We start from the raw sequence: 288,358 nt of genomic DNA, 5'->3' as shown, positions 1-288,358 counted from the left end.
GGAAGCACTATCCCTCCATCCTCATTTGGAAATATATCACCATTCCTTCATTATTGCTGGCAAAACAGAACGTAGTCCCTGAACGCACATGGGTGTATCCAGAAAACACAGACTGCAACAATTCAAGAATGTAACTTATCACACCATCTGAAAGGCTATTAGTTCAGAGACGTCAATGCTGGCTTTGTCAGTGTTGCCTATGTGTGGGAGCATTCAAAAAAAAAACTGCCACTGAGACTTTTCTTCATTAAAATTAATGGATGTGGGAAGTTGCTATAGTTGTTTATATGTACTTTCTTTAGGTATGGCAAGATTATTTTAAGGCATAATTCAAATTGCATATTATTCTATATTGAGAGGCTATGAAACATTTAAGAAGGAAAAAGCAAAGAAATTGAAGAAAAACAATGCCATAATGTAACTGATATCAAAAGTAGTCATGTTTTTATCTTTCACATAAATTAATGTCAAAAATTTTTACTTCAGTTGTGCATGACAACAGTTACCTTACAAGCTGAACTGCCTGAGTCTAACAAAATACAGGGCTATTTTTGGTAAAGTGGAATTGAATGTTTTTTCAACTTTTACGCAATAAATTAAAATTCATTTTTTGACATTTTTGTTAGGTCAGCTGTTGAATTATTGTTAACAATTCTTATCTTAGATGTTCCATGATCAATTGGTTCTTTTTTGTCATTCCTAATGGATCACATTCTTGGTAAATGCATATTTCCTGGTGATTTTATTGGCAAGTCATTAATTGCGATGAAACATGGGCATTACTCTTGGTTTTCACTGAAAGAAGATCTTAACCAATTGAGGCCTGGTATGAGACTTGAATGACAGAGCAAGCTGAGTGACCTGAATGCCCTTGTCTCACTCCTATGGTCTTATGTTGTTAATTGAAGGTCCAAATCTCTTTGAAGGAAACAGCTTTATTTGCATGTGCACAGAGAATCAGTTCTTGTGGAGTAGACTGCTGAGGAGAAAATAAAGTTGCACAGTGGAGCACGGACACAGACTTAACAGCTGTAAATTATTACCCTTTTTTACACAGAGGGTGATTCTTTACACAGAGGGTGATCAACAGCTGGAACGGGTTGCCAGGAAGGAAGACCGAGGTCAGAACACTGGATTTGTTTCAGTAACATCCCGATGCTGTAATGTGATGATAGTAGGGTAGGTGCTCTGAGAAATGGTTCTACTTCCTCCAAACCTACCTTGTATGATGATTATTATGGGTGTTATAAGTAAACACATTTTCCTTAATGAGAGGTGATTCAGAAGAATGCTGTATTTTTTATTGTTTAGTCAGTCGTAGGCCAATCCAGATCATGGTATAAAGTGGTGAACCTTTATAGGGTTATACACTTATATTTTTTTCTTAATATTAGCAAATGCAGAAAAGTGTAGCCTGAATGTTGGCTACAGCAGGAGAAAATAATGAATTAATAAAAGAATTCCAGTTAGAGGCAATTTCCTTTAAAGCCCATATATAATAATATTATACAGAAAGATATACAAATCTCAGATCATCTTGAATACCAGTCTACAATGATAATGCATCATTCCTCACCAGTAGACTAATTTCAAATTATTTTATTTGTTCAAAGATAATGTGTATGAAATTTATAATAAAAGGATATTTGCACTGAAAATGAAAAATCTAACAATGGCGTTTTGCAACCTTATAAATGGTGATCATTTAAACTGCAACAAAAAACACATCTCCGAGATAGTACTGTGATGAATATGAGCTCTGAAATGGCATGAAATAAAATCCATCAAACATTAATAATGTATTTCTCAGCAGGCAGCCGACTGCTTCCTGATTTAACCATCCAGAAGTAATGCAGAGTTGGCAGCCAAATATCATCTTAGTTTTTTGTTCAGTAAATTCCAGATACACAATTTTGTTCTGCAACATTCCAAAGGTGTACAACTACATACGTACAAGTGCAAAATAACATAAAAAGTTGTCATAAATGAAAAACTCCAACTTCTTGCAGTTTTATTTGCCTGTGTAAAACACACAGGATTACAAACAAGTTTACTCAGAGAAACGATAATGCCCACCTATGGATAACAGTGCAAATAATTACATTCATTGAATGAGTTCTACAATAATCAAGCACCAACTACTGACCAAAGTTTTGACCTTATCCATGCAAATCTCATTCATCCTGTCTAAGAGTTCTTCTAAACAATCCTTCTGTTCTTGTGTCATTAAGAGAAATTGAACTATTCAATACTTGTGGCTTTGAACAGGGCACTTTCACAACTGTAACTCTTTGATGTGTGAACACCATAAATTACATTTGGAAATGATTAAATTTATGGCAGCAGGTAGCACCATAGGTGCTCAATACTGAGACGACTCAGCAGCTCGCCAACACATTAAAATACACTGCCGTTCACAAATATTGGCAAGTACATTCATGTGACACACTGGTAGTGGATTTTTTAATCGATTCTGCCTTCAGTAATATAGAGCTCATTGTGTTTGTTATTAACTGGAGTAATCATTGAGCTACTAAATTAACTAAGTGTCAGCTGTGTCTCAGTTGGTAGCACTCTCACCTCTGAGTCAGAGGGTTGGATTTGATCACAAAATTTAGACTGTCACTTCAATGTAGTCATGAGGGAGGGCTGCACACTCAGAGGTGTCATCTTTTGGTTGTCATGTTTTGTCCTTGTATCCTGGCCAACATCTATCCCTTAACTGGCATTACTAAAACAGATGATCTGGCCATTATCTTAATTCCATTTGTGGGTCCCAACTGTGCACAAATTAGCTGCCGTATTTCCTGCATTATAACAGAGACTACACTTCCAAAGTACATCAACGGCAGTAATGGGGGGTCCTGAGGTTGTGAATTACATGAAGAATTGCAAGTTTTTAAAAATTAATTTATTGTTAGAATATGGAGCAGGGCTGTGGAACTAAAATTAGGGTTGATTTTAATGGATTGTTCTGTTGTGTGTAAAAACATTGTCTCCCAAATTGAGCCAATCGATTATAATTTTCGAAAACTTTTAATTTGGTTTCTAGCCTTCATAACTGAGCAGTACAATTTTGTTGATTCATTCCTCATTCTGATGTCTGGCTTTTCCCAATCTGCTATTTACAAAGTATTTATAACTGGCTGCAATACAATATGATAAATGGCAATTAGGTTGTCATTATTAACAGATGTCTGAAATAAAACCATTCTTTAGAATGAGGCAAACTTCTCAATACAGAACAGACAATGATTTTTCAAAGAATATCCGTAAGATGGAACAATCAACCCAACATAGCTGCTTCCTTTCAATTGATGTGCAATGGCTCAGTCAGAAATATCAACTAATAATATTTCTGCTTTGTGCGAAGAAGCTTCATTGTGTGTTCTGTATTTAGACTTTATTGATAACTGATCAAAGGTTTCTAGGTTTTAAGAAACAAAGCAGCATATTACTGCTGCTACATAATTGAGCACTTAGCTCTGAACTAAAATGTCACTGGTTCAAGCCCTTTGACTGCCTGTCACTCAACTTGTGTTGCTTTGGTTAAGTGCAATTTATCAATTTGAAACCAGGCAGCTACAGAGCACACTATAAACCACGGGAAGAATGGGCATGCCTTTGCCTGAATCATTATTCATTTTGGTCTATTATCAAACAAGATCAGCCATGAAGTTCAATATGGACTGAGCTAATGGAATTTAGTGTCATAGACACAGTAGGATAAAGTTTAGCATCTCCAAATGCATGGGCTCGGGTTAGATCAAATGTCGAAGTATTAAAAATCTGCAATCCAATCCCAGCCAGTTTCCCATCTATTGACGTTTGCTCCCAAGACTGATTTTGGCAATTTAAATATTTTAATGAGGCTTGGTAACTCAAACTTACCCGCTTTTCAGGTATTATGGTGGACGCTGGCTAATGCAGTCCTCACAGGCTAGAAAACTTAAGGGATGTGGGTCACACTCTGAAATAAGGGAAGCACCTTTATAACATGGCTTGGAGGGTGGCATGGTGGCTCAGCAGTTAGCACTGCTGCCTCACAGCACGAGGGTATCAGGTTTGATTCCAGCCTCGGGCAACTGTCTGTGTGGAGTTTGCACGTTCTCCCTGGGTCTGTCTGGGTTTCCTCCCAAGTCAAAGATGTGCAGGTTAGGTGAGTTGACCATGCTCAATTGCCCATAGTGCTTGGTGAATTAGTCAGGGGGAAATGGGTCTGGGTGGGTTACTCTTTAGAGGGTCGATTTGGGCTGAAGGGCCTGTTTCTGCGCTGTAGGGAATCTAATCTACTGTATTTGACTGTAACCCTCAAGCTCCCTGATAGATAGAGGGCCCCTAGAGTTAGGAATTGTATATTGGATACTATAACTATAGCCATAAAATGGTGCAGCAGAAGTAGGCTATTCAGTCCAGCAAATCTACTGCATTATTCAATCTGATCATGACTGAGCTGATAATCCTGAACTCCACTTTCATGCCTCATCCCCCCAAAAACATGAATCCCTCATGGATTAAAAATATGTTGGACATCAAGCATTTTCCTCTGTGGGATTGGACAACTGTTCACCCCCTCTACAGAATTGGGGATCAACATGCCTACGCACAACTCTGTGATTCTGCTAAAAGAAAATTAGACGAGCAGAGGCTTGACATTCAGACATTCACAGGTCAGTAGGTGAAAATGCATCCATTGCAACAATCAACTTATTTGTTTTTAAAAAATTTTCTAATCAACCTGTTCAAAGGTGTTATCAGGTACTTCTGGAGTAGGTGGGACTTTGAACCTAGGCTACCTGGTCCAGAGATAGGGGCACTACCACTGTGCCACAAGAGTCCTTGCGTGTTCTATTTGTAAGGCAGGGAGCTTAAAAGAAAAAACATCGTTGAACAACTTTGCTTGGATGACACTGCACCTGAGGCACCACTATGTCAAAGGAACTTGTGTATGTTTTCATAAATTGCTCTAATTGAAGAAGCTCATTACCTTGATTGTGCCACAGAAAACCTCAGTTCACCATGGAACAGTCCCTAGGAATGTACCTAGTGAGATGAAGAAGATAGATCTCTGTAACATGAGACATTAATCACAAATGTGTTCTCTGTTTATTCTTCCAAGTGCTATCCTTGTGATCCACTCTACCACACATATTCCCATCTAAGATAGCAGGCAAGATCTTTCAGTCAAACCACTTGAATACAGCTCTTCGTGTAGTGACTTAAGGTTTATACTTTATTTAGTTCATTCATTGGGGGCTGCTGCTCGGCCAGCATTTATTGGCTATCTCAAAGGGTAGGTCAGAGTCAATCACATTGCAAAACCAGGGAAGGATGGCAGTTTTATTCCATAAAGCGTATTAGTGAACCAGATGGGTTTTTCCTGACAATTGACAATGGATTCATCTCCTAATTCCAGATTTTTATTGAATTCAAATTCCACCATCTGCCATGGTGGGATTTGTTTGAAATCATGAGCTTTTAGAGCACTGCTCCTTTATCAGGTTAAATCCACTTCACCCGACGAAGGGCAGCACTCTGAAAGCTTGTGATTTCAAATAAACCTTTTGAACTATAACCTGGTGTCAAATAACATTTGAGTTTATCCACCCCAGTCCAATACCAGCACCTCCACATCATGGTGGGATTTGAACCTTGGTCTCCAGAATGTCACCCTGGCCTCTGGATTAACAATCCAGCGATAATACCACTAGGCATTAACTCCCTCTCTTAGCTACTTTTCTAATAAAAAAAGTCAGCAACCTGATTAGTTTTCTGTTGTAGAATTTAACACATCCATTCAAAATGGTTGGATATTCTAGATTCAGCAAGTTATGGATTTGCAGAGTATTAATGTGACATTTCGATGCCTGCTGTTTGATTGAAAATGCTATAGGTGGTGTTGCATTCCCGCTTCATCACTGTTCACATGTCCCCAATGCAATTTGAATGGTCTAGAGGATGACCTGTGTCCTATGATGAGTGAGGCAGCAGACAAGGCTAATAAAGGGAAATGTTACAGTTATTTGGTGGGCCAGGAGGAGCAGGATTAATGTGGGTCTTTTCTGTCTCCTTCTTCACACCACCTTGGTGTTGCCTGCTCATTTCAATGATTGCCACATGCAACCAGCACTGACACTCACACAAAACAGCCTCTGATGTAGCTTCAGACATTGCATAAATCTAGGTAGCAGTGGTTAAACCTAACCTGCACCCCCGAAGGTGAAAGTGCATAGTGGTTGGTGATGGTGCTGGCAGTCATGCAGGAAGTAAATCTGACCTGGGAAAGAGTGAGAAATGACACACCACAGGAGCATATGTTTTCAATACACATTATGTCAGCAAAACAAAGGAGCTGCTCATCAACTTCAGGAGTGTGGGACATGCCCCGTCCGAATTAATGGTGCTGAGGTGGAGGTGGTCAAGACCTTTAGGTTCCTAGGGGTAAATATCACCAACAATCTGGCCTGGATCATCCATGTCGATGCTATAGTCAAGAAAGCACAACAATGCCTCTACTTCCTTAGAAAGTTAAGGAAATTCAGCATGTCCACAAAGACTCTTACCAATTTGATAGATGTCCCATAGGAAGCACCCTATCTGAATGCGACACAGCTTGGTATGGCAACTGCTCTTCCCATGACTACAAGAAATTACAGAGAGTTGTGAATGCAGCCCAGTCCATCAGGAAAACTAGCCTTCCTTCCATTGAGGAGAAAGTGAACACTGCAGAAGCTGGAGACCAGAATTAAGGGTGTGGTGCTGGAAAAACACAACCAGTTAGGCAGCATCTAAGGAGCAGGAAAATTGACGCTATAGGCATAAGCCCTTCATCAGGAATGAGCCCATGCCTAATGCAGGGCTTATGCTTGAAACGCCGACTCTCCTGTTCCTCGGATGCTGCCTAACCGGCTGTGCTTTTTCAGCACTACACTCTCGACTCTTCCTTCCATTAACTCCGTCTACACTTCCTGTTGCTTTAGGAAAGCAGCCAACATAATCAAAGACCCCTCCCACTCAATTATACTCTCTTCCACCCTCTTCTGTCCAGCAGAAGATATATAAGTTTGAAAACATGTACTGGTGTTGGATTGGAGTGGACAAAGTTAAAAATCACACAACACCAGGCTTTAGTCCAATAGGTTTATTTGGAAGCACTAGCTTTCAGAGCGCGGCTCCTTCAGTAGCTACCTGATGATGGAGCAGCGCTCAAAAAGCTAGTGATTCCAAATAAACCTGGTGTTGTGTTATTTTTATCTTTGTCCAACAGATTTAGGAACAGCTTCTTCTTTGCTGTTATCAGACTTAGGAACAGACCTCTCATATATTACAGTTGATCTTGCTTTGCACCTTTTCTGTAGCTGTAACACTATATTCTGCATTTTGTTCTATAATCCCTGGTGTACACATGTAAGGCATCATTTGTCTGGTTAACATGTAAAGCAATACTTTTCACTGTACATGGGACAATAATAAATCAAATAAACATTATGAGGGAGATATGAAGGGAGAAGAGGTGTTGTGTATTTGCAGGGGCCCAGGAAGCTCTTCAGATATGATCAACAGGCAGTGGAAGCAATAACTGTGGTGGTCAATATCAGGGGACAAGGGATACGATTACAGTACTGCAAGAAGTTGAAGCAATATGCATGCTGTCAATAGCATGCTGTATGAGGTGATGGCTTCTTAAGGGCCTCATTCTGCCATCACTGTTACCTGCTGCTGAAGGAAGCCAAGCCTACATGAGAAACCCAGCAGCCTTAGCTGTGCAGCCTGGTATTAGGCATGAGGGTTAATCTCCTGTGCAGATCCTGGGTCTATCAAATGCACTGCCTCACAATCTCTACTCCATACACCTGTTTTTAATCCTCCTGAAGCCTTTTAAACCTGGCCTGCTATCCCTTCATTCCCCCCATCCTTCTCAATGACACTCTTTACCCACTGCTCCTTAGTGTGGTGGGACTGCCTGTAGTCCCAGCAGCGGCTATTTTTACTGGATGACATCCAATTGGCCAGCAACACCAAAGTATACATCCTAATTCCAAGGGAGGGGTGGAAATCTTGCTTTAAAGCTATTGATACTGTTCTCAGTATTGAGTTGTGACAGGCCAGCCATTGGGATCTTCGGCAGGATCCTCAGACATTTTAGCTGGGAGAGTGGGGACTGTGAAATCCCATAAACTGCAGGTAATAGTAACAGCAAGACAGAAAAAAAATGACCCAGCAACAAGCCCATGAGTAGTCAATTATCAGTTTAACTAGTACAGCCAAGGAGTCATTCCAACCGCTGAATAGGTGATCTGCTGCCAAAGAAGCACAAGATTGTTATGGCACAGAATGAGGCCATTGCTCCTGAACCAATCCTAGTACCCAGCGCCAATCTCCGGCCTTTTCCCCATATCCCTGCACACCTTTTCCATCCAAGCGACCATCCAATGTCCCCTTCATTGCCCAGTTGAACCTGCTTTCACTACATTTACAGGCAGTGCACTCCACACGCTATCTACTCTGGTGTGAGAAAGCTTTTTCTCATATCACCCTTGGTTAATTTGCACATCACTTTAAATCTATGCCTTCCCATTCCTCTTTCTTTTGTGAGCGAGATATGACGGTATATTAGGATGGAGGATTAAGGTTAATATGGCACTGTTTGTCATATCAGTGTTATACAGTGATTGACGCGATGAGTAAACTGCTCTACATACCTCTGTTCATTGTCCATAGACCAACGCCCTCACCAACATGTTGTTGCCTCAAAAGTGCCAAAGGGAACTTGCAACACCCAAAAAGAGCTCAATTTCTTGCCTTTTGTATCATCCAAAGCGAGAAGTTTAAAAGCGCCTATGATAAATGTGTTCAAATTTATGAGAGGTTTTGATCTGTGAAATAGGAAATATATATTCTTTCCACCCGTCAGTAACTAATGGGCTTGAAGTTAAGATCACCATTGAAAGAAAGAAGGGGAGATTAAGATAAATGTTTTTATACAAAGGGGTTATTAAGGCATGGAATGACCTACTAAAAATAGTAATGGAAACAAAATCCATAACAGCTTTTAAAAGGGAAATAGATAAATATTTTGAAAAGAATATCATGAAAGGGCATGAAGAAAAGCTGGGGAAATGAGCTTAAGTGGATAGTTCTTTCAGAGGGGCCTCGCTGTGCACTATTTAAATCAAAGGCTCTTTAATTCTGTAAGAATCCTGCCTGCTAACTATTCATATGAGCCATGGATTCACTTTGCCAGACTGTACCTTGTCAATTATTCTGGAAATGCTTTATTCATTCCGTAATGTCATCAGAATGGGCTGTCGGGAGTTACCGAAAGGGAAACTGTTTAAAGATCAAAGTGAAACTCTGAAGATAAATGTTATTGAACTGACGATTCTCACTCAGTTCTGTTTGTCTTACCATGATGTATGGTATGAATTAAGCTCCGTAGTGTATATTTATGTAATTCTTACAAAAATTGTATTCTGTTTTCAATCAGTCACGTTTTCTTTCTGGGAAGCGTGTCATTTCGAACACAATATTGAAAAGAATTCAAAAAGTCTTGTCGGAACTTTTGTTTAATTAACTCTTTATTAACTTGTTCCCTGACTTCGTGCTCCATCATACTATTCAATAGTGAGTCAAATTCTACTCATAAATAAACCGGCGAAGTAGTTTAGCCCATTACTACAAACTGGGGCATGAACTGCAATGGAAGCTAACAAATTGGACTTTGCTCAACATTACAAAGCATAAATGTGTTACAGCTTGGATACAGTGGGTAAGAAAGCTTGTTGTTTGTAGTTGAAAAATACAATTAACTCACGAGAACCAGGCATGGGCATGGTTCATGAACATCATCGTTGGGCTGCAATCTCCTGTTCTGGAGGGTAAAGGCAATCAGCCAATGTTTCCCCTCTTGAATTCTGTTTAGCTATGTGTATTTGAGAATCCATACGGGAAGATGATGATAGCATCAAATTTTACAAACAAAGGCTCATAAGACCAGAAAAATTAGTCTAATCTTCCTCTCTCCACAGATGCTGCCTTACTTGTCGAGTACCTAACAGAACTTCCTGCTTTTGTTTCAGATCTCCAAATGTCTGGATCATTTGTGCTTTTCTTTTGGTTTAACTGTAATGAAGTTGGGTGCAAACATCCAGCTAAAATATTCTGTTTAAGCTCTCATATAAGAAATAGCCACTTTTGTAGAGTTGAATTAATTCTGTGTCATAGCTTCAGAATCAAAACAAGGCTAGTTCCAACAGGCAGGCTATACCTGAGATCAAAATGGATTCTTTCCCCGGAAGACATGTCCTGCCTTGTTTAAAACTGATCCTTGATCCATGATCCAACATTTATATTGTAAAAACCCATTATTTGAATTGCTCATTCTTCAATTCTCCCTCATGTGCTGAAAAGCCTTCAGTTACCATCAGCTTTCTTATAGATTAGCTAAGACTTCAGTTTAATTTGGTTTTCAAGTAAACACTTCACTGACAAACATCACACAATAAGTTTTAAAAAGAGATTGCATTTCTTCCATGAATTGACAATCAAAATAAATCATCCAAGCAACATTTAAGCAAACAATAAAACTAGATTTTCTTTTAACAATAGCAATCTTCCTTTGGATCTTTTAAAATGTCAAGCATGGGGTTTCCTTAGACTTCTTATTTGTGGAGAAGACTCCCCCCTTCCCACACCCACCCCCAATGCCATTTCATCATGACAGACAAGCAACCTGTGCTGAGCTGCAGATTGAATGCATTGTCGTGTTTAGCTGAAATTGTGGCTCATTTTTGACACAGCCACTTTCAGTCAGCCAAAAGCTTGCTGAGAAAATTGTACTGTACACAGCATTAAAGTGATACAGATTGATTTATGTGGATCGGTGGGTTTCCTAGGTCTCAGTACCTGTTGCATTCTTGTACTCCTCACCATGGCAACCAAACTACTCAAGCCTAATATGGACTGATCAAAGTTGAACCTCTGCCTGATAACAAAAGCAGAAATTGCTGGAGAAACTCAGCCGGTCTACCAGCATCTGTGGAGAGGAAGCACAACTATCTCCTCAGCACAACTATTCATCACAATTCTCCCTAACAAGCAAATGTTATGATTTTGTGCTCTCCCAATGTAACGGTTTATAATTTTTAATATCTATCTAAATCTGTCAAAGCAAACAGGATCACAAAAATAGAAGACAACAAAACCAATATCTTCTTCTCTGCATCTAATAAGACAACTAGAGGTATCTAATCCAGCTGTGTATGATATAAGTAAAACTAATCCAGTGAATGGCAAATTTAGGACTTGCCTAAAGATGTTGTACACGAAAACAATGATCAACTTGTGGACTGGACTTCTGGGTATGGTAAGGATGGCGAAAATAAATGGATGTGAGAATTGGCTGAGTGGTCAACTTTGCTCATGCCTATCTTGTGCTTCCTTGAACCATATTCAGGCTGGTTTGGGAATTTTAGATGAACACTGGCCATGCCTACATGCCTGAAGTGAATTGTATGCAAGTCCGCTTTTGGCGTGGAGCCTTCTAAACGGAAGTGCTTGGAGATGAGGACATTACACAACATAGAAAATGTGCAAGCTGTGCTTCCAACTAGCAACACCCCACACAGAAAGCAGACCACAGTTTAAAAAATACTCCTTTATTGTTAAACACTGGCTTTTGTTACATGGGTCTATTGACTGAACAAGTTTATCATGTCTGTTCCTCCTGGTTAGTAATTTATTCTTTTTTTAAAATTCACTAGTAGGACATGGGTGTCTTCATGGAGTAATAAGAAATTATTTTTGTTCTAGTCCCTAATATGATAGATATTCTGACAACAGAAGCAAGGTCTTTGCCTGAAAAATCTGGATCATTGCTACACTCCCCAAAGGAAAAAGAAATGCTCAGAAAATAAAATCAATTGCCTGATGTACCCCCTTTAATGAAATACTGAATAATCCACATCTCGTCTCAATTCTTCTGGCCCTGACCTCAACATGGAACATATGGGAGGTGTTCTACACAATTTCCTCTTTCCCAGATCTATCCATGATGCCACAGTAATGATATTACTGGACCACCCCTGTGAAACCACATTCCCACACACACTAACTCTTTGATATCAGGTTATGCTTGTCTACTGGAATTCAGTAATAACTATTGCCTCAGATTGCCCAGGTAAATAAGAATTGATGAAAGACTCTGTCTATTCTTAAGTGTTATCCCTTTTTCATAATTAGAGCCCCCCAAAGACATTTTGAAACAAGACTGTACAGTTACTCAATGCTACTTTTAAGTCTATCCATGTATCTATGAACAGAGAGTCAAATTATCATATAACAAAAATTTCATGCTACAACATGTCGACACTTAGGAATCATAAAAATTGATTTTAAAATGTCTAAATCAGCTTTACGTTCTTTCACAATCTGTTTCCATTCTGTAGATATACTAATGTTTACTGAGAAACGTAAAGAATAAGGTCTGATGCAGCACAGAACAAAAATGCTAGTCTTATCATCCAGCCCGTAGGTATAGCAACAACAAGCTACACAGAAATCCTCTGCTTCCCATGAAGCTGATCCTTTCATACTGAGGCCCGATGGGTTTTCCACAGCAATTCAAATAGCGAAGCTCAATTATTAGCTCAGTCTGCATTTTCAGAGGTCAGGATGACATCTGCCTATATTCAACATCTCATATTCTTTTCCTATGAAAAACAATTAATGGCACATATTTCAGTCGGATATTTCCACTATTATATTTCCGGAACAGCTGGCTTACATAGCTTGGAATTCTTTTGCCATCGCGGTCGTTACTGCTGTATCCAAATGATGCATTCTTTTAATCATTTATGTGATGCTCAGAGGCAAACTCAGAAATGGCAAAGGATAGATGATGCTAGGTTGCAACCTAGGGCAGACAGCATTCTCTGAGTTCTTCTGTGAATGTCTGTTCGATTTTATGACAAATGCTCCAGGTTTCCATGAGAATCCTGTGCCTTTTTGTGGAAGTCAAACTACCTTCAGTAATCTTTCAAGGTGGTCTGGTTTGGATTGACGGAGGGTAATCTTGCCTTGGGGGAGGCTGTCCATCAGTTTCCCAGTGGCAGAAAAATCTCTGGCAACTATCTTGGTTGCAGGAAGGAATCGATGCAAAAGATTACTCATATGTAGCAGGATATCAATTAGGCTCATTAAGGATCCAATTGACAAAAATTATCACTGAGCCCATTGGAATTTTGCAGTGGTTCAGTGTTTAAGTGGGGATCAGAATCCTTTCCTGAGTGTAAGGAAGGGTGCTCAGCAAACTCTTGTCAGGATCAAGTGGAGACCCAGTGTCAGAAGAACTGGATGCAGTGCTGTCTCCTGCCCTACATCTCACACCTAGAGTCACAGTCTGAGGATGTGCGTTAGGCCATTTAGGACTGAGACGAGGAGAAATTTTGTCACCCAGTGAGTAGGGAGCCTTTGGAATTTGCCACCACAGAAAACAGTTAAAACCAAAACATTGAGTGTTTTCCAGAAGGCGTTGAATGCAATTCCTAAAGTTAAAGGATCCAAAGGGTATGGGAGAAAGGAGACTGAGTTGCACGACTGGTGATGACCATACTGAATGATTGAGCTGACTCAAAGGGCTAAATGGCCTACTCCTGCTTCTATTACTATGTATCTATGTTTATTTCTGACTTTGCTGACAAGCTCCCCCTGCCCACTCCCGCCCATCATGACCCTCTTCCAATGCCCCCCACTGAATTCTCATTCTCATTCTCCTCAGTCCAGGGATCCCGTGATGATTCCTGGTAAAGTTCTTTCAGTACTACTAGCAGCAGTCACTGCTGTGGGTGTCACTGCAGGCAATGCAAAGTTGTCAGCCTCTCTTCGGACGCGGACAGGATTTCTGCTGCTTAGGTCCTCAATTGCAGAGAAAGCCTGAAGTTGACCAATTAATTGCCAGAGAGGCACCTAATTTGATCGGGCCTCCTCCACAGGTTTCGCACTGCAGCACCACCTGATGTATGGGACCCAGGGAAAGGAATATCAAATTCTGCACGATATATGATTAGCTACCTAGCCCATTACACTCATAACTTAAAATTATCAATAATTGCGTAACAATAATCAAATTCTAATTAGACAGCTTCCTCACAGGAAAGTTATACTTTAAAATACAATGTTTATCATTCAATGCATAAGTCTAACATACCTGAGAGGCACAGGTAACTTTCAATCATTGGCTCCCAAAGCTTTCCATCACTCGGGGTTATCTCACCTGATGTTTGGGTCTTGTCTATCCTTTTCTAACCTGTCCATCTTCCTACTCACCTATCTGCTCCACCCTTTCCACTGACCAATCACATAACACCCAACCTGCATTCACCTATCACCATCCAAACTACCCTTTCCCCAGCCCCACCCTCTCCTTTTATTATCTCTGGGCTCCCCACCAAATCCTGACAAAGGATTTAGGCCCACAACATTGACTTTCCTGCTCCTCTGAACTTGCATGCTAATGTTTTGTCATCTATGCACGAAGATCTCCAAACTGTTCTTGTGCCATAATGTCAATGAGATGTTAGGCTGAGGTCCCATTTAGAGAGCACTTGGGTCCCATTTAAGTCCCATTTAAAGAGCATGGAATTGGGAGTAGAGTCTTGAGATGAATAAAAGATTGGTTAGTAGACAAGAAACAAAGAATAAGAATAAATGGATACTTTTCCAAACGACGAGTGGAGTATCTCAAGGATCAGTACTAGGACCCCAGCTATGTACAACATACATTAATGATTTAGATGAGAGAACTAAATCTAACGTCTCCAGGTTTGCAGATGACACAAAGCTAGGTGGAAGGGTAAGCTGTGAGGAGGCTGTACAGATGTTTCACTGTGATTTGAACAGGTTGAGTGAATTGGCAAATACATAGCAGATGCTGTTAAATGTGGATAAATGTGAGGTTATCCACTTTGGTATTATTTGATTGTTTGTAAAGTGTGAGAGTGAGAGGGGGAAGGTTCAGCAAGAGCTGAGTGTCCTCATGCACCAGAAAGTACACGCACAGGTACAACAGCCGGTAAAGACGGCAATCTGTATGTTGGCCATTATAGCAAGAGGATTTGTGGCCAGGAGCAGGAGTGTGTTGCTGCAATTGTACCGGCCCTTGGTGAGACCACACCTGGAATATTGCATTGAGTTTTGGTCTCCTTATCTGAGGGACAATGTTCTTGCTATACAGGGAAGGTTTACCAGACTGACTCCTTAAATAGCAAGACTCGTGTATGAGGAGAGGTTGAATCAGTTGGATTCTATTTGCTGGGTTCAGAAGAATGAGGAGGGAGCTCACAGAAACCTTGAAAATTCTAGCAGGACTGGACAGGGAAGATGGAGAAGGGATGTTCCTGATGATGAGAGAGTCCAAAACCAAGAATTGCAGTCTAAGGAAATGGGGTGAACCATTTAGAGTCATAGAGATGCACAGCACAGAAAGTAACTCTTCTGTCCAACATGTCCATGCTGACCAGATATCCTAAATTGGTGTAGTCACATTTGGCCCATATCTCTCCAAACCCTTCTTATTCATATACTTGTCCAGATGCCTTTTAAATGTTGCAAGTGTACCAGCCTCCGCTATTTCCTCTGGCAGCTCATTCCATATATGCACTACCCTCTGGTCCCTTTTAAATCTTTCCTCTCTCACCTTAAATCTGTGCCATTTAGTTTCGGACTGACCTACCCTTGTGATAAAATCTTGGCTATTCACCCTATCCATGCCCCTCAGTATTTTATAAACCCCTGAGCCTCCAACACTCCAGGCAAAATAACCCCAGCCAACTCGGCCTTTCCTGTAGCTCAAATCCTCCAATCCCGACAACATGCTCGTAAACCTGTTCTGAACTTTTTCAAGTTTCACAACACCTTTCCTGTAGCTTTGGAGCCAGAATTGCATATAATATCCCAAACATTGCCTAACCAATGTCACGTACAGCCACAACATTGCTCTCCCAACTCATATATTCAATGCACTGATCAATGAAGGCAGTCATACCAAACACCTTCTGCACTATCCTGTCTACCTGCAACTCCACCATCAAGGAAATATGAACCTGCACTCCAAAGCCTCTTTGTTTTGAACATTCAGAGAAGTCCATAAGACAACACCATTTGGCAACACTTCCCAGGATCTTACCACTAATTGTATAAGTTCTGCTCTAATTTGGCCTACCAAAATGTGACACCTCGCATTTATCTAAATGAGACTCCATCTGCCACTTCTCAGCCCATTTGCCTATCTGATCAAGTCCTATTGTACTCTGAGGTGACCTTTTCGCTGACCACTACTCCTCCAATTTAAGTTTAATCTGCAAACTTACTAACCATTGCTCCTATGTTCACATCCAAATCATTTATATAAATGACAAAAAGCAGTGGACCCAGCCCTGATCCAGTTAGGACCGAGATGAGAAAAAAATCTCTTCATCCAGAGTGTGGTAAGCCTGTGAAATTTGCAAGAACAGAAAATAGTGAAGGCCAAAACATTAGTCAAAAAAGTGTTAGAAGAAGCACTTTGGGCTAAAAGGATCATAGGGTATGAGGAAAATGTGAGAACAAACTATTGTGTTGAATGATCAGCCAGGATTATAATGAATTCCTTCCCTTACAGCATTGTGGGTCAACCTACAGCATATGGACTGCAGGGATTAAAGAAGGCAGCTCACCACTGCCTTCTCAAGAGCAGCTAGGGGAGGACAATGAATGCTGAACAGCTAGCAACATCCACATCCTACAAATGAATAAAAAAAAGGCAGAGCAAGCTGAAAGGCCAAATGCTGGATTAGTGGTGCTGGAAGAGCACAGCAGTTCAGGCAGCATCCAAGTAGCTTCGAAATCGACGTTTCGGGCAAAAGCCCTTCATCAGGACTTTCTTGGAGCACTCAAATGTCCATTTTCTTCTGGAAACTTCTTCCTCAGGGTCAATGAACATCAAAGTATAGGAGATATTAGTAGAAATAGGCAATTTCAGGTAAAAACAATGACTGCAGATGCTGGAAACCAGATTCTGGATTAGTGGTGCTGAAAGAGCACAGCAGTTTTTGCCCGAAACGTCGATTTCGAAGCTACTTGGATGCTGCCTGAACTGCTGTGCTCTTCCGGCACCACTAATCCAGAATCTGGTTTCCAGCATCTGCAGTCATTGTTTTTACCTGAAAGGCCAAATTGCCTATCCCTACTAATATCTCCTATGCTTTGATGTTCATTGACCCTGAGGAAGAAGTTTCCAGAAGAGAATGGACATTTGAGTGCTCCAAGAAAGGGCTATAGCAATGTCAGTCCAGTAGTCTGGCTATGTTTCAGTTGTAAGTTATAATTAAACAGTTATAATCAGGCAGTCAAACTGGACTTTTGTTTTCATTGTACACTACAGATACCATGCCCAGTTTATTTCCCAGGCTGTGTAATTGCTGTTAGTGCACCGTCAGATGCTGTTCAATAGCTCTCACCAAGCTTTGTGGCATCCACTTATTGTTCAATTTGACCACTCTGTTTTGATTTTCGAACCACCCACAGTCTTTCCTACCTCTGTTACTTTGCTCATTTCTCTTCCTCTGAAATATGCACAATGACAGAGAGTAATAGGAGGAGAATCAGAAACTGAAACAAAAAATACAATACTTTGAAAGACAATGTGAAGAGAACAGCAAAAAAGGAACATGAGGGAAAACAAATGAAGCAAGGAAAACGAGAAAGCAATATTTGCCACAAGTTGAAAATACAGACGTAAAGTAAGTAGAAAGCTGGATGAGAAATGTAATAATAGTCAAGGAATCAGATTAACAAAGGAAAAAGAATGTGTGCCGAAAATGTAGAGTATTCAGGTTTCAGTAAACTGCATGTAGAGGTAGGTTAAGGGTTCTCAGTGAAAATTCCCCAAAAGAGGGGCAAAAATATAAATCAGATCAACAGTTACCCCATGGACTCAATGCTAATAAATCATGATTACCAGAAACCTTGGAGCAACTCCAAACTGTTTCTAAACTGGGTAGAGTATGTAAACTTGAGGGAGAAGACATGGTCACGAGTCTTCATTATTCTTATTCTGCTATTGAGATATCTACAGTAATAAACAAGCAACATCATCCCATTCTATCTTGGGCATGTATCTAGAGTCATATGATTCAAAGAGCACTTCAGCAGCAGTCCTAGTTATTTTGATGCAAAGAGTTCCTCTTGATTGGACTTGATCTCTCTTCATTCAATGTTTCCATTTCCACCTTTGCTCAGGAACCCTTGGGTCATGAATTCTCAGGCTATATGTCCAGCTCTTTTCCAAAACGTTGCAGCCAACATTTAAGTTGGACTTTCTGAAATACACCATTCTTCACTTTGTTAAAATGCCTGGTATTATAGATCCAACACCGGAATAAACTGGAACCAGCTGGTTGATTGTTTAAGACTGATACATTTCTAATCCAAGCAGGAACACAGTCAGAACATTGATTCTAAACTTTCTTAATGTTGCTATATTCTCCAATCATATCTGGTGTCTAATTTGAAATGAAATGCTTGAAAAGCTCCATCAAGTTTGCCAACAATAGCTTTGATTTTTACCCAGGAGTCTTGCATCGCACTGGCTAAACAGGTAAGCAAATATGGTTTCCAGTTGTACACCCTCTGGATCTATTTATTCGTCCGACCCAACATTATCTTTCATGACCTGAGCTTTTGAATCATTGATGCACAACTCAACATTTCTGACTGAGAGGTTGCTTGTCTTTCTGTGCATGTCATTGATTTTCTTTATTTATGAGGCATGTTTGCCTGCAAAGTCTAGGTCCCCAACTTCTCCACTGGCCCGTGCAATGTCTAATTTGCTCAGTGAATGTCTGATCACAAAATTAAATCACAATGCTAAAAACCATCAGGGACAAGATGCAGCCTTGTCTGACACCAGTTGTAATATTGAGCCAGCAGATAGCTCATTGTCTATTCCCATCATACACCATGAATCCTTATTCAGAATATTGATGAACTTGGAGACATCCCATGGTAGCCCAAACACTCATTATGAATTTCTACCCAAACTATTATATAATCCCAGAAAGTCAACAGAATTTTACCACCTCTGGTAACTGCCAACTTTTGGCTTGCTGAATTAAGTTGCAAAGACGCAACTCAAAATTTAATTTGATGGGCGCTGCCATACATTTCTTAGAGCTTCCATCAATTCCAAATCAAGTGTACTAAGAGTAACGTCCAGATTTGCTGAACGCCCAAAAGTCTCATTCCAATATAGACAGGACAATAGACAATACACAATAGGTGCAGGAGTAGGCCATTCTGCCTTTCGAGCCAGCACCACCATTCATTATGATCATGGCTGATCATCCTCAATCAGTATCCTGTTCCTGCCTTATCCCCATAACCCTTATTCCACTATCCTTAAGAGCTCTATCCAACTCTTTCTTGAAAGTATCCAGAGACTTGGCCTCCACTGCCCTCTGGGGCAGAGCATTCCATACACCCACCACTCTCTGGGTGAAGAAGTTTTTCCTCAACTCTGTGCCTGGGGATCCTGCGGAATCCCCACTGAAAGGATAGCCAGGGGAATTGAATATTCTGTTAGCCAATTCCCCTCTAAGCTTGCAACCCTCTGATCGCATCCACTTAAATTGAAGATTACTATGAAATTAAGTAAGTAATCATTCAGAAAAATATGCCGTGTAACTCCTGAGTAACTATTCAACTGACTCTACACTTATCTCACAAACGCCCAACAGCACCTTTCCCAGACCCTTACACTCCTTCCCCGTCACACCAGACACACCCCACTCCCTCCTCCACCCAGACCTGACACCCAGTTCCCATTTTTCCCCACTGCAGACCTGACATCCCTATCTTCTACTTCCCCCCTTACACCTTTTCTGCCTGATCTGCCTCTGATTCTCCCCCGGGACTTGCCTCCCATTTTCCACAATGGACTTACTGCCCACCCCCACTACCTTCACCTTCTCTAGACATGATCTGTCTCTGCTGGGGATTTGCCGTTTCCCCCTGCTCCCCTATCCCCACAACCCTTTCTCTCACTTCAGGCTTGATTTGCCTTCACCATCCACTCAGGACCCAAATCTATACCAGATCTGATATTGGTCATTCATGCCAGACTGTCCTAACACATTGAATCACCTACCTATCACCTACCCACCTGGTACACTTCACTGGCATCCTACCACATATCTACTTGGCAGACTAACGCTTATCCACCTGGTACCCTCCTCTTTTCCCTCTCCTACCACCAAGTTGAAGCTCTATCTACCTGGCACACTACTCCCATCAGCCAACCAGATTAGCATTCTGTGAATCTGGCACTCTACCCCATGACCAAGTATCTTGCTCCATAATGACCTGGCACTGACCTCTACCTGCTGGCACTCTATACCATGGCCACTTAGCACTCTATATCCACCTGGTAGCTACTTACCTGACACTCTAGCTCCCCTACTAATCTGGCACCACAACCTCACACTTACCTCATCTGCTTTTTGGAAGAGGTGACTATGGTAGTGGACAGGGTTATGCCTATGGATGTTGTTTACATGATTTTCAGAAGACACTCAACAAAGTACTGTTCAGTTCCAGAGAGGCTCAAAGACCTGAGGGAAAATTACTGACATGGCTGGGAAATTGGCTGAGTGGCAGAAACCAGGATAATAGGTAGGTACTTAAGTTGGATGATTATGACAAGTGGAGTCACACAAGGACACAATGGGTGATTTAGCATGCCCAACTGACCTAATCTGCACATCTTTGGACTGTGAGAGGAAACCTGAGCACCTAGAGGAAACCCACGCAGTCACGGGAGAATGTGCAAACTCCACACGGACAGTCACCCGAATCGAACCCAGGTCCTTGGCGCTGGGTGACAGTAGTGCTGACCAATGAGACACTGTGTCACCCATGATATCTGGACTTTGGAGGTTAAGTTCTGAGGAGACATTATCCAAATTAGATCTGTTTTCTCTAGAATTTGGAAGGCTAAAGAGTGATTTGATCAAAGTCTTCAAGGTGTTAACAGGAAAAGACAGGAGGTAGATAAAGATAAAGATATTTCCAAAGATTGGGATTCTAGAAGTAGGGGATGTAGTTTGTGAGTTAGGGCCAGATCATTCAGGAGAGATGTTAGGAAGCATTTCTATACCAAAGGGTGGTAGACGTTTGGAATCGTCTTCTACAATGGTAATTAATATAAGATTAATTGTTCTTTTTACATCTGAGATACTTAATTTTCTGGTAAGCAAAGATACTAAGGGACATTGGCTAAATGCAGATCTACGGAGTTCGGCCACAGATCAGCCATGAACCCATTGAATAGGGGAACAGGCTCAAGACACTGAATGGCCTACATCTGTTCCTATTTTCCTACATTCCTCATGGGTATGTTGCAGCTGGCCAGAAAACTGGCACAGTCAAATTTTTAGCTCTAAAACTTTAACATTTTGTGTAATTTTTCTCCCTTACTAAAACTAAGCAGCTTGTTCATATTTTTCTGCTTCTTCCTCATTTTCTTCTGCTTACACTGTTTTCTTTTTCTACAATACTATAGCTAAATCATCCATCAAATTTGCAATGATAAAGTGGGATTTAGTTCAGCAGCAATGTGAGTAAATGTTGGAAAACTCACACAATTCATATCAATCTTACAATTCAGGTTCATTTCCATGTTCAAAATTTAAATTTAAGTAGAATTTGCCTAGCTTGGTGCAATAAAACTTTTTCATCATTTAATCTTTGTTTTAAGACTTGCCAATACACCGTTGAGCTTATTAGGAATTCAAACTTAAATGTATTAAATTTCATGTTCAAAGCTGCAACTAATAATCTATAGTTGTCTGTAATTTGTCTACTTTATCTCTCCCTGTTCTCCCAAACTCACTAGTTGGCTTGAGAATAGAAAACACTGTTTGAAATAAATTCATGTCAGCCCCTTACTTAAAGTATGTATTAAACTAGCATAGTTGAAGGAAGAAGTAGATGACTTAAGTACCAAAATAACACTGAAAATCTTTGTTTTTACATTCACTCAGGGGATGTGGCTGTTGCTGACTGGGCCAGCATTTATTGCCCATCCCTACTTGCCCATAAGAAGGTGGTGGTGAGCTGCTTTCTTAACCTGCTGCAGTCCATGGGTATAGATGGACCCACATTTCTGTTAGGGAGGGACATCCAGTATTTTGATTCATCAACAGTGAAGGGATGGTAGTATATTTCCAAGTCAGGATGGTGAGTGGCTTGGAAGGGGAACTTGTAGGTGGTATCCATGTATCCACTGCTCTTGTTCTTCTAAATATTAGTGGTTGTGGGTTTGGAAGATGCTGTCCTTTGTGAATTTCTGCAGCACATCTTGTAAATAGTACACACTGCTGCTGCTCCTGTGTGTCAGTGGTGAAGGCTGTGAATGTTGCGGGTGTGGCACTTACCAAGTGGGCTGTTGTTGCAGCTGAACCCATCCAGGCAAGTGGAAAGTGCTCTATCATACACCTGGCTTCTGATATGTGGATGGTGGACAGGCTTTCTAGAGTCAGGAGGTACGTTACCCAGCATGTGATTCTGATTATCTGCTCCACTCCTGCAGTCATTGTATTTATTTGGCTGGTCAAGTTCAGTTTCTGGTTTCATGGTAAGTTGGCGAATGAGGAGGAGCTGTTCCCCAAACTTCTCTTGCAGCTGGAGTATGAAGAATAATATGCCCACAGTAGATTTGGTGTCATAGAAACTGTACTGCACTCCTGGATACTTTCAAATAGATGAAGTCTTTTAAGTATGACTCTGGAAAAGGTCTTCCCTGTGACACTAGGAATGAGATACCTTGTTGTTGCAGTCTCTTCTGTTACTTTAGTTTCTGTACAGTATAATGGTTATGGCAGAATGCATCCCCAGTGGAATGGAACTCATTGAACCCATTGGGGGCCGATTCTCATTGGAGTTCAAAAGAATGAGGGATGACTTTATTAAAACATATCAAGATCTTAGGGCGCTTGACAGAGTAGGTGCACAGTGGTTGTTTCCCCATGTCGAGAGTCGAGGACCAGAGGGTGTAAACTCAGAATGGGGGCCTCACCCATTTAATAGGCGCGAAGAATTTCTCTTTCTCTCAGAGAATAGTGAACTTGTGGAATTATTCACTGCACAGCGTTGTCAAGGCAGAGTCATTAATTATATTCAGGGCTGAGATAGTCAATCTGATGGGAATCAAGAGATCATGGGAAAAAAGCTGGAATGCAGAGTGGACAATTATCAGTTCAGCCATCATTTCATTGAATGGCATAGAAGACTCGATGGGTCGAATGGCCTACTTGTGCCCTGACATCGTATGGTCTTATGGAGCCTAGGTTTCAGCAGAAAAGGAGAAGTGGGTCATGAAGGTGTGGTAATTGATGCAGGTTTTTGTGCTTCAGCGATTTAGCTGAAAATCTATCCTTGTCAATTGTTCATCCTGTTTGCTTGGTGATCTTCAACCTTCCCAAATGTAAGTGGTGAAGACTTTTCATTGAACGTATCCATTCCAGAAAGCTGTGAGTGAGCAGCAAGTGGTGACTAGGAGAGCTCGATCTCACATGGGATAGTAGAACTGTTTAGCCAGCAGGATATCTGTTTACCTCCGCTGCTAGGTACTTCAATGATATGAAACAGAACGAGGTCCTGGCCCCCATTTTGTTTCTTATCTTCCTTTCTGCGCCCATGAGCTTTCTGTAAGTAGAGGTAGCCAGTGTCAGATGAGCAGTAGGACATCCAAAACTCCGGTTCAAATATGATGAGAGGTTCTAAAAATTGGTGATTGTACCAGGGAGTGACTGGCTGACAGCAGAGGAACCTGGTGACACCTCTTGCTAGCTGGAGTGTACCATCACAATGATTCGTGGCTGCAGGTCTTAGTGACAGATCCCAACACCTGAAAAAGTAAACCCCCACAGTACCACTCTGTGGATTCATGTTGGCAACTGTAGCAGAAACTGCCTCTCTAGGATTGGTCTCAGCTGTCATCTGAAAATACTCCATCTGAAATGGATCTTCTAAAAAGCATTTTTCATGCCTATCATTAGCGGGGCCAGCATTTATTTCCCATCCCTTCAGAAGATGGTGGTGAGTTGCTTTTGTTAGCTGTTTTGGTCCATGTGCTATAGGTACAATATCCTTATGGAGGGAATTCCAGGATTTTCACCTAGGAACGCTGAAGGAACAGCAATAAATTTCCAAGTCAGGATGGTGAGTGGTTCGAAGGGGAACTTACAAGTGGCGGTGTTCCCATGTATCTGTTGCCCTTGTCCTTCTGGATGGAAGTGGTTGTAGGTTTGGAAGACGCTACTTAAGATCTTTGGTGAATTTCTGCAATGCATGTTACATATGGTAGACACTGCTGTTACTGAGCTTCGGTAATGGAGGGAATGGACATTTGCACATGTGGTGACAATCCAGTGGGCTTATTTGTCCTGGATGGTGTCCATCTTCTTGACAATTGTTGGAACTGCACTCATCCAGACACTCATCTATTTATATATGCAGATATCTGAGTGAGATAGTCTAACCTTGAAATTATTAAACTGCAAACACCCATCTTGCTAAAGTCCAACCTGTATATGGTGTGTGCCTAACAGATGACCTTTAACCTGACTAATATCTAAAGTGATTTTATAAAGTATATGATGAACCTATCAAACCATTTGTTATTTGTTTTGTCCCTATTTAGACCAATCAATACCAGACCCAGAGATAATACTTGAAAAAAGGTACCACATTAATTCATAGTTTTATGAAAGCATTAATTGTTTCTGTATTCATTTATAATGCATGATAGGGATTATTTTATGAGAAAGTAAAATGATCAGCAACAGACATCAGTCTGTTGTAGAGAGATGAATGGTATTTCTATAAAATAGCAGAAAAGGAAAACAACAATTCTAAACCAAACAGAAAAAAGAAACAGGTTTTAAAAAAACAATAAGTTTGAAAAAATTTACCATAAATTTGCACTTGAATTTTAATAGGCTGAGTGGAACTAGGATAAGTTAAAAAACAGAAAGCAATATAAAATGAAGAACTTTTATCACATCAGGCCAGACAGACGCTATTTAAATTTAAACTATTGCTATCAAAAAAAGGCCAGATTCATATAGTTCTTGTGAACTGTGTGAGTTATCCGGCATTTAGACGCATTGCTGTCTGGTTAAATCCCACTTTATAGATCAAAATTTGATGGTCAGCGTTACTATGAAATTATAGAAAAAGAAAACACGATAGACTGCAAGGAATGAGAAATAAGCGGAAAATAAGTTTTATGATTTAAAAGCGAGAAAGACAATAAAATATGCTCCAGTGTATACTTGTTAAATTCATTATACACACTTAACATAACCATTTCTAAATCCTTCTTCATTATTTGAACTCAAACTGACTGTAAATGGGGTATAATCAGGTATCATTGTGTGCAAATGCAGAAATCCTCATATAGTTCATAAAATCTATTTGAATTTAAATTATTTTGATGGCTAAATCTTAAATTCAAGTCACGTGTACTTGACCTAATGTGGTGAAAGTTCTTCGCTTTCTGTTCCAGTTTGACAGAATTTAAAGGCAGATTGAAACAAACTGGAAACAGATCTGGTATGCAGACTTAAAAAATGAACAAAGGCTTAAGGTAAAATTGCACGGTAGTCGAGCTTCTTTGAAAGTTCTAGGACACACATCTGTTAAAATAGAAATGGGTTCAACAGGTCTGATTCATTTGTTTGGCTAAGTGAATCATCTCAAAAGCAGGCCTTAATCTCACATTGAAATAAAGACTGAAAAAAAAACTTTAAAAAGACTTCCATCTATGTTGCACTTTTCATGACCACGAACCACATCAAAGAACTTTACATGCAATGAAATAGTTTTGAAGTGTCATCGCTGTTTTAGTTCAGGAAAAACAGCAGCTAATTTGTGCACAGCAAATTCTACAAGCTGCAACGTCATAGAGTCACAGAGATGTACAGCATGGAAACAGATGTTTCAGTCTAATTCGCTCTTCACTGTCCACGAAACCTCCCCAATTTTGGTGTCATCTGCAAACTTACTAACTACCTCCTAAATTCACATCCAAATCATTGATATAATGACCCAACACTGATACTTGTGGGATACCACTGGTCACAGGCCTCCAGTCTGAAAAGCAACACTCCACCACCACCCTCTGTGTTCTACCTTTGAGCCAGTTCTGAATCCAAATGGTTAATTGTCCCTCCATTCCATGAGATTGAACCTTGCCAACCAGTCACCAATGAGGAACCTTGTCGAATGCCTTACTGAAGTCCATATAGATCACATCTACTGCTCTGCCCTCATCAATCCTCTTTGTTACTTCTTCAAAAAACTCAATCAAGTTTGTGAGACATGATTTCCCATACACAAAATCATGTTGACTATCCCTAATCAGTCCTGCCTTTCCAAATACATGTACATCCTGTCCCTCAGGATTCCCTCCAACAACTTGCCCACCACTGACATGAGGCTCACTGGTGTACACAGAGGAGCCTCAATTATCCAAACGAGATGGGCAGGCATTATTTCATTCGGATAATTGATTATTCAGTTAATTGCTTCAATGCCTCTCCTCTGGAGCTCGGAGTTTTCTGTTACGTCAGCTCCCCATTCAGGAACAGCAGCACATTGTGCGTCAGCCCTCAATCCCCACCTGCACTATCCCCAACACCATCCCTGCCCCCATCCACCCCCACCCCCGCTGCCCCCAAACCCCATCCAACACTGCCCTCTATCCGCCCACCCCACCATTCGCCCCAACCCACCCGTCTGTCCCCTCCCCTCTCCAGGGCAGCCGAACTGGACACCAACAACAAGACTGCTGCTGCCTTTTGGTAGGGTGAGTCTCCAAGTAACACACACACACATACACACACACACACATAACTTTTTGACAGGCTCCACCTTTGCCCTCTACAAGACAATGTTGGAGAGATTATCTGGGGAAGGGGGATTTAGGGTACACCCCTGTGTAGAACTCCAGGGAAAGTGTGTTGGGGGAGAGAGAGGGCAGGAAGTCAGTCATTTAGAGAGGGTGCCTGGGCTCCCATCAGTCCAGGACAGTTCTCGGTAACATTTCAGTAAGCTGAGAACACTTTTAATTATTGTAAACAAAAGACACTATCAGTGCTGGAAACACTTCTTTGATGTAATATTTCTATTGGGACCTCCAGATCTCCTTTGGATAATCTGATATTCAGAGAATGATATTCCAATAATTGAGGTTCCTCTGTATTTTGTTCAGATAATTGAATGTTCGGATAATCAAATACTGGATAACACAGTTTAGCCAAGCATCGGGACCTTGCAATCTTGTCTGGATAATCTGAAATTCAGATAATCAAATGCCAGATAATCAAGGTTCCTCTGTAGTTCCCTGGCTTTTCCTTACCACCTTTCTTAAACAGTGGTACCACGATAGCCAACCTCCAGTCTTCCAGCACCTCACCTGTGACTATCAGTGATACAAATATCTCAGTAAAGGGTACACCTGATCAGGTCCTGGGACTTATCCACTTTTATGTGTTTCAAGGCATCCAGCACTTCCTCCTCTGAAATATGGACGTTTTTCAAGCTGTCATCATCTATTTCCCCGCATTCTATTTCTTGCAAAATACTAGTTTGGTATTTCCCCCATCTTCGGCGGCTCCATGCATAGGCTGCCTTGCTGATCTTTGAGGGGCCCTATTCTCTCCCTAGTTACCCTTTTGTCCTTAGTGAGTTTGTAAAAACCCTTTGGATTCTCCTTAACTCTATTTACCAAAGCTACCTCATGTCCCCTTTTTGCCCTCCTGATTTCCCTCTTAAGTATACTCCTAATGCCTTTATACTCTTCTAAGGATTCACTCGATCGCTCCTGTCTGCACCAGACATATGCTCCCTTAGATAATCTGATATGAATTCAGGAATATATATTGATCAAGACACCAAGGATGACTAACTCCCTTCCTCATCTTAGAAAAAGTGCCATGCGATCTTCTGCATCTACCCCAGCATTAAAGTAGGCTCGATTTAACGCTGCATCTAAGAAGCAGCACTTCTAACACCATGGCACACTGTCAGTACTGCACTGAAGTGTCTGCCTTGATTCTCATGCCAAAGTCTCAGAATTGGAATTCAACCTGGAATCCTTGGACTCAGGGATGAAAGTGCTACAAACATCAGTAGACGTACCCCGTCCACTACTTTAGTCACCTCTTCAAAGAAAGCCGACAGAGGAGGGATTACCAGCAGAGACAGACTGAGTCTGGAGAAGGGTAAGGTGGGGGCAGTGACTCCATTGTGGGGGAAATGAAGAAGGTCCTGGGGGAGGCTCAGAGGCACTTTGGTTTAGAGGCAGGAGTGGAGGAGTGGGAGACAGAGGCGTCAGGTCTGCGGCAGGGATGTCAGGTCCGGATGGAAGGGAGGAAGTAGGGTGCAGTGGTCATGGTATGTGGGGAAGTGGTGTCAGCGATCTGGAAAAAGTCCCATTAAGAGTGTGTCAGATAAGTGTAGAGTAAGTTGAATAGTTACTTTGGAGTTAGATTGCGTATTGAATTGTATAAATTTTTGTGAATGATTATTTACTTGATCTTAATTGAGTACTTACCCATTATTCCTAGTTTCTGTCACCTGCCACTTAGAGTCATAGAGATGTACAGCATGGAAACAGACCCTTCGGTCCAACCCGTCCATGCCGACCAGATATCCCAACCCAATCTAGTCCCACCTGCCAGCACCTGGCCCATATCCCTCCAAACCCTTCATATTCATATACCCATCCAGCCTTTTAAATGTTGCAATTGTAGTAGCCTCCACCACTTCCTCTGGCAGCTCATTCCATATGTGTACCACCCTCTGCATGAAAAGGTTGCCCCTTAGGTCTCTTTTACATCTTTCCCTTCTCACCCTATACCTATGCCCTCTAGTTTTGGACTCCCCTACCACAGGGAAAAGGCTTTGTCTATTTATCCTATCCATGCCCCTCATGATTTTATAAACCTCTATAAGGTCACCCCTCAGCCTCCAACGGTCCAGGGAAAACAGCCCTAGCCTATTCAACCTCTCCCTATAGATCAAATCCTCCAACATCCTTGTAAATCTTTTCTGAACCCTTTCAAGTTTCACAACATCTTTCCAATAGGAAGGAAACCAGAATTGCACACAATATTCCAACAATGGCCTAACCAATGTCCTGTACAGCTGCAACATGTCCAATTTCTCAGCCATAAACAAAGGGAATGATAATAGGATGAGGGAGGTGTTTGCTAAAGTAGACTGGAAGCAAAAGACTTTCCGGTGGAACAGTTGATGTACAGTGGAAGACTTCCAAAGCATTTTTTAAAAATGCTCAGCAAAAGTATATACCAGGGAAAAGGAAGGACTGTAGGAAAAGAGGTAATCTGTCATGGGTGTCTAAGGAACTAAGGGAGGCTACAAATTAAAAGAGAAAGTACACAAAGTGGCAAAGACCAGTGGGAAACTAGAAGATTGAGAAAACTTTAAAGGCCAACAGAAAGCCACAAAAAATGCTAGCTCAGAATATAAAGACAGATAGCATAAGTTTCTATCAAAATATAAAAAAAAGAGTGGCAAAGATAAACATTGGTCCTTTACAGGATGAGAAGAGGGATTTAGTAATGGGTTAGGAGGAAATAGCTGAGGCATTGAACAGGTAGTTTGTATCAGTCTTCACAGTGGAAGGCACGAATAACTTGCCATTAATTGACCAGGAGATGAAGGTAGGTAAGGTACTAGAAACAATCATTATTACGGAAGAGGTAATGTTGAGCAAGCTAATGGAACTAAAGGTAGATAAGTCTCCTGGGCCTGATGGAATGCATCCCAGGGTACAAAAAGAGATAGTGAGAGAAATAGCAAATGCACTTATGGTAATTTTCCAAATTTTGCTGGATTCTGGGACAATTCCAGAAGATTGGAAAACAGTCAATGTGACACAACTGTTTAAAAACGTAGGTAGGTAAAAGATGGGAAATTATAGGGGGTTAGCTTGACTTCTGCAGTGGGGAAAATGCTTGAATTTATTAACAAGGAAGAATAACAAGACATCTAGATAGAAATTGTCCCATTGGACAGATGCAGCATGGGCTATCCTTAACTAATCTACTGGAATTCTATTAAAACATTATGAGCATGGTGGACAATGGAGACCCAGCAGATGTGGTGTATCTAGATTTCCAAAAAGCATTACAAGGTGCAGCAGCAAAGGCTGCTACATAAGGTAAAGATACATGGCGTCATAGGCAAAGTATTTGCATGGATAGAGCATTGGTCAACTAACACGAAGCAAACAGTAGGGATAAATGAGTGTTTTTCTGGTTCGTGATCAGTGACTAATGGTGTGCCTCAGGGATCAGTATTAAGACCACAATTTACATGGATGATCTGAAGTTGGTGTAATATGTCAAAGTTTGTGGATGACACTAAAATGAGTGGTAGGGAAACATGTGCAGAGGACTGTGAAAGTTTGAAGGGGAACATAGACAGTTTAAATGAGTTGGCAAAGGTCTGGCAGATGGAGCACAATGTTAATAAATGTGAAGTCATCCATGTTGGTAGGAATAACAGGAAAAAGGAGTTTTATTTGAATGGTAAAAAATTGCAGCATGTGGCTGTGCGGAGGGAGCTGGGTGTTCTTCTGCAAACATGACGGAAGGTTGATCTGCAGGTGAAACAAGGAAATAAGAAGGCAAATGGAATTTTTTCCTTCAGTACTAAAAGGATTGAGTTTAAAAGCAGGGAGATTATGTTGCAGCTGTATAGGGTGTTGGTGAGGCCACATCTGGTGTACTGCATACAGTTTCTGTCTCCTTACTTGAGAAAGGATACACTGGCACTAGATGGGGTGCAGAGAGGGTTCACTAGGTTGATTTTTGAGTTGAGAGGGTTGGTTTATGAGGAGAGACTGAGTAGACTGGAATTATTTTCATTGGAATTCAGAAGAATGAGGGCGATCATACAGAAACATATAAAATTGAGAAGGGAATAGATAGGATAGAAGGAGAGAGGATGTTTCCATTGGCAGGTAAAACAAGGACAAAAAGGCACAGCATCAAAATTCGGGAGTCCAGATTTAGGATTGAATTGAAAAGGAACTTCTTCACCCTGAGAGTTGTAGAATCTGTGGAATTCCCTTGCCCAGTGAAGTAGTTGAGGCTTCCTCATTGAATGTTTTCAAAACTAAAACAGATAATTTGTTTTGAATAGTAGTGGAATTAAGGGTTATGGTGAGCAGGTGGGTAAGTGGTGCTGAAGCCATGAGAAGATCAACCATGATCTTATTTAATAATGGAGCGGGCTCAAAGGGCCAGATGGCCTACTCCTGTTCCTTATTTTTGTCTTCTCATGTTCTTATAATAATTTATCCTCAATATTGACCTGTGGCCTAACTCCAGAAATCTGCTTTTGGCCCAATACTTAATATGTTGCTTAACAAAAATTTACTCATTCAAATTTAAAGTTAACAACTATCCAGCATCCACTGAAAATTTATGGAAGAGAATTTCAAATATCGACCACTTTTTGTGTATAGAAGTGCTTCTTAATATCTCTTCTGAATATCTGGTCCTAATTCTCAGATTATATTCTCTAGTTCTAGAATCCCCAACCAGTGGGAGGAGTTTAGCTTTATCTACTCTGTCTATTCCTAGAATTCCTAGACTTCGATCAGATAGTCCCTTACCCTTCCAAACTCTAGAGAAAGCAGGCCTAATTTATGTAATGACTTCTCATAACTTACCCCAGAAGTCCAGATATTATTCATGTAAACACTTGAAGTACTCTCCCCAAGATTAATAGACACTTCCTAAGGTGTGGTGCCCATATCTGCTCATTGTACTCCAAGTGAGGTCTATCCAAGCTTTTGTATATCTGCAGCATAACTTCTCCATCCTTGTACTCCAGTCATCTAGATATAAAGGCCAACATTTCATTGACCACTCTTGATTACTTTCTGTACCTGATTATGGCATTTTAAAGATCTGTGCACCTGAACCCACAATTCTCTTGAACATCCAATGTATTTAACTTTGTACCATCTAGAAGGCACTTTGATCCTTTTTCTGGTCCAAATGGATAACCTCACAATTGCTTATATTGGACTCCATTTGCCATTTGGTCTGTCAATGTCCCTTTTGAAATTTTCTGCTATTTTCTTCGCAGTTTGCAAAGCTGCATAACTTCATATCATCAACAAATTTGGATATATGACTTTTTATGCCATTATCCAAGTTGTTAATAAATAAATTGAATAATTGAGGCCTTAACACAGATCCTTGTGGGACAAAACTGGTCACACATCCTGCTAATTTGAGCATCTAACTGTTATCCCTATCTTCTGTTGCCTGCTATTCAACCAATTTCATAGCCACGTCAATGGTTTGCCATCAATTCAATGGGCACCTACCTTAGTTAATAGTCTCTTATGTCAATGTTGAACAAGTCTATATAAACAACATCCATAAACATTGCCCTGTCCATGGTCAAAGTCACGTCTTCAAAAAAAATGGTGACTTTTGTCAAGAATGACCCACTTGCCATGAATTCATGCTGGGAGAAAGTGAGGACTGCAGATGTTGAAGATCAGAGTTGAGAGTGTGTTTCTGGGAAAGCACAACCAGCTCAGGCAGCATCTGAGGAGCAAGAGATCGTGTTTCGGGCAAGAGCCCTTCATCAGGAATGAGGCTTGTGAGCTGAGGGGGTTGAGAGATGAATACATGTTGGGTCTCCCTGATTAACTGACAAATTTTAAGATGATCCATTACCCCATCCTTGATTATGGCTTCCAACAATTTCCCCTCTGCGGATGCTAGACAGAGAGTGAGAGAAAGCAACCTAGAACAGGCACTGTCTCTTAATCTGCTATGTGTACTCCAGTGAAGCCATTGGTACTACATGTTCCTGAGAGGTTAGTGAACATTGACGAGTTGGTCATTACAAGTGAGCTGCTGCTAGCTCAGGTGGAAGGGGTTGCTCCTATGACAGGCCATTCGATGACAAATTCAATGACAAGCTCTACTTCAGAAGCCTCAGATAAGGACTTCAATTGAGTGGTGTACTGGGCAATGCTGAAATGTGAGCACACCAAATACTTGGGGTATTGGAAGGCTAGCTAGACAACCTCTTGTCACTGTCAAAGAGGTTCCCGTCTCCAATCTCCCACAGAACAAGGTGCAGAACTTGAGCACAGATCCCTTTCATTCTGAAAGTGGTGGCCAACTGCATTAGCTCATGATGGAGTGTCTAGTGAGTGCTGTCTCAACTTCCATAGAGACACAGCCAGGAGCTCCCACATGGGGCAGTGGAAGGTCAAATGGAGATCATGAGATTCAAACTTGTTGCCATCATAGCTATGGATATCAGTGCTCTGGCTGGAGGCCAGCAATCTGCCCTCTAATAGCTTACTCGGATTGCTGAGATTTTGCCATGCGGGAGAGGCAGTTTTGGACCAGTGCCCAATTCTGCTCCCCCAACCCCAATGCAACATTTATCATCCCACTCCACCAGTGTCAGCCTACAATTGCCTTACCGCTGTCCCACAATCAGCCAGCCTAGACTACCACATGAAGGTGGCACAAGGCAAAAGCCAGGTCTTTCAGTCCTGAATTGTCGAGGCTGCTGTATATTGTCCAAATGAAGTCTCCTCCAGTGAGGGTCAGCATCTTTCCAGCACCCACACTGTACTGGAGTGCTGGGTCAGGCGAAAGCAACCATCTGATTGAAACTCAAAGAATTTGCCAAGGTTATTAAGAGTTCAATAATGTTAGAGCCTGAACACCATCTTCAATGCCCTTTATTAAATCTCACACCCCAGGCCCTGTCATGACATGGGCTGCTTTCAGCACGGCTAACCCAGTTTCACTGATTTATGACCCCCATTATTATTTTATTTTCTCTGGCTTATTAACATGCATCCCTTTGTCTGCCTACCTGCCATTCTCTGTCTTACTTTGAGCTCCATCCCTGCCAACCTGCTCAATCCTTTCCCTTCATGTCTACTTCCACCCCCAACTCCCCCAAACCGCCCTCGCCCAACAGTCTTCAGCATGTACACTACCTTTTCCTAGCTACTATCAGAAGGGTCACTGGACTCGAAATGTTAACTGTGCTGTCCTTGCACAGATGTTATCAGACCTCCAGCAATTTCTGTTTTTGGCTCAGATTTCCAGCATCCTCAGTTCTTTGTTTTATTTATTGCAAAGGTGATTAGTTTATTTCTGTTTATATAAATGAGTATATTGCTGGGTAAAAATGTTAAGGAATGGTGGGTAATAGAGGGTCCATATTGTAATGGGCAAGTTGTATCACTGAAATCAGAGACTGATGGTCCACCCTCTCACAGCCTAACTAGAATCACAGAGTCATAGGCATGTACAGCATGGAAACAGACCCTTTGGTCCAAGTTGTCCATGCCAAACAGATATCCTAAATTAAACGGGCTGAACAGGCTTCAGCCTTCCTGCTTCTCCCTATTCTACCTCCTCATTCTCCTTCTCCTCTTCCTGAGTTGCCCAAGGAATTCCCTGGAAGTAATGGCTGTACCTTCATTACAGAAAAGGTGTGGAGGCTACAATAAACCACCATGAGCTTTGAGAGCTACTCTGACTTGTCCTACAGAACTTCCCACAAATTCACAGCATAGAATCTGTTGTTTGAGCAAGTCAAACATGCCTGCTTGTTACCAAAAGCTCCAAGGCATTTGTCATCTGCTTGTACCACTCCTACAGTCGGATGGTGGAGGGAGATCATTCTCTACTTCCAGAAGGAGTTTGATCTTGTTCCTGAGCTGTTGGTCTCTGGTTCGAAAGATTATGAGTTGTGCAGACTGACATGTTAATAATATATTGTAGTTGATGCCAGGCTGATGGACATTCACCATCATGGTAGCAGTCATGCTCCAACTATTTCCGTATTAGAGGTTCATCTACCTCCTTCCTTTAACATGGAAGCCTGCAGAGTGCTTTAAGTATATGATTAGTAAAGTTACCATATTTTGCAATTGCAGCATTAAATTTATGGTAAATGAAGAGGCTCATGTGACTTGTTCTGCAGTCTGCCTGACAGTTTGCTTATTAAGTAAAAGGAAGACTTACATTGTTTTACTGAGAAGAAAGTCCAGGCTATTTATACTTGGAGATAATCGCAGCAATCTGTGAATTGATAAAGGGTATTCCTGAGGCTTCCAATCGACCAGAAAGATGTCGAAAGTACTTGTTGTAAACAATCCCTGTGTTTCACAGATGAAAGGAATTTCTGGTCAAAAACAGCTAATTTGCATTTCTTCTAAGATACACGGTTAATGTGTTTCAAATTGCCATGGAGAAGTGGACAGAGAAAGTCATTTTGAGATTGGGTTACAGGTTTCCCTACAAATACAGAATCACTGGCATAAAGCAGAGGTTTTGTGTGTTAGCAGGGAGAAATTCCTGCTTGGCTTTGTGAGATATCGTCGCAAGATACAGAAGGGAAACAAGGAAGAAGACCCAGGATTTACTTCTGCTGATAGATTTCAGTAACTCTCAGAAAACTGCTGAAAATGCCTGGAGACAGTCACTTGAAGTTTCTACTTAATGAAGCAGGGATAATGAAATCCGTTGGAAGCTGTGGCATCTGTAGACTGTGTGCTATAAGAACTGTAATTCCATGGAGAATATGATGGGTGAAGAACATAATTGGGAAATGTTCTTGTCAATAGTTTAAAATATAAGTTAATAACAAAAAGGAAATAGTGTTTAGTCAGTTTTAGCCACTTGTTACAGCAAAACTTTTAAAAGACTAGGCCATTCTATCAACTATAAGTTTGAATTTCCTTTGAAATGTCATAGGTCTCTGTGGGAATGATAGCAAAAGCCATAGGATCCCTACAGTGTGGAAGCAGGCCATTCGGCCCATCAAGACCACACTGACCCTCAAAGGAGCATCCCACCCAGACTCACCCCCACCTTATTGCCTGTGATCCTGCATTTCCCATGAAATATCTAAGCTGTACACCTAAACTGCATATTTTTGGACTGTGAGATTTGACACAGACATAGGGAGAATACACAAACTCCACACAGGCAGTCACCCAAGGGTGGAATTGAACCTCAGTCCCTGCCTCTGTGAGGCAGCTGTGCTACCATGCCACCTCTGACATTAGGATTCCCAGTATCCTTGTAAACCCATGCGCTCTTTCATCCTGCATGTCTCTCCTTATATGGAAGGAACTGAAGCCTCCATTGCCTGCTGGCTGCTGTAACAGATGGCAACATTGATAATTCCCCACTTTTGCCTGAATAGGTTTGGAGATGGAAAAATTGAGGATGTAAAAGGTGTTCCCTTGCCCTGCTTTGAGACTCTAGATTAAATTGAAAAGCTGGTACAGCTCAGTGACAACCCTTTCAGTGAGCAGAATTGCATCAGGCACTGTTCCTGTGTTAGGTGTAGCTTGGAAAAGCACTTTTTAAAAAACCCTTGAAAACCCCTTGACGGTAAGAGTAGAGCCTGCCTTGTGCTCCCTCTGCCTCTGTCCTTGCCTCTCTGAATCCTCTGCTACAGTTCCTGGCAGATCATGAGGCACTGTCTACACAAACCCTGTAACCATGTCATTCCTTTGTTTTCTGTGACTGTGAGCACCAACTCTCAAAAATCAATTGCAAACACTCAGCACAGTATTTCCACAAACTCAGTATAATCAAGTCAAAAGCACTTGCAATTTGTTGACTGGCCTTTTAAGTATCCCTGGTACAGAAAATTAATGCAATTGAACACTTGACTTCTATTGCGTAACACAGGAATTTATTCAGTGGGTCTGAATGTTTGGAAAATGGGCATCTGATCAACTTGTGAGCTGTGTGATGTGATGATATAACCAGTTTCATTACTTCCAGTATTTGTAAGGAAGGCCAGCATGAATTCCTTTCTCAAGGTAGATCACTGTATGGACCACAACTCCAATGGTGCTTCACATCCACATTTCATGCCTGATTAGTCACGTGGACATAATAGCTTACAGATGCTTAACACGTTCATTTATGTCTAATTTTCTTCCCATTTTAACTGAAGTATTTAGTCATTTATTACAATAGCAGGCAAAGAAATCACATCAAAACATATTAGATTTATGTGTGCAAATATTTGCATAGGCCACTGAGTATTGGTGAGTCTCACTGAATATTGCACTGGTTCCATATTTTCTGAGGAAAGCATTAGGTGAAGAAATCGTGTCAAAAATAAACCAAAAAGAAAATACTCCTGAGCTGGTCTCCTATTTGATTATAGCTCCCAAAGATCAGAGTTTAACCGATAGCCCTTTGAAACCAACCTCTTGTTCATTTTCATGGGAACCTATTTCAATATGCAATAATAAGATGCATTTTCTCTGTGTATTCTTGTAGTTCACTTGCTTAACCTCACAATTACAGTAACAATCCATTAATTATTAATATGCCAATGACCTCAGTTTCCCATCCATACACGTATAAATCTTCATGTTGCTAGAAGAGTTTATTATTCCAACTATATATCTGTCAACCTCCAAAAAAGGGCTTTGGTAGTGTAATGGTCAGCCTTTGTTTTTGACCAGGAGACCCGGATTCAAGTCCCACCTGGTCCAGAGGTGTGTAATAACATCTCTGAACAAGTTGCTTAAAAAGCTACTACATTAATCATTTCTTTTAGTAATATTGACTTTAAATGTAAAATGTAAAGCAACAAAAAGGGTGTCACAGTGGTTACCACTGCTGCCTAACAGCACCTGGGACCCAGGTTCGATCTTGCTTTGGGTGATTGGTCTATGTGGAGTTTGCACATTCTCTTTGTGGCCCTTGGGTTCTGGTTTCTTCCCACAGTCTAAAGATATGAAGATTCGATCAATTGGCCATGCTGAAATTGTCTGTAGTGTTCAGGAGTGTGGAGTCTGGGTGGATTAGCAATGGTCAATGAGGGGTTACAGGGATACAATAGGATTTGGGTGGGATCATGTTTGGAGGGTTAGTAGGGGCTGAATGGTCTTGTTCTGTACTCTAGGCAGTTTAAGAATGTATATCTGAATTGATGCCATTCTTAAATAGTACATTCTTTTTAAGTGTGCACTGTCGATAAATGTCTAAGAAGAATCAGTTATGCACTTAATATAATAACGTTATCACGACCAACTGAGAGATAAGGCAGGGAATGAATGATAGTAAATGATGTGTATGCTAAAAGGAAATCTAAATAAAAGTGAGACTCAGAAAGAGATGGGAGAGTTATTATTAAGATGGATATACAAAGTACAGCCTAAAGCCTTAAATAAACGGTAGACAGCTTGGTATTACAGCTCTGCTATTGAATAAATAAACGACCAGTGTAATTTGTAAGAGAAATGTAGTTTCAGTGATTGCTGTTATACATATGTTACTAATGCTCTCTTATCACTGCTGGGGAATTCAATCAAGTATTTTTGCACTCAGTATGACATAGCAGTTTAGACATTATTATTGGTGTTATTGGTGGATGAATGCTAAATTGGTATTTGGTGCCACTCACACTATTATAGTACAGTGGTTAATATATTTATTTTAAATAGAATTGCATCCTGACAAAAGTTGTGACTGCATCAAGTGACCGCAAAAAAAATTCTGAGGTTGATCATTCATTTTAATGCAAATACTCAGCTGAATATTTGCCCACTTTCTGTTTCATTTGAAAGAGTGATGTCTTGACTGAAAATTGCACTTCAGGGAACAGAAGAGTTGAAACCGATTTGGTTTCTTCAAAAGTGTCTGTAATGATAAATGATGCAGGGAAATATAAAGTTACAGAGTGTTTTTATACATTTAATGGAAGGGTTTAAATTTATACATCCTATTCAAAATAGTCATTAAGCACATTATTGTGTATCATCTTCAGGTCAGTTACAGAATGGTTACAGTACAAAAGGAAACCATTCAGCCCATCATACCTGTACAGGTTTGATTACATAGTTCCAATCTTCGAGCTTTTCCCCATTTCTCTGCACCTTATTTCTGTCCAAATATACATCTAATGCCTCTTGAATGCTTCAATTGAACCTGCCTCCATCAAATTTCCAGCCAGTGCATCCCCTGCCCTAACTACTCTGCTGTGTGAAAACGTTTCTTTCTCATATTACCTTTGCTTCATTTCCACATCACATTAAAGTCAGATCATCAAAGAATTCCTCGCATGTACCAGTAAAGTTAAAGTTGGCTGACAGAAGCATTGACTGCTGCTTAAGAATCAACATTTTTTTAAATTACTGCTTTTTTTCCTTTCAGGCCAGCTCAATCTTTAATATATATGCAGCAGCGCCTGGTAAATTCAATTCATGATCCAAATGAGGAATGTTGTCTTATGCTAATTAATTATGCCACTCTTATAAATTCTGCATGCATAATCAGCTTTTCCTTCAGATCAAAAGTATAACCAGCTTTTGAAATTTCACTGGCTTGGTCTGGCATTCTTTTTCAATCAGTGAAAAGTAGTCTCTATTACCAAATAGTGAAAGCTACCTTCTCAACTTCCATATGAAAAGGCTGGAGGAGTAGGAGACAAAAAAGACCTAACCATTTGAGAAAAAGTAACATGCAGCAGTGTAATGTTCAAGCAAACAAACAAGAGAAAACCACTAGCAGATGTGGTGCAAGGCTAATTGTCCATCACAATCATTACATTTAATGGGGTGAAATGATCTGAAATACTTTTACTGGAAGTTTTATGCTTTATTAAATTGGGAAGTGTGAACAATAAACTTATTCACGCCTTTTAACAAAAATAGAACTGTATGATTTGTTTGAAGGGGAATTTCTTTCTGTGAGTATATCATGTACGGAGAGGTTGGCATCAACTTGAATCAGTACTGCACATTATCTGCCAAGTGTTTATTGATGGTTACCGAGATTCATTTCAGGCACCAGTGATATCAGATTAACAGCCTGAAGTGTGAACCTAGTATTTCTGTCTTGCCCAAAATAAAAGAGATTCAAATGAGGTATATGAGCTTGATATTAATTTTGTGCTTCGTAGCTATGCACAACATTGAGGTGAGAAACTTACTGCCTACAATGCTGTTGGGAGCTCAGCCGATCAATGATTTAAAAAATAATTGGATGGACACGTAAGATAAATAAACTTGCAGGGCTATGGAAATTCAGTAAGGGAAAGTGACTTTTTTTTGAGAATCTCTACAGTGTGGAATCAGGCCCTTCAGTCCATACCAACTCTCTGAAGGGTATCCCACCCAAACCCATTCCCTAGCCTATTACTATACATTTATCCCTGACTAATGTACCTAACCCACACATCCCAGAACACTATGGGCAAAATAGCATGGCCAATTCACCCAAACTGCACACCTTTGGACTGTGGGAGGAAACCAACGCAGACAAGGGGAGAATTGCCCTACAGACTGCCAGTGTGGACCCGATGGGTCAACTGGCTACTTCTGGTGCTGTCATGATGCTATGGAGTGATTTTATGCAGCAGGTCACAGTGGGAAAAATAGCAATTGGTTCCACTTCATTGCAAGAAAGATGACATCAATCTCCCAGCATCATAGAGGTGGGTGGCGGGAGGAATGCCATTTGGGTTAATTATAGAGCCTATTGTCACTAATGACCTCTAAGCCCACTGGCAGTCAGTGGTGGATCAGCGGTGTTCTCCTATTAGTTCAGAAAGGGGTCAGACTGCTCTTTTCTTGGGGTTGTTCTTCTTTCAAAGGCCCTATTGAAGCACTGGGCACTGGGAAAGGAAGTGTCTACTGGAAGTCATCTGCCGGACTCTTAACTGTGACCTTCCCTCAACCTGCTCCTCACAGTCCCTAGCACCAGAATCCCCTGAGCAGTAGCAAAGCAGCCATCTCTTTCTCAGTGGCATGGGCTCCAAGGAACAACTGTCAACCTTTGATTGGCTGGTAGCTTCCAGCAGGTGGGGTTTCCACCACTGGGACCCTAAATCCTGTGGAGGACACAATGCTGGGCAGTAACGTGCCTGACAGATGGCTAAATTCAGGCAGACCTCCCCTCTCAGACAACACACCAGCTTCCCACCCATTTCTCCAAACACTGGACAGTAAATATCTACCAGATGACTCTATGATGCAAAATGGTTTTTCCCAGACTCTGAAAGCAGTAAATAACTGAGTACTGGTTATTTTTGATTGGAAACTGTAAATTTGATAGAACATTATGCTCAACCATCAAAACTTTTAATAAGTACAAATTGAGAAGAGACCTTTCTGACCATTTGCAAATTCTAAGTGGCACAAAAAAAGTTCTTTAAAGTTTCTAACTGTTCCTATATGGAGATAGTGAGGACTGCAGATGTTGGGGAGTCAGAGGGGATAAAGAGTGGAGTTGGAAAAAGCACAGCAGGTCATGCAGCATCAGAGTAGAGGGAGTCAATGTTTCAGGTGAGTCCTGATGAAAGATTCCGACCTGAAACATTGACCTTCCTTCTCCTCTGATGCTGCTTGACCTGCTGTGCTTTTCCAACCATTCCTATATCTCTCCTATTTAGTCCTGACTAGTGACAACAGCAGCATAGTGAAAGGCATCCTATCTTTTAGAGGTAGCACAGAAACTATCATTCTATGGAATACTTGGTTTCTTTTGTCCACATTTATCCACATAATTATTTGAAAGTGAAGGAGTTGGAAGCTGAGGAGGTGGAACTGTTAACCATGGCAGTGAACAGGGTGGCAGGAAAGGACATTGTTATTCTGCTCGTTGCTGAGAATAAGGTGAAAGGAGCAGCAGCAAGTCTCATGAATCAGATGAGTTCCAAGATGGCCTAAGGGGTGATGGGAAAGAATCTAGAAAAGGACACAAGATCAGACTGGGGCCAGAGAGCCATAGTGCAAGATTAACATGGTGGGCAACATGACAGAAGGGAAACAGTAGAGAAAGCTGAATGAATACTCCCAATCTTGAGGACAGCAAAATCCAAGAACACTTTGCACTTACTTTTGGTTTTGAGACTGGAGGGCAATGGCAAGAGTGTTGAAGAAGATAGTTTTCCATGAAGAAGAGATGCAGGTTTCGTGTTCCTGAATGATCCTCAAATACTGAATACTTTGGGTAAAGGAGAACAAAACCCAATAGTGCTTTATATGGTCCAAACAGATCTGACAAAGAATGGCTAAATAAATTGTAATAGATGTTCATATCTATGTCCCTTTGATTGCAGAGCAACGAGAGAATACTGGGACTGACCAAAATGAGAAAGGGTCATGGTGCAGTGTTGCCTGCTTGCTGTGTCAAAAGATCGCTGTTGCATCTTCTAAGTGGGTGGCATGGTGGCACAGTGGTTAGCACTGCTGCCTCACAGCGCCAGAGACCCGGGTTCAATCCCCGCCTCAGGTGACTGTGTGGAGTTCTCCCCGTGTCTGTATGGGTTTCCTCCGGGTGCTCCGGTTTCCTCCCACAGTCCAAAAACGTGCAGGTTAGGTGAATTGGCTGAGCTAAATTGCCAGTAGTGTTAGGTGAAGGGGTAAATGTAGGAGAATGGGGTCTGGGTGGGTTGTGCTTCAGTGGGTCGGTGAGGACTTGTTGGGTTGAAGGGCCTGTTTCCACACTGTATCTAATCTAATGAAGACTAGGTCATCAGAAGTGAGGGGGTGGGGCAGGATTGGGACTGAAGAGATTAGAAGCTGCAGAAATGCCATGATGGATGGAGGGGCAAAGCTTAGATTCGTATAATTTAGCATCATGAGGGATGGAACAATGTGGGAGGCTATCAGGTAAGCAGATGTGGCCAAAGGAATGTAGCAGATCAAGGTGTGCTTTACTGGTGAGAGCTAGAGCGGGATGTGATGAATTGAGTGAAAGTTCCAGAAGGTGTAGCCATGTGGGGAGGCTAAATTAACCAGGAAGGTGTCCTTTCCCTTCAACTTTATCTTCGTCAATGTAATCCTACTCCAAACTCTCTAAATCTTTCAAATTTGCCGTTGTTACCTTTTCACCAAAAGGTGTACCCTTATCCATTTTGACCCTACAAACTACCACCAGATCTCCAATTTCCTTTTCTCCTCTAAAGATGCCGAGAACATTGAACTTCCCAGGTCTGTAGCCTTCATCCCTGCAAATTTTACATTTGATTTTGTCCAGCCATATTTCTCACCCTGTTATGGTTTTTCAACTTTACTCACTGCACTCTGAACTGCTCCTACAGTAAGGACTCTAACTTGCCATTGTGATGATTTTTTTATTACTTTATTTCTAGCCCACACTGCTTTTTTCCTCTCCTGCACCTCTTACCGGCTCTCAGGTGAATGTTTTCTTCAGAAGTGCTGCTGCTTCCATGAGTGTTGCTAATTGCTTGTCCTTTTACCCACTTGGAGCTTCTAACTTCTGTCTTCTTAATGTGGTATGTTCTTAAATTAGTTAATCCATTTTTTTTCTGAAAACAAATTCTCTTGAGCTGAATGGATTTTTTCTATTACTGTGACCTGAAGGTATTCAGAAAATAATTTGTACACTACCATAATGTCATACAGGTGGCATGAGATTGGAGCAAACTTCTATAAGACCATAAGACCATAAGACCATAAGACATAGGAGTGGAAGTAAGGCCATTCGGCCCATCGAGTCCACTCCGCCATTCAATCATGGCTGATGCGCATTTCAGCTCCACTTGCCAGCGTTCTCCCCGTAGCCCTTAATTCCTCTAGACAACAAGAACCTATCAATCTCGGCCTTGAAGACATTTAGCGTCCCGGCTTCCACTGCACTCCGTGGCAATGAATTCCACAGGCCCACCACTCTCTGGCTGAAGAAATGTCTCCGCATTTCCGTTCTGAAATGACCCCCTCTAATTCTAAGGCTGTGTCCACGGGTCCTAGTCTCCTCGCCTAACAGAAACAATTTTCTAGCATCCACCTTTTCAAAGCCATGTATTATTTTGTACGTCTCTATTAGATCTCCCCTTAATCTTCTAAACTCCAACGAATACAACCCCAGTATCCTCAGCCGTTCCTCATATGCTAGACCTGTCATTCCAGGGATCATCCGTGTGAATCTCCGCTGGACACGTTCCAGTGCCAGTATGTCCTTCCTGAGGTGTGGGGACCAAAACTGGACACAGTACTCCAAATGGGGCCTAACCAGAGCTTTATAAAGTCTTAGTAGTACATCTCTGCTTTTATATTCCAACCCTCTTGAGATAAGAGACAACATTGCATTCGCTTTCTTAATCACAGACTCAACCTGCATGTTTACCTTTAGAGAATCCTCGACTAGCACTCCCAGATCCCTTTGTGCTTTGGCTTTATTAAGTTTCTCACCATTTAGAAAGTAGTCCATTCCTATATTCTTTTTGCCAAAGTGCAAGACCTCGCACTTGCTCACGTTAAATTCCATCAGCCATTTCCTGGACCACTCTCCCAACCTGTCTAGATCCTTCTGTAGCCTCCCCACTTCCTCAGTACTACCTGCCTGTCTACCTAACTTTGTATCATCGGCAAACTTCGCTAGAATGCCCCTGGTTCCCTCATCCAAATCATTAATATATAATGCGAACAGCTGTGGCCCCAGCACCGAACCCTGCGGGACACCGCTCGTCACCGGCTGCCATTCTGAAAAAGAACCTTTTATCCCAACTCTCTGCCTTCTGCTACCAATCCTCCTTTCTGTGCTGAGTCTAAGGGCCTATCGATTTTGCAGTGGTTGCACATAAACTATTATTGAGTTTAACAAGAAGAGGTACTTGTCTTAAGAATGAGATGATCTTTCCAATACTCTCAGGTCTGGACTCTCATCTCTCACCAAACCTCTCTTATTGTATCCTCACTTACACCAAGTCCAACTCACCCATTACCTACATTGGCTAAAAGGCCAGCCATGTTTCACTTTTAAAATCACATTCTGGTTTTCAAATCTTTTCATTGTCTTAACTTCCCAATTTTTGTAACCTCCTTCAGCTCCTTAACACTTCAGGATTTCTGAAATTATCTAATTCTTGCATTTTGTTAATCTCTGTTTTTTATCAATCCATCACTAGCTACCTTAGTCCTCAGCTCTGAAACTTCCTGTCCCACCCAACACCACCAAACCCACCCCTCCTCATCGTCAATCTCCCTCGCCACTTTTCAGGTGGTTTATAAAGTATGTCACTTTGCCCAAATTTTTAGGTTATCTCTCCTGAGATCTCCTTCTGTGCCTTTATTAAATTGTCATAATTTGTGGTTACCTTCACAAAAGCTAGCTGTTGAGTATTTGTGAAGAGTGAAGCATAAACAAGCTGTGATTTTATATTTTATGATGATATTAGACAGAGCTTTTGATATTGCTCCTATGAGACACCTTGAAGCATTCTCCTACATTACAGATGCTATATGAATTCAAGTTGGTGTTGCAACTCTATACACAAGAATAAGCAAAATAAAAAGGCAATTGAGATTTGGCTGTTTTCGCGTTTACGAGGCTTAATTTAGAAGCTGTTACGAATGGACACTTTTCTTAATGGATTTCCAGCAAAAGCAAATTACAAATCTTTTAATGAACAACAAGCAAAAGGCATTATCCCTAAGAAAGTCAAAATTGACAAGAGAGTTTATAAGAAAGTGTTTAACTATTATCTGTATTGATTCTGTACTAAGAGCATGTGGTATTGTGATGCTTGTGTGGGAATAGCAGCTTATCTAAAGTAATGAGTATTGAATCGATTGTAATTGGAAGTAGGTTGCATGTGCATCGATTATTCAAGTTGAAGGTAACCAGTTTTAACTGTAAGGTGGTCATAATTGTCATTCATTTTTGTTGACTGTGCTTGGTTGTTTTCTGACCAAATGCATTCTAACTGCACCATTCATTGGAGAAGACCTGTGGTCACCGATCATATCTGAATTATTCTTCACAAATATAAATCAAAGAACTGAGGATACTGGAAATCAGAAACAAAAACAGAAATTGCTGAAAAACTCAGCAGGTCTGGCAGCACCTGTGGAGACAAAGCAGAGTTAACTTTTCAGGTCCAGTGACCCTTCTTCACTAATGCTAGTTGTTAAATTCTTGTGAACAATGAAGCACAAAAAGAACAGGCTGTGATTTTTTTATTTTTATGGTGATACTAACTGTGCTTCAAATGCAAATTAATTTTATATCACTGCAATTTTGTAAAAAAAAAGCAATTTTATGAATGAAACACCTGCACCAAGATTTAGCACTCATCAATCTAGCAAGGGGCAAAACTCCAATTATTTTTGGCAGCTCTATTTCTTTACCACTTATCAAATAATTTTATTATTTTGGCTGCCGTCAGTAATCATTTCTGATGGAATGAATACTGAATCTTGTTTGGCAGAGTGCAGAGTTAGACATTCCTAAGTTCTGTGCAGTTTAAGCCCATACAGACAAGAAAGGTTTGAGGTTTTTAACTTCATGCTTCTATAACATCAAAGAAGGATCATTATCATCCTCCATGAGAATATTACTTTAACATCTTGGCAAAAGTTGCTGTGGCTTAAAATAGGCCTATATTTCACTGCAAAGAATACAAATTCTGTCCTACTACGACTCCAGATTGTATTTCAATCCCACATTTTCACAAACTCCCTTGTAATAAACTTCCATTTTTGATCTCCATCCACAGAAAAGCAAATGTGGAATAAATCATTAATTTCTAGACTAAGTTATTGAAACATACATCAGACAATGGCAAACCTATGATTTGCCTCTGAGGCCTGAACACAATGTTTTGAAGATTTTCAGCAACGTGGTCAATTTTCTTGCAATTTCTTATGGTACTAGTGTACCTCTGGTATAATATACAATTCATATAATGGTAATCCATATTACAGTAAATGTTCAATGAAAACAGAACCTGCTTATTGCTACATTGTGGGTAAGAAGGAACCATACTGTGATATATAACTTGTATATTTCAGAAGAAAAGCTTTAGACAGTAATGTACAGCAGACATTTCTAATCACCAATTAACTGAACTAACCAGAGTAAATGTAAGGAAAATCAAAATTAATTGTGCAGACTTAAACAGCAATTTCATATTATTATTTCAATTTAAATGATAATAGCTGTTGCTGTCTTATAAAAATAAAGACAGGAAGAATCATGAATGGAAATGTTACAGAAGGGGTCAAAAATATATTGACAGTTCATTGGCTTCCTATTGAATGTTAAATAATTAGCAGAAATTTCATTTGGCACTTCCTTTGAAATTGTCAAGAAAGACAAATTAGATTTGTCACTATCTCTGGCTACATGGCAACCTTCAACAGTTACCACTTCCTTTAGGCAAGGGCAGAAATTCCATTTTCTTTCCTTGACTGCTATGTTACTTTATCAACCTTCATAACTTGATCCAAATCCTGAACATCAAGTATTAATAAGCAAATTGCATTCAGATCTACTTGTTTTCACGATGCAACCAACTCATTAAAAAAATTAATAATTTTCACATAGTAGAAGTGTTCGTGCATTAACTATATTTTCAGTAAAGGAACATTCCCACATGGTGTGCAGATGCCGTATTTCTGGATATTTCATCTATTTTGAAATAGGTTGAGATCATTTTACTTTTTTTTATACTAATGATTACCACATGGTCAAAAAACTGGTGGTCAGCTTTTAAAACTTATGTATGTAACAGATAATGGAAAGTGGAAGTACACTTATGAATTTATTTATTTGTTAGAGGTTGGATATGCTGCAGCAAATGATGTACCTCCTGACTCATTGAAGCCTCTATAGCTCCTGACTCCCCAATGTCTCTCTACCATCTATAAGGTAAAAGCCAAGAATGTGCGGGAAAAGCCACCAATTGCCTGCATAGTTCAATCAGTCTCCTTTATTAGCATCCCATCTACAGGCATAAACATCTACTGCCTTAACAACGGCTGCAGTATTATCCATAGGGTACACTGCAGTAATTTGCTAGGGCTTCCTCGACAACAACTCTGATTCTCTTGTTTCTGCCATCTGGATGGTCAAGGGCATAGGTACCAGGAACAACATCAATTACACATCATGCACCTTGGTGGTACGTTGGCATCCTTTCATTGTCCTGGGAATCCTGCCAATGGTTCGAGCAGGAGGCCTACCACTATCTTCTCAAGGGATGGGCATTTATTGGCAGTTTTGCCAGAACAAAGATTTCATGGACCTCTTACCTCCTGAAGTTAATGACTTGTGAACACAGACTTTACTAGCCTTATTTACACACTTGGAGCTCAGCCCGGAACCTGTCCATAGAATCACGGCATCATACAGAACAGTTAGAGGTCCTTGGGTACCAGGTACATATACTACTACCTACACTAGACCCCCCACTTTCCCATGTTAAACCCATAGCCCTGAATGCTCTGACAGTTTGAGTTTTTTTTAAAGATTGTGAGAGTTCCTGCCTCAACTAGGCAGTGCATTCCAGAATTCCACCACCCTCTGGGTGAAAAAAGCTTTCCTCAAACCCTCTTGAAATCTCCTGTCTTGCACTTTCAAATTATGCCCTCTTGTCATTGATCTTTCAACTAAAGGGTAATTGCTGCTTTCTAGTCACCCTGTTCAGGCCCCAATGATCCTGTACATCTCTAAGAGGTTCCCCCTAAATATGTTTTGTCCCAAAGAAACCAATCCAGCCTCCCTTCCTAGCTGAAATGTCCCACCCCAGTGAATTGCCTACAGTGCACTGATCAGAACTGTACACACTACCTCAGCTGTGGCTTAGTCAATGTTCTGTACAGCACCTACATAACCTCCTTGCTCTCTTATCATCTTACCAACTCCTAACTGGGATGTGAACACCAGAGTGTTTGCCTACGTACTAGGTTGCCAGTGTGCTGCCATCTCCTGTCCTAATCTGGGACGTGGTCTGTATCTGCATCATCCACAAGACACCACAGCCAAGCTTATGCTGTCTGAGGAGAAAGTGAGGACAGCAGATGCTGGAGATCAGAGTCGAGAGTGTGGTGCTGGAAAATCACAGCAGGTCAGGCAGCATCCCAGGAGCAGGAGAATGGACATTTCGGGCATAAGCCCTTTTTCAATTTGCTGATGAAGGATGCTACCTGACCTGCTGTGATTTTCTAGCACCACACTCTAGGTGCTGTCTTAGTAAGTATACACTTTCCAGGAAGAGGCAGTACAGAGTGACTGGAGCAGGAAGTCCTGGCTCATACTGCCCTGCCCAGGACAGAGATATTGAGGCTGAATGTACCACTTCCTCCTGCTACAGTAACTGGCAACAATGAGCTCAGTTAAAAATCACACAACACCAGGTTATAGTCCAACAGGTTTATTGGAAGTACTAGCTTTCAGAGCGCTGCTCCTTCATTAGGTAGCGAGGACACAGTATTTATAGCAAAAGATCATAGCGTCATGCAACTGAAATGATATATTTAACAAACTTGGAAATGATATATTTAGCAAACGTGGTCCACGCCCCCCTACAACCCACCCTCCCATCCTGGCACCTTCCCCTTCTACTGCAGGAACTGTAAAACCTGTGCCCACACCTCCTCCCTCACCTCTATCCAAGGCCCTAAAGGACCCTTCCACATCCATCAAAGTTTCACTTGCACATCCACTAATATCATTTATTGTATCCGTTGCTCCCGATGTGGTCTCCTCTACATTGGGGAGACTGGACGCCTCCTAGCAGAGCGCTTTAGGGAACATCTCCGGGACACCCGCATCAATCAACCACACCGCCCTGTGGCCCAACATTTCAACTCCCCCTCCCACTCTGCCAAGGACATGGAGGTCCTGGGCCTCCTTCACCGCCGCTCCCTCACCACCAGACGCCTGGAGGAAGAACGCCTCATCTTCCGCCTCGGAACACTTCAACCCCAGGGCATCAATGTGGACTTCGACAGTTTCCTCATTTCCCCTTCCCCCACCTCGCTGCAGTTCCCAACTTCCAGCTCAGCACTGTCCCCATGACTTGTCCTACCTGCCTATCTTCTTTTCCACCTATCCACTCCACCCTCCTCTCTGACCTATCACCTTCATCCCCTCCCCCACTCACCCATTGTACTCTATGCTACTTTCTCCCCACCCCCACTCTCCTCTAGCTTATCTCTCCACGCTTCAGGCTCACTGCCTTTATTCCTGATGAAGGGCTTTTGTCCGAAACGTCGATTTCGCTGCTCCTTGGATGCTGCCTGAACTGCGGTGCTCTTCCAGCACCACTAATCCAGAATCTGGTTTCCAGCATCTGCAGTCATTGTTTTTGCCCTCTGTTGGACCATAACCTGGTGTTGTGTGATATTTTTTAAAGTTTGTCTAGCCCAGTCCAACACCGGCACCTCCACAGGAGCAACGAGCTCAGCTTTCGAGCCTGCAGGAATATCAGCTTTTTTTCTCTCAGTGTGACTCAGTCAGTACCACTTCAGCGACCAGTCACCCAGCCCAAGCCCTTGGAACAACCAGAGGAATTGTATTCCAAGACCGCGTCTAAATGTCCAACCTAACCATTCCCTAGTTTACATCATAGTGCTGGGAAGATCTGGCACCCTGGTCGGCACGGAATTGTGAACTAATGTGTGGGGTGCATTTTGAACATTTGATGACAGGAAATGACTGACCAGATAAGAAATTGACAATGTCCACAAAGCATGAGCCGAGGCTCTGTCAATGGCAATGAACAGTCCTGCTGGCTGGGATTTGTGGCGCACTTTTCCCACCTTCCAATCAAACATGCTTCATGGAAAACAGTCCAGCACTGAGCCGGAATTGCGAGGCACCACGATCATGACAGGGAGCCACATGCATGTCTGAATCGCCCATGAGTCAGATTGTCTGGCTCTGACGCGGTGCGCCTCCTGTTGGCCGATACATAAAGTCCTGCCGCGTTTGGGAGATGGTTCTTTTGTGCCCAACCTCAATAAAAACGCGGATATCAGGGGGCGGCATCTAGCCAGGGCCACATTGTTGGGGGAATGTGAAATAGTCTGAAATGGCTTTACAGCTACATTCTGTTTTTATTTACAGAATTCCACATGTGCTCCTCGGATGGGTATGTAAACCCGGAGTTGCACAGGTAGGAGTAGGTCTGCACTTGTTGCTGCATCCGGTTAGCGCTCCCATCTGGGTGAAGGAGATTGCGTTTTTTAAAAAAAAATACACTTCTTCTCGCTCTCTGCCTTCAACTGGACAGTTTCGCTTCCCTTTGCGCTCTCCCTGTGTCCGGGGGCAGGTAAAACATTCTCCCCGAGCCAATGACAGGCTGACAGAGGAAGGATTTTGCTCCAAACAAATTCTGTTTCAATGTGGACTGAACACTGCATGCAGAACGCACATCGAACGACGGCTTTGATGAAGTGTGCACAGCATTAGCACAGGGACTCTGTGTATGAGTGTGCACAGCGTTAGTGTGAGAACTTTGCACAGGAATTGTGCTTGAATTTGTACAGTATTAGTGTGTGAAGTTTGCGTGTCACTATTATGTGGGTGTGAAGCGTGCCTGCTCACGGTGTGTGTAAGGTGTTCAGGAGACACACAATATTTTGCACAATAAGGTTTTGCTTTTCACAGCTGTATATAACAGGGAATTGCAAGTCACGCAGCCAATTCCTTTGGCAGCCCTCCCTCAGCAGACTGCTTTAAAAACAAACAGTCCACGTCTTATTTTTTTTTAAAAAGTCTTTCAGTGAGGTGTTTTTCTCCCTGAAAAGTGCTGATCACCTGGAGCAGTTGCGCGGTGCTGGCCGAGCGTGTGGCTGTGTGACTGGACAGGACTCCCCAGCCCGCTTCGCTTCTCACTCACTGACCGAATTATTTGTGCTTCTAGAGTTTGCTCGGTTCCCGGAGCATGGGCGTTCCTTCCTCTCCCTCTTTGCCCGTTCAGGAGGCTGGCTGGCTGGCCTGACACAGAAACGCTGCTGAGGGGAACCAGCGACTGAGTTGGACCAGGAAACGCGCTTTGAGTTGTCAGGGACTTGGCGTGGTTTGGAGCGGATCCTGCAGCTCTCTTTTCTGCATCTCCCTCCCACCCTGTATCCCTTGCTCGATCTGCTCCGTGATACTGATAAGAGTTCCGCCGATCTCTCCGTGTGTGAATACAATAATAAGGGAGTCTCAGTCAATTAATCTCCATTTGTGACTGTAACACTGGGGGTGGGGGGGAGTGTGACCCAGGCTGACTGATCTTAATTCTGACTTCGGTTTCCCTTGAGCGGGGCTAATCGCCCAGTCTTGCATCATTTAGAATTTGATAAGCACGTGAACGCCTTTATTTTATCCGCCCCTTCCCACCTCCCCGTCTCGAACTAGTTTCAGATCTTTGTGGATTTGACTTTTTTTTTATTGCCTTAAACATATTTCCTAGCCAGTTTGTTCTCTCTCCCAGTTGGCTGCTAGCCGTGTCTACTGAGCGGCGAGGAGTCTCCCTGTGTGTGTGTGTGTGTTAGGGAAGGGGTGGGGGGAGTCTGTGCAAAGCTTTTATTGGCTCGGGATTTTTTTAGGAAATGGCAACGCCAGACATTGCAACAGGAACCGTGTATCCGCATGCGGCGAGAGGAAGCTAAAGGATGAGCTTGCTGATCGTCCACAATCCCCCAAACTAACCAATTCAGCTCAAGTCTGCTGTTCCTTGTTGTTGTCGGCGTTCCTGTTTCTCCCTCTCCGTCGCTGGGAGTGTGTGTGCGCGCTGTTTTCCTTCGCCATCTCCACTTGCCAAATGGGGAAGCATCAAGTCTCTCTCTACCTCCTGGCCGTGGCGATCGGTGTGTCCGGGGCGCTCCGAAACGGTGAGTATGAACGGCACCCGCTTTCCACACTGTCGCTTCGGGACCCGGGAACAGCCAACAGCCACAAACACTGAGCAGCAAGTGAACGGCTCTGGGTCCACTCTGCAGGGCGCACGCAGAGTCTGCGGGGTTTGGGGAGCTCGGTTCTGTCTGTTTCATTTTACAGTCGGATTGAGGGAGGGGTCCCCCAGCCTGCTGAAATCTCCCCACGCGGGGAGAGTTCACCCCATACGCTGGGAGAGGTCACCGCATACACTGGGAGTGGGTTCCCCCATGCACTGGGAGAAGGTCTCCCCCATACACTGGGAGAGGGTTCCCCCACACACTGGGAGAAGGTCCTCCCCCAAACACTGGGAGAGGGTCTCCCATACACTGGGAGAAGGTCTCCCCCATACACTGGGAGAAGGTCCTCCCCCAAACACTGGGAGAGGGTCTCCCATACACTGGGAGAAGGTCTCCCCCATACACTGGGAGAAGGTCTCCCCCATACACTGGGAGAGGGTCTCCCACACACTGGGAGAGGGTCTCCCATACACTGGGAGAAGGTCTCCCCCATACACTGGGAGAGGGTCTCCCACACACTGGGAGAGGGTCTCCCATACACTGGGAGAAGGTCTCCCCCATACACTGGGAGAAGGTCTCCCACACACTGGGAGAGGGTTCCCCCATACACTGGGAGAGGGTCCTCCTATACACTGGGAGAAGGTCTCCCATACACTGGGAGAGGGTCCTCCTATACACTGGGAGAAGGTCTCCCATACACTGGGAGAGATTCCCCCACCTATACACTGGGAGAGTTCCCCCCCCCTCCCCCTGCCCCATACACTGGGAGAGGGGGTGGCAAGTGCGGTTTGTTAAGAGTGCGGTTTATCCCAGGGCTATAGCAGAACCTGAGGTACCTGCAGCCTGAACTAGGGGAAGCTCGACTTTCTCGGAGCTGTGGGACTTTCTCAGGGCATGTCCCTTCGCAGGGAGAGCAGTGCCCTATCTCACAGTGTGTGCACTGACCGCCCCCAGTCCGTGTTGGAGAGGGGGTGCTCACTGAGATCTCTCTGATTCCCCCTCCCCGTCCTGGACACTGCACCCCCCCCCCCCCCCCTCCCAGGAACTGCCCTCTCGCTGCCACCAGTTGCTGGGAAAAGCGGTCCCTATTCAGGCGGTTTGCGGCTGGCCAAACTCAAACCTGAACCAACCTGAAAACCCCCAGCCTCCAGCAAGTGCCGGCTGCTGTGTGCCGCCCTGAGCTCCACAAGGGCAATGGTTCCTCTCCCTGACGTTTCTCCAGCACTTCCTGCTCAGTGTGTGGAGGGCTTTTTTTTTCTTGTTTAAATTTGGGGCTGGGTAAACAAGACACTCTCCACAGAGATCAGGAGGGACTTGCGTTCAGAAAACTGAGAATCGGCTTTTGAGGGATTTTTTGGAGTTTACTAAGTAAAGCGGTGAGGGTCAGACCCTCATCCACTTCGGCGCTAGTTTAATGTAGATCCTGCCTGGACTGACAGCACTGAGCTGCGGTAGCAAGGCACTCCGGCTCCTTCTTATCTGGGCCAGGACACCAATCGCTTCCTTGACACCCAGCCTTCTGGCTCCATCGTAAAGCCAGTTCGCTGTGCCCTTCCCGGGTTGATCCATGACTTTCCCGGCGCTATTCCTCTTCCCCGAACCCTTCCCCCTTCCCCGACTGCGACTCCCTCTCCCTCTGTCTCCCCGAGCCGAGGATAAGCCTCTCTCAGTTAGAGGGGAGGGGGTCAGTGTGGAGATGGTGTGTGTGTGTGTGTGTGGGGGGGGGGGGGGAGCAGGTTAACACTGCACAGCAACAGCCACGTTAGAGCAGATTGGAGCTGAAGTGATGGGACAACATTGAACATGACTAACCCAGTGTTCAGAGTAAAGTTTAACTGTAGGATCAGTGCACGGGAGGCTGTGCTGTCAATGTGAAAACACCATCGCGGGTTTGACTTTCGGCTCCTTTTCCAAGTAGAGAGATAGGGAGAGCCGGGTTCTCAAAGCTGAACGCTGCACTGTTCCTCCATGCGTGAGGAATTTCATTTTACTTCACTTCTCCCGGGCCATCCCTCTGTTCATTCAGTAATGCCCCTCCACACCCACCTTGAGATTAGAGACGAATGAGAATAAACTGGAATCTTCCATTGTCCTACCCACCCATCGATTTGTGTGTGTGTCTGTGTACGTGTGTATCTGTATGTGTCTGTGTGTGCCTTTATGTCTGTGTGTACGTGTGTGTCTGAATGTCTGGGTGTATCTTAGTGCATGTGTGTCTTTGTACGTGTGCTACTGTGTCAGTATGTGTGTGTGTTTTTGTGTATGTGTGTGTCTGCGTGTGTGTATTTGTGTAGGATGTGGGTGTATGTTTGTGTGTGTCTGTGTGTAGATGTGTGTGTGTCTGAGTGTATATGCGTGTGTGTGTGTGTGTAGGGGTCTTGGTAAATTTGGGGGCTCCCAAGTTGGTTAAACCGACCTGGGAAAAGCGGGGGCTAACTACAAAGTAAAACGCTTTCTTAACTCGGGATTAATCAGAGACTCAACCCCTCCAAAACACCCTGAAGTCGAGTAACAAAAGCTCGTTTTGTGAAGTTCCAGATCTTTTATCTGGTTCTGGATGAATGCAAGTTAAAACAAATAAACAGCCTTCCAGGCTCAGAATCCGTTGTGCCTGTGAGCTGCCGCCTTCAAGAGTCAATCAGAATTGTCAATGCTCTGACAATCTCCGGCTAACAGGGCTGGGTGGAAACCTGTGGAAACCACAGACCCCGCACCCGAATCGAATGTGGAGTTTCAAAACCTGCCAAAATATTTTACAAAACAAGGCAGGAATCTGCCCAAGTATTTGATGAAACGAGGCAAGATATTTTCCAAGTATTTCATGAAAACAGATCAAGATTCCGTTAAAGTATTTTATAAAACCGGGGGGGGGGGGGGGGAAGATTCTTTCCAAATATTTTACCGAATCCAGAGAAAGTATAATTCTGCGCAAAAGAAAATGTGTATCCTTATTTCCGAGTCCGAGATGTGAAGGGAGGGAGCGGAGATTCCGTTAGTTTATGAGTGTTTTTCTCTCATGTAGATCGGTGTGGGGATACTATACAAATCACCATTCCTGGCTACCTGAACTCTCCGGGATATCCAAACTCTTACTACCCCAGGGAAAGCTGTGCCTGGGTGATCCAAGCACCCGAAGCTTACCAACGGATAATGATCAATTTTAACCCTCACTTTGATCTGGAGGACCGGGACTGCAAGTAAGTCAAACCAGATTGGGTCGCTTTTAGGTGCAGTGACCTCTAGTGGTTACATGATATTTACTGGAACTTGCTGAGAGGGAGCGTCAACCTTATTTGTTTCTCTGTACTGTATTAGACAAGGCTAATATCCCTCTCAACATGAGAAATGCACGCAATACAACGAACACACCTGCTCCCACATGTCAGACTGTACTGGGCTATTTTCTGTTACAGTTACCTCAGGAATGTTAACTATTCCGGTTACTCTTGTATGAATGCAATGTAATGCACATCGTTAGGCAAAAAAAAATGATTTCCCGAGGAGGCAAAAGGAGGGAGTATTATGTCATTGGAATTGGCTTATTTGTGATTCAGCTAGTAGATGATTTGGGGAAAGACTCCCATCACAATTGATCATTTGAACTATTATATACAAACCAGTTTTTGTGCAACGTGAAGAGAACCACTGCTTCACTTTGTTAGTCAGATGTTGTTCAGCAACTTGAAATGTAATAACCAATAATAACCTTCCATCTTCACCTCATCAATTACAAAATACGGAAATAACACACTTTTGAGATCAAATTATTTTGCTAAATGTTAGAAACCATTTCTACATAGAATCCCTATGATGCAGGAAGGCCATTTAGCCTGTACTGATCCTCTGAACAGCTTTGCTTCCTGTCCCTGTAACACTACATTTAGCATGGCCAATCCACCTAGCCTGCACACTTACATAGACACAGGGAGAACATGCAAACTCCATACATGTTTGTCCATACAGTCACCCAAGACTGGAATGGAACCCAGGCCCCTAGCACTGTGAAGCAGCAACGCTAACCACAGTGCCACCATAACTTATATTAGGGTGGTAACTCTACACATAATTCAGAAGGAAGTTCCAAAAACGAATGAATACAAAACTGTGTTGCACTCAGAATAGCTGACATTTACAGCTGAAGTATTTTTCAAACCTTGACCTGTCCACAACTAGAGGGCAAAGGTTTAGGGTGAGAGGGGGAAGATATAAAAGAGACCTAAGTGCTGGCAGGTGGGACTAGATTGGGTTGGGATATCTGGTCAGCATGTATGGGTTGGACCGAAGCATCTGTTTCCGTGCTGTACATCTCTATGACTCTATGACTCTCTTAGCGTTGTCATGCAGAAAAAGTGGATGTTTCAGTAGCACAGGCTATGGGTCGAGTGATTTGTGACAAGCAATGTCTTGGGTAATAGATTAGCACAGGTTGAAAATAACATTTTGACAGCTTATGCTTTTAAGTTTGAATACCATTTGATGCATTCTGGAAAATATATTGCATAATGGGACACTCCAGAAGCTTACAACTTAAAAAAAAGTGTTTTGGTTTTTCCTGCCATTTATCACATGGTGATTGTGGCCTGAGATATTTTTGGTTTTCGTCATTTTGCGATTCATTCTTTATTTAGCTCCTTTGTTGAAATAATGTTTGTTGGTTAGCATCCACATTGTGACCTTCCTGCAATCTCACTGTCTTTGTTCTTGAGTATGAGTTGTGTAAATTCCTAATATATTTTGAAATATATTTCATTGAATATGTGTGCCTTCTCCAATCATAATTTAAAATCAGCCTTAAAATTAAAGTTGTACATTAAATACATAGAAAAACATTATCTGTGAAATTATTCCAGTTGCATCTTTCTAATTCCTAAGAATGGAATATCTGGATAAACTGACTAGCTGGTATATAAAATTTGAAATCATAACAATGAGGTTTTATACCACTGTTCCTTCTCATTTTTCGAGGGACAGTGCCCCTGTCAGAACAATGTTTTCCAATTTAGCTGAAAAGCCTTTAGGAAAATTTGGTTCAATTGATTTTCTTACTTTTGATAGTATGTATTACTTATGTTGCCGATAGAAACAATTATACATTTTTCAAGGCGATCAGTCATAAAATGTACTGTGCTGTCAGAAGGCAAATCATAAAATTATTATTGCAATACTATTTATTCTGTGCACTGTCCAAATGAACTGACAGAAAGGAGTTTTACTCGCTGTGATCAAAAAGCCAAGGAGTAGGGAAAAGCTGAGTGGCCTAATACTGCCTCACTTCCTCATGTTTTGAATGCCTTCTAAAATATAGCCAAAAGTTTGCTCTTTCTATGTACCTTAATGATCTTGAAATTACATTTTATTACATTATCTTCTGCTGCTGTTCTTTTGCAGGTCTTCACCTCTGTGTACCCTTCCCTGATTATTCCCCCCTACCCCACCAACCTTCCTCCATCTCCTAATTTTTCCTACAGTCTGCAGGCTTTTAAAACTAAAGCTTGCCATCATCTAAATACTATCTCCTGACTGACCTCATCCACTATTTTTCTCTTTATAGTCTTTGTAATATTCTGCAAAGCTTTGCTATTGACTTTGGTTTCCAATGAAAACAAATATTTGTTTATTAGGAACATGAGAACATAGTCAAACTTGCATGGCATTCCTTTGTCTTGCCAAATTTGACACCTTGTCCCAAACTATAAAACACATTCCTTACAAACTACTTATAGAAAATATCTTGTGCTAAGCCACTAGGAAAAGCACAAGTCTGAAATCTGCATCATGTGCTCTAATATTCACAGAGGTTAGTAGTATATTTTACTGAGGCAAGAAAATTTGGGAAAGGCGATTGGAAAAACATATTTTGTGATAGTAGCTTATCTGATCAGAACATAAGTTGAGATTAAAGTAAATTGAGCCGTCAGGTCAACTGGATATCATTGCATTTTAGTTTTGTAGAATGGTGTTAAGTCTCTCCAACCCAACTGGAAAATCACATCTATGCTATCTACTGCTACAGTGTGAATGTTCACTCCTGCAAAGAAAGTTTTATTTCGCTGAAAGCTAAGGAAAGATTGGCACCAAGCAGTACTTAGAAAATACTATGTGTGGACAGAGTATTGTTGAATCTAGCCAGATAAAATAGCATTGCTTATCAGTACAATGCACTGATAAGCTTCAAGTTGCTTATGTAACCAGAACAACAGAACCCATTAGGGCATTTATTTGCCAGTAAAGTTATCTGCACACACCTCCCCCACCCTCAGGAAAAGACATTCCTCCAGTTGCCACTGATGATACAAACTAGCTGGCAATCATCAGCGGTGCCCTGGAGGGTCATAAATCTTTGTGACTCAGCTATCTGTTTTCTGACAAGGGTATTGACATAATTCTGGCATTCTATTGTGAGATAGAAGCCCACTTGATGCCTAAGTGACTGTTAAGCTTCCCAAGGAGGTTTGCTTGCAGTTGACCACAAAAGAAGTAGGAAGGGAAGTTTGAGGTCTAGCTAGCAGACAGTATGAATTCCTCATCAACTGAATAATTCTCCACAAAAAACATGGATTCTTTGGTGAATTCCTGCTGACCACAGCACAACCACGTCATACCATATGATTTAAAATATTGGGATCCAGCTGCAGTTGCTTGAGTTTCTGTAGCTTTCTCTTTACTGATTAAGGGGATGTGTGCTTCTCTGGCTAGGCCAAAATTTATTGTCCATCCCCAATTGCTCTCAGGAGGATAGTGGTGAGCTGCCTTCTTGCACTATTGCAGACCCTTTGATGTGGGGACACCCACCTAATCAGAGTAGGTGCTGGTTACACAATTTCTGTTACATAACCTCCAGGTACCATTTAGAATTAGAATCCCTACAGTGTGAAAATAAGCCCTTCAGCCCAGCAAGTCCATACCGACCCTCCAAAGAGTAACTTGGCCAGACCCATTCCCCTGCCCCATATTTACTTCTGACTAATGCACCTAACCTACACAGCCGTGAACGCTATGGGCAATTTAGCATGGCTAATTCACCTAACCTGCGCATCTTTAGATTGTGGGAGGAAACCGGAGCACCCAGAGGAAACCCATGCAGACATGGGGAGAATGTGCAAACTCCACACAGACAGACATCTGAGGCTGGAAGTGAATGTAGTTCCCTGACGCTGTGAGGCAGCAGTGCTAACCACTGAGTCACTATGCTGCCCAATGTCTTGCTATTATTGTCAAACATCAAGTTCCTTCCTTTTGATTCAAAAGATAGCATGGATTAGAGTGGTTGGGAGAGCCAAGAACATTAATGGTCTTGATATATTAAACATTCTCAATACGATTATTAATATAGCTGCTTTTATGAGGGTTTATTGGCAACATGATATGCCCATTTTTGGCAGACTTTCCACCTATGATACTGAATGGCAGGTCAGTATAGGCCAAAGTTTAGATCAGAGTGGTGCTGGAAAAGTACAGCAGGTCAGGCAGCATCCAAGGAGCAGGAAAATCGACGTTTTGGGCAAAAGCCTTTCATCAGTATAGGCCAAAGCCCACCCTTCAGCTACATTCCCTTCTTGCTACAAGTCCAGTTTACATATTTGAAGTTAGTACATCAATGACCCCCTTTGGAATCTGAAGCACATTTTAGAACTCTGAGTGGAAGATATTTACCAGATAACTGAACAGAAGGAAAGAGAGTAGAAAGAGTTTACATTAATGAAGTGTCCTTCAGGCTCTTAACCTGCCCCAAAATGCACAGGAAGATCTGCAGTCAACATCGTTATCAATTAAGTGTCTTTTGAAATTGTTGGTTAATGTAGGCCTAGACATTCTATTGACAAGAATCTTTTGTTCAGGCAAAAAAGTAGTGAAGTGTCTGCCTGAACAACTGATTTGAAAAATAGCCTTATCTCAGTTAATTCAGTATTTACAGCCACAAAGATTGAAGATTGAAAGGATTCTGAAGGACTCAGTCACAAAGTGTCTTGTACCTCAAGCAGCCTGAACCACTGGCATAATTTTTACACTACTTCTGTGTCAACTGTCAATTCCACTTCTAATTTTATACTTGTTTCTTGGACTGGAATGAAAGATGCTACAGTTGTCTGCTAACTTTCCAGATTTTGCAGCAGGAAATAGAATGTAATGTGGATTTTGAAATGTTGCTAGCAAATTGCTTAATACTTGGCTTGAAAGTTGGTGTCTTGATCTACAGTCAGTTCTTAATGCCATCTCTTGTTGCACCTGCACTCGTAGTTCAAATTCGAGTACAGCCAGATCACTATGTTTTGCAAAATTCTTGTCTCTCCCTCTTTATCCCCTCCCTCCTTATTTTTCTGTTTTGAGCTCTCATAGTGTGGGCAACATTTGTAATGCCTAAGTTAGACTGTAATTTAAAAGTTGAATTAGATCAAAAGCTTCACTGTATTCCACCAAAGTCAAGCATCCAATCATGATATACTTGAAATAGCTTACATGGTCTAATTGGTGCTGATATAGACAAGATTGCCCATCTTGATATATGCCAGTATAATCATACCCAAGGACGTCCTCTTCCGCCTGTTCCTTTTTCTGTTCCATCAGTTGCATCCCTTCCAATGCTGTGTAAGTGTTATGCTATGTTCTGTCCTCAATCTGTTATTACTACAGCTTAAACAAAACACTTTTTTAATAAAGAAATTATTAGTGGACATAGTTCACACTGTCTGTGCAATTAGGAACGGACAGTAAGTGTTGGCCCAATCAGTGATGTCCATATCCATGAATCAAGAGAAAAAAGGCGTAGTGCCAACAATGTCCTGAATAGCTGGAGCAGTATATTTCTACTTGTAAACTTCATCCTGTCATGCAATAAAGGAGCAGGGTGGAGTACAAAAAGTCCATTTGCCTTCCTAATTAGTTGTTGTACTTGCAATCTTTGTGGTTCAAATGCAAGAACAGCCAGGTCATTCTATTCTGTAAACTTCTTGTTTCTCCCTCCTAGTGAATAATCGTCTGCCTTTCCATCCTCATCACATCTCACATCCTCATACCTTCACAATCCGTACCAAAGGCTAGACTTGCTGCCCGCTTTCAGGCCCAGTGGTGGGACATGTCCCACCTCAAAAAATAGCTCATCGTGTTGTATCTGCTGTGCTTCATGTGGTAGAATTCTTCCTTCTAAGTCTAAAGGTTATGGGTTCAAATCCCACTTCAGAGATAAGACTATAAAGTCATTAGCTGGCACTCCTGATAATATTGAATTATGCTGCCTTTCAAATGGCATGTTGAAACTATGCACTATATGCTCTCTCAGGGGGGTGCAAGAGGTTGTAGGACTTTATTTTCTAGAAGAGCAGAAGTATTTTTCCTGGTGTCATACCCAATATTTCTTCCTTGATCAACAGCATTGAAGAAAAGATTGTCAGGTGATTATCACCTGGCGGTTTATTGAACTGCTGTGCTTTTCCAGCACCTCACTCTTGACTCCGATCTCCAGCAGTCCTCACTTTCTCCTTTTCATTGGGCCCTGCTGTACGCAAATAGTCTTTTGTATTATCTACATTAGAATGGTGAGTACAATTCAAAAGTACTTCACTGGCTGTGAAACGTTTTGGGACTTACACGTTTATGAAAGACACTATATAAATGCAAGTATTTGCCTTTTAGCTCGGCCTCACCTATTCGAAATACTGAGCAAGACTAAGCAAAATGGGACTAAACTGTATGATTTGCCTTTCCAATTTGTATCAGATTTTCCTTGGCTTTGACATGCACCAACAATAAATATTGTATATCCATTGGCTCAGAACAAGGTAACTCTAGAAACCAAGATGCTATGTTACAATGGGGATCAAATATCTTCAGACAGGGCATGATGAAATAATGTCAAGGCAAAAATTCATGGAGGGACTCAATGCACATGTGAGGAATAGTGACAAAGGTCAGGACAATTGCATAGATTCACTCGCAATTTATATCAAAGAAGTGAACACACTTCAATGAGTGTAGTTGGTCAGAGATGTAAAATAATTTCATTTCGAAATTTCATAAAGAAAATAGTTGTTAACTCTGCAAACTGTATATGCTTATATTAAGCGTTTGGAATTTTTTTATAGCCAGTGAGTTGCCTGAGAAATAAGATTAGTGGATTGCCTAAATGCAATAGTGGAAGTCCCTGGGTTACGAATGTCCGACTTACAAACATCCTATACTTACGAACCGATGTCAGGCTTCTCATTTTAAAAAATTATTTTTAAAAATCCAAGTTATGTACAATGTTTCATCCTAACGAACGGGTGGGCTAATTCGCCTGTATCTGTTCCGACTTAGGAACAGCGGAAAAAGCAGAACTCATTTGTAACCTGGGGACTTCCTGACCAGCTAGAATTTGTTCAATACGCTTGTGGTGCAGAAAGATTGGATCCTAAAAATTAATGCCTTTCTTCTACTTCAGTCACATATTTTCAGCTGACCCCCGACATTGTGGTGAAGATAAACAGAAGGAATGTAGAGGAGCGCAGCCTAGCAACCGCAGGGCAAAATAGTCAGGAACGAAGTATCCAGAGCATATTAAGGAGACAGGCCAGTCAACTGTTTCAAATGTCTGAACAAAGAAAACAATGGATAAACATAACAAGGAAGCAAATGGGGTGTCATATTATAACAGTTCAGAGAGCCTGAAAACCAAAACCTTGATTAATAAAGTTTTTAAGGAGATCATAGAGAAGAATTAATTGATAGGACAATAGGATTTAGAAGGGCATTCCAGAGTGAAGGATTCTTCTTCAATTTGTATTGACGCAAAAAGAGAAGGTGAATTGAATAGACTGAAAATGAAATTTGTAGGACAGAAGGCTATCGTGTGACATCATATAGAAAGGGATGGTAGGAAATATTGTTGAGGTACTAATTGGGGATCTTGGTGAGATAAGATGTAATCTGTTAAATTCAAGTCTAGGTTAAACAGAATGTCATGATTTTGCTTGAGTGGTTGAGAAGGGAGATGGAAATCATTTGAAGAAAACAAAATTCATGGTGGGGACCAGAAATGGTTATCTCAGAATTTCCAGATGTTCAGTTAAATCTTTTCATTTGTCTCATCTGCAATCTAACATCAGAAATGGAAACTGACTGCAGAGGTGATTGTGAATCAGAGAAGTCTCTGTAATGCATGTCCTGGTCTGACTCTGAAGTGCAGTATCACTGGTAACATCATGTCACATGGCTGAGGCTTGACTGTGCTGTCAAAGGGTTTCAAAAACGTATTTGTCATGAGCTTCATTCTGTGCATGCATGTAAAAATGGGAGTGGTGCTCTCTCAAGGTAGTAGAATGGGATTTATTTGTTCTCAGCAGTCTAGGCCCTGTTAGTTGAGAGTCAATCTTGACAGCTACTTCTTTGACCTCAAAATACAAACAGAGCTATTGAATTTAATATTCCAAGTTGACATTGGATTTAGCATCGTTATCATGCAAATCCAATATGCGTTTAGAATACAGCATGGGGTAATAGAGTCATTAAACTGGAGTGCTTCACTCTCAACTGAATATGTTAATTCACCTTCTTTCACAGGCAATTCAGTTGTTTCTCTGTGAGACTTCCTCCAAAATTGCCCTGAATATTCTGTTTTTAAAACAAATGGCATACATGTCAAAATTATGTCACAAAGGACTATTTTATTTTAAAATCGATCAACTTCCTTGAAAGTAGAAGAGAGAAGTGTTTCAAACAATTGTATATTAACAGTCCATGTTATCATTTGGACATAATTTTTTTATTCAAATGATGATTTAGGTTTATCTGTCTTTAAAGATAAACCTAAAGAAAAACATTCAAAGGTAATTATTACTTAACAGAATACATTGAATTAAAAACGTCACTGTATCATTATACATATAAGAAGTATAATTTTTAAAGAAAAATATTCTTTGAATAGATTACTATCTGGCACGTCAGAACAAAATTTAATATATTAACCATAAAGGTATACTAAAGACTTAGTCTTTTTAGCAAACAGGTTTTATAGACTTTGCTAATTGGGTGTGACATTGGAATTCATCATAAATCACATGGAATTGACACAGTCAGCAATCTGTAAGGTTTGTTTGGGGCGTTAGCTTCTTGAAAGTAACGGATGCAAGACTGCACATCCTTGAAGGAACCTGTCCCATTCACCTGAAGCTAACAATTTATAAATGCAGCATTTAAAATTTGACAATGTTGTTTCCTTGAACGAAATTGGTCAAAGTAGTACTGAAGGTCAGGGCTGAACATGTGGGCCTAAAAGGGTCACTGGGTGAAGAACAAATTTCACCAGGTTCATTCTGTTGAATAAATCATTGAGAAGGCAGCCTTGACATTAGGCAACAAATGACTTAACCAAGTACTGTACAATCACAAAACGGTTTTCTCTGATGCTTTGAGTTATTAGGAGATCCAATTAATTTAAGGAGAACTCTGACTTTATTTAAAGCCAGGTTGTTTGGAAAGAATTAAATCAAAGATTCGGCTACTAATTTTGTTGGAGTGGTGCTGGAAAAGCACAGCAGATCAGGCAGCATCCGAGGAGCAGGAAAATCAACGTATCGGGCAAAAGCCCGTCATCAGGAATAGAGGCAAAGAGGCTCTAGGGTGTAGAGATAAACTGGGTGGGGGGTTGCGCTGGGGAGAAGGTAGACCTTTCCCTCTATGACTACCTGGTCAGGTTGACGTCCCCCAACAACCCAACCCACCCTCCTGTCTTGGCACTCTCCCCTGCCACCACAAGAATTGCAAAACCTGCGCCCACACCTCCTCCCTCACTTCCATCCAAGGCCCCAAAGGAGCCTTCCACATCCATCCAAAGATTCACCTGCATATCCACCAATGTCATTTATCGTATCCGTTGCTCCAGATACGGTCTCCTCTACATTGGGGAGCCTGGACGCCTCCTCGCAGAGCACTGTAGGGAACATCTCTGGGACACCCGCACCAATCAACCACACCGCCCTGTGACCCAACATTTCAACTCCCCCTCCCATTCTGCCAAGGGCATGGAGGTCCTGAGCCTCCTTCACCGCCACTCCCTCACCACCAGATGCCTGGAGGAAGAACGCCTCATCTTCCGCCTCGGAACACTTCAACCCCAGGGCATCAATGTGGACTTCAACAGTTTCCTCATTTCCCCTCCCCCCACCTTACCCCAATTCCAACCTTCCAGCTCAGCACTGTCCCCATGACCTGTTCTACCTGCCAATCTCCCCTCTCACCTATCCGCTCCACCCTCCTCTCTGACCTATCATCTCCATCCCCTCCCCCATCCACCTATTGTACTCTTTGCTACCTTCCCCCACCCTCCTCTCTGACCTATCACCTCCATCCCCACTACCATTCACCTATATAACTTCTCCTCAGCATATTATATATATACACACACACACACTCTCTTATCTATCCACCCTGGATGCTCCCTGCCTCTATTCCTGATGAAGGGCTTTTGGCTGATACGTCGATTTTCCTGCTTCTCAGATGCTGCCTGACCTGCTGTGCTTTTCCAGCACAACTCGGTCCAAATTCGGGTTTCCAGCACCTGCAGTCCTCACTTTTGCCTACTAATTCTGTTGGTTACATCTTCCTGTATGCACAAGTGGACACAGAATTCTTCTTCTTCTTTTCTCCCATCACAACTATCCAATTACTTTATACTTGTTGTTTACTTCGCATGTGAACATTCTCTCCATTACATCAAATCAGAGATCCATTCATAATTGCAAACACCTTGAATTTATAAAGCACTTTGCATTATCAAACAAAATTTGATGCTGAATCACATTAAAAGACATTAAGACAGTTGACCAGAAAAAAAAAACATGCTTATAAATGTACTTTGTTAATAGAATCTTATAGAGAGGTGGAAAGAAGTAGAAAAACTTCAAGAATTTGTGGAGTTTACTGGCTAGGTAGCTAAAGGCACAATCACTGGTAATGGGATGGCACAAATTGGGAATGCATAAGATGCTGGGACGTAGGATCACAGAGAGCTTGCAGGGTTATAGGCCTGACGTATGGTAGGGTGATGTGATGGGGAGATTTGAAAACACAGGTGAGAATTTTAAAATTTAAGCCTTATCAGACCATAAGTTAGTAGGTGCGGAGGGTGGTGGATGAATAGAATTGATATGAGATATAATATGAGGAGCCGAGCTTTAGATGAACTCAATTTTCTAATGTTAATATTATCTTGCATTTCAATTAATACAAAATTTGATTAATAAGGATGAGGTTGGATAACTGTTGATTTGCTTTGGGCTAATATGGAGATATTTCTTTAAATGAATCATTTTTAAAAATGATATAACATATGTAATGGTGAAATTGAACGGTGGATAAGCTAGGAATGAAATCCATAACTGCAGCCTTTGGCAGAGTTGACAGTTTACCATCCAATATACTTCTGGGCTACCATTTATTTTTCGTTATCTCCCACTTAAAAGTTGTCTGAAATTGCTTGATTTGCCAATGAGATGGATAGAAATTACTTTTAACTAGATTCCGTGGTCAAAGAATAATTTGGACTAATGCATTCATAAATCGTGCTCGAGTCAATAATTAACTTAACTATGCACAATTGGTCAGTAATCTGCCTTGTGAGATCAAAAGCTCTAATACATATGAAAAATGGGGAAAAACAGTGAAACAAAATGTGGCAATGTTCAGCTGTGATGAGATGAATGGTTCCAAATAATCTTGTCCCCCACCCCCAATAAAATCATAGAGTTGAGAAAATAACAAAGATAGTATTGACAACAATAATAAATAACATCATCTTCTTTGGCTATTATGGCATTTCCAGCCCTAAGGGTGTTATTACTGCTCATCAAGCCCATAATAAACACTTCAGTACCGGTAATGGCTGTAATGTGTTTCAAAAATGAAGTTAGAGGTCTTCCAGACAGACAGCACAATGGGGTGCAGATACCAGACTTTAGGTTGCTGAGAATGACATAGATCTTGCCAGAATACAAAACGCATATCATTTGCAACCTTTCTTCGGCACTCTGTTGAGAAAGTGCTGGTTAACTGGTTCCTAGCTGTTGCTCATCTGGCATTTGAGCCGACATGCTATTTAGTTCCACACTTGAGCAACAAATACTGTTGTCTAAATATTAAGAACTCTTCAGTTATAGAGGCATAGAGAAGTACAGCATGGAAACAAACCCTTCAGTCCAACCCGTCCATGCTGAACAGGTATCCTAACCTAATGTAGTCCCATTTGCCAGCACTTGGCCCATTTCCCTCTAAACCCTTCCTAATCATGTACCCATCCAGGTGCCTTTTAAATGCTGTAATTATATTAGCCTCCACCACTTCCTCTGGCAGCCCATTCCATACACGCACCACCCTCTGCATGAAACAGTTAACCCTTAGGATTCCTTTTCTATTGTTCCCCTCTCACCCTAAACCCATGCTCTCTAGTTCTGGACTCCTCCACCCCAGGGAAAAGGCCTGTCTATTTACCCTATCCATGCCCCTCATGATTTAATAAAACTCTATAAAGTCACCCCTTAGCCTCCAACGCTCCAGGGAAAACAGTCCCAGCCTATTCACATTCTCCCTATAGCTCAAATCCTCCAACCCTGGCAACACCCTTGCAAATCTTTTCTGAACCCTTTCAAGCTTCACAATATCTTTCCGATAGGATGGAGACCAGAATTGCACACACAATATTCCAAAAGTGGCCTAACCAGTGTCCTGTACAGCCACAACATGACCTCCCAATTCCTATATTCAATGCTCTGACAAAGAAAGGAGAGCATACTTAATGCCTTCTTCACTATCCTATCTACCTGTGACTGCACTTTCAAGGAGCTATGAACCTGCACTCCAAGGTCTCTTTGTTCAGCAACACTCCCTCGGACCTTACCATTAAGTGTATAAGTCCTGGTCTGATTTGCTTTTCCAAAATGCATCACTTCACATTTATCTAAATTAAACTCCATCTGCTACCCCTCAGCCCAATGGCTCATCTGATCACGATTCTGTTATAATCTGAGGTAACCTTCTTCACCGTCCACTACATCTCCAACTTCGGTGTCATCTGCAAACTTACTAACTATACCTTCTATGTTCACATCCAAATAATTTATATACATGATGAAAAGTAGTGGACCCAGCACCAATCCTTGTGGCACTCCACTGGTCACAGGCCTCCAGCCTGAAAAGCAACCCTCCACCGCCACCCAGTCAATAGGTGTACTGCTAAAAACAACAAGTACTGGAGATCACAGCGAGTCAAACAGCATCCATGGAGTGGATGCTCCACATTGTGGCTACCATCGACACCGCTAACTGCTGGCTCAATGTGGAGAGGATCTCCAAGAAGATTGCGCATATCGACACAGATATCATGTTTCTGCAGAAATGCAAGAAAGCAGGAAAGATCCCAAAAGGAGTACAGATCATGAACCCACTCAAGTCGACCTACAACGCAGACTATCTGAGAGACTGTGCCGCCACACCTCTCACTAACGCCTCAATCATCTCGTGCACCAACTCTACAGCAGGTGTCACAATCTTGAAGTCGAAATAAGAGTCCACATTCTCAGCTTGTGCTCAAGATACAGCAGGACAGTTACGAGACATTGCCAAGCAGTCAAGGCAATGAAACTACACCACCTACATGCACACTAAGAACAAGAAACTTGAAAAACTTGGCATCACCACCAGCAGTAGCCAAACCTCCCTGGCACCACAGTTGAAAACGGGGAAATCGATGTCCAACAACAGCATCCATGGAGAAAGAGCAAGCTAATATTTTGAGTCAAGATGACTCTTCAGAGCTGAAGTAAAGTGTGGAGGGAATAGCATTTATGCTTTAGTTTGGGGGTTGGGGTAGGTGGTCTGAGTGTAGTGGGTGTAGGGTGCTAGTGAAGGTAAAATGTTGATATTCCAGATTAATTGATCGGAATATGAGAATGGCAGAACAATGTCTCCTGCCAGACTTGAAAGAACAGTAAGTGGGACGGCTGGAGGGGAAGACATAGTAACAAGCTAAATGAAAAGGAAGAAATCTTCACACTTTAAGGTGTTGAACTCAATATTAAGTCCAGAAGGCTGTAAAGTACCTAGTCTGAGGATGAGATGTTGTTCCTCCAGTTTGCACTGTGATTCACTGGAACACTGTCGCATGCCGAGGACAGAGATGTGGGCATGCAAGCAGGATGTTGTGATAAAATCACCGCCTCTGGGAAGTGTATTGCTGTTCAGTATGCACTGTCTTTAAAGTGTGTTTGAAAGTTTGCTAGCAGTAGTGTATCTGGAAGAACTTCACAAAGAAATTTGTGATGCTGCTGCAAATATTTGTATGGAAGAACTTCCATTATAAGGGGAGAAAGGTCAACCAAGTTCAACCTTTGCAATCTGCAGAATAAGACAGGCTGACTGGAAATGTTAAATTTTATCCTGCAGCACTCTCAAAATCATCTTGTCCATTCAATGATGTACAATGTCAAATAACGCTGCACCCTTACCTATTGCAATCCTATTTTAAGGAAACAGCAAGGCATTTCCTAGAATTACTTACATTCCACAGTCATTACTTCATTAGAAATACAAGAACCATCTTCAAACCGTCGTGGTAAAACTATGACCATGAAGTGTGTGTGTTTCTGACGAATCTACTATGGATATGTTTTTTGAGCAGTGCTGATTGAGTACAGAATTTTTTCATAAATTCATACAGTAGGAAAGAGGCTGTTTGGCCTATCATGTCTGTACAGCCAAACGTTTACCACTATCCATAGTCGTATAGCCTTGAATATTAAGACACTTCACTTGCTCATCCAAGTACTTTTCAAAGATTATGAAGTTTCCTGCCTCAAATACCCTCCCAGACAGTGCATTCCAGATCCCCACCACCCTCTGGGTGAAAACATTTTTCCTCAAATTCCCTCTCAACCTCCCGACTATCAGTTTAAAATTATACCCCCTTGTTATTGCCCTTTCAACTAAGGGGAACAACTGCTTTCTATTTGCCCTTACCATGCCCCTCATAATCTTACACCCTCAATCAGGTTCCCACCCCCACAAGCTTCCCTGCTCCAAAGAAAACAATCCCAGCTTATCCAGCCTGTCTTCATAGCTAAAATACTCCATCCCAGGCAATATCTTGGTGAATCTCCTCTGCACTATCTCCAGCGCAATCACATTCTTCCTACAGAGAGGTGACCAGAACTGCACACAGTCCTCTAGCTATAGTCTATGGTTGATTTCTAAATTCCTCCATTGTTGAGGGAGGTGTTTTGAAAAGATGGTATTGCAGAGTCAATGATGCTCTGCAGTGGTACAGTGAAACCAATTACAGACTGTGTGTATAATTCCTGGCATATATCAGGGAGACATTTCAGAAGTTGCATTTAAAGGGAGAGCAAGATAATTGATTCTTATCTGATAAAATTCTATTGTTTGTGCAATAGTAACGTCTTCTCCAGTATTTCAATAGTTGTGTTTTGAAAGCTGTTTTTACAATATAATCAATACCATGCTGGTAAACATTTCAACAGACATAAATGTTTCTTGTGGAAGCCAGAACCAAGTTACCCTTTCAAAATTACCTCCAGTATCAATTTGGAATTTGGCTGATTTTCAAATTGTCTCAGCCTTTTTTTATCAGTTGAATTGGCTCTTAATGATATTGATGATAATCATTATTGCAAGCTATCAACCTGCTCAGAAAAATGCAAACAGCTGGCAGTTCCACCCAAACACTGTCACACATAAGGAAATGTAGCTCTAAACATTTTCAAGTCTTTATGTGCTAAAATCTGTCAAAAACATCCTCCTGATTAAATTATTTCACTTTCTGTCACAGCTTTCTGGTAAAAATCAGCAGACAATGATGGAAAGCATAATGGAGTATTTCCAATGGTAGAGTAAAGCACAGAGAATGTTTTGCCTTTTAAACAAATTTTAAAGGAGTGCATAGCTGTTGAAGTAGAAAAGAATGTGAGGTTTATGTCCTTGGTTCTGAGAATTAATAAAAACCTTGCAGCATATGTGCACTGTAAAGAGGTAAAACTCATCATTTGAAGCATAAAGAGACAGGCATCTGATTTTTTTTAAATGTAGTTTTCCTGAGACTTTCAAACAGTTTTGTTTACAAGTGATAAGACAATGGAAACTCACAATTAATTATTCATAATCAAAAATAGCAACTTGCATTTAAGTAACATCTTTAATAGCAAAATGTCCCAAGGCACTTCAACAGGAGTGAAATCCAAAAAGAATTGGCACCAACACGAAGGAGGATAGGTGACTAAAAGCTTTATTAAAAATGTAAATTTTAATTTGGAACAGTGTGGAAAGAAGTGGGACAGTATCAACCATAAATCCAAATACAATACAAGAACTTAAGGCTAACGTAGAAGTATGGTGAGAAAGGTGAGTCCATTTCTGAGTATACTCTCTTAGGAGTTTATTATAGTCTGATAAGCATTAGAATGGAGACATGAGGTAATACACAGACAAATTAGAGAAAACACACAAGTGATAGCACTGCAGTAATGGCACTTGAACTCTGTTTGCTTGGAGCATAGCTGTTGGGACCGTTACCAGTGGAAAGCTACTGAACGAGATGAATAGAGTTGACTCTAATGCTGGAATTTTTGTCCTTATTATCCTTGGTGGTGCACAATGAGCCTCACAGTCCTCTTCTCTGGGAGGTGATGGCTGTATCTTTGGTCTGCTGCAGGACCTTATCCCCAGTGAAGAGTGAATGAGAGTGTAGCTTGTGTATGGATTGACAGAAGGAACGAGTTCCTCGGCTGACTAATTTTTCATAGAATCCCTATATTGTGTGGGAACAAGCCCTTCAATCCATCAAGTCCACACTGAACCTCTGAAGAGTAACTCACCCAGACCCATTCCCCTAGCCCATATTTACTATTGCACATAACCTACACACCCCTGAACACTATGGGCAATTAAGCATGGCCAATTTGCTTAAGTGCACATCTTTGTGAGAGGAAACCAGAACACCTGGAGGAAATGTGCAAACTCCACACAGACCTGGAATTGAACCTGGATCCCTGGCACTGTGAGGCAGCAATGCTAAACACTGAGCCACTGTGCCACCCCTAAATCTTTCCACATATCTGATTTCATGATCCCATGCATTGTGGGAGAAAAGTACCTTTCAGCATTTTGGACCATCATAGCAACTTCACTATTTCACAGAGCACACTGGATGTTAGATTATAAGAGCAGGGAAGTCATGTTAGAGATGTTATGTGTCATGTTGGTTAGGCCACAGCTGGAGTACTGTGAAAAGGACATGATTGCAGTGGAGGAGATTCACCAGGATGTAGCCTGTTTATCTGTGAAGAGAGGTTGGATAAGCTCAGGTTGTTTTCTTTTGAACAGAGAAGGCTGAGAAGAGACTTGTTGATGTATATGATATTATGAGAAACATGGAAAAGATGGATAGAAAGCAGCTGTCCCTCTTAGTTGAAAGATTAATAACAATTTTTAAGTAGAAAGGCAAGAGGTTTAGAGGGGATATGAGGGAAAGAAAATTCACCCAGAGGATGGTGGGAATCTGGAATGAATTATGTGGGAGGGTAGTTTGAGAGGAAAAACTTCACAACCTTTAAAAATACTTTGATGAGAACTTAAAAGGTCATTACATTCAAGGCCAAGTGCTGGAAAGTGGGACTAGTGTAGATTTCGAGCAGCTCTGTCAGTGCAGACTTGATGGGGCCAAATGGCCTCTTCTGTATTGTATGATTCTCTGACTCTATGTTTCAATGGTATTTCTAATATTCTACCCTTTTTCTTAAAATAAATGCATTTGTGCCTTTAATGAATGCGTATGAGGTTTTGGTTTCTGTATAATGACGACTGTTCCATTCATCAATTTGAATACAGAATTGTATAAGTGTTACAATGCAGAGGGAAACCATTTTGGCCAATTGTGTCTGCACTGGCTCTTCAACTGAACATCATTACCTAATGCCAATCTCCTGCCTCTTCTGCTTCTCATTCTACTGTGACAGAAGCTTTTATTTTTAAGTTTCAAGATGAATGCCTAACGATGCACATTGTGTGTAAGATATGCCACACTTTCTTATTTTACTTAAACTAAATGGATAATTTGGAAAAGCAGAGTACTATGAATTCTGGAAATCAGAAATAAAAACAGAAAATTGCAACTATTTCTGGAGAGAGAAACAGAGTTTACTTTTCATGATGGGGAATTCTAATGAAACGACACTGATCTGAAACACTAACACTGTTTAAATAAATAGGAGAATTTGGAGTTCATATAGGATTGGGATCAGTCAGGAGAATGTTGGACAAGTTGGTTTGGAAAAGCCAAAAGCATAAATGGGTTGGGAGATTGAGGTTTAAATTCCACTATGACTTTGCCTGTCTCTCCTCCTCTGTGCATCTTCAAATCTCATACCAAACATTCTGTCTTCTAATGTATGCTCCTTGTGAATCTTCCTCTTCCTTTGTCTCCCCACCATTGGTCGCTGTGCCTTCAGTTATCCAAACTCAAGAATTGGAGTACTAACGCTCAACTTCTTCATTGCGATATCTCCCTTAAAGCCCAGCTCTTTGCCTACTTTTATTTAACCCTTCTTTGGCTTGTCACCACCTTTAAACCTGTCACCACCATGAAATGCCTTGGATAATTTTTTAAGGGAAATGTAAAGGTTATAATTAGATTAGATTCCATACAGTGTGGAAACAGGACATCTGGCCCAACAAGTCCACAGTGACCCTCCAAGGAGTAACCCAACCAGACCCATTTCCCTCTAACTAACGCACCTAACACTATGAACAATTCAGCATCGCCAATTCACCAGACCTGCATGTCGTTGGACTGTGGGAAGAAACCGGAGTACCGCACAGACATGGAGAGAATGTGGAAACCCCACACCGACAGTTGCCCAAGGCTGAAGTCGAATCCAGGTCCCTGGTGCTGCGAGGCAGCAATCCTAACCACTGAGCCACTGTGCTGTCCTATAGCCATGTGTGCTTTATAAATGCTTATTATTTTTGAGGTAAGGACATTAATAGATGCTAATGTTGTGCAAGAAATAGCAGATACAATCATGAATTGGATTGTGAGGTAGAATTAATAATTGGTTCAACAGGGCTGGTTTGTAATCATTGCACTGGTGGAAGAAGCAGGAGACCATTGATTATAACGTTAAAATAATGGAAAGTATTGGAGAATTGGTGCTTGAGGTTTTCAGAAAGGGATGGATAATAAAATAATTGTATTTCAGTTATTTTCTAAAGGGTACCTTTTGCTGTCAGACTCTACTTTTCAGCTAATTATCTGAGAAAGGGAAACATTGAGCAGGTTTGGTTCTCTGCTCACTGGAGCTTAAAAGAATGAGAGTTGATCGAAAAGATACATGAAAGATTCTGAGAGGGCCTGACAGGATGGATACTAAGAGGATGTTTCTCCTTCTTGAAGGGAATGGAGATTTAGGCGGCATCATTTGGAAATAGTCATTCCATTGTTTGCGATGGAGGTGTGAAGGAATTCTTCTCTAAGGATCATTAAACTTTGGAATCCTCCTTCCCAGAGCACAGTGAAGGCTGGAATACAGTTACTGAATATATTCGATCCTGAGTTAAACAGACTTTTGGTCTATAGGGGAGTCAAGATCATGGGAGGCAGGCAAGAAAGTGGAGGTAAGATTACAATAAAGCAAGCCATGATGGCAGAGCTGATGCATTGGGCTGAATAACATACCCTTGCTTCTATTTCTTATGATCTGTGTAAGTTTATCTCATCCACTTAAGGAAATATCTGTGAAGAATCATTGCTCTCCTGTAAGCACTTATCTTAGGTACGCAATCTATTGTTATACTTGACTTTCTCTGAAAATTAATCTTCCATCAAACTAAACCAGCTGCTTTTTACCAGGTGATAATTGCAGCATTATTAAACTATTATTTATTTAATCATCCCATTTGTATTGCTGATGATGACAGTTAGGAATTGCTAACTGTGGCAGATTGCCTGATGTGAATCTTCAGTCTACATATCAGCAATAATTAAGTACAGTATTGCTGAATGGCAATGCCTTTATTGTCATATTGACTTCATTTGCAACCTGTCTGCTACTACCACTAGTGCACTTCTCCAGCCTCCACAGTTTACTTCCTGTCCGCCCAACTTTAATTGCTAAAATAAAACAAAGAACTGCAGATGCTCAAGATTCAACAGAAATTGCTGCAAAAACTCAGCAGGTCTGGCAGCATCTGTGGAGAGAAAGGAGTGCTAACGTTTTGAATCCAGTGATTCTTCTTCAGAACGGTGTCACTAGAAGAGACAATGGAGTCGAAAAGTAAACTCTGCTTTCTCTCCACAGATGCTGCCAGATTTTATTTAAGCTATTCATTTTTGTGGGATGTGGGCATCTCTGGCTGAGCCAGCATTGAGTGCCTGTCCCTAGTTGCCCTTGAGAAGGTGGTGGTGACCTGCCTTCTTAAACCGCTGCAGTCCACCAATTGAAAGTTGCTCCACAAGGCCATTGGGGAAGGAATTCTAGGATTTTGACCCAGTGAAAGTGAAGGAACAGTGATATATTTCCAAGTCAGGTTCGTGAGTGAATTGGAGGGGGACTTCAAGGTGGTGGTATTCCAGATGGAAGTGGTCGTGGGTTCGGAAGGTGCTATCTGAGGATCTTTGATGATTTTCTGCAGTGTGTCTTGTAGATAGCACACATTGCTGCTACTGAGTGTTGATGGTGGAGAGAGTAGATGCTTGTGAGTGCAGTGCCAATCAAGTGGACTGCTTTGTCCCAGATGGTGTCAAGTTTCTTGAGTGTTGTTGGAACTGCACTCATTCAGGCAAGTGGGGAATATTCCATCACACTCCTGACTTGTGCCTTGTAGATGGTGGACAGTTTTTGGGGAGTCAGAAGGTGAGTTACTTGCCGGAGTATTCCTAACTTCTGACCTGCTCTTGTAGCCACTACATTTATGTGGTGAGTTCCAGTTGAGTTTTTGATCAATGATAACTCCAATGGTGTTGATAGTGGGGAAATCAGTGATAGTAACAACATTGAATGTCAATAGACACTGGTTAGATTGTCTCTGTCTCTGATGGGTATATGAATAGGAAGGGTTTGAAGGGATATGGGCCAGGTGCTGGCAGGTGGGACTAGATTGGGTTGGGACATTTGGTTGGCATGGATGAGTTGGACCGAAGGGTCTGTTTCTGTGCTATTCATCTCTATGACTCTATTGGCAATGGTCATAGCCTGGCATTTGTGTTGTGCAAATGCTACTTGCCACTTGTCATCCCAAGCCTGGATATTGTCCAGATCTTGTTGTATTTGAAAAAGGACTGCTTCAGAATCTGAGGAGTCGGGAATTGTGCTGAACATTGTCCAATCATTGGCAAACATCCCCACTTCTTACCTTATGAGGAGGGGAAGATCAATGATGAAGCAACTGAAGTTAGTTGGGCCTAGGACATCATCCTGAGGAACTCCTGCAGAGATGTCCTCAAGCTGAGTTTCTCCAGTAATTTTTGTTTTGTGTGACATCACTAACTTGTACCATTCATTCTGGTAGAAGAGATGATATGAAAATCAAATACAAGAACAATCTTCACTTGAAGATTGCATTCCTGAACAAGTCCAGATCTGGAACTGATCACTAAACAGTAATATTGCGAACAGGCTCTATTGTGAGCAGACATAATTTATCCAACTTCGTGGCATTAATAGCAAAAAAAAACAAAATCCTGAAAACCAATTGCACTTGCTTCTTTTGCAAAGCTAACATCAATGTATGAAAAGAATACTCCAACGACAAAGATAGGGCAGTATCTTATACAGTAACATTAAAGCTGGGATTATGGGTGATCTTACAACTCAGCTTAGTTTTTGGGTCTGTAGATATTTTGACTTTGAGGGTTTTCCTCTTTTTGCTTTCTGTGGATATTCATCAAGACATTTTTGCCACTCCAGCTTGGAATTTTAAATGTAGCATTACCATAATATTTAGTCTGGCTTCACAGTAAAATCCACAGCCACCAATTTAACTGTTGCTCGCTGTTTTAATGATCAGCTGCATTGCTATTGTGCAATGGTGACAGATCAGAAATATGTTCCAATAGGATTCTGAAAGCCTTTTGACTTTTTGGCCTGACTTTATGGATTAGACCACATCAATTAAAGAAGTTTTCCATACCCTTTGTATTTCCGTCAGCACCTGGGTCCCCCCACTGACTTTTCATTTGAATGCTGTTGTGCAGGTTTAAAAACTATTAGCAGCAATGCCTGACCTTTACCCTGCATGGCAGGGCGCCCTGTGGAGACAAATAACATAAAAAATAGAAAAGAGTAAGATCAAAAAGGTAGTAAAATGTCAAGTGAGTGGACCACAGTTGAATTATTAAGTGATGCTGTCTGTTGCCATTCAACGCAGGGTAGGGCAATAAATGATGCTGCTTCTGCCTGTTTCCCTTTCTTTCTTCTGAAATAATTTGGTGATATTTACAGCAATTCAGGTACTTTATAAAAGTAGTTCAACTCTAGCACTTTAATTTTTCATTCTTTGTGAGAAGTCAAGGGATGGACATTCTCCTCCAGACATAGCAAAAGAGGTGTCGAGAAGGGAAAATGTGGAGCTAATGGGCTCTGAGGAGATGGTCACCAATTAGCTTCTGGGTGAGAAGTGCCACTGAGGACTTTCTCTACCTGTTATTGAGTAAGGCCCTTCAGTGGTCAACTAATAGCCAATCAAGGGCTTGTCCTCACTACCAGCCTGAGCTGTCCTTCCTGGCAGGAGGGAGAAGTGGTGTGTTCCCCTACTGGGAAACAAGACTGTTTTGCTTGTTGGGTTGGTGGAGGGGTTGCAATACCCCAGCCTGGCCTCTGAAAATCACCGCCTGCCTTTCCCTCTGACCCCCAGGAGCCTGCCCCATGACAGGAAGATTAAAAATCACGTCCCTTCTCACCCATGGAAACATCCCTATGCCCGCCTGTCATCCTGTATTGATGAGCTGATTGGTGCAGAATTGGGTGAGTTATCTCAGAGTATGGATGGCCTGTCAGTTGCTACCTAACACATTCATTCTCACGAAATATGAGAAAATCACACCCATGGAATATGAAACTTAGCTCACAGTAGTGAAACCAAGGCAGGTCTGATTTGTGTAATTACTGGTGATAATAAATAAATAATTTTTCAATAAGTCCTTCAACATCTTGCCATCAGGTCCTCAGAATATAGCACAAGTATCATGTATACAGGGAGTATGATATGTACACTTATAGCATGTCAGTCTCTGGTGGTTTTCAACATGGGGAGTTGGGTCGAGGTGCATTACTCAGTTTTGATGGATTTACACAATAGAGTGCATAATTGGAGCAAGGTGGAGAGAGGAGAAAAGAGCAATGGCAGGATATAATTAGGAGAGAATGGAAGGAAGCAGAAAAGTGTGGAGGAATAGTGGGGAAGGAGGGAGAGAGAGATGTACTGAAGGGAAATTTGAATATTGAATTGGGAGTGTTTTGTTTTTCTTACAAACATATGAATTAAGAGCAGGAGTGTGCCATTTTACTTTTTTGAGCTCACTCTGTCACTCCAATGGATCATGGCTTATTTGACTATAGCTTCAATTCCACCTACTCCTGATAATCTGCCTCTCTTGTGTTAGTCAAGAATCTATTTCCCTTAGCCTTAAAAGTATTAATTGACTGGGCCTTGTCTAAGGTCCCCAGCATCACAGATTGACAGACTTCACTCTATGCAATATCAAGAAATGGGTGTGGACCCTGACAGCATTCCAACAATAATACTAAAGCTGTGTGCTTCAGACTTAGCTGTGCCTCTAGCTAAGTTGTTCCAGTACAGCTATAAAACAAAGGTCTACCCAACAATGTATAAAATTGCCCAGGTATGTCCCGTCCACAAATAACAGGATATATCCAAGCCAATTAATTATTATTCCATAATAGAGTCATAGAGTCATAGAGATGTACAGACCCTTCGGTCCAACTCGTCCATGCTGACCACATATCCCAAACCAATCAAGTCCCACATGCCAGCACCCGGTCCATATCGCTGTAAACCCTTCCTATTCATATAACCTTCCAGATGCCTTTTAAATGTTGCAATCGTATCAGCCTCCACCATTTCCTCTGGCAGCTCATTCCATACATGTACCACCCTCTGTGGGAAATAGTTGCCCCATTAGGTCTCTCTCATATCTTTCCCCTCTCACCCTAAACCTATGCCCTCGAGTTCTGGACTCCCCCACACCAGGGAAAAGACTTTGTCTATTTATCCTATCCATGCCCCTCATGATTTTATAAACCTCTATAAGGTCACCCCTCAGCCTCTAACACTCCTGGGAAAGTAGATCCAGCTTATTCAGCCTCTCCCTATAGCTCAAATCCTCCAACATCCCTGGCAACATCCTTATAAATCTTTTCTGAATCCTTTAAAGTTTCACAATATCCTTCCGATAGGAGAGAGACCAGAATTGCAAGTAATATTCCAAAAGTGGCCTAACTAATGTCTTGTACAGCTGCAACATGACCTCCCAACTTCTGTACTCAGTACTCTGACCAGTAAAGGAAAGCATGCCAAATGCCTTCTTCACTATCCTACCTACCTACGACTCCACTTTTAAGGAGCTATGAACCTGCACTCCAAGGTATGTTTATTCTGCAACACTCCCCAGACCTCACCATTAAGTGTATAAGTCCTGTTAAGATTTACTTTCCCAAAATGCAGCACCTCACATTTATCTAAATTAAAGTCCATCTGCCACTTCTCAGCCCATTGGCCCATCTGATCAATATCCTATTGTAATCTGAGGTAACCTTCTTCGCTGTCCACTACACCTCCAATTTTGGTGACATCTGCAAACTTACTAACTGTACCTGTTATGCTCACATCCAAATTATTTATATAAATGATGAAAAGTAGTGAGCCCAACACCAATCCTTGTGGCACTCCACTGGTCACAGGCCTCCAGTCAGAAAAACAACCCTCGTCCACTACCCTCTGACTTCGACCTTCGAGCCAGTTCTGTATCCAAATGGCTAATTCTCCCTTATTCCATGAGATCTAACCGTGCTAACCAGTCTTCCATGGGGAACCTTGGTGAATGCTTTACTGAAGTACATATAGATCACTTCCACCACTCTGCCCCCATTAATCCTCTTTGTTACTTCTTAAAAAGACTCAATCAAGTTTGTCAGATGTGAATTCCCACGCACCAAGTCATGTTGACCATCCATAATCAGTCCTTGCCTTTCCAGATACATGTACATCCTGTCCCTCAGGATTCCCTCCAACAACTTGCCCACCACCGACATCAGGCTCACCGGTCTATATTCCCTGGCTTGTCCTTACCACCCTTCTTAAACAGTGGCACCAGGTTAGCCAACCTCCAGTCTTCTGGCACCTCACCTGTGACTATTGATGATATAAATATCTCAGCAAGAGGTCCAGCAATCACTTCCCTAGTTTCCCACAGAGTTCTATGGTACACCTGATCAGGTCCTGGGGATTTATCAAATCTGCTTTCGATCAAAAGCAGTGTTGGAAGAGGCCCTCATCAATTGTTAGGTTGGATTTGTTCTGTTACTTGTGCACAGGATATACCTGGACAATATTTCATATTGTCAGGGAGATGCCTGTCTTGTAGTTGTACTGGAACAACTTGGCTCAGGACATAGTCAGTTCTGGAGTACAAGACAATTGCAAATTGAACTGGTAAAGGAATGATCTATTCTCTGATTTGCAGTTTGGGTCCTTTCAGGCCTCTCAACCCCTGACATCATCAAACTCTTGGTTCAAGCGTGGACAAGGGAGCTGATTTCAAGAGGTGAGTCTAAAATGACTGCCCTTGAATCAAGGCTACATTTGATCAGGTGTGGCATCAAGGAGCACTAGCAAAACCAGAGTCCATGAGAATCAGGCTTTAACCCTCTTTTGGGCAGAGTTATACTTGGCACATTGGAAGATGGTTGTGGTTTTGGAGGCCAGTTATCTTAGCTCTGGAACATCTCTGCAGACGTTCCTCAGGGTAGTGTTCTAGACCCAACCATCTTCAGCTGCTTTATCAAGAAAGTCAGAAATGAAGATGCTCAGTGATGATTGTACATGTTCAGCACCATTTGCAAATCCTCAGATACTGAAGGAGTTGATATCCAAATACAGCATGATCTGGAGAACATCATGGCTTCAGCTGACATTCATAAGTACCATTCATAAACGTGCCAAGCCATGACTACCTCAAGCAAGAGGGAATCTAACCATCACCTCTTGACATGCAATGGCGTTACGATTGCTGAATCACCACTACCAACATCCTCTTGGTTACCATTGACCAGAATCTCAACTGGACTATCCATATAATTAGCTATAACAGCAGGTCAGAGGCTAGGAATCCTCCAGCAAAGAACTCACTCCCTATGTTTCCCACAGACTGTCCACCATCTAAAAACATAAGTTGGGGTGAGATGAAATAATCTTCACTTGCTTGAAGGGATGCAACTCCAACAGTTCTTAAGAGACTCAATACCTTCCAGGACAAAACATCCCATATGATGGACACCCCATCCATGACTATCAATATCAATCCCTTTCATCACATATGCATAGTGGTAGTGTGTGTTCCAGTTATAAGATGCATGGTTGCATGCCGTAACTCACAAAGACTCCTTCAACAGCACCTTCCAAACCTGTGACCTCTACCACCTAGAATGGCTGCAGACATACTGGGGTACCCCATTAGCTATAAGGTATTTTCGAAGCCCTACAACATGCTGACTTGGATATCACCATTCCTTTACTGTCATTGGTTAAACTTCCTGAAATCCACTTCCTAATAGCACTGCGGATGTCCCTATACCCAGGACTGTAACAGTTTAAGGACACAATTCACCAGGACCATCTGCAGGGTCTTGAGGGATGGATAATAAATCTTGGCTCAGCCAATGATGCCCACAGTCCCATGAAGGAATAACCAAAATGAGTAACTTCACTAATGAAGAAAGTTTGGACAAATTGGGACTGTAATCCTTGGAGAAAGGACTGGGATGAGATTTGCAGAGATATTTATAATCATGAGGGGTTGGGATACAATAGCTGGAGAGAAACTGTTCCCACTTGTGAAAGGACTGAGAATGAGAGAGCTCAGATTTAAAGTAATTGGGAAAAGAAGTAAGAGTGAGATGAATAACACTTTTTTTTCACAGCCAGTCATTTGGAAAGCATTGAAAGAATAACATAGATTAGGCCACTAAGTTTCACTTTGTCATCTTTCTTCCCTACTGGCAAGAAAGTTCTCTTGAATGGCTAACATTGGGAGCTCATTGTGTATTCAGTGTCGTGAATGAGCATTGTTCAGTTTCTGGAATGTTATCTTTATATACAGCACTTTATTGCAATAGTCTATTCTTGTACCTAAATTTTGATTTATGTGGCAATACTTTTGTGAAAAGTGAAAAAAACATTCTCCATAGCAACTCAGCAGGTACCTAACATGTCTGCATATAATTGGGCTGTTAACATTCTATTAAGTCGGATTAGTCATCAGCAATGAGTAAAGTAGCTATAAGCTATTGTTTTCAACTTCATATTCAGTTAAAGGGAAACTGCATTCTCATTTTAGAATTCCAGACAGTTCGAAAGTGCATTCTTCACTATGGTTAGTTTTGAGTACTTAATAAGCTAAACTGTTGGAGTCAGAAAGCGTGCACAGTCACCCCACTGTTACACACAGGATAATAGATGGCTGGCACTGAGTTACAAGACAGTAATTCAATCAAGCAGTTCCGATGACATCATAAACCATGAGAGCAAAGCTCAAGCAATTTTATGAAGGTCAGCAAAAAGGCAGAGATTGAATTACAACCTTAAACTGACCAGAAGCTACTTGTTATCATATAGAACAAATGGTGAGTTTAGTGACAAAACTTTTGGTTTGTAGCTCCTTTTATGTCGGGCTAAAATCAGCCAGCATAGAAATCACTCCCATTTTTTATTTAAGGTGGATAACAATATTCATATATTAGCTCTGTTTCATTTCATCAACTTCAGTTAATCCATTAGTTTTATGTTCTGCATGTTTAAAAACTTCTTTTGTTCTCAAGTAATTAAAGTCAAGCTGGTATAGCTGAAAGGGAATAAAGCTGGTGTTATACTGTTGGAAATGTTTGCTCTCCTAAGATGTTTAATGGTTATTTTTGGAAGAGGACATGAATTGTAAGTTATTTATTTAAGCAGCTTCATAATCACGTGGTATTCTACATAAGAAAGCTTCTATTTAAATGTTGAGTGCATGTTTTGATAAACATCTGTTAGTGAGGGCACAGGATAAAGATTTGACATTGTGTTCTGAGGATTAATACCAGATGTGTAATGCTGCAGACAGTCTGTTCGGCATTAATTTAAGGTCACTGTCACAGAAACTTGTGCATTCCGTTAAATAGCATATTTATTCCATTTCCAATATTGATGGAGAACCAGAGAGTGGAGCCAAAGTGGTGGAAGACTGATGGTATTTGAAGGACAGGAGAGAAAAGAGAGAACACAGAAGTCCAGCATCAGATGCTGAAAAGTGCTGAAGGCAGTGTAGAGACTAAAAAGAATTGGCAAATTTATGGTGGGATAAAGGGAGCCAAGTTTTGAATGGCAAGAAACAAAGATAAGTGCAAGATCAGGTACATGCGTTTGCATTTTGGGCGACCGTGTGACTAATAGAATACTCCACCTCGTTGCTACATTGAAGCCTGTTGTGCTGAAAGTGTTTGGAAGAGTTTTCAGTCAGAAGTGCAGAGTGGATAAACCTACTGTTATGCCATTATTGCACTCATTTAGCTTCCTCCCCCCACAATAAAAATGGCATTGGAATCAATAAGGGTATGGATTCCAACAATATCGTGTAAGCATTGCTGAAGGTCTGTGTTCCAGGGCTTCCTGCTTCCAAAGTTATTCCAGTATAATTGTGAAACTGGCACTTATACAATAACATGAAGGATTGCCTGTGTATAAACAATCCATTAAAAAAAGGATAAAGGCCATCAGCAAACGTCTGACCTTTTCAAGTCTTCAGTGAAACAATAGAATCATCAGAATGGGCCTGGGTCGGTTGCTCTTCGAAGGGTTGTTGTGGACGTATTGGGCCGAAGGGCCTGTTTCCACATTGTAAAACTAAAAAAAATTATTATCAAGTGACTATCAAGTGACACCTACTCATTAAAACCCTGTTCACTCACACACACTGTGACCACTGCCAGAACCAGGCTGCTTCAGATCTCCAGATAGCCTCAATCCAGGTATGAACACAAGGGCTGTATACCAGAAAAGTGGCAAGTGTTGCCATTCTTAACACTGCTGGAGGATTCAATCAAACATCAAAGAACCGCAGAAGTTTTGCAATGCAGAAAGAGGCCATTTAGGCTATCGTACCTGCACCAGCTCATTAACTGAGCATCATTACTGAGTGCCAATCTCCTGCCTTTTCCCTGCATCCTTGCACATTATTTTCATCCAAATAATCATCAAGTACCTTCTTGAATGCCTCAATTGAAGCTGTCTCCAACACACTTCCAGGCAGTGCACTGTAATCTGAGCAGAAAAGGTTTTCCTCACTTTGCTCAGTATCCTCATAACTAATGTTTTTCATCCCTGGAACCATTCTTCTAAACAGCTTCTGCACTGTCTCAAATACATTCACATCTTCCCTATAAAGCAGCACCTAGAACTGTATACAAGCTCCAACTAAGGTCGAACAAGTGTCATATGCAAGTTCAACATTACCTCCTTGCTTCCTTACCTTATGCCCTATTAATGAGGATACTCTAAGCTGTATCATATCTTTTGGCAAACCTAAACTAACTGATATGATTTGAGGCTTTCTTGATTCTAGGGATGGGAATTGCAAGGTCAGCATTTATTGCCATTGACCTTGAGAAGGTGATGGCCAATCACAATATACAATGGGATATTTTATTCACTTCACTGTTTATGGCGAGTGGGATTGGGGGAACCAAAATAGAGCATTGGAATAGTTAAGTTTAGGATTCACTGTTAGTGGTAGAGACACTGAGATATGGGCAGTGAGGAGGTAACTTTGCCCTTACTGAAAATGGTAGTCATGATGGATTTGGCGTTTGAAGCTCAATTGCCAACCTTGAAATTTGTTGGTATTTTATGTAGCTCAATAATAGCCTGCACTTATGTCGGAATAGCTTCTGTTATTTGTTGAGACAAGTACGTTTGTTCACAAGTTGCCAATCAAGTAGTACCTTCTTCATCAGTGATTCCTTAAGGTCAAATTCAGCAGGATATGCATTCTTGATAAAGCTTCTACTCACACACTCAATAGCTTTTCTTCATCAGCTAATTTGCCTCATCCTCATCCATGATTAGTTCTGTCCTCAAAGTCATGCCTAATATCAGTCCAGTGCTTGCTTCAACTGGTATGGCTGAGGTAAAGTGCTGTAATAAGTGTATCATTACTGAAGAAATAGGTTCATTCCTATGGATTTCTGTGGTGTGAAATTAGACTTGGTGGGGGATGTAATGCAGGCAGAATTGCTTTTGCTGGCCATTATACGCTCCGCCTGATATTCAATTCAATTGAAGCCAATGGAACTGAATATCGTGTGGAGCATATAACAGGTGACTGATGAGATACAGTAGAATCAGCTGAAGAGCACTGTTAATAAATATTATTGGTATGATGACAAAGTATAAGTATTGAATTTAGGCATATGTAATTATCTGTGCATATACCCGAAGTAATGCAGTCTTCATATCTTCAGCATTTCCAATTCCTGCTTAGCTTCCCAGCATCTGGTCTCTATTTAGGTCCACGTTTTCAGATACCGCATACTACAAGCAGTTTTTTTCGCATTGGCATCTGCTGAATGTCATCATCCGTGAAGAAAAGAAATGGTGACACTTGAGAGAATATTTTACATGGAGAATAGAAGGCCACTCAATATAAACCTTGCTGGCATAACAAAATAAGATGTCAAATACCTTGTTAGCTGCAATGAGAAAATTCAGAGCAAGCATTTTAAAGTTTAAGAATGTTGATGATTTAAGGATATTAAAGAACCTTCATGAAATTTATTTGCCTGCTGTCACTTTGGGTATGTGATTGTGTAACCTGTTGTAATATTATGAAATATTCTCATTACGTGTCTTTTCGTGCTCCATTTTCAGCATGTTCATGGATAAAATTGGGTTTGCTTTTATTTTGTAAAAGTATTCAAATATGCTGACACTTGCAACCCCCTTGGTTAACCATCTGAAACATTGCAAGATAATTGACAGACCTTGAAAAGCCGTGTGTAAGAGAACTGACACTCATCTTCACTGCCTGGCATGGAACTCTATTTCTCGCAATCATCTGTCATGTCTGTTGGATCCATTGTCTGTATGGAGTCACCCCCCTCAGAAGTGGAGAAGGCATCTGTGCATTTCACTGAAACTATCAATGATCACATGAATTCCCAGTGAAGTGGGTGTTCCTAGTGCTGATTCCTTCAACCAGCACTCCAACGTGTGCACTCCATAACTGACCAGGGACACTTATTCGTCCATTATGATAATTAACAAGTGCTTCTGTGCCATTATTGCAGATATACTCTGAGCAGCCATTCACTGTTCCATTGGTTGTAATGCATGTGACCTCCAACAATGTACTTGGAGTAACCTTGTATATTCCTGCAAGTACACCAAAAAAAAACCCTCATTAATCAAAAAAACAGCCTGCGCACTGAGTAAATTGACCCCAATGGAATCATTGTCAAAATAATATAGTTTTGTCCACGACCTTTGCTATTTTCAGGATAGGAACATTTACATTTTGTATTTCCAAACCGTAGTTATCTATCATGGAAGAGAATTTTTTTAAAATAAATTTTATTGTTTTGGATTGGGACATATTACGATTGTTGCTTTTAATTGCTTTATAAATATTTTCAAACATTTTCTCCAAGACTGGCATTGTTATGCCATTTATAAAATGGTCTGAGAAAGTGTTTCTAAAAATGGGGCTTTATTTGCATTATATATCATTCCCAATGTTTCAACATATTTGTCCTTCACACCGTCACTGCTGAGAAAGCATTCAAGCAGCCTGCTCCCAGGCTAATGTCATGAATGCCCCTGTGGTTAGCTACCAGAGCACATTAATCAGGTAGGTCTCTCCCTTTGGATTCCAATCTGCCCCACAAATCCTCACTTTCGGTGGGTAGAGAATTAATGAGTGCTTCCACAGGATATGGATCAGAAAATGAGCAGGTCTGGGATAAGAGGCTAGATATGAACTCAGAGGCAGAAGGTGAACATTAAGCTGGTTTTAGATCAGGAAATCCAGAGAAACAGGCTTTCCAAAGGTCCAGCTGAATTTCATGGCACATTGTGGCAGCTGGGAAAGGATAGAAAGATTGATGTCTGCAATTAGTAAATATCAGGGAGACATTAGTGGGGGAGATGATTGGGTCAAGGGGAAGGCCATCACAGTGTGGAGCTAGTGAAGATCAAGGAGACTGGGGTTGAGGTGGGAGTGATGGAGGGTGGGTAGGGGAAGGCGGGCGGGCAGTTACATTGTTGAGCTGACATTGTCAGGGAAGCTCAAGAGAGATTATACGTCCAGAGTCAGATTGAGAAGGCCTTGTGAAAGAGATTGGCAGGTCCAGGACCTGAGGGGTTGGGGTGGGAAGACCAGGTGTCGGGGCTGAGAAAACCTGGCCATTGTTAAATTCCATATTGTGATTAAATATGGAACATGTTGATATGTTATAATATTTAAATTATATCTGCCTCCTGCAAATGGATTTCCTAATTCTTTTGTAGGACATGGGCATCACTGTCATGGCCAGAAGTTGTAGCTGATCCCTAATTGCCCTTGAATGAGTGGCTTGCTGATTCATTTCAGAGGACAGTTCAGAGTCAACTACATTGATGTTGCTCTGGAGTCACATGTAAGCCAGACCTGATAATGATGGCAGATTTCCTTTCCTAAAGAACATTCATGGACCAGGTGGATTTTTTTCGGCAATCGATTAAATCTGTCATGGGATTCAAGTCTCTGGAGTCTTTGAAGTTTGTATCACATGTAGACAGGGTGGTTAAGAAGGCATTTGGTGAGACCTCTTCTGAACCATCATGTCCAGTCCTGGTCTCCCTGTTATAGGAAGGATATTATTAAACTGGAGAGGGTTCAGAAAAGATTTACCAGGATGTTATAAGGAGAGGCTGGATAGGCTGGGACTTTTTTCACTCGAATGTAAGAGGTTGAGGGGTGACTTTGTAATGGTTTTTAAAATGGGCGGTTATAGATAAGATGTCTTTTCCCTATGTTGGGGGATTTCAAAATGAGGAGGCATATTTACAAGGTGAGAGGAGAAAGTTTGAAAAAGGACATGAGCAGAAACATTTTTACACAAAGTAGTTTGTGTGTGGAATGAACATCCAGAGGAAGTGGTGGATGTGAGTACAGTTACAACATTTAAAAGACATTTGGATAAGTACATGAAAAAGAAAGGTTTGGAAGAATATGGGCCAAGTGCAGGGAAGTGGAGCTAGCTTAGTTTGGGAACATGGTCAGTGGAGTTTAATTGAACTGAAGTATCTGTATCCGTGCTGTATGAATCTTCGACTTTATCTCTAGCTTTCAGCTTTTATTCATTCATTAATGGGATGCAGACTTCCCTTCCTGGGCCAGCATTTATTACCTATCCCTAGTTGTCCTTAAGAAGGTGGTAAGCTGCCTACTTGAACCACTGAAGTTTATTTGATGTAGGTACACCCATGATTATACCAGGAAGAGAGTTCCAGGATTTTGACCTAGCAACAGTGAAGAAACAGCAATATATTTCTAAATCAGGATGGTGAGGGAGTTGCAGGGAAATGGGAGGAAGTGAGGACCGCAGATGCTGGAGATTAGAGTCGAAGAGTGCGGTGCTGGAAAAGCACAGCCAGTCAGACAGCATGGAGCGGCACGGTGGCTCAGTGGTTAGCACTGCTACCTCACAGCGCCAGGGTCCCAGGTTCGATTCTAGCTTCGGGTGACTGTCTGTGTGGAGTTTGCACATTCTCCCCGTGTCTGTGTGGGTTTCCTTCAGGTACTCCAGTTTCCTCCCACATTACAAAGATGTGCAGGTCAGGTGAATTGGCCGTGCTGAATTGTCCATATTTGTTAGAAGCATTAGTCAGAAGGGGGTGGATTACTCTTCGGAGGGTTAGTGTGGACTTGTTGGGCGAAAGGGCCCGCTTCCACATTGTAGGGAATCTAATCTAATCTGGGGAGCAGGGGAATCAATGTGTTGAGGGGAAATTGCAGGTGGTGGTGTTCCCCTGTGTCTGCTGCTCTTGTCCTTCAAGATGGAAGTGGTCATGGATTTGGAAGGTGCTGTCTGAGAATCTTTGGTAAATTTCTACAGTGTATCTTGTAGGTAGATGCACATTGCTGCCGCTGTTCCTAAGTGGTGGAAGAGTGAATGCTTGTAGATGCGGTGCCAATGAAGCAGTCAGCTTTGTTCTGGATGCTGTCAAGCCTCTTGGGTGTTATTGGAGCTGCACTTGTCCAGGCAAGTGAGGAGTATTCTGTCATGTTCCTGACCTGACCTGTGCTTTGTAGGTGATGGATAGGCCTTGTGAGAACAGAAGGTGAGTTACTTATTGCAGGATGCCCAGCCTCTGGCCACTCTTTCAGCAACAGTATTTGTGTTGGCTTATCCATTTCAGTTTCTGGTCGTTGGTTACCCCCACAATGTTCAGAATGGGGATTCAGAGGTGTTAATCCAATTAAGTGTCAAAAAGTGATGGTTAGATTCTCTCTTGCTGTAGACGGTCATTACCTGGCACATTTGTACCGTGAAAGTTAGTTGCCACTTTCTAGCCCAAACCTGGATATTGACCGGGTCTTGTTGTATTTGGACATGGACTGCTTCAGGACCTGAGGATTCACTATCTGAGTATTGATTGATTAACTAAATTTCCATTTCAGCAGTAACCATTGTGGGATTTGAACCCCTATCATAAGAACATTAACCTGAACCTCCATGCTACAGGTCCAGTAACAGTATCATAAAACACCACCTTTCCATCATTTGCCAACCTGCTGCCCTGTCTCTGTTAAAACCAGAACTGACAGATTGGGGCCAGGATTGAGAATTTTACCAGTTTAACATCCCACACAGTCTAAGTCTGTCACTTTGGTAGTCTAATATTCTTTCTCAAATCTCTGTTCACCTCATTTTGTGACATTGTGTTCATATTTTGTTCCTCAGTACTGTGAAAGTCTATATTGTTGATTGAAGTTAGATTAGAAATGGCTTAAAATGCTGCAAAATTCTAATGTAAGTGTTTGTAAGCAAAGTTATTGGTGTCACATGATAGTCTTAACATTTATTACTGCACCAAGTTTGTATAAACATTCATCCAGTATTTACGCATTTCATAGCTTTCAACATTTGACATGCTGTTGGCTGTCACCTGTTTTTGCTAATGAAAGTTTGACTTTATATATTTACCTGAAGAAGGGCTTATGCCCGAAACGTCAATTCCCCTGTTCCTTGGATGCTGCCTGACCTGCTGCGCTTTTCCAGCAACACATTTTTAGCTCTGATCTCCAGCATCTGCAGTCCTCACTTTCTCATCTTTATATATTTACCATCCATCACAATTATTGGTAGCACTTCCACCTCTGAGTCAGACGTTTCTGGATTCCAGTCTCACTTCAGGAATTGAGCTCAAAGGTCAAGCCTGACTCGTTATTCTAATAGTGAGGGAGTCCTACCTCGACGGAAGTCTGTTTTACTGATGTGATGTTAAAATGAGGCCATATTTGCCAATAAAAGAACCCATTCAGTAGAGGAGCAGGGGTCACCCTTCATATTCTGGCCTATATTTATCTCTCATTCAACATCACAATATTAGATTATCTGACCAATTATCACATTGATCTATCTGGAGCTTCGCAGTAGCCTAATAGGTTACCATGTTTATTATATTATAACAGTGACTGCACTTCAAAAGCAATTGGTAGGCTGTAAGATTCATTGGGATACTTTGAGGTTGTAAAAAGTGCTGTGGAAATGTCAGTCTTTTTTTAATGCAAAATATTCCGCAGCATGAGTCTAATCTCCCATTGCCATTGCCAGTCACTGCACGGATTGCCTGTATCTCATGTTTCCATTGAATTTACTTATCTTCATTTCCAATTGCTGCAGCTGACTTGCTTTGGTGTATCTAACATCATGTGACAGGAAGTGTCTATTTGTTTACAGCATTGGAATTAATTGAGTGTCTCAGCAAATATCCCGAGGCAGTTTAATCAGAAAGTTTTTAAAAAGTGTTCAAGATAGTTTTGGTCATGTACATATTATTTACACAACGTATGTCATAGGTTTTTGATGTGGTTGAGGGGTTGCAGATCTTAGTGAGAAAATATCTTGTGAAGTTTATCCGTACTCAGTTTGGGCCAGACTTTCATAGATCTGTCATTGTACCTAACACAATAAAATCCTCATTCTCACACCCTCTGATACATCTTAATGTCTGATATAATGACTTCCCTTCATCATAGGAAACCACAATTCACTCTCTGTAGTTCAGTCCTTGCACTCCTTGATGCACATGCCTTTTATATGATCTCTAAAGATGACATTATCTTGTTGAACCACTCCTTTTAGAGTACTGAACCCTTTTTGATGACATTTTTTAGATTATGTTCACTTTTGCTGTACAACCCTGTAGTAATGAGGGGCAGCGCTCATCATACAGCTCAATTCCAATCTTTTTCACATTATACTTCCATTTTCATACCTGAAAATTGCCAAGAAGATGATTGCAGAGATCTGAATATGTTTCTCCATTTTTCTGAGGTCATGTTTAAGTGTGCACAACTTTGCAGTTTAACACTATGTTGTTGACTTTTAAACAGTCACCAATGTTCTTAGACACTGAGAAGCACCAAAACAAATCACATTAGCTAGCACCAAGTGACAGTCATTAGGATGCAACTTCACTATTTTTTCAGGTGTGATATCAGGCAGTTCTGTTGTTTATACATTGCCATTCCTTCTGTCAATACACTACAGTAATTGCTCGGAGCTGTTAGTATGTGACTTGAAAACATCAGCTTAATGTTGACACTCTGTTACTATCAAGCTGCAAAAGTCACTCTTTCCCTGGTGCATAGTTGAGGGCTGCTTGTGGAAGAGTTTGCTGCTGGCAAGGAGCTACACCACCAGCAGTGCATATCAGCAATATGGGCAGTCCTTACATCATTTCCTCTCCGTGAACAGAACAAACATTTCCAAATGCCAAAAAAGCACTCCCAGTAGGTGAGGCTGCATTCCTAGAGTGCAGTAAGCTGTCTTACACAAGTCAGTGTGAAAATAACAGTTCCTTTTCTTAAGCAATCATATATTCACACAAATTCACACATGTAAACAGGCACGGTAATGTTCAAACACACAACTAGACACACATCCACACAAACATACACCCACCCACACCAGTAGATACATAATAACACTAGTAAACACCCACCAATACCAGTAAACACATAGCCACACCCGTAGACACACAACCATGCTGATAGACACATAGTCACGCACTAGTTGACACCCACCCACACCAGTAGGTACATAGCCACACCTACAGACACACAGACAAACCAATAGACACATAGTCATGATAGGAGACACATGCCCACATCAGTCAACACATAGCTACACCAGTAGGCATATACCCACATCAGTAGATACACACCTACACCAGTAGACACACACTTGCACCAGTAGAAACATACCTACATCAATAAATACACATCTGCACCAGTAGTCACACACCATACCTGTAGACACATACCCATACCTTTCAGTAGCAGGGGGAGTATTTAATCAGATGGGAGTGCAGCAGGTGGGGAAATGCCATATTCCTGTCTTCAAGTCACTGGTGATTCCCTGCCACCAACTGTAGTACTTAAGTGTCCAATTAATGCCTACCTAAAGGTCTGTCTTGATGGTATTGGTATAATCCAGTATGGCCAGGGACTTAGCATGGGGTAGCACAAAAGTCATGTAGGACAGTGTGCAGACTGTCAGGCTGTCCCTCACTCAAAGATGCTTGACGTTTGATCCAGAGACTTACCATGAGGAAAGGAGAGTGTCTGCTGAGAGCCACACCCTGGCCTTGCTGTCAATGCCTCCCATGACTCAACTCAACTGCAGCTTGGGATCCAGTAATGATACTAGGCCTTGGGTGAGTGTAGTCCTGGCAGCAAGCACAGCCTTCCCAGTGGACTGCTGTTCATGGGGTCCTTAATGTGAGGAAAGGCCAATGACTGGTCTGTTATGTGCCTAAGTAATGCAGCTGCCCTTCCTGGAAAAAGGTGCCTCTTATCAGCTCTATAGCTGGTGGCTAAGACCCATGTCATTGCCATAAGACTGAGACACAAATACACAGACACACAAATACTGTCACCGAAATAATACTCAGGTATGTGCAAATATAGAGGCTGACACAATTCAAGCGGAGACACTACCATGCACACACGTACACACACACACTAAATGAGCTTAGATTATTTGAATGTAAGTGCTTATCAATCGGTCTATGCTTGAGAATATTTTTTGGCAGAGTGAGAATAGAGACAGGGAGGACTAGTATAATCACGTGAGAAATTTGGACTTGTAAAATATTACCTTAATTATTTTAAGTTAACATTGAAAATTTGGTACAGAAGTGACCACAATAAAACTTCAACCCCAACATTATTGATAGATAGGAATTTGCTCACAGCACAGATCAATAAAATACCTGATTACAAAATGTATTTCACAATTAATAACTTTGAAGCGATTATTTACCGAATACATTAACAAACAACAAAACCTCTAATTAAAGTGTAACATTAATGTGAGAACTTCAATGCACTACCAGACAAAAATCGACAGTAAGCAATGGAATCGTTATCCAATGATTTGGTTAAAGGTGTAGATTATAAGGAAAATTTTACAGGAGAAAAGAGTTGAGACAGTTCAAGGGATCTAAACAAATAATGGTGAAACAAAGGAAATGAGGGATACTCAAGAGACAAGAGTGCAACATTCTCTTAGAGTCATAGAGATGTACAGCATGGAAACAGACAGTTCGGTCCAACCCGTCCATGCCGACCAGATATCCCAACCCCATCTAATCCCACCTGCCAGCACACGGCCCATATCCCTCCAAACCCTTTCTATTCATAAACCCATCCAAATGCCTCTTAAATGTTGCAATTGTATCAGCCTCCTCCACTTCCTCTGGCAGCTCATTCCATACACGTACCACCCTGTGTGTGAAAACATTGCCCCTTAGTTCTCTTTTATAGCTTTCCCATCTCACCCTAAACATATGCCCTCTAGTTCTGGACTCCCCGACCCCAGGGAAAATACTTTGACTATTTACGCTTTCCATGCTCCTCATAATTTTATAAACTTCTATAATGTCACCCCTTAGCCTCCGATGCTCCAGGGAAAACAGCCCCAGCCTGTTCAGCCTCTCCCTACAGCTCAAATCCTCCAACCCTGGCAACATCCTTGTAAACCTTTTCTGAACCCTTTCAAGTTTCATAACATCTTTCCGATAGGAAGGAGACCAGAATTGCACACAATATTCCAACAGTGGCCTAACCAATGTCCTGTACAGCTGCAATATGACCTCCCAACTCCTGTACTCAATACTCTGACCAATAAAGGAAAGCATACCAAATGCCTTCTTCACTATCCTATCTACCTGCGTCTCCACTTTCAAGGAGCTATGAACCTGCACTCCAAGGTCTCTTTGTTCAGCAACACTCCTCAGGACCTTACCATTAAGTGTATAAGTCCTGCTAAGATTTGCTTTCCCAAAATGCAGCACCTCATATTTATCTGAATTAAACTCCATCTGCCACCTCTCAGCCCATTGGCCCATCTGGTCCAGATCTTGTTGTAATCTGAGGTAACCCTCTTCACTGTCCACTATACCTCCAATTTTGGTGTCATCTGTAAACTTACTAACTGTACCTCTTATTCCCACATCCAAATCATTTATGTAAATGACAAAAAGTAGAGGGCCCAGCACCGATCCTTGTGGTACTCCACTGGTCACAGGCTTCCAGTCTGAAAAACAACCCTCCACCACCACCCTCTGTCTTCTACCTTTGAGCCAGTTCTGTAACCAAATGGCTAGTTCTCCCTGTATTCCGTGAGATCTAACCTTGCTAACCAGTCTCCCATGGGGAACCTTGTCGAACACCTTACTGAAGTCCATATAGATCACATCTACTGCTCTGCCCTCATCAATCCTCTTTGTTTCTTCCTCAAAAATCTCAATCAAGTTTGTGAGACATGATTTCCCACGCACAAAACCATGTTGACTATCCCTAATCAGTCCTTGCCTTTCCAAATACATGTCCATCCTGTCCCTCAGGATTCCTTCCAACAACTTGCCCACCACCGACATCAGGCTCACTGGTCTATAGTTTCCTGGCTTGTCCTTACCACCTTTCTTAAACAGTGGCACCACGTTAGCCAACCTCCAGTCTTCCAGCACCTCGCCTGTGACTGTCAATGATACAAATATCTCAGCAAGTGGCCCAGCAATCATTTCTCTAGCTTCGCATGGAGTTCTAGGGTGCACCTGATCTGGTCCTGGGGATTTATCCACTTTTATGTGTTTCAAGACATCCAGCACGTCCTCCTCTATAATATGGACATTTTGCAAGATGTCACCATCTGTTTCCCTATAGTCTATATCTTCCATAACCTTTTCCACAGTAAACACTGATGCAAAATATTCATTTAGTATCTCCCCCATTTTCTGTGGCTCCACACAAAGGCCGCCTTGCTGATCTTTGAGGGGCCCTACTCTCTCCCTAGTTACTCTTTTGTCCTTAATGTATTTGTAAAAACTCTTTGGATTCTCCTTAATTCTGTTTGCCAAAGCTATCTCATGTCCCCGTTTTGCCCTCCTGATTTCCCTCTTAAGTATACTCCTACTTCCTTTATACTCTTCTAAGGATTCACTTGATCTATCCAGTCTATACCTTACATATACTTCCTTTTTCTTAATCAAACCCTCAAATTCTTTAGTCATCCAGTCTCAAAAGGACATTCTAGATATTACAAAGGGGTTAGGCCATGATGGAATTTGAATACAGGGATGAACATTTTATAACTGAAACATTGGATGACCAGGAGCCACTGGAAGCTAGTGAGCACAAGGAGATGGGACAATAGGATAGTGTGAATATGGATATGGACAACAGCATTTTGGACAAACTGAAGCATATGAATAATGGAGGATAGAGACTGAGCAAGAGAATTTTGGATTATTGAAATCTGGTGGTGAGAGTTTTGGAAGCAGATGTTCTGAGGCAGGAGTACAGATGGTTGGTGTTATATATGGCCTAATTAGATTATCTCAATCAATGACAAAGAAATCTCTATGAACATTTGTCACTTGGATTCTACTTTCTAGCATTCTGAATAGTAGAGACCAGGGCCTTGTTTTATATACCGAGACAACCAATCTCAGCCAGTGAAGCTGTTCGGATTTAATCTTCAGTGACTCTAGGCCAGGGAAGGGAATAAGACTATAAAAACTCCCTGCTGCACATTAGCTTTAAGTGATGTGGCTCATTATTCTAGTCTTATTGCCCAATGTAGAACAGCTAAAGGAATCAGTGACCTTGCAAGCCCCAGTATGACTCAGTATCCGAATACACAGGGTATTGTGCCCACTAGAATGTGTGCTGAAATAAATGTCAGGTAAGGATTAACTGGAATGCAAAGTACTGGGCTAATGGTAAGATTCCTGGTAGTGTAAATGAGCGGAGAGATCTCAGTATTCAGGTACACAGATCCTTGAAAGTTGCCACCCAGGTTGACAGGGTTGTCAAGAAGGCATACAGTGTTTTAGCTTTTATTAATAGAGGGATCGAGTTGTGGAACCATGAGCTTATGCTACAGCTGTACAAAACTCTCGTGCGGCTGCACTTGGAGTATTGTGTACAGTTCTGGTCACCGCATTATAAGAAGGATATGGAAGCTTTGGAAAGGGTGCAGAGGAGATTTACTAGGATGTTGCCTGGTATGGAGGGAAGGTCTTACGAGGAAAGGCTGAGGGACTTGAGGCTGTTTTCGTTGGAGAGAAGAAGGTTGAGAGGTGACTTAATAGAGACATATAAGATAATCAGAGGGTTAGGGTGGTGACAGCCAGCACGATGGGGCATAGCTTTAAATTGAGGGGTGATAGATATAGGACAGATGTCAGAGGTGGTTTTTTTACTCAGAGAGTAGTAAGGGTATGGAATGCTTTGCCTGCAACGGTAGTAGATTCGCCAACTTTAAGTACATTTAAGTCCTCATTGGGCAAGCAAATGGACGTACATGGAATAGTGTAGGTTAGATGGGCTTCAGATTGGTATGACAGGTCGGCGCAACATCGAGGGTCAAAGGGCATGTACTGCATTGTAATGTTCTATGTTCTAAGATTAGGTTGTGATACTTAGACTACTCAAAATCTATCTCACTTGTGCACAGGTGCTTTCTGAATCTAGCATTCAGCAGGCTGCATTAAGGAAGGAAAAGCATGGATAACCTTTCAAGATCATTGGTCAATTGTGGTTCAGGTATCCACATTTTAGATGTATGGAAGCAAGAAAAAGAATGAATGATTATTGAATACATTAACAATGGAACGCTTCTAATTAAATTCCCTGTGTTTTCCCTCAGATATGATTTTGTGGAGGTACGAGACGGTGGAGATGAGAAAGCACCATCCCTGGGAAAATTCTGTGGGAAGATTGCCCCTTCTCCACAGGTCTCCACAGGACCACTGCTATATGTAAAGTTTGTGTCCGACTATGAAACACACGGAGCTGGCTTCTCCATCCGTTATGAAATTTTCAAAACAGGTTGGTCACACTGATTTTGCCGCAGTAATTCCATTTGAGGGTTTTGCAAGACATATTGAGTGTTTTTTTTTCCCCAATTTATTTGAAACAAAAGATTCAAAGTTATCCCAAAATTTGTACTGCTGTAATCATTGAAAACAATTTTGTGCAGAATGCAAACTTAACTTTCATCAAACTTACTTTCTATGGAAATACAGCATGTAAATTTAATTCCAAAAGAGTGTGTTTTGACAAGCGTCTATTTCCACTGATTTGTGCTAAATTAAAATGCAACCTAATGGACTTGGCTGTCAGTCGAACTTTCAGTCATTTTTGGTCAGTTCTCAGTCTGTTCAGTAATGTGCTATGTTGGCAAAGCAAGAGCAAAATGAGATTACTCTTAGTGGTCTCTGTGTGCAAGAACCTCAGAGCCATGGTTTTTACCCATTTGTGCTACATCTGTGATTGATCAAAAATGTCCAAGGAATTTTAATGGGCACTCATGCAGCTAAACCTTCATGTCTTGGCGCAGTTCCCTATTCAGTTTTCTCCTTCACATTGACAGGCGTCAAGGAACTGCTGCCATTTCGTGTAGGTCAAGAGCTTGTTCTGATAAATAATAATGTTAAAAATAATTCTTTACAAATCATGCAATCTTGTAACGTAATCCTTGCAACTTTGACAAACTGGTACCATAACTTGATCTTTAAAATTGTAGTTATTCAAAGCGATTACAGTTTATCATTCTGTTAAGTCCAACATAGATCACCTCTTATGGTATTCTGAAACTTGCTTTAAATTTGTATGTGAACACTGAAGCTGAAACCAAAGTCTGAAAAAATGTAATGTCAATGACTGTCAGGTTTAATATGGAAGTAGTGCAATAATGTAATTATAATAGTCCCACCACCACTGAACTCCCTACCAAAACGCACCCACTATTCTTAGGGAACTAATTCAATGCAAAACGGAGTTGTATTGGCAAGGTAGGGAAAATTTGCCAACACAACAAGCAATCTCCTGGTGTGCAGTAAATGCCAGAGGATCAATATGCAATACATAACTGTATTTGATTAAAGAACATATACTTTAAAGACAAATTAATTCTTTTCATATGAGGGGACACAGCTGTTTTTTTGGAAGTATTTAAGATGCTTGTATCATATTATGTACAGCACAAACAAGTGAAATGATTCAATATTCTTTTACATTCGCTGTCTCAAGTACTAAAGCTGTTTCATCTTCTGAAATTTGCCCCAACCTTAAAGTGTACAAAATGACAACAAATATAGAGCATGAGTTCAACTGCTGCTTTTAGTGCAAGGCTTATCCACTGTGGGCAGAAGCGAATTGTCCACTGTTCAAAAAACTCTAACCCTGAAAAACAATAGTCTAATTTCTGTTTGCAGATCATTAACCCCATGGTTCTGTGTTCTGGAGTTTCTCATGAACAGATGTAGACGTCTGCATGGTCTCTGGAAAGGCTTCCTGCTCTAGTTGATATGAAGTAGTTTCGGTCTTAATGAGTTCGACAGAACTATTACACTCATTGCATTAAACCCATTGCTGTCAGTGATGGGTTAATGACTTTAAATCCAGGACATTTGAAGGACAATTTCTGAAAATTGTGTTTAGTACAGATATACTTGAATGGTTTGTCTAATAGGATCATTTGGATAAAAGTACTGTTTTGGTTACCATGGAGGTGACCCCATAAGAGGACTGTACTGCATAGTTTGTAACGGCACATTGAAAATGATAATGTAAAGCTTAACTCCAGCCAGTTTTACTGTCTCATATAAATTAACTTCGAAAGCTGTAAGTGAATGGTTGAAGGTGAGTCCTGAGCACAATGTTTTTCTTGTACTATTCCTGTGCCCTAGTTGGGAAGTTTATAATTTGTTTGCAAATCAATCATGATTCAACAGGCAATAGGGAATGATGTCAGGGTCACAAATTCTTTAGGAAAATGGTTTGAGTCAAAATTTGATTGCAAGACAAATACCAATGTAGATAAGAATTCAATTTTCACATAGTATGCCTGAGGATCCAAACAATCTGGTTCTGTGTCCAAAAGTAGTTCAAGTTTTGGTCCACCAATAGGAAAGGGACAAACCAGTCTACCAGCCATTCTTTAATTCTCCATGTTGAAGCCCAAGGCTGTAGGGAGTCATAAAGAGAGAAGGGCATTGTAATAATCTGACTACAAATCATAGCCTCAGGTCACACAATGTCAGAGTCATTGAGTTGTGCAGCACAGAAACAGATCCTTCGGTCCAACTCGTCCATGACAACCAAGTTTCCCAAACTAAACTAGTCCCTCTTGCTTACATTTGGCCCATGTCCCTCTAAACCATTCCTATTTATACAGCTGTCCAAATGTATTTTACATGTTGTAACTATACCTGCATCCACCACTTCCTCTGGCAGTTCAATCCACAGCGAACCACCCTCCATGTGAATAAATTGCCCCTCAGGTCCCTTTTAGATTTTTCTCCTCTCACCTTAAAAAAATGCCCCTAGTTTTGAACCTCCCCACCCGATGGAAAAGACATTTGCTATTCACCTTATCCATACCCCACATGATTTTATAAACCTCTATAAGGTCATCCTGCAAGCTCCTACATTCCAAGGATTAGTATTATGTCAGGTAACCATAGTTTTACCAGACCATAGGCTGCTGTCTCATTATAGGTGGTGTTTAAACGTAAGGGGTCATCATATCTCAGCAAAGGAAGAGATTGAGATCAAGATTCTTTTCATGGTAGCCTTAGTTGGTGTGGAAATTGACCCCGCGATGTTGGCATATGCCACATCACAAACCAGCCATCCAGCCAACTGAACTAAACCCACCTTGTCCATAAGGGCAGAAAACTGCTATCCTTACCCGGTTTGGCCTGCGTATGACACCAGACCCACAGCAATGTGATACATTCTTAGCTGCTTTCTGGTCAATTATTAATGGGCAATAAATGCTGGTTTGGCCAGTGACACCCGCAATCTGTGAATGAATTTTAAAAAAAGGTACATGTTGCGTCTCTGTGAGACACCTCTGGTATTTTTAAAGGGCTTGACTAATTCAGACTTGAAATGTGGGCATTTGCAAATACGTTGATAAGTAAACAATTCAAAGCACTTCAGCATTTCACAGATGTCATGGGTGTGCTGGAACATCAAACATACTCAGTGACAAGGATCAGATAATTGTCTTTCCGAAGAATTTACTCATGTTTCTTTGTTGCTGATTAACTGTGTACTGTACTGTGTACTGGAGCAGTATAAATACAACATGTGGATCAAAAAGCACCCCATCTCATGCTTATTTAACTCAGAGAATGGTGACAGTTGTCAAAGACAGGCATTCTGTATGGGTTTGTATGGTGTAATTCATCAAAATTATAAACGACAGTTATTTCCTCATGTTATTCGCCGTCTAAGTAGAAGCAGAGTTTTATCGACTGTTGGCTGGTGGGGGCAGGGGAAGAGTTGCTTCCAAAGTTGAATTATGCAGATTTTATTTATCTATGAGCTAATAATGCGCTATCCCTTGTTAACACTCCTTGGAAGGATTTTCACATTGGTAATGTCCACATGGCTGCCCTGTCCTATTTCCAATTAATGAGACAGTCTGTAACCCCGGAATTTTGTTTTCATGCCTCCCCACCACTCTTCAACACTCCCCACTCCCTTTCCACTGCCTTTCCTTTCTATCCCACCATCCCTCACAACCTCTATTCCTATCCTTTGCCCCTCTTTTCTTCACCGTTTCTTATCCTGTTCCAACCTCATCCCTCATCTTTGCAATCTCTCGCCTCTACCCAGCCTTGAGCTAAATATTTTACAGCTAAAGATGAATAATTTTATCTTGATTTCCCAAGCGTCAAACCATGAATGATTATCTAGTTCAGGAACACAGAGAAGTTGGAATTTCAGATTGGGGTTGGAAAGAAAATGCATATAATCTTTGGAATGTGGTACAGCCAAACAATTGCAGGTCTATTGGGAAAGGGCAGGGTAGTGTGACAAGCTAAGTTGCTCTTGCAGCATGTTGTCCTGGAAATTGTGGACGGAATAACCTCTTTCAATGCCTTGGTGAAAGTAAGGACGGCAGATGCTGGAGATCAGAGTCAAAAAGTGTGGCACTGGGAAAGCATAGCAAATCAGGCAGCATTCAAGGAGCAGGAGAGTCAACATTTCGGGCATAAGCTTTTCCAGCAACAGATCTTTTAGCTCTGATCTCCAGCATCTGCAGTCCTCACTGTAAGGAAGACATTACATTGGGAAGCCTTGTGGTTTAGCTGAAAGTCTTCCAATTGACTAACCTTAATCCAGTTCAATAAACAAAGTTGTCCTTATTCTCCACTTTTCTATTTTGATTCCTCTAGTTCTCTCCTGTAATCTAGAGCATACTTTGCCTCATGCAGCCATAGTTTGTCCAAATGGCTGTCTTTCACGGGTCAAGGGCATAAGCATAGAACTGACTCCAGTCCTGTTCTTTTCCAATGTCCAAGCATGTTCTTTTAAGCAGGGAGGCTACAAAAGAAATGGAGGAATTTGCATTTATATAGCACTTTTTCAAAACCTCAGCTTATCCCATTATGTTTTAGAGCCAGTGCAGTCCATAGGAAGTGTTATAATGTAGGTAATAGGGCAGCCAGATTTTGAGTTCCACCAATGACTAGAGGATCTGTCTTAATGATGTCAGCCATTTGTTAAATATTAGAGTGAAAACGAGGAAAGATTTCCCTGTTCTTTAAGATAGTCCCATCGGATTTTTAGGTCTATCTGAGGACAAGGGCTTGGTTTCCCATCTTAACCAATATATTCTGACAGTGTAGTGATCCCTTAGTACTGCACTGGAGTGTTAGCCTATATTCTGCATTGGGTTGGTCCTGACCCCACAGTCTCCTGACTCAGATCCAAGAATGCTAAAACTAAGTCATAGCTGACACTATAAAGTATTCCTTGATAATGATCAAGAGTGAGAACTTTTCTGATAAAAGGTGTATAATAAAAGGATGGAATCTTATCGGGGTCTGAGTGATGTGGGCTACAATGAAATGTGTAGCAGAATCAGATGAGAAATCTGATGATGCCCACGTTGATGTTGGGAGCATCTCTTGACTTCTATGCTTTTGCCAAGCGGTGTAGCAAGTATCTCACTCGATAGCAGCGAGATGCATGCCAAGGAGAATATAGTTTGTTAAATACCTTAGTAATCCCACAAAGCACCTCATTAATATTCACATTTCTATCTTACTACATGCAGCAAACAAGCCAGACTTGGAAAATTCCTGACGTAGAAATCAGAGCCAGTACCTGGTGATTTCAGTTTGCCACTCACTCCTCGGGAACTCCATGTTGGACATTGGGCATCAACGTTTTAACACATGCTCTGTGGGCATCAGCTATATGCAATCCATATCCGTGGACATTGGCATCCAGGATGTGTCAGCCTCTAATAAGCCATATGGCACATTTCTGATCCACTTCCAGGCACTTCAGTGCGACACCTCATTGGCCAACAGCAGCAATCATTGTAATGCTGCAGCAAGGACTCATGGACTGGACTAGACTGCATCCCCGGGCTCTTCACTTGCTGGCATAACACTTGCTCGCTCTGCGCTTACTTAGATGCTAACTGCATCACTGCCGTGCGTTGCCTTGTCTTGACATTTTGCCTTTTGCCCCCTCAGCCAGAGCTACCAGGCTCAAATAACTTCTTTCTTGCCGTGCAGACACAAAGCCAGGAAACATGGCCGTAATTGTCAGCAAGCCTCAGTCAAGTCAAGGAGAACAGCCTTTGCTGAGGCGGGATTACCAGCACAGAAAGGCAAGCATGGCATCTAATACCAGTCCAGGGGCTTAGATATGGTCAGTTAGCCACTCAGGCCAATGGCAGTCAGAATGCTGTATACATATGGGTTGAGAATCAGAAGCAGAAAGCAGCCCATGGCCCACCTTGACTCTTTTTATCTTATTGAAAGCTGCTTTCCTCCTGAAATGGAAAAGAGGCAAATATTAAAGGCGATGAAAGTGGGAGGCAAAGCTGTTACTTGCCATGCAGGTGGGGGAAAGACCCAAGCGAGTGAGTGGTGCAGAGGGCTGTTGCAGTGAGAGTGGTGAAGATGTTGCAGTGAGAGTGGTGTAGCATGGGCCTTGGAAGGAGGTGGGTGCTGTAACAGCAAGTGAGTGGGAGATATCAGAGAGAAGATGGTGGTACTTAATGCTGCGCTGTGGTGAAGTTCATTGACCTTCTTCCTCCAGTGCTGGGCATTCCTGCAGATGCCTGAGACTGCAGTACCCAAGTGACAATCTCAGACCTGGTTGTTGCGGTCTGGTATCAAATCTGTGTTGTTAGTTCAGGGGTAAAAGGAAGTCCGATGTCTACACTATCCCTTACACCTTCACATCCCTGTCAGCAAAGCAAGGTGCCAATTTGGCCCCCATTTACCATGTCTAGGGCAAATGTTAGGATCTGTGCAAGACAACTTCAGACTCCAGTTCCATTTAGTTCATTAGCTAATGTGGTTTTAGTTTGTGGTGCTTCCAAACTGGGAGAGCCTGTGTAGAAGTCTTCAAGTTGCCGGAACTGAAAAAAGTTTAGGCCATCAGAATTGCAAATGCTTGATGCAAGTGGACTGAGAAAAGAGTCATAAAACTACCTCAGCAGTTCAAGGAAAAGAAATTGGGAAGAGTCAGTTATGGAAAAGAAGGGATAGGAATGATATTCCAATGACTATCTGTGAAAGCATGTGTTGGGCAACAGGTTGAAATTTGGAACAAAAACAGAAATTCCTGGGACAGCTCAGTAATTCTGAAGAAGGGATCCATAATATTAATTTTGCTTTCTTTCCACGGATGCTGCCTGACCTGCTGAGTTTTGCCAGCAACTTCTGATTTCCTTCATCCGCAGTTCTTTGGTCTTTTTTGGTTAGGTTGAAATTTATTTTTGCTGTTTGTGTTCAGATCTTTCTAACTGTTTAATAGCTTTTTATTTGATTTTGAGCGATAAATTTATGTTCCATTATTAAGGAACACCTGGAGCCTTCGCTGAATATGTTTCAGTGAATAGCCATCACGTTAACCAACTACGGCAATTAAACAAAATGATCCATCAAGGTAGGCTTCACTCTGGGATTTGACGTAGCCAGTATTACGATCAGCCAGGGCCGTAACATTGTTGAAAAGAACTGAACATCTTTATAGCTGTCTTTTTTTTTGATCATCAGAAATGACTTGACAGCAGAGGCCAGAGATCAAACCTGTGACCTCACTGGTCTACTGGTCATTTGTGCTTGTGCTGCTTCCTTGAGACTCAATAGCTTTGTTATTTCTTCTCACATGCTTAATCAAGACTTTTCCACATTTTTCACATTTTTGAGTGAGTGAGTGAAGCATTTCGTTCTTGATTGATCAACTGCTAAATGCTAATCATGCAGAAAACCCGTTTCTCATATGCTTTTCCTCAGTTATCTGTTTATTGGACTGTCAGTCACACATGGCTGTTCTCCTCCCTTTGCTACATACACAGGGACAGCCACGCTAGCTTACTCACATTGAATATTGGATGCGCATACAAAAATTAGATAATGGCTAGGGCAATTTTCTGATGAATGATTGACTGAGGTACTCATTATTGGATGACCTCAACCACACTGAGCAAGGCGACAAATCACAGCCTTCAGCTGAATGCCATTCTATTTAAAGAGGGTGATGGGTTAAGTGTAAAGGAGGCAGACACATTTTGGAAGTCACAGCGATTGTACACGCCGTTAACATCTAGACAAAAGCTCCTTTTATCAGGATGGTGGAGTTCAAAGTGCAAGATTGACTGTCAAGTTTTTGAAGGCTCTATGAAAAAGTAGCCCTTAAACTGCTAAAACTGCGAAAAGTTAATTTGATTTTATGACACCTGAAGATATGATTACCGTTGCTGCAATAACAATGCAGGGGGAATACTGTCAATGAATATTACATGTCAGGATTCATTTTGTCAGCATACAAGTTGAAAGTTTAATAATAATTCAATAATAATAATACAAGCTTTCTCTTTGAATATTGTCAATTAAAACAAATCACATTTGTTCTCTATGCAGCTAATCTCGGTAATTTCTTCCCAATTATCTACAATTATTGGTCAGTAATTCGAAATGTAATTTACTTGCTCATGGAATTATGCCACATACTTTGAAATCCATCAAAGTCACAGTTATCACCTTTATCTACTCTACTTATTTAATCATTGTATACACATACACGATCTATGAATGTGGCGTAACTGGTGTGTAGAGACGTATATAAAACTAGACAGTACAATGTATCTGATCTCCTATTGAGATATTTTCTAACCAACCTTTTGAGAGATTTTCTTACATACCTCTGGAACAGGTGAGACTTGAACCTCACCACAGGAGCACCCTTACTTATAGATTCACTTTACAAATACAAATGTACCTCACCTTTATCTGTTTCACAGCTACACAATACAACTGTTCTGATTGCTGAAGAGAAATAGCATTGATAACATTTAAAAACAATTTCAAATACCAGTGAATAGCTGAAAATGATGACACAACATGATTTTGTGTTTTAAAACTTTTGTTATAAGAAATACCGAGAAACACTGTTGACTAGACACTCTTGTAGGCAACTTAAAACTACACAGATCTTTTCTCCTTTATAGTTAAACTCATGGCACTTCCCCAGGTGTTAGAATTCTTATAGTGAGCAACCCAGTCATTTCCCGCTTCCAACGTCTTCATGTTTTTCAGTTTTGCTGAGTCGTAATTTTAACAGACTCGCCGGACTCAGGGCTCTCTTCCTCATTTTCAGAGAATTTCTAAATCCATTATCAGCAATTAAGCATGCTCTGATGATTCTCCTTCCCTATGGCTATACCAGAATGAGTCTCTTGGATTTCTTAAATAGCTGTTGAATATGTCTCTTCGATTAGAGACTATCTGCGTCTGAGATCGGGTTTCAGTTGGAGAGGACCTGCTACTTCCTTTCTTTTCTGACTGCCTCGACTACAGTTTCTCTCCTTCCTTGCTTTCTTCTTCTTCCCGAAGCATGGAGCTGGAAAGTTTATTCCCCGTTAGCCCAGTGAACTTCACACATTCCTCAGGTAGTCCCTTCATTGAGCTAAGCTAGTTGTCAGGCTGAAGCCAGAAAAATCACAAACTGCTCTCGTTTAGCGTAGTTTTAACGACATAGTCCAAATCACATCCTATACATACAAATATACTTCACCTGCCTGATCCAAAGGTATAACTCAAACACATTCTCAACGAAAATCCCACCCACGCATTCCTCATCTACATGCATATTGACGTATGCAGTTTAGATCAGAAAACTTATAAAATGGTAACAGTACAGAAGGAGTCCATTCAGCCAATTGTATCCATACCAGATTGTCACTTGGGAAACCCAGCTAGTCCTACCCCACTACCCCTTCCCCATCAGCCTGCAAAGAGTTTGTTCTTTAGGAACTAGTCGGATTCTCTTTTGTAAGTCATGGTTGGATTTGGCCCAACACATTCTCGGGCACTGTATTTAACAGCCCAACTATTTTCTTCACAATTTATTTTTCCTCATGTCACCATTTTTTTGCTAGTCACCTTAACAGGATGCTGTCTTGTTCACATTCCTTCTACCGATGCGATCAATGTTCTCCTTTACTCTGTTTCAACTCTTCACAAGATATTTAACAAAAACATATCAAGATATGCTCTGTAAATTCTTCACTGGGCACATGTCCAGATACTCAAATGACTGTTACAAAGATGTCAATCTTGGAGTTGTGTTTAAAATTCAAATTGAAAGAAAATGAAAACTTTCTGAATCTGCACTGAAGGTGATGGAAATAGCACTGAGTTAGTTTGTGTTTTTTTTAAGAAGTAATATTGAACAACCCTGTGGTAATTTAGATTAGGCGGACGGTGGCTCAGTGGTTAGCACTGCTGCCTCACAGTGCCAGGAACCCAGGTTTGAATCTCACCTCGAGTGACTGTCTGTGTGGAGTTTGCACATTCTCCCCATGTCTGTGTGGATTTCCTCTGGGAGCTTCGGTTTCCTCCCACAATCCAAAGATGTGCAGATTAGGTCCATTGGCCATGCTAAATTGTCCACAGTGTTCAGGAATATGTAGGTTAGGGGTAAATAATGGGGGGTGGGTTACACTTCGGAGAGTCGGTATGGACTTGTCGGCCTAACAGCCTGTTTCCACGCTGTAGGGATTCTATGACTCGCTTCCCCACCCTAATGAGGCAAAAGTGAGGACTGCAGATGCTGGAAACCAGAGTTTAGATCAGAGTGGTGCTGGAAAAGCACAGCAGGTCAGGCAGCATCCGAGGAGCAGGAAAATCGACGTTTCAGACAAAAACCCTTCCCCGCTAATGAGCCAACTGTTTTATTTGAGGGTGAGTCCTTTTTTGGTTCTTTCCCTTCTCCTGCCTGGGTTTTTTTTTGCTACACACCATCCCTGGAGGAAAGAACAAGCAAACAAGTAGCTGGATTGCTCCAGGCTACTGTGATTTTCAGGGACAGTTTTTCAGGATCCACAGAATCAGGTACAGGGCTAGCATTAATTATGCACTCCTCTTCCCTATTTATTCTGGTAGCTCAGTGCACAGGAAAAGTTTGAAACAAAAACAGAAATAGCACAACGATGTCAGGCAACATCTGTGAGAGAGCAATCAAGTTAACATTCCAGGCTGAAAGAGTTTGTTGTTTCACTGGAACATCAGATGCCCCCTTAAGTAATGTCATCAGCTCTTTGGCTTTAATTGTTCTCATTTTTGTTGCAATCTTTTTTGCTGATATCACAAAGATAGGTCAGCAAGTAAATTGTAAGTAATGTGCAACTGTCCATTTTAGCAGGAAGAATAAAAAAAGAAGCATATTATCTAAAAGGTGAGAGATTGTGGAGTTGTGAGATGTAAAGGGCATGTCTTGGTGCTTGAATCACAAAAGATGCAGCTGCAGTTAGTTTTTGTATAGAATGTTATTGCTTATTGTGAGGAGAATTATGGAGGTTATGATTCCATTATGGAGGGTATTGGTGAAATCACATCTGGAGTAATGTACATAACGCTGGTCTCCTTATTTAATAATGAATGTAAATATGTTTGAAATAATTCAGAGAAGGTTTACCAGACTCATAGCTGAAATGAATGAGCCAGTTAATGGGAAAGGTTTGGACAGACTAGGCTTGTATCTGCTGGAATTTAGAAGAATAAGAGGCAGCTTTATTGCAACTTCCTGAGAGGTCTTAAAATGATGGGTGTAGAATTGTTCCTTTTTTGGGAGAGTCCAGAACCAACAGTTACTTTTGCAAAGTACATTGCTGTCCATTTAAAACCAAGATGAGGAGATTTTGGTTTTCACAACAGGGTTGTGAGTCTTCAAAACTTCAAAAGTGGTTTGATTCCAGCTGATGTTATTACTGTACATGTCAGATCTCAGACTGAAATCTGGCTCAATAGGTCACATTATGTTTTGTTTTAGTTTTAATGAGGTGGACTCTCACTGAAGAATAAGAACACAATGTTGCAGATGTTGTTTTAACAAGAAAACAGAAGTTTATTAAGCAAAAGAAATACAAATGAAATAGAACGAACCAATTGTTTATCTGTAATACACATTCAAAGAGTTTTAAACACAATAAAAATATAATGATATTAATACCAAAACACTCTTTTACCAATTCTCAAAAAAGGTCCTATATACCATACCCAATGTAAACCTTTTACAGTATTCACACCAGAATCTTTTTAATCTAACAGCTCAGTAGGTTAAAAATAACAATGAATTTAAGTTCTAAACTGGAATTACTGATTGTTTATTCATGGAGGTATAATACACCTGAACCTGAATATACTCAACTTCAAGTAACCTCTTCAGGATTTTATCATAACACTCCTGGTTTGGGACTATGACTAACTCCTTACTCTAACAAAGTCTAGTTTGTTATAGCCTTCCTTTCTCAGGAGCACTACTCTATACATGTACTTCCTTGTAAGGATTTCACAGAGTTGCCCAAAACAATGTACCACTGAACCAAAAACCTTTCCATCTGAGCTATGGGTGTTTCTTTTAAGCTAAAAGACTGTTCGGTCTAGAAATTTCCAACAGATCTTCAAGCATAATGGCTAACCTGTGAAATCCTAAAGTAAACACAAAATCATTTGGTTGTTAAAGTAGCCTTTACAAAATGTTTTACAAGTTATCACCATAGCTACCCAAATACTTACAAGTCAATTATTAACTCCAAACACATACAAAACCTGTAGATTATAAGTCAGTAATTCAAAGCTTCAAAGTAGTCATGGCTCTGCATCTGTGACATAAACTGATTTTTTTAAATCATATAATTTATTTTAAATTTGAGAGATAGATAGATTATTGGTAAACATGAGGGGGTGAATGGTTATTGTGGAAGGGCAGGAAGCTAGATTAATCAGATCAGCAATGATTTTATTGAATGGCAGAGCAGGCTAAACTAACCAAGTTACCTTCTTCAGCTTCTTAATCACATATACTTATGTTATGCTATGCTATTAAGGTTAAGTTCATTTCCCACCTTAGCTGCTCTGGGAAGCAGCAAGGTTTTTGCATTATAACATAAAAGTCTTTATCACAAGAAAATTTGAGTACAGGAGCAAGGAGGACTTCCTTCAATTTTAAAGGACATTAGTGAGACTGTAGCTGATAAATTGTGCGCAGTTCTGGTCCCCTTGTCTAAGGAAGGCTTTACTTAGAGATTCATCACACTGATTTCTGAGATGGTGGGAGAGATTGAGGAGACTGAGTCCAGAATTCTTCAAGGGATAGACAAGTGAGACACAGAAAGGATATTATCCCTGCCTGTGGGTTTAGACCAAGGACAGTCTCAGAATAAAAGGCAAACCATTTGGGATTGAGATGAGCGGGAACATCTCCACTCAGAGAGTGATGAATCTTTTGAATTCTCTACCCCGAGGACTGTCATTAAGTTCAAGGTTGATAGATTTCTAGTTACTAATGGCATCAAGGGATATAGGGTCAGTGTTGTAATATAGTGTGGAGGTAGATGACCAGATGACCTAGAATAGTAGAACATACTCAAAGGCCTGAACAGCTGACTCCTACTCCTATGTTCTTTGTAACAATAGCCCCCTATAATTGTATTTGCATGAGATTCCAGGATATAGTTAATGGTCAAGAGGGAAGCATGATAGTGATTTCCATGGCATTATTGCTTGCCCTTCCTGATGTCAGAAGCTGCAAGGGAGAGAAAGATGAAGTAAGCTTAATGCGTCACTGAAGTATCTTCGAGAATAGATGGCTATTGTGTGCAGGAAATAGAACTACTGGAGACTGAATATGCTCATGTTGAGGCTGATCAATTGAACTAATCTGTCCTGAATAGCATTGTGCTTCTTCGCTTTTGTCAAGGCTGCACTCATCTTGGCCAATGGTGAGTGTCAGTTTGAGAATTGCTGGTCCACAGGCTGACACCAGATCGGCCCTTCACTGAAGTTAGAGCACACTTACCCTGTTGTCAGCTCCTAAGAAGTTAGCGAGACTGTCCTGTAATGATCCTGCTTTTGGTTATCTCTTACACACTGGAAGAAAGCAATAAGTCACTCTTCAACTGCCTCCTCGCAGTCACACAGCTGAGATTGGTGACATGGATATGGATATTGTTGGAACATACCAAATACCTTATCATTCTGTCTGTCAGGGTGTCACAACTCCAATGACCTGTGTCACCCCACACAAAACTAATTTTCTACAGGTTTCAGGTTTTGCCCATGTTGATAGATGTTTTGTGCATAATGTAATTTATTCTATTGGCGTTCTTGCTCATTTCACAGCATCGGAACACGATAATTAACTCCAGTAAGAATGAAAAATGATAACCAACTGCATTTAATTATCACATTATGTCTGGCACTGTGCGATGCATCTAAAACATGTTTAAAAACAAATCTCAGCTTCACGATTACGAATCTGGCAAACACAGTGTCTTTATATGAAATTCTGTCACTCAGGCTCAGGAGGCCCTGTGTTCAAACTGAGCTCTTTAAACAACCTCAGTGCCATTGGGCAGAGATGGCAAGAGTTTACTAAGTATTCCTACCTAGTTCCAGATTGCTATCCAGTCTGTGTCCATTGGGATATAAGAAATAGGACTGGGAGTAAGTCATTCAGCCTCTCAAGCCTGTTCAGCCCGTTCATTACCATCAAGGCTGATCTCATTGTGGCCTCAACTTCCCTTTCCTGTGTGTCTCTCCATAATGCTTGACTCAGTTATCACCTGAGTCTAACACAGCTTTGAATATGTTCAGTGACCCAGTCTCTACTTCTCTCGAGTGTTGTGAATTCCGAAGATTTGAGAGAAGAAATTCATCCTAATGTCCCTCTTAAATGGACAATGCTTTAGTCTGAAAATATGCCCCCTAGTTCTTGGCTTCCCCGCATCCCCTCAACATCTGCACCACCATGGCTCCTCGGAACCTCCTCTGTTTCAATAAGATCATCTTTCATTCTTCTAAAGGCCTCATTTGGCAATCTGTGAGACAATTCTTAATCAGGACTGAGGATGTCTTGCTTCAGTTCGATGGGCTTTGTAATGGTTGATGTAATCTGCAGACCACTCCGTGCGCAGGGTAGTTGGTGTTTGGTGGGTTATGTAGATGAGTTGTTTGGAGGCTCCCTCTGAAATCTCGGCTTCTCCTCTCTGGTCTCTTGGCAATGTGGTCAATGCCTCATCAATGCCACTCTTGTCCATTTTGGTTGGTCAGGTCTCCCAGGAGTTAACAAGGATGTTTAGATCTCTTCAGGAATGATTTGAGGACCTCCCTAAAGTGTTTCTGCTGTCCTCCTGGAAGTATTCTATCATAGCTAAGTTCCGAGTAGTGCAGTTGCCCTGGGAGTCTGCTGTCGGGCAGATACAATTAATATAATCTGCCCATGTTTCTTGATACTCAGCATGCTTGTTTGGGAGAGGATGGTGCTGTGGGGCCATTCTGCTCACTGCAGGTTTTGGATGATCTTGGGTTGACACAGCTAGTAGTAAAAACAATGACTGCAGATGCTGGAAACCAGATTCTGGATTAGTGGTGCTGGAAGAGCACAGCAGTTCAGGCAGCATCCAAGTAGCTTCGAAATCGACGTTTCGGGCAAAAGCCCTTCATCATCCAGTTGCTTTAAGATACTGGCTGAATGTCAACGATTATAGGCACAATCAGCTCATCTTTTCTCATCACTAGATTCAATCTAGTGAACCTGATGCGAACTGCCTCCAATGGAAGTTTATCCTATTAGATCAGTGAATGTATGACATGGATGAGAGCACAGGCATGTTCAGCATTGATACCCGTCCTTTCCTGAAGCCTGTTGATGTTCAAAGCAAATGCAAACCCATGTAAGGAATAAAATGCTGTGCCATGCCCATTGTTTGGTTAATGTGAAAGGCTAGCATTTGGCAGGTACACTCGCAAATATCTCCAACTCAATATTATTGCTGCTGCTCTTTGTAACTTGAAATGCTTGATGTAAATCTCTGGAATGCTTTTATTTAACAGCTTCCTTTCAAGCTTCAGAGACTTAATGATTTTTCAGCTATTTCTGCAAGAAGTGATGAGGCATTGTATAAGTGTGTGCTTCTTCATTTTCAATGCTGCTCAGAATAAAGAGGAAAAATACATGTATGTGTGCAAAGCTTGGACTAACTACTGCAATTTATCAGTTCATTTCATTACAACATTTTATAGCAACACCTGTGTCAACACTAGTCGCCCTGTATCCCAATGACAGGCACATGTTGTATGCATTAACTCTTCTACCCTGTGTGTCAGTGCACGATAGGTCGCATCTGGCTAGCAAACAGAATCACTCCCTGTGGAAACATATGCCAGGACTCCCTCAGCTCGTAGAGACTTGTGTATCCCACTGGTGTTTGTAAAATACTGCATTCTCCATATAAAACCTTCTTTAAGATTTAAATTAACAACAGGAAAGGTACAATTACTATTTCTCTGGTGGGCGGCTGAAATTTCAAGACTCTGCACTTACCTCTTCCTTCGCCTGTGCAGCATTAGGAATGCCATCCTATTTAGTGCTGGAAGTCACATAAAGCTAAGCTATTAAACCTTAAGAAACAGCCTTTTATGTCAAAGGCCACAATTATTGTTCAGCAAGAAGGTTGTATAGGTCTCTGCTTGATCATAATGTACTCCAATTAATGAAGTTTGGTCTAATTATCAGCAGTGGCTTATTGCATTTACCCTATGAACTTGCACAAGGCCAGCACTGGCTGCAGTAGTCTCCTGTTACACCTAATTCTATCACCTCTACCTACTGGTAAAGTGCCACAGGTCATCATTTACTGTGTGTTGTTAATGTTTACATGTGGCAACAGTTATATGAATTAAAACCCTACCAGTAGTTTTTTTAAATATATAACATTGTTCGGAACATCAAAGATCTTCAGGATTGTAACTGTGCAACATGAAGGGTAAACAAGTGAATGTACAGAGACACAAGGGTGACAGGGTAGCTCAGTGTTAGCACTGCTGCCTCACAGCACTAGGAGCTCAGATTCAATTCTACACTCAGGAGGAGGAACTGTCTGTGTGGAGTTTGCATGTTCTCCCTGTGTCTGTGTGGACTTCCTTCCACAGTCCAAAAATGTGCAGATTAGGCAGATTGGCCAAACTAAATTGTCCTGTAGTATCCAAGGATGTGCAGGCTAAGTGGATTAGCCATGGGAAATGCAGGATTATAGGGTGGAGGATCGGGTTTGGTGAGGTGCCCTTCAGAGGGTTGCTGCAGTCTTGATGGGCCAAATGGCATCTTTTTGCACTGTATGGATTCTAGGAGCATATCGGCTGATTGCATTTTGGCTGAAAGTCAACTGAAGCTGAAATACATATTTATCACAACTGATGCTATCCCATTCAACCATCACACACACCACCAACACCACCACCCCCACCTCTTCCAGCCCATAGACTCTTGGTTCAAAGGTTAGAAAAATCCAAGGCCCTCCCAGAATATTTCCACCGGACTACAAGTTAGGCCCGAACCTGGAAACATACAGGCCACTCATTCCTTTTCTAAGATTATGCTACATTTGCTCCTACTGATGTATGCCCCAGAGATGGGGCTTTACCAGAACAAAGAGTACCATCTCCTTAGAAGAGCCACAAAAACTGTTGTAATGTACTTTTTTTTGTTTAAGGGGATAGGAAGCAGAATGTGGCATCTCATTTCATGGTGAGCCCCAAAGACAGGAGAGATTAGTTCCTACCATTGCAGAATCGATCGATTGATTATTTATCCGTTGTTATGTGTTTTCAGGGCCAGAATGTTCCAAAAATCTCACTGCACAAAATGGAGAGATAAAATCACCTGGATTTCCTGATAAATATCCAAACAATTTGGAATGCACCTACATGATCTTTGCACCAGCAATGGCAGAGATCCATCTGGATTTTGCAAGCTTTGACCTGGAACCGGATGATAATGTACGGGAAGGAATGTTGTGTCGTTTTGATAGGCTAGAAGTCTGGGATGGTTTTCCAGGAGGTAAGAAAGGAACAATATTTCTTTTCAAAATTTGCATGGTTTTTATTGCAGTTTTTCTTGGTGTTGGTTGAAATCATTTTGATAATGTTGTACTCATAAACTATTGAATTGAAGAAAATGTTAAGGATAATATCACAGAATGTGACATGGAATACGGCAGAATTCATTCATATTTGGGAAAACATCTTGACTCAAAAATTGACAACATTTTGAGACATTGTTTTAATTTGACAATTTGTTTTAAGCAAAAACTTATCATTAATTATTGCCCTGTTACTATACCGGGACTTTGGTTGCAGTCTTAAACTGCACAATCTCTAATGCTTGTTTTTCTGCATTGAAATTTTGAATAATGGTCACAATTATCTGATGTTAAAATCAATTGTTCTCTCTGCCATAATGCTGTAAACTCATTACCTCCAAATTGTTCTGGATTTTGATATATAAAAAGAACCACTTGAGAGACCAAGACGTGACAAGGTTACAACAACATGAATTTCCATTTACATAACCTAATGGAAGCACTCAGAAACCCCAAGACTTAAAGAAAGCATATAAAATAAAAATTGACAGGAAGGCAAAGAAGAAGAGATTAGGACAAATTTTTCTACAGGTTAATGGGAATTTTTTTAAGTGGAGCCTCAAAGGAGATAGCAGGATGAAAGAGCTGAGGATGTACAAGATGCCAGAATTGAAAGAGAGTGGAGAAGCCAAATTTGGTTTGAAAACTGAAGGTTGTCACATGGAAAAGCTGAAGGGTGGGAATAGGGAAAATTCAGTTGTTTCATCAATATGAGTTCCCACAAGAGAATTAAAGCGTAGACTGTGGGCGGGAATTTCTGCAGAGAATCCATCATTTGTTTTGCAAACAGTTAAAACCAGAGTGTAATGAACTTTCAGTGTTCTTCCACCAAAGTTTACAATGAGCAACCAGGAGAACACCCCCACAGATATTCAATCCCAAAGTTCAATGAGTCTTAAAAAAATTAAGTCTTTCAACACAGTGTGTCTGCAGGGAAGGGGAAGGGCTTTTAAGAAAGTAAAATTCAGTTTGGGAGACATTAATCTTGATAAAGTGGAGCATTTTAAGATGATATTATGAGTTGTAGGCAGTTCATTAACTTTATAATTACAATACTTTTTTGAATTTCTGGTACAGTGATTTCAAATCTCAAAAACGACAGAAATTACAAGAAGAATTTGATTTGTCAGTTCTGTGTTGCTGCTGTCTCTAAAGCTGTTAGCTGAAGCTAACTAATTTGCCGTTTCTCTGTCCTCTACCCTCATTCTTTAACATGCTTCCTTTTCAGGAAAGTATCCAATTGCCTTTTAAATAATGTTAATATCTCATCTTCAACAGGCACTTGTTCATCTTCAAATAACCCTCTCTATGAAATAATTGCTTTTAACTTCCTTTGTTGTCCCTCTCCTAGAAATCTTTGTTACCATTTCACCCACTACTGGAAATGATTTTCAAATTATTTACTACTTAAAATGTTTCATTACTTTGAACACCTTCCCCCGTAACCCTTCTTGGCTCATAAGAGAGGTACTATATTTCAAGAATTCTTCATAATTATAACCTTTCATTGCTGATATAATTCTAGTAAATCTTTACTATACAGTACTCTTTTCATGGTTCCAGTATGTTTACTATAATGGAATATCTAGAACTGCACACAATAATTGAAAGTGATCTAACCACTTTCCTCACTTTTATACTCAGCGCCTCTATGGAATTCTAGGTGCTCCTTATGACATTGCTACTTGTGTTAATGTAATGATGCAGACACAAGTATCTCTAGATTACTCAGTTTTCCTACTTTGTCAAACATTTTTGCCATTTAGGATATTTTACTTTCACTATGCTTTTCACCGAAATGTGTAACTGTGTGTGTCTTTGCACTCAACTCCATGTATCTCCTGAATTCTACCTCAGAGTTTGTTATGGCCCTTAAGTAGCAAACTTTAAACAGTTGTTCCTCTTGTACCTGAACCCAGATAATTGATAAAAATGGAAAACCAAAGAGAAATCCCTAGGGCAATGCTCAAGTGCAGCCAATCCATGAAATACTCATTCACCTACTTTCTGCTTTCCAAGTTGCAATCATAGCTTGTGCTTATCATCTAAAATGACGAAGAGCAGTAACTTTGAAAGAGAACCAAGAAGATGAATGTCACAGTGTCATTATTTAGGGATGCCTATCGGGGATATTTTTCCAGAAGCTTTTGGGAGCACATTTCTGGGATTACCACAAATTCAATAAGTACATAGTCCATTGTTGGAGATAAGCAATGAATCAAACAATTTTGTTATATTGCCTTTCTAAAAATAACTGTGAAAGAATTTATTGTTCTTATAACAATTATTTGTTGCTATTAAATTATGAAAATGTATCTTTATCTGAAGGTGCCAGAATCTGCAGCATTGTTAGCAAAAGAATTGATTTCTCATGAGTCAGAAGTAAAATGTTAGGAATTTTTGAAACATGTGCCTGTGCTTTGGCAGGATAACTACCTTCCAAATTGAGCTGAGTAAATTGAAATACAAGGCAGTGTTTGATAACATTAGACCCAGTCATCTATTTAATTATGACCCACTTGACTTGTGTGTGGAATGAAATCAAAGGCAATTTGACCATTAGTGGGACACCTCCCAAATCAGTTGTTTCACATCAGCTAGCCACAGGACTTTGTTACACACTCCTGCACAAACTGTGTCTGATGTTAAGGCTGAGGAAAGTTAATTGTGACAAAAATTACTGTTTAATTCTATTTTCAAGTGTCAGTCAGGATTTGCATTTTGATAATTGTCTGAACCTAGTCATTTTACAAAAGAGTTTGATTCACTGCTTCTTTTAGTGTGTACCACACGTTTATTGAAATCCTAGTTACCCTGGAGATATATTCAGTAAATGTTACCTGATTGGCATTCCTAAACACAAATGTTTTGATATTCATTCTCTTTTCTGTCTTCTTCCTTGACACATCCTGGCACTAAAACAGATTGATTGGTCTCAGAACTCTTCTAACTGCTTGTCAAGATATTATACCATTTTTGCAATGAAAAAGGAGTGACAATTGAACTCAGACTAACAGAAGTATTTTTGATTAACAACATAAATATGTACAGCATTGTATTTGCCAAGAGCTTTCCTGCAGCTCACCATCAACTCTCCTGTCATCACCTATCTCTATATTTACTGACCTCCTGTACTGGATGTACAGAAATGTCCTCCCAGTTATTGGGAAGATGAAAGGCATTGCCTTCGGTCCCCTGACTGAATCTCTGCCCCTTTTACCAAGAATGAATCCCTTCCAGTTGTCTCGGGCTGAATCACACTCTTCATAACATTTGTACTGCATTTGACCATTGATCCATGCAAACACTATGATTGCCTATTTCCAACTTCTGTAATATCTGTTTCTGTAATCCTTATCCGTACCTTTGTAACTTAAAGACTTAAGCTATTCCAACACATTCTTGATCAGCCTCCTAAATGTTTAAGGACATCAAAAACTCTGCCATTCATGTATTTGCAGCAAATTCTGTTCAACTGGTGCTCACTGACCATCATTGGCTCCTTATTAAAAGAAAATACCCAAATTTAAAACTTACGTTCTTATTTTTAAATTCTTCTATGGCTTCATCATTCCAAATTGCTGAAATCTTCTCCAGGCACACTACCCTCTGAGATATATGTGCTCCTCTAATTTTGGTCACTTGAGGATCTTTTTGTAATCATGCTAATAATGGTCATGCTGTCAGTTACCTGGGCCCTTGGTCGTGGAATACCCATCCTAACTCTCTCTAACCCTCTGCCTGTGGAATACCCATCCTAACTCTCTCTAACCCTCTGCCTGTGGAATACCCATCCTAACTCTCTCTAACCCTCTGCCTGTGGAATACCCATCCTAACTCTCTCTAACCCTCTGCCTGTGGAATACCCATCCTAACTCTCTCTAACCCTCTGCCTGTCATTCGTCCTTTAAGGCACTCTTTAAAGCCTTATCTTTTTGACTAAGTTTTTAATCCATCCACCCTCATATCATATGTGGTTCAGTATTAAGGTTTGTGTGAAAATGTTTCCTTGAAGTGTTTTGGCACGTTTTAGTACGCTGAAGGTGCTTTATAAATAATAGTTGTTGTTGTCAATTTGAGACTGTTGATAAGACAGTGATAAAAGCAAGGGACATGTTAATTCGGATTGGCTGGTGACATGAATATCAATTCTGCAAGTTGTTTATTCACGATACCACTTATTGGCGCTTGATTACATTTTCACAAAAGGAAACTACATTTATTTTATGTACTAACAGCTGGTTTAGATCACGGATTTACACGTGTGTAACATAATCTCAGCAACTAACTGACTTTAAGTTATTGTTTTCACAGTTTATGAGGTAATCCAAACTCCTCAGTGCAGCTACATCGACAGGCTTGTTAATACATTCCAAGCCATCAATTATACAAAGCGTAGAAAATGTTTTTGTCAGATTTGGATTTGCTGTTGCGGTAATAGTTACTTTTAGAAAGCACTTTGCACTGTGTATCTGAAGCAATCAGTATGGAAAGCAGCAGAGATTTCTTTCTCAAATGATGTCTGAAAGCAACCTCCTGTGAGACGCAACTGTTTCTGTGCATTTGAGAATGTGGAAATGTCATCTTGAGGAAGCTAAGCAGTCTCAGATTAACGATGAATAATGTAGGATGCAAGAAGCATTTTCTGTAGGTTTCTTTTAACATTTGCTTTTGGAGCGAAGCAAAAGCTTCACAGAGAGTCTTTTCTCAGAAGATAATGTAAAGAATCCATGACAAAACACATTGTATCTAGCCTGTGACAGAATTAAGTGTGAAGTTGGATGGCCCTTTGTGTTTTATGTTGCTTATAATGGAATCAAGTATATTCCATCAGTACTCTTTGTCCTCCATGAAAATGATTGGAAGTTCTGGCACTGTGGAGGAGGTGGGAACACTGATGGATAATAAGTGATTTTGCCACAGTAACATTCCTCGAGCTGTCCCATCTCAGTGAAATCCCTCCCCAAGAACTGGCAGAGAAGGAAAGGAAACATACAGAATAAATAAAAGAGAAATGACACATAGCAACAGAAGCAGAGTTAGGACAGAAAGGATATTGGTAGAGTGAGGAACCTGACTCTAACACAACAGTAATTAGAAGGAGAAGGAAATACAGAAAGAACTTGAAGAGAGTGGAACTGCTAAAAAGTTGCACATGAACAATCAGTAACCAGAAATGGTCAATTGGCCTATCTTTAGCAACCCTTTCCGGTATCTCACTGGCATGGTACCTGCTTTTTCTCAACTATCTTGACTGACACAGCATGTCAAATATTGCTTACACCTTTCTCATGCTGAAAGTATATGTTCCATTTTGTGGAGTTACTAATAAAAGGAAAGGTAAAGTTGCCGTAATCCCGCTCTCTTCAGAGAGAGACAACTTGGGGTGAGTTTAACCTGAGGGTCACCACACCTGTGGTAAAGGTAGAGGTTGAGAAGGCAGGACCTTCATGGTAACCTCAGCCAGTGCGGGAATTAAACCTATCCTGTTGCTGTCAGTCTGCATCACAAACTGGCCATCCAGCCGACTGACCCCACCCCCATCCCCAACCACACCACCCCCCCCCCCCCCCCATAGCTACAGGAAAGAAGGAAATGTGGAGAATGCTGGCATAATGAAGGTACACACAGACAAAGAAAATAGCAAAATAATGTAAAAGAAAAATGTAACATCAAGTAAATTTTAGGAAGAACACTGAAGACAAAAAAATGTGTATGTGTGTTTTGCTCATTAACGTATAATTTGTTACCATGCACAAAGATTATCAGTGATTAACTTTTAAAACAATCACGTTCTCATCAGTGAAGCCATTTTGGGTAGACATTGATTGAATCAAACAATAACATTAAGGCCTGACTATGTTCTGAGACATCAATGCATCACAGTTGAGCAATTCATTTGGATTCCTTAAACTTCTAAAATTTAGTCCAGAGCCTTTTTAATGTTAGGAGAAAGTGCAGATACTCTTTTAAACATTTAAGTGAGTGTCCTGGGAATCGAGCCATGTTCGTACCCATGATGCATGGTGTGAAGCATCTTTTATGACTGGCTTACTGCACCCTGCTGAAGCGAGCACACAGTTAACAATAAAAACACAATCCTAGAAATTAACTTACTTCTAGATATTTCCTATGTACACCATCTCCATCACCTTTGTTCAATGTCCAAACCTGTGAATGTTAAATTATTTCATAAACCAAGTCATGAACATTAACAAGTATGAAAGAAAACCATCCCAAAGGTGTTGGCTGATAAGATTTTGAGGAAGTTCATGCTGGTAACAGTGCTGAGCTGGCTTCTACTGGGGGAGTGGGGTGGTGATAACTACAGTGTAGTGAGAATGGCTCAGCAAAAATGGCTGAAGGATTGTTGTAGAGTGCTCTTGCTCTTCCTAATTGTGCAGGAAGTATGCTTCTGTTTGCATTTTCCATTAGTTATTGGAAGGACTGCAACGAATTGAGCAGACTCATATAGCTGATGGTAAATTTAGTGCAGCATCCTGAAATCAGCTCAGTTACCCAAATTCTCAAATGCAGATGCTGAACATGTTTCTCGAACAGGTGCTCTACACGTTCGGAAGTCTTCGCCTTCCAATTTTGACTGACAGCCCAATTCTGCGATAGATTAGCTGGGATAGGTCCAAATTGCCAACCCCACCTTCCATCGTATCCTAACACATCGACAAAAACTTGGTATGCAAGGGTAAACATTGCCCCTCAGATACAGAGGATCTGCTGTTCATGTCCAGTCAGCATTCCATCTTTCTTGTTTAATGCATTTCCAGAGCGGTTAAGGAAATGGTCCCAGAAATAATGGATAGACTCTGGTACAGTTCTTATGGATTGGAGGTTTTTTTCATTCATTCATGGGATGGGGGGGCAGGGGCATTGCTGACTCAGCCCAGCATTTATTGCCCATAGACCATTTAAGAGTCAACCACATTGCATGGGTCTGGAGTCACATGTCGGCCAGACCAGGTAAGGATGGCAGTTTCCTTCCCTAAAGGACATTAGTGAACCCCCAGATGAAGTTTTCCCTTCAATCAGCAATGGATTCATGGAATCATCAGATTCTTAATTCCAGATAGTTATTGAATTCAAATTCCACATCGGCTGTGGTGGGATTCAAACCTGGGTCTGTAGGACATTACCTCCCCTTATGCTAATGTAACCATTCCATTTATAAAAGGGGAATTATGGACTGGTTAGCCTGACATTCATAGCAAAGAAAATGCTAGAGTCATAATTAATTATGTAATACCACAGTACTTGGAAAACAATGAAAGGACTGGATGTACCTGGGGTGGTATGGTGGCTCAGTTGTTAGTACTGCTGCCACACAGCACCAGGGACCCAGATTCGATTCCAGACTTGGGTGACTGTCTGTGTGGAGTTTGCACGTTCTCCCCGTGTTTGTGCGGGTTTCCTCCGGATGCTCCGGTTTCCGCCCACAGTCCAAAGATGTGTAGATAAGGTGAATTGGCCATGCTAAATTGCCCATTGTGTTAGGTGTATTAATCAGAGGGAAATGGGTCTGGCTGGGTTACTCTTTGGAGGGCTGGCGTGGACTTGTTGGGCTGAAGGGCCTGTTTCCACATGTAGGGAATCTAATCTATTCAGCATGGATTTATGAAAGGGAAATCATGCTTGACGAATCTACTGGAATTTTTTGAGGTTGTGACTAATAAGGGGAACCAATGAATATGGTTTACTTAGAATTTCAGAAAGCTTTTAACACAGTGCCAGGTAAGAGATTCTCAGTCAAGATGGAGTGCCTGAGAACGGGAGAAATGTACTGACATGGATAGAGAACTGTTTGGCAGAGAGGAACAGAGAGTAGGAATAAATAGGTCATTTTCCGAGTGGCAGTGACGAGTGGTGTACTGCAGGGGTCAGTGCTTAGACACTTGCTATTTGCAATGCATATTAATTGTTTAGATGAGGGAATTAACAGTAATATCTCCAAGGTTGCAGATGACAGTGAGCTGTGAGGAGGATAAAGAGATGATTCATTGTGATTTGGACAAGTTGAGTGAGTGGGCAGATGCATGGTAGATGAAGTATAATGTGGTTAAATGTGAGGTTATCCCCTTTGCTTTTTCCACAAACAGGAAGGCGGATTAGTAACTGAATGGGGATAGATTGGGAAAGGGAGATGTGCAACAAGAATTGGGTGTCCTTGTACACCAGTCACAGAAAGTAAGTGTGAGGGTGCAGCAGGCAGTGAAGAAGGCAAATAGCACATTGGTCTTCATGGTGAGAGGATTCCAATGCAGGAGCAGGGATGTCTTGTTTCAATAGTATAGGGACTTGCTGAGACCACACCTGGAATATTTTCTGCAGTTTTGGTCTCCTTAGCTGAGGAAGGGTGTTCTGGCTATGGAGGGAATATAACAAAAGTTTTCCAGACTGTTTCCTGGGAAGGCAGGACTGCAATATTCATACAGACTGGATCGTTTAGGACTATACTTACTGGAGTTGCAAATAATGACTGGGTACCTGAGGGTGTATGTAAAATTGTAACAGAACTCGACAATGTAAATACAGGAAGCAAAAAATACTGGAGATCACAGCAGGTCAGACAGCATCCAATGAGAGACAGAGCAAGCTAATGTAGATGACTGGAGACTCGAGACCAAGTTAAACTAATCCCACTGTCTGTACATGGTCCATATTCTTCTGTTCTCTGCCTGTTTATGTGACTGCCTAAGTGCCTTTTAAACTTCCCTAGTGTATCCACTTCCACCACCTCCCCTAGCAGTGCATTCCATGATCTGTCACCCTCTGTAAAAAAAAATCTGCCTTGCATATCTCGTTTAAATCTAAGCTCCCTGGTATTTGATATTTCCACCCTGTGAAAAAGACCCCAACTATCCACCCTATCCATACCTCGATAATTCTATCAGGTCATCCCTCTGCCTCTGATGCTCTAGCACAAACAATTCAAGTTTATCCAACCTTTCCTTTTAGCTGAAACACTCCAATCCAGACAAGATCCTGGTAAATCTCTTTTTCACCAACTCCAAAGTCTGCACATCATTCCTATAGTGTGATGACCAGAACTACACACAGTACTCCAAATGTGGCCTGACCAAAGTCTTATACAGTTACAGCATGACTCACCAACCTTCATACTCAATGTGCTGACCAATAAAGACAAGCATGCCATACATCTTCTTTACCACCTTATCCAATGTTGTTTCTACTTTCAGGGAGCCATAGTCATGGACCCCAAGATTCCATTGTGTATTGATGCTCCTAAGAGTGCTGCCATTTCCTACATACTTTCCTCTTATATTTGACCACCCAAAATGCATCACCTCACACTTGTCATAATTAAACTCCAACTGCCATTTCTTTTCCCAACTTTTCAACTGACCTATATCCATTGGTAACCTTCCTCTTTATCCAAAACTCCACCAACTTTCATGCTGTCTGCAAGCTTGCTAATCAGACTACCGACATTTTCATCCAAATCATTTACATATTTTACAATCAACACAAATCCCAGCGCTGATCCTTGCTGAACACCACCAGTCACAGACCTCCAGGCAAGCAGAAAAACACTGCATCATATTTATCAGTCTTTCATAACCTTTATTTAAGTCCGTCCTTTCTTCATTATCGCCATTACAGGGGACAACAATAAGGGCAATTCTGACACAGCACCAATCCAAATATTTCTCCTTCTTCTTCTTTTGAGGGTAGGTTTGACCTAAAGCACCATGACCTCTGGTGTGTAGGTTAGGTAGCTAGATCCTGAGTCCACCTCAGCCACAGTGGGAATGGGCTGCACTGTAGCATCAATGTAATCCTCAGCGGCCATTCAGCCAATTGAGCTAACACCCTCCACCCACAACTCCTGCCCGTCCTTAGTTATGTCACTCTGAACCCAATATGACAGCATCTGAAAGCCGGAGCAAGGAAGCAGTGGATAGTATTGTGTAAGTGTTACAGGACTTTGGAGCAATTTTACAAAGATGTCGTGAAGATGCACACCAATGATTTTGAACAACACAGTGCGGGTGGACATAGAATATTCTACAATAAGAGTAAAGAGTCTCCAGAACATATGAACCTGAACGCATAAAGATAGTTGGTCATTATCGAATGCAACTATAAAATCAGAGCCTGGTGTACTTGTGATTATCCAGAACAGGAAGTACAATAAACAATGTAACATTGAAGTCTAGGCCTGACAATAGTTCTTGACTTTGCTTCTCCTTCCCCAGTGTATCTTGAACCCAAACTCATGTTGTGGCATCAAGCAACATAAGATCATGGAGCCCCATGTTTGTGGCTATGGGTTTCCACTGAGTTGGTAAGACAGCAGTGCTCTGAATGCATCTCCTATTTTTATCCAGAGGTGGCCTGTGGATTCTTCAAAGTGCTCTTCAGCTGTTCTCGGTTTCTTGCTAGATTGCCTACCAATGGCAACTTGCTTGTATGTTCATCAAGGTTGGCTGCCCTTAGCTGCTTAACTACAGAATGACTCAAACTGACCCTTTGGATGTCAGTATTCTTGCTGCTCCATCACCTCCTGTTTGTGAGCAACCCATTGCTGTTGCTGTCAATGGACTGTTCCCTCACGGTGATTCTGTCTGGATACTCCATTGGGGATTGAGGCCAGTTCACTTGCAGAAGTGCTCCTCCTGTTTTCCCAGAGAAAGGGAATTCAAAGAGTTAATTGGACAACTGAATCGTGTGGAGAATGAGTTCCATTAGAATTTGGCACAGCTCCTTACACTTGAGTGCATACATGGGTGTTAGTGAGTAGACAAATGAATAGGCAAAGTAAATAAATCCTGTTAACCTCAGCACATTTATTTCTGAAACACAGCACTGGGATGAAGCGGGCTCCTGAGCCCATTGTATCCATGGTTTGAGCATGGCTGGCAGTGCATCTTCCCATTGCAATATTAAACACATTTCTTAATTTACATTCAGTATCCTAACATGACTTATCCCTTCTCCTGGGCTACTGCTTCCAGCTGTGTAAAGAAATACTTCCTCATATCTGTTTTTACCATCCAACCTGAGGTTTCACACATATATTTGCAACAAATAGATAATTGGCAGGTACCAGTACAATGATTTAGGCAGGAGGGTGAGGAAGGTGGGATGAATGGCTACAGCTCTTTCTTTCACTTAGTCCTGGGTGAAGGATAGCAGATATTTGTTCATACAAAATTCCCATCTTGTCACAGAAGCACCATAGATGCAAAGAAACATGATTAAAATAGAAGGATCTGAAGTAAATGCTTCAGTGAAAACAAAAGCAGTGTCAAATAAAGATTACAGCAGATGGGCAACATGGTTGGAAACCACAGGACAGCTATGAAACGTTACCGAAAGGAATCGACTCAAGGGAGCCCATTAAAAAAATTTAATTGACGTTGCTTGCCATGATCAATTACTATAGTTTGACCATTTCCTCTGCAACTCAGAACGCTTAATGCTGTACTAAATTTAGACTCCATTTTAAAATCAGGAGCAATGGTTGTTGACTCACGTTCCATTATTTTTTGATGTCGCTCAGTGAATTTGAAAGCCCCTGGAGTGAGGTATTCCAGACAGTACAGCATACTTTATTGAGTCAAATGAAGATCCCCTGTTGCTTTGTTCTATTGAAAAGCATTGTTAATTGTGTGGTGTTACAGCGCACTGGCTTATGAAGATTGTTTCTCTTCAAACTCCCTCCAGTTGTACACAATAAAGGCATTACAGACGTAATTCTTCAAGGGTGCTTGTGTGCATACGTTCGCAAGCATCCTAAGATGCAGCCTATTCATTGCTCAGTGTGGTAAAGGAAATTTCCCAATACTGTATTCCAGACACTGAAAGCAAACAATGCTAGAATCACAGCGGGTAAGGCAGCAAACATGGAGAGAGAGCAAACTAACATATTGAGTCTCGATAACTCTTCATCAGAGCTGTATTCATGATAACTATGGTGAGCATAGTGAAATGAGTTTTTAAAAAAAATTTGCTGAATTGGCGAGAGCAGTTTGAAATGTTACTGAAATAAAGGTCAATAATTTAATCCTTGTGCTCAGTACAATGAAATAACGTTAACTTATGATAAGAGATATTTTATAGTAATCAAAAAAGAGAATGCACCAACACTGGAGGCAGCTCATCCTCTTTGTAACCAATTGGCTGGGTCAGCACAGATTCTGAACTGAGGAACAAGTATTCACAGTAACAAGTAATCAGAGTGCCTGGTCTGCTCCTGATCCTTTGTGCTATAGAAATTCTCACTGTGGGGAGGTGGCCAATTTGTTTCTTCAGAAAAAGGAGCAAAATATAATAATGCTTCTGGTTTACTTCTCTTTAAATAATGATCTGTTGAGGAAATCACTTTTTTCTCAAGAATTGCACGTTTCAAATTTTCACAATAATTGATTGCAAAGAAAAAGCCTTCCACTGATCTTCCCTCCCTACTCCCGTCACCATCCCCTTTTTAAATGAGAGGAAATTCAGGCCCCTGGGTTACAAAATCGAGCTGTAACAGTGTCTAACTGATTGACAAACATCTGTGCTGTGAATTGACATTTTCATATCATTCATGAATATTCAATCAGAGTTTTCCAAGTTGGATCACATGATGTCCCTCACTCGACATTGTAAGGTATGATCTAATGTCTGAAATAACTCACTCTTGTTGCCACTGAGTCCATGGAACAAAAGACAATGCCCATGGCACCTGCTTTTAAAATGGAGTCTAAATTTACAGCAGCAATAGGTTTTATGGGATGTACAGGAGGCTGTCAGCTTGACCACAATTAATTAGTGCAAGTGAGGTAGGTTAGTGTCTTCTAATGGCTTGCTCCTGTTAATACGTTCTTATTTTATTTTATTGCTTTTTATTTGCTGTTAACCCATGTAGACCTTGTAATCTGTATGTTATATAATTAATTAATTTTAAAATAAATGGCAAAGGAGTTTCATGCGAATGCATTAACTAATGATGCAGAGCATGTTTTCAATCCATTATTGGCTGTATTCTAGGTTCTGGTTAGGACAGCTGGTTGCTCTAATTTACTTATCTGAACATATTGTTCACTCCTCTGCATAGGGCGGGGTGGACAATCTGCATAATATATGTGTCCCTTTAGATTCATTTCGCTCAGAGCAAAAGTAATTTACTTTTCACCCCATTACAATTAGGTCTCTACACTTTTGGAAACATCTGCCTGCATTTTCTCCCAACCTCTCCTCAAGGCGCTCATGGTTAGTGCAGGGCAACTCCACATTTCTTGACCAGACTTGAGCCCAAGTCATGATTCTGGCCATGGTGCGGATCACCAGATCCATCTACCTTGTCCTGACCTCACAGTCAATGGCCCAGATATAATTTGATCAGTGTTTTGGACAAAACCACCAGACATTGATTAATGTAAAGTCAAATCAGTACCATTTTTGCTGTGGGTGGGTCTGTTTTAGAGTTGGCAAGAGATGGCAGCTGCTAACTTTAACTCTGGACCTTCTACAGTGGGTTTAATAGACTGCAGTTTTTCTTCTTTCGTAAGATTGAAAAAGTCATTTTCATCTCATTATTTTGTATCTTTTCCCTCTCACCCCAAACCCATGCCCTCTAGTACTGGACTCCCCCATCCCAGGGAAAAGACATGGTCTATTTATCCTATCCATGCCCCTCATAATTTTGTAAACCTCTATAAGGTCACCCCTCAGCCTCCGACGCTCCAGGGAAAACAGCCCTAGCCTGTTCAGCCTCTCCCTGTAGCTCAGATCCTCCAACTCTGGCAACATCCTTGTAAATCTTTTCTGAACTCTTTCAAGTTTCACAACATCTTTCCAATAGCAAGGAGACCAGAATTGCACGCAATATTCCAACAGTGGCCTAACCAGTGTCCTGTACAGCCGCAACATGACCTCCCAACTCCTGTACTCAATACTCTGACCAATAAAGAAAAGCATACCAAATGCCTTCTTCACGATCCTATCTACCTGCGACTCCACTTTCAAGGAGCTATGAACCTGCACTCCAAGGTCTCTTTGTTCAGCAAATGCAGTATATAACAACATGGAATGAACCCATTGCATCTGTAGCTGAGTGGGCAGAGGGGACATAAACAATCAACGATTGTATATTATGAAAACAGAAGGTATTGAGGCACTCTAGTTTTATGTTATGGTTGGACTAAATGGTCTGTTTCCATCCTATATACTATAACTCCATGACTCTACGACACTCAGAAAATCTGTCAGGATCTGTATAGAAAGAATTAATGTTTCAAGTTTAATGATAATTGTGTATTGTGGTTATAATCAAACAAGGTATGTGTGAACTTATTTTTATCCATGCCTGGTCACATTTAGTGTGTTTCCTGATTGTTTCCGAACGCAATCTCTATTTTGAACAATGTGACTCTAATAATTCTGGTAGTCCAGTTTAACTCCTCGTTCTATAACAGCCTTTAAGTCAGGCTCAGGCTTGGAGGGCCGAAGGGCCTGTTTCTGGGCTGTAATTTTCTTTGATCTTTGTTCATTCTTCAAAACATATACGATCTATTCAGAGACAACATTCAACCACAAGATATAACTGATAACACTCCACAATGCAGCAAAACTGTACCTTTATACCATCCAGCTTTAATAATGGAGAAAACCTACTGGAGTGGCAGAACACTGTTTGTTATTTCAGCCTGGATAAAAATAATCCTTTCTTTGAACACTGATAAGCGAGAAGGTATAGTTGTTTTTGTGAAGGCAGTATCTTAATTTCTGATAAAACTGTTTGCAATTTTACTTGGATGACCTTACTTAAAAGGATGTGAGGTCCTTTTATTTTTATTTTTGCAGGTTCCTTGCCAAAAGCGCCAAGACAGATTCTGTTTTCAAGCATCAATTGCATTTTTGACATGCCTTTTAAGTGCATGCAGTATAAACACATACAGCGTTTTGTCTTTGATATTCTTTGCAATGAACGTATGTAGGGAGATGATATCGCCATGCACCATGGTCAAGTAACAAGATGCTGTCAGATATGCATATTATTTTCCAGAAATTTGAAAATGATGATAATATAAACCTTATTTTAGTTCTTGCCAAAAATCATCCCAGTGTAAATAGTTGCTCCATTTTGCATAGGCTGATTTGGCCAAGTCACATAAATTTAGTAAGAATTGAAATGGAAGCAGCTGTTGGAACTGAATTGTGACACAGGCTCCAAATGTTGTGACAGCTCACAAAACATCAATGAAATTTAATGAAGAGAAAAGAAATCATTGAGCAGGATTGAATGTAGAATTGGGACAAAATGAAAAGTTCAGTAACAATTGTTGCATAAATAAAGCAAGCCATTCACTTCCTCCTATTAAAATGATCGCCATTTGGCATATAATATGAGCAACTATTAAACTCTGCAACATTTCTATGGAGGATGTAGGCAACTGTCCAGCAGGCAGCTGAGTAAAACTTGTCTCTGTAACTTGGCTATCCAATCACTCACCAGTTCTGATTTCACATCATTGGCAAGTATGAAAAGGTTAATTTTGCGACCATTTTATTTAAAACTCAATTTATGGTTGCTTTATGCCAACTGAAAAAGCTGATGTGCATACTTTGGAGGCCAAAGAATGAGTACTGGAAAAATTAATACAGGAACAGAATGGGAAATAATTGCCAGCAGGTCATGGATCTTGGAATAGGAATTGATATTAATTGAAATGTTGTGTACCAGAATATTTTGAGAAGGTTTGGCTTTAGTTTACTGGTTGAAAGGAGGAGGGATTTCTCCAGTTGTATCAAAGGTGTCTACCAGCTTTGCAGTATCTACCATTTAGTCTCTGGATCCTTATGAAAATGCTGTGAGATAAATTGATCCTTTTCCACTAAGAATTTCTCTCCCGGCTCAGCATTCTTCCTTTGCAGGGAGTCTGGACATAAGACGAAAAGAATTATACAGCATAAAAGGCACGAAGAAAGTAAAGAAAGAATGGCAAAGGAAGACAATGACTCATTTTCCAATGGTCAGGTAACCATTGGATCTGCACAGACTGAAGTTAAATGGGTTGGGACCCTGCAGAAACTCCAATGCAACTGAATCCATGGGAATAGCCCAGGAAAATGAACATACCAATGGGTAATTCCCCTGTGTCAGCTTCATAATGTTAGAGAATTCAAAGGATTCTAATTCATTCACACTTAGTATTTACCCAGGAAAGGTTAGATAACCAGAAGTTGTCTTGGAGTCCTGAGTAATGATTAAACTGCATAAAACTTTTCTCCCCCACCCTCCCCCGCTCAACCTCATGGCCTAGACCCCTGACTGTATCCAAATGAAACCCCCCCCAAACTTTGTGGGACCTGATCTCAGTCCTCCCTGAAGAAACAGGAGCCTCGGTTTAATGTCTGATCAAAACAACGGTGCTTATAGTGACACTGAAGCACATAGATACACAGATGCACAGAGCAGTAGAGCACATGAAGAGGCCCTTCGGCTTACCATGACATAGTTATGTGCTCGACTAGTCCCATCTGTCTGCACATGGTCCGTATCTTTAATTCCCACCTGGTTCAGGTGTTGCTATCGTCTCTGGTACCATCTCCCCTGGCAGCATACTCTAACCATTTACCGTCCTCTGTAAAAAAATGTGCCTCGCATGTCTCGTACAAACTTCCCCCTTTCATTTTAACCTATGCCCCTAGGACTTTATATTTCCATCTTGGAAAAAGACTCCATTTGTCCACCCTATCCATGCCTCTCATAATTTTATAAACTTGGTCAGGTCACCCCTCAGCCTCCAGTACGCTAGTGAAAGCAATTTACATTTGTTCAAGCTCTTTTTATTGCTAATACACTCCAATATAGGTGACATCCTGGTAAACCTCTTCTGCACCCTCTCCAAAGCCCCCACATCCTTTCTATAGTGTGGTGACCAGAACTGTACACAATACTCCAAATGTGACCTGACCAACGTCTTTTACAGCTGCGATATAACTTGCCAACCTTTATATTCAGTGCCCCAAACTATGAAGGTAAACATGCAGTATGCCTTCTTTATCACCTGACCCACTTGTGTTGTCACTTTCAGGGAGCTGAGGACTTGGACCCCAAGATCCCTCTGTATGTCAGTGCTCTTAAGGGTTCTGATATTTACTGTATGCTTTCCTCTTGCATTTCACAAAACACTGCATCTCACACTCCAGGTTAAACTCCGTCGGCCATTTCTCTGTCTGTCTTTCCAACTGATCTATATCCTGTTGTATCCTTTCATAGCCTTCCTCACTATCCACAACTCCACTAATTTTTGTGTTGCCTGTCAACTTACTAATCTGACTGCCTACGGTCATTTGTATATTTTACAACACAGGTTACAGTCCTTATCCTTGTGGAACACCACTGATTATAGATCTTTAGTCAGAACAGCGCTCCTCCATAACAATCCTCTGTCTTCTGTGACCAGGCCAACTTTCTATCCACCCTTTAGCATCTCACCATGGATGCCATGTGACTTAATCTTCTGAACCAGCCTACCATGAGGGATCAGGTCAAATGCTTTAGTAAAGCCCATGAAGACAACATCCACTGCCCTACCCGCATTAAACATCTTTGTCGCTTCCTTAAAACTCACCTTTCCTGCATAAAGTGGGGCTGACTAAGCTTAATAAATTCAGTCTTCTCCAAATGTGAGTAAAGTAATTGCACTTCAATCTAAGCATGAAGTTTTAAATCACAACCTTCTTAAAAGCAAGACATACAGACACTGTGCCAAGCTGACATTCCACTATCATTGCTTGGTGTTTTTCTAAGTCTATTTGCATTAGTTCAATTGTAGTTTTTATGGGCGGAATCTTCCCAGGTCCTGAACGATGTGGGTTATGGAAAGAACTTTGGGAAAATCGGTTGAGATGTCCAGCGAAGCCCTTCTCGATGTCCAGACCAAATCGTCGCATTCTCCAGCCAACTCCTGGGCACCGAGGCGAGATTCTCTCTTGTGAGCGGTGAGAGGCCTATTAGCATGGATATTTGCTCATGATCACCGTCATTAATCTCGCCTCATCAATATACAGCCTCTCATTCTGTCACCCACCAGATAAAACCAAAGTGCTAGGAGTTCCTGACGTATAAATCTGAGCGGGTGCCTGGCGATCCCCAGTCACTGGACCCACAGCTTGGGCACCGAGTCATCAGCATCTCAGGGTGCATTGCATGGGTAGCAACCGCATGCATTGCATGTTCATGGACATTGGCATCCGACATGCACCACCCAGTCAGCGACATTGTGGCTCATCTCTGATCTACCTGCAGAACACTTCTGCATTTCAGTGTGTTGCCCCTTGGGTTGCCCTGGTACCTGTTATTGCAGCACTACTGTAAGGACACTGCATGCCTCAACATGTACCAAGATGATGCATTGGACCAGGCTGCATCTCAAGGCAGCTTACTTGCTCTCTTAGTGCTCAGTCACTTTGCACCAGTGTGGATGCTCACTGTATCACTGTCTTGCTTTTGACCTGACCCTTTTTTCTTGCTTTGGCCCTTCAATCAGATCTTAAAGACTCACCGTACTTCAGTCTTGCCTCACTGTGTATTGCAGACACAAAGGCCAGGCTCCTTAGCTCCAGGGATGGTAGGAATGAAGTATTATGAGAGATTGAGTTGGAGAGGATTGTATTCACTGGAGTGAGAAGCAATCTCATAGAAATGTATACATTTTGAATAGGATGAGACAGGTTAGATACAGGAACGATGTTCCCAATGGCGAGGGAATCCAGAACCAGGGACAATATTTTAAAGCTGAGAGATAAACCGTGTCACACTGAGATTGGAAGAAAGATTGAGGGGCAATTTCTTCACCCAAAGAGTGGTGAGGCTGTGGAATTCACTACCACAGGAAGTACTTGAGGCCAAAACATGATGTGTTTTCAAGGAGGAGATAGATGTAGCTCTTGAGGCTGAAGGGATCAAGGAATATGGGGTGAGGGTTCAATTAGGGTATGAGTTCAATGGTCTACTATGGTCATAATGAATGATGGAGCAGTTTTGAGGGGACGAATGCCCTACTCCTGATCCTAATGTCTATGCCATGGTTGTGAGCCGTGATCAGTCAGTGAGCATGTTGCTGTATGGCACCATGCTATGGTGTTACTGTGGTATCATCCCCATATTTACCAAAAACACTGCATGTCCTTCACGCAAGCAGCCATTTTCTCCCAGAATGAGAGAAATGGAAGGATTGAGTGAGATGTTAGTGCTCTTGGTAGCTGCAGGAAGAATTGGTGACGTGTCCTGAGTGAGTTAGAATTTAATAGAGGGAAGGCATATGGCGTTGCTGTACCTTAATGTCTTTATAATAAGTTATTGATAGGGAGACTACAGCCAAGTTCAGTACTGAATTTGTAGGATAGGGCATAATCATAACTTCATAACTGGGGAATGGAAAGGAGGGGGAGATGCCCCTAAAGGTTTGTGTTGGATCTCTTTCTATTCTGAGGATATAAAAGTGATTTGTATCTACAGTCTCAGTGCAAAGTAATTAAATTCACAAGCAGCTGGCTCAGAGCTGGGACCATGGACAGACCAAAGTAAGAGTTTATGAGGAAATCTTGACAGGATTTGCACTTGGGCTTATCAGTGTTAAATTCAGCTTGTTAGGGATAATGCAGTGAACAGAACATTGGGACAAAAAATAGGCCAATTCATTTGCTTTAAGTAATCTTGGTTTGAAGGACTCATACTTAACAAGAACAATGGGACAATGTCATGCCCTTCTTTGACATTTAGCTACACTGCAGAATTTAACTTGTAAAACAGGCAAGCAATTTAAACCCACCCCCAAGTTTGGCAGGAATAAAAGTAAACACTGCTGATTGTGACAGTGGATGCACATTCCCCAGATTCAAGCAAATACCTTGTGCAGCAGTGCTATATGGGTTGTTGCGATGCCAGTGGGACCCAGGGAGTACATTAGTAGAGTTCATTGTGGGACAAACAGTCACGACTTTCCCTAGTGTGTCAGCGCCCAGCAGGAAGGAGGATAACCCTTCTTGGGTAATGGAAAGCTTTCTGCGGAGGAGCTGGAGTGTTCCCCAAAGTGCCACCAGGAAGTCTGTAGTTTCCCTTGCCCCACTCTCCATACCATTCCATCTAGTTAGCCCCTCCACCAGTCCTCTCTCCTGTGACTTGCTTGCAAGTTGGCAATGGTGGGTGACCCTTCGCTTCTCGATTTGCTTCTACAACCATACTGCCTTGTTGTTTTCATCAGGCAGGAGTTTGGACAACAGCTTTCAAATGAAGCCCAGGAGTTAATATATTCCAGGCCTGATAAAAGGACAGTTAGTACCTTTCACTCATCCAATCTCAAATATGGTTAAAATCAAGCCCTCAGAATTGAGACTAGCTGTAGGGAGCTAGTAGGAAGGTAACTAAAGGCTAAGTTCACAGATTCTCAACTGTTTTGTTGATTCTTCATTTCAGGATGGATTTACTACCTTAGATACCTTAAGAGATATTTTCTAAAGAACCTGTTCAGAAATGTTCATACAAACCTTCTGGGGCAGATGGGATTTGAACCTGGATCACCTGGCTCAGAAGTAGGGAAACTATTTGTATCAGAAGAACCCTATTGATATTATTTGACAACACTGGTTATAATGCCAAACATCTGTTTGCTTCAGATGGCCTCCAGGCAATGTTTCAGTTTCTCCAGCTTTATATGTGTAATTACAATGGATTGATAGGAACTCCAAATAAAAGTGCAAATATATTTACACTGATTGTACAGTGATGTTACAACAATAGGAACCCAAGAAGGAAATTTTAGGTTCAAGTTGCCTAGTTCCACAAATCCTCTGAGCTTGAATTATTCCCCTCACGTCCTGCTGAAGGACTTTACTCAGGCTGTTAAATAAAAAAAAAACAGAATTTCAGAAAGTAATATTAACCATGTTTCCCCCTTGAATGTTGTCTTTAAGCATAGTAAACGCAGAGTATTCCACAGCAATAGTAGAGAAAATCATTAAAAATCTATTCATGTAACTGGAATGAAGAGACTTCAAAAGTTCTAACAAGGTTAAGTACCATGCAAATCTTTCAAGGTTAAATGGTGCTGGTTTTTCAACAGACTTGAAGATTAGCCAAATGTACAGTAGAGAAGCCTTTATTATTACAGACATATAAAGAACCAGAGGCTACATTCTGTAGCTCATCAGCAATCATTTCTTCATTGTAATTACACTTTCCAGTCATTAATAATTACTGTTTTTTTCTTGTGATATGAGAGCTGATTGAGGAGATAAAATAGATCACTCCTCCTTTTTCTGCTTTCTTGTTCATGTTCTTCTTTGGAACTTAGTTTTTCTAGCATTTGGCTGGGACAGGTTCACTTGAAAATTCCACGAGTATAATTTTAATATTGCATTGCAAAAACTGCAGTGAATTCTTTTATTTTTCTTCCTCAGAATCTCATTGTTACTTCGTTAACTGAGTGTCAAACATGTGTGGATATATATATATATATACTAAACAGAATCACATAATTGGGGAAGGCGCATCAGCAGAGTGTCTAAGTAGCACCTCCCCTCCCAGGTTGTTTGCCTTCCATTATTCCTGAAAATTAAAATTATCCCCATTTTCCTTAATGGAAATATTGTAATTGTTTCAGGTATTTCAAGGTTGGACAATTTGCGTTGTATTTACCTTACAGAGGTAGAAAATAGTAGTCTGTTCTGCTCTGTTTTGGGTACTGCTCTTTTCTTCATTCACTCGTGAAACATGGGTGTCGCATCCCTACTTGCCCTGGAGAAGGTCCTGAGACATATTCTTGAATCACATATTCTCCATGTGCTGGAAGTAGACCCATACTGCTTTTCAGGGGGGAATTCCAGGGTTTTGACCCAGTGACAGTGAAGGAACAGTGATATATTTCCAAGTTAGGATGGTGAATGGCCTGGGGAGGAACTTGAGTGTGATAGTGTTCCCACGTTTCTGCTGCCCTTGTCCTTCTAGATGGAAGCGGTTGGGGGTTTGGAAGATGCTATCTGAGGATCTTTGGTGGCCTGCCTGTGGTGGGAAACTGATTAAAGTCTCGATTTCTAACGTGGGGTTGAGCCCTGAGCTTGCAGATGGATAGCCTCTCCGATTTAAGGGAGGTAAGTGGGCTCTGGAATCAGAGGGGCAAGCCGAAGATCTTCCAACTTCTGAGGGGCACCTTGCTGCCCAGTCCCTCACCACTTCCAGATGGTTTCAACTATCAATTATGATAATGGATGGGTCTTAAATTTTGCTTTTCTTCTGAGAGAGAGAGAGAGAGAGAGAGAGAGGCACAATGGGACTCCCAGTTGTACTTGTGCAGGTCACGAAGCTGAACTGGAAAGCTTGGACAAACATCCAACTTCACTTCAAACCCGAAAGCTTCAGGACTTTTCTTCTGAGTTAATGTGTAGCATTAGAGTGAAAACCATGCAGAAATACAGGTAGTGTTCCCAATCCATACCCAATCTACAATCTTGATGAAGCCGCAGCCTGTTCGATCCAAATGTAATGATGGAGTTGCATCCTGATTGCAATGTAGCTACTGCTGTAATGATGCAAAGAGCTAATGTTCGAACCACTAACAAGAATTAGATTGCTTGGGCTCATCCTCCTTGTGAATAAAAATCACAATTTTGTTCTTGAATGCTGAGGATGTCATTAATCAGACTAGATATTAATCTTCATCCTCTTTCTGTATAATTGCGTTAGGTTGGTGTGTACTTATTTTTCTTTCATTTGTAACAAAAATCTTACAATCCTATTTACATCTTCTGTTGAACTTGATAGGAAACGGCATGTTCTCCATCCCCAGTTAGAAGGAATGGAAGAAAATTAATACAGAACTAAAAGCTGTGAAGGTTGTCTATTCTCAGTTTAAGCTTCTGCAGGATATGAATGGATTACTAAAAATTGACACAAGTTCATGAAAATTGGCTTCAAAAACAACATGACTTAAAACCACCTTGATAGGCAAAATTGAACAGATATAGGACTTCATTGCCACAAGTGGATGTATAATCACAGAAAGTGCTCTCTGTTTCCCTCATCTCTGAAATCTTTCCCATGTTTTTTATTTCTGTTTCTCCTTGCCTGCAACATACTGGACTAAAAAGTACTGCGGGGGCTTACAGAATCACAGAATTGGCATGGTGCAGAAGCAGGCCATTTGGCCCATTCTGTTTGTTTAGGCTCTCTAAGAATTTGACTTACAGCCAATCCTCTGCCTTCTTCCTGTAACCCTGCACACCGTTTTTATTTGAATAATCATCCAATGTTATCTTGAATGCCTCAATTCACCCTGCCTCAACCTCATTTCCAGACAGTGCATTCCAAACTCGAATCCGTCACTGGGTGAAAAGGTTGCTTCTCACATTGCACTTGCTTTTTTTTTTGCAAATCACTTTAAATCTCTGCCGCCTGGTTCTTGATCCTTTTTCAAGCAGGAACAGTTTCTCCCTACGTACTCTGTCGAAACAATCAGCCATTAACCTTCTCCTGTCTGAGGTAAAAACAATCACCCTTACTTCTCCACACTGTTATCAGAGCTGATGTTTTTGAAATCAATCCTGTAAGCCTCTTCTGCACTCTCTGCAATGCATCCATATTGTTTCTAAAGAATGGCACTCAGAACTGTATGCAGTACTCCAGAAGGCGACTAACCTGTGGCCCATATAACTTCAACATAACCTTCCTTCTCTTGTAATCTATGCCCCTATTAATGAAGCATAGAATACTGTGCTTCATTAAAAGCTGTCTCTACATATACTGGCACCTTTAATGATTTAAGTATTTATACATCAAGCACGAGTTGTTCAATGAAGCTTTTCATTCACAAATTAAATTTTAAAGTCTCTCTGTTCAATAGATATTGGCATTTCTCACAGGAGCTAAGACCAAATCTAACATTTGGGTCAAGTGGGGATAATTGGACCCAGGCAAGGGTGAGATGGTACTGGGAGAAAAGTGGAGAGAAGGGAAAGGATATAAAGAGATCAGGCAGGAGAGGCAAATCGAAGAAATGGAACATGAGAAAATGATGAAAGGTCTCATTACATTTACTGAGGGGGTTGTTTCTTCATGGATGCAGGAGAAGGCAAAATAGGAAGGAAAAGAAGACGATGGGTGAAATTTTGTTGACGTGAGGCCACAGTGGGCTTATTCCTCGAATCAAGACACCACGGGTAGAAGTCTCACCTACCAATTAGAGGATGCCAGTTTTTTTTGCTCAGCAGCGCCACTGGGGAGACAGTGGTTGCTGCTGGAAAGGACAGGTACTGGAGCCCCAGGATGGGAGCAGCCCATGGCCACAGGGAAGTCCTGTGACAGGAGGGGCAGCAGTAAGGGCAGGTAGTATCGCGCTGTATATGTATCCCCCCCATTTTCTGATATCCATTTACACCCCAGCCTCCAGGCACACGCAAACAAGGTGACAACAGGCAACCCTGTACAGTTTGACCTGTTATATGTGAGTGGCGCTATGAAAGGAGCCTTAAGTAGTTGTTCTTTGTCCAATTAAAGGACTGTGGTGAAGATGGGTTCAGATACACCATCATGCTACTTAATTCAATGCTACTGCCAGCTCCAGTCTCATCAGCAGTGAGATCAGGAAATCCCCTCCATACTCAGGGCAAAGAAGGGGCGAGCATTGCATCTCAATGGTTCAGGGTCAATTTTCCAACCAGATGGTGGGTACTGGGAAGGGAATACTCGGTTTTTCGTACAGAGCTGGCAGAGACCCAAATGGTTTCCAAATGTGAGTAACTTCCCACATGGCCAGGAAAAGCCATACACAGCTCCAGAGTAGGGAGGCAACTTGAGATCCAAGCTTCACATTTATCATTCCCAATTGTGGAGAAAGACTTGACCCCATCTTGCATCAATCATTTTTTTTTGAATACATACATCAAACTTAGAATATAGAAACAAGCCCAACTAGTCTATTCCAGTTCCATATGTGCCTCCTTCATCTCACTTTATCAGCACACCCACCTATTCTCCTCTCCATCATGAATGTAGCTTCCCCTTAACTGTACCCATACTGTTTTCCCCAATCACTCCACGTGGCAGCAAATAACACATTCCAAACACGCTCTCAGATTCTGAGATAGTAAGGACTGCAGATGCTGGAAGTCCAAGTTGATAAAACATGGAGCTGGAAAAACACATATCTCAAAGGGTTGTGGGGCTGCAGGTCAGACAGCATCAAGGGAGCAGGAACATCATCCTGACCCAAAACATCGACTTTCCTGCTCCTCCAATGCTGTCTGACCTGCTGTGTTTTTCCAGCTCCACATTTTATTGGCTCTCTCAGATCCAATTCTGTTCTGCGCTGTGCTGACTGACCAACACTGATTCCCAGTCAAGCGTCTCTTCCTGACTCTTGGTGTCAAATCCCTCTGGCTACATCCTTTCCTGTCTCTGTAAGTTCCTCCGGCCCTACAACCTTTGAGGCATCTGTGATGCTCTTGTTTAGGCCTCTTGAGCATTTCCAAATGTATTTGTACCTTCAGCTGCCTGGTTGCTAAACTCTGGACTCCAGTCTTTCCCTCTCAAGCTCACTGTTGCTCCTTTAACTCAATTTTTAAAACCAAACCCTTTGACCAAGTGTTTGGTCGTGTGCCCAATGATCAACTTACCCAGATCAGTGTCTGTGCCAGTTACTTGTGTTGCTAAAGGGATTTCTCCTGAATTTCTGAAAAGTTAACTTCAAATTCATCCACACGTATGAACTTTTTATTAAGCTGGCCTTATAAAGGCCCTCTTCATCTTAAAGAGCTTGATGAGGTCACCTCACATCCTGAAAAGTGCTTGTTTTTCCTGACAGCTATTATTTCTTGGCTCTGGAATCATCATCATAAATCTTCCTTGTATGAACCCAGAAGGATGTTATATATAGAATCAAAGCCTAATTAGACCGATAATCTTCTCCTTCACAAGACATTGCCCTGTTACCAATACCTGAAAGGCTGATGCCCTTTCCTCACTCAGAAACATTCCTGGTATTATTGCTCTTTCCACCCATGTTCCAGACTGTGTGTTTTCATGAGAACATAGTTTTTGTTTTCCCTGCAGCATGAGAACCATGGTCAAAAAACCCAAAAGTTTGACAAGGTTCAAAAAGAAGTCTTTGTAGGAAATCTGTTTCAGATTGGGTAAGATGGGAGCCATGTGAAAAAAGTAATTGCAAAAGAGCTATTATAAAAATAACTATTAGCAGTAATTTCTGGATGAAAATTCACATCAGACTCAAATCAAGAGGAAAATGCCTCATCGAAAACATATGTTACAATTGGCATTTGCACGTTGCCTTATTTAAAAATATGGGCAAATAAGCAATGAATTCTTCATCTCTCAAATTGCCAGGGATTAGATTTGTCTTCTGCTTGAACAGGTAATTGTAGAATATGAAATACCAAGCAAAATATTCTGAATGCCAACTGACTTCCATTATATTAACAGTTAACAGTAGAACCACATGATAGTTTGTATTGTACTGCCTTAGAAATGTTTCCTGTATGAAATATAGCCCAGAAGTAAACATTTTCTGATCCACAGTTAGCCTCTAAAGACAAATTAAATTTTAGATGGCAGATACCAATGGAATTGAAGTTCTTGGGGTGGGTTCAATAAGAGCTAGGAAAGAGGTAAGAGCTAGGAAATCAGGAATTTGGAGCAGAACTTAGAACTGCGCAATTTCCTTCATGAAATCCCTTATGGGGAAGGCAATGGCCTAGTTCTATTATTTACTAGACTATTAATCCAGAAATTCAGCTAACCCTCTGGGGATCAGGGATCAAATCCCACCAATGCAGGTAGTGGAAATTAAAGTCGATAAAGAATTTGGAATAAAGTGAATCAGAAAATCCCATCTGGTTCACTAATGTCCTTTAGGGAAGGAAAACTCTCATCATTACCCAGTCTGGCTTACACGTGATTCTAGGCCTGCAGCCAAGTGGTTGACTCTTAACTGCCATTTGAGCAGTCAAGGATGGGCAATAAATGTTGCCCTTGCCCGAGATGCCCACATCTCATGAGTGAATAAAAACAGTGTGGGGGTAAAGGAGTGATATCTGGTGTTGTTCTTGGAATATCCCAGGAATTCCCCACAGGAGTGCAGAACCAGGGGTCACTACATAAAGATAGGGGCTAGGTCATTTAAGACTGAGATAAGGAGAAATTTGTTCACCCAGAGAGTGGTGAGCCCACAGAATTCTCTGCCACAGAAAGCCTTTGAGGGCAAAACATTGAATTTTTCAGGAAGGAGATCGACTTACTATAGTTCTTGGGGCGAAAGGGATCAAAGTGTATGGGGCAAAAGTTGGAACAAGGTACTGTTCAATAATCATTCATGATCATATTGTTAAAAATCACACAACACCAGGTTATAGTCCAACAGGTTTATTTGGAAGCACTAGTTTTGGGAGCACCGCTCCTTCCAGGTGGTCCTTCATCAGGTCAGAACTACCTGATGAAGGGGCAGCACTCCAAAAGCTCGTGCTTCCAAACAAAGCTGTTAACTGTAACCTGGTATTGTGTGATTTTTAACTTTGCACACCCCAGTCGAACACTAGCATCTCCAAGTCCTGATGATCATATTGAGCAGCAGAGCAGGCCCAAAGGACTGAATAGCCTGCTCCTATTGCTATTTTCTATGTTTCCATGAGATGATCTTTCAGGCCATCAGATTCTTTATGTATGGAAGGCAAATATCAATCTCCAATGGCCCCAAACATGTTGTAGCACCAACTGGAATATCAAATACATCTGAGCAGAAACCCTTCCTTTCACCTGATAAACAATAAAACGTCATCTTTCTTCTTTGTTCATTTGAAAACATCTTGTTTTTACAAATTTTCTCTGGACCCTTGGGACAGGCACCTCCATCACAGCTTCAGAGGCAAATGAACTCAGAGTTACAGAACCTACAGGTAAATGCACATGGGGTGCTGTTTGAGCACAATTGAATAGAGCGATGGAATAAGCTGGAGCAGTTGGATGCCCTACACTTGACTCTAGGTTCCCATTGTAGCAACCTTTTCCTTAGAATTTGCAACCACAGGGGTAACAGGATAAGTTGGTAGTTGGAAGATCCAGGCTGCTATGTTCCTAGTGCCATCTTCGATCACAATGGTTGCAGGATCAGTGAGTTCATATTGACAATTAAAGAGTGGATTTATGCAGCTGTCCGTCATGCCAGTGTAAAGGGAATTGGAATAAATCCTCTTGTTGCTTCTTCTTTCTCTATTCTCCTTTTCCAGAATGCAGCTTCCTGGATAATAAAAACATAGATGCATCTTTTATGGGCCACTGCTGGTACAGAACACTCTCTGGGGTTTACATCGTTACGTAGGTCTAATTGTGTTGACACTTATTACAGGGGATAGCTTCCTCGGTAATACTTTCAAGCCCACATCTTTTATAGTGGATTCCTGATTTATTGTTCTTGGGACTGGTTTATAGAACCCCCCGAGGAACCCCTGAGGAGTGCCTGAGACACATGAGCTGAGAGCTACAGTGGTGTCTTGGATTGACACCATGCACTGTCTGACAGTGGGCTAGGGCTGTCACTCCTAATTACAAACTCTTAACTTGATAATATAGGGCATATTATTCAACACATATAGGAATTAAAAACAGACCTGCATTATGCACTGGCAGTAGGAGGAGCATAAGACAAGAAGCATAATCTGCAGTGAGGCCACTGTAGCCGAGGGTGAACATTTGCCCACCTCCTTTTTTCTACCCAGCTCCCCTGAAGGCAGTGATTCAGGCTATGTTTGGTTCCATAGGTCCCAGGCTTTGTCTGATACCCTGCCTAGGTAACTACTATTAGCATGTAAACTTCACAGATTACCATAACAAGCATCACAGCCCATTTATTCGAAATCAGACTCATTTAATATCCCTGAAAACTGTACCTCCTGGAATTATCTATAACCAGCTATTAATACATGAACTGTCAGTCAACTACAAACTGAGCAAGTGAGTCCATGTATGCACTTGGGTGTTAGACTTTCTCAGTAGTTTGTTACAATGGACTCTAAAGGTAAACGGATCAATAATGTGCTGAACTTATTGGACATGGCACTGGTTTCTATTTACCACCTGGAAAGTCAGGTGATGGTGAGGCTTTGAGAGGAGCTAACCATTTCTGGGAGCCCTCTATAGAATTGCAATTGCAACTTCAGGGCCACTGGGCTTCAGTCTCCTAAAAGGTAAAGGCACCATCTCCAAGAGGTGCCAGCCAGACGGTGGACTAGTAGTTTCTCGGGCCCAGCAGCATTGCTGGGCGTAGCAGTTGCTGCAGTCAATCTGGACTAACAACAACGGAGGTAATCGCAGCATGGTGTGTGGGAGCTTGCCGGGAACAGGCAGGCACCTGGAAAGAGAAATCAGAGTTAGTGATTCTGAGGAAGGCTCACCGGACCCGAAACATTAACTCTTCCCAGCTGCTGGCAGACTTGCTGAGCTTTTCCCGCAATTTTTATTTTTGTTTCTGATTTACAGTATCCCCAGTTCTTTTGGTTTTTCACTGAGCATGGAGGCAGGCACTTGGTGTTGTGTTGAGGTCAGGAGAGAGTCTTTTCAAGGGGGCAGCCCTTACCATAACAGAGACCCTCCCTGAGCCACAGGGTGCCCAATTAGGATGGAGAACCCCTCTGAGCCTACAGGGTATCTGTCATCTTTGGATCAGTGCCTGGACCAGAATTATTTACAGTATAAATGAATTACTCAAATGAAGAATATGAATGTACTATGATCCAGTTTGCAGATGACATACAAACAGTAGGAAAGGCATAACACAAAGAGTCTGCAGTGGAATATGGACAGTTTAACTGAGAGGGCAGTTGGGCTATTTTGTGAGAAAATGTGAGGTTATGTACTTTGGCAGGAAGAATAGAGGAGCTGAATAGTATTTAAATAGAGATAGACTATAGGAAGCTACAGACTAGAGAGATTTGAAGTACTCATTCATGAATCACAGAAAAACTACCATCCAGGTTAAATTGGAAGGAAAATGGAATGTTGGTCTTTATTTCAAAGGGAATAGAACATAGAACATAGAAAAATACAGCGCAGTACAGGCCATTCGGCCCTCGATGTTGCGCCGATCCAAGCCCACCTAACCTACACTAGCCCACTATCCTCCATATGCCTATCCAATGCCCGTTTAAATGCCCATAAAGAGGGAGAGTCCACCACTGCTACTGGCAGGGCATTCCATGAACTCACGACTCGCTGATAATGAAATATAAAGCATAGAGAGGTTTTACTAAAATTATTTAAGGTACTAGTCAGACCACAGCTGAAATACCTTGCACAGTTTTGGACTCCTTATCTAAGGGGAAGGTATCCAGATATTTGAGGTAGTCCAGAGAAGGTTCATGAGGCTGTTCCTCGGTAATGAGGAACTGCTTTATAAGGGGAGGTTGAGTAGGATGAGCCTGTACTCATTGAAATGTAGTAAAATGAGAGGTGACCTGATCGAAATATACAAGATTCTTAGCGATCTTGACAGGGTCGACGCAGAGAGGTTGTTTACCCTTGTTGGGAGAGCCTCGACCCAGAGGGCATAACCTCAGATTGAGGAGTCACACATTTAAGACAGAGACAAGGGGGAATGTATGCTCTCAGTTTTCTCAGAATTTCTTTAGTCTTCTTTAGGTGGTGAATCTGTGGATTTTTTTTACTGCTGAGGGCTATTGAGGCTGGTTCATTAAGTATATTTAAGGCGGAGGCACGCTTAAGCCATAAGGGAAATAAGAGTTAAGGGATAAAGCAGGAAGGTGGAGTTGATAATCCGATCAGCCATAGTCTCATTGAATGACGGAACATTCTTGATGAGTAGCCAACTTCTGTTCACTTTATTGGGTGACATGGTGTTCCTCATTCCTGCTGGGATAGCTGCCGCAATGGGCTCAGACCCTTAGTTGGCCATCTAAGGATCCCAGTTGGCATCTTGGCAGGAAACCATCTCAATCTTCTCCATCCCTGACTAAATCAGAGGGCATTGGTTAGACAATGGTGCTCCATTCCTCTGTGGCTCCATTAGGCCTCCCAATCCCACCCGAGAAATTCCACCCATCATGTCAAGAAAGGATTGTACCTTTAATGGAAAAGTGCAGCAGGTCAGGCAGCATCCAAGGAGCAGGAGAATCGACGTTTCGGGCATAAGCCCTTCTTCAGGAATGAAGGAGCCCAAAACTGCTTCAGCTGTGGTCTGACTAGCACCTTAAATAATTTTAGTTAAAACCTCCCTGTGCTTTATACTTCATTCCCTTTGAAATAAAGGCCAACAGTCCATTTGCCTTCCCATTGAACCTGGATGGTAGTTTTTCTGTGATTCCTGAAGAAGGGCTTATGCCCGAAACATCGATTCTCCTGCTTCTTGGATGCTGCCTGACCTGCTGCGCTTTTCCAGCAACACATTTTTCAGCTCTGATCTCCAGCAATCTGCAGTCCTCACTTTCTCCTTGTACCTTTAGTGAGCAATTAAATACGTGCTGCTTATTAACTGGAATTACAAAAGGGGCAGCCACCAAACCAGAACCTCAATATTTCACTCATCTCTCAGTCACTTCTTAAGACTTTCCCACGTTGGTTCTGTACCTATTCCTGTCTTCTGTTTCTTTCCACCACTCAGTTAAATAGGTGGGATATTTTATTTATGTGAAAGGCACTTTTTAAAAGCCATAAGGACTCTTGATTTGGAGCTGCCGGTGTTGGACTGGGGAGTACAAAGTTAAAAATCACACATCGCCAGGTTATAGTCCAACAGGTTTATTTGGAAGCACTAGCTTTCGGAGCACTGCTCCTTCATCAGGTGATTGTAGAGAATAAGATTGTAAGACACAGAACTCATAGCAAATTTTTACAGTGTGACATAACTGAAATTACATATTGAAGCTTGCATTTCTGTAGAAACTTGATATCTGTGTCGATATGTGAGATCTTCTTGGAGATCCTCTCCATTTTAAGCCAGCAGTTAGTGATGTTGATGGTAGTCATGATTTGGAGACGCCGGTGTTGGACTGGGGTGTACAAAGCTAAAAATCACACAACACCAGGTTATGTGAAAAAATGATTGGTCCCTTTCGTATAGAGAGCAGCAATGAACAGATTTCATTAGCAGTCACCACAGGATTAAGCACTTGCAGCTTCCCTTACAATGCTGGAGCAGGGCTGGGTTACAATATTTGAGTATAATTGCATGCTTTATAGCCAAGTTTGGTACCAATGGGGATGACCTCAACTGGGACCTTGGGTTCATGTCACACAACAGGTGACCCCATTGCACTATACACACACACACACACACACACACACACACACACACAGACACAGTCACAAAAACACACACACAGATGCACAGACACAGACACTCCTATACACACACACTCTGGCACACACACACACACACACACTCCTACAGACCCATACACTCATGCAGACCCTGTCTGATACACAAGCTCTGTCTCATACGCTCACACATACACACCCACACTCATATGTGTACACGCACCTCTCACAGAATTATACCCCTTTACACTCACACTCATGCACATGCACACACTGTCTTACAGTCACTCCTGCCAACCTACACACACACACACACATATATATGTTTGTGGGGTGAATTTGTACTTGCTGAATTACATTTTACTTAATGAATTCATGTAAGATTCTGCAAATCTGTATTTTAGATTAGAATCAGTCTGACCATTGTGGCACAGACAGTCTCACACAGAGTACCTCACACCTTAATGCATTATCTGGGCTGACATGTCGTCAATTGTGTGACAGTATCACTTGAGAATGTAACTTCCCAAAAGTTCTGTGAGTTACATATGAAAGAACGGAAACCAACATGGTCATTCTAAAGGTGAGAGACTTAACAAACAATCCAGGTCTTTTTCAATATATAATTTCAGTTACATCACGCTGTAAATGTTTACTATAAATTTTGTGTCTTATGATCTTATACTCCACAACCATCTAATGAAGGAGCAGTGCTCCAAAAACTAGTGCTTCCAAATAAATCTGTTGGACTTTAACCTGATGTTGTGTGATATTTAACTTTGTACATCCCAATCCAACACCGGCATCTCCAAATCGTTATTTGTTATGAGCGCATAATGATTGAGGAGAAATTAAAAAGAAATATATAGGATCAAGTTGCTAAGTGATGCGAATAAGTTGATAATAAGAATCATCAAAATCAGCAGAACCTCAGAAAAGCAAGATAAGCTGGGTTATTTTAATATGGAAACAAATTTGATGATTATGGTAATAATCTTGAGCTCAGCGCGCAGTCTTTCAATAAAAGTTGCAGACAATCAATGCTATGTATTGCCTGAAGAAATCTTTTCAGATGGAGCCCAAGAGAGTAATAAAACCAAATAGTTGTGACTTATATTCTGCTAGTAATGGTATAGGATTTCTCCACAGACTGCTGTAGTAACCTCAAATGTATAATGATGCCAGCAGTAGCTGGTTACTGGTTAGCCTAGCAGTTCTCCTAACAGTGATTTCCTGGTGTTGTTTACAGGAGTACTGCTATTCACAGGCTGGGGGATCGCTCTGTTTGGAATCTTAATGTCACATTAGTCTTAATGTAATTTTGGCTCTTCCACTGAAAACAAGATAGCATTCATTACAAACATGGTGTATCCCTCATGGTGTTGTGTGCCCTGTTTTAGTTGTTCACACAGAAAAGAGAAACTGCTCAGTATTCAAAGAAAATATCATTGAAATAATCAAGTTGACCAACTGCGTTGATAACTGTGGAAGCTAGTTAAGTATTAAGGGGCAAATGTTGACTTTGCGAGATGGTGATGGTTGATACCACACCATCACCCTTGTTAGACATCATGCTGATTTGATAGTTGAGCTTGTGGAGCCTTTGAAAATCAATAAGGTTAATGACTATTAAAATCCTGGACAAAGGAATGTCTCATGAAACATGTAATGTGTTCGTGTGCTGGTTTTGCAAACAGCAATTTCTGTGCTTCACTGTTTCTGCTGTGGCATTTAATATTGCGTCAAATGCACCCAGCTGATTTAAGGCACAAAGTGTGCACAATCTCGCACATTAGCATTCCCCATCACTGTTGAGCATTTCCTCAGTAATTCAACATGCCTTAAGGAAGTAAGCGCAAAAAAAACCATACCGGATTTACCCAAACAAGAAATTACAGTGACTTACCCTGAAATCATGTGTTACCCAACAATCTTTAATCTAAATCTTTTTGCGTTTAAAAAAAACTAGGAGGATTAGAATTCAAAGAGACTGCGAGATATTTTAATAAACTTTCAGGCAATGCTTTCCAAGCAGAACAGTACGTGACCAGAACTATCGGTGTTTGTTTTTTCTACAGCCTTGAATCTCCAAGGCAGCTTTGTTCTTTAGAGCTTTTCTTGGCAGTCTTCAGCAGGCAGTCTGATGTGACATAGCTTCTCTTGGGTCTTAAGAATTAACGCACTCTGTGTACTGATGCTGTCCTTTCCAGTGAGCATTACACTTAATAATCCTGCAGGTCAGGAACAATCATCTCAAAGGCCATAAGCCTTTTAGTTACTTTCTCCACAGCAGACTAAACAAGAGTCATTTAGTCATTTTTGTATCCATAAATGGAAAATCAAATTATGAAAAAACATTATCTAGAAAAACATTGCACCAGGGGTTATGTGCCAGCCTTATAAGTGTAATGCTTTTAAGTTTTCTCATTTCTATTTCCTGCCATATTGTTGATGTCTTTGTACTTTTGGGAGGAGTTCTGGAAATAAATGGTTATTTATAAGGTATTTGGTGATTTACTTCCCCCCCTTATGTTGTTAATTATTTTCTTCCTTCCACCATTGTTGTTTCCCTCGCCGTCCTGTTCCTCCAGTTTGTGAAGTATTTCCTGCCCCAGGAGGTTGGGCTGGTGGAGGTGATCTGCTCTCAGTCTTCTGTCAGCATCACTCTGAACTGCCTCCTTATGTGTGTATTAAAGGAGCCCCAGATTTTGTTTCTTCCTCTTGTGAGGATGTCTCTTACCTCAACTGAGTCAGTCCACACTAACGACCGGGAACGTTGCTGACTGAATGAACATGAACTTAAATTCACACCCAGCAGTGCCATTGATGCACTACACAGTCACAGTGTGAAGAGAAAATGGTGTTGACTTCTCCCACACTGCCATCACAACTTCAGGGAAGCTTCTATTAAAAGCACCAAAATATGAGAAGCCTGGAGCAGATTTCAGTTCTACAATGCATCATTGTCCTTTGTCAAACATTATTTTGCAAAACTTCAAAACTACGCAACCCCTTCCTTTTCTTGGTCTATCTTTCCACCAATAAACTTGAATATTTTAAACAACAAGCAAATATTTCTTCCCGTATCCCACTTACTCTTTTCATCTGTGCTGCTGCGTTAATGGGTCTGTGCTTTCACTCATTTTTTTCCCGGTTTAAAAATATTGCCTCTGACATTTATATCCACCCAACCCCGCCCATTTAAAATTACTTTGCACACATCAACTATTCATCTTGGATGATGATGAAAACACAGTACCATAGAAGAATATTGTTCTGCATTAAGAAACAATTAAGAAAGATTCAACTAAATGTTTTTCTCCTCAAGAAGACTGAAAGATGATTTTGGTAGAGTTATTTATGGTTGTAAAATAATTCGCTAGGGTATACACAGAGAAAATGTGTATGTGCTGGAGAACAGAATAAAAGGTCATGAAGATAATAATGAAGATATGCAGTCAGGTACTTAGGAGAAATTACTTTACCCCCAGAGAGTGTGTTGAGTATAGCACAAACTACCATAAGGAGAAGTAGTGTTTTTTAAAATTCATTCACAGGATGAGGACGTTGTTGGCTCGGCCAATATTTATTACCCATCCCTAGTTGCCCAGAGGGCAGTGTGAGGTCTGAAATCACATGTTGGCCAGACCAGTTAAGGATGGCAGTTTCCTTCCCTAAAGGGCATTAGTGTACAGGTCGTTCTGCTATAACATGCATTTGTTAACACATATTCACTATAACATGATTGACCAATTGGAGACAGTTTCCAAAGTGCAAACTTTCAAAGTGTGTATTGGTTATAACTTAATTCTGGCCTCATTAGTTTAAATGGTACTGCTATTACACGATTTTCTTATAACTCGGGATTACAAGAAAATGGAAGTACTGCGTTATAGCAGAACTGACTGTACTAGATGGGTTTTTCTGACAATCGGCAATGGTCATCATCAAGCACATAATTCCAGATTTTTATTGAATTCATCTGCCCTGGTGGGATTTGAACCTGGCTCCCCAAAATATTGCCTGGGTCTCTGGATTAACATGTCAGCAAAAACACCACCAGACTGGAGGAACATAGGAATATTTCAGGTGAAGCTAGATATCTGGTCAGCATGGACGGGTTGGACCGAAAGGTCTGTTTCCGTGCTGTACATCTCTATGACTCTATAAGTGCATGACGGAGAAAGGAGGATGTGTTGGTGGAGTTAGATGCAGAGGGTGAGAGGAGGCATTTGTGGAATATAAATGCTGCTATGGACCTGTTGGGCTGAATGACTTGTTTTTGTGTGGAAGCTACTTTTTATTTCTCTCGGCAATGAACTTATTCAGGAAAGATTGTTAACTGTGCAAATGAAAGTTGCTACTGAGTGTCAAATTGCTGCAATCAAAGGTCACAAGTATAATTCAGAATGTGAACACAGGTATATCTAATGTTTTCTTTCTCCCTTTCAGTTGGTCTTCATATAGGACGTTTCTGTGGACCTTATGTTCCTGGTCATATTCGGTCACGTACTGGAATTCTGTCTTTAACGCTGCACACAGATACTGCAATCGCCAGGGATGGCTTTTCTGCAAACTATTCCATTGTCCAGAGGAATTTATCTGAAAGTAAGTAAGAATTACTTTCCTAACATAATTTGTTTGGGTGGACTTTAAATCTGATGTTCACTGTATTGACATACTGAATAAAACTGCATGAAAATTGTGTCATTGTAATATTCATTCTCAGAAATGTACATACAGCGTTCTTTTCAGACCAAACTAAACTGTGTCTTATCAGAAATATCGATGCCAAGGTAAAAGAAAATGCAATGCTGTTCAAAAACAATATTTTTATTTAGCACGATCTACTGTAGTAAAATGCCCAAATACAGGAGTGTAATCAGTCGATGTTTCATTGAATGAATGTGTGCAGGTTGTTTGATTGAATCAATGCGTTAAATGGCATTGAATGAATGAGAGAAGCTTGAACCATTGAACTATCACGTCAACTACAGAAAGGTGTTGAGGTCAAAACTTTGAAAGTTTGCAAGAAGGAGCTAGATATAGTTCTTTGGCCTAATGGGACCAAAGGGAAGAAAGCGGGAAAAGGGCACTGAGTTGGATGATCAGCCATGATCACGTAGTGCAGGCCTGAAGGGCCAAATAGCCTACCCCAATCTTATTCTCTACATGTCTATGAACCAATGAAGGCAAAATTAGAAAAGTGGGTAAAAATGTAGCCCAAAGCTGCTTATTAGGAGGATCTGAAAGGAAGTCGGAGGTGCAGAGAGGCAGTGAAGTCTAGAAAGTCTTCAATATTAGCATCAATCTTAACCCCTCCTTAGGAAACTGGGTGGATATCATAATACATGATGTTGGGTTTCCAGATTGCTTGGGAAGCATATACAAGAGAGAGAGTTTTTATTACTGGGCTTTTCTGTTTATGTTTGTTGATGTAAGACCAATACTAGATATTGGGTTGCAGGGAGTACTGTCGGGGACTAATGTGATGAGGATTACCATATGTCTATCACCATGTATTTGGGAGGGGAAGCCCGTGCTAGGTAATAGGTGTTTGGTGTGTACGGAACTGAAAGAGTGAACTGGCAACTATATAATATCTTGCCATATCCCGAGGGCAATACAAAGTAATCCAGAGCTAACAAATTAATTTTTAAAGACAGAATCCAGTATTGTTGTCTAGTAGGAAGGCATTGCAATTAATTAGCAAGTAGTAAGCTTCCATAAGCTGAGCATGAGATGAATGGGCAATTACTCTTTTTTGCTGATATTCATTGAGAGAAAAATGTTAACCTACAATGAAATCTTTTGGGTCTATCAGAATTTGCAGTGAGAGCCTCATTTTACTACATCATCTGCAAAATATCACCTCCTGCGACATAGCCACAGCATAACACCTTAGAGCATTTTACTGCCTTTAAGGTGCTATATGAGGCCAAGTTGTTGTTATTGCACTGATGTTTACAACAACAGTCAATGTTCATTACAGCAGCACAGTAACTGCCTGCTTTCCTTGCTTTGTCCTGCTGTTTTCCGTCTAGTGTCCCAGGGGAAAATTGACAAAAAGCCTTGTAATGTAGGCCAGATTTGACAGCAAAGGCCAGGATTCAAAGCAGAATTTTACAGGCAGAAGCAGATGAAGTTTCAGATTCTGACAGTGTTAATTATGACTTTTATTGACCAAAAATTAAAGTGAAAGCTTTTAACACCATCAACCAGGAAGAACTGTTTCTTTTCTGACCATCAGCGACATAATGGATCATGTTGAAATGACAGAAATGGTGCAGCCATTTCTGATGTGCAAGTCCAAATACCTGACAAGTCGGCCTTTTGAAATTACATACGGTTGGCAATGATCATTTCGGCATGTACCTTGAGCTGAGTCACTCTCAATATCATTAGAAGATTTGTGTTACAGCGTCATGTGGAGTATTTTAACATTTATCCTTTAATTCTTTCTGTTTGATTTCTTTGGCACTTTTCTGATCAGAACAAAGAGCATTTTACCACGTGTGGCTACTGTGCAATATGAACGCCATCTGTTTCTGTCATTCTGTTATTCACCGTAAAACACTTCTCTGTCTCAAGGCGAAGAAAGGCATAGAAAGAATTTTTGGCAATTGGCAATAAAGCAGGAAAGAATGTTTCTGGGGAAGTATAACATTAGCAGTGAAAAGACTGGAGATGGAAAGCCAGCATCAGTGCTGGCAATATTGTGTGTGCCCAGATTACTGCTTAAAGCTGCAATATTCCTTTTCTCAGGAGCTGCTGTCAGTTCCAGAGGTAATCTCAGATATGCCAAGGCAGACAATAATCTCTGTAAACAAAGATTTGATATATGCATGAAGAAAAGAGCATTTTTTTCTGACACTTAAGCCAACATCTGGGTCTTATTCATTATTTCTGAGGAAAATATTACCGTACTTCTAAAGGGATTAAGCAGTGTTTTTAAAAAACAACCCGAAGGCTCAGTTCATAAAGGATTGATCCAAAAGGATTTGAGTTTAGTCTCCAGTATCTGTTGCCTGAAAGAGAAACAGAAAATGCTCGAGATATTTAGCAGGTCTGGCACAATTTGTATGGGAGAGAGAGAGAGAGAGAGAGAGAGAGAGAGGCAGAGTTAACAGCCTGGATTTTCATTGAGTCAGGATGACATTGGAGCGCTTTAACAATCAACAGGTCCTGATTCCATAAACCTTAACTCCATGCCTGGATTTTGTGATTACTGAGAGTGCGTAACACCATATGACCATAAAACGTAAGAGCATAAATTAAGCCATTCAGCCCATTGCGTCTGCTCCACCCCATTCAATCATGACTGATAAGTTTCTCAATCCCATTCTCCTGCTCTCTCCCTATAACCCTTGATCCCCTTGGTACTCAAGAATTTGGTACTCTTAAATATACTCAGTTACCTGGCCTCCATAGCCTTTTGTGGCAATGAATTCCATAGATTCCCCACTCTCTGGCTGAAGAAGCTTCTCCTTATCTCTGTCCTAAAAGCTCTTCCCTTTACTCTAAGGCTGTGCCCTTGAATCCCTAGTCTCTCCTACCAATGGAGACATCTTTCCAACATCTACACTATTCAGCCCATTCAGTATTCTATAAGTTTCAATTAGATTCTCCCTCATCCTTCCAAATCCATCGAGTATAAACCCAGAGTTCTCAAATATTTCTCATATGTTAAGCTTTTCATTCCTGGGACCATTCTTGTGAACTTCCTCTGAACACACTCCAGGGCCAGTACATCCTTCCTGAGATATGGGGCCCAAAACTGCACTCAATACTCCAAATATGGTCTGACCAGAGCCTTATAGAGCCTCAGAAGTACATCCCTCCTTTTATATTCACACCTCCCAAAATAAATGCCATCATTGCATTTGCCTTCCTAACTACTGACTCAACCTGCAAGTTTACCTTGAGAGAACTCCCAAGTCTTTTTGCAATTCAGATTTCTGAATTTTCTCCCCATGTGTCTTTTGGGGTGTGAGACTAGATCCACATCAGACATGCATCAATATGGATTTCACTAGTCTCCTCATTTCCCCTCCCCCCTTCCTTATCCCAGTTCCAATCTTTCAACTCAGCACTTACCTCAGGACCTGCCCTACCTGTCCATCATCCTTCCCATCTGTCTGCTCCGCCCTCCTCTCCGACCTATCACCATTATCACCACTTCCATCTATCTATCGCACTGTCAGCTACCTTCCCTCCAGCTCCACTCCCCTCCCATTTATCTCACCACCTCACTCCTGACGAAGGGCTTCTGCCTGAAATGTCGATTCTCCTGTTCCTCGGATGCTGCCAGACCTGCTGTGCTTTTCCAGCACCACACTCTAGACTCACATCAGACACTCCAACCAGCTGACTCATTGTGGATTGCTTGGCGATTTTTATGGACTCAGACCAGCTTTCAAAGGACTCCTGGCTCAAGGTACCTCAGGTACCACCAGACCCGTTGAGTTTTTCCAAAGTTTGATGTTAACTCGGTCAGTACTAGCTGTGATACCACTGTGTCCCTGAGCTAAACAAGTCAAAGTCATCCCAAGGTTATCCAGAACTATGATTTTGCTGGCTCAAAAAAGTGATATCTTATTTGTTTCACTTCGAAGGTGCAATTAAATATTTTATATTATTGTGCTTTTTTTTGTTAATCCAGATGTTTACTGTAATGAATCACTTGGCATGGAATCGGGCAAGATTCATGCAGATCAAATTATGAGTTCCAGCAATTATAATTTCAACTGGTCTCCAGAAAGATCAAGACTAAATTACCCCGAAAATGCATGGACACCATCCTCGGATTCCAGCAAGGAATGGATACAGGTAAGCACAGTGATGGAATTGCGTTTTCCACTGAATGTCATTCAGTAAATTAATATCATTATCCTTATCCTCGCCCCTGAAAGCTTGTGATGGAGGAGAATGGTCAACTTTTGACTGCAGAGTAAATCATGTTTCTTTAGTCTCAACATCGAACCAATCAGCTGGTAGTTTTCTTCTTGTAGCAGACATGAAACTCGGGGCAGCCGCGAACATAAGGTGGAACTTTATGAGGAGTTTTATTGCTTGGCTCCCCAGTCCTGTTAAAAACGTTGCTGGGGAACTGACTGACATAAAGAATGGTAGCAATAACCCATTGCTGACAACCTAAATGAGAGGTGAAAGTGAGACTTCAGCCCCTCTGATGGACTGGCTGCTGTAACTGTCCCAGCACTGCCAGAGCTCAATAGTGGCTGCCTCTGGGACTGTAAGGAATGCCTGTGAAGAGGAGGACATGGCTATTGGAAGGAAGTCAGTCTAAGGTTTTGGACGGGGAGAGCTATAAGAACCTTTTGGTTGGGGATGGGGAGTTGAGGGGGTTGGGGCATGTGATGTAACTGAAAGTCTTTTCAACACTAAACTTTTGCTATGAATTCCATCTTACAATCTTACACTCCACAACCACATGATGAAGGAGTAGCAATCCAAAAGCTTCCAAAGAAACCTATTGGACTATAATCTGGTATTGTGTGATTTTTAACTTGGTCCACCCCGGTCCAATACCAGTATCTCCAAATCGAGACTAGTTTAGTTTGGGAAACCTGGTTAACATGGATGAATTGGACCGAAGGGCCTGTTTCCGTGCTGTATAACTCCATAAGTGGGGTCTTTCCGTGGTTAGTAGTATTTACATTCCAAATCAGAGAGATTAGGTGGATTTCTTGTTAACAAAGGAGCAGCTGAAAGGATATGAGAATAGGTTGAGTAAATGTAAATAAAATTATTGGCTGGTGTACAAGTGAACAGCATTCAAACGAGCTGGCCAAATCACATGTCCAGGTTATAACTTGAAGTGCAAAGCTATGTAGATTGTAAACTAACACTGACTTCCAAAGGTAGCTGTTGGCCTACATGAATATAGAGCAGGGAGGGAGCCAGTGTAGTCTCTGTGAAGCTACTTTTGAGTGACACATTGTGGTGAACAGCAGCTGTAATGAGCTTGAGGCCTGAGGTGAATTAACAAGTTTTATTGCTTAGATTTGAATGTGATTATACGTACATGACAAGCACAGTTAGAGGATGAACTACTAATAGTTTTTTTTTAATAAATTGCGCAGTGAAGAGGAATCCAAAAGATAATAGGCGATAACATAATATCTTTCTGCCTTTGCTGAAGAACAAACGTTTATTTCCACTGGGAATTTTTGTGTCTAAAAATTCTTACGTTTGACAGAGAAAAGCTGACATGTTGCTGTGAAGTTTCCAGATATCAGTATCATAGCACAGTGAGGGTGAAGTTCCTTACGGCAAGGGTTCTACCAGTTATCTGCCCTAACTTGATGGCATTGCCACTGAAATTCCAAACCAATGGTGTAGACACTCTTCCAGTCATTTTCCTAGGGTTTCTCTAGCTTCAACATTGAGGTAATACAGTATTGGTTAATCAGGAGAACAGCCCTGAAAATTCACACCTAATGTGTGGGAATGGCAGGGAATCTCATTTGTCGATAACATAGCAGGAATGAGTGACACCATCACTTTAGTCATTGTAGCCTGGCTTCAGTTACATTTTAATAGTCGTTGAAATTATATATATTTGAAAAAAAGGATTGGATCGATTCACAATTTCTTTTAACAGTCTGGTGTTCAGTGTGCCGGGCCAGCAGTGAAGGCTTTGTTAGAGGCTGCTGTTAGACTGAGCCTGAAATCCAGCCTGTTCTGAATCAACCCTTTAAATCATTCTGCAATAGCTTTGATATCAGAAATAGTGCAGATCTCAGAAATAGTCTCCCTGTGAATAGCTTGGTCATTTTTTACATTGTACCAAGCAATTTCACAGAGGAAAATAGATGTATTTTTTTCTTTATAAATATCTCAAAGAATCATAATAGTCATAATGCCGCAGTCAGGTCTAATGCCCAGAACAAATCATCTGTCAGGGTAAGAGGTCCCACATCTGGTTTTAGTCTAAGGTGCAATTCAGCTTTTTGTATTGACTTTATAATTTAAACCACCATTATTATTAATCCTTTACTGGGGGCCCATGGAAAGGTAAACATAAAATTCATTACAGAATTATTGTACATTAATTTTAATTTGACATGCTAGAGGACTATCATTTCTTAGCAAAAACAAAATGGATGCAGTATTCCATGAATCTGACTTTCTAATTTGTTACACCTTTTCTCATTTCTCATGTGAAAAACATGCAGTTGTGGGATTGCAGTTTACCATCTGCACCAACACAGTTTAAAGGGATACTCACTTGATGAAAAACTGTTTGCCATCTCTTTAAAATTTGTCTACAAATGCACAGATAATTGTCTAATGGTTACAGCACAGATGGAGGTCATTGGGGCAGTCACATTCATGCCAGCTCTCTCTCCACTGTTTCCTCACAAACGTTTTAACGTCAGATGCTTATCCAATACATTCTTGAAAAACACATAATTGAATCACCCTCCGTCATCATACCAGGCACTACATTCCAGATCTTATCCATGAGAATAAGGAACAGGATTCCTGCGCCAGCTTTTGTTCTTTTGACAATCACCCTGACTCTCTGTTGCCTGATTCTCACTTCCCCTGCCAATAGAAGTGGCTTCTCCCAGTCAGTGCAGCTTAGATCATCGTGACTTTGAATGCCGCCATCAAGTTTCATCCCTATCTTATCCAACAGAATAGAGCCAGCCACTCCCAGCTGTGGTGTAACCTCAGTCTCTCATTCCGTTTTGATAAAACTTTTTGGGATCCTCTCTAAAACCTTCGTGGCTGTCTTCAAGTGTGGTGGCTCAGAAATGTTGACAGTCAAAGTGTTTCACAAATATTCACCCTTGCTTCTTTCTTGCGTTTGTGTCCTGTGCCTTGATTCATAAAGCCCAGAATCCCCTCTGAGCATTCTACCCTGCCACCTTTGATGATTGTGTACAGATAAATCCACTGATGTAATCACATAGATCATTGCTGGAAAGAGTAGCATGTGCTGCTCTTGAGAAGATGGGCTTAGGATACCTTCTGGAACTCTGTAGTCCGTTGGCTGAACATATACTTTAATGCTGTTTGAGAGTAGAGTTTTGACCCAGTGACAATGTAATATCATCCTGAAACATCTTCCAAAAGTCCTCACCCCTTTTATTCACACACCTCTTCATGAACACTGTGTCCTTTTAATATAAGTAATCAATAAATATAAAACAGCATATCCAATTTATCTAATCCTTTCATCTGATAAAATCTTAAAAGAGACCACCTTCCTTTTATCAGCCTGCCTTGCTACATTTGAAGAAATAAATGTCTCTAAATGTGTGCGACAAATGGAATTTTCTACTTAAAGGAATTTTTTTTAGAAATGCATCAATGCTTTGGAGCTTCAAAGATGTAAGCTGGTGCTGGGAGGTGAAGAATTCTGGTAGTGCATTCATCAGAAACAATATGATCTTTCACTAATAATGGTGCTAGAGAAGTAAATAAATCATCTTAGAAAGGTTTTACACAAAGGAGTTTAAAATCTTCCAACTTCCTTTTGGATTTTAATGCCTACCTGGTACCTATGTGCTTTTTAAACTTGGTCATTAAGTTAGCATTTAGTTTCAATGTTATTGAAATAAAACATGACTTCCATTGGCATTTGAGGCAATGGGAAAGCTTTGAGCAGGACAAGTTTGGTACCTATTCCATCAGTACTAAGTTAATTTAGAGAGAATGCTACTTAGAATATGATAAAGTTCAAAATCACAAAACACCAGGTTATAGTCCAACAGGTTTGTTTGGAAGCACTAGCTTTTGGAGCTCTGCTCCTTCACTCGGTGGTTTTGTAAAATATATTTATTGATTACTTATATTGAAAGGACACAGTGTTCATGAAAAAGTGTGTGAATAACAGGGAAGGTGAAGACCTTTGGAAGATGTTTCAAAATGATGTTACATTGTCACTGGATCAAAATTCTACAACCACATGATGACGGAGCAGTGCTCTGAAAGCTCGTGCATCCAAATAAACCTGTTGGACTGTAACCTGGTGTTGTGTGATTTTTAACTTCGTACACGCAAGTCGAACACTGGCATCTCCAATTCAGAGAATATGATAGGGACCTTACACCTATTTTTGGTTGCCACCCAAAATACCTGCAAGGCTGCCCACATCAACCTCACAGAGGTCTACAGTGCTGATAGATTCGGAAACGTAGCTGCTGTGGAATTGTCTTTTCTTCTTTAGTTTTCTTCCCAGAAATAGGTGCAGTAACTACTCCAACATATTTAGATACCTTTCTTTTGAAGTGGACCATTACAAAACTATTTGGGATAACGTGCAAGGCTCTTTGGACTGGACCTTTCTGGAATTCTTTGACAGAATTTATTCAAACATCGACTTCTGGCTTGTGATAAGTGAAAGATAAAGACCAATGTTAAGAGTTTGATATCTGATAGCTTCTATAACTAGGCTGCACTAAAGGAGCACCAGATCTTTAAGGATTGTGAACCCGACATGTGCAGGAATTTGGTACAGCTGGAGAGCTTTCAGACAGCAGGATGCTGGATGTTTAAGGAAATCCCAAGTTGATATATTCCGACATCCAGATGAATCTTGTTTCCTACATCACTGGAACTTTGAATGAAGTAAACTTTCCCAGTTATCCCTTTTCACGATAGAGCTACAGCACATAATAGCTTTTCATACTTTGCAAGCAATTTTCATTTATCATGCAGAGATCAGTGCTGTGTCCCCTGTTGTTTGTCATTTATATAAATGATTTGGATGAGAATTTAGGAACAATGGATGACGACAGGATCGGTGGCATTGCGGACAATGAAGAAGGTTGTCTAAGATTAGAAAGGGAGTCTGATCATTTGTGACAATGGGCTGAGGAGTTTTAGATAGCTTTTAATTGGGATAAACTCAAGGTATTGCATTTTGGTAAAGCAAACAAGGGCAAGACTTACACAGTTAATGTGAGAGCCCTAGTGTTGTTGAATAAAGAGACCTAGGTGTTTAGGTACATACTTCTTTGAAAGTCATGTCACATGTACACAGAGTGGTTAAGAAATTGTTTAGTGAGCTTGCCTTCATTACTCAGACCATTGAGTATAAGTGTTTGGACTTCATGCTAAGATTGTACAAGACATTGCTGAATCCGCTTTTGGAGTACTGTGTACAGTTGTGGTCACCTGCTATAGGAAGAACATTATTATATTGGAGAGGGTTCAGGAAAGATTTACCAGAATGTTGTTTGGACCAGACGCTTGAATTATAAGGAGAGTCTGAATAGATTGGGACTTTTTTCAAGCGTAGGAGGTTGAAGGGTGACCTTATGAGGTTTATAAAATCATGAGGGGTATAGATAAGGTGAATAGCAAAGGTCTTTTCCCTAGAGTAGGGGAGTTCAAAACGTAAGTTTAAGGTGACAGGGGAAAGGTTTCAAAGGGACCTGAGGGGCAACCTTTTCCACACAGAGGGTGGTTCTTACGTGAAATGAACTGCCAGAGGAATTGATGAATACAGGTACAGTTACAATGTTTAAAAGACATTTGGACAGGTACCTGAATAGGAAAGGTTCAGAGGGTAATGGATCAAATACAGGCAAATGGGACTCATTTAGTTTGGGAAACTTGGTCAGCAAGGACGAGTTGGATCGAAGGGTCTGTTTCCTTGCTGTGTGACTTTATGTTTGCTGATTCAGGTGGGTGTGAATTTAAACCTTTAAAGAATACCTTTGGAGAGTCAGGGACACTTTATTCTTCTTTCCCTCACGTTTGGAAGAACATACAGATCTCACTAAGCAAAACCATGTCACCATCCCTTCAATAAGGCTACTTGCAAATTACTTGTTGGGAAATGGACAGGAAAAGACTGTTGATTGAGCACTTGCTGATGTCCGTCTTTTATAGCCAAAGTCAGAGGCTTTTACCATTCTCACTGACGATGGTGCTGTTGTAAGTGTGGAGAATCACAGATATGAGCCCACAGTGTAACACATTGCCGTGTGATTGAAAATGCGATCCAAGCTATTTTTGTTTCAAAAACATGACAATAATGGAGACAGTTTGGAGTTCCTCATGGCATATTAACTACAGAAATATCGAGTCATAGAGATGTACAGCATGGAAACAGATGCTTCAATCCAACTCGGCCATGCCGACCAGATATCCTAAACTAATCTAGCCCCGTTTGCCTGCACTTTGTGCATATCCCTCTAAACCCTTCCTATTCATATACCCATTAAATGTTGTAAATTGTACCAACCTCCACCACTTCCTCTGGCAGCTCAATCCATACATGGAACTATAGAGGAAAAAGTTTACTTCATACTAAATTGCTTTAAGTTTCAGTATGAAAGGCCCAGAAAGCTGATGTAATCCCAGCCCATTGAGACCAGTGCAGAACTTTGGACTTCCTTTAGCTTGACTAGACTATTAGGCAGTACAATGCATCATTGAAATGCCACTGTTTGGGAAGCTCTTTCTTGGTTGAAGGAATTGAGAAAAACTGAGAGAAATATAATTTATTAGAAGTAGGTTAAAAGACCCCATAAAAATAAAACCAAAAAATTATACATCAGAATCCATTCAGCCCATATATCTTTTCCCCTTAGCAAATGTTTCCTTTTCACATATATGACAAACTATTTTTCAAAATTATCACTGACTGTTTTAAGGCAGCGCATTGCAAATTGTAGCTGCTTACTTAGTATAAAATGTTCTCATTTCACCCTTTTTATACCCATTGCTGTTGCTTTGGATCATTGCCTGATCAAGGGACCTGGCACCAGGCAGATGATAGGGTGGTTTAAAGCCTGCCTTTGCTGCTGAATTCCACCCCCCACTTCCCTACCCCACCTGCCCCATATAATACACGCACAGCTAGTGCTGTGCACCATTACCCATCTATGCCAGTGTCTGTGCGTGATTCTGGACCCTATGTATGGGCAAGTGCTGGTAGTGACTGCTGCCAAGAAATTAAGTGTTGTCGACTTCTGATTATGAGCTATCGCCCAATCAAACGAGTGGGATCTCTGTCGCAGGGTCCTTGAACCTGGGCCTGCCCCTGCCCACTTCAATGTGGGCCTTCCTAAAAAGGTGACATGGGGCTCTCACCATTTCCCCTTAAATACCACCTAATATTTTTGCTAATTAATTCATAGAATGTGGGCTTCGCTGGCAAGGCTGATATTTATTGTCACCCCTGACTTCCCAGAGGGCAGATGAGACTTAACCACATTGCTGTGGGTCTGGAGTCACATGTCAGTCAGGCCAGGTAACAATGGTGGTTTGCCTTCCTCAAAGGGATTAGTGAACCAGATAGGTTTTTCCCTCCTGACAATTGGCAGTGGTTTCATGGTCATCATTAGACTCTTAATTCCTGATTTTTATTACATTCCACCATGTGCTATAGCAGGATTTGAACCTAGGCCTCCAGAACCACTGGGCCATTACCTCCCCTTGATATATTGATCACCTCTCCAGTGTTTATATTTCAACTCCACTCACCTCTGCCACTAAAGCCACTTTTCACGATCAACATGCTGCAGCTGTACTTCCTACAGAATGTCCTGTGGCAATTTGCAAAGATTATTCAGCACCTCCCAGTCCCAAGGCATCTACCACTGAAAGCAGCAAGAGTGTCAGGCTACTGGGAACACCATTAGCTGCCTCTCCCTCTCTGTACAAACACCATCATGACTTAAGCACATATTGCCAGCCCTTCAACATCATCAGATCTTGTTCCTGGAATTCCCTAGCTTGGAAGTAGCACTGGCACAAGGATTTGTCACAATTCCGTGTGATGGTCCGTCACCAATTTCTCAAGAGTATGGAGGTACCAGTCTTGAGGTTCAGCTCTGTTGGCCACACCTTTCTTCATAAGATCAAAATAAAAATACCTGTTTCAGAGGTCACATATGGAGATTGAAATACCATGTTGCAAACAGTGCAGAAGGTAGTGTGCATGCTTGGGAATAAAAAGACGTCATGGTTTCCAAGACATCAGAGTAGCATTGGAGTCTTCAAGCTGGGCAAATGCTGTCAGTATTCCCCTGCTGAGGTGTTAACTCCACTTTCATCCACCCACTGGATGTCTGCTTTGTTCCTCATTATCTGATCAATAACTAGACAGACAGCTTGAGGACAAATTGCTTTGATATATGCAACTCCAATTTGTTGCATTTTGGATTGGCAAAACTGGGTCAGAAGCCAAAGAGGAGCCTGTGATCTATTCATTCACCCACCCAGCTGAAGAAATAATGCAGTTGTATATTTGGCTGCAATTTTTAACAGTTAACAACACAATATCAGAGATTCAGATAATACTAAAAGAGATACATTGCTTCATCAATTTAATTCTCTCATATGAACTTCCCCATTTTAATTTCGTGACCTGCTTTTGAACAGATGAAAGGTCTAAAGTTAAACCACACCAAGAAAACACAACCTGAAAAAAGGAAATCTTGCAAAAATTAAAAGGCAAAACAGAGGTCTGCTCATACCTGAGTGACTATATAAAAGTTAACTGCCATGTGGCGCCACTATATAAAAAAGCTTTTGCTACAGTATCTACTGTGTCAAAGTGATGGATTATCCACTTGGCTTAACCATAAATATCTTTATTAGTTCCTATTGTATTGCACTTACATTTCTGTTCCCCTGCTTTACAAAAATTGAGATCCAAAGAAAACCTTGCCTCTTTCTGTGTGTTGTATTTTGGGCTGTGTGCCTTTATGCAATCCAGTTGATCAACAGTATGTCGCAACTTGAATCCTGCAAAGGAAAGGAATCAGTAGCATTTTTGTTTCATTTCCCTTATATGTGAATCCAAATGATGACCAGATGTGTGACTTACACAACTTAGCTATAAGCATGGACTCCCACTAAACTCCTCCACAGGCCAAATTCAATCTGCATTTTTCTAACACTATTTTAATTAGAACTTTGTGTTGAATCATATGTTTCAGGCATGTGAAAGACAAATGAAGTGTAGAACAGTGACTAAAAGCAAATAAAAACTTTACAGCGCAGTTCTGCAAATGTGTTGATGCCCTTGTACCTACACTGCAATACAAAAGTCACGTTTTTATTTCCCATGCCCTTTGCTTGAGCTATCTATGATCACGATCCACTTTATGGTTCTTCCCCTACCTCAAGGGGAGCTAATTAGGACTAGGCTTCTTTGTAGCAATTGTTATTATTGGAGTTTATTTGCCCATCTGCTTAAATAAGTCCTTTAATTCAAAGGAGACAGATGTGAAGTGAGATTATTCAATAGTGGCTTTTCTAGCTAAACTATTGGAATGTCTCTTTCCTTTTGAGTTTATGAGCTTCTTGCATCAATAGATGAACAAGACAACACGCTAGGAGGTAAGTTTCAGTCTAGCTGAAACTCTCAAATGACCTCCTTGCTTATATAATTGGGGAAGGTTTAACCCACGAGACATTAATGTCCATTCAGACAAAATTCTTGGAGCACCCTCAGAACTGACAAACATGGAAACAGTGAATTCATAAATAAATAAACCCAGGGTTGCAGTGTATAAACCATACCATTACAGAAATCTGAACTGCACATACACTTTCCCAGCAGCTCACTGCGTATTTGACCATTGTATGCGTGCTGCAGCAAGCATACACAAGGAATGAATTCTTATTTCTGAACTGCCAGACAGTTCTGTTTTAATATTTAAAATTTAATTGAAACATTAATGAGAGCTGGCACCTTATTAATAAGCTTCTTCACCAGATGACTAGTACTGTTGTGTGATGTAACACATTACATTAATCTCCCTAACAAGCTCTGACTGACTGCATTTCAATGCTGCAGGTGGACCTGGGTTTCTTGCAGCACGTTTCTGCCATAGCAACGCAAGGTGCTATCTCCAAAGAAACTCAGCGGATGTATTTCATCAAAACCTACAAAGTGGATGTGAGCTCCAATGGCGAAGACTGGATAACTGTGAAAGAACGGGGTAAACAAAAGGTATTTTGTTTCAAGCAAACGTACGTTGCAAATATGTCAACAAAAGTGCTCTTCTGGGAATGAAATGCATGACTGAAAGGTTGTTATTTGATTTGTTTGTTACTTGACAATCCTTTAACATCAGAAGACACTTATGATTTTTTGTTCTTATCTGTGAAGGGAACATGCATTGCTGCTCCTTTAAGTCCTAAATTAAAGCTATCCTCCAAAGTTAGAAAAGTCCAATAAATCTGACCTACAAAACTAAAATTCTTCAGATTCCCATGTTGGAAAGGATCATATATTGAAACTAAACAAGCAGAAAAGATCAGTCAAATGTGCAGGCTTTTCTTGAGCTAATGGTATATGAATCAGGGACTTGCATGAAGCAAGTGGATTAAGTTTCCTCACCAGTCCTTCCCTTGATAGCGTAGACCTAATGTTCTAAGCACAATTATGCATGGTTGAATGGCTGGATTTTTATGATTTATGGTGGCTGTATTCTCTTATACTATGCAGTATGAGATAGAAGGTATATGAAAATGTAAATATTAACCACAAATTTGCCACAAAAACACCTCATATAACCTTACGCAAAAGCCTAAATAGAAATATAAAAAATAGGGGCAGGAGTAGGCCATTCTTCCCTTGGACCCTGCTCTCCTATTCATTATGATCATGGCTGATCAGCCAATTCAGTATCCTGTTCCCACTTTCGCATAACACCTGTTGATCCCTTTAACACTAAGAACTGTATTTAACTCCTTCTTGGAAACATTCAGTGTTGTGGTCGCAACTGCTTCCTGTAGCAGAGAATTCCACAGCGTCACCACACTCTGGGTGGAAGAATAAGATCTCACACTTCTCCAGGTCTGTGTTGATCTTAGTACTTACTAGATAGGTCAGATCTCAGAGTAAAATCTGCTTGATGATTCATTGTTTTTATTTAACACTAAAACATCTACGGAAAGCTCAGCACACAAAGCTGCAGCTTCTCTCTAATAATAAAACAGAAGTTTATTATATAAAAGGAAAACAGTAAATAAATTGAACCAATAATTTCCTTGCATTTGCATCTCAATAAAATCCTACCTTGTTTTATTTGTACACTACCTCCAGTTCTCCTGTCGTTCACCAAGAAATTGGATGGCATTGATTCCCTGTAAGTTGGATTGGCAGCTTGCCAATGCTGCTGGTTACTACCATCCAACTGTGGCTTCACGACAACACTTCTTCATGGTCCATGCTCACCATCTCCCCTACCTCTTCTTCCAGTCAAATTGGCATCGACAAATCAGCAGCCTCACCATGTTTGATCTTGGACCAACTCTCTCCCCACATCACCAGTAGTAATATCATTGGTGTAGTAATCTAGAATGCCAGGTTAATAATCCGGAGTCATGGATTCAAATCCCACCATGGCAGATGATGAACTTTGAATTCAATAAAATCTGGAATAAGAAGCTGGCTTAACGGTGACCACTGGTGATGTTATTCAAAACCTACCTGGTTCACTAATGTCCTTTTTGGGAAGGAAATCTGTCATCCTTACCTGGTCTGGCCAAAGTTGACTCCCACAGAAATGTGGTTGGCTCCTAACAGCCCTCTAGGCAATTGGAATGGTGGCATGGACAGTGCCGCCTGCATCCTACGGAGGGATGTTCTGGAAAGTGCCAGCCATTTATGTGGCAAACACACTGCACGTGCTTCAAGAAAATGGTGATGTGTGAAAGTTAAAGGGGAGCATTCCCTCGTGGGGTTGAAGGGGGACTACAGTGAGTCAGGGAAATGTCAAAATCAGGCAGGCACTCGGTCCTACTCAGAGTCCAGGGATCTGTGACCTTGCAGTCTAGGAATCGGATTAGGCTTAGTCCCGCAGGTCAACAGTAAGCAGCCTGAGGATTATAGTTAGGTGCCTTGGGTACTGTTGAGACATCAGACCTAGGGGTGAGACACTTTTCTTTTCCTGAACTGAGACAAAGGTAGGGATTGAGTAAGATGGGGATGGATGTAATGAGTGAGTAGGAGGCAAAGAAAGCAGGAAGGGCTTGTCGTATGGGAGTATATGGTGAGTGGACATACAGCATGTTAAGTTGGTGGGAGGTATGTGCAGTGGCAGAACTAGAGTGACTGCTGACCCTGTGAATATGAGCTAGTTGGGAAAAGACAGTGGCATCTAGCCTTGCAGAGCACAGAACATCATTGATCTTATCACTGTACTGCTGAGCATCCCACTTTAACCGAGAGGCAACATGTTTGGGTCTCGTCTGGCTGTGACCTATGGACTGACCTCCCGAAGCAATCGTCTGGAAACAGGAGAGTCCGCCGCCCCCACCCCCCTCCCAAACTCATCCACCTGCACAAATTAGTCTTTGTCCACTAAGCAGGGACTGAGCTTCCCTGAGTTCTGGGCCATGCCTTCTGTAATATTTAAGCAACACAGCAAGAGGGCCAGTTCCTGCCTTGCTGTATCTGAAGCTGGCATTGTAACGATGGCACCTGAGGTCTGAAAGCCTGAAAGATCCTAGCAGTGGTGAGCACTTCTGTCTCTCCAGCTGCACAATTCCCAAGAAAGGCACCATGTTACGCGATAAATGAGGTGAGGAGTGGAAGGTTGTGTGGGAAACGTTGCTTCATGCCATGGCGGAATGGGCATGATGAATCCCACTCTGAAAATGGGAAAATTCTACCCAACAGCTTCTTGACATTTCATTATTGGAAATTTCTGCTTGTTCAATTCTGGTTGTCAGGCAAGCAGTCTAATAATCCAGTGGTGGAGGGTAGACGAGAAGGGTGCTTGTGTGGTCAGGCTGGTTGTTATCAGGTGTACCTTGAATTCCAGGAGCAGCAATTATATGCTGTTGCATTGTTTTGGAACTTTGGAGAAAGAAAAGTCAAAACAACAGCCCTTTTAAAACGGAGAAGGACAGACAATAGGAAGCACATGAAGGAGAGAGAGAAAGAAACTCACACTGCTAACTGACACAGCAGTGAATCTGTACAGTTTTACTGCCTTTGCTGGACATCAGAGTGCGTCTAGGAAAACTTAACAAACAGCGAAATTCACAACTGACCTTGGAGGAACCTGTGTGGGAGAGCTCACAGCACAGGAACAGATATGTGCATAGTTTTCAATGTGTAACCTTGCTGTAAGTCTAGATTAGTGAGTAGAGTGGGTTCTTTCTTGATTTTATGTTCTATTGAAATCTGTCTCTTGATTAAACTTAAAAATATAAACTATGATACTAAGTTAGCCTTGAGCACTGTTTTGTTTAGAGCAAAAATACTGTGCTGAATGGCAGTTAAAGAAAGAGAGAAAAGCTGCAGATACAGTTATATAGATGGGTTAACTCCAGGAAAGGTAGGAGGGTTAGGCAGATAGCCACAGAAGCCTCCTGCACTATCCCCATTTTAAACAAATATGCTATGTTGGAAAATTGGGAGTGGTGGACTCTCAGGGGAATGTTGCACGAACAATCAAGTTTCTAGTATCAAGACAGACTCTAGTGGAATGAGGGATTCTTCAGGTTCCAAGTGATTAAGTGTGACAGGGGACTCTCTAGTCTGAGGCTGAGACGGACATTTCTGCGGCCAGCAGTGAAAAATCAGAATGGTGCATTTCCTTCCTGGTGCCAGGGTCAAGGATGTCTCAGAGAGGGTGCAGAATGTTCTCAAAGGGGAGAGGGATCAGCAGGAGGTCACTGTACACATTGAAAACAATGACATAGAAAGGGAAAAAGATGAGATTCTGAAGGGAGAATATAGAAAGTTAGGCAGGATTTCAAAAAGGAAGTCCTCGATGGTAGTAATATCTGGATTACTCAGGTGGTACGAGCGAGTGAGGGTCGAAACAGGAGGATAGAGCATGGCTGAGAAGCTGGTGCAGGGAGTAGGATTCACATTTTTGGATCATTGAAATCTCTTCTGGGGTAGAAGTGACCTGTACAAGAAGGATTGATTGCACCTGAATTGGAAGGGGACTAATATACTGGCAGGGATATTTGCTAGAACTGTTTGGGAGGATTTAAACTAGTAAGGTGGGGGTGGGGAGGGTGCCAGGGAGATACTGCGGAAAGAGATTAATCTGAGACTGGTACAGTTGGGAAAATAAGTGAGTCAAACAGTCAGGACAGGCAGGGACAAAGCAGATAACAAGGTAGGACTGAGAAATTAAACTGCATTTACTTCAATGCAAGAGGCCTGACAAGGAGTGCAAATGAACTCAGGCCATGGTTAGGAACATGGGACCGGGATATCATAGCAATTATAGAAACATGGCTCGGGGATGGACAGGACTGGCAGCTTAATGTTCCAGGATACAAATACTACAGGAAGGACAGAAAAGGAGGCAAGAGAGGAGGGGGAGTAGCATTTTTGATAAGGGATAGCATTACAGCTGTACATGGGAGGATATTCCTGGGAATACATCCAGGGACATTACTTGTATGGAACTGAGAAATAAGAAGGGGATGATCACCTTGGATTCTATTATAGACCCCCTGATAGTCAGCGGAAAATTGAGAAACAAATTTGTGAGGAGATTTCAGCTATCTGTAAGAATAATAGGATCGTTATGGTCAGGCATTTTAACTTTCCAGACATAGACAGGGACTGCCATAGTGTTAAGGGTTTAGATGGAGAGGAATTTGTTCAGTGTGTACAAGAACATTTTCTGATTCAGTATGTGGATGTACCTACTAGAGAAGGTGCAAAACTTGACCTACTTTTGGGAAATAAGGCAGGGCAGGTGACTGAGGTGTCAGTGAGGGTGCACTTTGGGGCCAGCGACCATAATTCTATTAGATTTAAAATAGTGATGGAAAAGGATAGACTGGATCTAAAAGTTGAAATTTTAAATTGGAGAAAGGTTAATTTTGACAATATTAGGCAAACATTTTCAAAAGCTGATTAAGTACAAATGTTCGCAGGTAAGGGGATGGCTGGAAATAGGAAGCATTCAGAAATGAAATAACAAGAGTCCAGAGACAGTATATACCTGCTAGGGTGAAAGGAAAGGCTGGTAGGTATAGGAAATGTTGGATGACTAAAGAAATTAAGGTTTGGTTAAGAAAAAGAAGGAAGTATATGTCAGGTATAGACAGGTTAGATCAAGAGAATCATTATAAGAGTATAAAGGGGCAGTATACTTAAGAGGGAAATCAGGAGGCCAAAAAGGGGACATGAGATAGCTTTGGAAAATAGTGTTAAGGAGAATCCAAAGGGTCTTTACAAATACATTAAGGACAAGAGGGTAACTAGGGTGAGGATAGGCCCCTCAAAGTTCAGCAAGGTGGCCTGTGTGTGGAGCTACAGGAGATGGGGAAGATACTCAACTAGTATTTTGCATCAGTGTTTACTGTGAAAAAGGACATGGAAGATATAGAATGTGGGGAAATAGATGGTGACATCTTGAAAATGACCATGTTACAAAGGAGGAAGTGCAGGATGTCTTGAAATGGTTAAAAGTGGATAAATCCCCAGGACCTGATCAGGTGAACCCTAGAACTTTGTTAAGAAGCTGGGGAAGTGATTGCTGGGCCTCTTGCTGAGATATTTGTATCATCGATTGTCACAGATGAGGTGCCAGAAGACTGGAGGTTGGCTAACGTGGCATCACTATTTAAGAAAGGTGGTAAGGACAAGGCAGGGAACTGTAGACCAGTGAGCCTGACATCAGTGGTGGTCAAGTTGTTGGAGGGAATCCTGAGGGACAGGATGTGCATGTATTTGGAAAGGCAAGGACTGATTAGGGATAGTCAACATGGCTTTGTGCGTGGGAAATCATGTCTCACAAACTTGATTGAGTTTTTTGAAGAAGTAACAAAGAGGACTGATGAGTGCAGAACATTGGACGTGATCTATATGGACTTCAGTAAGGTGTTCGACAAGGCTCCCCATGGGACATTGGTTAGTAAGGTTAGATCTCATGGAATACATGGAGAACTAGCCATTTAGATACAAAGCTGGCTCGAAGGTAGAAGACAGAGGGTGGTGGTGGAGGGTTGCTTTTCAGACTGGAGGCCTGTGACCAGTGGAGTGCCACAAGGATCGGTGTTGGGTCCACTAGTTTTTGTCATTTATATAAATGATTTGGATGTGAACATGGGAGGTATAGTTAGTAAGTTTGCAGCTGACACCAAAATTGGAGGTGTAGTGGACAGTGAAGAAAGTTTCCTCAGATTACAACTGGATCTTGATCGGATGGGCTGACGTGTGGCAGATGGAGTTTAATTTAGATAAATGTGAGGTGCTGCATTTTGGAAAAACAAATCTTACCAGGACTTATACACTTAATGGTAAGGTCCTCGGGCATGTTGCTGAACAAAGAGACCTTGGAGTGCAGGTTCACAATTCCTTGAAAGTAGAGTTGCAGGTAGATAGGATAGTGAAAAAGGCATTTGGTATGCTTTCCTTTATTGGTCAGAGTATTGAGTACAGGGGTTGGGAGATCATGTTGCGGCTGTACAGGACATTGGTTAGGCCACTTTTGAAATATTGCGTGCAATTCTGGTCTCTTTCCTAATGGAAGGATGTTGTGAAACTTCAAAGGGTTCAGGAAAGATTTACAAGGATGTTGCCAGGATTGGAGGTTTTGAGCCACAGGGAGAGGTTGAATAGGCTGGGGCTGTTTTCTGTGGAGCGTTGGAGGTTGAGGAGTGACCTTATAGAAGTTTATAAAATCGTGAGGGGCATGAATAGGATAAATAGACAAAATCTTTTCCATGGGGTGGGGGAGTCCAGAACTAGAGGGCATAGATTTTGGGTGAGAGGGGAAAGATATAAACGGGACCCAAGGGGAACTTTTTCACACAGAGGGTTCTATGTGTCTGGAATGAGCTGCCAGAGGAAGTGGTGTAGGCTGGTACAATTGCAGCATTTAAAAGGCATCTGGATGTGCATATGATTAGGAAGGTTTGGAGGGATATGGGCCAATTGTTGACAAATGGGACTAGATTAGGTTAGGATATCTGGTCCACATGGGCGAGTTGGACCGAAGGGTCTGTTTCCGTGCTGTGCATCTCTATGACTCTCTGGTAAACAATCCTCTGTTGCCGTAATCTGCAATGGTTACCCCTCAGCACTCTCCGGCTTACAAAACTATCATTAAATTTGATTTTTACCATTTGTCAAGGTCAGTCATATTTATGCATTCACAACAAACATCAATCATACAAATCATCAGCCTGTAAGGTAATCAGTAATTGTTGTGACTTTAATATTCAACTGAAAATGTTAATCATAAATCCCAACTCACCTTCAGTCCTAACTGTAAATCTGAGGCAACTGCAGCAATGTCTTTTCAGTTGATGCCAGAATTAACTGACCCAGTTTTCTTCATCGGATCATGAGTTTATGCAGTGGACTTTGCCAATATTTTTGTAATAAGAATTAGAAAGGGGTGAGAGGGCTGGTTATGTAAAGAGTACAAGCAGGTGTTCTGATTAAAAGTGTGGTGCTGAAAAAGCACAGCCGGTCAGGCAGCATCCGAGGAACAGCAGAATCGATGTTTTAACATAAGCACGTCATCAGGAATGTGAGTTTATGCTCGAAAGATTAATTTTCCTGCTCCTCGGATGCTGCCCCACTGGCTATGCCTTTCCAGCACCACACTTTTTGACTCTGATTTCCAGCAATCTGCAGTCCTCACGTTCTTCCAGGGCCGCTGATTAAGCGTGATAAGTGCGCGTAGTTCCTCTCCAGTTCTCACCTCTTTTGCATCCCTAGTTTTCTTCAATTCATCACTGCTGGACGAATCTTTATCCACTTAGCCTTAAGCTCTAGCATGCCCTTCCTAATCCTCTCCACCTCTCCTTTTTTTAAGATGCCCCTTAACATCCTTGGCTAAGCGTTTAGTCACCTAACTAAACCCCCTAATACGTTGTATCAGGGATCCTTTGATAATCACTGATGTGAAGCATCTTTAGTGTTAAAGGCATTTTTTTTTGTTGGAAGCCATCTCTAGCCAGTCATTAAAGACTTTTGTTTTAGGATTCATGTCAAAGTCACTCTCAAGGGAGAGGATGTGGTGTCATGGTAATGTCATTAGTCTAGCAATCCAGAACTCTGGGCTAATGCTGTGGGGACAATGGCAGATTGTTCAATTTCAATTCAATAAACTCTGGGCTAGAAAGCTGGCCTGATGGTGACTATATAATCACTGTTGTAAAAACCCATCTGGTTCAAAAATTTCTTTTGGGGAAAGAAATCTGCCTTCATTCCCTGATCGGGCTTACATGTGACTCCAGACACACAGCATTTCGGACAACTCTTAATTGCCCTCGGGCAGTTTGGGATGGGCAATAAATATTGACCTGGCCAACAATGCCCATATTCCATCCACTTTTTATTTAAATCATGAAATTTAACTACAGTGAAGTTTGCACATTCACCTGAACTGATGCCTCCATGCAACCAACCACAGAAGAGTGCAAGTTTGTTTAATGCTGAGCTCCTTCTTGGTCATTAAATGTAGCAGTTAATGCTAGTCATATCTCGTCACACTGAGAGAACTCGAGTAGAATCTCCTTTTATAATCAAATAAAGGAGCCTGGAATAATTGAGATTTGAACAGTTCTTGCAAGACAACGTAGGAAAAGACAATTCTGATTTTCTGTCCTTTTTGTCCTCTGGATTAGTCAACACAAGACATATTTTTCTTTATAATCACGGAACTGGCAGCCACAGTTTAACAAAGCTATTCCCTAACATGGAGAGCAGTTCAAACAAGGTTGATCTATGACTGGTAGTACATCACCTTTCAGCTCTCTGTGCCCATGTATACCATTTGATTTGAAAACCAGCGTCTGGAGACCATACATGACATGAAAGGAACAAAAAAAAACAAACCCATGGGACGTGGAATGGGGTTCAGATGTCAGGCAATCAAGGAAGAATTTAACGAGTTTAAACATATATTTTGGCAAGACTTGTGGAGCTACAATTTCTTATTCTCCAGAGATAAGATTATGGATAGGTCCACAATTCACACTAAACTTGTTTAAATTGTCAGTATCCTGTTGTACTGCGTTACTTATACGTATTATAGCAACATTACCTCATTGGTGGGTCATGAAAGAGTTTCATTTTTAAGACTGAGAATTCTGTCATTTTGATCTACAGCAAAGAACATTCAATCAACTTAATTCACAAGAGTTATTCACACTTCCTTTCTGCAAACCAGGAATCCATCAGATTTCTAATATGAGAACATTAACAAGGAGCATTTGCTGAAGAAAAGTAGCCTAATTTAAAACCGATCACATTTCTACAATGCACACCTTGGAAATGACAGTTCCAATATTAGTCAGCGGGTGCTTAATCCATTCACATGGCCTCCCTCTGTTTGCTGTTTTAACAGAGCCATCAACACATGTAAAAAAGTCTGAAGTCCTAATGTGAATCATTAAACAGATCATTCGCAAATCCTTTCAGTTGAGTAAACTCTTGCCACCTGCAAGCCCTCAAATTAGATGTAATTAAATGAAAGATGGTCTCAACTGAAATGCTTTGTGAAGTAATGAGGTATTACCAAGATGTGCCTTAAAATAGTTTAAAAAGACTGGTCATATCATCTTGGATGTTGAAAGTTTTCATGGGAATTTCAGAACCACTTTATTGTGCAGGAAGACTCAAAGTAACAGTTTTAATCAATTTGAATTATTTTCAAACACATCAATATGAAATGATAATTGTCTCAAACAATTCTTATAAAGTTTGGAGTCAGTACTTTTTTGTGAAGTTCATTCCATTTGTAATGGAATATGAAAATGCTTCTGTCATAGTGATGTTAGCAGAGTAAAAGCACCTCAAAGGCAAAAGGCCTGTTGAAGAACTCGAATGTTGAATATTTGCATCTTCCTTAATTTGCAGAAGAAATTGTATGAGCCTTATTTTAATACCTTAACCAAAGGATGTGCCAATTTAACACTTCCTTCATTGAAAGCAACAGTGATTGTCCTTTGATTCGAGGATGACACCTGGTCAGGGTCATGAGACTCAATAGGCCAATCTTCAACCTGTAGACCTCTGGAGATGTGGGGCAAGATCTCCCACAAGATATTGAGATGCAGAGTGCAAGATTTGCTCTGTGACATCACTGTGCCTCATCATTAAGATGCTGTGACTCCATACACGATGTAGCTTGATGAGTAAGTTGTCACCATTTTGAAAGATTGGTGCAAGACGAGCTCCTTCCAATCATTAATGTCAATGCTGCCATCATCAAGGAGAGCTGCAGAGTATTATTGAAGTGTTTTCTTCATTCCACCCATTGGAGCACAGGCCATTGAAAGTTCAGCAAGGCGGACTTAGCAGGGGAAGGAACCTTTTGACTAGACAGACACACTGTCCAGTCTGTCAAAGTTGAATTTACAGGAGTTTTGCATGAATGGAGCTGCATTCAAGAAGGACACCAAGGATTTGATCCTTCCATTGAATCTGGAGAATGTGGTGTAGAAATGTTGGTAGGCTTCACCAGTACTCCTGCCTCTTGCTGATTTACAACCTATTTTTCATGAGGGTAGTGGGGACAACTGTCCAGATGCTCTGACTCTTGTTGATTTGCTGAGATCATTGTTGTCAAACACTCTGCAGTAGTTTATCAAAGGCTGAGCTGGTACATCTAGCTTGGTGTGGCATCTCATTGTCCAAGGTCACGTTTAGAGAGAGCCAACTGAGGAAGTGCTCACCATGTTCCTGAGTTGAATCTTTGACTAACCAGGAGCAGGTTGATTGAGCTTTCTATTGGTAACATTGTGTGAGCTACAGATACATGGCAACACCATCACCCACAAGTCCCCCTCCAAGCCACTTGTCATCCTGACTTGGAAATATACCACCATTCCTTCAGTATCGCTGGGTCAAAATCCTGAAATTTCCTCCCTAAGGGCATTGTGGGTCAACTCACAGCACATGGACACAGCAGTTAAGGAAAGCAGCTCACCACCACCTTCTTGGGGGCAATTAGGGACGGGCAATAAATGCTGCACCAGTCAGCAATGCCATGTCACATGAGAGAAGAAGAAAAAATTTCAAGACTGGGCTGAGTTTATTGGCTAGAGAATTGAAGAGATTGGTGTTGGCTTGAAACTCTCCTGCAGATGAGCAGGGACACAGCAGTGATCTACAAACTGTTGGTCACATGTGCCATTGCTGGTCAGGTTACTTTTTCACACAAAGGTGACTGAGGTTAAAATATTTTCTATCTAGCTGATATCTAGCCAGTGGACACGTGATCTTTGCGGAAGTGAGTAGTCGCTGACAAATAAGTTATAAATGTACTTAGTTAAATGGTTTAGTATTATTGATGAATACCAGAAAGAGTTCCTGGTGGTGTTCTCAATATTTTTCTTGTATTTGTCTAACAAATGCCAGAGGTTCCTCTGGAAGATCTGTAGCTATAGCACGTCTCTGGCAGGATTTCCTCAGTCGCAGGAAGGAGGTGATCTAGGAGAATGTGTATCAGGATTTTCCCTGGTGTAGAGAAGAGGGAAATAATTCAATTGTTTCCACAGAATGCTCCCTTCTTGATGATAGTTGCTATTATTGCATTTCTAAAGTAAGGAGTAGAGTTCTTCTTCCTCCCAAATCTGTAGTAGTAATGCATGGAATCTGGATGTGAGCAAAAGTTCAGTATCTTTGAAGACCTCTGCTTGAAGACATGAGATTTTATTGTCTTTCATCTGGTTAATTGCTTATTGCAGTTTTCCTGTTGATGGTGATTCACTAACAGATTCTCGCACAGGGTAACAGGGACAGATAGCCCGCAGTTGCCATGGTTGAAGAGGTATTGAAAATGTTCCTTCCAGTGTTGACAGAGGCCATTGCCATCTTCAAGAAGAGAAATACTATCCTGTCCATAAATGGCCCTGATGGCTTCAAAGAAACATTGCATGCCATGATCATCAGCAAATTCTTGGATCTGGGGTGTTCTCTTTCCACCACATGTCCTCCTTTCCCTCTCTGGTCGAAGCCTGTGCATGACTTAGCTTAACGTGGAGGACCTTGGGAAGCCATCATGATTCACATGACCTTGATGGGTCGGTGGTTTGATTTAAAGGACATGTCATATCCCAATGACCACCTTGCCACTGCATTTCTGCCATATTCGTCACCATCTTTGCTTGTTTTCGGGCAAAGGATTGTCCGTCTGCCCCTAACTCTGGTGCCAAGGATGGCCCTACCATAACATCACTCAGGGTGCACGAGTCTGTCCACCACCTCTAAAGTGACAATACACAGAGGGGTGGGGTGGGGGAATCACCTACTTCTCACTGTACTCAAAGATCATTTCGAATTAAGGGTTCAAATCCTGGATGGGGAGTAAAGCCTGCAATCTACTGACTGGAACGTGAGGCTGTGAGTGGGTGAGCCAAGCAGTAAGTATAAGCCAACTGAGTGATTGTAACTGTTCTTTTACTCTTTTAAAAAGCAGTCTAAAAGAGCACACTCTGCTCACTCACCTTTTAGTCTTCAGTTCACTGGCAGTAATTTGTAGATCTAACCACTCTGTAATCCCATGAGCACTTTCCAATCAATTAAAGTCAAGATGAGAATTTATTGGCACCTGAAGTTGTGCTGAGAATGTGATCGTGGGTCGCTTGATGGCCACTTGGAAGTCAACTACGATGTCGTGGAATGGGAGTCATGTTGGCTAAATCAAAAAAAGGACAGCAAGTTCATGTCGCTTAAAGGATTTTCACTGGAATTTCGCAATAACTTTACGGTTTTATGATCACTTTTACTGATGCCAGATTTTTATTTCTAGATCACCTTTCGAAACTGATTTCATATTTTCAAGCTGCCGTGTTTATTATTGAACTCAATCTCCAGACTCATTGACTAAGTTCAAGTCCATAATTCATTGCTTTGCTCCCCCACTGCAATTAATGGAGACTGCTATAATTCAGCATATAAAGGTGCAACAGAGTGAAAGATTTTCAAAGCAAAATAATGTGGATACTGGAAATATGACCTAAAAACAGATTTGAGAACTCTCAGCAGGTCTGGCAGCATCTGTGGAGACAGAAACTGAGTTACTATCTTAAGTTGAATATGCGTTTAAAGATTATATTCCATAATTATTGAGGAGCAGTATCATAGCTCTCATATACCATTTCAATTGCATGGGTCTGTGGTTGACAGTGAAACAATGTAGTCCCCTGGGTTGCTCACTTATTAATTCTTTTGACATTACTTCAATGTTTGGACTTTTTGCGGTTGCTCAGAATTGAGAAAATCAATTTTATTTCTTTATTCTTGTTGATATGTTATGAGTATTGTCATCATAACTCAAACGAGGGTTAGAATTGAAAATTAGGTCCAGAATAATCCTAGCGGCATCAATGTGCGTGTGGAATGTCAATGTCATGATTCTGATTATTACAGGTTCCATTGTGAGGAGGCTAAAACAGAATTTCATAAAGTTGAGAAATTGCGACACAGTGGTGTATTGCAGGTCTGCCAAACCAGGGGAATCTAGAAACGTATGGTGTAAATTAGTGTAAAAAAATAGTGATTGTAAACATTTTTATGTAAGTTGTGTATACTGAGTCAAGTACCTTCCCCTCTGCCATTACCATCCTACAAAGTGAAAAAAAACTATTCAAATTAATTTCAAATGACGCATTTTAATATTATATTTAATTACTTCATCAATTGAAATGTTTCCTTATCAAGAAAAGACAAATGATTATTTGGACTAACTTATAATGGAAAAAAAGTTTTGCACACTGTTGACGTGACTGCTAACATTCTGTGGAATTAATGCAAAACCTCACTACTCCAGTATCATAAACAGCTGTACAGAGAAGTAAAAGTAAACCATTGACCGGCTGGAATCTTGTGCACGTCTCTGCAGGAACACTGTTAACTATAAATAGAGATCCTTATCCAACCTGGGATTTGAGTTCCGCTACAGCTGATAAAGCTTCAAGATAGTGGACAATATATCCTGAAGTAATCACATTTCAACAACACACTAAAGACATGGAAAATGCTGAGAATCCTCAACGCTGATTGTACAAAGCAACTCTTTAGCCTTAAACACCATTCTTCCTTCTGAAGGCTAAAATTCAAAATACATTTTAGCAGTGACAGATAAAGATCTGATTTTTACTGCTGACTGTTAACTACCTCAAACAAAAAAGATCTATTTGCCCCAGGGTAGACTTCAATAGGTCTCAATCCATGATGTTAAATTGCATTTTGAGCTGCATTAGAAGTGAAATGTTGAAATTATCAGAGTTCTATGGGGCATGGAAGGGCCTGGTTGAGCAACTTTGGGAATGTCTATCATAATCACCACTTCACAGTAAAGGTAGTAATTATTAATCCTTGCAGCAAATTAAAATTAAAATGTTCTCTAAATTTTTCCTTTCATTGAGTTTTCTCCCTTCTTTTTGTTCCCCGTCTCTTAAATTTGATTAATTTAAGATACAGTGAAGTGTCAGCTGACCTTCAATTGGTTGCACTTAAGGTTCCAAGTTCAATGCCAGAGACTTGACCACAAAGATTGAGGCTGTCACTCCAGTGTAGGGGAGGTGCTCTGTCAATGATGCCATCTTTTGGATGAGGTGTTAATCCAAGACTCTGTTTACTTTCTCCGGTCGACATAAAAGATCCAATGAGGCTATTTTGATAAAGAGTATCAGATTTATTCCACCATCTTGGTAATTACACAGAAGCATTAGAAGCTGATGGTTTCTGATGCTTTCTCTATGGCAATGCTTCAATCAATCAGTCTAGTTGCCAACCAATTGGCACTCCTTTTCTCTTTTGGTATAAGTTGTTATGATCATTTGAGATTTGGCATTCTTATGTTTGGCCTGATGAAAAGAAGATAAAAGGCTTTCTATGTTTTTAACAATATTTGAGTTCTACGTTACTAAACTTTGTTGCTGTTTAACGCCTCAAGTTAAAAATATCATGATTCTCACAAAGTCGGGTTGATTTGGAAAGAATTTTACATTTGCAGTTGGGATCCAGTTCCTTATTTCAATTTCTAGTAATATTTGTCTACACAGAATAAGAGTCTTGGGAGTAGCACTCCGACATTTTCTGACTCATTAAAAATTAGGCATCAGTAAGTATTGCTTGCTGAGATCTGAGCGCTTTAGCTAAATGTAAACATATCAAAACTCAAGAATTAGGAGCAGGAGTAGGCAAACCAGCCACTCCAGCTCATCCTGTCATTCTATACCTGATCTGTCCAAAATTAAACTCATCCTGATTTCATCAGCAAAGAACAATTGTTATCTTGGGGTGTACAGCATTACTTGTTCCTGGTTATAATCACATGACTCTTACAGGCTGTTCTCCTATAAAGCTGTCGTGCGTTCCAGCAAAACCTCACTGAATAGAAAGTCGCTTCATATGAATAATGGGGCCTATGGGAAAGGTGGGATTGGGGCAGACCAGCAACAAATATCACTCCTGATTGCTCAAACATCATCCAAAGGTCGAACACAAAGAGTAGCGCAGCCTGAATGAAGGTTGAAATCATATTTATTAATGACACAAAAGTAAATTTAACACAGTAAATTTAAAAAATGTATAAAGCTGCTGTCTGTATAGTACCTCTCACAGAAAGCTGCTCTGTTTGCAGCTGACATCAGTGCACGTGCAGAACAACAAGAACATTGGTGCATGTGCAGAATGAAGTGCACGAACCATTCCCTGCTGGAACCGCACTATTGCTAATGGAAGTAAGCGTTCTCTAAAATATCATTCCCTAGTTCTTCAGTGATGTTATAGCCAAATTACATTGCTGGAACACACATTATCACAGAACTACCTATACTGGCAAGTATGACTATTGGGTGGGAACAAGTTGGACTGAAATATTGCTCGACAGCCGAGGTTGCTGAGTGCTGAAAGCAGTGCCCTTAGAGCCCTATCCTTAACATGAGTCACCATGGGCGGAGCAAAACAAAAATGAAGAATAAGCAACTTGCCTGATATGTGATCTTTTCTTTTGTGTTTGCAGATATTCCAAGGTAACACCAATCCCAAAGACATTGCTTTAAGGCAGTTTCCTCAGACAATCTTGACACGATATGTTCGCGTAAGGCCACAGACATGGGAGGGTGGTGTTGCACTTCGGTTCGAACTATATGGATGCAAGATTTCAGGTAAAGAATCAACTTCTGAGAAATCTAACTATTATTAATGGTTTGTTCACTCAGACAAACCATAAACTCTACTTACAAAGAAGTAACTATTTTCTACAGCACCAGTCATCTTTTCTGTAACATCATTCTTCAGCAGTTAAATATCTACTGAAGGAAGACACATTGTTCACCATGTTTAGAAATCCCAGAAACAAGTTACTGACAAATGAAGAAAAATACATTCATCCTTAAGATGTACCTGTCAGGCAGGGAGGAAAGGGTTGGTACCTGTCAGGCAGGGAGGAAAGGGTCGTGTGAGGGAGCCGTGGTTTAATAAGGAATTGGAATCCCTTGTTAAAGGGAAGAGGGCGGCCTATGTAAAGATGAGGCGTGAAGGTTCAATTGGGGCGATTGAGAGTTATAAGGTAGCCAGGAAAGATCTAAAGAGAGAGCTAAGAGCAGCAAGGAGGGGACATGAAAAGTCCTTGGTCTGTAGGATTATGGAAAACCGAAAGGCTTTCTATAGGTTTGTCAGGAATAAAATAATGACAAGAGTAGGAATAGGTCCAGTCAAGGATAGGAGTGGGAAGTTGCGTGTGGAGGCTGAAGAGATTGGGGAGACACTGAATGAATACTTTTTGTCAGTATTCACTCAGGAACAGGACATTGTTGCCGATGTGAATATTGAGTCACAATTAATTAGAATGGATGGCTTTGAGGTATGTAGGGAAGAGGTGTTGGAAATTCTGGAAAGGATGAAAATAGATAAGTCCCCTGGGCCTGATGGCATTCATCCTAGGATTCTCTGGGAAGCAAGGGAGGAGATTGCAGAGCCATTGGCCTTGATTTTTATGTCCTTGTTGTCTACAGGAATAGTGCCAGAAGACGGGAGGATAGAAAATGTGGTTCCCTTGTTCAAGAAGGGGAGTAGGGATAACCCTAGTAACGATAGCCAGTGAGTCTCACTTCTGTTGTGGGCAAAGTCTTAGAGAGAATTGTAAGGGATAGGATTTATGAATATCTGGATAGGAATAATGCGATCAAGGATAGTCAGCATGGTTTTGTGAAGGGCAGGTCGTGCCTCACAAACCTCATTGAATTCTTTGAGAAGGTGACTAAGGAGGTGGATGAGGCTAAAGGGGTAGGTGTGGTGTATATGGATTTTAGTAAGGCATTTGATAAGGTTCCCATTGGTAGGCTACTGCAAAAAATACGGAGGTATGGCATTGAGGGTGAGTTGGAGGTTTGGATTAGGAATTGGCTGGCTGGAAGAAGACAGAGGGTAGTAGTTGATGGTAAAGGTTCATCTTGGAGTGCAGTTACTAGCGGTGTTCCGCAAGGATCTGTTTTGGGACCATTGCTGTTTGTCATTTTTATAAATGGCCTGGAGGAGGGGCTAGAAGGTTGGGTGAGCAAGTTTGTGGATGATATGAAAGTCGGTGGAATTGTTGACAGTGAGGAAGGATGTGTCAGGTTACAGCGGGATATAGATAAGCTGCAGAACTGGGCAGAAAGGTGGCAAATGGAGTTCAATGTAGGTAAGTGTGAAGTGATTCACTTTGGTAAGAATAACAAGAAAATGGGGTACTGGGCTAATGGTCGGATACTTGGTAGTGTGGATGAGCAGAGGGATCTTGGTGTCCATGTACACAGACTTCTGAAAGTTGCCACCCAGGTAAATAGTGCTGTGAAAAAGGCATATGGCGTACTGGCTTTTATTCGTAGAGGAATTGAGTTCCGGAGTCCTGAGGTCATGTTGCAGTTGTATAAGACTCTGGTGCGGCCGCATCTGGAGTATTGTGTGCAGTTTTGGTCGCCATATTATAGGAAGGATGTGGAGGCACTGGAACGGGTGCAGAGGAGGTTTACCAGGATGTTGCCTGGTATGGTAGGAAGATCGTATGGGGAAAGGCTGAGGCACTTGGGGCTGTTCTCATTGGAGAAAAGAAGGTTTAGGGGTGACTTAATAGAGGTGTACAAGATGATTAGGGGTTTAGATTGGGTTGACCATGAGAACCTTTCTCCACGTATGGAGTCAGCTATTACGAGGGGGAATAGCTTTAAATTAAGGGGTGGTAGGTATAGGACAGATGTTACGGGTAGACTCTTTACTCAGCGAGTCATGAGTTCATGAAATGCCCTGCCAGTAGCAGTGGTGGACTCTCCCTCTTTATGGGCATTTAAACGGGCATTGGAATGACATATGGAGGATAGTGGGCTAGTTTAGGTTAGGTGGGCTTGGATCGGCGCAATATCGAGGGCCAAAGGGCCTGTACTGCGCTGTATTTTTCTATGTTCTAGATGTGAGTGTCACTGACAAGGCCAGATTGTAATGTCCACCATTAGTTGCCGTTGAGAAGGTGGTGATGAGCTGGTTTCTGAGACCATTTCAGACGGCATTTTAGAATCAGCCACAGAGATGTGGAGCTGGACTCACATGGAGGTCAGAGTAGATGATGTTAGCAGATTTCTCTTCCTAAAAGATTTGGTCAGGCTCAACAGGAACATTGGTGAGGCCACTTTTGGGTAAAGACAATAACTGCAGATGCTGGAAACCAGATTCTGGATTAGAGTGGTGCTGGAAAAGCACAGCGGTTCAGGCAGCATCCGAGGATGCTGCCTGAACTGCTGTGCTTTTCCAGCACCACTCTAATGCTGAGGCCACTTTTGGAATACTGTGTTCGATTCTGGTCTCCCTGCTAGAGGAAAGATGTTGTGAAAACTAAAAGGGTTCAGAAAAGATGTACAAGGATGTTGCTATCTCCCTGGAGCGTTGGAGGCTGAGGGGTGACTTTATAGAAGTTTATACGATCATGAGGGTCTTGGGGAGAGTGAACAGCCAAGGTCTTTTCCCCACGGTAGGAGGATGATTGTGGTTGTTGGGCATCCATGATCTCAGCTGTAGGATATCTCAGCTGGAGTTCCTCAGGGTGGTGTCCAGGGCACAACCATCTTCAGCTACTTCATCAATGACCCACTCTCCGTTGTAAAGTCAGAAGTGGGGATGTTCGCCGATGGTTCCACAATATTCACCACCATGCCCGACTCCTCGGGTACTGAAAGCAGTCCATATTCAAATGCTGTAACAGTTAGGCTTGAGCTGACAAGTGGCAACTGAGTTTCATAACACAAGTGCAAGGTAATGATCATCACCAACAAGAGAGAATCTAAACAAGAGAGAACCCACGACCACTTCCATCTAGAAAGCTAAGGGAAGCAGATCTATGGGAACACCACCACCTACCAGCTCCTGTCCAGGCCACAACATCCTGACTTGGAAATATATCACCAATTTCTCAGTGTGTTGGCTCAAAATCCTGAAACCTGTTCCCTCTTTATAATATGGCGGCAGGGGAAAAAGCTCCAGCCGGAGCTCCTGTGCTCACCAGTTCCCTTTCCTCTTTTTTTCTTTTTTTTCTCCTCTTTCTAATATGTTTTGTGCAGCATCCCCCCCCACCCCCACCCCCGGCAACTTCTAACTACCCCTACCAGGAGAAAGGAGTCAAGGGAGACAAGACAGGCCTGGAGACTGGGTGGGAGCTGAGAGCGTGGGCCATTTCATGCAGTGGCAGCAGGGCAAGCACAGGCCGAGTCGCAGACTGAGTTCCTGGAGTGACGGATAGCAGAATGGCCAAGTCCCCGAATGACGGCAGCAGGGGGAATCCCGAGTTCCTGGAGTGACGGACAGCAGAATGGCCAAATCCCCGAATGACGGCAGCAGGGGGAATCCCGAGTTCCTGGAGTGACGGACAGCAGAATGGCCAAGTCCCCGAATGACGGCAGCAGGGGGAATCCCGAGTTCCCGGAGTGACGGACAGCAGAATGGCCAAGTCCCCTGAATGATGGCAGCAGGGGGAATCCCGAGTTCTGGAGTGATGGACAGGCTGAAATCCCCAAGCGACTGCAGCAGGAGAATCCTGAGTCCCAGATTGACAAGCAAGCCAAAATTCCGAAGCAACAGCAGCAGGAGAATCCTGAGTCCTGGAGCGGCACATGGGGAATCCTGAGATCTGGAGTAGCATGAGGTGAAGCAAATCCTGGTACAGTGTGACTTGTTACTGCTGAGTGCTGGTGTGGACGGGTCTGGAGGCTGGAGTGATGCAGGACTGTTGCCTTCTTGAGAAAACTTAAGGTTTCTCGAGAAGGTGACTTAAAAGATGCTCTGGAATTTACATATTAATCAACCAAAACCTGCAACCCATTCTAAAAGATGAAAGACTTAACAAAAATCGAGGTTTGTCTAATATATCATTTCAGTTGCATGACATTGTAATCTTTTGCTATAAATTCTGTGTCTCATGGTCTTAGTCTCCACAACCACCTGATGAAGGAGCAGCACTCTGAAAGCTAGTGTGCTTCCAAATAAACCTGTTGGACCATAATCTGTTGTTGTGTGATTTTTAACTTTTTTTTACCCTGTTAGATTTGTACCTAGATACTTGTATCTAATTTGGCACCATTAAAAAACAGCTATCGTAAAATCTTTTCACTGTACTACTGTACTTCCATACTGGAGTACAAGTGACCATATTCTATTCTATTCAAACAGCATAATGGGTCTATGCACAGCATAGGGACTACAGCAGTTCAAGAAGGGAGCTCACCTTCTCAAAGGCAACTAGGGATTGGTAATAAATGCTGGCCCAGCCAGTGACACCCACGCTCCATGAGTGAATAAAAAAGAAGATATGTTGGAATCTTGAGAATTAGCTATCACCTTTTGGGCCTGGTAACTTCCTACCCAATGGTAAATGTTCTTGTTGTAATAATGTACCTGAAACAATGTGAATGCACAGCTATTACCCAAACTACTGGCTATTAGCCACTTAATGAGCACTTCACGGCAGGATGCAATGCAACATTTCAGAGATGGTGGGTGAGTCTGGCAGATCAGGGCCTCAGTCAGAAAAATACCTTTAACATTGCCCTCTATTTCAACCATCCACCAGGTACTCTGTCTCTCTATCTAGATTTATCGTCATGACCTATACTTTCCCTAACCACTAACCACTTGCTGCTAACGCTTCCCTTCCTGTCCATGCTCCAAGAGCCCGCATCTACCAGCATTTACACTGTGCCTTAGGGCTTGTGGTTCCAGCAGTGGCTACCACTCCCAGTACCAGGGTCTTCCCAGCCTACAGAGTTACTAGCCAATCAGATGGCTATCAGCTGAATGTGGCTGGACTTCCCCTGAGTGGAAGGCCAGGTGTTCTTACTCCACCCAACTGATATTGTTCCGAATGTCAAACATTGAATGGAAAAAGACCATATTTTGCCGAGTCCAGTATTCATTAAATCATAACCCCCACCTTTTAGATCATTTGCACTGATGTAAAACTTGCAAAGAATACTGTTCTAACAAAGAGCTCAGACAGGGCTTCACTGAAGCCCTGCATGTAACAATAACTCTCATTTTCATATCTGAGATATGATCAATGGTCGCCCTTTAGTGCAGCCTGTTTGTGACAGACCTCGTTAATTAGCAGAACAGCTCATAATATTATGTGAGTTTCTGATAAAACTCTATGTAATTCTAAAAATACCTACAAAAAGCCTTAGATATAATTGACACATAATGAATTACCATTAATATTACAAAGCTCCAATGTAATCAATCATTTAAACAGCTCCAGATATTAAGGTGTCTCTTAACAATGTTGTCATTGGAATACAAACAGAAAATGCAGAAAATGCTCAGCAAGTCTGACTGCATCTGTGAAGAGAGAAGCAGAGTTATTATTATGAGTCTTTTTAAAAACTGAAGGAAGATAATAATGTGACCAGTTTGAATGTGAGGGGCATGGAAATTTAATCAGAGCTAGAAATGTTTAATGGTCAGGTCGACCATGATCTTATTGAATGGTGGAGGGTCCCACTTGAGGGTCCCAAGTGGCCTACTCTAACTCATCTGATCATATTTTTAATGCTGTTGTGCAGGGCAAGAGAAAGAGAAGCAAAGGCTTGGGACAGGTTAAAGGCTGAGAGATTTTAAATGATATAAATGTGGTGAAACAAATTGCCAAAGGAAGTGGTAATGGTAGTTGCAGAAAAACAAAACATTAGTGTGTGTGAATAATTGAAAACTCTATCTGAAAGCAAAAGCATGACAAACAAAATTAAGATCTCCATGTGACAAAATAAATCTTCAATTTGGGGGACAGGATTCACTGCCTTAAATTATTGAACTCAATGTTATGTCCAGAAGGCTATGCAAAATGTCTAATTGGAAGATGAGGAGGCATTACTCAAGCTTATATTACGTTTCACTGCAGCAGGCCAAGGGTAGAAAATTGAGAGAGAGAATTTAAATGGCAAGCAACCAGATGCTCAGGTCATGCTCGCCAATGGACTGGACATATTCCGCAAAGGGGTCACAGTCTGCATTTGGTCTCCCCAGTGTAACCAAGTCCCTCTTGTGATGAGTGAATGCAATAGACTAAGTTGACAGAAATACATGTAAATGGCAGCTTCACCTGTTTGGGGCCTTGAATGGTAAGGAGTGAGGAGGGTATTATATTTATTGTTATTGGACCCTACTCATTCTCAAAAAGTAACAAAAGAGCACCTTAAGCAGCATGCCAGAATAAATGAGACGTGCTGTGAATTGGTTAATGGATAAGCAAGAAGCAGTCACTTAAATCAAATAAATTAGCCATGCAGCAAAATTGAATGAAGGATGAGATGCCTTTAAGAAAATCAAAACAACCTATTTGCTGTGAGTGTTTCTTACTCACCATTACATTGGAGCAGGCTGAACAGAGGAGATAGGGTGAAGCTGTTTCTGTTTATAAAAGAACCAAAAACAAAAGGGCATAAATTTAAACTGATGTGCAAAGAAAGCAGCACTGATGTCAAGAAAAATGTTTTCACACAGCAAGTTGTTAATCTATAAAATGCACTGCTGGGAAATATGATGGAGGCAGGTTCAATTCAGGCATTCAAGACGGCATTAGATTTTTTTTTTGGGTAGTAATGGTGTGCAGGGATATGGGGAAAGACAGGAGATTGGCATTATGTAATAGAGCGGACTGGATCATAGAGCCAGTGTGGGCATGATAGGCTGAATAGCCTCTATTGGGCATAATATTTGGGCAGTTGTGTGATTCAATGAGATTAATAGTTAGCATTCAACAGGTAGGATGTGTCACAGAACTTTCCAACTGCATTGGTCATTCCTCTACTTGTTAATAGGTAAGATTGATATTAATTTTTGTCATAATTTTTCATACTCCACAAGCCTTGTACTTAGATATATCTTCATAATAAATTGTTACCTTATTCCTCTCTGATGACTGATTAATTTTGTCTTGCAGATTATCCCTGCTCTGGAATGTTAGGAATGGTATCAGGACTCATCTCTGATAGCCAGATTACAGGCTCATCCTCCATGGATCGATATTGGGGTCCTGAACATGCACGGCTTCTCACCAGCAGAGCAGGCTGGGCATTAAAACCGAGCCTCCCTTCATACAATAACGAATGGTTAGAGATCGACCTAGGAGTGGAGAAAGAGGTGCGCAGCTTGATCATTCAGGGAGTCAAGCTGAGGGACAATAAGGTGTTCATGCGGAAGTTCAAGCTCGGCTACAGCACAAATGGATCAGACTGGAAGTTGGTAACAAATCCTGGCAGCTCCAAACCAAAGGCGAGTAGACTGAGATCACAGCTTTAGACATGAATATGTCTTTTACAAGCAAGACACTGAGTTCTAATACGTGCTATCATTGCTGCCAGTAAAATAAGCATAGAATCCCTACAGTGCAAAAGCAGACCATTTGGTCCATCAAGTCCACACTGTCCCTCCAAAGAATACCCCACCCAATCTCTGTAACCCTGCACTTCCCATTTCTAATCCACCTGGCCTGCTCATCCCATGATATTACAGGCAATTTAGCATGGCCAATCCACCTACCCTGCACAGCTTTGGACTGTGGGAGAAAATCTATGCAGACGTGGGGAGAATGTGCAAACCCCACACAGACAGTCACTCAAGAGTGGAATCGAACCCATATCTCTCTGGCACTGTGAGGTAGCAGTGCTAATCACTGAGCCAACATGCCATCTCAAGAGCTTTTATACATCTCAAGTGCTTTTACAATAAAGAACGCACATGGAACATAGAACATTACATTAGGCCCTTCGGCCCTCGATATTGCGCCGACCAGTGAAACCAATCTGAAGCCCATCTAACCTGCACTATTCCATTCTTGTCCATATGCCTGTCCAATGACCATTTAAATGCTCTTAAAGTTGGTGACTCTACTACTGTTGCAGGCAGTGCATTCCACGCCCCTACAATTCTCTGAGTGAAGGAACTACCTCTCACATCTGTCCTACATCTATCACTCCTGAATTTAAAGCTATGTTCCCTCATGCTAACCATCGCTATCCGAGGTAAAAGGCTCTCACTGTCCACCCTGTCTAACCCTCTGATAATCTTATATGTCTCAATTAAGTCACCTCTCAAGCTTCTCTTTAAAGAAAACAGTCCCAAGTCCCTCAGCCTTTCCTCGTAAGACCTTCCCTCCATACCAGGCAACATCCTAGTAAATCTCCTCTGAACCCTTTCCAAAACTTCCACATCCTTCCTATAATGCTGTGACCAGAACGGTACGCAATAATCCAAGTGTGGCCGCACCAGAGCTTTGTACTGCTTTAGCATGATCTCATGGTTCTGAAACTCAATCCCTCTCCCAATAAAACCTAACACACCGTATGAATTCTTAACTACGCTATCAATCTGGGTGGCAAGTTTCAAGGATCTGTGTACCTGGACACCAAAATCCTTCTGCACATCTACACTACCAAGAATCTGACCATTAGCCCAGTACTCTGCATTCCTGTTACTCCTTCCAAGTGAATCATCTCACACTTTTCTGCAATAAAATCCATTTGCCACCTCTCAGCCCAGCTCTGTAACCTACAACATCCAACATATTATTCACTCACTCCTCATCTGGTCTCAGCATCTCTTAATCTGCATGAAGTAAAGGGGAGTAAGTAGTAAGAACATAAGAAATAGTAGCAGGGACAAATCATTCATCCCCTCATGTCTGCTTCAATATCCAATAAGAAAATCATCTACTTGTGGCCTTAACTCCACTTCGTGTCTATTCGATAATACTTGTTTCACTTGTCAATCAACAATCAAAGTCAACTTTGAACATTTTCATTGACTCATCCTCCACTATTCCTTGTAATAAAGAATTCCAAAACCTAACAACCTCCTCATCTCAACTGTAAATGGGAGTCCCTTCATTTTAAAAATATGTAAAAATCGCATTTCAAGAGCCTTGTGCCACATTTGCCACGTTTCCAAAATGATGAACATTTATGCATTAAGAAGAATTACTGTCATTTTACCTTCCCAGTCAGAATATATTAGTCTCTGTCCTGCAACAGGACATGGCTACCACAAAAAAAATCACCATTTTGTTCTTGTGGATTACACTGTGGCAAAACAGAAGACTCCGTAACAATTAGAATGTTAGGGTGCAGTAGGACCTGAGTGGATAGGAAAATGGTCTGGTTTCCTTTGTTTGTACACGAGTGGGCAGTTTTCAATGCCTGTTAGCTTGACTCTTGCACTTGACTGCAATAGTTGTCAAAGGGAATGACAGTAAAATATTCTTCCTCCTCATGGTATTGTTGGTTAGGTAATGCTTGAGAAAACAACAGAAGAGAAAGCAGGACAAAACAAAAATATGATTGCAGGGCAGACATATAAATTTCAGTCAAAAGTTGCAGTAACCTAATATCACCTGAAAATGTAAAAAAAAGAGTTTAAATAAAATTTATACCATATCATAAATACTCGATGCTGTAGCCTACCAAATTCATTGCAATATGAAGATATCTCTTGTTTAAATTTTTCTTGCAGTTTATTGAATCATAGAATCCCTACAATGTGAAAACAGGCCACTTGGCCCAACACTGGTCCTCCAAAGCGCATCCCACCCAGACTCCTTCCCCTACCCTATTACTCTACATTTCCCTTGAGTAATGCACCTAGCCTACACATCCCTGAACACTATGGGCAATTTATCATGGCCACGTCACCCAACCTGCACATCTTTGGACTGTGGGAGGAAACCAGAACACCCGAAGGAAATCCACACAGACACAGGGAGAATGTGCAAAACTCCACACAGACAGTCAGCTGAGGCTGGCACTGTGGGACAGCAGTGCTAACAACAGAGCCACCCAAGAATAATGGAATCCCTACAGTCTAGAAGCAGGCCATTCAGTCCATCAAGTCCTATCCCTACATTCTCCAGTGACTAACCCACCTAGCCTGCACACTATGGGCAATTTAGGACAATCAATCCACCTACACATCTTTGTGACTATGGGAGGAACCCGACATAGACACAGGAGAATGTATAAACTCCACATAGAGTGGGGGGAATTGAACTATTGTTGCTAACCACTGAGCCATCATTCCTCCAGGATCATGGAAAGCTTTCTTAAATAGGGGTAGAAATTGGTAAATATCAAATAAAAACTGAAAGAACTGCGGATGCTGAAAATCAAAAATAAATGTCTGTGTGTGTGTGTGTGTGTGTTTTGTACTGTTTGTCTTGGTGCCAAATTGACAGTAGGATAATGTGTGTTCTGCTCTTAAATTACTGACAGTTGATGGCAATCTTTGGTTTGAGTTTTTGAGAGAAATCTTTTGGACCACACTTGTTGATTTACAGTTATTGTTAAGGAATAACACAGGAAAAGCTCACCATTTGATGTGTGGCTTTTCCACTGTGTGTCAGTACTTATTTTTCAATTTACGTTGGTTTCCTTGTCAAATTACATAAGACCCACTGAATAATTTCAACATCTGTTGTACGTAATTCCAGAATTATATTCAAACTGTCAATTTTTGAAAATTCGGAGCAACATTGTAATCACAGATGCTGCTAAGTTATGAAAACGTAATGCAGATAATGCCGATGCAGCTCATTATGGATGTAAGTTTGCTCGCTGAGCTGGAAGGTTTGGTTTCAAAAACCTGCTAGCTGATCATTATATTTTTGTCTGAGAAATGACCCTATTTTATCTCTGGTTTGTGTTTCTGTTAATGGATTCAGCTAATGTCTGCATATTTCTCTTCATATTGTCTAGACATTTGAAGGAAATACCAACTATGATACGCCAGAAATTCGGAAATTTGAACCATTGTTAACAAGATACATTCGTATCTACCCTGAGCGAGCATCGGCAGCTGGGCTGGGCCTGCGTATGGAGCTGCTGGGTTGTGATATTGAAGGTATCAAGACTTTTAAAAATGCTCCATGACTTGATTGCTTAATGTATCCATCAACAGGAACTGCCCTTGGGGGTGGGCTGGAGGATTGAAACAAGATGAAGTGCTTGAAGTCCCATTCACGGTTAAATCTTCATTTAGTTCTTTTGTGTGTCAGTAAGGGCTGGCAATTTGTAATCTACCTTCATCATTCTTCAGTGCAGGTGTTCCATTGGTTGTAACAGTGTTTGCCTGGAGGACATATGGTTCAGTAGATTTATGTTAATAGTTACAATATTGATGTATGAGAGCTCATATAAACTTTAGAAACGGGGATATTTGAAAAACAGTGTCTGACACATACGTAATATTTTTGCCTTTTTTACTGCTGCAATCATTTACAACAATGAAACAAATTTAGAAAAAAAATCCCTTTTGCACCAGAAGATATAATGGATCAAACATTGATGACAGTATGTTGGTATTTTGACTGTAAAACAAAACATGATTGCCATTTGCTTTATGTGTGACCCCATACTTATGCAATAAGAACCTACAAAAATGTTAACAAATTTGTATGAAATTCCTATGGATGCAATTTCAACAAAGTGTCAATCTGTTCAATCTCTTCATGCTAATTGCTTACCTCCCTGGATTGCACGATGCCTTTGGATATAATCATGGATGTTGTGTTTACAAACCCGGCTATTTGACCCTAAGTTTCTGAAGATAATAACAGAAATATTCAAAACATATCAATGTTTATCTTCTGCCTTTTGCTTTCAGTTCCTATCATTGATGAAGAAATATGAAAGGCAAAGTTCTATTCATTCACAATGAAACTTTGACGTCACCATTTATTCTCCTGCTAATGATCTTGTCTCCTCATTACACTTTGCCCAACAGAAAGAATAATGTTTTACTATTTGCTAAAACCTTTCCAAATTCTGCAAACCTTTTTTTAAAAATCTCCTTCCACCTTCTCTGCAATCTTCCCTTAAAGCTATTTTGATCGTGCCAGCCTTGGCTTAGCAATAGCTTTCTCACCTCTGAGTCAGAAGCTGCAGTTTTAAGTCTCAACCTGGAGACACAAACAAACAATATTAGGCTGACAAGTCAATGCAGTGCAGCACTGAAGGAGTGGAGCACTGTCAGAGGTTCCGTCTTTAGAATGAAATCTTGAGATGAGGCCATGCCTGCCTTTTCAGGTTGGGAGAAATGCTTATACCACTCTACTCAAAGAAGAACAGGGAGCTTCTGTCAAAGACTTGGTCAAGATTAATTCCTTAACTGAACATCACTAACTTATTGGGGTCATTGGTTTCATCAGTTGGCTGCTGCAGTTTTGATATTTCAAGTGACAGCACTGCAGAAGTATGTATCTGGTTATAAAGAAATGATTTCCTGAAGCCATAAAACACACAACATGTTCTTTCTTGCTTTTATTTCTTAAACTTGATTCTTGTTAATGCTATTGTGAATCTTCATTACAGCTTCATGTTTCTAAGTTCCTATTTAAATGAGGAGTTGTGTGCAAAACCGGGCACATTGTATGTCCTTGAACTATACAAGTAAATTATGCATTTTCTTGCAAATTCATTTTAAGTAAAAACAGGAATGTAAAAACGTACAATCAAAATTCCCAATAGAAAACAGTGAAATGCTAGTGTTACTCAGGATTTGCAACCCACAATTGCCCAAATATTTTCCAGATGTTTAAGGATTAGAATATAGGATACAGATTCAATTCCAGATGTGTTTTTCTGCTGTTCTATTTGATGGACAGGTTGGAGGGGTAGTGCTGGGATGGGACTGGGAGTCCTCAGGATCTGTAGCAATGTTTTTGCCCTGGTGATATTGAGTCACCCAGTGCTGTTATAATGGTTCAGTTTATACTTATTATGATCTTTAAGAACTGCATATCCCAACATTAATCTTATCAGCAACTTCAATCAGGCAGTCATTTAACTTGGAGTCCCTTGAATGCTAAAAGTAATTCTAGAGTGGTAGGAATTGAGCCAAAAAATTCTCAGGAAAAATTATTCTAGTTGTCGTCATTTCATGATTCACTAAAATGCAGAATGATTCTATTAGAAAACAGAACTTGTTCTGAAGAATCTGTACCTGGGTATCTTGTACCTAAAATGGTGCATTAAGAGGCGACTTGCAAACTTTTCACTGTACTCCTGTGAGTGCCTGTGACAATAAAGGTAATGCAATTCAGTTCAGCAGCTGAGAGTTTGACATCTTTTCTCTGGACATTTTGACAGACCAGTGCAGCCACTTTCCTAATGGTTCGACACCAACAGTGTAGTTGCTGTATTGTAAACACCACAGCTTTTTACCAATCAATTCCGCATTTCAAATCTCATCTGCTATCAGAACGCGCTGCTACGTGAGGTTTGTCCTTAGTACTACTGCTCACTCTACCGAGCTGTGCATTGCTGGAATAATTGTGTAATTCAAACCACTTGAGGATCCTTTTCTTTGGAGACCTACTCGAGTGAAACAGTGTCAGAGAGTTTAGTTGCAACGTGTTCCGTTGGGGAAAGTAGTGTGACTGTCATCCAGGCACAGTTCGTTGGCCTATTTAATGAGCATATTAACACCGGCAATTATGAAAACATTAAATAGTAAAATAACAGTAGGATACCAGTGCATTTACTCGATCTGTTTACCATATGGTTCATTCCACTAAAATCATATTAATGGTAAAGCATGTTAACATATTACTGATATTTCAGCAGGCAGATATAATTTAACCCTCAACAGTCAAATCTATCTGCTCAACTGCACAGTCTATTATACCAATCCATCTGTAAACATTACATATATTCTTCTGTGCCGTTTTCTTGCTTCTAGCCAACAGCACCTCAGTAGATTTATATTCAGGGAAGTAACAAACACCTCAGAAATGACATTCTGAATGGAAAGCAAGTTTATGTACTGAAGACTTGAGGACATTCAGATGACCACCCTCACTGAACCCATGATTGAAAAATATCCCATGGAAGCTGTAGTGACAGCTTTGTGAGTTTATCCAGTGATTTATCTGAGCCATGGAGACTTGGTTGGGTCTCAGATATGATCCCAGGTGAGTCAGCTGATCTCAGCCAAATGGGAGTCAGGATCTTCAATTCAAATGAAAGAAATAAGCTGCATTCGTGTAGCGCCTTTCACATCCAGCAGCCAGCACATGTTGTCATGTTTTTCACAAAGGAACTCTGGCAGGCAGTTTGCACATAGCAAGCTCCCACTAACACTGTCGTGATGACCACAGGATCACAGAATTGTTACAGTGCAGAAAGAGGCCATTCAGCCCAACATGACCGCACTAGCTCTACTACCCAGTGCCAATCTCCTGTCCTTTTCCTACATCCAAATTCTATCTAAATAACCATCCAATGCCTCAGTTGAACCTGCTATTATCACATTTCTAGGCAATATATTCCATGCTTTAACTACTCACTGAGCAAAAATGTTTTTCTCAAATCACCCTTGCTTTCTTTGCACATCACTTGGTGGATGGATGAATGAATGACAGTGATTTATTGAATTAAAATTGGGTTTATTGTCACATATATTTTGGGAGATATAGTGAAAAGTGTATCTTTAAATCTATGACCTCTCATTATTGTATCTTTTATGAGCTGTTGACCAGATAATTTGTTTTTTGAAGGATGAATATTGTTCAAGACACTTTGGATAACTTTCCTGCTGTTTTTTGAAATTGTGCCATGAGAGAGGACATCACCAACAGTGCAGCTCTCACTCAGTAGGGTAGCACAGTGGAGGGCCAATTCAGATTCTGTGCTAAGGTCTCTGAAGAAGCATATGAACCGATAACTCTCTGAGTCAGACACAAGAATGTGTGCACAGAGCTACTGATTACACTTTAGTTTCAATGCCCCTGTATTAGGGTGTGAACCACAGTTAGTGTCCACCAACCCTCACTTAATGTGGACACTTGTAAACCATGGGTAAGGGCAAGATATGCATTGTGATAGTGCCCCGTAGCTCCCAGTCAAATCCCACCCTGATCACTGAGGGTTCATACAAAAATGATAATAAGACACAATTGTAATCCTGTCCTTCAGAAGAGAAGGGAAGAAAATATATTGAAAATGGTCAGTGTTGTCTAGATTTTCTAAGCAAACTATTCAGAGATGTCATTACATACCTCTGGAGCAGGTAGGACGTGAACCTGGGCCTCTTGATTCAGAGATAGGGACACTACCACTGCACCACACAAGCCTGTCAGTCTTGTTTGAGTTTACAATATGATGATCTATGCATAATGCATACTTTTAGACATAAATAATTATTGCAAATTCTTAACCTTTTTGTCTTCTAATCATAGTCCCAACCTCCCCACCAACGTTGGATTCTGATGAGTGTGACGAAGAGTTTGGGAACTGCCACAGTGGAACAGGTGATGGCTTCGACTTTACAGGTGCTTAACGTTTCTGCACACCGCCACCGTAACCTTTCTCACTCGCTTCCTCTGTGCGCTGCTGTTAACGAGCCAGAAACCACAAAAACACATGTGGCTCATCCAACTAATAAACAGCTTATTCTTACAAATCTGTCGCTATCAACACCTTCTATCTACTAATTGGGACTAATCCTTCAGTGTTCATTATTCCTTTTTAGGAACCACGGCATCACTTTGGAAGAATAAATAAATAAGCAAGCAATAAACTGGCGATGAAGCATTTGGTGCAAGCTTAAGATCAATGTATGGCTTGAATTATTGTTAACACTCAGGGGAAGGATGCACTTCTGAATGAGTCCAAATTCTCATTTGGAGCTTTGTGTTTCAGTTTTCTGTTCTCAACCTACACAGTCAGCCTCCTTGGGAAAACTGTTAACTCTTGGATCTGGCAGGAGCACTGCAAGCGAGGCACATGGGAAATTTGGAAGCCAGTATTCCCCACGCACATTAGAGTGCTTTAACTCCATAGCCTGTGTGTGTGTGTCTGTCTGTCTGTGTGTGTGTGGCATCACTAGGAGGTCCCCAGCCAGAGGTCAGCCTGAGTGAGAGACTTGGCTTCCAGTCAGACAGTGAATACTCCTACGACCCACACCCAATCCCACCTGCTTCCCCATGACAAAATTCCCCCCGCCACATCCAAAGCAAATCGTAAGCTTCTTTGAAACCCAAGATTTGTGGAATAATCCCACACTAACTTGCAGTGATCAGTAATAGCATTATCTGCTTGCTCGTTGACGGACTGCAGTGCTTCGAAACAGCAACACCTTCTCAAGGCCAGTTGGGGGTATCACAGAATCCCTGCAGTGTGGAAGCTGGCCATTCAGCCCATTGAGTCCACACCAACCCTCCAAAGAGCATCCCACCCAGACCCACCACATGCCTGTAACCCTGCATTTCCCATGGCCAACCCATATAGCCTACCCTGGGTAATTTAGTGTAGCCCGTCCACCTAACCTGCACATCATTGGACTGTGGGTGGAAACTGGTGCACCTGGGGAAAGCCCACACAGACGTGGGAAGAAGGTGTAAACTTCACACAGGCAGTCACTCAAGGCTGGAATTGAACCCAGGTCCCTGGCACTGTGAGGCAACAGTGCTCACCACTGAGCCATCGTGCTGCCCCATTGAGTCACCGTGGCAACAAGTAATTGAATTTGGATCAGCCGCAAGGACTATGGAGCTTAACAAACTCCAACAAAATCATTCTTTTTCCATATCCAAACTTGTGCCTCCACCCTTGATAGGTGTTAACTTAAGACTTTCGTCTTATCTATTATGGTTGCAGTTGCCTTGGGCTGCACCATATTTCCAGAATTTACAGAATGCCAACTGCAAGTTGTCTTTGTTTTATTGCTGTCAGGTACGGACAGAAGTTTGAAGAAAAGGTGGGAGTTTGTGAATGATAATCAGTAGTGAGAAGCAGTGATCTGGTTTTGTTCTCCTTCAGTCGTGTCGCCAACCCACATAATAGACTCCTTTCTTGTTGATAAGCACCAGCTTTATTAATGAGATTTTCCTGCTCTTGAATATTGTGAAAAGATAGTGCTCATCTGTGAAATGCAGGTTGACAGTAGCTGAGGTGGACTTATTTTTATTTAGCACTGCAATTTTGAAGGTATAGGGTTGCTGTTGTGGTGTTGGTAAGCTGACAGTTTGCAACAGTACAGTGTGAGAGCCAGAGCAAGTTATTGAAACTGCTGATGGTGTTATTGTGGCAGCTTTACAAAGAAATAATCTCAAATCAGCTGCAGAACAATTCTTTGTTCAATGAATATTCCTTTTATGCAGATTTATTCAAACAAATTACTGTTTTGCATGAAAATGCCCAGCTCTTTAAAAACCTCATCGATTCTTTCTAACAGAAGGCATTGTAACAAAGGGACCATTTAAAATTTCTTCAGTGCGATCACTGATATTTGTAAGAGATAGAAATCTTTAAGAAGCTGCTATTTCAATTCGTGTGCAAGTGACTTGTTGATATGTTTAGCCCTAATAAGAACTATGCAATAATTCTGCACATACGTGTACAGAACATTGGAAATATCTCCCCCCAACTTTGTACTAAAGTAAACAGTAAAACAAAGAAGCGGGAGGCATTTTAAAGATGTTCTCTTTTCTTCGGGCTTCCTGTCTAATCCAATGCAAAAAATAATGTGTGTATGAGTTCTAAAAAGTACATCTTGAACTCCCAGAAGAGCACCTCCCTCCCATTTTCCCTGCACTCAATTACTCCCTCCCTGACCTCTGCTCTCTCAAGTTTGTTTCTGTCTGTGCGACTGGCCTATCAAAGTAAGTGTCTATATTGGATCATAATTGTACATTAAATTGCAGACTGCAGAAACTCAGCATTTAATTCCGCATTGATCTTTCATTTATTCTAACAGGACAATGTTTGTCCTTGTTCTGTGCTGTGGAATGGTATGTTCATTAGATCTAGTTTGAGATTGCCACACCCTCCAGGTGTGGCACACCATTAATACTCATACTCACCAGTTGGTTTCTGATCTTATTCCTGTTTCACAGGTAGCAACACTGCCCTAGGAACAGAGGAACCAACGTTACCTGAATTACCTGGGTTCCCAGGTAAGAAGCATGTTTGGTCATAGTTAAGGTGCAGATGTGGGGAAGCATATTGTTGATGATTTGAAGGACATAACAGCAAACTCGGAAGGACGCAGCAGAAACAACAAGCTCCAAAAACGCCCCTTGAGATTAAAGGAAGATTAAGTAGATATTACAAAATTCCACCCAACTGCTTAGAGGTAAAATCCCTAAGTACCTGTTTGAATTTTCTTGGTCATTCTCCCACTTCACTGTCATTAATGCATAGACAACAGTTATAAAAGTGTGAACACTCTTGAACTTCAGTAGAGATTACAGCATTGGTGTGGAGAGGAGCCCAGAAAATTTACTCCATGGTGCAAGTGTAGGGTCAGTTCTTTCAGTTAAGGGCACTGGGTGTCAGTACTAAACACCTGAAGGGTAGGTATAGTATAGACCAAAATCTGAACAAAGTTCTCCCTTGCTGTGCTTCGATAATGAACTTAATTCCAATCACAGGAAAACAATCCCTGCAGTACTAGATTGGTGATTCAGCTTCATAGATCTATTTATAGTTATCAGAAGGAGCAGAAGACCTAAAGTGCTCTGGTAGTGGAATAAGGAGATTCATGTTACCATGGTAACAGATTCAATTCTTATTGGAGATTCAAACTTAGAAATAAAATATATGACTTTCACTTGTCCTTAGCCAGGCTAATAGGGGGGAAGGTATGGAAAACTAAATCCTCTCTGTTCTTATTGCTTGGAAGCACACCTCCTGTTTGTCAAACAGTAGCATGTCAGGCTCCCTGTGTGCTGCCAATTACTACATTTACATCCAGAGAAAATATATGGACTTTAAAACTATGTTGGCTCAACCAAATGTGGCTTACTTCACAAGCGAAGGAGGAAGGCATTAAGTTGAACGTTACAATAATTTCATTTCATGCTGGTCTGGTAGACTTATCTAATATGTGTGTAACCATTTATGAATGTACTCAAAATTAGCCACGGCCAAACAATGCTTTGTTAATTTGCTGTGTATCAAAGTGAGGCTGTTCCCTATGATAAGTCTGGGTTTATCTGTGAACCAAAGTGCTGTGAGAAGGTCTGTGAGACACTTTGCTGTGCGCCTGACTAATGATGCTGAGTGTTGCTGAAGTGAGGTAGATGCATAATAGAACAGAGAAAAATAAAAAAAGAAATATCCTACATTTTGCAAAAAATTAACAAAGCAGCTGTGGACTTAGACTTCAGCAGGTTTTGTACGAAGAAAAAGGCTCCTAAATGTACTTGTGGGATCACACATTCTTTTATGTGGAGTGTCTTATTATTCCATTAAAATCCACTACTATGTTTTTAATTTGTTGCATGTAAATAGGGCATTTTCTGTGCTCTACTGTGCTGCTATGTTGGCTTTGTACTGCACTGCTCATCCACACAAGATCTGTGATCACTGCAAACCCAGAGCTAATTGGATTACAGCCCCTGCCCAGGGAAGATCCAGTTTTTTTTTTGAAAAGCAAGTCTTCCCAGTGGTGGGTGTATTGAATCTGCCAGCGTGCCCGGGGTGGGGCGTGAAATGTGGGGAGATGTTTGCTGTCAGCTTTGTGGCAGGGCCCTGACAATACCATCCCTCCCCAGAACCCCCGGCAGCCAGACTTACAGTGCTGTTGCATCAGCCAAATGGGAGATGTGCAATTAAAGGGGAAAGTTCAAGAAATGCACCATTCTGCCATTACCTTGTCTATTACGATAACTGTATTTACTCCTCGCTTGCTGCCTGACCTGCTGTGCTTTTCCAGCACCACACTCTTGACTCTAATCTCCAGCATCTGCAGTACTCACTTTCACCTATCACAGTAACTCGCCATTTTGCTCCCTGCTTAATTATATTGAGTGGCATGAAGGTGATTTATATTTTGCAGTAGAAAGTTAAATTGCGTCACTTGGAGTCCAATTCTTTGGGCTGATATAAAAACAATCTCCTACTTATCTCACAATGTCATCATCGCTTGCCAAAATTTTCTGCAGCAGCATTTTCATGAGTTTTTTCCTGTGCATTCATGATGCAAAGAGAGGCTCAGAGAAAGAGGGGTTGCGGTTTCTGACAGAGACTTCCTTATTAAAACTTCCTGATCTTGTACTAACATTCCTCCCTTCACTGTGTTACCAAAGATGTTAATCCCATAGTAACTTTCCCCAGGATCACTGGTGACAGCAATTGCTGCCAATTCCTCCCTCCCATCCTGCATCCACCTACCCTTAGGCACCCTCCACGATCTTGAGCCCTGGATAGTGGAGGAGGGGAAGAATTAACAACAGGAGCCAAGCCTCCTCTCTCCTCATCTCCAGCTGGTACTGCTGCAGAGCAATGAAGAGACAAAGAAACAACTCTTAGTAGCTGGTACCTTAGCTGCTGGGACCCATGATGTCAGGACAGACGAGACACTGCCCAGTAATGCAGAGGTCCTTCCCTAAAGGAGGCCACCCTTGGCCCTCCAGCATGTGGGTGGGAGTCCCTTTACCAACATTAAATTCTGCCCATAATGTTCTTTCAACACCACACACTCCCTCAGTCCCCCTGTGTTGTACACAGGCAAAGGAAAGGGGTCTTGAATCACATTAATTCTTGTTTGAGGAGGTGGTGGCTCACCGGCCATGTCACTAGATGCGTAATCACAAAGCCTTAGGTTACTGTTTGAGGAATGTGAGTTTGAATCCTACTATGGCAGATGGTGAAATTTGAATTCAATTTTTCAAAAATCTGGAATGAAGAATTAGCCATTGTCAATCGTAACCACTTCCAATTGTCGTAAAAACCCACCTGGTTCACTAATGCCGTTCAGGGAAGGAAATCTGCCTTCCTTATCGGGTCTGGCCTACATTTGACTCCAGATCCACAGTGATGTGGTTGATTCTGAACTGCCCATTGGGTAATGAGGGATGCACAAGAAATGCTGGTCCAGCCAGAGACGCCAACATCCTCTGACTGAATTTAAAGAAACGTTACTTGAGAACATATATCCATGGCTGCACGCCCTCCTCCCCTTAGCATTTCCTTAGAAATGTAAAGCTACTACCTCAGATGGGAACTGACAGGATCAAATCTGTCTGTCTGCTTTATAATTCAACCAACTTTATACTGACGCCATTGATTTTCAAAAAAACTCCTAAACTTTTCAGAGTTAATAGTTACTTCCTGCCAAATACATATTAAATGGAAAGTCAGAATGCAATTAGCTTTGACTTAAAAATAAAGAGACTGCATTTACTGCTAATTAATCAATAAGTTTATCATTCCGACCGTTTATTAGTCAGCAGCATTAAATTGGTTGAGTGTGTCATCCTGACTGAATCCTCCTGATTATAAAGTGCTGGATGTTTTGGTTCCGAAGGACGCTGTGTAAAATATCATCTTTGTCTCTGTGCTTTCTTTCCCCCGGACACAGTAAGGAAAAGCAGAAGTGATATGAGGAGGAGAGGTAATCTGATGGAGTGAGAAAGGTTTCATCCGAAAGAATGTGGCAGCTGATGTTGAATCGAAGTGGGAAATGATGATTAAAGAATGGCGGGGGGGAGCGGGGTTTCACCTAAAATGGTGTGTCCTTGATCGAGAGAAAATGGTCCGAGCTGGTCCTGAGGGGACCCATCTGCCTGGTTTCCATGGCATTGGCATACGTCGGACATGGAGAGCAGCCAGCAGAGTGCCTCACGACCTGTCACTCATTTCGATGAGGAGGTGGGACAGAAAATGAGCTGCTAAGTTGCCTGTTCTTCTGCCTCCCTCTGGTCCTCCTGCAAGGGCCTGGGGACCCACTGTGTCAAACTTCTTCAGCCGTTCCTCCGGACTATCATACCCAGAGATAGAGCTAGATGCAAGGTCAGGAATGCCTCTTCCCATTAGTCAGCAGCGAATCTGTTATCTCCCTCACATTGGCAGGGAATACCACAGGAAATTTCAGTGCAGCAGGACAAAGGCAGAGAATGAATCTGATTCATCCCCCTGCCCCATTATCCTCTCCTTTACATCTGGATAAAGAAACATAGAAAATAGGAGCAGGAGTAGGCCATTCGACTGTTCAGGCCTGCTCCACTGATCATCCAATTCAATCCCCTGTTCCTGTTTTTTCCCGTACCCCTGGATCCCTTTAGCCCCAATAGCTATATCTAACTCCTTCTTGAAAACTTCAATATGATCTGGTCTAGTGGTGCACAATTTATTACTTAAAATAATTCGGATGGCCTCACCTTTCAGAAATACAGGGAATTCAGAGATATAGTCCTTTCTTTTGACAACTTATTGAAAAGCATAGGCAATGACCCATACTCATTCATATCTTCCACACCAGGCTGGCAGGCAGGGACAGCAGTGATATAATCATCCACTGAGTCTTTCAAACTTGGGAACTGGTCTGATTAAAGAGCAGACTGAACTTAAATCTTTGTTGTTCATCAACTCGAGAAGCACCTTTAGAAGCTGCTGTTCAGTGAGGGTAAAACAGAATCAGAGATAATTCTTTTCAGTTGTTTGATGACAATGTGTCTTGTGATCCATTTTTATAAATCAGGGAGGATTCCTTACCTTTCCCAAACATCACCTTACATACGGATCCCAAATAACGGATTGCTGAGAGAGCTTTGGGACCTCCATGGAGTTCTGTCACACTGTCACGTTCAGTAATGAGCGGCATCAAAATGGAGGATCCGGGCTCTGTACAGTCAACTTTGCTAATTATGGATTAGTACAAAACAGAGGGAAACCATTCAGTCCATCGAATTTGGGCCAACCCCTTCAAAGAACACAGAATTATAGGATATCATTACGGGTATTTGGCAAGCACTGAGTAAATCATTTGATCTTGCCTAATTTTTAAAGCCGTGCTGATGGGATGTGCAAATTGCTAGCAGCCAGCACTTGTCACCATCCCTAATGGTCCGGAGGGCAGTTAAGGGTGAACCACATTGCTGTGTGGGTCTGGAGTCATATGTAGGCCAGATCAGATAAGGATGGTAGATTTCCTTCCCTAATTACTGGATTAGTGGTGCTGGAAGAGCACAGCAGTTCAGGCAGCAAATTTCCTTCCCTAATTGCCAATGGAATAATGATTTAGAATAGAATAGTAATTTATCGTCACTTGTATTTTTACAAAAAATACAGTGAGAAGTGTTTAAGTTACCATACTCCAATACCTATTTTATTAAAAGAAATCATAGATTAAAAAAAAGTTAAGAAAAAGTCCACCTTTGTTCAATTCACGGCTCATGGGTTCACAAGGTAAAGGAAAAGACAGGAACTACCTTCTCCATCGTTGCAGAAAGCCAACATAGAATCTTGGGCCATTCGAATCCCAGCTCAGACCGCCATGTTGACAAAGACATCAAAGGAGCCCCCTCAAGGACCCACCCGATCACCAAAGTCACCATTGAAGCAGACCACCGGGCAGTTGGAATGGCGGACTGGATTCGCCAGGACGCCGATGCAGGCGACCATTCTGCAGGACCCACCAGGACGCAGCCGCAATGTCCATGAGGGACGGGTCACATCACCTTCACTGCAGCAGCAGCCTCCCAAAGCATTCTTTCTCCTTTGCACTGTGAAAAGCCGATGAAACTGAGGAGCTGGTGAATGGACTGACTCTGTCAGATCACGTTGTGATGTTGGTTGGAGCTGACCATCTGAAAATGCTCCCCATTGAATATGGGAGTGGACAGACAGTCTCTCCCTCTTGGTCCAGCTCACAGTGTTCAGGTTCCAGCATCCACAAGGTGCACGCTCCAATCACAGTCTCAGTTCTGCCTCCTCATTCACTGAGGCCCGCCCCTCATTCGATCTGATTGGTCGAAGGACCAGCTGCACATTGAATCATAGAGTCATAGAGATGTACAGCAGAGAAACAGACCCTTCGGTCCAACTTGTCCAAGCTGACCAGATATCTTAAATTAATCTAGTGCCATTTTCTAGCACTTGGCTCCTATCCCTCTAAAAGCTTCATATTCATATACCCATCCAGATACCTTTTAAATATTGTAATTGTTCTAGCCTTCAGCACTTCCTCTGGAAGCTCATTCTATAACATGCTATGAGAAACAAAGCTCACATATCAGTAAATTTCTGTCCAAGTCAAATTCTGAAACAGCAAATTTTATTGAAACGTTCTTGCAAGACGGGTGTCTAACTAGTAGGCACCCCGATCAGAGGGTTACATTACAATTTATACAGTTCAGTTGAGTCTCTCGGTACTCCCCTTTTACCTCATACGTGATAGTTGTACTGCTCTGTGCAATTGCTAATCTAATCGGTTTACCACATCTATCTGTGGCCTGTTGTTAGCGTGCAACCCCCCTTGATATCTGAGTCTCATTACTTATGCTGACGCAACACTGAGTCTTATCACTTCTGCACACTGAGTCTTTATGACTTCTGAGTACGTGACTTTTGCAACTGTCATGTCAATACATCTGTTTCTCCCAGTCGACCACCTCCCTTTTCGGTTAGTTATTTCTTGGTATATACCCTCATGATTCTGTCTTGCGATTTCTGCAGAAGCAAGATGCAGTTACTTGTAGCTGTTTGTGCAAGCATATCTAGTTAAACATACAGCCCCCTTATGATTCAGCCTAGTGATTTGTGCAGAAACAACATTTGCAAGCTTTTCTCACAATTCCCCTTTTTAAAAAATAATTGTTGTTTTCTGCATTTCCCTCATATGTCGCCCCCAAATTTGCAAGCATCATCCCCGAGACTTCGTCCATCTTGGCCTCAAGATTACTCGTCCCCTCATTGTTCAAGAGGTAGAGTTCCTCTGCCTGATTATCTTTTAGGGGCGTCTGTTTTGCCAAGGCTTTCTCAATCAGCCGTTGGGTTAGTCCCCGTACACAAGGTATGATACAACAGCCAATTGCTACCAGTACCCCTACTACCACTATCAGGGAGGTGAGGATGGAGACTACCACTCCCTTCCATTTCCCAAACCATGATTCCAGCCATCCCGTGAGTGATGTGTCCACCCCTGAATTCTCAGCCAGTTCTTCCGCCAAGGTGGTCAATCCTGTTGTGGTTCTGTTCGCCGAGCTAGGAATTTGTCTTGCAAACGTTTCATCCCCTGTCTAGGGGACGAACCGTTTGCAAGACACATTCCCAGCTCGGCGAACAGAACCACAACAACGAGCACCCGAGCTACAAATCTTCTCCCAAACTGTGGTCAATCCTCGCAAGGCACGAGTGATTGACCCGCCAAGTGCTGCATTATTTGGAACAGAAGTACAACAGTTCCCTCCTAACATCATGCGTATACCCCAAAGGTCAGCTAAGGTCAATCTAAGGCCATTTTGTTTTCCCAGGCCATTCTACTGGTTGCATCAAGCTGTTCTGCTATGCCTCTGACTGCATCCCTCGCGTAATTGATGAATCTTTGCTGATTATAGAAAATATAGTTTATCCAGTCCACATTCTTGCTGACCATTACCCACCAGAAGAGAGCTGATTCAAAACCTGCTGCAATCTGGTTGCAAGCCTTGTACTCATCCGGCACTCCTCTAGGAACTCCTATAGAGTCTAGATAAATCCTGTCATCAAAAGAGGTGTCTAATAATGATCTTTTACTCCGACTCCCTTTTGTCACAATCCTTTCCTTTTCAAATGCCAAGGTGAATGGGATTGCCAATTGTACAATTGCACATATCCCCCTCCAATCTGGAGGTAGGGTGGGTCTCAATATTTTCCCTCCACAGTACCACCACAGATCCGCTTGGAGAACCTGCAGCACTGAGTAGTTCCCTCCCTTGCCTGTTTCGGTGTCATTCTCAATTTCTGTACATAATTTCAGCTCCCCCAAGTCTCTGGACCGATTTGTACCTCGTCTACGTACACATGGCGTGTGATTTCCAACTGCGGCTGAAAACGATGGGGGGTGGATTTTAAGTCTTTCTTCTCCAAGGGAGGGAACATTAGAGATAGGGAAGTAAGTACAACTCCCATTATTCCATGCAGTCTTATCTTGATACAGGGCAATCATACATTCCATGCCCTTCCTGTCTCACTGCCACCCGAGTGGAAAGGGGACTACCTGGGCCATTGGCCTACCAGAGGCACATGCATAGCAATTGTTTTTGTTCAGACTTTTCACAGTGTACTTTACCCATTCAAGCCAGGCATTTGTATCCCCGTAGCCAGTTTCTATTTCGATGGGTTGTTTTAAGTCCCTCACCTCTATAATTTTTATCACCTTAGGGTCGTTGGGAGGGGTGAAAGGATATACCTGTGGCATCTGAGCGCTCTTTTCATTCACTTTGACTGGCCACCTCCCTCTACCCACCTGTATGCGGAAACAACAGCCTGAGTCCTTCCCTTTTGCTTTCATCTCTGTCCCAAATGTTTCATTTAATTGGACCTGATAGGTGTTCCCCCCCCCCCCGGCCCCCCCCCAGAATCGCTTTGTGCCATGTGGTTTTCTTTACCGTTAAGTATATTGGGTTACATTTTTTATCGGGACAATCGAGAGCTCGTTGGAAGGGGGCCCGGTGTACTGTGACGAGACCAGTATACCAAGTACCATCCGCAAGGCCATCCCCGTAGGACTTAAGATGCATCGCTGAGCTGCTGTACTGTCTCTGAATATCTACATCCCCACAATTTACTAAGCTGCATGCATCGGCGTCTAACACTTGCGGATTATCAGACTCAGGGGCCGTTAATTACAAGTATGAAGACAATGTTTGACAAAATCCCAATACTAAGAGAGCTAATATCATAACCCAAAGCATCCCCAGCATTCTACAATAGTATTGAAGCATTGAGAGACATTACATGCAATCAAAAAAAAAACCATCCAGCGCTCGCGTCGCCATGGTATAATCAGTCACTTAAAGTCTTTTAGCCTGAGTTTCAGTGGTTCTTGTATTGATTGACTATCCAGACAGCTTTCTCAACCAGGGATTCCACTGGTCCCTTAATCCTGGTGTAGTGAGTCCAGCCTTTCTCCGCCATTCTTATCGCCGTTTCGGTAGTCAAAAGAGCCTGGTATGGTCATTCCCAATCCAGTTGCAATTTAGTTTCTGTCCATGACTTAATTAGGACCCAATCTCCCGGCCGGATGGGATGAACAGTGAAATCAAGGGGCGAAGTCTGTGCCAATAAACCCTGTTACCTGAGGAAAGACAAAGTGGAGAAGCCCAGTATATACTTCTTTAAGAACAAATCTTTAGTTTCTGGGATTGGCAGTTCCCCTTTTGTTCCCAAGTAGAACAGGCCAAACAATATCTCATAAGGAGACAGCCCCATATCTTTCCTTGGGGCCGTTCGCACTCACAAAAGGGCTATAGGTAAACACTTAGTCCAAGGGAGTCTGGTTTCTACTACTAATCTAGATAACTGCTTCTTGAGTGTCTGGTTCATTCTCTCAAGCATTCCTGATGAAGGTGGGTGCCAAGGGGTGTGGAACTCCCAGGAGATTCCTAACCCCTTCATCACTCCCTGGAAGTAAAATGAGTTCCCTGATCTGAATCTATACATTCCACTATCCCATATCTGGGGATTATGTGTTCAAGTATTATCTTGGACACTCCACCGATCCAGATAGGTGATCAACCATTACCAGCATATATCACAGTCTTCCCATTCGGGGTAATCCGGTATAATCTACCTGAATGTTCTGAAATAGTCTTAGCCCAGGTTCTCTCCCTCCTGGGACTTGTTTCCTTAACACCTTCTTGTTTACGTTTTTTGACACATTATGCATCCCTCACATATCTGTTTAGCTATCGTATATATCCCTTTGCATCCATATTTCCTTAAGACTAAATCACATATTGCTTGCAATCCCCAGTGACTCCCCTGATGTAAGACAGCCATAATTTCTCACATCATCATTTTGTACAACATTTCCCTCCCATTGGGTAACATCCAGCGTCCATTCGCTGTCTTTGCAGCCCCTAAATCTTTCCCCATTCAGAATGACTTCGTGAGGATTCTGGTCAGTCTACCGGTAGGGGCACCCACCATCGAGAAACACAGGACCGTTCTAAAAGGGAACGGGATGCGTCTTCCCAGCCGACAGTGCCTACTCTGCTGATGATGACAGGATCCCGGACCTGAGCCCCCAATTATGAGAAACAAAGCTCACTGTTCAATAAATTTCAGTCCGAGTCAAATTCTGAAGCAACGAATTTTATTGAAACGTTCTTGTAAGGTGGGTGTCTAACAAGTAGGCACCCTGATCAGAAGGTTACATTACAATTTTTACAGTTCAGTTGAATCTCTCGGTACTCCCTAAAATACGTAATAGTTGTATTGCTCTGTGCAATTGCTAATCTAATCGGTTTACCACATCTGTCTGTGGCCTGTTGTTAGCATAAGACCATAAGACATAGGAGTGGAAGTAAGGCCATTCAGCCCATCGAGTCCACTCCCATCTAATCATGGCTGATGGGCATTTCAACTCCACTGACCAGCATTCTCTCCGTAGCCCTTAATTCCTTGTGACATCAAGAATTTATCAATCTCGGCCTTGAAGCCATTTAGCGTCCCGGCCTCCACTGCACTCTGTGGCAATGAATTCCACAGGCCCACCACACTCTGGCTGAAGAAATGTCTCCGCATTTCTGTTCTGAATTTACCCCCTCTAATTCTGAGGCTGTGCCCACGGGTCCTAGTCTCCTCACCTAACGGAAACAATTTCCTAGCGTCCACCCTCTCCAAGCCATGTATTATCTTGTAAGTTTCTATTAGATCTCCCCTTAACCTTCTAAACTCCAATGAATACAATCCCAGGATCCTCAGCCGTTCCTTGTATGTTAGACCTGCCATTCCAGGGATCATCCGTGTGAATCTCCTCCGTGTGAATCTCCGCTGGACACGCTCCAGTGCCAGTATGTCCCTCCTGAGGTGTGGGGCCCATAACTGGACACAGTACTCCAAATGGGGCCTAACCAGAGCTTTATAAAGTCTCAGTAGCACAACGCTGCTTTTATATTCCAACCCTCTTGAGATAAATGACAACATTGCATTCGCTTTCTTAATCACGGACTCAACCTGCATGTTTACCTTTAGAGAATCCTCAACTAGCACTCCCAGATCCCTTCACTTTGACTTTATGAATTTTCTCACCGTTTAGAAAGTAGTCCATGCTTGTATTCTTTTTTCCAAAGTGCAAGACCTCACATTTGCTCACGTTGAATTTCATTAGCCATTTCCTGGGCCACTCTCCCAAACTGTCTAGATCCTTCTGCAGCCTCCCCACTTCCTCAGTACTACCTGCCTGTCCACCTAACTTCGTATCATTGGCAAACTTCGCTAGAATGCCCCCAGTCCCTTCATCCAGATCATTAATATATAACGTGAACAGCTACGGCCCCAACACTGAACCCTGTGGGACACCGCTTGTCACTGGCTGCCATTCCGAAAAAGAACCTTTTATCCCAACTCTCTGGTTTCTGTCAGACAGCCAATCCTCAATCCATGCCAGTAGATCACCTCAAACACCAAGGGCCCTCACCTTACTCAACAGCCTCCCATGTGGCACTTTATCAAAGGCCTTTTGGAAGTCTAGATAGACGACATCCACTGGGTTTCCCAGGTCTAACCTACTTGTCACCTTTTCAAAGAATTCTAACAGGTTTGTCAGGCACCATCTCCCCTTACTAAATCTATGTTGACTTGTTCTAATCTGACCCTGCTCTTCCAAGAATTTAGAAACCTCATCCTTAACAATGGATTCTAGAATTTTACCAACAACCGAGGTTAGGCTAATTGGCCTATAATTTTCCATCTTTTGTCTTGATCCTTTCTTGAACAAGGGGGTTACAACAGCGATCTTCCAATCATCTGGGACTTTCCCTGACTCCAGTGACTTTTGAAAGATCTCAACCAACGCCTCCGCTATTTCCTCAGCCACCTCCCTCAGAACTCTAGGATGTAGCCCATCAAGGCCAGGAGATTTGTCAATTTTAAGACCTTTTGGCTTTTCTAGCACTATCTCTTTTGTAATGGCAACCATACTCAACTCAGCCCCCTGACTCCCTTTAATTGTTAGGATATTACTCATGTCTTCTACTGTGAAGACTGGCGCAAAGTACTTATTAAGATCTCCAGCCATTTCCTTATCTCCCATCACTAGCCTTTCAGCATCAGTTTGAAGTGGCCCAATGTCTACTTTTGCCTGTCGTTTGCTTCTTATGTATTGAAAGAAACTTTTACTATCATTTCTAATATTACTGGCTAGCCTACCTTCATACTTGATCCTCTCCTTCCTTATTTTTCTCCTTGTTATCCTCTGTTTGTTTTTGTAGCCTTCCCAATCTTCTGATTTCCCAGTGTTCTTGGCCACTTTATAGGATCTCTCTTTTTCTTTGATAGATTTCCTGACTTCCTTTGTTAGCCACGGCTAATCCCTCCCCGGATAATCTTTCTTTTCTTGGGGATGAACCTCTGTACAGTGCCTTCAATTTTACCCACAAATTCCTGCCATTTTTGCTCTACTGTCTTCCCCGCTAGGCTCTGCTTCCAGTCGATTTTGTCAGTTCCTCTCTCATGCCTCTGTAATTACCTTTATTTAACTGTAACACCATTACATCTGATTTTGCCTTCTCTCTTTCAAACTGCAGACTGAACTCTACCATATTATGATCGCTGCTTCCTAAGTGTTCCCTTACTTTAAGATCTTTTATAAAGTCTGGTTCATTACATAGAACTAGGTCCAGAATAGCCTGCTCCCTTGTGGGCTCCATGACAAGCTGTTCCAAAAAGCCATCCTGTAAGCATTCCATGAATTCCTTTTCTTTGGATCCACTGGCTACATAACTCCCATTATGGTTGTTTTGCCTTTGTGGTTCCTCAATTCCACCCACACAGACTCCACTTCATCCCACCCTATGTCGTTCAGTGCCATAGATTTAATTTTAATTAACTAACAAGGCCACCCCGCCCCCTCTGCCCACCTCCCTGTCTTTTCGATAAGTTGTAAATCCTTGGATGTTTAACTGCCAGTCCTGAACCTCCTGCAACCATGTCTCTGTGATGCCTACCACATCATAATCATTTACGATGATCTGTGCCGTTAGTTCATTTACTTTGTTACGAGTGCTACGAGCATTCAGGTAAAGTGCCTTAATGCTAACTTTCTTATCATTAGAGATATTGGAAGTCATAAGATGTCCTAAGTTATCCTTCCTTTTTGTTGCATTCCTAGTCTGCCTCAAGCTTAAATCCACCTGCATACGTGTTATCCTCCTGCTTATCTTTCCATTTAACTCCATACTCCCTGTCGCTTTCACTTTCCCTTCTGCCCAACTCAGAAGTTTAAAGTCCTACTGACCACCTTATTTATCCTCTTCACTAGAACATTGGTACCTGATCGGTTCAGGTGAAGACCGTCCCAAAGGTACAGATCCCCCCGGTTCCAAAACTGATACCAATGCCCCATGAAGTGGAACCCCTCTTTCCCACACCAATCCCTGATCCACGTGTTTACTTCCCTAATTTTCTTATCCCTATGCCAATTGGCATGTGGCTCAGGCAGTAATCCGGAGATTATGACCCTTGAGGACCTGTACTTCAATTTCCTTCCTAGTGTTTGATAGACCCCAAACAGGTCCTCCATTCTATCTTTGCCTATGTTGTTAGTCCCAACGTGAACCACACAACTGGATCCTCCCCCTCCCGCTCCAATATCCTTTCAAGCCGGTTGGAGATGTCCCGCACCCTGGCACCGGGCAGGCAACACACCATGCGAGACTTCCGATCTACCTTGCATAGGATACTATCTGTCCCCCTAATTATAGAATCCCCTATAACAACTACTTGTCTTTTTGCTTCCCCCTCTTGAATGGCCTTCTGCACCATGGTGCCATGGTCAGCTGGCTCATCCTGTCCAGAGCCCTTTTCCTCATCCGTACAGGGAGCAAGAATCTCATACCTGTTGGACAAGGTCAAGGGCTGAGGCTCCTGCACTCCTGAACTCAGGTTCCCCCTACCTGCCTCACTTACAGTCAGACTCTGATGTCCCTGATCACTAACTGAATGTGAATTAGTTCATCTCCCAGGTGTGACTGCCTCCTGAAACAAAGTGTCCAGGTAACTCTCCCCCTCCCGGATGTGCCGCAGTATTTGAAGCTCATATTCCAGATCATCAACTCTGAGCCGGAGTTCTTCCAGCAACCAACACTTGCTGCAGATGTGGTCACTGCCATTCACAATGGGATCAGCCAGCTCCCACATCATACAGCTACAGCACACCACCTGACCAGCCATCTCTGCTTAGTTAATTACTTTATTACTTTGTACAGGTTTGAGTTAAAATACTTTCTGATACCTCTCTGCTATAGTCTTTTTCTAAAAAAGAATTAATAGATAAACCATAAAAAGTAAATTTTTAACCAGTCTCCATCACTTCCTCCGCTGCTCCCGCTCCTTCTGTGAAAGAGAAAAACACCGCTGCCCACTACCGATAAGTAATTTTAATAAAAACTGCCTTACCTTATCTGCAGTCTTTCCTATCTCTATTTCCTATCGTCCTCTCTCCGCCACTGCTCGCAATTAAAATGCTTGTCAAAGATTCCTGAGTTAAAGCCTCACTCTTCACTCCACAGGAACTTCCTTGGACCCTCTTTTTGGGGCAAGTCTATGGACTTTTAATTTAGAGTAGAGGAGGCTCTACTTTGTAGGACCTGGGGTCTAGAACACACCCACTCAAATAACAATCACTTACCTTCCCAACCGGCTTTGCGCTCCAACGTCGCTTCCGCCCAGCACCTGCCGCTCTCTGCTGCAAAAAAAAGCATGCAACCCTCCCTCCTTGATATCTGACGCACCACGGAGTCTTATCACTTCTACGCATTGAGTCTTTATGACTTCTGAGTGCGTGACTTTTGCAACTGTCATGTCAATACGTCTGTTTCTCCCAGTCGACACACCTCCCTTTTCGGTTAGTTATTCCTTGGGATACACCCTCATGATTCTGTCTTGCGATTTCTGCAGAAGCAAGATGCAGCTACTTGTAGCTGTTTGTGCAAGCATATCTAGTTAAACATAGAGCCCCCTTATGATTCAGCCTAGTGATTTTTGCAGAAACAACAACATTTGCAAGCGCCTCTCACAATGCGTTGTCCTGTTACTGAAATAAGTCGGTTTCTGTGACAATTATCAATGGTTGACCATAGGGTTTTTGCAACAATTGACATTGAGTGCATGGTCATTATTAGGTGAGATTTTAATTTCACATTCTCACTGAATTCAAATTTCACCAATGATATTACCACTATGCCACTGCCTTCCCAGACACAAAACATCAAGAAATTGTTTCCTTTTGCAATTTTTTTTAATCTCACACAATGATGGTGGCTAGCTCGCCATGAAATATACGTCACAAATGCACAGAAACAGTCAAAGTTACAAGCACCTTTAACTACAGATGGTGCTACCTTCGACTGTACAGTGCTGGCTGAATGCCTGCCTATGTTGCCTTTCTGTGACATTTTAAGTGCGGTTTGAATGATTTACATAAGCTCCTCTAACAGGTCCTTTCATGGTGAGTGTTGCTCACGTTTCTAGACCGCATGACAGAATGCAGCCAGTAATTTGATCCAACACAATTCATTGCTGAACTATTTTTTTTAACAAAAGGTCTGGCAAGGGTAGCACAGGTGACCTTGGGATGAAAAGTAAACATTGACACAGTAATAGTAGAGCGCACAAAAGAATGCACTTCACAATGAGTCGCTCCCACTGTCTCTTTTAAAACTAACTCCTGTCACAAATTTTATCTATGATGTGCCTCAGTGTTGTCCCTTTCTTGATCAGCATTATAAATCAGTGAATATTAAATGCAACCTGAGCCCATTATTGATACCAGTAATACTAACTGAAAGAACATTGTTTCTCAGCTGTTCGTGTTTACTTTAAAAATGATAAGTACTGATGTTCCCTTTCTTTTAAATGCATCCTGCCCTGTTCTACATTTTGCACCTGTTTCCTGCATCTTTCAAATTCCCTTCAGAACTAGGACCAGTTTTTGACGATTTGAAATGAGCTTTCTTTATAGTTTTCATCTGTAACGGTGCTGCTGCCTAATCCAAATTGTAAATCTAATAACTGTATTCCATTTATCTAAAGTTGGGTGATGCCATCATTTCATTTTATTAATAGGCCTGCACTGGCTGTTTGTCATTAAAATCAGTGCAAATATGGTTTTGTGTTCATGGACAGGATTGGAAACAGAACTGTGCTTACAAAGAGGAAAAGAAAGGGTCCAGAAAACACAGTTTAACTTAGTTTTAAATGATCAAGGGGAACTTGTGGACATAGTGTATTTAGATTTCCAAAAGATATTTGATTAGGTGCCTCACAAGATAAGACCTCATGCATTTGGGGGTGATATTTCACAGATAATCATCAAACTTTTTGAGTCAGTAGTTAGGTCTCAGCTGGAGTATTGTGAATAATTCCGAACACCACACTTCAGAATAAATGCAAAAACCCAGGAAGATGTTTGCAGTGATGAGGTGAGGATGGGAAGGTACAGACTATTCTGTTCTCAACACAGACAGTGATGAAGTGATTAAATAGTGGTGTTCAAGTTGATGGAAAAGATAGAGAAAAACTATTCCCTCCGGCAGGTGAACACAGACTTACAGAAGACGTGAAGAAAAGATGAGAATCTTTCTAATTCAGCACTGTCAGGAATCTGAAACTCTGTATTCGAAAAGATGGCGAAAGTCGATTCCAGAAATCTTTTTAAAAAGAAATTTGTCCAGCAGTGACAAGCAGAATCGTTTTCTTCTCCAAATTGGATGAGACTTCTTGGCAAATGTAAGCGACTTTTAGCTATATTTTTCAAAGGAGTAAAGAGACAAATAAAATAAACTTATTTTATTGCCCATCTATACTATACAAACAAGACCAATTGATACCTCCCTTGGCAATGTTGAGGACCTCAAACACACAGTGCCAAGAAGTTGCCTGCAGTATTGTGTTTAGAGATACAAGTTGCTGTGTGGGGAGGAGGCATCATGCTTTATGTTATTCCATTTACTTCAGAGTTCTATCGGCAGATTCAATCAAGTTTAAAATGTCATGTTCCTCCTGTTACGTGAAAAGTTTAATAAGTACATTCACTAGATTTGTTTTGAGAGTTTAAAGTCTAATAGGGAGCATGATAAGGTCAAGGTCCAAGCTGGGTTGATGGTTAGGCTTCTGATGTTCTTCTCTTAGCTGCTGATGGGAATTCATTGAACAGCTTTATAAAGGACATGTATAGATCTTAACAGCTATCAATTGAGATGCGCTGCACTATTAGTTATAAATGCCTTCAAGCAGGTTAATGTGTTTTTGGATGCAGACATTTAAACGGATGCATTTATACATTGGTTAGCATGGTCATTTCAACCCTAAAGTGTACAGCGGAAGAAATTGATTGTCTGTCTAAACCCTGCAGTAATTCCTTTGGAACATAAATCCTTGTCCACTTTGCTAAAGTAGTACCACGATAATGAGCAAAAAATACTGAAAGACCTGTGGATGCTGGAAATCAGAAACAAAAACAGGAGTTACAGGACTGTGGAGAGAGTTCAGAATTAATGTTCTGGGTCCAGTGACCCTTTTACAGACCTATTCTGAAGAGGAGTCACTGGACCCGAAACATTAACTCTGAGTTCTCTGCACAATCCTGCCAGACCTGCTGAGTTTTTCCAGCAATTTCTGTTTTTGTGACTGTAATATAGAGAATGTGCTTGAAAGTCAGAGTATCCAATACTCTCTTAATAAATGAAGCCAGCACATGAAAAGTGTATCAGTGAGCCTTGAGGCAGTTTCAGCTTTAATCCTGACATGGTCCAGTGCAAAATGTGACTGCAGTTATTACATGGGTATCAAAAGAGCTCATTCTGCAGTATGTGTAGAGCCTGCTGCTGAATGCAGTATTACAATGATGATATATTTTTCGGTGCATCCCCCATTCTATGCCTAAACCTAGAAATGCAATAAAGTAATAGTTGACCAAGTTTAAACTGTTCCTTCAATCGTCTGCAAATTCAGAGACTCAGCCTGAAAGTAAGTCATTCACCAAAAATGCATGCAGCTGATGACCCCAATGTTGTCCAGAGGTGACCTTTTGATGGGTTGGGTGGGGGTGGTGAGTTATTTTCAAAGAGCTGCAATATGAACTATTCGGCTTCACATGTTGGGTCAGGTCATGGTCAGGAGGTTTTGCAGTCTCTGAAAGTGGCTTGGACCAACAAGTACAGAGGCTATGCTTGTGACAGGAGGTCAGTGACTGCCTGAACAGAACTTTGTGAAGTGAAAATCTGAATAGCTGCAAGTCAGTGTATCACTGTATTTAAGGGACTAATTTTCAGCGTGGTGCAATGTTCTGCAAATTATTTTTTTAAATTCTGTTGTGCCAGAAACAGCACCTCTGTGGTTGTGAGATAAAAGCATCACTCGAGGCACTTTCAAGTTTCAATAAGGCTTACCAGTAATGCAAAATAGTCTGCCCCATATGTCTAGTTCCTTGTTTCACTTCAAGAAACATCCGCTTATTGAAAAGTGCTAGTGTGACCTCAAGTCAATTGTGTCAACAGGAACCTGAGACAGTGACCTGTATTTCAGCTCTCCACTGCCCCCAAGTGTACACACATAGAAAACAAGTGGCAGAGAGCTCCGTTCCCAAACGACAGGGGTGGGTTTAAACAAAATACAAGCAATTCTCAGCACATTACTAATAGAAAAGTCTCAAGCCTTCAATTAGTAGTTATTTTTGAATATAAATTACCCAATTATCATGGTAATTTTCTTCAAAAGTGTTGATGACGACTATAATTGAGAGTTGAAAATATCCTTTGTGCCAAAATATGTAAACCTAGAAATTAGCATCTGTGATATAGCAGGCGCACAATTCACAGGTATGTGTGATATTCTTCTGCCTTCTATTTAAGGCAGGGAGGAACATTTTAAATAGTGCTCCAATTCCACTGAGCAGCATGTTCCCCAGGGGAGATTGGCACTTCCTAAGTATCATAGATGGGTGGATATACCGAATACTTTGGTTAAAAGTTAAGAAAAATCCTGAGCCCTCAACTGTTGATGCATTGAGCAGTCTGATATATTTCACGGTTCGTTTTATTTTCTCTGATGCACAAAACCTATCAGTTTGTTAAGAATCTCCAAATGAAACAAGTGAGAAAATCACAGAGCTCTTGTTTGCCTGACACTCTCACCAGACGGGGCTTAAGTTTACAAACTACAGCCCTGGGATCCGACGGCTCCCCTACTGGGCTCCCAGGGTCAGGAGGTCATTACATTTCTGTCTTTCTGTCATCGGATTTCTGTGTTTGTTGACTTATCCGCACAGTATACCAATGAAAACAATGTTTGCCATGGCAGCATTGTTATCTTTTGGGTAGCTAACGTCCTTTGGAAGCTAGGCCAGGGCACAATCAGGAATACGCCAACACTTCCAGGGGATTCCCATCCAAAAATATTTGAAAGGCAAGTTGTTTGGGAATGTGGTGTCCCAGACCTTTTTACATTCGATCAGGGGATATGGAGCAGTGACTGCCCATTCTTAATTACCTTTGGAAAGCTACCTTCTTGACCTGCTACAGTCCATTTGGTGTCAGTAGACACGAAATGGTGATGTGTTTCCAAGTCAGGATGGTGAGTGATTTACAGGGAAACTTGCAGGTGGCGGTGTTCCCATGTATCTGCCACCCTTGTCCTTCTAGATGGAAGTGGTCATGGGTTGTATTGGCAAAGGATCCTGGGAGAATTTCTATTGTTTCTTACTCCAGAGACATTTGGTGTCATTAGGCAATATCCAAGACGTGGGGACTACTGATTATGTATGTTTTGTCAGCCAAAACACAAAGATACCACAAAGATTCCCACAGCTTCCCCAACAAGGACTACCTGGCCCATTCACAGACTTTTTCACACTGTAATCTCTGGCCAACTGAGAAGAATCCAAGCTGCAGTAGCAAATCTAGTTCTCGAAGAGATTCCTTTCTAATTGTTCTATCATGTCTGAAAGAGATGGTACTTAATAGGTTTCCAAATAGGAATGTCACTGAAATATATATTGACTAGTAATATATGAAGTTACATGTAAAATACTTAAAAACGTCTAACTTCCAAATTGATTTTTATATAGGTCAACCTTAATATTATATTAACAGTGCATTAAAATAATCTATCACGTTTAAGGAAAAATCTATTAAAATGCAGACGCTCCCAAAGATTCTTCTACACTTTTTAGTAGCTTGAAGTGGGAGGTGAATAAACACTAAATTGTTTCGCAGTTGACAGCTTCTGATGGAAATTTATTTAATGCCTTTTAAGTTAAATACATCTCTAATATTACATATGTTTCCAGAAATTTCTGGTAATTTTTACCAGCAGCTTTCTAGAGGAGTAATATTTCATTGAGTGAAATAAATTAATCATCTTGAGATTATGGAGACAGTCTGACTGGTAAGCAGTTTAAGGAAAGACAGGCAGCTGGTTACAAATTACTCCTTCCACACAGCAGGAATTGAGAGAGTTCTTTCTTTCTTCATTCATTTAACGGACATGGGTGTTGTTGGCTGGTCAACATCTATTACCCATTCCAAACTTGGGCAACTGTCTGTGTAGGCTTTGCATGTTCTCCCCATATCTGTATGGGTTTCCTCTGGTTTCCTGCCGTAGTCCTTGAGAAGGTGGGCTGAGCTGCCCTCTTGACCCACTTGCAGTATGCTATAGGTAGACCCAGGGTACTGTGAGAGAGAATTCCAGTGACAGTGAAGGAATGATGATACAGTTGCCAGTCAAGATACTGTGTGACTGGGTATAGGTCTTAATATTAATGTGGTAAACTTATTGTTGATGTCCTTGCCAAAATATCACCCACTCTAAATGCTGTGGCATTGTCCTATCTCCTGCACGAGCTCAGTGACTCATTGAGTCCCTACTGTGCAGAAAGAGACCGTTTGGCCCTTTGAGTCCAGACCAGCTGTCCAAACAGCATCCCACCCAGACAACCAAAGCTATTCCCATATTTAGCATGGCCAATCGCTCTAGCCTGTATGTCCCTGGACACTACAGACAATTCAGCATGGCCCATCCACCTAACTTACACATCTTTAGACTGTGGGAGGAAACCTGAGGAAACCCACGGAGATATGAGAATATGCAAACTCTACACAGACAGATGCCAATGCCTGGAATTGAAACCAGCTCCCTGGTGCTGTGAGGCAGTAGTGCAAACCACTGAACCACCCACTGCCAACTGCTTTTAAGTTTATTTGCAGTTTACTGGGAAGATCATTTGCTTTGATAGCTAATATGTAGTGGGCCATGATGTTAAGTTATAAATATCTGTTTTTCAGGGATAATGGTGAATGGGATCATACTGTTAAAAAACTGGATTGTGACTATTCCAGCTCCAATCATCACTGAGCGCTGCTCTCCCCAACATCATGACGACTGTGATCAACATTCACCTTCCACCCCAGCCCTCCTTCACTGCATTCTCCCACCCAGCCCCTACCTCCTTTGCTATTCAAGGTCACATTGTGTTGCACTGACACAAATCCAATGAGCCACATCAAGATGCCCATGTCGAGCAGGCGAGCTGCCAGTTCTATTTCAATTAAATACAAGCCTCAAATTAGTCCAGTCCTCCCAGTCCATATCTACTCATTGGGCCTAATTGGCAAACAACTATGAGAATGCCTTAGTAAGATTTGTGGCGCAACAGGAGGCCACAAATTGATAGAGTCAGTTCAGCAAGTCTTGATATTTTCATTGCTACCCTGGGGAGAGCCAATAGCCTAGTGTTATTATCACTGGACTATTAATCCAGAGACCCAGGTAATGTTCTGGGGACCTGGGTTCCCAGTCAGATGGTGAAACTTGAATTCATTTTTAAAGCATCTGGAATTAATAGTCTAATGATGACCATGAATCCATGATCAGGAAAAAGCCATCTGATTCACTAATGTCCTTTACAGAAGGAAACTGCTACCCTTACCTGGTTTGATCTACATGTGACTCCAGACTCTCAGCAATGTAGTTGATTCTTAGCTGCCCTCTGGACAATTAGGGATGGGAATAAATGCTGGCCTAGCCAGTGATGCCCTCATCCCATGAACGAATTGAAAAATAATTCTTCCCCTCAGTAATCTTATTTCTAAATCACAAAGGACGTAGCTGTAAATTTGCAAGTAACGCTGAATAGTGTATGACATTGCTACCCAGGCTGGCCAAAGGAATTCTCGTCACAGTCTTTACAGGGACCATTTTCTCGGTGGTCCCTTAGCAAATTGGTTTAGATTTATGAGTCTATGCTACAGGAAACTGTCAAGCCATCCTTTCACTGTACTATTGACAGCCCTGAGAGACTGCGAGGTGCTGCAATCACTGAAGGAGAGAAGGTCAAGGGAGATCTAATCAAAGTTTTGACAGGGTCTGAACATAAAAAGTGAAAGCATTTTTCCCACTGATCAGTAAATCAGCAATGCAGGGACATAAATCAGAATTACCACTAAAAGCTTTAAGAGAGAGGTTTGTATATTTTTTTCTTGTTTCACACAACTGGTTATTAGAATCTGGAATGTATTAATGTCAGTGAAATTGGAAACTAGTCAGTCATCACCTCTTAAGAGGCAATTTGATAAACAGTTGAAGAAAAATAGTTATTCCCTGGCCTCATTACAGGTTTTTTAAAATCATGGCAGAAGGATTTTGTTGATTATGCAATATGGATTCATAGAATAGTGTAGCACAAAAGGAAGCCATTTGGCCAATTAAGTTTGTGCTAGCTCTGTCGAAGAGCAAACCAGTTAGTCCCATTGCCTTCAGAGCCCTTCATTTTTTATTTCTCCTTCCAATATTTATCATTTCCTTTTTAGGCTGGCATTTGAATTTATGTCCAACATCCAACAGGCAACATATCCTAAATCCTAACCACTTGTTGCTTAGACAAGCTTTTTCTCATATTGCCTCAAGTTCCTTGGCTAATCACCTTACATCCCTGCCCTCTGGTTATCAACTTCTCTGTCACTGCAATCAGTTTCGTTTTATTTACTCAATCTAAATTTTTCACAATTTTAGTGAATCTTACCAAGTGTCCTCTCTTGGCAACTTTTTGCCTGAAGGAGAATGACTTCAACTTCTCTCTTCGATCTATGTAACTGTAATCCCTTGTCCCTGGAATCATTCTAATCAATCTCTTCTACGTTCTCTTCAAAACCTTTCACGTCCTTACTGAAGTCTAGTGCCCAGATTGGGATGCAGTTTTCTATCTGGCTTCTGAGACTTTATAAAGCTCCAGTTAGGCCCCATTTAGAATACCGCATCCAATTATGGGCCCCACACCTCAGGAAGGACATACTGACACTGGACCGTGTCCAGCAGAGATTCACACAGATCCCTGTTAGGCCTAACATACGATAAACGGCTGAGGATGCTGGGATTGTATTCAATAGAGTTTAGAAGGTTGAGGGGTGAACAAATAGAAATTTACAAGATAATGCATGGCTTAGAAAGGGTGGATGCTGGGAAGTTGTTTCTGTTAGGCGGGGAGACTAGGACCCAGGGGCACAGCCTTAGAATTAGAGGAGGTCAATTTATAGCAGAAATGAGACATTTCCTCAGCCAGAGAGTGGTAGGCCTGTGGAATTCATTGCCATAGAGCGCAGTGGAGGCCGGGATGTTAAATGTCTTCATGGCAGGGATTGATAAATTCTAGATCTCACAAGGAATTAAGGGCTACAGGGAGAGTGCGGGTAAATGGAATTGAAATGCCCATCAGCCATGATTAAATGGTGGCATGGACTCAATGGGCTGAATAGTCTTACTCCCACTCCTATGTCTTATGGTCTTATGATCTTATGGAACTGGAGTTTTATCGTATTGCTTCTTGACTTTTGTGGCCTGGAATATGGTTGGAAAGCGGGGAGGAAGCAGGGGTGAGAGTCAGGCACCGGGGTGATGCAGGGTGACTGTTTTGCAGTTGGAAAACTGAGAAGTGTGGTTTCGTTTTTAAACATTGCGCTATTTTTCACTGTCAGTTTCCTGCCTGCATGCTGATCAGTTGAGAGATTCTACATCTGTGACTATTTTGTCCTGGAAACCGGAAGATTAGTTGCTGGTCGGGTGGGAGTATGGGCGTGGGGCACTGGTGGCAGAGATGGTTGGAGGATGGTCATTGGGGTTGCGGGAGACCATGTTCCCGTTGGACAGGGCAGGTCACGGCAGAGGTCGTAGTAAAGGGACACCCCATTTGCAGGGAAGTTGTTGCCATGAGAGGTGAGGGGGAGGTGATTCAGGGATGACCACAGGGTCCTGGGTCAAGAGAAGCAGCTAGACCCTGGGTCTGAAGGAAACATTCCTTCTCCCATTCCACTTTCCTCACAAATGCAACCCCACCACCTCCTTTCATCTGCCAGGTTTCATGAGACATTTAAAATTGTGTAAACATCATGAAGTTGTGTAAACATGGAGTTAGAATGGTGGTTGAAAGAAAAGTGCATACTTACATTATATTATTTAAATGGCCAGTCCTCCTATTGTGAGCTGTTTGGTTCCCTCCTATCACCTCACCTCCAAAAAAATTAGAAGGAGTTGGGCTCAGTTTCTGTTTCAGGTTTTCTGAATTTTAACTTTGCTTCTGAACCCAATGCAAGCCATATTGGAAATTAAGATTTAACTATCTTCTCTATTAACAATGGCCAGGATACCGTATCTTTTGTTAACTGTTTGTTAAACTATTCTCCCATCACCAACAATTTGTTGACAAGCCATTCCAGTCTCTTGCCCTCCCCGGCTATTTTCCTATTTTATTGTCTCTTGTTGTTCTTCCTGCCCCCACATTTTTGTTTAATCATTGAGTGCACAACACATGCAGGATGTTTTTAAAATGGCAGCCACATTATCCTGAATTGAATGTTGATTTTTAGGTTGCAACGTAATGCAGCATTTGACTAAAATTGTGCCATTTACCATGAGCCTCCATCTGTTCAAGACTGGGATTAATCTGCACTGTCTCTTCTGTCCGAGTCACAGAGGGAACAATTGGAAATAACTCACTGACATCTCAGAGAGATGGTGGCTTGTGTCTGGAAATGTGGTGGAGCAATTGAGGCATTCAAGAGGGCATTGGATGGTTTTTGTGATAATAATAGTATACAAAGACATGGGGGGACAAACACCCACAAGATTGGCACTGGGGAATAGAACTAGTGCAGGCATGATAGGCAAAAGGCTTCTTGCTGCACCATTATCATTCTCTGATAAGAAGGACAAGGCAAGTTAAAACTTCTATGAGAAAAACAACATAGTGGCACTGAAAATCTATAACACTGAATTGGTGTTGCAAAGTATTTGTGGTTGCCATAGTTACACTTGACATTAAAGTCATGCAGCCTCCTCTGTGCGAGTAGGCAGAAATCTTGCACGTCTTGACTGAATTATATTTATAAAATCAGGTCGATGACTGCTGGGATTCAAAGATGACTGTGTAATATTGAACATGAATGAAAAATCAACTAACTGGGGACCTCCTCACTGCTTGACTATATACATTGGTGTGTACTCACTGTCTTCAACTGCATGGTCTGTTTGTGTTGCAGCTGTCTTCTCTCCCTTTGACGAGGTGCCTGGATTCAACTGCAAGTTTGGGAGTATAGCCCTGAAGAGTTTCTGTGATTGGCACCTTGATAAATCTGCAGACTTTCTATGGAAAGTACATACAGGGAAAGGAGAATCCTCTAATACAGGACCAGCAGGGAATTATACAATGGGTAAGACTTGTGAGGTGATGCTCTGAGCTTCATGTTCCATTCAACATCAATTTATTTCACTACTGGAAAACTGCCTTCAGATAATCTTCAGCACTGTCTCAGTTCATCTGCTGCTGAAACTCTTATCCATGTCCTTGACACCACTGATGTGATCATTCTAATGCTCCCCTGGCTGGCTTCTCACTTTCCATCCTGAATAAACTTGAATTCTTCCAAAGTTCTCCTGTGCATGTCCTCACTTGCAGTCAGTTCCATTCAGTGCTTTTTGTTCACTGGGGGATGTGAACTTTGCGAGCAAAGTCAGTATTTGTTGTCCCATTCTTGACCTCCTGAAGATAATGGTGAGCTACCTTCCTGAAAAGCCGCAGTCCATGTGATGCAGTTCAGCTACATTGGCTCCCAATCCAGCATAAACTCAACTGCAAAATTAGCATCCTTATTTACCAATTCCTGTCCCTATCTCTATCATCTTCTCCAACCCTATAACTTTACCAAATATTGGTTTTCTTTCAAATCTGGCCTCTTGCTTTGTCTGGACTTTCATTGGCACACCTTCAGCACTCTAGACTCTTTGAATCCCACAGTAACTCACTTCATGTCTCCACTTCACCTCTCTCATTTAAGAAACTCCTTAAATTTCACCTTGTCGACCAGGCATTTGGTTCCAATATCATCATAAGTGACTCTGTATCAAATTTTATTTGGTAACATTTTTGTGAAATGTCTTATTCAAGATGCTATTTGAATGCATATTGCTGCCCGTTGCTTAGACAAAGGAGATGATAGAGTGTGAACTGATGTTTGGAGACTCTATGAGATACCTTAACTAAAACTGAAAGCACTGGAAAAACACAGCAGTCATGGAAGCAAGTGTGAAGCATCTTCTTCAGAACCTGAAGAAGAGTTAAGCTGGATTCGAGCCATTAGCTCTGTTTTGCTCCCTACAGAGGTTATCGGACCTTCTGACTTTCTCCAACACTTCCTTGTTTTCCATTGGATTTCCAGCAGCCACAGTACTTTGCTTTTGTTTGTGATTAGATACTTATGTGACTCTTGATCAATCAGAACTGATACTTACCTGAGACACAATATGCTTTATTTTAAAATGGGAACATTCACATTCAAAAGATCCAAATTGGGATGACTGCTGATTTCCAACTGGCTGTTTGCTGCAAGGTGAAGATTCTTTTAATTTTGAAAAACATTCAGCATTGGACTGCGAAATAGCTATTTCAGTGTTTCAACTGGGTAAATGACTGGCTAGTTCATACAGATGAAGCTGTCAGGTTTAATCTACACTCCATGCTGCGTTAGCTGTCTTACTTGGGAAAGTGATTGGAACACACAATGTCCCTGGTTCATGAGTGAAATTGCTCATTACCAACCAGCAGTGTCCCTGGAAGGCTTGTAGAGCCTGGATGAAGTTTAACTAGGATACAGACCAACACCATGCAAGTTATCTCAACAGGATTAGCAGTGATAGTTCTAGAAATAGTTACAGATTGAGATGATTGTGATGCAGATTCCCAATCCACTGGCTCCCAATCCAGCATAACTCAATTGCAAAATTCGCATCCTTATTTACCAATCCCACTCCCTATCTCTGTCATCTCCTCCAAATATTTACCTCCAAATTTTACCAAATATTGGTGTTCTGTCAAATCTGGCTTCTTGCATTGTCTGGATTTTCATCAGTACACCATCGATAGTTGTGAAATTGCTCACTACCAACTAGCAGTGTCCCTGGAAGGCTTGTAGAGCCTGGATGAAGTTTAACTAGGATACAGACCAACACCATGCAAGTTATCTCAACAGGATTAGCAGTGATAGTTCTAGAAATAGTTACAGATTGAGATGATTGTGATGCAGATTCCCAATCCACTGGCTCCCAATCCAGCATAACTCAATTGCAAAATTCGTATCCTTATTTACCAATCCCACTCCCTATCTCTGTCATCTCCTCCAAATATTTACCTCTAAATTTTACCAAATATTGGTGTTCTGTCAAATCTGGCTTCTTGCATTGTCTGGATTTTCATCAGTACACCATCGATAGTTGTGAAATTGCTCACTACCAACTAGCAGTGTCCCTGGAAGGTTTGTAGAGCTTAGGTGAGGTTTAACTAGGATACAAGCCAACACCATGCAAGTTATCTCTTCAGGAGTAGCAACGATAGTTCTAGAAATAGTTACAGATTGAGATGATCAAATGCTTCACATTTGATCTGTACAGCTGAGCTGGAGAAGGAGGAAATGTTCTCTGTGACAAGCTTTGAGCAGTGAACAATTGGAAGTCAATAGTTGTTCAGAGTCATGGAGATTTAAAGATCAGGGAGCAGATAGAACATCTGATCAAGACGTTGAATGGTAGCTAGTGGGAGAAATTATGCCCACAACTGGAAGTAATGGAATTGACTTTCTCCTGTTCTGTATTTGTGCATGACAACTGAAACATGTTTGAAGGATTTAACATTTTCTTGTCCTTGCAGGGAAAGACCATTTTATTTATACTGAAATAATTGGGCAAAAAGAAGGACAAGTTGCCCGACTCTGGAGCCCTCAACTGTTGCCCATCCATTCGGGACGTTGTCTGGTCTTTTGGTACCAAATCCATGGCACACATAGCAGCAGTTTAAATGTGATTCAGAGAAAACCATCCATTGATATAAAGCCTGAGGTTCTTTGGACCATCAGAGGATCGCAGGGCAACCATTGGCAAGAAGGTCGGGTGCTCCTTCCTCGATCACTAGACAACTCTCAGGTAACTCCAAGAGTTTGTTACAATATGACACAGTTACTGAAACTGTTTATGGAAGTTAACTGTTTTCAACACGCCAAAGCAGCACCCAGTTCAGTCATGTGTCTACCCAGAGTTCAAATCTCTTAAGTCACAAGGAGAAAATTAGAGATGTTGTCATTGGTGTTTTGATGATGCTATGGCTTTAAGAGGTTATCTTGTTTGTTTTTCTTGAAGAAAGGTTGTAAGACAGAGATTGTGGGCAGTCGACCAGAATCACTGGAATAAATAGTTTGTGTGTCTTTTTTTTTAAAAGTTGCAACAATAAAAGCAGCCTGGATGGGTGTTGCCAGCTCTCACAGGCCAGGATTTCTAGTTTTATTTTAGTTTTTACATTTAACTTAAAGCATTTGCTGTTGTAAGCTTGAAGAAGTGAAAGCTAATTTTCCCCCTCTCCATTGTAGTCAAAAGGGTTCTCATCTGTTTTTCTGATTTTGCCTTTTTGCCGATGGGATGTTACTATATTGGAGCACTTAACTAGTATTAGTTACTGCTTCTATCATTCTGTTGAGTTTTCCAGTAAAGTTATTCTGAATTCTTCTTTCTTTAGTTGTATTTTAACGACAATGTTTAACTGAATTGTATTTTGCTTAATATCCAGTATTTTGACCATTGCATTGCAACTGGAACATGGCACTTAATATTTGCCTTAAAAATAAGAAAATGTTAGGGTTGGGGCTACCTTCTTCAAACATTTTGAAGGGGTCTGGTCTGGTCCATAACAGTAAAAGGAGGATTGTGAGAAAGGATGGTCCACATCAAATATTGAAGCATAGATATCAGAGCTCATTTTATCAAAATGTGATTTTCAAGTGGGAATTAGTGAAGGTGGTTGTTTGATCAGAGCACTGGAGAGGTGGGACAAATTCCAAAGTCAGTATGATGTTGATAACTTTCCTAACTGAAAAAACAAGTGAACTAAAAAATGAAGCACAGCAGGTCAGGCAGCATCCGAGGAGCAGGAAAATCAACTTTTCATCAGGAATGAAGGGCTTTTGCCCAAAACGTCGATTTTCCTGCTCCTCGGATGCTGCCTGACCTGCTGTGCTTTTCCAGCACCACTCTAATCTAGACTCTGATCTCCAGCATCTGCAGTCCTCATTTTTGCCTAACTACAAAATGAAACATGGACAAAAATATGTAGAGAAATAGGAGATTTCCAACAAAATGGTTCCAGGTGTCAGGTTGTTCGAAAACCGCCAGTAAGATTTGAATAATGTAGCATGGAATATGAAATTGCTGTCCAGATGTTATTGACCTGATCACCTTCAGGAATCAGGATGAAATTTCACTGGAGTTTTCCATTATTATGTACACTAGTTTGACTCTGACCTTCTGATTTTTGAAAGAATAATCGATTTATGATGAGATGGCTATGATAGATGCTTTGCTCAGGTGGCTAGAAGCTTGTTTTTTTTTCAAAGGTGGGCCTGGAAGTAATGGTTGGAAGAGGAATCCAGGGAGGTGTGGCAGTGCATGATGTGGAGATAGCGAGCAGCCGGAATGCGATCGATTGCATGGGTAAGTTTTGTGCAACATGTGCCTTTCTGATTGGTACAGAGACTGAAGGTAAAAACCCTGCCAGGCCATGCACTACTGACTGAGCCTTGTACTTATTGGGCAACTTTGACCAATCATGGGTGCCTAGATTTCAATTTTCCACTCACTAATTACAGTAAAAAAAATAAGTTGGTGCGCAGTGACTCCGGGATTTTCCAAGAAGCTGCCTACTGCACGAGAGGGTCCAAGTCAGAGCACATTCTCAGACTCTCCAGCCTTTCTAAAGTGTAACCTTGCACACTGTCTTATTTGTCAACAATCGTCTTCAGTGTGGTTCATAGGTAGCAGGAAGAGTAATTCCACTTTTGTCTTTTTAGTCCTGATTAGTCTAAAGCCTGTCATGTAAAAAAATAAAGTCGCCAGTCCTCCAGGAACTTAGGGCTGCTCTTTCATTAGGCAGCAATGACTGGTGGCAGTTTAACCAGAGGATCACCATGCTCGGGCGAAGAGGGGAGGTTGAGAAGGAGAATTCTACATTGTAACCATCTAATGCGCCCACCATAGTTCAAGAATGACATTTGCTATCTGAAACATTGGTAAAACCAAAACTTGGCTTAATAGGGAAAAAAATATTCCACTGGACCCTGGAAGCTTTGTGTGCTCTGTTCAGGTACAACAGACTCCCAACAAAAACATAATGTTGTTGATTAACTTCTCCATGATATTTGGCTGAGATCAGAAAGGATTAAAGAGATTGAGTGTAGTTTGGAACTTTGCAATTCTCAGCTATTAGGTGCAAGAATGCAAGTCTGGGGAACAGTAAACCTGACTTGAATAATTTAACTATGAGGCTAGATGAGTGTTGAGAAGTTTTGAATGCTAACCTTTGTAGATCTGGGAATATTTATGCAGGAGATTAAACTGATGGAGTCGACTCCATGAGAAGATAGACTCTATTTAGACTGCATTAAAAAAAAATCTACGTATGTACCCTCCACTGGCTCAGAATTAGCTGCTAAATCAGCAATCTGCACTAATGGGTAAGATCTAATTTAAGATGGGATTTAATTAGAGATATTAACAAGGTGGCTCTGCAGAGAAGAAATCTAAAGCGTAAAACTTGCAGAAAACATTGCTGATGCTGATGGTATTTTTTAACTTTCTATAGCTCCCAGGGATGTCGTTCCAGGTTCGGATGGTTCTGCAGCAATCTTTCCCACTGGTAAGTCCCTTTATCAGTGAGTGTAGCAAATGAAACGGAACTTTAACGTGTTTATTACCCAAAGCCACAGGCATTGCAAGATGAAGATCTGCGCTGGTGCTTAAAAAAGGGGTTTTAAATGTTCCTGAACACATGGCCAGTTACATTTTCTTTAGCTTGTCAACCTCAACATTAGTTATAGGAAATTAATCCTGAAAAACATCCAACAACATATCTTAGACCTTTAGGCACGTTAGCCAATTGGATAGGGAAATATCACAACTGGCCATAAAGAATCAATTGTGCTGGGAAAGTGAAAGGAAAATCTTTATGCTTCATGTTAAGTGTGTACAAGTGCTGTCCTCAATTAATGATCCCATAAAGGATCATAGGAATAGGAGCAGATCCTTCAGTCCCTCAAGCCTGTTCTGCCAATTGATTCAACAGTAAGAAATCTGTAGCACAATTCCATTTAAATCCAGATTTGTTTAAAGGCAGCTCACTAGTTACTCTTAAAATGTTGAAATTTTGAGAAAAATGATATGAACAATGTTTGAAGTTAAGATTGGAAATAAAATGTTTTAAAACAAAACAAACCATTCTTTGGACAGTATTTGGATGCCACGGTTGGATATCATTCTGACACTTCTGGGATCTATGGGAGGATTTGATTTGATCGCTATGTGTAATGAACATTATAAACAAAGATGAGCAGATTTCCTTGAGTTTGTATTTGAAGTTTCTTTCCCTTTAAACATTGTTGAAGATGATTGGAAAAGATAGAGTTTCCATGGTTATTGAAGAGTTGAAATGGACTCAGTTAGGGTTTAATAGCCTTGTCCGGTTCCTAAGCTTACAGTGTGACTATGTTCAGTGACTGAGCAAAATCAGTTTCAAATCCAGCCCAGAATGATCTATTAAACATTGATTGTGATTGGTTTCTGGAATTCAGTCTGTGCTGGCTGTGGAATGCCCCAACTTAGTGGGTGTGGACTTTCTCTGAATAATCAGCTTTAATATGTATCTCACTCAAAACATGAGGTTGGTGTGGGAAATGAAAACAACTTCAATGACACAATATTGGGTGTCTCATTTGTGACTGGTATTTAAAGCACATTTCTGGAGCAGAAGGAATGTTACATTGAACCTGTGCCATAGATGGCCCAGATTGACCTTGACACGAAGTACTTGACAGGAGTTGTGGTCCATGTTATAACAGTGTCATCCTTTCTCTTTATCACCACAAAAAAAACATAACAAATAGGGAAGCACTTTCCTGCAGAAATGTTGTATTTTGCCATGCTCTAAAAATATAACCATGTAATTTACTATCACTAGCTGAGACCCACAAAACATTAGAGTGAAATTTGTATATTTAGCCCATCTATCATCTCATTCACCACCCCCATACAAACCCTCCCTCCCATTACCATTCCCATCCTATACCATTCTCCTGTTTTGTATCTGTCATATAGTTTGATCTTTTTGTGTGCAGTTTTGGCCTCCTTATTCAAGAAAAGATATATTTGTCATATAGGGAGTTCAGCAAAGGTTCACCACTTGCATTACCAGAGTGACAGCTTTGTTGTATGAGAAGAGATATAGTTAATGTGCCCTCTATTCACTCGAGTTCAAAAGATTGAGAGAGACCACATTGATTCACCGGCAATTCTGACAGGGGCGAATGCAGGGATGATATTTCCCTTAGCTAGGGTGCTGTGTCTAGAACAAAGGGTCACAGTATCAGCTTTTAGGGTAGACCATTTCGGACTGAAATAAGATGACCCTGTAGAATTCTCTACCTACATAAGGCTGTGGAGGCCAAGTCACTGAATATATTCAAGAAAGTAATGGGTAGATTTCTCAAGGAATATGAAGAAACAGCAGGAGTAGAAGTAGAATTAGGTTTACTGTCAAATTTACTCATATGAGTGCAGTGAATAGTTTACAAAGTCACCACTTATGATGCCATCTTAGGTACAAAGATGCAGGATTTTAGGATTAAATTAGAAGCTCAGTATGATAGTCCTTGAAGCAGACTGTGCAGAGATAGAGGATCAATAATATCATATTGAATGGTGGTACTGGACCTATGGGCTGAATGGCCTACAGTTCTATGAATAACACAAAAGACTAGTTTTTCCCCATGTTTATTCATGTTGTTTTTAATTTCAGCTGTGAACCCTGAAGATCCCACTGACAAAACCTTTTTTGAGAATTCTGGAAATGTACTGAAGACTCTTGACCCTATCCTTATTACGATCATAGCAATGAGTGCATTGGGTGTCATTCTGGGGGCTATCTGCGGGGTTGTCCTATACTGTGCCTGTTGGCACAGTGCACTGGCTGAAAGGAATCTATCTGCTCTCGAGAGCTACAATTTCGAACTGGTGGATGGAGTGAAACTGAAAAAGGACAAACTGAACTCACAGAACTCATACTCTGAGGCGTGAGAAAGAAGCAGTCGAGGGGTTTAAAGTGGCTGTGGAAGAATGTCTGAAACTGTGGAATTCTTTGAGTTTTTTTTGTATAATTGTTTGTCTTAGGAAAGACAAGAAGAGCTCTGGATAATGCTGGTCTGTGACTGAGCCAAGCTTTTCTCAGGAGCAACTGATGAAGCAATCAAACGGGATGCTATGTAAAAAAAATGAATTATGTACAGTTGGCTTTTTAATTTTTAAATTAAAGTTTTAAATAAACAAATGCTGGTGTTGAGACCAAGTAAGATCATTTTACAAGTATTTATCGTTTTCTGTAAAGAGTTATAAATTTGTATCATTCTATTTGTATAATGACTTAGCTTCATAAAATATGTTTCCAAAGGGCTTTAAAAACCTATGTTTTTGTATATTAGTCCAGATTTTATACTTTGAGTATACAGTATATTGATTTTTCCCACCTTCTTCCTATTTTGAGAAAAATTAGCATTTAGCCTCGTTGGACACTGAGGGTGCTGTGACATTTATAACAAGAGTAAATGATATGATTTGGTAACATGCTACACAGGGCAACTGTCTGTACGCTGATAACATTGTGATTGGCTTCAGGCCAGTGGCCTGGATTTACAATTGCTTGCACTGAAATATGCGCTACAAGGTTGATTTTTTTCCCCTTCTCTGTTAGGAGAGTGTGCTAAAAGGACAGTGTTAGAGACAGATTTGATTCTACATTATTTCTGTTTATGCAATATTAGTTTAAAGAAAAAAAGAAAAAAAAGTTTTGTTATTGAAAAATTATTAAAGATATCTATAATTATATGGTTGACGTTTCTTGTATGGTATTGTTTCATGTTTTGTATCGCTGTGAAAATTTCTCTTCTGGATTGTTTTTCCTATAAAAAAAATTATTGGCATTATTGCTTGAGTAAATCGTTGCTTTGAAACTGAAGAGAAAAAAATAGCCTTAACTCAAAATGTTTGTATTCTTGACACACAGGAAGCCTAGATAATTCACACTGTTGTGTTGTATCTTGTACTCAAATCTATGACTACTGCCTTCCAAAGATTTAATTAAATTTAATCTTTTCCTACAGTACTCTATTTGTGGTTTGTTGTAGTGGGACCTCAGAGTCCAGTCTATTCATGAGCTGCAGTGTCCCATAATTTCCATGAATAGACCATTAGCACCGTGCTAATCACCACACTAGCAATTCCTGGCATTAACAGGGTCAGAGTTCATGTAATGTAACAGTAACACTAAGTCACACTAAAACAGATGAGCAGTGGGAGATGTCGCTATATTAATTGTCAATAAACAATGAGGCCGTTAATAGTGCCACAACTCAGTACTTAAATGTGTTAAATTTCTAAAACATCGTTGGATGCTAAAAGAATCGGGAACAAACAGTATCTTTTTAAACAAGTTATTATGGAACACTGCAGATTCAAACGACTAATTTGTCACTTTGTCTTGTGTGATTGCAAATGGCATTCTTGCAATTTGAATTTATACTGAGATTCCTGCTGTATTGCTGAAGAAGGTTTTTAACATTATATGTCACTGTGTACTGTTAACTTACCTTAATGGGAGAAAGGCATGATCCAAAGTGAGATTAATGGGGGAAATAAAAAAAATGATATGGAGAAAATAATGTATTATTTATGACTGAAAGCAGTATTCAAATAGCATTCTGTAGGATTTGTAAAACTGTTTAGGAATCCATGTGGTACATGATAAGACTTGCCGCCCAATATATGTGGCCCACCTTTGATGACTTACCTGACTAATGAATGTTGAGAGCTGGGTTCAATACTGTTTCCTCTCTGTCTCTCCCTGTCTTGCAGTTCAGTAAGTGAAATCAAAGACATAACGATTAGGAGACAGCTAACTCAGTCTCCATGACATGGTCAAAAGGGTCCCAGTGGGAAAGTGCTTGGTCACCACTTTAATTGCCTAGAATTGTGTAACTAAAACTTAGCACATGGAGAATCACTGAAACAGGCTTCTGTCACACAGCTTTAAGGCTCAAAAGTAGCCCTTGGTAAAAGCCCTGCCTGAAATATTTGTGATGAACAGAAAGGTAGCAAGGAGCATTGAATTAATGAGAAATCCCACCATGTTAGTGGACAGGAAATGGCTCTAATAGTTTCCATTGATATTCCAGAAATTGAACATCATTTATGTTTTATCTAGAACAGCAACTTCAAAGCATTTGGACATAAAGTTTTCAAATGGAAGGCACTTAATGTCACCTGGAATGTAAGATAAATACTTCTAGTGAGTTGGATTGAAAATGTAAACCAATTAGCCTTCAAATAGTAATAGACATTCCAACAATGACGTTTGAAGTAATATTCCATAATGTAAAAAAAGCAACAATAAAAATGCTGTCTCTTCACCATAAGCCTTTCCTGCTCGAGATTGGGCAATAATGTCTGGAGGTCTTAATGAAAATAATAGAGACCCCTGTGAAAGTTTGGATTTAAGACAGTGAAACCACCTTAAAGAGAAATTGAAAGTCCTCTCTTTCTTTGTAATTTTCATATTTGTTTGTATTTTATCAAAGGAAGATCTGTGATATGTATATATTTCTATGCTGTGTATTAAACAGAAGGGTTTTCACAACAGCTTTCCTGCTTTTTATTTCTTTTATTTCTATGTCAGTCCTGCAAATCTCAAACAATTGGCAAGTAAATTAAACTAAGGACCTTTCCTGGACTGTTTAGAGATTAATCCTAGCTGATAAATGTCTCAATAGCTAGATTGTCAAGCAAAAGAGCGAAAAAGTTATTCGCTGATGGAATAATGCCCCACATTATCCTGTATTCGAGTGAAATAGTTTGATGTGTTTCGGTATCTTCTTCCCAATGGTGATGATGACCATGAGAAGTAGCAGCTGAAAGTGAATTTGCTGCAGGTTGGATTTATGTGAGAAGAATTGGATAACAGTTCTGCCAGAAAAAATAAACCGTCAATCATTACCTTGTTCTCAGTGAATGGTGTGTTAATCTGAACCATTGATCACAAGGCAGTGGAGAGGGTGGCTCCATGAAAATCCAGGCACTATTCTAAGTTCTAATTCTAGGATTTTAAACTCACAAGCTTGTGAAGAGCAGTTTTCAGTCCATACAGCTCCCTTATCACAGTTACCACCTCTATGAGCAGCATCAATGTAAAAAGGCCCAAGTTGATCAAAATCCCATATTGGATTGGTGTAATATTTGACATGACTATAACATTATGGTTATGTTACTGGATGAATAATTCAGAGGCCCCAGGACTGACAATCCAGAGGCAGGAGTTCAAATCGCATCATGTGCCTGAAAATTTAAACTTGGTTAACTAAATAAATCTGTAATGATAACGTGCATCAGTTACAGTAATTGCTAAGTTACAGCCTTTTTATAAAAATCCATCTGGTTCATTAACATCTACTCAGAGACAAACTCTGTTCGCCTTAGCCAGCCTAACTTAGATGTGACTCCAGACCCACAGCAATGATATTGACACTTTACTGCCCTCTGATGTAACCAAGCCAACTATTTAATTGTAGTCCCACAAACTGGTCAAGAAGCAGCTGGATGTAGTCACAGTCAAGGACTCATACCTTACACACAATATCCCAGGTACACCACCACAGTCCCTGGGAATGCCCTGCCCCAAGAGACAGGCAGACCCATGAGAGGTGTTAGGTAAAAACAATGACTGCAGATGCTGGAAACCAGATTCTAGATTAGAGTGGTGCTGGAAAAGCACAGCAGTTCAGGCAGCATCCGAGGTGCAGGAAAATCGACGTTTCGGGCAAAAGCCTTTCATCAGGAATAGAGGCAGAGAGCCTGAAGGGTGGAGAGATAAATGAGAGCAGGGTGGGGGTGGGGAGAAAGTAGCATAGAGTACAATAGGTGAATGGGGGTGGGGATGGCGGTGATAGGTCAGGGAGGAGGGTGGCGTAGAGTAAGAGCTTCAGGGCAGAGGAAATGACCTGGGAGTTGCAGTGGGAGAGAGACTCCCTGAGTTTTTGTAGAGAGAGGAGGAAAACTTCTTCAAGGCAGGCATATTTGCAAGAGGATCCACAGTAGGGTTAAAATCAACAAGGTAAAAACAAGGACTGCAGATGCTGGAAACCAGATTCTGGATTAGAGTGGTGCTTGAAAAGCACAGCAGGTCAGGCAGCATCTGAGGAGCAAGAAATTTGCTGTTTCAGGCAAAAGCCCTTAATCAGGAATAGAGGCAGAGTGCCTGCAGAGTGGAGAGATAAATGAGAGGAGGGTGGGGGTGGGGAGAAAGTAGCATAGAGTACAATAGAGTGGGGGTAACACATTGATATGCAATCAGATGGAGTTGACCTGGGAAGCCTCAGTAATGATTCCTGACTCATTAAGTCTCATGGCATTGTTTAAGATGTGGTCAAGGAAACCTTCTGCTGACTATTACTATTTGTGTCCTCCACCCTACTCCCCCCACCTTTATTCAACTGATGAATGACCTTTCCTTTGCATTGAACACCACTTGCTGTGGTACTGAGGGTGGCAAGGGCACTGAATTTCTGTATTTTGACTGGGTGACTCAGCAGGGCACTAGCACTCACAAATGTAACTGAAACCTAGCTCTGCAAGAACAGGCCTTGGGTAGATGGTGAGGGAACCAACAACAAGGAGATATGTACTCCACCTTATTCTAAACAATCTGCCTGCCAGAGGTGCACCTGGTCATAGCAGTATTGCTAAGGGTGAGCAGCACATAGTCCTTGTGGAGACCATTCATCTCTCCAACCTGCAGGCACTCTGCCTCTATTCCTGATGAACAGCTTTTACCCGAAACGTCGATTTTCCTGCTCCTCCGATGCTTCCTGACCTGCTGTGCTTTTCCAGCACCACTCTAATCTAGACTCTGGTTTCCAGCATCTGCAATCCTTGGTTTTACCTTGTGGAGACCAAGCCCCATCTTCACATTGAGGATATATTCCATTGTTTTGTGTGTCACTACCACTATGCTAAATAAGCTATATTTCAAACAAAGTCAGCCCCTCAAAACTCGGTATTCAAGCAGTGCTATTGATGGCAGAAATGCATTCAAACACATTCTGCAACCACATGGCCCTGAAAATCCCTCATTCCATCGTTATTACCAAGCCACAGAATCACCCTTGGATCAGTAAAAAGTGCAGGAGGATGTGTCAGGAGCAACATTTGGCATTATTAAATATCTGGGACTGATTTGGTGAAGCTACAATACAGGACTTGTCAAACTGCATAAACAGCAAGTGATGGACAGGGATAAGCAATTACAACAAACAGATCAAATCTAAAATCTTCAACAGTTCCACATTCAGTGAGGAGTTGGTGATGGACAATTAGATGACTCACTGAAAAGGATGGCTTCACAAATATCCCCATCCTTACTTAGGGAGGAGACTATCACATGAGAAGAAAGGTCAAGGCTGACGTTTGTGTATCTAGCATCAACCAGATGTTGATGTGTGAACAATCCATCCCAGTCTCTTCCTCAGATCCTTAGTATCACAAACACCAGCCTTCAGTGAGTTTAACTTACTCTACATGAAATCAAGAGATGGCTGAATGCACTGGATACTGCAAAGGTAGCAGGCTCTGACAACAGTCCGACAATCGTACTATAGGCTTGTACTCCAGGGGATTTGCTGGTGGTTCAACTAGCCACACTGTTCCAGAACCATTACAATGTTGCCAACTGATACTATGAAACATTTCCTAGGTGTGTCCTATACACACCATGCAGAGCAAATCCAACCTGGCCAATTACCACCCAATCAATTTACTCTCAATCAGCAGCAAGACAAGAGAAAGGTCCAACTGCAGAGCTATCAAGCAGTGCTTACTCAACAACAACCTGCTCACTGATGCTCAGTTTGGATTTTGCCAGGGCCATTCCATGTCTGACTTTGTTATAGCCTTGGTCCAAACATAGACAAAGGAGGTGACCTTGAGAGGAAATGAAGGCCCCTCTTCTTGTCTTCAAGACAGAATTTGAGTGAATGTGGTATCTTTGAAGCCCTGATATACAAATGTATGAGGAAGGAGTAGATTGCGTGGCACCTTGAGCCTGCTCCACCATTCAATAGTAACATCATCACCGATTTGTTTGCAACCACTCATCCACATTTGCACCTTTTTCTGATAATGTTCCACCCATTACTTGCCAAGAATTGCTTCCCTCCACCTTAAAAATATTCAAAGACTGCTTCTTTTCAGGAAGTTAAAAATCACACAACACCAGGTTATAGTCCAACAGGTTTAATTGGAAGCACACTAGCTTTCAGAGCGTCGCTCCAAAAGCTAGTGTGCTTCCAATTAAACCTGTTGGACTATAACCTGGTGTTGTGTGGTTTTTAACTCTGTACACCCCAGTCCAACACCGGTGTCTCCAAATCTTTTCAGGAAGAGTTTTAAAGATTCATGACCTTTGAGAGAAAACAAATTCCCTTCATCTGTTTTAACAAGGCATCTCCTTATTTTGAAACAGCAACCCCTAATTCTAGATTCTTCTACAACAGCAAACGTTCAGTCCACGTCTAAACTGTCAAAACCCCTCAGGATCAATTCAAGTTGTCTTGTGCTCTTCGAAACCCCAGCAGACACAAGCCGAGCCTGTCCAACCTTTCACCAATATACAACCCCTACATTTTTGAATGCATGAATAAAGAAGAAGAATAGGCCACTTAGCCCTTTCAGCCTGCACCACATTCAAGAAGATCATGGATGATCTAATTTTAACCTCAACTCCAAATTTCTACATAACATGCATCCTCTGGGTAATCAAGAATTATTCCTGCCATTAAAATATTGAAAGCCTCTGCATCTATAAGCTTTTGAGGAAGAGAATTCCAAGGACTCATCTCTAATTAAATAAACACCCACTAATTTTTAAGCTATGACCCCAGTTGAAGATTGTCCCACAAGAAGAAATGCCCTTTCAATGTCCACCCATTTAAGTCCTCTCAGGATCTCAGATGTTTCAATTCAGTCACCTCTGACTGTGCTAAACTCCAGAGGATAACGGGATAGTCTGTCTAGCCATTCCTAATAAGGTTCATGCCAGATATTAGTCTAGTAAACCGTCCCAGAACTGTTTCCATTACATCAACATCCTTCGTAAATATGGAGACCAGTTCTGTACTCAGCGCTCCAGATGCAGTCTTATCAATGTCCTGAATACGTGAAGCATAATCTCCCTATTTTTGTTTTCAATTTCCCTTGTGATTAACTATAAGGAAGGAAATGAATGTACTGCAGCCAAATTTGCAGAAAACACAAACATAGGTGGAAAGGCAGTTTGTGCAAGAGATACAAACTGTTTACTGAGTGGGGTTGATAGTTAAGTGGGCAAAAAGTTGGCAAGTGGAGTATAATGTGGGAAAATGTGAAATTGTTCATTTTGGAAGGGAAAACAAAGGGACAGAGTATTGTTTAAACAGAGAAACACTACAGGAAGCTTTAATACAAAAAGGATCTTGTGGATACTAATGCACAAAACACCGAAAGCTAGCACACAGACGCAGCTGGTAATCAGGAAGGCCAATGGAATGTTGGCCCTTATTTCAAGGGGTTTGGGGTATAACAGTAGGGAAGTCTTACCTTAACTATACAATTCTATTAGTTTTAAAATAGTGATGGAAAAGGATGGAACAGATGTAAAAGTTGAAGTTCTAAACTGGAGGAAGGCCAATTTTGATGGTATTAGGTAAGAACTTTCAAAAGCTGATTTGGTGCAGACGTTCGTAGGTAAAGGGATGGATGGAAAATCGGAATCCTTCAGAAATGAGATAACGAGAGTCCAGAGAAAGTATATTCCTATCAGGGTGAAAGGAAAGGCTGGTAGGTATAGGGAATGCTGGATGATGAAAGAAATTGAGGTTTTGGTTCAGAAAAAGAAGGAAGCATATGTCAGGTATAGACAGGATAGATCAAATGAATCCTTAGAAGAGTATAAAGGCAGTAGGAGTATACTTAAGAGAGAAATTAGGAGGGCACAAAGGGGACATGAGATAGCTTTGGCAAATAGGGTTAAGGAGAATCCAAAGGGTTCTTATGAATACATTAAGGACAAAAGGGTAACTAGGGAGAGAATAGGATCTCTCAAAAATCAGCAAGGCGGCCTTTGTGTGGAGCTGCAGAAAATGGGGGAGATACTAAACAACTATTTTGCATCAGTATTTACTGTGGAAAAGGACATGGAAGAGATAGAATGTAGGGAAATAGATGGTGACATTTGAAAAATGTCCAGACTACAGAGGAGGAAGTGCTGGATGTCTGGAAACACATAAAGGTGGGTAAATCCCCAGGACCTATTGGAAAGATGTTGCATCCTAGAACTCTGTGGGAAGCTAGAGAAGTGATTGCTGGGCCTCTTGCTGAGATATTTGTATCATCGATAGTCACAGGTGAGGTGTCGGAAGACTGGAGGTTGGCAAACGTGGTGCCACTGTTTAAGATGGGTGGTAAGGACAGTCCAGGAAACTGTAGACCAGTGAGCCTGACATCAGTGGTGGGCAAGTTGTTGGAGGGAATCCTGAGGGACAGGATGGACATGTATTTGGAAAGGCAAGGACTGATTCGGGATAGTCAACATGGCTTTGTGCGTGGGAAATCATGTCTCTCAAACCTGATTGAATTTTTCGAAGAAGTAACAAAGAGGATCGATGAGGGCAGAGCAGTAGATGTGATTTATATGGACTTCAGTAAGGCATTCGACAAGGTTCCCCATGGGAGAATGGTTAGCAAGGTTAGATCTCATGGAATACCGGGGGAGTTAGCCATTTGGATACAGAACTGGCTCAAAGGTAGAAGACAGAGGGTGTTGGTGGAGGGTTGTTTTTCAGACTGGTGGCCTGTGACCAGTGGAGTGCCACAAGGATCAGTGCTGGGTCCACTACTTTTTGTCATTTATATAAATATGATTTGGATGTGAACATAGGAGGTATAGTTAGTAAGTTTGCAGATGACATGAAAATTAGAGATGTAGTGGACAGCAAAGAGGGTTACCTCAGATTACAACAGGATCTTGACCAGATGGGCCAATGGGCTGAGAAGTGGCAGATGGAGTTTAATTCAAATAAATGCGAGGTGATGAATTTTGGGAAAGCAAATCTTAGCAGGACTTATACACTTAATAGTAAGGTCCTGGGGAGTGTTGCTGAACAAAGAGACCTTGGAGTGCAGGTTCATAGCTCCTTGAAAATGGAGTCGCAGGTAGATAGGATAATGAAGAAGGTGTTTGGCATGTTTTCCTTTATTGGTCAGAGTATTGAGTACGGGAGTTGGGAGATCATGTTGCGACTGTACAGGATATTGGTTAGGCCACTGTTGGAATATTGCATGCAATTCTGGTTTCCTTCCTACTGGAAAGATGTTGTGAAAGTTGAAAGGGTTCAGAAAAGATTTACAAGACTGTTGCCAGGGTTGGAGGATTGGAGCTATAGGGAGAGGCTGAACAGGCTGGGGCTGTTTTCCTTGGAGCCGTTGGAGGCTGAGGGGTCACCTTATAGAGGTTTACAAAATTATGAGGGGCATGGATAGGATAAATAGGCAAAGTCTTACCCCTGGGGTCAGGGATTCCAGAACTAGAGGGCATATGTTTAGGGTGAGAGGGGAAAGATATAAAAGAGACCTAAGGGGCAACCTCTTCACGCAGAGGGTGGTACGTGTATGGAATAAGCTTCCAGAGGAAGTGGTGGAGGCTGGTATAATTGCAACATTTAAAAGGCATCTGGATGGTTAAATGAATAGGAAGGGTTTGGTGGGATATGGGCCAGGTGCTGGCAGGTGGGAATAGATTGGGTTGGGATATCTGGTCAACATGAATGAGTTGGACCAAAGGGTCTGTTTCCGTGCTGTACATCTCTGACTCAAAGGTGGCTGCAGAGATCACATCTGGAGTACTTGTTTAAGAAAAAATATTGTTTAATTGGAGGCAGTTCAGAGAAGGTTCACTGGGATGATTCCCAGTATGGACGTTTTGCTTTATGAACAAAGGCTAAACAGGTTGGAACTCTATGCAACAGAATTGAGAAGAATGAGAGATGATCACATTGAACCATATTGGATTCTTGAGGAGCTTGACTGGGTAAATGCTGGGAGGATGTTTCTCCTTGTGGGAGAATCGAGGGCCAGGGGGCATAGTCTCACAGAGTAAAAGGTGGTAATTTAAGGCTGAGATGAGGAGGTATTTCTTCTCTCAGAGTTAAAAATCACACAACACCAGGTTATAGTCCAATAGGTTTAATTGGAAGCACACTAGCTTTCGGAGCGTCGCTCCTTCATCAGGTGATTGTGGAGGGCTCGATCGTAACACACAGAATTTATAGCAAAGATTTACAATGTGATGTTACTGAAATTATACATTGAAAAATTGATTGTCTGCTAAGCCTTTCATCTGCTAGAATACCGTGACAGTTTCACTTCTTTCATGTGTAAATCATAAAACCTTTTTTTTAAAAAAGTTGCATTCTCAGGTTAGCTATTAATAATGGTGATAGCTAGACAATATGTTGACGGTGTTAGTCCCTTGTGTTCTCTGTCTATGCCATGATGTTTAGATTGATTCTAATCTAAAAAGTGAAATAACGGAGTTTTACATGAATTCATGCAGTTTTTGAGCAAAGTGCAATGTAACTCTGCAAGTACAAATTCACCCCACAAAATATGTGTACATGTGGGTCTTTGTCTGTCTGTGTCTGTGTGTGTTTGTCTGGGTTGGGGGTTGTGAGTGTGAGAAAGTGTATGTGTGTGTGTAGTGAGTGCAGAGTGTCTTAAGGCTGTGAGGGGATGCATGCGTGAGTGTGGGAGTGTGTGTGTCTGTAAGGGTGTGTGTGGGTGCCTGTGTGTGCATCTGTATATGTGTGCCCATGTGTATGTGCATATAGGAGTGCCTGTGTGTGTGTGAGAGTGTGTGTGTGTGTGTGTAGGAGTATCTGTGTGTGTGTATAGTGCAATGGTGGTCACCTGTAATGTGACATGAACCCAAGGTCCTGGTTGAGACCCTCCCTATGGGTACCGAACTTAGCTATCAGCCTCTGCTCGGCCACGTTTTGCTGCTGCCTGTCCCGAAGTCCACCTTGGAGGATGGTCACCTGAAGGTTCGAGGTCAAATGTCCTGGACCGCTGAAGTGTTCCCCAATTGGGAGGGAACCCTCCTGTCTGTTGATTGTTATGCGGTGCCCATTCATCTGTTGTCGTAGCCTTTGCTTGGTTTCCCCAATTTACCATGCATCCGGGCATCCTTGCCTGCAACGTATAAGATAGACAATGTTGGCTGAGTCAGATGAGTACCTGCCATGTACAAGGTGGGAGGTGTCCCCACGTGTAATGGTAGTATCTATATCATGCAGTGCGTACCGTGACAGGGTTGTATGGAGTTGTCCTGAGACTTCTCTCACAGAGTTGTGAAACTTTGGAGCTTGTTGCCAAAGAGAGCTGTGGGGGCAGAATCCTTGTGTAAGTTTAAGGCTGAGATCAATAGATTCTTGATCACTAGAGGAATATTAGATATTAGACTAATATCTAGTGGTTTCTACACTGTAAGTAAGTAAAGTAATCTAATCTAATGGACTTTTGATCAGTAGGGTAGCAGGGAAAGGTAGGATAAGCATGAAAATGGATATGAAGAATGTCAAATCTCCCATGATTCAATTGCAAGATGGAGAAGGCTCAAGGAGCCAAATGGCTACTCCTATTACTATTATTTATGGTTTTATAGAACTCGACCAGTTTTCCTGATTACTTATTGTAACTGCACACCAAACTTCTGGCATTCATGCCCCAGGACACACAAATTTCAGTGCATCTCAGAGCTTTGGGCCCTGGCACTGTGGCTCAGTGGTTAGCACTGCTATCTCACAGTGCTAAGGATCCAAGTTCAATGCCAGCCTTGTGCAACTATCTGTGTGGAGTTTGCATGTTCTCTGCATGTCTGTGTGGGTCTCCTTCAAAAGTGTGCAGGTTAAATGGATTAGCTGTGGTAAATGCAGGGGGATGGGTCTGTGTAGGATGCTCTTTGGAGGGCTGATGGGGCACATGACCTGCTTCCACACTTTTGGAATTCTTTCACCATTTAGATAATATGCTTTTTTTATTATTCTTGCCAAAACAAATAATTTCACATTTTTCGACATTATGCTCCATTTGCTGCAACGTTTGCCACTCACAGCTTAGTGTTTACTTTTTGTCTCCTCTTTATGTTCTCTTCACAAATTACTTTCCAAACTATCTTTGTATCATCAACAATTTTGGCAACCATACCTTCAGTTTCTCACAGCCAAGTCAATACTTGAGATTCTAATAAAGTTTCCACAGCTCAGTATTCGGATTACTTTATAAAATCTGAAAAGCTGGACTGTGATCACCATCCAAAGATGTGGAATAAGCTTGAATTCCATCAAAACTGAAATTTTGTAAACCCTTTTTAAAACTTCATATCTTCACCAGCTTTTGTGTGGTGTGAATATATCTATTTTGAGATTAAATAGAGAGACAGTTGAATTATGGTTTAAACATGAACCAGATTTACCATTTGTTTTTAAAAGTGCCATTTATGTTATAATATGTAATATCCTATAATCATGAGCTATACGAGCAGAAGTTAATCATTGAATCCAGTAAGTCTGCTTCACCATTCAATAACATTATGGCTGATCCAATCACTTTTCCAATAATTCTCACCTTATAATCGTCTGCTGTTACGTCCTTGCATCAGATCCTGCATTTATTTTCCATCCATTCAAGGGATGTGGGCATCACGGGCTGGGTGAGTATTCACTGTCCATGCTGAATTAGATGCCAGCCTTTTCCCCACAACTCTTGATTTCCTTACAGATTAAAGATTTGTCAATGGGTTACTTGAGTCCACTATAGAAGCCTGATAGAATCAAAATGTTTGTAATGATGCTGTGACTTGTGGACTGGTAGGACTTGATTACCAGTGCATTCCTCCCATTACAGTCACAACATCAGACAAACTGTGGCTTGAAGAGTTGGTTAGAGGCTAGAAATTCTGCAGCAACTTAACTCCTATCTCCCTAACGTCTATCCATCACCTGCAAAGAACAAGTCAGGAGTGTGATGGACTGCTCCCTATTTGCCCGAACAAGTGCAGCTCCAGCAACACCCAGGACAAAGCAGCCACTTGCTTGGCATTCCATCCATCACCTTCAACAGTCACTCCCTTCACCATGACACACATTGACAGCAGTGTGTACAATCCACTGGATGCACTGCTGCACCCCACCAAGATTCATTTGACAGCACATTCTAAACACGAGGGACAATAACAGCAGGCACATGGGAACACAACTACCTACAAGTTCTACTCCAAGTCTCAGAATATCCTGACTGTGAAATGTAATGTCATTCCTTCAATGTAGCTGGGTGAAAATCCTGGATCCCATCTATCTGCAGCACATGGATTACAGTGGTTCAAGAAGGCAGCTCACCATCGCCTTCTCATGGACAACTAGCAATGGGCAATATATGTAGGCCCAGCCAGTTATGTCCATGCCCCACTAGTGAGTGAAAAAACAACATTGTGAACGTTCCTATGCTCCAAGGACTGCAGCAGTTCTGAAGCATACATCGCATCACCACCTTGGAGGTCGTCACTGATGATGTTACCTAGCCAGGTAATGAAACATCTGGATATCAAACCTACAGCTCAGCGAGCAAACCTACACCCTAAACCTCAACCTGAGCTACAAACCTTCACAAACCTTGCAATCACCACCTTCTCAAGAGCAATTAGGGATGGATAGTAAATACTCACCTAAGTAAAAACAAAGACTGCAGATGCCATCTTCCGTAATTACACCGGCACCACTCCCCACCTCTTCCTCCGCTACATTGGTGACTGCATTGGCGCCACCTCATGCTCCTGCAAGGAGATTGAGCAATTCATCAACTTCACCAACACATTCCACCCCGACCTTAAAGTTACCTGGACCAACTCTGACACCTCCCTCCCCTTCCTGGACCTTTCCATCTCCATTAATGACGACCGACTTGACACTGACGTTTTTTACAAACTCACCGACTCCCACAGTTACCTGGATTACACCTCTTTCCACCCTACCTCCTGCAAAAATGCCATCCCGTATTCCCAATTCCTCCGCCTCCACCGTATCTGATCCCAGGAGGACCAGTTCCACCACAGAACACACCAGATGGCCTCCTTCTTTAGAGACTGCAATTCCCCTCCCCACGTGGTTAAAGATGCCCTCCAACGCATCTCATCCACATCCCGCACCTCCGCTCTCAGACCCACCACTCCAACCGTAACAAGGACAGAACCCCCCCGGTCCTCACCTTCCACCCTACCAACCTTTGCATAAACCAAATCATCCGCCGACATTTCTGCCACCTCCAAACAGACCCCACCACCAGGGATATATTTCCCTCCCCACCCCTTTCCGCCTTCTGCAAAGACCATTCCCTCCGTGACTACCTGGTCAAGTCCACGCCCCCCTACAACCCATCCTCCCTTCCTGGCACCCTCCCCTGCCACCGCAAAAATTGCAAAACCTGCGCCCACACCTCCTCCCTCACCTCTACCCAAGGTCCCAAAGGAGCCTTCCACATCCATCAAAGTTTCACCTGCACATCCACCAATGTCATTTATTGTATCTGTTGCTCACGATGTGGTCTCCTCTACATTGGGGAGACTGGACGTCTCCTCGCAGAGCGCTTTAGGGAACATCTCTGGGACACCCGCACCAATCAACCCCACCGCCCTGTGGCCCAACATTTCAACTCCCCTCCCACTCTGCCGAGGACATGCAGGTCCTGGGCCTCCTCCACAGCCGTTCCCTCACCACCCAACGCCTGGAGGAAGAATGCCTCATCTTCCATCTCGGAACACTTCAACCCCAGGGCATCAATGTGGACTTCACCAGTTTCCTCATTTCCTCTCCCCCCACCTTACCCCAGTTCCAACCTTCCAGCTCAGCACTGTCCCCATGACCTGTCCTACCAGCCAATCTCCCTTCCCACCTATCCGCTCTGCCCTCCCATCTGACCTATCCCCTCCATCCCCAACCCCATTCACCTATTATACTCTATGATACATTCTCCCCAACCCCACCCCCCTCTCATTTATCTCTCCACTCTGCAGGCACCCTGCCTCTATTCCTGATGAAGGGCTTTTGCCCGAAACGTCAATTATCCTGCTCCTCAGATGCTGCCTGACCTGCTGTGCTTTTCCAGCACCACTCTAATCTAGTAAATACTCACCTAGCCAGTGATACCCACATCCCTTGAATGGATGGGAAGTAAGTGCAGGATAAGATGCAAGGACCTAACAGCAGACCTCACATCAGGTGAGAGTTTATAGAAAATCAAGTCAGGAGATTAGTAAGGAGAACATTACAATAGTTGAGGCGAGAGCTGATGATGGATCAGAGAGGGAATGGGCGTGTGCAATACTGAGACGTGAATGCATGTAGCCTACAATAATATCTTTGAAGCATTTAATTTAAAAAAAACACAGTTTTATTTCCCTTGCTCTAACCTGAAGTTAATTCCCCATGTGAATCACTTTCTGAGTGTGTTGTTATGAATCCAGCTGATGGTTTCTCGAGGACAAGTCAGATCCCAGAGTGAAATCCTGACAGACCATAAGTTTTATCTTTTTGTTTGTTTATGTGGTCAGTCCTTGAATGTATTCACTAGAGGCTGCTGAAGTACTTTTGACAAAAGAACATAAAAGTTTATTACTCCAGAGACTAATACAGGCTATATTGCAATCGACAAGAACTAATGGAAGGTTTTCATTACAAGCATCAGAAAGAAACATCAATCCCTTTAGTCCCAGCAACATGCTTAGAGACACTTGGATCTCAGTGAATAGTCGCACTTAACTCCACACTAAAGCTTCTTGTCCAGCCAGAACAGCTGCAATCGGTTTCCATTGAACAGACTGGAGGGTCTGCGGCTGTAGACATGATTCCAGGATGGTACTGGGTCTCCCTAGTTATATTCTCTCTAAATTTCTTTCTATGCATGGATTTCTGAGGTCTGCATGCAGCAGCGACTTCCAAAACCAGAGCCAATGCATCATCATGTCGACTGGCGAGCACAGAAACTCAGAGGAACCTCAGAGTGGCTGCTGAGAAGTTGCTCCCTGGAGCCAGTGTCAAGGACATCACAACTTGGCTGCAGGACAGTTGCCTAGAAGTTGTGGTCTATATCAGTATCAATGGCTTGTGTAGGAAGGGGGATGAAGAACTGAAAGCAGACTTAAGGGAGCCAAGGAAGAAATTGAAAAATGATGATCTCAGTGATGTCATCATTCCATATGCTCGTGACCATAGCAATTGGAGAATTGAATGATCGAATAGATGGCTGGAAAACTGGCATGAGAGGGCGAGCTTCAGATTTCTGAGGCACTGGAGGCAATTCTGGGACAAGTGGGACCTATATAAGGGAACTGTGTCTTAGCAGCATGCTTCAGGGAGACTCAGTAGGTGCTACGGCTGGGAGGGGGATGTTGGGGCAGGGGGAAAGGTGAGAGGAGGGTGGAAGCAAGTAAATCATATTGCCAGAGGGATGGGAATCTATGAAGAAGTTCATATTCAAGGGAAGCAAAACTATTAAATGCAAGTAGAAGAGTCGAAAGAAAAAAAAACAGAATATAAACAAAGCAATGGGAAACATTAAACAGGATCAAAATGGAAAATGATGTTAAAAAAACTGAGTTTAACACTCTGTCTTAATGCACATAGTGCTCATAAAAAGGTTGATGATTTAGAATCACAAATTGAGGTAAATGGGGATGATGCAATTTCACTGATGTAGCGACAGAGTGAAGAGAATTGGTCATTGAATTTCCAAGGATATTCCATGTTTAAAAGGGCCAAAAAAGGAGCAAAAGGAGCTGGAGCAGCAGTCATAACAAAGGATAATGTCAGTATATTAATGGGAAAGGAGCTTCAATCAAAGGATGGAGAATCAATTTTGGGTGGAGTTAAGAATCAGCTAGGAGAAGCAAACATTGGTGGGCATTGTTTATAGACCACCAATCAGTAGAGCTCATGTTGGGCACATTATAAATCAGAATGCCTACAGAGTGGAAGATGGACATTGATGCCACACCAGCAGTCCAAAGAGCATCCCACCCAGAGCTATCCACAATTGCTAATCCACCCAGAGCCATTCAGCATTCCCCATGGCTAATCCATCCAGCCTGCACATCAAGGGGAATTTAGCATGGCCAATTCATCTAAACTGCATATCTTTGGGCTGTGAGAGGAAAACAGACCGACTGGTGAAAACCCACACAGATGCAAGGAGAACATGCAAACCTGAGGTTAAAATTGAACCCAGGTCCTTGGCACTCTGAGGAAATAGTGATGACCATTGAGCCATGCTGGTGCATGCTGTGTTATATGTATAACGTGCATTAGAGGTGCATATATAACTTTAATATTACAGTAATAATGGGTGATTTAAATTTGCAGGTAGTCTGGCTTAAGCATGTAACTGCAGATGCTGCAGATAGTGATTTCCTCTTGTTTGTACCAGATATATTACTGAAAAGCATTTTGGAGAGCCAACTCGTGATGGATCTATTTTGGATGTACTGTTGAGCAATAGAGAAATGGCTAATTAATGATTTGGTTGTAAAAGCAACTTTGGAAATAATCATGATAATATATATAGTGATATAATATATCAAATGGTAGACTTTCACATTAAGTTTGTATATGATACAGTTCTGGAACTAGGGTGTTAAATCTGAAGAATGGAAACTATAAGGATTTAAGGGCTAAGTTGGCTATTGTAGATTGGGAAAGTACACTAAAAGATTGACCATAACAGGCAATAGCCAGTGTTTAAGCGATTTCTGCAAGATTTCTACAAAGGTCACTTAAAGGGAGAGGTGGGTCAGTCATGGTTAACAAATCTACGGCTTTTCCTGTGATGTCACTCTGTTTTTTAACTGCTTCTGATGCCTGAGTCTTCTCCACAGTTAGCTCCTGTTCGCGCTCTTTCTCTCCCTCTGGTTTCCCAGCTAGCTATACATCCTGGGACAGGCTAAACAAAAATATGCATGGGAATTCCTAGAGGCCTGGCATTCAAACTGGAACTCCATTAGCAAACATATGAATTTGGACCCCAGTTACCAACCTCTCAGAAAATGAACCAGAAATGCTGTGACCCACCACAACAGACTAAGACACATAAATAGCAACTGGAACAGAACACTCTCGCTTCATCAGAGGCTCACTGATGATGTTACCTAACATGGTGACGAAATGTCTGAGAACAAATCTACTAATTCAACGAGCAAACTTTTTATTGGTCAGAGTATTGAGTAGAGGAGTTAGGATGCCATGTTGCGGCTGTACAGGACATTGGTTAGGCCACTGTTGGAATATTGCAAACAATTCTGGTCTCCTTCCTATCAGAAAGTTGTTGTGAAACTTGAAAGGTTCAGAAAAAAATTACAAGGATGTTGCCAGGATTTGAGCTATGGGGAGATGCTGAACAGGCAGGGGCTGTTTTCCCTGGAGCATCGGAGGCTGAGGGGTGACCTAATAGAGGTTTACAGAATTATGAGGGGCATGGATAGGATAAATAGACAAAGTCTTTTCCCTGGGGTCAGGGAGTCCAGAACTAGAGGGCATAGGGTGAGAGGGGAAAAATATAAAAGACACCAAAGGGGCAACTTTTTCACACAGAGGGTAGTACGTGTATGGAATGAGCTGCCAGATGAAGTGGTGGAGGCTGGTACAATTGCAATATCTAAAAGGCATTTGGATGGGTATATGAATAGGAAGGGTTTGGAGGGATATGGGCCAGGTGCTGGCAGGTGGGACTAGATTGGGTTGGGATATCTGGTTGGCATGGACGGGTTGGACCGAAGGGTCTGTTTCCATGCTGTACATCTCTATAACTCTATGACTCTATATATAGGCAATTCTTGGTCTTGATTATCTTTTCCTGCTCAGTCTCAGTATCCTCCCCTTTTGGCCCATTATGTCTCAAATTCCCTAGCGCCTTACTTGGATATTAAAGAGCAGAAGTACTTACTAATGAGAGAAGAGAGGGACAGATCATGTCCTCCCTTGTAATGATTGGAACCAGGTGGTTCTTATTGACTATGAGATCCTTGATTGGGTTTGTTAACCTGGGCAAATCAGGGAGCCCTGGCTGACTGATATAAATAGGGGATTCAGAATCTCTTTAGTTCAGGGACTGACTCTGTGCTGACTGTTACTACATTGAGTGTGTTACTGTTATTTTCTGCTTCCCTTTTTTTGGAGGGGGAAACCTGATTCCTGAACTGGCTAAATTATTGAGCCAGTTTGTTAACTGGTATTCTTTTTAGTGAGGACTGATTGTTAAACTCCTGATGCACATAATGTGTTTCAGGTGTAACTCAGTTCTCATCAGGGGGTTGTTGTTTCACTGGCTGGTTGCAGCCTGTGTGTTACACTTTTTTTCTCTTTTTAATTTTTGAGAAAAGGATAATGTTAATTTTGTGATAGGGCTTAGCCCTTGGACTCTAGTTTCCTTTGTTTTTTGTATGTGTCTTCACTTTTTATTGGTGTTTGGACTGAGCCTTTGTGGAGGACATACATTTTACCAGAGGAGCTGTTCCTGTGGGGAGGCCTAGCCCTGGGACTCGGCCTCTGAAGATTGAACACCTGTGTGTGCTGGGAGGTGAGCACTTGCTGTATCCTGGAGTTTTGGGGAAGATCTTGCCTTCAGGAGTGGACCAAAAATCCCTGAGTTAACTGCACCTTTAAAATGTACTGTTCCTGTGAGAGGCCCTGGCTCTCCAAGGATGTGCCAGGACTCCATGGAGACTGAACACCTGTGTGCTGTGGGGTGTGCATTTGCTGCCTTTGGGAGTGGACTCTGCAGTTTAGAGTGGACTCCATTTTGGACAATGCACCTCAAAAACTGGAGTGGATTCCATTTCTGGGAATGGACTCTGTATTCTGAAGACTCTACACTTGGACTGTGTACCAGAAAGGACTCTGTGTTTTGGCAACTAACTGTATTATGGTGTTTGTTGGGTTATCACCTGCACTGTCTAGTGTCCCTGGGTCTGGCAGGTCTTACTGGGAGCTGGGAGGCTCATGGGTTGTTCTGAGAGCTGTCACCCTGATAGTCAGAGGGTGGGTAGACCATCCTGTGAACTTGAAGGTTGGTAGGCTGTCATGAAAGCCGGAGGGTGGGTAGGCCACCCTGTTGCCAGTCGCCCTGAGAACCGGATGGTGGGTAGGCCATTCTGAGCGCCGTTGTCCCGAGAAGGGGTGATCGAGACGGACTGTCCTAGAGGTGGTCGAAAGGTGTCAGAGCAGCCGAGAGCCAGAATGCACGTAGGGGCAGGCTGAGATCCGGAAGGCTTGTGGGCTACCCTGTACGCTGTCGTCCCAGGGAAGGGGACAGGCTGTCCTAGAGGTGGCCGGAAGGTGTGCCAGGATAGCCCACTGGCTGGACAATGCATCGGGGTGAGTGAGAGCCCAATGGTACGTAGGGGCAGACCGAGAGCCAGAAGGCGGGTAGCTGTCCTCAGCGCTGTCACCCCGGGCAGGTACCGGGGCAGGCTGCCCCAGAGGTGATCGAAAGGTACTAAGGGTGGTTAGTGAAGCCAGAAGGTGGGTAGGCCATCCTGACCACTGTCACCCTGGGCGGGCTGCCCTAGCGGTGGTCGACAGGTGTGTCAGGGCAGACCGAGAACTGGAAGAGGCATGGGGTGGACAGAGCTAGAAGGTACGTAGGGGCGGGCTGCCTTAGAGTGGCTAGAAGGTGGGAGGGACGGGGGCTTGCTGGGTCTGTATTGTCTACACTGTTTATGTAACTGGATTAGTTTTTGATGTACAAATGTCATTGTCGCTGTCTTTTATATATGGAACTGGGATTTGAGGTCTGTCCTCATCTCCCCATAAACTGGTTGAACGGTAAGGTTTGTGGCCTAGCTTTGCTGCTCCTCTCCCTTGTAAAATTGCTGTTGTATACAGCTGTAAATGTTAACTTTTTTTTGTAAACTGTGTTTTGTAATTTGTTTAATAAAATATTGTAAATAGAGGATTCAGAATCTCTTTACTTCAGGGACTGACTCTGAGCTGACTGGCCACATCCTGTGCACATATAAACAAAGGATGACTTGGTGATGGAATACCAGCCTCTGTGTGGTTATTTCATCCCTGCTTCACCAAACTCCAGTTACAATGTAATGCAACAAAGAAGCACGCCAGCATTCAGATACTTCTACCCTAACCATACTCCAAGACCGAGTCTCCACCATTTTCTATAGTAAGAAGTTCCAAAGGTTTACAAGGCTCTGAGGAAAAAAAAACTCATCTCAGACCTCAGTGATGTCCTCCTTATTTTGAAATTGTGCCATCTGGTTCTAGATTTCTGACCAGAGAGACATCTTATCCATATTTACCCTGTCTATCGCTTTAAGTATTTTGAAATCATCTCTCATTTATTTGAAATCCTAGAGATTACAGGCCCAGTTTGCCCAATCTCTCCTCAGAGGACAGTCCCACCACCTGGGAAATGGCTGGAAAATGTCCCTTCCATGAATCCATGTTAATTCAAAGCCAAGTTATTGAGTATCTTTAAGACTGAGGTAGATCAGTTCTTGATTGGTAAGAGGATCAAGGGTTGCAGGGAGAAGGCAGGAGAATACGGTAAAGAAACCTATCAACCATGATCGAATGGTGGAGGAGACCCTCTGTGCTGCATAGTCTAATCCTGCTCCTAAATTTGATGGATTTATGATTACCAATGGCATACAGGTTTTGGCGAGGAATGCATAAAAAGTATTGAAGTATTTGATCAGCCATCATATTGAATAGCAGGATGGGTTCGATGGGACGAATACCCTCATCCTGTTCCTATGCTCTTATATTCCGATGTTCCTATATCATAGTTCAGAAACTTTTTGGATTTCTTTGAATACGTTAGTTGAAGCATTGCGAAAGGAGAAGCATTGGAAGTGGGTTTTTTTTTATTCACTCATTGGATGTGGACGTTGCTGGCTGGCCAATATTTACTGCCTGTCCCTAGTTCAGACAGTGGTGGTGAGCTGTCTTCTTGAACTACTGCAAACCGTGTGCTGTAGGTAGACCCACAATGCCATTAAGGAGGGAACTCCAGGATTTGGACTCAGCAACACTGAAGGAAGAGCAATATATGTCCAAATCAAGATGGTGAGTGGCTTGAAGGGGAACTTGCAGGTGGTGATGTTTCCAAGTAACTGCTGCCCTTGTCCTTCAAGGTGGAGGTGGTTGTGGGGTTGGAAGGGGCTGTCTAAAGTTTTTGGCATATTTCTGCAGTGCATCTTGTAGATAGTACACACTGCTGCTACTGAGTTTTGGCAGTGGAAAGAATAGATGTTTGTGGATAGAGTCAGAGAGTACTACAGCACAAAGACAGACCCTTTGTCCCAAACTGGTCCATGCCAACCAAAATGTCTGTCCACATTAACTTTATTTCCCTGCAATTGGCCCATATCCTTCTAAACCTTTCCTATCTACGTATTTGTCCAAATGCCCTTTAAATGTTGTTAATGTACCCACCTCAACCACTTCTGCTGGCAGCTCATTGAATATGTGTACCACCCTTGGTGTAAAAAAATTGCCCCTCAGGTTTCCTTTTATTCTTTCCCCTCTAACCTTAAACTGATGCCCTCTAGTCCTCAGTTCCCCAGTCCTGGGGAAAAAAGACTGTGCATTCACCCTATCCATGCCTCTCATGATCTTCTACACTTCTGTAAGATCCCCCCTCAGTCTCCTACGCTCTAAAGAAAAAAGGCCTAGCTTGTCTAACCTTTCACTCTAACTCAGATCATTGAATCCAATCAACATCCTCCTAAACTACTTCTGCATTCTTTCCAGTTTAATAACAACCTTCCCATAACAAGGTGACCAAAACTGAATACAATACTCCAAGTGTGGCCTCACCCATGTCCTATGTAACTGCAACATAACTTCCCAACCTCTATACTCAATGCCCTAACTGATGGACGACAGTGTGCCAGAAGCTGTCTTCACTGCCCTGTCTAACTGTGACTCCACTTTCAGAGAACCGTGAACATGAACTTCAAGATCCCTCTGTTCTACAACGCTCCTTAAGGCCCTATCGTTCACCATATGCTGCCGTTCAAGTGGCCTGCTTTGTCCTGGATGGTGTCAAGCTTCTTGAATGTTATTAGAGCTGCATTCATCCAGGCAAGTGAGGAACGCTGACTTGCGCCTTGTGAATGCTGGATAAGCTTTGTGGAGTCAGGAAGTGACTTACTCACCACAATATTCCTAGTCTCTGACCTGCTCTAGCAGCCATTGTGTTTATGTGGTGAGTCCAATTGAGTTTCTAGTCAATGGTAACCCCTAGGTTATTGATAGTGGGGGACTCAATGATGGTAACGCCATTGAATATCAAGGGGTGGTAGTTAGACTGTCTCTTAGTGGAGATGGTAGAAAGGTAAAAACTAGCCAATCAACCACACTGCCCTGTGGCCCAACATTTCAACTCCCCCTCCCACTCTGCTGAGGACATGGAGGTCCTGGGCCTCCTTCACCGCCGCTCCCTCACCACCAGACGCCTGGAGGAAGAACGCCTCATCTTCCGCCTCGGAACACTTCAACCCCAGGGCATCAATGTGGACTTCAACAGTTTCCTTATTTCCCCCTTCCCCCACCTCACCCCAGTTCCAAACTTCCAGCTCAGCACTGTCCCTATGACTTGTCCTACCTGCCTATCTTCTTTTCCACCTATCCACCCCTGACCTATCACCTTCATCCCCTCCCCAACTCACCTATTGCACTCTAGGCTACTTTCTCCCCACCCTCACCCTCCTCTAGCTTATCTCTCCACCCTTCAGGCTCTCTGCCTGTATTCCTGATGAAGGGCTTTTGCCTGACACGTCGATTTTCCTGCTCCTTGGATGCTGCCTGAACTGCTGTGCTCTTCCAGCACCACTAATCCAGAATCTTATTGGAGATGGTCATAGCCTGGCACTTTTGTGACATGAGTGCTACTTTCCACTTGTCAGCCCAAGCCTGGATATTGGCCAGATCTCATTGTATTTGAACATGGACTGTTTCAGTATCTGAGGAGTAGCGAATTGTACAATCATCAACAAACATCCCCACTTCTGACCATATTTTTTTTTATTTCAAAAATATATTTTATTCATAAAATGATTTGATGGTCTGTACATTTGATCATGCCATACATATGTCCACATTTACAAACACAGATTCGAATTTATCCTTGTCATTTACAATCCTGTGCATTTTTTCAATCTTGTACATATACATATATTTGGCTGAGGCATCAGCAGAGCCCAAAAAAAAAACGTCCGCATGGGCCCCCTGTTCTTCTTTCGGCAGGCTGATCTTACACGGTGGTCTTTCCCCACCGCGCCTTGGCGGCAGCTGCCCCAAGCTTCAGCGCGTCCCTCAACACGTAGTCTTGGACCTTGGAATGTGCCAGTCTGCAACACTCGGTCGGGGTCAACTCCTTCAGCTGGAAGATCAACAGGTTTCGGACCGCCCAGAGAGCGTCCTTCACCGAGTTGATGATCCTCCAGGCGCAGTTAATGTTCGTCTCGGTGTGAGTCCCGGGGAACAGGCCGTAGAGCATGGAGTCCCGCGTCACGGCGCTGCTCGGGACGAACCTCGACAAACACCACTGCATTCCTCTCCAGACTTCCTCTGCATAGGCACATTCCAGAAGGAGGTGTGTGACAGTCTCGTCCCCCCCGCAGCCACTTAGAGGGCAGCGTGCGGTGCGGCAGAGAGTCCGGGCGTGCATAAAGGATCTCACAGGCAGAGCCCTTCTCACCACCAGCCAAGTCATGTCTTGGTGCTTGTTGGAAAGTTCTGGCACTTGTTGGAAAGTTCTGGCAATGAGGCATTCTGCCAAATGGCTTTGACAGTCTGCTCAGGGAACCGCTCGACAGGATCCGCCCTCTCCTTTTCCCGAAGGGTCTCCAGGACGCTACGTGCTGACCACTTCCTGATGGACTTGTGGTCAAAGGTGTTTTTCCTCATAAATTTCTCCACGTAGGACAGGTGATACGGAACGGTCCAACTACTCGGAGCGTTCCGCGGCAGCGAGGCCAGGCCCATCCTTCGCAACACCGGGGACAGGTAGAACCTCAGTACGTAGTGACACTTGGTGTTTGCATACCGGGGATCCATGCACAGCTTGATGCAGCCACACACAAAGGTGGCCATCAGGGTGAGGGTGGCATTGGGCGTGTTTTTTCCCCCATTGCACCGGTCTTTGTACATAGAGTCTCTTCGGACCCGGTCCATCTTTGATCTCCAAATGAATTGGAAGATGGCCCGGGTGACTGCGGCGGCACAGGTCCTGGGGATAGGCCAGACCTGTGCCACATATAGCAATACTGAGAGTACCTCACACCTGATGACCAGGTTTTTTCCCGCGATGGAGAGCGACCGTTGCCCCCATCTGCCTAGTTTCTGTCTCATCTTCCTGATCCGCTCCTCCCAGGTCTTGGTGCATGCCCCAGCCCCCCCGAACCAAATACCCAGCACCTTCAGGTGGTCAGTCCTGACGGTGAAGGGGATAGAGGATTGGTCGGCACTTCTGACCATATGATGGAGGAAAGGTCACTGATGAAGCAACTGAAGGTTGTTGGGCCTGGGACGCTATTCTGAGGAACTCCTGCAGAGATGTCCTTGAGTTCAGATGACTGACCTCCAACACCACAACCATCTTCCTATGTGCCAGGTATGGCTCCAACCAGCAGAGAGCTTGCACTCTGATATCCATTGATTTGCTTTGATTTGATTTATTATTGTCAGATGTACCAAGATATGGTGAAAATGATTGTTTTGTGTGCTATACAAGCAAATCATGCCTTATATAAGTACATCAGGATAATAGAATAGAATGTAACATATAATGTTACAGCTACAGAGAAGGTGCAGAGAAAGATATATGAGAGGTTCATTAAAACTCTGGTAACAATGGGGAAGTAGCTGTTCTTGACTCTGTTGGTATATGTTTTCAAACTTTTGCATCTTCTGCACAATGGAAGAGTGTGGAAGAGAGTATAACCATGTAGGAGGGGTCTTTGATCATGTTGGCTGCTTTCCCAAGGCAGTGGCAAATGTAGATGGAATCAATGGATGGAAGGCTGGTTTGTATGATAGACTGGGCTGCGTACACAACTCTTTAGGATTTCTTGTGTCTTAGACAGAACAAGCTGTCATACCAAGCTGTGATGCATCTGGATAGGATGTTTTCTATGGTACATGCATGAAAATTGGCAAGAGTCATTGTGAACATGTTGAATTTCATTAGCCTTCTGAATAATTGGAGGCATTGATGTGCTTCCTGACTGTATCATTGATGTGGATGAACTTTGACAGATTGTTGGTGATATTTACCTCTAGGAACTTGAAGCTTTCAACCACCTCCACCTCAGCACTATTGATACAGACAGCGGCATGCCCTCCACTCCACTTCCTGAAGTCTTGACCAGCTCCATCATTTTGCTGATATCGAGGGGGAGATTACAGTCCTTATACCATGTCACTAAACTCTCTACCGCTTTCCTGTACTCTGTCTCGGCATTATTTGAGATCCAACCCACTATAGTGGTGTCATCAGCAAACATGCAAATGAAGTTAGAGCTGAATTTGGCCACACAGTCATGAGCGTATGAGGAGAATAGCAAGGGGCTGAGTATGCAGCCTTGCAGGACACTGGTGTTAAGGATTATTGTGGAGGAGGTGTTGTTGCCAATCCTTACTGATTGCAGTCTGTGCCTCAGGAGGTCAAGGATTCTGTTGCAGAGGGGGGAGTAGAGACTTAAGTCTCGGAGTTTGGATGGAATTACAATGTTGAAGGTGGAGCTAAAGTCAATAAAAAGGAGTCTGAAATAGCTGCCCTGGTTGTCCAGATGCTCCAGGGATAAGTGTAGGGCCAAAACGATGGCACCTTCCATTGACCTGCTACGACGGTAGGTGAATTGTAGTGGATCAAGGCAATCAGGAAGGCTGGAGTTGATGTGTGCCATTACTAACCTCTTGAAACTACTCATAACGATCAATGTCAGAGCCACTAGAAGGCAGGCTGTCTGATTTTCCTTTGGCACTGGGATGGTAGTGACCTTCTTAAAGCAGGTGGGAACCTCAGATTGGAGTAAGACGAGTTTAAAGATGTCTGCAAATACTCTCGCCAGTTGGTCCACACAGGATGTGTGGCATGGTTGGGGACTCCACCCAGGCCAGTCACTTGATTCAAATGTTGCTAGGGCTCTTTGATGCCACACACAGTTGAATATCACCGATGTCAAGGGCAGTCACTCTCAGCTCACTTCTGGAACTCAGCTCTTCTGTCCATATTTGAATCCAGGCTGCAATGAGGTCAGGAGCTGAGTGGCCCTGGTAGAACCTAAAGTGGGTGTCACTCAGCAGGTTATGGCTGAGCATGTGCTACTTGATAGCACTGTTGATGACCACTTCCATCAGTTTATTAATAATCAAGAGTAGACTGACGGGTGGTAACTGGACAGGTATAGAGATGTTCAGAAGGATTTTGATAAGATCACACATAAGAGGTTAGTAAATAAAGTTAAAGTTAAAGTTAGAGTGCATGGGACTGGAGGGAGTATACAGGTATGGATTAAGAATCAGCTAACAGACAAAGTAGACAGTAGGAATAATGGAGCATTCTCAAGAAGAATGGTTTTTCTGTCATGGTATTGTAATGGTTAGGGCTGGGTTCAGAATTATTCAATGTCAATGATTTGGATGTGAGGACCAAATATAATATATCCACATTTGCTGATGACACCAAACTGTTTCGAAACACAAGCTGTGAACAAAACGCAAGACAGCTTCCAGAGGGCTTGGGCAGGCTAAGGGAATAATTTAGAACATGGCAGATGGAATATATGAATAAGTGTCACGTTAATCATGTTGGAAAAGAAAAGCAGAATATTTCTTATCTGGTAAAAGGTTGTGAAGTGCAGATCTCCAAAGATGCCTGGTTGTCCTTGTCCATGAATCACTGAAAGCTAGCCTTCAGATGCAGCAAAGTATTAGGGAGTCAAATGTCATACTATGACATTCATCTCAGTGGCTTGAGTATATAAGTAAAGAAAGAGCTGCCAGAAGAATCGGTGGTGGCTGGTACAATTACAACATTTAAAAGTATCTGGATGGGTATATGAATAGGAAGGGTTTAGACAAACATGGCCAAGTGATGGCAAATGGGACAAGATTAATTTAGGATATCTGGTTGGCATGAATGAGTTGGACTGAAGGGTGTTCCTATGCTGTACGTTTAATGATTCCATGACTCTATGTCTTGTTGCAGCTGTTTAGAGGCTGAGGTAGACCTTACCTGGGGCCATTGTTATTGTACGTCATTTTGTTCTCCTTATCCAAGGAATGATACACTTGCCATAAAGGAAGTTCAAGGAAATTCAACATGGGATGGCTGAATTATTTCATATAGACAGGCTGTGGAAGTTGGATCTGTATTCCCTAGGGCTTTGAGGAATGAGAAATGATCACTTTGAAACGTATAATGTTTTTATGGGCTGTAGCAGGGTAGATGTTGATAGGATGTTTCCCCTGGATGGTGATTTTGGATCCAAGGGACATAATCTCAGGTTAATAGGAGTGAAAGTTATGATTGAGTAAGTTCTTCACTCAGAGCTGTGGAAGCTCAATCATTGACCAGGTTCAAAACAGAAATTAAAAGGTTTCTTCATTGCGTAAGGGGATATAGAAATAATGTGGGAAGGTGACCTTGAGGTAGGACACCAACCTGATGTGACTGAATGGCAAGGCAGGCTCAATGGGTTGAAGCTCCCAGGAGGAGGACCAGTTCCAACATAGGACACACCAGATGGCCTCCTTCTTCAGAGACCGCAATTTCCCTTCCCACGTGGTTAAAGATGCCCTCCAATGCATCTCGTCCACATCCCGCACCTCCGCCCTCAGACCCACCCCGCCAACCGTAACAAGGACAGAACACCCCTGGTGCTCACCTTCCACCCTACAACCCACCCTCCCATTCTGGCACTTTCCCCTGCCACAGCAGGAACTGTAAAACCTCTGCCCACACCTCCTCCCTCACCTCTATCCAAGGCCCTAAAGGAGCCTTCCACATCCATCAAAGTTTCACCTGCACATCCACCAATATCATTTATTGTATCCGTTGCTCCCGATGTGGTCTCCTCTACATTGGGGAGACTGGGCACCTCCTAGTAGAGCGCTTTAGGGAACATCTCCGAGACACCCGCACCAATCAACCAAACCGCCCCGTGGCCCAACATTTCAACTCCCCCTCCCACTCTGCCGAGGACATGGAGGTCCTGGGCCTCCTTCACCGCCGCTCCCTCACCACCAGACGGCTGGAGGAAGAACGCCTCATCTTCCGCCTCGGAACACTTCAACCCCAGGGCATCAATGTGGACTTCAACAGCTTCCTCATTTCCCCTTCCCCCACCTCATCCTAGTTTCAAACTTCCAGCTCAGTTACTGTCTCCTTGACTTGTCCGACCTGCCTATCTTCTTTTCCACCTATCCACTCCACCCTCTCCTCCTTGACCTATCACCTTCATCTCCTCCCCCACTCACCCATTGTACTCTATGCTACTCTCTCCCCACCCCCACCCTCCTCTAGCTTATCTCTCCATGCTTCAGGCTCACTGCCTTTATTCCTGATGAAGGGCTTTTGCCCAAAACGTTGATTTCGCTGCTCGTTGGATGCTGCCTGAACTGCTGTGTTCTTCCAGCACCACTAATCCAGTCAATGGGTTGAATGGCCTATTCCAATTCCAATGTTGCTACACAACATGTGTTCCCAAGACACATGTCCTCAACAGCCTTGTAGAATGTCTTTCTTTCTGGTATCTCCATGGTCTTCTGCTTCTGGAACTTTCCCCTCACTGACTTCTAAACTCTTCAGGACTTCTCCCAAGCCCTGACTGCTTGGAGACTGCTAATAACAGCAGCGCTGCTGTTATGGGCCTCTTCCCTCTACATGAACCTACCTTTGGCTCCTCTCACTCTCTCTGGTGTTGGTAAAACTTAAGGCAGCAAACACCTTAGCAACTAACTCCCCAGGTAACTAACTGGTCATCTAGCTGAAATCACATCACTTCTTGTAAATTCTGTTTTGAGCTCAACGCTCAAAATGATTCTAAAATGTAAACCCTTCACACAAATGAGAAGCTATAATTCATTTTTATCCCCCGTTAGAGCCCGTTTTCAAATACTAAAGACATATTATGAACCTTTTTAACAATGTGATACCTCTCAGAATGGCGATGACTCTTGTTCAAGAACCTGCACGTGGAATCTTTTAAAATGAGGAGACTAGTGCTCCATGGCAACCAGAAAACGCTCACAGCCTGTTATATCTGGATCTAAAGTTTGGTAATTTAGGGATGTCCTTTAGGGAAGGAAATTGATTGTGCTTACTCAGTCTGGTCTACACGTGACTCCAAACCCACAGCAACATGTGTGTCCCTTGTCTGCTCTTTGAAGTGGCCTGGGAAGCCATTCAGTTCAAGGACAATTAAGATGCCAGCGATGAAAAGATTAAAACAAATTCCAGATTAAACTCTTTTTTTGTTTGGTATTCTAGCTTCCATATCTTGATGAGATCATCTCTTAGTTATCATCCTTCCAAGCTGAAAGGCTCAAGTTTCTCCCAGCCTTCTGCATAAATCAATATAGAAAACAGCCTCATTGCTCAACTCTATGCTGCCTTTAATGCTTAACTATCTCTCCTATTTCTTAAATGAGCCAAAAATCCATTCCCGTGTTCCAGCAATCCAGAACCTGGTTCCCTATATTCTCTGGAGCGGTTGTCCAAAGCCTGCCGTGCCCCTGTTGCACACAGGATGTTGTAATGCAGTGAGGAAGCATCAACAGAGCTAAAGGATTATATCCACCTCTCATGACAGCTTGGCTCAGTTTGCAGTTTTCTCACTTCTGAATGTGATTCCAAACCTCATGGCACATAACTCAGGCTGACAGCTGCGTTCAGTATTGAGGAAATCCTGTATTGTTGAAAGTTTGTATCTCACTTAGAATAATGAATCTAAGTTGTATCTGATCAAAAAGGGGCAACACTATACCCCAATAATGCACAGCCCAATTGACAGGGGTGTTGAATGTGGAAAGGTGTGAGGTTATTCACTTTGGAAGGAGCCACAGGAATAAAGAGTACTGGGCTAATGGTAAGATTCTTGATAGTGTAGATGGGCAGATAGATCTCGGTATCCATGTACATAGATCCCCGAAAGTTGCCACCCAGGTTGATATGGTTGTTAAGAAAGCATACAGTGTGTTAGATTTTATTAGTAGAGGGATTGAGTTTCGGAGCCATGAGGTCATGCTGCAGCTGTACAAAACTCTGGTGTGGCTGCACTTGGGGTATTGTGTACAGTTCTGGTCACTGCATTACAGGAAGGATGTGGAAACTTTGGAAAGGGCTCAGAGAAGATTTACTAGGATGTTGCCTGGCATGGAGGGAAGGTCTTACGTGGAAAGGCTGAGGGACTTGCAGCTCTGTTCATTAAAAACAAGAAGATTGAGAAGTGACTTAATTGAGACATATAAGATAATCAGAGGGTTAGATTGGGTGTACAGTGAGAGCCTCAGATGGTGATGGCTAGCACGAGGGGACATAGCTTTAAATTGAGGGGTGATAGATATAGGACAGATGTCAGAAGTAGGTTCTTTACTCAGAAGTAAGGGTGTAGAACAGCCTGCCTGCCACAATAGTAGACTCGCCAACTTTAAGGGCATTTAAATGGTCATTTGATAGACATATGGATAAAAGTGGAATAGTGTAGGTTAGATGGGCTTCAGATTGGTTTTACAGGTTGGTGCAACATTGAGAGCCGAAGGGCCTGTACTGCCCTGTAATGTTCTATGTTCTATGACAGGTACAGCTTCTTTTTTCCTTGGAAGGTAATCTTGGTTTTAAAGAATGGTAATTTGTGAATTAGACTGTTGTGGGTAAAAGTAGGATGCTATGTGATTCAGGAAGCCTTGGATCAAGGAGGAAGATGCTGTTATGCTGCCCCCTTTCATTGATTTCTACATGTGCTAAGCAGTTGATGTGCTGCTGCCGTTTTCCACCACCATCAATTGCTAAACCAGCCCTCGTATGTTTCAAGCTTCAACCAGCCCTTTCTCCTTACCAGTAGCAAAGGAGGACTGTCCTTGATGAGGACAAAAGGGTCAAGTTGCAAAATGTTGTCTTCTGCAGCACTTCCATGAGCAAATTGAAAATAAGGAGTTTGAGAGGTAAAGGTGATTGCTGTTATTTAGGTTCTAAAATGTCTGGCGGATGTCACCTAGGACTAGATATTTCACCTTCTCCAGAACAGAAGAACCAGAAGACACAGCCTTCACTTAATGAGGGAATAATTTACAACCAACAGTAGGAAATGCTGTGAGGGAGTGGTCAATCGACGGAACAGGCTCTTTGAGAGCTGCTGCGAGCAAGTGAAATTAGATGCATTCCTCCAGAAAATAACATGCTGAACTTCAGTGTTACAAGTGATGGAAGATGTGACGCATGCTTGAAAAGAACATGTTCACTTTGGTTTCTATGGTCCCTGAAGTTCTCACCACTGGAGTTTCTCTTGTGTCACTTATAGGTTGTATTTGACTAATTATTTGTTTTAAAGAAGGGTCACTGGACCTGAAACGTTATCTCTTAATTCTCTCCACAGATGCCAGACCTGCTGAGTTTTCCCAGCAATTTCTGTTTCTGTTCCTAATTATTTGTCATGATTAGTTAACAGCTGATTGTAGTATTTGACTACCACAATAGTAAAAGATGCTGTGGTTTTTGTTTGCTGTACAACTATAATCCACTCAAACTGTTTTTTTTCACTGCATCCACAACCCATTCTGCAAATTGGTGATATTCAGTGATCTGTACTAGACACAGTTAAATGTGGAACTTTAGATGATTTCTCATGGGATGTTGTGCCAAAGTAAGTCTTTATCCAAGTAATAAATCCATGCAGAGGATGATTTAAATTCTATCAGAGTCCATTCATAACACATTTAACGTTTTCTGGCATTGTTACAGAGGACAGCAGGGTAAAGCCCCCAATTCCTGATGGTATCATTCACTGCAACAACAAAATGCATTCAATCACCCTGTCATCACAATTGTGACTCTTTTATTTCATTTCAGTAGAGCGGCCTTATTAACCTGTGGAGTCATTCGCTGTTTTTAGAATGTATGCAGTAATGTTTGAAAAGTGAATTACTAGCAGCTTCAGAAAAACATTCACCATAAATTTCTGCAGGGGCTGTCTCAATTTCCTGATGCAACTTTACCCAGCGATTAGCTCAGGGAAAAGACATAAATGGTTATTCCCGTCAGTTTTCTGAGAGGTAGCAAGGGATCTAGACAAGCCTTGTGGAAATTTGTTCAAAACAACTCTATATATGTCTTTATTTGCCTGTAGTTTAAAGTATATTCAGTTTACCATCAGATATTGAGGATGCTTCAAAAGCAGTTACAGGTTCCTTCAGTTTTCTGCTAGTTTCCTCTATTTAGGAGAAAAGTTTTGTTGGTTGTTTCGATTTGCCAGTTCTACTCATTTATTTACTTTGCCCATCTTTTCAGTGTACATAATTCCTCTTGAACATTTCCAACTTGGATCATTTGCTCCAGCGAATTGAGGGAGCAAGCATTTAAAAGACATTTGAGTAGTGCAGTGACACAGTGGTTAGCACTGCTGCTTCACAGTGCCTGGAACCAGGGTTCAATTCCAGCCTCAGGTGACTAGCTGTGGAGAGCTTGCAATTCTTCCTGTGTCTGTGTGGGTTTTGTCCCACAGTCCAAAGGTGCGCAGGTTAGGTGGATTAGCTATGCTAAGCTGCCCATATGTTGAGTGACGGGTAAGCTGAGTTTGTTAGGAATAGGGTAGGGAGGTGGGTCACTCTTTGGAGGGTTGGTGTGGACTTGAGGGGCCAAATGGCTCTCTTCTGCATTGTAGGGATTCTATGAATAGGAAAATCACTGGAATGATATTTGATTTATTATTGTCACATGTACCTAGGTACAGTGCAAAGTTTTGGCGCTGGAAGGCACGGTAGCATCTGAGCTTGACCTGCTGTGCTTTTCCAGCACCACACTTTTCGATTCTGATCTCGAGCACCTGTAGTTCTCACTTTCTCACAGTGAAAAATTTTGTTTTGTATGGAGTACAGGCAGATCAGACCATAAAAAAGATCATAGGGTATTTGAACAGAGTGAAGAATACAAAGTTACGGCTCTAAGGAAAGTGCACAAAAAGCAAGATCAACATTATATTTGGAATTTGAGAGGTCCATTCAGAAGTCTAACGGGGAGTTGAAAAAGCTCCTCCTTTTTGAGATAATGCATATGAAGTTGTACAATTTTTAAGGGAGGCAGGAAGAAAGACCTGGAGAAGGCTTGCACATAAATCCTTGAAGGTGACAAGTTAGGTTAATAAGTAATCAGGGCTTAATGAATAGAGTCATGGAGTACAACAGCCAAGAGGCTTTGCAAAACACATGTAAAAGACTGAATTATTGTGTGCAATTCTGGGCACTGCTCTTCAGGAAGGATGTGAAGCCTTTCGGCATGGCACATAAGCTTACTAGGATTCTTCCGGGGCAAGAGATCACAGTCCTGTCAGTAATCTGGAGAAGTTAGTCTCATTTCTTTTTGGGGGGAAGGAGGTTACTAACAAAAAAGTGATGTATCAAATCATCAAATACTCAAGGTAAATAAAATGAAATTGTTTGCAATAGCTGAAGGTTTGATAATCGTGCTGCACAGCTTTAAGGAGTTGGCAACAAAACTAGACGCAACATGAGGAAAAAATTATATTTGCATAGTTAGGATTTGAAATGCACTGCTTTATAGGTGAATATAGTTTCCATCATAACCTTCAAGTGGGACCTGGATGAATACTTGATGGAAAAGAATTACAGGGATATGGGGAGGGAGTGGTGGAATAGGATTGACTCCTTTACTCAGTGCCAAATGGACTCCTTCCAGTGGTCCTGGAAAAACACAGCAGGTGAGGCAGCATCCGAGGAGCAGGAAAATCGACGCTTTGGGCAGGAGCTCTTCATCAGGAAGGGCTCCTGCCCAAAATGTCGATTTTCCTGCTCCTTGGATGCTGCTTGATCTGCTGTTCTTTTCCAGCATCACTCTAATCGTGACTCTGATCTCCAGCATCTGCAGTCCTTACTTCCTTCTATTCAAGCCTATTTGAAGATTTTATAAATTGCTGTCCACAGAAACTATTTAGACCTCTGAAATCCTGAAGACCTTCCAACAAATGCCTAGAGTTTTGAGGTCAAATTATCCATTTAACAGAGATTACTTTATATTTGTAATAAGCAATTTAATTCCCACAACTGCGTTAAGCATTCTGCCTAAAATCTCAGTTATGTTGGCTAATGGAGTGTGAACTCTTTAAAATCAGCTAGAATTACACCTCCAGTGCCCAAGGTAATGCATAGAGCCTATGAGTACTGGATCAGAAACAAGAAACCAAGCCCATGGGTTTAGTTCACTTCAGCACCAAAATACATATGTTACTACACCCAAAGGAATCTGCACAAATTATGATTCTAAGAAATGACATATGTCTTTAAAATTGGATAACGTATGCTCAAGCTTCGCTTAGTGGCAATATACTTGACTAGGCCACAAAGATGTTGAATCAAGTCCCATTGCAGAGACTTAATTAGCACTTCAGTGCAGTCCTGAGTGAATGCCATTTTTTTGGATCAGCTGTTAAACTGAGCCTCTGCCTGCACTCTTAGATGGATGTAAAAGACTTTAGGGCACAATTTAAAGAACAAGGATGTGATTGTCTCACCTAAAATCCCCCGATAGATAGCCAAAACAGAGAATGTTGTCACTTGTGTTATTCCCAGTTCTGGGATCTTGCTGTGCACAATTGACTGCAGTTCAACATTAGTTAATTAACTGCAAGGTGCATTAGGATGTCGTGGTGTATTGGAACCTCCAGCAACAGGTAGCCACAGCGTGGGAGGGCACCAGGAACAGGTGGCAAAGTTGAACAGACCACTAACCTCCCCCCACCCCAAAGGAAAAGGTTTCGATAGGGGAAGCAGGCTTGATGGGAAGAAGGATTGAACTGAATTGAATTTATTGTCAGGTATGCCAAGGCACAGTGAAAAGCTTTGTCTTGCAAGCAATACAGGCAGATCACATAGTTAAGTAGGATAGATAAGTAAATAATAGGTAAACAGTGGCAAAAACAAAAAAAAAGGTCGAGGGGAATGTTAAGAGCTTGTGAGTCCATTCAGTATTCTAACAACGGTAGGGTAGAAATTATTTTATAAACTGGCTAGTGCATGCATTGGGCTTCTGTACCTTCTCCCCGATGGTAGAGGTTGGAGTAAAACATTGCCAGGGTGGAAGGATCAGAGAGACAGAAGATTTCTTCATCAGATGTAAGCCACAATGCAGTACTTACTGGACAGCATCGTGGCACAGTGGTTAGCACTGCTGCTTCACAGTACCAGGCCCTCAGGTTGGATTCCAGTCTGTGTGGAGTTTGTGCATTCTCCCTATGTCTGTGGGGGTTTCCTCCCACACTCCAAAGATGTGCAGGTTAGGTGAATTGGCCATGCTAAATTGCCCATAGTGTTAGGTGCAATAGTAAGAAGGAAATGGGTCTGGGTGGGTTACTCTTCAGAGGGTTAGTATGGACTTATTTCCATGCTGTAGGGAATCTATTCTCACCTTAATTCCATGTAAGCATGGTGTTTAACCTATGCCAATGAAATAAAGAATCCCTGCTTCATGGTCTTTGAGCTATCCATTCATGTAACACGGAGGTCACCAAACACGCTATACAAATGCAAGTAATTTCTGATGCTTATTCAAGAGCAATGGAACCAGGAATCAGAAATTATGTGCACACTGTACAAAACAAAGAAAGAAAACAAATCTGGCTTTGATGTGGTAACTGTTTAAAGATAACAGGCATGGTTTTATAGTGGTGAAAATGTGTTGCTGGAAAAGCGCAGCAGGTCAGGCAGCATCTAAGGAGCAGGAGAATCGATGTTTCGGGCATGAGCCCTTCTTCAGGAATGAGGAAAGTGTGTCCAGCAGGCTAAGATAAAAGGTAGGGAGGAGGGACTTGGGGGAGGGGCATTGGAAATGCGATAGGTGGAAGGAGGTCAAGGTGAGGGTGATAGGCCGGAGTGGGGGTGGGGGCGGAGAGGTCAGGAAGAAGATTGCAGGTTAGGAAGGCAGTCATGAGTTCGAGGGATTTGACTGAGACAAGGTGGGGGGAGGGGAAATGAGGAAACTGGAGAAATCTGAGTTCATCCCTTGTGGTTGGAGGGTTCCTAGGCGGAAGATGAGGCGCTCTTCCTCCAACCATTGTGTTGCTATGGACTGGCGATGGAGGAGTCCAAGGACCTGCATGGCAAAATTATGTGTAAACCCCCTTTTAAAATTTTGAATGCACATCACCAAAATATGGTGAAAAGGTTTAGGTAAGCAATGAAGGTAATACCCAAGTTTTAAGACTAGAGTCTGCTGTATTGTATGAAATTATGAAGGAATGATTGGTTACATTCATAACAAAACTTACTTACTGTTTTAAAGACACTATTAATGCCTTTAAAAAGAGCAACATGGTAAATAAGATGTTACAAACTTTATATTAAATTGTACAGGAAAATATTTTAATTTCCATATTAATGCTGTTTTGAATGTTTTTTCATTCAGTTTTCAGTAGATAGTTTCAATTATAATAAAAACTGAGAGTTCTGGATAAAATAGATTGGGAGAAATCGTTCCCACTCATAAAAGGATCAAGAATGAGAGAGCACAGATTGAAAGTGATTTGCAAAACTAGCATATGTGATGTGAGAAATTGAGACATTCAAGAATGCATTGATAAATTATTTGTATAGAAACAACGTACAAGGTTATGAGGAAAAGGCGGGAGAATAGCACAAAGTCAAAACGCTTATGGAAAGCTATTGGGCTTGCAATGGGCTGAATGGCCTCCTCTGTGCTGTAAAACTCTGTGAAACTGTGTCAAGATGTGCTCTGATCGGATACATTCAATACTTAATCTTCATCCACAACAACCTATTCAATTCATATGCTGTAAAAAACAGTTAAAAATAAATGCAAATTCCAATGCAAACTTATTTACTTAAGAAGATAGAGTAGAATTCTACTCTTCCTAGAGATGGTGGGGCAATTTGAGGGATGGGTAAAAGATACAGTGGTTATGTACCGACTTCCTGCCAACTAGCAATACCTCTGGGTGGGAAGGTCCATGGAATGCCTCCTGACCAATTAAGGGCCTTAAGTGATTGACTAATGACCAGGCATTGAGCTATGGAGTGGGTCATAGCTGACACTTACCTGCCCCCCTGCCAGAGCTACATTCGTACTTGGGTATCCTTGGAGAAGGAGCACACATTGTCCATCAATGCTCTTGATGCCTTTAGAGAAAGATGGACACTGCAAGAGTCACAGTGCTTTATCTCCTCCTCCAACTCCATTTCAATTTAGCCCCCAGCCCCTCTCCTTCCCTCCCCCTCACCTTTGATGGCTTGCATAGTCCTAAATGGGATTTGTATGTAAACTAATCAATTGGAAAACATGGTGATTCACCAGTGATTGTTCACAGGTAAAAACAAAAATACCATGGATGATTGGATCATGACGGGGGGGGGGCGGGGGGAGTGGGAGCGGGGGAGTGTAGGCAGGCCAATGGGGAGGGAAAGGAAAGCATTCTGTTGTGAGTAAGAGCACTTCTGGATGTAAAACAAAATCAATAACAGCCCCTTCCTGCCCCCAACCAATCTGATTACCTGCTTTCTTAGCCAGAGAAACCAGGGCAGCATGACTGCTTGGGGGATATGGAGAGGAGGGTCTCCACTAGGCACAATCTGAAGGCAATCGGGGTCACATATAAAGGCCAGGATTGGCTGCAGAAAGCCAAATCCCGCCCTTGCCCCCAAGTACCTGAACCTCTTATGGCCCCGACCTGCTACTCCTCTCCTCCCACGTCCATCACTCCCCAAAAATCATTGCTTTTTCACCAGTACATACCTCCATGGCTTCCCAGCCTGGCTCTCCAGCTGCTGATGGTTATGGCCATTGATTGGCTGGGGGAGGGGTTGATCTCACCAGTCAGGCACCTGCTAGGTTGTTGGTCAGCACTTGAGTGCTGCATTAATCTGATGAGTTTCATCACAATGAGGACCAGTGAGAGGGCTAGGGGTTCAATCTCCATGGAAGATGCCTCCCTTCCACTCAGTCCATTTAAAGTAAACGACAGCCAATGTTGTTTGTGAGTCTCATAGCTAATGAAGAACTCACCTGGCTCATACCAGAGATTGTTCCATTTATAAATGAGGCACTAAAGAAGATAATTTGTTTATCTGCGTTATTCAACATTAACTCTGATTTCTCTGCACAGATGCTGATGACCCGCTGAGTTTTTCCAACAATGTCTGATTTTTGTTTCTGATTTTCACCATCTGCATTTCTTTGGGATCTTTTTTGTTTAAGATATTGCCTGAAATTCATGGAGTTAACCTGGGTAACCACTATGGGCCTGAGTAACCTCAAGTTGAACTTTCAAATATGGATAGTGGAAAAGGAGAGTTGTGCATTTCCAAGAACAATGAGCAAATCCAATGGTAATTCTGGTATGGTGTGGGATCTAACTTCTTGTCTCTGTGGTCCAATCTCTTGACGTGGCTGTGTTAACCTATTGGTTCATTCATTTATTTTCTCACTGCAAAATGATTTTGGTCCGCATTTTCATCAATATCTAAAAACAACATCTGTATAAAGATGCTTATGTTCACATGTATTACATGGATAAAGATGCATGCATGAGAGTCTGTACTTAGCACTCTATGAATGTGTCAATATTTTGATACAATGGAAAGAAACATCTGTTGGGAAGATGTCCAGTTTTCCCAATAACAGAGAAATAAGGACACTGGTGTCAGAAATTCTAATAGAAAGTGAGTGAAAAGAGGAAATGAAAGACAGAAAAAACTGCTATGACATTCAAAGTTCCTTGGCCCTTCATAAACTTTACTGTTGTCAAAGTTTCCATTTGAAAAATTTTAAATCATATGGAAAACACATCTGTTTCTCAGGATCTCAAAGTCTGGCCATAGACTTTAACATGCCCTAGCTCCTGCACCATTCTTCAGCATCATGTCACACAAAATCTAATCACACTGGTGATTAAATTCATTGATCCAGTGGCATTTGAACCAAAGTTGCACCAGACATCTTTTAAGAGTTTGATGACCAGCTGATTACATCGTCAACAAAATCACAGGCTTGACCAATTGCAAGCTACCCTGAAGAAGGATGGAAATTACATTTCCACAATGTCTTTCACACCTCAGGGTGACCAAAAACGGCTCAAAGGCAACACATTTCTTTTGAAGTGTTGCCACACTTGTTATTAGGTTAACATGCTAGACCCCCAAGTGGTGCAGAAGCTGAAATGTGATAAATATCTGTTTAATCTCTTTGTTAATGGTATTGGTTGAGGAAATTAATGTTGTTCGTGACAGTGGGATAACTCACCTTTTCATCTTAAAATTGTACCATTGGATTTTTAGTGGCTTCTGGAACAGGGAAACGGAGCTGCAGTTAAGGTCTCAAGCAAAGGTCAACACCTCTGATAATGAAGCATCCCTTTAATACTGCAATGAAGTGTCGGTTCAGATTACGCACTGATGTCCCTGAAGTGAAACTTGGGCTGATAGATGTTGAACTCAGATTTAAGAATGCTATCACTAGGCCGATACTGGAAAGACCTTATTTAAAATTAGTTTCATAACCTGAATCCCACATAAGGTGTAGCATGGGACCGGCTGGTGAGAGCTTTAATCTCTACCTCCATCTCTATTGTGCCAAACTATGCTTGGCTTGCCGCTGCCTGATGCTAATATTGTGCAGTCAACATAGAAAAATTCTTCGCTTTCCAGCAGTAGCAACCCTTGCATACAAACTGACTCAATATCCCTGAGAACACACATTACTGGGGCAAGCAGGGTAAATGCAAGTGTTTTCTGAGTGTGCGTCACAGATAGAGAGCCCAAATGGCTGTTTGCCTGTCTTGGGAAAATTCCAAACAGCACATTGGTAATTTTCTGATATGTGTGGCCAATTAGCTAGGCTCTTTGCCAGCAACATGTACTTGGATAATTGGCTCTACAGTGCCAAAAATAATTAATTAAATAAATAAACAAATAATTTCAACATGCAGTAATGTTCAATTCTTTTATGATTGTGTGTAAAACAATAACTTCAGGATAAACATAAAAACAATACTTGGAAATATTTCTTTAAATCTAAAGGAGGTCACCATTTATTTGTATATTTATAATGTCTGTGCATATTGCTGTGGTAGGTTGGTATACAGAGGTACAGTAATTTCATTCTGGACACCAAGGGAAGAGGCTGAGTAGCATGGGAGCCATGCTGAGATTTGTGGCAGAATTGGGTGAGTAGTCTAACAGGGGCTATCCTGGCATAAAGATCTTTTTGCTGCATTGTTTAAGTTTTTCATAAGCAATGCAGTGAGTTTTTTGGTAGACCATAATAAGTAGCTAATTAAGGGTGAGTATTGATTATTAAACACCTTGTTAATAGTCCAACATGCCTCATTAACATTAGGTTTGCTTTTTTTTAAGCAAGCATACCGCACAGATGCTGAGAAAACCTGAAATGGGAATCAGACCAGATACCTGGTTGGCCCTGCGTTGTTTGGGCAATACGTTCTTACTTGGAAAGGACAGATGCAATGGGCCCTCCTGTTCTTTTTAACGACCTTTTTACTGTTTAAATACCAAAGAAGACTCTGGAATTCCCTTCTATGTTAACTGCCAGCCTCTTCTCATTAATCCCTTTTTGCTTTTCTTTTGTTGCTTTTTTTCATGTCTATGCTGCACCTTCGGGATTCAGCCTGGTTCTCAACTGTATTTTTACCCGTCATCTGTCAGATTCACTTTTTGTTCCCTATTCTAGTGCTATGTATCTGAGCTTGTTATTGTGAGGTTGGTATTCCTTTGTCAACCTAACTCCAGATTCCAACATCCCTACCAAGTTATTTTAAAAGCTTCCCATTGGCACTCACAAAAAATTCTGCTATGAACTTACACCCAGTTCAATTAATGGGCAAGCCAACTGGCTTGTGCAGTCCCATCTCCCCCAAGCCAAAGCTCTCTCCCCAACACCAGCTTTTCAACCATCTATCCTTTTTCCCTTCCTATTTTTATATTCTCAATTGATAGTGGGAGTAATCAGAGATTACTATTTTTGTAGTCCTTGCTAATGTTTTACCTATATCCTTAAATCTGGGACAACTGGAAATCATTTCAATGCTTAATGGTGCATGAGAATATCTCAATGCTTAAAATGACATAGGTTTCATCTCCGACTCCAAAAAGGTTATGAGTTTGAGTTCAAATTTCTAAATTAATGACATTACTATAGGACTATAGAACTTTAGTTAGGTCACACTTAGAATATTATGTGCAGTTCTGTTCACCACACTTCCAGAAGGATGTCGGTGCTTTGAGGAGGGTACAGAAAACGTTTATCAGTATGTTGCCTGCAATGAGGGATTTTAGCTATGGAGAGAGGTTGGATAGACTGGGTTTGCTTTCACTGAAATGCCGAAGATTGAAGGGCAACCTGATAGAAGTTTCTCAGATTGTGAATGGCATGGAGAGAGAGTGGAAAGTATGAAGTTATTTCCTAAGGTAGAAAGATCTGTTATTAGAGACCACAGGTTCAAGCAACAGGGGGGATGTTTAAAAGAGATGTGCAAGGCAAGTTTTTCACACAAAGGGTGGTGAGTGCCTGGAACGTGCTGCCTGAGGAGGTGGTGGAAGCAGACACGTTAGCAGCATTCAAGATGCACCTGGATAAATACTTGAACAGGGAGGGAATAGAGGAACATGGATCCTGTAAGTGAAGGTAGTGTTAGTATGGAAAGGCAAAATGTGTTGGTGCAAGTTTGGTTGCCTGAAGGGTCTGTTCCTGTACTGTATTATTTCTTCTTTTTTATTGTCTTTGCTGTCTACATCCCATATTGAAGATAAATTTCAGCATGAACTGGAAGGGCCGAATGGCCTGTCATTCTGTTCCAATTTCTATGTAATGCAAAATACATTGCTTAAGTTTGGGCATGAGATGTTAACCTTAAATGTTCGGGTGTTTGTATTACAAATCCCAAGGCACTGTTTGAAGAAGGATGGCATAAGATGCTTGTAATATTTATCCCTCAATCAACACCATTAATAAACAGATAATATTTTCTGCTGTCATTGCTCACAAAAGAATAGGGTCAAAACTTCAGAATTAATTAATTAGACGTGCAGTATTTTGGGATACAATGAAGGTATGAAAAGTGTTATGCAAATCAAAGTCTTTCATTTCTTAAAATTGAATTGAACCATTTGACTAACAATGGAATTGACATTTCTAAAGGTATTACATTATCAAATATGTTTTTGGATAAAATTTATTCTGAGCTATGGAAATGTCACGTGAGAAATGTAACGAGTCTGGGTTGAATAGTTTAAAGTTGACAAGTTACCATGGTACCCTGGAGTTTATTCAATTACCTAGAAGAATTTGTTGAATGCAATGTTAAAAGAGATTTATCTGTGACTTTAACCTAATCTTGTTTGACTCCATCCGCATGTTAAATAGTTTGGTAGAACTTGTGTGATAAGACAAAAGTATGCAGTCTGTGAAACTAAGGTTCGATGAGTCAAATAAGCTCTTCTGTATTGTATCTCCCACTCAGGCAACGCTGTGTTTTAACAGGGTTCCTATTTTTTTCTGTCCTACATTAGACTAGAAGTCACATGATTAGTTTTTTTTGGCAAGTTGCTGAAAGTGTGAGCTGGTAATGGCATATAAAGTGCTACAGGGCACCAATGACCTAAGTGAAAAGACCAGGTAACTATTTATTTCTGAAACCAGATTGAGGGATTGTGAAATAACAGTGCAAGAAAAAAGGTAAGCATTTGAGCACGTGAATTCCATGTCAAATTGAAAAAGAAATTAAAAGAGTGAAAGAAGACTTAGATTAAAAAAAGAAAAATAGGAGGGAAAAAAAAGAAAAAGTAAAAAAGAAATACATTTTTAAATTTTCCAATCACTCTGATAAATCTAAAAGTGTAACACTTGGTACTGGAGTTAACTTTCAATGCCAGAGAGGTTGACTTGCAATAATTAGCATTGATCTTAGAGCTAAAATGTGTGACAGAGAAATTTGAATTTTCTGTGGGGAGTGTAAAATATTTTTGATGTGCAAATACAATAAATGTAAGGAGTTCAATGTATTTCAATTGTGAAGTAGACAGTGAGATGCCATTTTCATGAAGATAACCGCGAAGGGTTGCAGCTCAGAACTCCATCCCTGGTGACATTGTGGGTTTACCTACAGCACATGAACTGCAGTGGTACAAGAAGGCAGCTCACCACCACCTCCTCAAATGCAACTAGAGATGGGCATTACATGTTAGCCCAGCTAGTGATAGCTACTCCCCCTGAGACAATAAATAAAAGACAGCAACTTTAAAGTTTCTATGTTTAACTGGACATCTGCTCCTTGCCTGAACTGTGACATTTGCACATAAATAACAGCATGCGCCATTAATCTCATCATTATTTTCACAGTAAGATCTAGGCAGGTAAAATTGTCACATGATGTTAAAACCTATTTATGAAACAAAATATTGCCCCATGAAATAACACAAGCAGCAAAAATAAGCGCTCATACTTGGTAACAATATACAAAAATATACCAGTAATAGATCCCAAGCTTAACTGTCATCTCAAGACTGAAAATAGATTTTTAAAATCTTCAATCTGTGCAATAATTATATATTTTTAACTGTGTTTCTATATTACTATGGATTGAATCCATATTAGTCAGTCCAGAAGATGTTCTGAACCTATTTCAGGTTCATACATCAAAATTCATGACACCATCCAAATGCCTGCAATAGTTATTATTAAAGATAGATATACAGCTAACACACTCCCTGTCAATCACCATTTGCTGTTCACTTGAGAAAAAGAGGTTATAACTACATGAGAAGGCAAGAAAATCCAGTGAGATTATGACATCAAGCTTTCTTCAGCAACAACAGCTGTTGATGAAACTTGCTGCATCCCAACTATATGTTGTGGTTCTGTTCGCCGAGCTGGGAATTTGTGTTGCAGATATTTCATCCCCTGTCTAGGTGACATCCTCAGTGCTTGGGAGCCTCCTGTGAAGCGCTGTTGTGTTGTTTCCTCCGGCATTTGTAGTGGTTTGAATCTGCTGCTTCCGGTTGTCAGTTTCAGCTGTCCTTTGCAGTGGTCGGTATATTGGGTCCAGGTCGATGTGCTTATTGATTGAATCTGTGGATGAGCGCCATTCCTCTAGGAATTCCCTGGCTGTTCTCTGTTTGGCTTGTCCTATAATAGTAGTGTTGTCCCAGTCGAACTCATGTTACTTGTCATCTGCGTGTGTGGCTACTAAGGATAGCTGGTCGTGCCGTTTCGTGGCTAGTTGGTGTTCATGGATGCGGATCGTTAGCTGTCTTCCTGTTTGTCCTATGTAGTGTTTTGTGCAGTCCTTGCATGGGATTATCTCCCAACAACACAACAGCGCTTCACAGGAGGCTCCCAAGCACTGAGGATGTCACCTAGACAGGGGACGAAACGTCTGCAACACAAATTCCCAGCTCGGCAAACAGAACCACAACAACGAGCACCCGAGCTACAAATCTTCTCACAAATTTTCCCAACTATATGCATGATTATTCTCTCATACATCATTTTTCTATTTTAAGGGACATTCATTTCCTTCCATAAGTAGAAAATAATGATTTACTGTTGTTAAATATATCATTAGCACCTTCAATACTATTTTTCAACAAATGAAGATTCAACTTCAAAGGATGTAAATAAACCCTTAAAAAAAAGCCATCAGCCAGAATTTGTCTCATGTATGTACCATTCTGGGAGGAAATGATTTTCTCTCTTGTTTTTAACCCTATTGTTAGTGAATTTTGTACTTTTGTAAATTCATTGTCCAAAAGTATAAAATTATTCCCACTCTACATACAGTCTTTCATATTTTGAAGACTTTAACTAACTTAACCTAATGGTCTTCCATGCAAATAAATATAAATGATTCCAAAAATTTAGTCCATTAAGTTTGTGGAATCCTCACGGTGGCTCAATGGTTAGCAGTGCTTCCTCACAGCACCTGGGACCAATGCTCGATTCCATCATCGGGTGACTGTCCATGTGGAGTTTGCACATTCTGCCCGTGTCTAAAACCCTATGGGTTTCCTTTGGGTGTTCTGATTTCCAATGATGTGCAATTGGCCATGGTTGTTTGCCCATAGTGTCCAGGGATGTGCAAGTTCAGCAAATTAGCCAAGGGAAATGTGAGGATGGGGGTGGGGGGGATGCTGGGACGCTTTTAGGAGAGTTGGTGCAGAAATGTTGGGCTGAATGGCCTCTATCTGCATCATAGGGATTCTATAATACTCATATCACCCACCTTTGAATCCTTTTTAAATGTATATGTATTCCCACTAAGGTAACTAAAACTGTATGAATCAAAAACTGTGAAATTCCAATATGAAGTCTTGCTCAATGCAAAACCTTAATATGTTTACAATGTAAAGGGTGTTCAATCACGGCAGCTAGTGCTAAACTAGAGTTTCACTGTTATACTCCATCTTAATCATTTAACCATTTACTAGTCTCACAGTCTCAACCCCATCTTTTACTTTTCAATTCTCATTGTTTTCCCTGATCTCTTGCTCTATCCTTCCCTTTCAGTTATTTAAAATGTCTGCCCCACCTGCCCCTCTCCAGCCCAACTAGCGAAAGCTTCTACAACCTTGGTCTAACTTGGACTCTTGGTGCATCTGAACCTCTGAACTCTTCATCCTGCACCTTACTACTTCAGATGTAAGCATACTATACATTACTGATTCAAACCTGAAACACACTGCCAGAGCATTACTGCAAAGCTAATATGCTGTTTAGAATGCACTGCATTGTATATAAAGTAGTGACATTGAATTTTAAGCTTTATAAGAGAAAGGGCTTTTCTCTCACAGTCTATGACATAATCAGAACCGTTTGATTGAATTACATCTTTACTGGTAGTTGTTCATTATCTGATGTTTCCAGTAATTCTGCTGTCTGACAGTCCCTCATTCCAAATGCTTTTAGCAGACAGAATACACTAATTGGTTATTTTTTATTGTTAATAACCATTAGGAAAAATAAAATGCTTACAAATTAGTTTATAAACCAAAGCCAGGTGGATATATTAACGGTGATGTCCAAATATTAATGTCAGCCGAATTGTTTAGTCATTGTCCATTTTCCCACCCATTGTCATGGGGGGGTGATGGCTATCTTAATGGTTCTCTGACACTACCAACATGGCTCTTCTGTGTCTTTAATAAGTTATGATTTGGAGAATCACCTGATGAAGGAGCAGCACTCCGAAAGGTAGTGTGCTTCCAATTAAACCTGTTGGACTATAACCTGGTGTTATGTGATTTTTAACTTTAATAAGTTACATCATCTTACCAACTGTTGAAGAAATAATTTGCTGTCACTCATTTTGTCTAGCTTGGTGTGATTGCCAACACAAAGGTAGGAGATTTGCTCTGCACTATGTATGTCAAATTTTAAATCAATCCCTTTTTGGGATAATGCTGACATTTTGCTGCACATTGCATGTCAGGAAATAGCCACTTTCAAACTCACTATCATTCTCTTCACTGAACGGCGCATCACAGAGCAGAAGCCTTTACAATTGTTTTATCCTAAATCTTCCTTGGAGAAGCGAAAGCTGAGAAGAAATTTGATTAAGGTATTCAGGTTTTATTTCTACTTGTTGATGGGATGTAGGCTTCTCCAGTGGGGCTAGTATTTATTACCCATCACCAATTGCCCCTTGAACTGAATAGCCAAAGAGTTGCTGTGATTCTGGAGTCAGGTGTAGGTCAGATCAGGTAAGAATGGTAGATATTATAGAGATATTAGTGAATGATCTTTTAAAAATAAAAATGTAATAATTGACAATGGTCACGTTTATATCAGTCTTCTCGAGCTAGGGTTTTGGATTATTAGCCCAGTGATATTAACACTATGCCACGACCTCCCCATTGTGTCATGAGGGTTTGGACAGTGTAAATAGGTGAAAATATTCTGACTCATGAAAGGATTGCAAACAAATGTACACAGATGGGAAGTAATTGGTAAAAGAAGCAAAAAGGACAAGAGGGAAAACTTTCAAAATAGTCAAGGTCTGCAGCACCCCTCCTGAGAGAATGGTGGAGGAAGGTTCAATTGAAAAGGAAGATCGTACAGGATTACAGGGAAAAGGTGGAAGAATGGCACAAAGTGAATTGCTCTTTCGAAGAGTTAGTACAGCGAGGATGGACCAAATGGCCTCCTTCTCCACCAAGAATCTGTTCATGTGGTCACTACTAAGGTTGTTATCCACACAAAGGAATCTGTGAAATAGGGTTAAGGCGAGGAGAACTTGGGAATTTGAAATTTGGCACCTTACACTGCATCTTCACAGAAGCAGGTCTGAAAAGATTGTTGTCATTTGCCATCAGAAATCAGAAATCGGCCCTTCGCACCTGATAACTTCTCCATCCACTAAAAGTCTTGAGAAGCAGGACATGGTGGATGGGAGGAGTAACTTCAACTTTCAGCAGTAGTGCAAAATAGGCAATATTGAATAAAGCGCCCATTATATCTGACCTGTCTGTTTACTTTCCAACAAATACAAAATCAAGGGGAAGACAACTTTCATGATCTGTTTCTGATATTATCTCCCATTGAAAATCCCAAAATGCAGAGCATTATCAACACACTACCTCCTGGTTTAAAAGAATAAAAGATTTTAGATTAAATAGCCTCTTTCATGACATGCCGAATGCTTCACAACTAAAGAAATACTTTTGATTTGTAATCACTTTAGAAACCTGGGAAACATAGTGTCAATTTGCACGCACCGAATTCCCAGAAAAAAAACAATGCACCAATGACCAAATAATCTGTTTTTAATGAGTCAAAATGCCTTCATGATGAGTTAGAGTGGCAGCAGAGAAGGAAAAAAGAGCAAGCAAACCCTACACTGTAGATCTTGCCACCTCGTGGAAGATCCTGTCCCAAGTGTGGGTTGCGAATGCTTTTGAACAAATCAAAGTTAGAAACCTAAGACTCCGACATCTTTGAATTGAAGAACAACTGATGAAATGTTGACCTGGACACCAAACATTACTTCTGCAGAAGGGTTACTGGACCCAAAATGTTTACTCTGCTTTCCCCCCACAAATGAGATAATGAGATTTCCCCCCTCAATGGTCTAGAGATTTGATTCTCATTTAGGGGTTTGTCGATTGCAAACATGTGAGAGGCCTGACAGCCCTGACTGCTTGCCTTTCAAGGGGGAGGCGATGGCCTGGTGGTATGGTCACTGCACTGTTAACCCAGAGACCCAGGTAATGTTCTGGGGACCTGGATTCAAGTCCCACCACTGCAGAGGGTGGAATTTCAATTCAATAAAAATCTGGAAATAAGAGTCTAATAATGACCATGAATCAATTGTTCGGGATTCACTGGTTCACTAAAGCCTCATCTAGAATGCAGCACCTCTGTCAGTGCTGCACTGGAGTCACAACCTAGACTTGGGCACAAAGCCCTATGTCTCAGAGATGTGGCTAACAACTGAGGCATCTCAATAGCAGGTTTGTTTGGATTGGTCTAGTACATTTTAAAAAGTCATCCTTACTTCTGTAAGCTTTTATAGTTCTATAATGATATTGGTTACTGAGAGTTGGGCCTCATTGAACTGAATGGCTTTTTTTTCTTTAATTATATTTGCATGAAACCGGCAACAGTTTTATTTGGCAGCACTGGAAGTCATTGTGGCTGATAGAACACCACCCTCAATGTTTCATTTCCTGTAACATCCTTGTTATAACCTCTTCCAGTGTTCTATGTAAATCACAGTGCAGAAAACGGCTATTTAGCTCATCATGTCTGTGACAGAACTTTGTAAGAGTAATTTTCCTCATGCTACCCCCCTGCCCTTTCCCTGTAGGTCTGCAATTTTTTTTAACTCTTCAGTCTAGCAGAGTGGGCATAGATGCGGCAGATGGAATACAATGTGGGAAAGTGTGAGGTTGTGCACCTTGGTAGGAAGGATAAAGCTGTAGACTATTTTCTAAATGGGAAAGGCTTCAGAAACTTGAAGCACAAAGGGACTCAGGAGTCCCAGTTCAAGATTTTCTTAAGGTTAACATGCAGGTTCAGTTGGCAGTTAAGAAGGCAAATTTAATGTTGGTGTTTATTTCAAGAAGGCAAGAATACAAGAACAGAGATGTCCTGCTGAGTCTGTATAAGGCTCCAGTCAGACTGCATTTGGAATACTGTTTTGGGCCCCGTATCTAAGGAAGGATGTGCAGACATGGAGGGATCCAGAGGAGGTTTACAAGTATGATCCTGAGGATGAAGGGTTTGTCATATGGGAACTATTGGTGACTCTGTGTCTGTGGAGGTGGAGAGAGAGAGGGGTTGACCCTTTAGAACTGAGATGAGAAGAAATTTCTTCAGCCAGAGTGTGGTGAATCTGTGCAACTCATTGCCACTGAAGGCTGTGGAGGCCAAGTCATTGAGTGCATTTAAGCAGAGATGGGTAGGTTCTTGATTAGTAAAGGGGTCATGGGTTAAGAGGAGAATCGGTTTGAGAAACATATCAGACATGAGTGAATGGTAGAATGATAGAGCAGATTTGATGGGCTGAATGACCTAATTCTGCTCCAATATCCCATGGTCCTATGGTCTATCCAATTCTGATTTGAATGCCTGGATTGAATTTGATTGCCTTACATTTTCAGGCAGTGCATTTCAAATCCCAACTATTTATGGCGCATAAAGATCTTTCCTCATTTCACGATAGTCGCTGACCATTTTAAATTGCTATCCACTGGTTTTCTATCCTCTCACTGAGTAAACTTCTTCCTATCTACTTTATCCAGATGTTTCTCGCAGTTCACAATATTAACTAATTTTGTGATGTTATAAATTTTGACATTGTGCCTTGCACACAAGAATCAAAATTATTAAAATATAGACCAAAAGAAGTCGTCCCAACACTGACCCCGGGCAACTACATGATAAACCTTCCTCCAGTCCAACAAACATCTGTTAATCACTACTCTGTGTTTCCTGCCATCTAGCCAATACTCTGTAGTCTGTCTGCTGTGTAACAGTGTATCAACATGTCCACCATACCAACAACATTACCTTCCTCAATCTCATTGTTACTTCATCAAAAACTCAACAAATTAGTTAAACATGATTTGCCCTAAGTAAATCCCTGCTGACGTTGTTCAATTAACTTGCTTTTTCTCAAGCGGCTATTAATTTTCTCCTGAATTCACACCATCAAGATTAAACTGCTTGGCCTGTTACTGCTGGCTTATCCAGGCCTATCCTTTTTAAAATTGCTGTTTGTTTAATTTATTGCATTAAAGTACTAAATTGTTATGTGAGCTTATATAATCATTAATGAAATTAAAACAGAAAATACACTCTTAGTTGTTGAGGGCAGCACGGTGGCTCAGTAGTTAGCACTGTGCCCTCCTAGCACCAGAGACCTGCGTTCAATCCCAGCCTCGGGCGGCTGTCTGTGTGGAGTTTACACGTTCTCCCTGTGTCTGTGTGGGTTTCCTCCCACAATCCAAAGATGTGCAGGTTAAGTGAATTGGCCATATTAAATTGCCCATAGTGTTCAGGTAAATGTAGGGGAATGGGTTTGGATGGGATACTCATCACGAGTTTTGAGAAGATTTGTAGCTCAGGTTGAGATTCTGGACGTAGGGTTTTATCTACGTTCAGGGATACTCTTCGGAGGGTTGGTGTGGATTTGTAGGGCTGAAGGGCCTGTTTCCATGCTGTAGGGATTCTGATGTGCTCCACCATGTGCATTATTTTAAACCAAAATGGAGCTATGTGAAAGTATCTGTAATTTTGTGAATCATTTCCTTTCTTGTGCAGGTTAAACATTTTGGGTGATGCCTCAAGCAGCCTGCATTAGAACCAGAACTGTCTGAATCAGAAAGGTCAGCATTAGTTAAACAAAACCTCTTACAATTTCCTATTATATGAAGAACCAACCAAAACCGAACCTAGTACAAAGTAAACCATAATCAAACTTACAGAAAATGAATGTGTTTTATGCAAATTATTGTTTTGGTACTTATTTTTAAAGAGATAAGTTGCAATGCTAAAAATCGAAACACTGTAACAAAAATAAAAACAGCAATTTTCATTTATGTAGCACCTCTGAAATAGTAAAGCATCCCAAATTGATTCACAGGTGTGTTAGCAAGCAAAATTTGACACTGAGCTACAAAAGAAGATATTATGGCAAACTATAAAATCTCCCTCAAAAAGGTCAGTTTTAAGGACCATCTTAAAGGTGGAAAGACAGAAATGGTAGAGAAATTTAGGAATGGAATTTCAATGCTTACGGCGTGGTCAGCTGAAAGCGTGATCATGAATGGTGGAGCAATTAAAATCAGGAAT

General features: G+C 41.7%; 1 protein-coding gene across 2 annotated transcripts; it reads left to right on the top strand.

Moving 5' to 3' along the window:
• Window positions 1-51,284: 51,284 nt before the first annotated feature.
• nrp1a (neuropilin 1a) lies at window positions 51,285-238,300 on the top strand. Of its 2 annotated transcripts, XM_072576110.1 has the most exons (18): window positions 51,285-51,366; window positions 52,457-52,741; window positions 55,827-56,001; window positions 98,530-98,711; window positions 116,040-116,267; window positions 153,104-153,259; window positions 157,314-157,480; window positions 167,445-167,600; window positions 183,565-183,709; window positions 191,002-191,333; window positions 194,807-194,951; window positions 199,288-199,380; window positions 201,946-202,005; window positions 227,566-227,736; window positions 230,226-230,497; window positions 231,958-232,054; window positions 233,202-233,255; window positions 235,410-238,300. In XM_072576110.1, exons 2-18 carry the CDS (start codon window positions 52,672-52,674, stop codon window positions 235,685-235,687), a joined length of 2,781 nt encoding a protein of 926 aa, XP_072432211.1. In that variant the 5' UTR covers window positions 51,285-51,366; window positions 52,457-52,671; the 3' UTR covers window positions 235,688-238,300. The 2 variants fall into 2 exon arrangements, with proteins under 2 accessions (XP_072432211.1, XP_072432212.1); XM_072576111.1 differs by lacking the exon at window positions 51,285-51,366 and having other exon boundaries at window positions 51,421-52,741; window positions 199,288-199,359.
• The last annotated feature ends 50,058 nt before the right edge of the window (window positions 238,301-288,358 follow it).

This window comes from Chiloscyllium punctatum, chromosome 8, assembly GCF_047496795.1.
Source record: "Chiloscyllium punctatum isolate Juve2018m chromosome 8, sChiPun1.3, whole genome shotgun sequence".
In the NCBI taxonomy this organism is placed as follows: domain Eukaryota; kingdom Metazoa; phylum Chordata; class Chondrichthyes; order Orectolobiformes; family Hemiscylliidae; genus Chiloscyllium; species Chiloscyllium punctatum.
This window is presented reverse-complemented; position numbering and strand designations above follow the sequence as displayed.

Bases quoted from the DNA above. Each gene is read 5' to 3' on its own strand.
- nrp1a (XM_072576110.1), top strand. From the start codon at position 52,672: ATGGGGAAGCATCAAGTCTCTCTCTACCTCCTGGCCGTGGCGATCGGT. The intron at 153,260-157,313 runs GTAAGTAAGAAT...TTGTTAATCCAG, and splicing joins CCAGAGGAATTTATCTGAAA to ATGTTTACTGTAATGAATCA. The intron at 157,481-167,444 runs GTAAGCACAGTG...TCAATGCTGCAG, and splicing joins CCAGCAAGGAATGGATACAG to GTGGACCTGGGTTTCTTGCA.